Source organism: Falco biarmicus, chromosome 4 (genome assembly GCF_023638135.1).
Source record: "Falco biarmicus isolate bFalBia1 chromosome 4, bFalBia1.pri, whole genome shotgun sequence".
Lineage (NCBI taxonomy): Eukaryota > Metazoa > Chordata > Aves > Falconiformes > Falconidae > Falco > Falco biarmicus.
In genome coordinates this window covers 39,867,907-40,101,655 of record NC_079291.1, presented here as the reverse complement: position 1 = coordinate 40,101,655, position 233,749 = coordinate 39,867,907, and the positions used below count along the sequence as shown (strand labels likewise).

At 40.8% G+C, this 233,749-nt stretch overlaps 3 protein-coding genes across 12 annotated transcripts; 2 read left to right on the top strand and 1 right to left on the bottom strand.

Moving 5' to 3' along the window:
* Nucleotides 1-20,128: 20,128 nt before the first annotated feature.
* On the bottom strand, nucleotides 20,129-28,419 carry VIM (vimentin). The gene is made up of 9 exons (XM_056335964.1): nucleotides 27,795-28,419; nucleotides 27,587-27,647; nucleotides 23,538-23,633; nucleotides 23,242-23,403; nucleotides 22,588-22,713; nucleotides 21,639-21,859; nucleotides 21,501-21,544; nucleotides 20,999-21,084; nucleotides 20,129-20,496 (listed from the first exon to the last, which is right to left on the bottom strand). The coding sequence occupies exons 1-9, from the start codon at nucleotides 28,334-28,336 to the stop codon at nucleotides 20,455-20,457; spliced, it is 1,380 nt and encodes a 459-aa protein (XP_056191939.1). The 5' UTR covers nucleotides 28,337-28,419; the 3' UTR covers nucleotides 20,129-20,454.
* Nucleotides 28,420-41,487: 13,068 nt separating this feature from the next.
* TRDMT1 (tRNA aspartic acid methyltransferase 1) lies at nucleotides 41,488-70,528 on the top strand. 10 transcript variants are annotated; one of them, XR_008821510.1, is made up of 12 exons: nucleotides 41,606-41,747; nucleotides 50,808-50,917; nucleotides 52,594-52,670; nucleotides 53,658-53,729; nucleotides 57,446-57,511; nucleotides 59,007-59,076; nucleotides 59,983-60,066; nucleotides 60,565-60,935; nucleotides 64,723-64,780; nucleotides 65,796-65,925; nucleotides 70,025-70,120; nucleotides 70,390-70,424. XR_008821510.1 is itself a non-coding variant. In XM_056336725.1 (11 exons), exons 1-11 carry the CDS (start codon nucleotides 41,684-41,686, stop codon nucleotides 70,488-70,490), a joined length of 1,203 nt encoding a protein of 400 aa, XP_056192700.1. In that variant the 5' UTR covers nucleotides 41,606-41,683; the 3' UTR covers nucleotides 70,491-70,528. The 10 variants fall into 10 exon arrangements, 7 of the variants coding, with proteins under 7 accessions (XP_056192704.1, XP_056192700.1, XP_056192703.1 ...); XM_056336725.1 differs by lacking the exon at nucleotides 70,025-70,120 and having other exon boundaries at nucleotides 70,390-70,528; XM_056336730.1 differs by lacking the exons at nucleotides 52,594-52,670; nucleotides 70,025-70,120 and adding an exon at nucleotides 50,080-50,135 and having other exon boundaries at nucleotides 41,646-41,747; nucleotides 70,390-70,528.
* Nucleotides 70,529-71,317: 789 nt separating this feature from the next.
* On the top strand, nucleotides 71,318-226,438 carry CUBN (cubilin). Its single transcript, XM_056336735.1, has 71 exons — nucleotides 71,318-72,154; nucleotides 74,258-74,425; nucleotides 74,974-75,110; nucleotides 76,119-76,367; nucleotides 76,685-80,034; nucleotides 80,189-80,318; nucleotides 80,670-80,762; nucleotides 81,765-81,803; nucleotides 82,574-82,675; nucleotides 83,611-83,714; nucleotides 87,305-87,431; nucleotides 88,889-89,057; nucleotides 89,827-89,958; nucleotides 91,085-91,180; nucleotides 91,731-91,852; nucleotides 94,021-94,207; nucleotides 95,906-96,024; nucleotides 97,404-97,638; nucleotides 98,985-99,166; nucleotides 99,961-100,123; nucleotides 100,320-100,510; nucleotides 104,354-104,510; nucleotides 105,127-105,305; nucleotides 105,803-105,965; nucleotides 106,207-106,423; nucleotides 107,441-107,571; nucleotides 116,152-116,338; nucleotides 117,378-117,538; nucleotides 118,053-118,234; nucleotides 118,900-119,056; nucleotides 121,518-121,705; nucleotides 134,841-135,000; nucleotides 144,513-144,694; nucleotides 151,184-151,358; nucleotides 152,977-153,158; nucleotides 159,297-159,453; nucleotides 161,132-161,248; nucleotides 163,506-163,619; nucleotides 164,892-165,020; nucleotides 165,357-165,489; nucleotides 167,695-167,900; nucleotides 169,181-169,362; nucleotides 170,886-171,075; nucleotides 172,166-172,363; nucleotides 172,677-172,823; nucleotides 173,679-173,869; nucleotides 175,083-175,266; nucleotides 176,578-176,752; nucleotides 177,800-177,978; nucleotides 179,693-179,902; nucleotides 180,188-180,328; nucleotides 182,105-182,286; nucleotides 183,843-184,014; nucleotides 185,031-185,237; nucleotides 188,265-188,414; nucleotides 189,287-189,408; nucleotides 191,223-191,448; nucleotides 193,515-193,702; nucleotides 196,016-196,172; nucleotides 197,694-197,843; nucleotides 205,532-205,732; nucleotides 207,942-208,071; nucleotides 208,982-209,199; nucleotides 219,381-219,586; nucleotides 220,445-220,607; nucleotides 221,074-221,282; nucleotides 221,928-222,075; nucleotides 222,192-222,373; nucleotides 223,492-223,657; nucleotides 225,478-225,713; nucleotides 226,115-226,438. The coding sequence occupies exons 5-71, from the start codon at nucleotides 79,910-79,912 to the stop codon at nucleotides 226,220-226,222; spliced, it is 10,911 nt and encodes a 3,636-aa protein (XP_056192710.1). The 5' UTR covers nucleotides 71,318-72,154; nucleotides 74,258-74,425; nucleotides 74,974-75,110; nucleotides 76,119-76,367; nucleotides 76,685-79,909; the 3' UTR covers nucleotides 226,223-226,438.
* Nucleotides 226,439-233,749: the final 7,311 nt, after the last annotated feature.

The following is a 233,749-nucleotide window of genomic DNA, read 5'->3' as shown; positions in this document are numbered from 1 at the left end:
GAAGCCCATCTCTCCCTGCGGTGGTAGAAAGCACTTAAGGATTTTAGGTACCTACGCTGGTGGATTATTGCTCCCTCTTCTCTCTTCCCATTACAGTCATTTTAACAATGTTCACCACCAGCAGGTTCACAAATGGTAACTGTAAAAACAACCTTTGACTGTAAATACTATTTCTCAGTTCACTGACAGTAAATTTGCATAAACTTCTTTGTTATTCAGCACACCTATGCTTTCAGTCTCTGCTAATCCCAGCATCTCAAACAGCATCTGCAGAGAACAGAGCTGTACAAGGTCTGGTGGTTTTGAGACCAGTTAATCTTGCTTTGATTCTCTTTCCTTTGTACAGTAGTGAGATGTCTGGCATGTTGCCATGCTTGAGTCAAGATGAAGTTCTGCATCCTGTGTGATTCAGGAAAAGAAACTCTTATCTAGGTGACCTAGCACCTTCTGTGGGCTCCCCAAATCACTAGTAAAATAGTCCTGTTGTTAGGTATTATTTGATTTTATCCAGTGCAGGTATCTGGATTGGGTAATCGGTCAGGGTTGATTGATCACTTGGACCTTGAGTCTGCACAGGCTTCATGGTGGAGCTACAGCCTGACATGACAGTCTAGGTTTAAAAAATGTTTGACCTGGAGTTCTTTCTCTGTCCTGCCACTTGCTCTCATTTGACAAACCTGCAGAGTGAGATCCTGAACATCTGTGCAGTAGCTCCTCCAGGGACTCTCAGGTCCACAAAACACACATCCACTTGTGTACAGGAGTCTGTGTGAGATCAAGCCCAAGCAATATTCTGTGAAGTGCTTTATTCTGAAACAGCTTTATTTCAAACAGCTGATAGCCACCCATTGCACACTCTGAAGCAGTAGACTGCTTACACATGAGCGTGTTATTTAAATATAGCTTAGTCTGAAATATTTACAGCCAGGTAATCCTTCATCCTGTGGTACTTCAGCAACTGATCTCTTTCATCTGTAGGTCTGCTAGCCAGGAAGGGTGACAAAGGGATGTGTATTTACCACGTAAAGCCTGTCCCTCTTGATTTTGAATTCTGTCATTTTAGGCAGGAACATCGTCCTTCTCTGAGTTTCTGGACAGCCAAGTTTCAAAGGCTGCTGATTTCTCAGGGTACTGTGCAGAAATCATTTGGGCCTTTCAGCTATAGCACACAACGAGTAGGCAGATTCATATTTATTAAGCTTTTTTCCAGATTTTCATAAAGTATTTCGTAATTGGCTCTAAATTATCATGTTTGAGCAGAGCACGAAACAATCTGCAGCATGCCACTAAGCAAAGGAACTATTGCTGTTATTTTGTGGTCTTTTTTCATAAAGTCACATTACAGAATACCTTCCTATTCTGGGAATGCTGGCTCACCAGGGGAATGACCCTGGGTTACTGGGCTACTGTGCACTGGTCCAGCCATGGTAGCAGCCTGTCAGTACGCTTTCAATGTCAAGCAAATTTGTACAATACAACAAGAGCTTAACATGATGGGAGTGCATCAGCTTGGGTTTGCCGTAGACCAAGGAGTAAACTTGGTACTGCAATGTGTGATAATTGACTGACCTCACGTCCCTCTGTGAGCAGAAACTGCCCTTTGGTGGCAGGTGTTGGCAAATACTGGTTTAAGGATGAAAACTTAAGTACAAGAAGGAGTGGCATATTCATGTTGCCATCAAGTAAACAGTCAAATCTGTCTTTTTCTAAATCCTGACACTTCAGCAACACGTCAGTAGTACTGCTGTGTCTTGCCTTTTTTTCATCCCTCTCTTCTCCAGCGAGGGAGAAAACTCAGACAATTGTGTGATGGAGGTATTTAATGATCCCACCATGAATTCATGGTATCATGGCGAGAGGGCATCAAAATGGATCATGCTAATGGTTGTGACAGGATAGTCTAGTCTAAGACAATATTGCTGGTTTAAAATGCCTCATTATTCACTTCAGTCCTCGACAAGAGGAGATTCTTCACAGCAAGTCTGTAGTTCAACAACCTGTTTGGCTCCTCAGCTCCTGGCTTAGCTGTGAGGTGTGAGGTGATGCTCTAAAAACACCTCCTTCTTGGTGTATTTGTTGTTAGTGCTTGTGGTACAAGCCCGTTCTTAAATTCTTGTGGAACTGAAGTGTAACAACTGACATTTCCGCATGGTTTAGATGCACATTTTATATAGTAGCTTCATATGTATTCTCTATGTTAATATGCTTAATATTCTTTTTTTTAAGCATCTGATTAAAATGATTTTAAATATTCACTAGATTTTATGCTACCAGCATAAACTGCGGGGCAAGTTACATAATGTCACCTAAAAAAAAAAAAATAGTGCTACAACCAAAAATCATTTTAAGGGTATCTGGCTGATTTCTGGAAGGGTATTTTTGTTAGTCATTTGGACACTTCCTTCTTAGGTTTACCTTTCTAAGATGGGTCTAAGAGGCAACCTCTGCTTCTGATTTAGTTCAACATCTGCAAGGGAGAAGATAGGTGAACGGAGAGGTTCTGCACGGGGCTGCTCCTAAGGGAAGACAAATGCATGTTTTTTCTTTTGAGAGACTGTTCCATGTGTCAAAATGTAATTCCATAAAGTTTCCATGATAGCTTTTGCCCAGAGATTTCATTGTCTATTAAAATATGTATGGTTTGCATTCATTTCGGTTCCATTCTTTTCAATGCAATTGTTGAAGCAGAGCTTATCCCCTCTTGGAGCTGGTATAACTGTGCTCCTCCACATGCGCCAAGCTCTGTGTGAAGCTGCTAGTGTAGGCTCTGCTACTGCTGTTCCCAAAAAAATTGTCTCAAATTCTCTCAATGCTGAATTTATAATGTTTTCAAATGTGAACTTGATATTGTCTGAGTAGACTGTGTGCAGCGTAACATAGAAGTGTCTCTGCGCAGGATTTAGGAGGAGGCATGGAAAGCTCCTCAACCATGTGTGTGCTTTTATTACAGAAAACCAAGATAAATTTGTATTGTTGAGTCATCTGTTACGGCTGATTTAATTTGTACTTTGCTTTCATGTTTTAAGTGCCTAATGATTTTTTGTCAAGGAGGCAATGGTTTCACTGTTATAATGCATACTTAGAATTCTGCACTAGTTACCTGTTCTGTAATAGAATATTTTTGCAGTTTCTGTTTGGAAATAAAGACTGACTAGACATAATCATGTGGGTTTTTTCTTTGTTGAATTCCTGAGACTTCACAATCAAAAATAACGTCTTCTGAGGCACAGCAGGATAGAGAATGCATTAGTCTGATTCCTCTACAGCAGCGTTAGCAACTGACAGTAGAAACATGGACGATTCCTTAAAATTGTGCAAGGAAAAAAGCAAGTTGTGCTTAAAAACAGGTTTGGGGTGGTGGGGCACTGGGACATGTATGAATATATATTGTTTAAATAATACCATCATGTAATTTCAGTCTTTTCTGTTTGCATATAGCAACACAATTAACCATCTTCTTTTGTTACTTCTAATTACTCGGGATATTTTTTTTAATTAAAGAAAAATCAAACAAGGAAAGGAACCAATCAAGAAACAAAAATTGTTACCCTTTTCGTCTAAAAATAGCTATTAAATTTGAAAACTATCTCTAAAAAAATAACTGAACACTTTGAAAACAGTGATTAACTGAAAATGTTAAAACAATTGATGCAAAGGTTTTTCATACAAAATACTGACCATGAGTACATGTCTAGTACATGCGTATCTAGTAGACCTCTACACATGTTTTAGTGGCTTTTGTGGGGGTTTTTTCTTAACGGAGGTTTTGGTCACATACACAGATACATGCAGTGAATGAATTTCAAACGTGAATTTCAGAGAAAGCATTTTCCTTCAGAGCATTTCCTTTCTACTTTTGGCCAGAAGAAGGCCATATAGCTTCTGTGCTGCTTACTGTGACTTCTCCCAAATAGAAGCTGACTGTCTCATCAAGTCAGGTCAAATACGTGCGTGCAGCCGCTCCGTGGCGCGGACTGTTATCCTTTAGGGCCCTCTAGGGACGGAACTGCCATTGCCAAATTTTACTGCAGCCAGAAGAGAGGATTAGAGCCGAAAGGTTTTATTTGGCCTCATGGACAACCAAGTGGCTTCTGCCCAAAGATTGACACCTGGATCTTTCTGGCCTCCCTCCTTCTTCACACTCAGCATGTGAGTCTTTCATAGCTAATCAAAACCAAAAGGTTTATTTTGTTTGCTGTGCTGACAGCTGAAATTGCATATGAGTGATGCAGGTGCAAACGTGTCCTCATAATCTGAGCTAGTTCTAAAGCAGAACTGTGATTTCTTCTGTGGAAAGTAAGTGTCTTAGGATGAATTTAGCCATCTCAAATATCTTGCTGTTGAACAGCTAAATGTTGAAAGAGCAGCGCTGCCTGGTGATTAAGACTATTTGGTCCAAGTACAGAATAAGTGAGAGCTGCCCCAGATAAAGCTTTGCCTCTTCCTCATCCCCTGCTTAGAAGGGAAGCAGTCTGGGAAAAGCTGGCTGGGCAAGAGGAGAGCAGGTGGGAAGCAATCGCGCACTGAGATTATGCCTGTCAAATAGCTGTAGTACCTCTGAATCACATCAAGCACAAACAGTTCTCCTTGGGGCCGAGCACCTCCCATGAAGGTGACCCTCCTCCTATGGGAAACACATGGACACTGGTGTTGGGAGGACTTAAGAAGGAATTTTCCCAGGAGCAACAAGATTGTGCAAGACCAGGTTAGGTTTTCCTCCTGCCTTAAAATACTATTGGCAAAAAGTGTCATGTGAAGGTGATACAACGTAAGGGCACTTGGTTAGTCCAGGAGAAGAGAATGGCAAAGTCTAGTCCACAAGCTGAAAGCCATGGCAGTGGGCTAGAGGAGCTGGGGTCATGGCTACATCATGGCCAGCAGCTGGAAAAATACAGATACGGGCTGAGAAAGATCTATCAGCATTTTGAAAAGAGGTGGGAGATTGCCTTCTCCTTAAGGATCCCACTACGCCCATGTTCTGGTATCTGAATGTACCTACATCTTGAGATAGGTGCCTAAGTTTTAGCTTGCCTCTTCCATCCTGTACCAAGTGTCTGTGTCATTCTCAGTCTGGCCAGAGACAATTAATCGTGAACAGGAGTATTAGGATCTCACAGCCTGTGCAGACTGGTAGGTGGAACCATCTGGTTAATGGAGATACCATAATGAAAGCATTAGCTCTTAAGTATATAAATGCAGATGAAACTCTTTTATCGTGTAAGTGAAAAGAGAGAGCGCCCAGTGAGGACTGAATCTGAGCTGCTGTCTTTTTTTCTGCAGCACCAGGGAGCAAAGCTGGATTGGCCCAGGAGCTCACATTCTGCCACTTTTACTGGAAGAAGAAATGCTGGATGTGCTGGGGAAAATTATTAGAAATGGAATAACTTTCATCTTCAAAATTACTTTATTAGGTATTTTGAGAGACTTTTCGGGCAAAAATAATCTGACTTAATTCTAAGCGTAGTGCTGCTTCTGTAACTCCAAACCCGCAGGGGCACTGGTTCTTTTTGTTTAGCTTTTAATCTCCTTTGTAAGGATGAAAATTACTCTTGCATTATGTATGATGTGTGGAGTTCTAACACAGTAAAACCACTCAGCAACGCTCCCTCGGTTCAGACTGCCCCTCTGAAACAGATTCTTTTCCTCGGACAATATGAATTGTGCAAAACCTGCTGTGAGCCCAGGCAGGACCCCCAGGCAGGAGGGGGCTGCAGCCCTGTGCTTTCTCTGCCGTAGCAGAGCACAGGCACAGCTCCTGCCTGCGGGCTGGCTACCGACCCCCCCAGACCTGTCAGCAGCTGGGTGCCCAGGAGTCCTGCCAGGGACGTAGGAATGATGGGGGTGAATCACCTGTAGGAGAGGAAGGAGTTGAGCTGGGTGGCATGCTGCCGTGGTACATGTCCGAAAGCTGTATTATGATATAGAAGAGGATCAAAAAGACTCTTACCCTAGATGGATTTGAAATTAATTTTTCCTACTTTTCCAAATACAGAGTTGTTACACTGTCACAAAAGGTTTCAAAGCTGGATCCAAAAAAGACAGCACTGTTCTCTCAGGCATTGGAATGTGAGAGCAAGACACAAGACTTAAGATACTCTGGATATGCTCATGCATGATACATCATGGAGAAATGTTATGAAGGGGATGTGATCATTAAGTGGCAGGAGCAGTGGCCTAAATTGGGAGATTACTGTCCTCTGACATTGAATACAGTTCTCCATCAAATGCTGGTGTAAAATAACCTCCTTTTAAAAAGCCAGACATGTTGAAGCACTGGATGGGCCAGTGGGAGGCAGATCTAGCAGCTGTGACACAGGTCTGCCAGTGTCCTTGGGCACCTCACCTTGCTGCAAAACTGAGCGAGGTGGCAGAAGGAAATACCCTGAGATTCATCTCACCAACCACAGTCTCCGGTTCAAGGTAGGGTGACTTCTGTGCTAAGCTCCATGGTCCATAAACACAGGAGTCAGGGTGGCGATTTCATATCTAAATTTCTGTATCGTAAACACCTACACTTACTAGATCAGTCCTGTCATTCCTGTCCTACCCTTTCCCTATCTACATTGAATGTTTTTTTAACAGTGGCTTAATCATAGAGCTCTGAACTCTGTCGGCCCTATTCGCTCTGCTATAATAAAGAGAATCATTTCTAGGATGAAATCTCTTTTTCTGAATATATTTAACATTTTTCAGAAGAGTCTAAAATAGAAACTCTAAGAACATTAACTTAGAGCACTTTTCAAGTTCATCTTACTTGCAGTCCATTAAAGTGAAGTGACAACTGAGGTGTGACATGAAGTAATTATACTGATTGTGTTGTATGTGCTCCACAGGAGCTGAATAATTTGCTGAGGATATTAATTTCAAAAGTCAGACAGCAAGAGATCAGCTGAGATGGAAGATCACTGCAAAGTGACCTCAGGCCAGGGGAAAAGAGAAAGAAGAGGGGAGAATGTGGCCAGCGCAGGAGGTCAGTGCTGTATAGTCTAGCAGTGAACTGAACCAGGTGTGTTTTGACATCAAAGGTGTTCTCCATGTGACTGAAGGCAAGTGTCATCACTGTAGTTCAAAAACATAATTGTAGGTTCCCGTTATCGTCTGTGGAGAGAAGAGGAGAATAATTCGTTTGTGTTATTCTAGTTACCTACATTAGGATGTGATAAATCATGCCCTGGATTCCCTGGTTTGTAAAGAGTGTAGGGTGATTAGCTGGGCCATAACGTCTGTAGTTCGATGCTCCACCCTAAGGGACTACAGTGGTGGTGAAATGCAGGTACAACCCCAGACCGAGCTACCGGCTAGTCATACCTATGTATTATTCGTACCTGCTCGTGGACTTGTCTGTGGCCTGATCATTACACCTTGGCATTACACTTTGTGGCCAGGGAAAGAGTAGCCAAGTAGCAGACTGTAAACATCACTTAGAACATATAACGAGATCAGGTTGATAAGGATTCTCTGAAAGAATCTGTACCTTGGTGAATAACAAACATACTGAAATTGATTTCTGTGATATCTAAAACAATTTTCACAGTTACAAGAAGTTAATCCGAATGCAGAAGTTCTTTTTCTCTATCAAATGTTCACTGTTGAAATCAGTATTGGATTTCTGTACTTGAACTGTTGTGCAGCCCTGAATAGATACATTAGAGGTAGTTTAATCCGATCGTACTTTGGCTTTGGCTCAGCAGCCTAGCAGTGCAAGTAAAACTGCTTTCACTTAGGGATTGTCATTCTTGGATCAATTCAGTAGCAAGACATAAAGTAACTGTGAGTCTGAGGGACTTTGGGAGCCATGGGCTTGATCTTCCTGAGAGAACCAAAAGCCGGAGGTAAATAATAGCCAGTTCTAAGTGTAATACAGCATTAACGAAGGGATGTCATGGAGCTTGACTGGGCAGCATGTTCCTTGAATGTGGATAGCCACGCTCAGAGAAAGAGGTAAGCAGTAGCAAAAGCATGATTCTGTGCTAACAGGGACCTCCACACTCAACCCATTCCACACAGCTTCACCTGCCATTTGCCAGGAAAAGTGAGAAACTGGTTTCACAAAGTTTTGACTTGGCCAAGAAACAATGTTTTGGCACAACCAGACCAAAACACAATCTGTCTGTAGTCATCATGGTCATCGCTGCCACTGACTCATAGATTTCATGGAAGAACACAAGCAGTCCCTGAGCTGAAGGCGCTTGGCCCAAGGGCTCTGAGCACATGTTCCCGGATCCCTGGTCCTGGTGGTTTTGGCTGCTAAGGCTCAGCCTGTACTGAGGCGGGGACGGCCTGTACAGCCTGCCCCGAGCTCACCATCTGGGCTGGCAAAGCTGCCTTCTGTAGTCACGGACTAGTGGAAACGGGCCCTTTATCCCATCTACCACAGTGCTGTTACTCCTCCACTGACAACAGAGGGCCGACCTGAACAAGAGGTTTAGGTTTTTGACAGGCAAAGTAAGCAAAAAGGTCACCTTGCTCCATGATTTTTGTGTCCTTGCAAGGCACCATTAACTGCATCAGTACAGCAGCCTCTGCAGCGCAGGCACCATCCACAGGTCTTGTGTGATAGTGGGAAGGGATGCTAACCAATCTGTGGCCATCAGGAATCTTTTCTCTCTTTCCTTTTCAAGCACCTGGAAATGAGGCAAGACTTTGCAGGCCAGAGGGAAGGATGCCTTTGTAGGGATCTTTTCCTCTTTAATCTTCATGTAGTGAGAGTAGAGAGCAGTCCCTTGATTCCTCTATGGCCAAGCACTTCATCCCCTATTGTATCCTCTGCAAAACGGGGACAGCAACGCTTGGTCCTCTCCCAGTAGTGTTATGGGGGAAAATACATCCTGAGATCCATTTGTGTTCTCTGTGATGGGGACCATGCACGAACTGCAGACAGACAACTTCCCCTCTCTCTAGAAACCGCAGTTTATCTCTCACTGCTGTTTCACAGCTTGATCTATGCTTGGTTGGCCATGACATAAAGCAGAAATGGACAGTTTTGATGTATAGTACCATTATTATGAAATATTTATGAATAGATATTATGAAATTCAAATTAAAAAGATGAAAAACAAATCAAAGTAACAAGGAGAGAATTTAACATTTTTGATCAGCTTTTCTCCTGCACTTCCTTACTATTTAATTTAAACCAGAACTGTTTCTTTCCTCCTGTAGTAATCACCCATCTCCAAGAAGTGAAAATACACTTGCAAAACTAATAAATGAGAATCTATTTGCAAAGATATTTATTTATGCGCCTGGCACTTCAGGGTGTTTAGAGGGTAATCTCAAAGTGTGAGCTCTGCACTGTGCAAATTTAGAAGCGATTTTTCTAAATGTCAAGTATTTATTACATGAAAAAAACATTTGGAGTGTGGAGCAGGTCCCCAGTGATGTAGGGTGCATTTGGGGAAGGGCTTCTTGGATGAACAGAAATAATATTTGCAAGATGAAAGCAAATCGTCCATTTGAAATTGCTTTGTGTCTGTGGAAAGGAGATTGAACAAAGGTAGAAGGCCAGCCCAGTATTTTGCTTTGTCTCATGCACAAAATAGTGGTTTTCAAAATCTTTTATAACCAAGCTTATGCCAATCTGTCTTTCCTGGGTCCTGCAGTGCTTGTGCCACCTTTGCTTAGATTGCTGCTGTCCCCTTCTCACCCCCTTAGCAGCACCAGCAGGATCCATTCAGACTGCAGGCAAATAAATAAACCCTGCAGAATGTATTCATGTAGGATTTTAGACATATAATACCTTATCTTAATGTCAACATAGCTCAAAGTGCAAAGTTGTACAGTGCAACTCTCCAACTGGAGGCTGATGATGTGGAATATAAGGGACTCTGACCTGCTGTGAGAAGTCTGTGATGTCTGTTTTGTTTGGAAATACCAGTCAGCCTGGAAACCGCAGAACCATCACAAGCAAGAGAAGGACACAAAAAGTCTAGTGTGTGTTAAACCAGGAAACTTCTTCAGGCTAGTGGGTGCACAGAAGCTGAAGAACTTGCCACATTCAGACCCTGCTCTTGGTTTTGGTGGTCTGTAGCCCATGGTGCTATGCAAGACAAATCCCCAGCGCTTGGGGGACTATTTGTTCTGCTTTTGGGGACCTTCTCAGACTTAGTATCACAGTCATGTACTTTCTTCACCACTTTCCTCAGATGTCATTAGTGAGAGTCTCCCAGGTCTTCCTTTTGGTATGCTGCTTTATGCTGGCTTCTCAGATGGTACTTGTGTTACCTCCCTTTGAAGACTGACTTCATACCTCAGCTGCTAATATTACGCAAGATCAAAATATCTAACCAAAAAGTTGGTTCTTTGTGTTCAGTCTAGGATTTAAAGTTAAGATGCTTTCTACTAGCAGTAGCTCTGTGGATGGCTGAGTCATGGCTGGCATCAGGATGCCCACCTGCGTTATAGCCAGTGCTGCTCCCCTGGCGTTGGAGGTACCAGCCACTGAAGGTGTACATGAGGGTGTCAGGCTTTGCTCACATGAAACCAGGGTTCCCACATGCCCCTGATGAGCTGAGTGCCAGGCAGCCGAGGGACAGCAGGAGGGAGGCTCTGCCCCAGCCATCCTTCCCCACCAGCCTGCCCTGCGCCCTGGATGGGGGAAGTGGGATGGGCGCTGGACACCGAGGTCCTGCCCTGCCAGCCTGGCTGGCCAGCACCTCCAGTGCCTGTTCATCTGCTGACAGTCTAAATCCAGGTTTGTGGATAGGTGCCCTGTGTTTTATTAGTCCATCTAATAAAGCTGGGGGGAAATTGACAAGCTATCATCTGAAAGCTCTTCCTCATGTCTGAAATAAATGCCATGAAGTTCAAAGCAATTGCTCCAAGTTCAATTAGATACATAGGAGCTCCGCTACCTAAAGGAAAAGGCAGCTAGATAATTATGGGTTAAAGGAGAGAAATGCTAAGAACATATCTTGCAAAGGACAGATAGAGACAAGTAATTTACAGACTGTGTGGAAAGTGGAGAGGTTAGAAGCAAAGAGGAATCAAGCCAGGAAGGAAAAATGACCTGGAAGTCCGTTTCAATCAAGCTGAACTTCAAAAGGGAGCTTTCTTCTAAATGTGGGCAGCAATGTAAAAAAAAAAAAAAAAGTTAGAAGCTAAAAGATTGAAAATGCTGACAAGCCATGAAGAGACTTTTGGAGATACTATATTAAACTGATAACTGCTTACTATCTTGCTGAGAAGCCTCTGAAAAAGAAAAAGAAACAGAAAAAGAAGAAACAAAGAAAAAAAAAGAAAAATGAAAATGAAAATGGAAAATAGAAAATAGAGTATAGAACATAGAACATAAAAGAAAAAGAAAAAGAAAGAGAAAAAGAGAAAAAGAAAAAGAACCCTTACAAAAAGCTCATCTCAGTTAAAAAGGACAGTGAAGGGAACTACTAGAACTTGACAGAAGTCATGTCCAAATGGGAAAACCAGGGAAATCTGGCAAATGGACAATAGATCTCCAGTGAGATGGATCAAATACCAGTTCAAGAAGAAAGTTGCTAATAAAAAACACTTTCAAACACATCCAAACCATTATGTCTGCCAGAAATTCAGTGCAGGTTCAAGAGAGGCAGCCAAGAGTTAGAAGGGTTACTCAGCAATGATAAGACCACAGGAAAAAAGCTTCCATGGATTCAACTCATTAAGAACAAGGTGAAGGAGCCCCCTGTGACAGATGAAGAACAATCTCAAACCGAAAAGGTTTTGAAATAAATCAATACATCGACAGGTAAGAAGAAAGCAGAATAGCAACCATCAAATAGGTCTGGAGTAACTCAGTGTGAAACCACTGATTTGCTAATTGCAATGCATCCCGTGTCCGAGGAATAGTCAGTGGCCAGTAAGGGTGATGCAGACTGAAGATTTTGTCAAAAGCTTTTGCAAAATGATCACTGCAGATTCCTAAGAAATATAAAAGGCAGATTCTCCCTATTTTAAGCTAGAAAGTAGGAAATAATGGAGAGCCTTCACCACGGAAGGAAGCTGTCATTGGGATCCCACAAGTATTTGCACACTGGACTTCACTGTTCAGTATATTCCTCAGTGACCTAGCAAAGGATGGACTAGTAGGTTGACAAAAGTGTTCAGTTAGTACAAAATTATGAAGGGCAATCAATATTAATGCAAAGCTCCAAGTTGCAGAAGATCTCACAGTCCTGGATGACTGGACAATCAAACAGTGGATGAAATTTTAATGTCAATGACGGCAAAGTAGGGGGAAAAATAACTCATAGCTATTAGTCCTTAGAAAATAGATCTTTGAGTGACTGTGAATAACTCTCTGAAAACATCAGCCCAGTACTGAGCAGTGATCAAAAAAGTAGGTGGGCTATTTTTACTTACTTTGAAGGTAACTGATCACAAAACAGCAGTTCCCGTTATGTCACCCTGTGTTGCTCCAATGCACGTGTCTTGAAGACTGCTTGTTGTCCTAGTCACCTTGTTTTAAATACATTATAACAGAACTAAAATGGAAAAGAGTGATGAGAATTATTAGGGTTACAGGGTGGCTTCTGGATGAGAAGACAGTATAAATGTAAGAAACATGCTGAGGTGCTGGAGGGGAGCTACTAGAGAAGTCTGTCAAATGAGGGGCAGCACGGAGGGGTTGAACACAGACTTATTATTTACTGTGTTTTCTAACACAAGAACTACTGGAAAGTCAGCAAAATTATCAGACAGTGAGGATAAAATAATCAAAAGAAAATGTTTTTCCCTGGTACATTGTAAAATTACAAAATACAGGCTGTTAGAAGCTAAAAACATTAAAGGATTCAAATCAGGTCAGACGAGTTCATCAATGATCTGAATAAAGCCACTGGCTCAAAAAGCCCCTGAATTTCTGCTTGTCTGGAAATGAAGGCTGTTCCGGGGATTGGAGCCCTGTTTCCCCAGCAAGCACTGTAGGAGTTCGGGTGGATCACTGATCTGACCCAGTACGTTCATGTGTTGCTGTAGAGCTCTGGCCTTTACTTACCCTCCCATCTGCCAGGTCACCACTTTCTATGTACCCTTTTGTTGACCGGTCAGTATAACTTGGTATAACGAAGCTAAGCTTTCTGGGGGAGGTGATCCTTCCCCTCTGCTCAGACCTGGTGAGACCCCCCTGCAGTACTGCATCCAGTTCTGGGGTCCCCAGTACAAGAGAGAGATGGACATACTGGAAAAACCCAGCCAAGGGCCATGAGGACAACGAAGGGCTTAGGGCATCTGACCTATGACTAGAGGCTGAGAGAGCTGGGACTCTTCAGCCTGGAGAAGAGAAGGCTCAGGGGGATCACATCAATGTGTAAAAACACCTGATGGAGGGAGTACGAATGATAGAGCCAGCTTCCCCTTGGTTACCCAGTAGCAAGACTAGAGGCAATAGGCATGGACTGCAATACAAGAAATTCTGTTTAAATATAAGAAACAACTTTTTCACTTGGAGAGTAACTGAACAGCAGAACAGGATTTGGCCAGGATAGAGGCATATCCCACCAGTGTGAGGATGCACCACTCCAGACCCCTCCTGGATCACAGTCCAACCTTTTTAGCTTAAAGCAGCAGGGCAAGTGCTTTGCGCTGCGTTGGGCAGGAGCGGTGCAGGCACGCACAGCTGCACGCACTGCTGCAGCCCGGCCGCGGGGCGCTGGGGTCGGGTGGGGAGAGCTGGGGGCAGCAAACCTCTCATGCACTCCAGCACGCTCCATCAAGGCCTGTCAGAGCAGAAAGCATGTTTGCAATTACCATCCCCAGTTTGCAAAATAAGTTTTAAAAATATGATTGTAGTAGTTTACAGTAGGTGGGAGCCAGATTTTGTTTCCAGTATTTAAGCGTTAGCTAGGGATGGGGATGGAAACCCGGTCTGCATGTGGAGAGCTTCAGCCAGTAAACCCACCCTGAATTACTCACTTTGCCAGGTATAATAAAGTTGGTTGCGTAAAAGAGCAGAGCTTTTCCAACGTACACATTTCTTAGATATCCATAAAATCTATAGAGTGTCTTATGCTGGGACATGTGGGCTGAAAACCCTGCTCCTAATTTGGTGGACTTTAAACCTGGATCCTTCTCAGCTCTCGTACACAGCCGTCACCCAGCTGCAGGTACAGACCACGCACCCCTCTGACCTTCTGCTAAGTTCTTGTGCTGGGTCTGGCCGGGCTGGAGTTAACGAACTGCGTAGCGGCCCCCGTGGTGCTGTGTTTTGGATTTGTGACTGAAACAGTACCGGTGACACAAGGCTGTTCCGGCTGTTGCTGCACAGCACTCACACAGCATCAAGGCTTTCTCTTGGTCTCCCACTCTGCCCCCTCAGTGAGTCAGCTGGGGGTGGGAAAGACATCAGGAGGGGACACAGCCAGGACAGCTGACCTGAAATGGTCAAGGGGACATTCCATACCACACAATGTCATGCTCAATCGGTTCAATCATCAGCAATAAAGACTGAAGTAAAGGATGAGAAGGATGGGTCTTGGCTTCCAAGGTGACCATTGCTCAGAGACCAGCTGTGCATTCATCTCCCTGTGGGGGTGGTGCGTGCTTAGCTTTGTTGCTCTCAGGGTTCCCCTCACCTCCTTTTCTTCACTGTCTTTATCTCCACCCACAAATTTTCTCCCTTTTACCCCCTGTTTTCTCCCCTGTCCCACTGGGGGCGATGGGGATGAGCAGGCGGCTGTGTGCGTGCTTGGCAGCTGGCCGGGTTCAACCCACCACCTTTCTCCATCCTGAAGATGTTTTTATTTGCTGTCTGCTGAGCCGGAGACATCTTCCTGAACTTCAGAATCACAGCCAGTAGCAAAGAATAACTGCAGAGCAATTCCTGGAGAAAGCTGCATCTCTTCCCTTTGCAGCCATCCCATCCTGCAGGGTACACTGCAGCCAAGGACCACCAGAGAGGAGAAACGCTCCAAGCAGCTGCCTTCCCCTTGCAGTTCGTGTAACCCACCACGGGGAGACAGCTGCAATACGTCTCTGGAAAAGAAAAGGTCTGAAAATGTCAGGCTGAGGAGTTGGTACTGAAACTATTACTGCTGTGTAGAGATTTGGCTGCTGTAGACTTCCCCTTTTCTGAAGCAATGAGTTTGGTTGCTGCAGGCTGAAGCCCATAAGCAGCTTTTACCTCTGGCCAGTGAGGAATGACCTTGGACGGGGCTGTGAGGCGCCTGTTAGCAAGAGCTTTGCTGCCGTTAATTGCAGAAGGAGGGAACTGTGGAATGAAGGATGCAATATGTTGTAGAGAGAGAAGGGTCCTACAGTTAAGGTAGCTCTACATCATGTTGAAGAACCGGATTATTTTCCTGCTTGTGGTGTAGCCTCCTTGGCTGAGGCTGGGAATTTCACCTGAACCTTGTTTTGAATTAGTACCCCTGAAATGCTGAGCTTCATCTTGAGGGAACTTTATCTGAGACCTAGACTGGGAAAGTACCTGGACCTAATATCAGTAAGTGCCTTAAAAGTGCTAAATGACCTCACCGGACCGCTGAGGTTAGCTTCCACTTCTGAGTTTGATGGCTGTGCTCCATGGCCCCACCATGACACAGGGCTGGTAATACCCCACGTCTCGCAGGGGGGCTGTGAAGAACAGCAGAGGGTACCCTAGAGGAAATTAAAACTTCAAGACTCTTTAAAGCAGATAAATAAACTGAAGGAACACACATCCAGGCAGTCTGAAAATGCTCTAGCAGGTAAGTGGTGGTGATTCCTGAAGTGCTGTCGGGTATGTGCACTGAATGAGACAAGGTCCATGCACTTGCAGCTAAAACCTGTAGCAGTATGCATGAACATAAAGGGACCAAATGAAGATTGAGGATGTAATTTTATTTTTGGCACTTCCTGATGCTGCATGCATGACTTCACTCAAGCAAATGTCTCTTAAAGCAGTTTATTGTATGTAAATTACTTTAAATTTTCAGTAATATCCAGGCTTCCTTTCCACTGTGGATGGATTTGCAATTAAAATCTCACTATCTACCTGCCATTAGGGCACCAGTGAGTTTCTCTATCCAGCCACTCAGCTGTTCATCCTCTCCAAATGTGGGAATTTATTTCCTCCAAGCACCTCCCCTTCCACCAGTGGGCATAAGCAAGCCCTGGCCAGGAGCAGGAGCCTCCCAGCACCAGGTGTGTCCCAGCAGAACATGACCTCTGCACAGCAAGGGTCCTTGGTGACTGCCACCAACAGCCCCGTGACAGGGATGGCAGCCACAAGTTCCTCCAAGCTCTGTGGGTGCCTAAAGGTGATCGAAAGTCTACAGGATATGTTTTAATTGACTAATGGGAGAACAGACCAGTCCCAAAGTCCCCAGTAATCCACTTATATGTGGAATTTTGCAGCTGCAAAGAGGACTCCGAGCATGAGCCCTGCTCTAATCACAGGCAGCACTGGGCACCCTGCCTGGCATGGTGAGATTTGTCTCAGACCCCATTTGCGAGGTTCTACACCAGGCTGGGATGAGTGGTTTCCCGCAAGCACTTTTCTGAAGGTCTCGGTTCCTTGGGTGCTTTTCTGGCTTTGCATGAGGCACCCAGGTGCCTGATAGTCTGTGGGGCAGCTTGGTGCCATGGGGCAGCACCCTGCAGCCTGAGGCACAGCGATGCCACCACCCTACCACCACCGCTGATGAACAGTTTTCCACCATACTGCTGTCAGGCCTCACCCAAAGTGCCCTGAGTTCTTTAAACCTCATGTAAACCAAGCTTTCAGGATCTCAGAGCAGCCTTGCAGCTATTTCCTCTGTGCATTTAAAAAAATACAGTTGTTCCCACCAAGCACAGTATGTCAGCAGTGAAAGCACCAGAATCATTTACAGATATAACAGCCGAAAAGAGCTGCCACAGGGAGGGGAAGAGAGAAGGCAAGAGCCTTTGGTTGGGCCAGAAGTGTGAGCAGTCTTTGTGAGCCAAAAAGGTACGCTCAACACTGAAATATTAGAAAGACAGATGAAGAAAGGAAGAAGAAGAAGAAGAGGAGGAAGAGAAGAGAAAAGAAAAGAATAAAGAAAGAAAGAAAAAAGAAAGAAAAGAAAGAAAAAAGAAAAAGAAAGGAAGAAGGAAGAAGAAAGAAAAAAGAAAGAAAAAGAAAGCAAGCGAGCAAGAAAGAAAGAAAGAAAAAGAGGACGGAGGGAAGAAAGAGAGCAGAGGGCAGAGGGAGGGAAAAGTATATTTGCTGTATACTAAAGCAGACAAACTGGATGGCAGAAGAAATGCATTAGCTACATGTTCCTAGGGGCTTGGAATATGGATTCTCTGTTAACAGTTTCTGTATTTTGCAGGATTATTAAGAAAAAAAAAAAAAAGGAAAGGAAAGCAAGATTCTGGCTACATGAGGTAAATATGAGGACTCAGTTATCTGGAGGATTAGTATTATTTACTGTGAGTACAGCTCACACATTTGGAGGTAGTCACTGTGTAAGCTCACAGGAGCAGCTTCACAGTGTTCATTGCAGGGTGGGAGAAGTGCCCAGCCGCTGCTGGGGGCTGCCCCTCTCGGTACAGCTGCTGCCTGTAGTTATTGGGATGTAAAATACAGTTCTGAGGTCAGCTGCTGGCTCAGCACTAAGCAGCTTCCAGTGATTATGTACAAGCACAAGGCTGGCGCACCTGCATCAAACACTGAGAAGTTTACACAGTCACCATCCATTCTCCTTTCCACCGTGAGGGCACTCTTGCAGTTGCACAGAGCACAGGCTTTAGAGGTTTCCTGCAATCTTCCTATCCCCTTGGCAACTAGTTTATTTTTATTTGTTTCTATTTATTTTTCTATTTATTCCCAGGATTGAAAGCTCTACCACATGCTTCTCTGTGCTCTGAGTAACCCCAAACACAGAAGAGCCAGAAATAACTCTTCTGCTGCGCTGTCAGTGTTTGATACAGTCAATTCTTTCATCTACTGGGTAAAGCAACCAAAGGCGACAGAAAGCAGCAAGCAAAGCAGCTGGCAGCAGAGGGAGAAGCAACATCTGAAAGAGTGTTATAGCTCAGGTAACCTCCAGCTGTCAGCCCGCATTTCAGAAGGCACGCTGGGCTTCGGGTCTCTGCCCACAGCCACTGATGGTCCCCACCGTCCCCTGGAGGAGGCGGCTCTCCTGCTGGATGCCACCACCCGGAGCCCCCACAGTGCTTCAGCTGCAAGAAATGACATTAAGCATTGGCCTAACCTTTTCAGTGCCCAGATCCAGAAAAAGACTTCAGCAGTCTGCAAGAGGCAGGATGACATCAGCACCTTAAGCCACTCTTAATCCTGAAAGGCTGCAGCCACCCCTGCCGATTGAGTGTTGAAAATTAGCTATTGCACATGCCCAGAGCTGTCATTATCACAGAAAGCATCTCCCATGCAAGCTTGTTTGTGCTTTTTTTTATCATTCTGGATGTTGATAGGTAGTAGAAAACCTGGTGCCCATAACCTCTGCAGCATGAAGGAGGCTGGGCTCGTTCTTGTGCTTTTTAACGAGCCTATCCTACTCACCATGCCACAGACCAGGCTGAACCTGTCCTGCTTTGCAGTGAGCAGTGGCCGTGGCCTGGGTCCAGGCACTCTGCTCAGAGTCACTTCTGGCCCTTTTGCAAGGAAAAGTCACCAGAACAAGCACAGGACCAGCTACAGGACATTTCCCTCAGGTGAGTGCCTAAAGCACCAGGCTGGACAGGCACGTGCCCCAGCCTCACGGATCTGCCTGCTTTGCTGAACAGCAGCCCAAGCGCAGTGTGATGGGGGAAACTCCCCTCTGGCCTGGCGGGAGGGGGGAGCGAGAGGCTGAAGCCCTCTGTGAATGCTTAAGAGAGAAAAGCAGGGTAGGAACAGCATCAGCACACCTTGTTTAAAACATCAGGTGTTTTCCTGCTGTGAAGAACAGCTTCAGCACTTCTCCCTGGGACCTTCAAAGATGAAACTGTGATGATGCTGAGGCCCCTACCCCCAGGCTGCAGGATATCCGTGTCTGAGCTGCGGGGGCTCCAGCACAGCCCAGACATCACCCTCTGCCTGCTGCAGATCTAACTGGGTGCTGTGGGCAGCTGGAGTGAGACATGGCAGCCTACTGCCCGCTTGCCCCAGCACCTGCACCGCATCACGCTCGCCATGCACCACAGGAAAGGAATTGACTGATAAGGATGAAAAAGTAATTTTTTTTTCATCCCTGTCAGATAGGGATAATGTTATTTGTGAGAAAAAGTTTTCCTTACAGATAAGTTAGTTCCAAAGTGCTTGTGAGAACGTCTGTACAACATGGAACTACTCCCATTACCTTGAACAAGCACCGAATGGGATTCACACTCACCAAACAGCTCCACTTGCTTTTTACTCATTCCACAAAACTTCTACCTTAGTGAAGGCTTACAGGAAGCAGGCTTTACAGGAGTGATACAGAGTAGATACTCCTGCAGAGTAAAAGCTGTTCAGAGGTTTTGACTGTGTTTTGATTTGAGAAGTAGCTTCCTCTGCAGAAAAGGTTTTTCTCTTTTAAGCATTCACAGAGGACTCCAACCTTTCACTTCCATCTCCCAGAAGACCATGACAGGCCAGATGGGAGTCTTCTCTCCCCCATTCTGCATGCAGCAAGCATGGTGGCTCTCCTTTTTTCAAGGGGTTTAAATGCTGGAATCAATTCACCAGTAAGCCAAGTTATTCCTTCTATGCAGTCCCTTTAAATATCTCCTAAGCCTCAGTCCATCTGAAGCCTTCATTTAGCTTCTGTAATACAGACAAGCCTTTGGAAACTAGTCTTTCCTGGAAAATGAAGTCAATGCGTCAAGTCAGCTGTTAACTTTGCAAAGGTGCTGTCACAGATAAGGGCGTACATGAGCTATTTCACAGCTACTTAACTTACAGAGCTGAGTATTAAGGTATTTTGGGCATTCTTAGCTCTTCATAACCAGGTTAACTAGTATATGGAAGCAAGATTGATTTTTATTAGCTTGAAGTATCATATTTTATTCAAGAGATAAGAAATATCATAATACATTATGCATCTGCCAGTTATAGTCCATTTTAGTTTGTTCCAAAACCTAAGCAGTAAATGAGTAAGTTTATCTAGTTAAACTGAAAAAACAGCATTCCACACAACCAGTACTAGAGATGTCAACCGTATAGTAATTCCAGCATTACAGTGTTATGGCTTTCCAGAAAGTCATGAAGTTAACAAATTAGAACACATCAAGAGCCATTTTCCAAAGGTTTATTGAAGTAGCGACAGGTTGCTCATACTGTGCTGGAAAAAGCAGTTTTATTGGATTCGGATACTTAAAAACAGTATTGCAGCACAAGATATTGCTATTTGTAAACTAGACTCCATTGTAAACTCTAATCCTTCAGGGAGAGTCAGTTTGCAAGATCTAAGACCTATTTCCTAGCATAATAATCTTGCGCTCATGGAAAAACTGCAGAAAGGCACTTGAAAGCTGTTTCTTCCTTTAAGACATGGACTTTTTAACTCTTGCTGGTAAGAATTTCTCCTGCATTAGTAAGTATGCATCTCCACTTCAGCTTTACTCCAAGTCATCATGATGCTGGGAAGTTTCATTAATAACCTGTTGAAAAACAGAGACCCTTGCATTAAATTTTCATAGGAAGATTGTTTGGAACATCCAGTACCACAGAACTGAGAACAAAGGGGTACCAAACTCTCACTTATGTGAGGCTCTAGTTGGTAAATAGCACGCAGAAAGCATTTAAGCCTTTATTGACTTAGTCCAAAAACAGTACCTTGTCCCAAACAAGTACCTCTGCTTACTGCCACATTTTCCTCAGGTGGTGTGAGAAATCTTTTGAGAACTTGCTAACTCAGCTGAACTTAAATACTCACAGGTAACTGTCAGCCACTTCAGGATTTACTATCAGACGAATTTTGTGATCATTTCTACAGAAGCCCATTTGCTACATCTGTATGCTCAGCCACGCTGCTTGGACTGCCAGGTACTGTTCTACTCAATCCTTACTACCACATACAGGCTGCACTAACCAGCAGACAAACGTAGGAGTATTTTAAGGTAACCAGCTGTGATAGAAATAAAATCAAAAGTTACCACCAACCTGTCCATCTCTAGTTTCGACAGTCTTAATTAGAAGTGTTCTCTTTGAGTGGGTGTCAACCATTGGCTGAGACTCAATGTTGGTTTCTGCAGAAGAAAATGTATTATTACCAACAGTCTAGATGAAGTGTTTCCTCAAAGCAATGAAGTGTAACAGACTTTAGATCTACTTTCAGAATCCCAATTTAGTATATGAAGAAGTCTTCTGCTCTGAATCCTAAGTGAATCTTTTTTCTTCCTGTCCCCCTTAAAGCACCTTCAGCAGGCATCTAAACTAATCACTCACCATGTACCGATTTTAAAAACATCCACACCCAGGAACAAAGTAGCTCTCTCCCCATCCAAGGTTAAGTAATTGTAAATATTGTAGTTATATTTAAGAAAAACATTCACACACGACTGCATTTATAGTTCAACCACTAAAGTAAAAGGAACTATCTATCAAGGACCTTTTTGCTAGTGACAGAATGGCCGTCTAAACGGAAGAAGCAGAAATAGCTTACCTCTCAGGTTCAAAGAAGCAAAGGTTGGAATAGGCATGTTAATCCTGAAGGAAAAAAAGAAATGGATAAAGTCAGACATGGGTATACAGTGTCTTTGAGTGACTGCTGTTTAGAAAAGTGTCCGCATGAGATTTTTACCTGCTCTCTTCACCCTCCAGCAGTTTTCTGTAGGTGGCAATCTCAATATCAAGAGCCATCTTGACATTCAGCAGGTCCTGGTACTCGCGGAGGTGGCGAGCCATTTCTTCCTTCATGTTCTGAATCTCATCCTGCAGACGGCCAATAGTGTCTTGGTAGTTAGCAGCTTCAACAGCAAAATTCTCCTCCATTTCACGCATTTGGCGCTCCAGGGATTCATTCTGGAAGAGAATAATGAAGTCAGGCACTGCTGCAGTTCAGCCACTCTTCCCCACCCCTCAAGACCCTTAAAGATTTTTAGAAGGGGAGTTATGGCTAGCATCCTTTGAAAACACCCAGACACATCCCAAAATAGTCATCGCTATCTTCCCTTGCAAAGTCAAGGTGAGTTATTCTGCTACTTGATTGGAGGTGTGCCATGTATTTGCTACCAGGGGGCAAAGCAATCCGTTATAGTAAGCCCCAAGCCGTGCACTACCAGTCAGCATGCAGGCACTCCTCAGTGAGGGGATCTGCAGGTATGCTACACACTAAAATCCATTTCAAGCCAGCCTTTAAGGCAGTGAGATTCTAGCAACAGCAAGATTTGCTGTTTGCACCTTATTTCCACTGTTGCTCCAGCTTTTTTTTTTTTTTATAACTTCAGCTGCACCTGACAGGCAAGCCGTAAACACTTTCAGAAAATGTTATATAAAACAGTATCACAGCAAGAGAATGAACTCATTGTTTATACCTTAAGCAAGACTAGTTCAGCATGTCAATCTAAGCAGTCCACTGTAGTGCATGCAGACAAATCGTGCCTATAGCATCCTTTTCAAGGAGTACTAATACGCTGCTGTATTGTGCAGCAGATCAGCTGCGCTCACATCTGTATCAGCCATTAAACTGCAGTGCAGCGTTTAGAGCTGCACAGGGAAGAATGTCCCAACACCTGCTGTCTTCTACTTACGCTTCCCTTAAGGGCATCAACTTCGCAGGTGAGAGACTGAATCTGTCTGCGGTATTCATTAGCTTCTTGTTTGGCCTGGCGCAGGGCATCGTTGTTCCTATTAGCAGCTTCAGAGAGATCTGCGAACTGTAGAAACCCCCAGTTTGGTTAGTGCAATGATTTAACAGAAACAGTGTAACAAGTATTTTTTTTTTGACACAGCATTTGAGGGCAATTGAAGCCATTACATTAACACCTGAAACATTTAAATAGTAGCATGACTCTTCAAATGCCTTTCTAATTGTTAAAGTGGAATTCATAGTTAAATCTTTCATATTCGCCTCCCCACCCATTCCTACCCTCCACATTTCTCATCTTTTCATCGTTTTTTTGCCCATTCATTCACTCCTTTCTCCAGTATTCCATATAACATCTCCTTCCAAGATGTTAGCACAGGAAAGACTCCAACTATGAACCCACTACTTTGCTGCTGTACTTGTGGCACAAAATAATGTTTTCAGCTGTACTTTTCCCAGACTAGGAGTTTAAAGACAACCCTGTGCCATGGCTGTGGTCATGCCCCATACAGACACAAAGGGAACACAGGGTGCTACAGCAAACCCTTTATGTACAGTTAGTTCCAGTGCCTGACGCACCTGGAGAGATTTTACTTACTTTGGACTTGTACCACTCTTCAGCTTCCTGAAGATTCTTAGCAGCAACGCTTTCATACTGTTGACGAACGTCACGCAGCGCAGCAGTAAGATCAGGCTTAGAAACATCCATATCAATTTGGATGTGCTGTTCCTGGAGCTGGGCCTGCAGTTCTCGGATTTCCTGAGAAGCAGATGCTCAATGTTATTACACGACAACATACAGGACACATGCAGGTGGGGACTCAGCCAGAACCGGTGAAGAGCTTGCTTACTAGACTGTCCGTATCTAATCACGGACCCCATTGTTCATCTTACCTCATCATGAAGCTTCTTCAAGAAGACAATCTCTTCTTGCAGGGACTCGACTTTGCGCTCAAGATCGAGACGTGCCAGGGAGGCATTGTCAACATCCTGACCAGAGAGAAGAATGATGAACAATCTTCCAAAACTGAGGGAGGGAAGTCTTCTACAGCAAGTTCAGTACCCTACAGACTGATGCTATGTCTGAGCTTTTTGGCAAAACAATACAAAATCAAGAGCTGCAAAACCCCTCTCTTTGCCACCTCCTACCCTAGCCTCAGAGACCACCTTTACTGTCATTTTGGGAACTATACAGCATATGTAGATTACTTCATCTTTGCCAGCATATTGCTGAGCATGATCAAGAGCATACCAATCATGGTGGGTGTAAATCCTGCTTGAAGATGAAGCAGGTACATTGGTCAGAAGCCAGCGATAAGCTCTTCTAGCTTGACAGCACTGAAAAAGTGTTAGTCTTGGAATTTGCAAACTTCCATTTTTTCCAGTGGCGCTTAGAAATGCAACCCATGTGCCTACGTGCCTATCAGTGGGCTTCATTTCTTGTTTATTTCTTACAGTCTCCTTGGTGATCAACCACAGAGCCCTTTGGGTCCACAGACCACAGCTTGAAAGCATACCTGCACAGCTAGTGAGGTACGTATAGTAACTGCAAGCATTTACTACTCCAAATGGTTCAACAGACCTCCCTTGAGAAAAAGAAAGTATGAGCATAAACACAGAGTTAGTCGTCATTGCCTACACCCTCACAGTAGCTGGCAAAGACTCCACCTTTTGCTGGACAGAGATAGTCTTAATCAACAGCAAAAATTCATTTAAGGCATAACAGAAGATATGCCATGAATGTTACATGAAAGCAGCTTGAATTAGCTCGAAAACCTGACTTAAGACTCAACATTGATTGGTAACTTCTTATATTATAAATGTGCAAGAGTTTGAAAAGGGGGTGATTGTTCTTTTCATACTAGTTACATGCGCAGCTGCGTGCTCATGTTCACACAGTATTAATGTATCAGGTTTTCACAGCTTACTCTAAAGCTATTTTGGATTGCCCAAAGTATAAGCATTCCTAATCAGCAGTTCTCGCTATTATGGCACCTTTGAAGTAAGAAGTGTTTTCTTTAGACTCCTAGAAAGCCATTCCTTTGATCACTCCTACTCTGGGGTAAGGTTCTTGCTCCAGCAGAATTCTTTTGTTGTCTTTATCCAGCAGAACACCCCATAACTTCCCTGTCAATTCCACTTTTACACCCACACAGTTCACATGGGCTCTCTGTTTTTCAATTCAGGGGAAAAATTCCTTAATTCATTTACTTTCCTCCCCCAAAAAACAAACCTGAAGATCATTCTGGTAGGAAATTACATGGCTATGACCCAATGTGTTTACACAATTAGACATCCAGAGAGTTTCCAATGGATTTTACAAAAAAACGCACCCTGAGGACATATTTTCAGACAAATTAACAACTACAGGATTTTTAGGAGCATCTTAAATTGAAGGCACATTAGTATATACATTATGTATTTTACTACACATGTTATCATTAAATATAGGGAGTGAAGAATCAGTGTATCTGTATTTCCTAGATAGATGGAGAACTACATAAATGCATAAGCTACCTGTAACCTGAGCAAACAAAGCATTCAGCATACATACAAGCAACTGGACTACGCATTGATTTTATCCCAGGGGATGCTTCAATGCCAGTCACGTAGTTTGCAGGGTCGGGCATCCATGTTTACTTCAGACAAACCTCATGCTAGCCAGGAGCAGACCTGTTAAGTCTTGGCATGGGTTCAGGACCTACTCCTTGCTGCCAGAGTAGCTGGCAAAGCTGCAATAATAACTTTCTCACTAATTGTGGTGCTTGTTTTGTCCCACAGAAAAGAACTCACTGAACCTTCAGGTTTATTTTATGTAGTACGCCCCCCAGCATATGAGTAAAACCACATCTTTGTTCAGGAAAAGAATTAAAATTTAGTACATATGAGTTGGAAATAAGTTTAAGTTCAGTATTTTAAAAGTGAACAAATATTTGAAGTATACAACCACTCCAAGTAAAAAGTAAATTTGATACTACATCGCAACAGTGAAGTATCTGCTGAAGCATTTCAAACCCACGCATGCAACTTCCCAGTGCAAGAATGTAACAGTTTAATAAAAAGCTGTGCTTTTTTTTTTTTTTTGTTACAACGGAAAGCTCAACAGGATGTTTCAACTTCAGTGTTCTATGAACCTAATTTCACTTACAGAAGAACACCACTCACACTGAAACAGATTTAGTTTTGGAAACCTGCACATTAAGCCTACTCTTTCACCAGAGAGGAAAAATTAGATATTACTGTTGTTCAAATCAGACACGCTAGCATGTACCAGTTCTGGCATGAGTGGATTTAGTGTAGCATTTCCACTGACAATGATTTGCAATTCTTATGCATAAGCTACACCTTAGGAGGTTACATGCATCCAGTTCTGACTGTAATGCACACATAGAATCTGCTAGAGGCAGAGATCCTGAACGACCCCTTTCCACAGGGCTGGGAAGAGCTGGATAATGAACGTGGGATATGCAGAATGCCAAGTTCACTTAAAAGCCTAGAGTCTTCACAAAGTTTATTTGGTTTGAAATAGAGGTATACCTGCCTTGAAGTATACCAACTAAGTACAAAAGCCAGCCTTAGTCAAAGGATACTTCAGCTGAATTCAGCAGTGATTCAGACTAGATTAGGTTCTCTAAAACTTAAGTTAACCGCTTCTGCATGGAACTTAACACAATGTTAAATTGGCTTAGCACTCAAAAAGTAGAAGCTGAAGTTAAGGCAGCATATCTCAGACTGTTCCGTTTCAAACTTCTGTCCCCAGAATGCTAGGGGAGACTGAATTCCCAGACTCCAAATGGGAGTGAGTGTATCTGTCTCCACACATTATCTCGTGAAGACACCTGCACTCCTTCAAACTATAAATATATTGTAGTCAAAAGCCTTACCCAGGGAAACACTGACAATCAAGTGACAATTTCCTGAATGGTGACATCTACTAACATCTGTGAAGAGCCCTGGGATGAAGTCAGCCTGTGCCCCATTGTCTGGAGATACGGGAGTCACATCTAGCCAGGAGGAATGCTAGCAATGCCTTTCCACACCAGCAGTTTAGGGAAGAGACCTTGTTTTGAGAAGGCACATTCCTAAATTATCTCCTAATGCAAACAAGGCTTAATCCAAGTTGAAAGCTGATTTTGCGCAAGTGAAAACCTGAGCTTAACACTTTCTGAACACTGTCTGCCATGTAGCTTTTGGTTTATTGGAGTAACATAGTAACATCCTACAGAGACTAAACTCTACGGCAACTTGCTTCCTACCTTACCATCTTCGTTTACAGTTCATTAAGTTCAGTGTTGGTAACAGACCCCTGAGACAGGCTTGACAGATGTGACCTCGCTCCAAGGAGCAAACTGCCTTGTCAGCAGACACCACCCATATAAAAAGTTCTAAATTTCAAGGTTGTGTCCAATAATGCGCTGACCGAAGCAATTCATTAAAAAGGAGCTCTGTTTTGTATAAAAAACCTGGACCATACACACGGTAGACACTTTTTGCTGGAAGTATGCTCGCACCATTACACATTTGGTAAGAATGCAGCCCACTGCGCCCTCCCTTCCGACACAAAGGGATCTATTATTTCAATCTGCTGCCACCACACTTGCCATAATGCCTGTATCTGCATTCCACGGTGAATCCCATAGAAACCATTAATACCCTTCAGCCAAGCGAGCAGATGGCCCCCCTTTCGCTTTTATTGGATCGGGAAGCGATTCCACGTCGGGGCGCTTTTTGTAAAACAGGCGAGACTCGGATAAAGCAAGACAATAGTTTCCCTCCCCGCCCCTCGGACCGCAGCATCCCCCCCTCAAGAAAATAAGGGAGGGTCGCGGGAGAGCCGATGGAATTCCTTTGTGCGAGAAAGGCAAACTCCCGCAGTCCCGCCCCCCGTCCCGGGCACCACCACCCCCAGCCCCCCCAGCTCGCTCCCTCCAGCCCCCGCAAACCTGTCTGAAGGACTGCAGGGTGTTCTCGGCCTCCTCCCTCTGAAGCATCTCCTCCTGCAACCTGGAAGGGGCGAGACCGCGGTGAGGCGGCAGCGGGGGGTCCCCCGAGCCTCCCGCCGCCCCCAGCCCGGCCCGGGGCGCTTGGGTGGGCGTGTGTGTGTGGGGGGGTCGCCGGCAGCCCGCCCCCGCCCTCCCCTCGCACACTCACTTCTCCCGCAGCCGCATGATGTCGTCGGCGAGGTTGTCCCGCTCCACTTCCACGCGTGCCTTGTCGTTGGTGAGCTGGTCCACCTGCCGGCGCAGCTCCCGCATCTCCTCCTCGTAGAGGTCGCCCAGGCGGGACGTGCCCTTGCCCTTGAGCTGCTCCAGCTCGGCCAGCAGGATCTTGTTCTGCTGCTCCAGGAAGCGCACCTTGTCGATGTAGTTGGCGAAGCGGTCGTTGAGCTCTTGCAGCTCCACCTTCTCGTTGGTGCGGTTCGCCTTGAACTCCGTGTTGATGGCGTCGGCCAGGGAGAAGTCCACGGAGTCGTGCAGCCGCATGGGCGGCATGCTGCTCCGCAGCCGCACCGACGTCGCCTTGGTGGCATACATGCCGCCGGGCGAGGCGGACACGTAGCGGGCGGTGCTGGGCCGCAGGGCGCTGCCCAGCGAGTAGCGGGTGCTGGAGGTGATGTAGCGGGTGCCGGTGCTGGGGCGGCTGCCCCCGCCGAACATGCGGCGGTACGAGGAGTTCTTGGTGCTGATGCTCATGGCGGCGGCGCGGGCTTTGTAATCCGGGAGCGGAGCGGGGCGGCTCGGAGCAGCGGGCGAAGAAGGGCGGCGGCCCCGGCCCGGGCCCCTTCTTATGGGGCGCCGCCGCCCGCCGCCGGGCCGGGCCCGCCCCGCCGCCTGCCGCGCCCCGCCCCGCCGCGCCCCACCCGCCGCCAATCGCCGCGCCGCCCCGCCCCGCCCCGCCCGCCGCCGCGCCTCGCCCCGCGGGGAGGGGGCGCCGGGGGGGGCGCGGGGGCCGGCGGACACAAAGGCGGCGGGGAGAGGAGAGGAGAGAGGGGAGGGGAGGGGAGGGGAGGGAAGAGGGAAGAGGGAAGAGGGGAGGGGGGAGGGCGGCCCGGGGGCGGTGCGGCTGAGCCCCGCGGGCCGCAGCTCTCCCCCCGGGATGTGGCGGGCAGCCGCCGAGGCGGGGAAGGGGCAGGGCGCGGCGGGGCGGCGGCCCGCAGGAGGCGGCGCGGCGGGGGTGACGGCAGCGGCTAGCGGGGCCGAGCGCTCCGTGCCTCGGCTGCCCCGTCCGGGAACGCGGCGGCGGCGGCGGCGGCGGAGTCCGTGTTACGCCGCGGGACGAAAGAGAGCGAGGCCGGGAAGGGTGACCCTCGCTGTGCGCACGGGGCTGCCAAACGCCCGGAATAGCTGGGCAGGAGAGTAAGACATCCGTGTCTTCTCCGGCCGCCTCCCCTGAGAGCCATCTCGGCTCCTGCGTCGGTGCTGAAGACGCAGCATCGACCGGTTACATGCGTTTTCCCTGTAGCTGAGCGAGCAGTTACGCTAGTAAGGCTTAATTCTGCCATTATCATAATGATCCCAGCGGTAACTATTTTAGCGTGGATGGTATATTACTGAAAAAGCTGCGATCGGGTTCTTGCTCTTGGATGTGATCCTTCCGGTAACTGGGATAGTGGCAGGCTCGATTTTAAAATAGGTTTGTTTCTGAGCTGTTGTACCCAGCAGACTTTTGCTATCAATTTCAGTAGGCATGTGAGCAGAGTCTCAAGAAAGCATCTAAATAGCAACATGATAATTATTCATTAGACATGACCCACAAATATCCTATGTGTGTAGCACCAAAGGCCAGACAAGAATCCCAGTGTTTCAAGAGCAATTTTATTATGAAAATGAGGCTACCAGCAGTAGAGAAGAATAATGTAGATGGTACAAGGCAACAGCAGTGGTGTAAAATGTAACACAGAAAGACTCTGACCAAGTAGCAGCAGATTGTTTTCAGTATGAATGCAGAAGGTGTTAACGGGAGATGACAGAATCCCTGTTGTTTAGATAATTTTAAATTTGAGTGGCCAAAGCACAACTCATATTCTCTAACCCTCCACTGACACATCAGGTAGGGGACACCTTTTTCTTCTTTGCTATGGGAAGTGGCAGATGCAACATAGAGGTAGTATCTAATGTATTATTTCAGCACTTATGGGATGCAAAACCACCATTGGTTTTTAATTTGTAACTTGCAGTCCTGCAGAAGTAAATACCTTCAGTGGAATTCCTGATAAATGTGAACACAAACAGTGGGCAGAGGGAAAGGTACTCTTCACGCCCCAATTCCCAGTAAAATCAGCTATTGTACTTCAGGTATTGTACCTTACAAGGCAGAATTGAAGCCCATATAATTCATTAAGGATTTTTTTTTTTTTTTTTAAGGAAAATGTGCTTCAGTTCCATTCTGATTACAACCAGAACTACAGGAGTGCAGTTTGTGGATGTAAATGTATGTTCTTGAGGTTTTAATTACCTCTATTCACTGAAGCTTAGGCAACCACATGAAGCTGACAAGGTTGAGCCACTGAAGTGCTTGCAGCGTAAGTCCTGGGCTACAGCTCATTTCATTCACCTACTGAATAACAGGCAGAGGTCACATGGCATTCCTGAGGCCAAGGGTACCGCAGCCCAGCCTGGATGCTGTTGTGCTGTCCAGCCCTCTGAGAGCTCTTTATTTAAGCCATCAAGTTTGAGCTGTAAGCCTTTGTGAGCCCTGGCACAAAAGTACACACTACTTCTATGAGCAGGCAAAAAAGTAAACCAGCCCATAACCAACAGCCTCACAGATTAAAGATGCTTTAGCAGATTGCTGGTTTCTTGAAGCTGCATTGTGCCCAATCTGTTTTTCCTAACAGAGCACAGCTTACTTACAGTGCACAAAACCTTTACAGGCACACACATGCAACAGTCATCCTTTGTTCAGACACTGCTTTGCCCCTAAAATCCAAGGAAGTGTTTGTTTTAGTAAATAAATATGACCACCCCCCATGTTTCAAGTGTTATTTCCATATGTTTATGTCACCGCTGCCATATGTATTCTTGGCCACCTGCCTCATTGCCGTTTCTCACTGTGAAATTTTCCTAGAAATGTTCAGATACTGTCGGCTGTCGGGACTACAATAAACCTTTAAGTGCCTTTTGCTGGTTGACACATATGCGAATTCATAGAGGAAGCTCTTAAGTTTTTTATAAGGCTGTAATAAATTTAAAGCACATTTGCATCCCAAACCCCAAAGGTCTGACCAAACTGGTCTCTTGAAATGCAAAAAGATTTCCACAGTGCTTCTCAGGAAAGAGTCCACCTTAGTGTAGCCATAAAAGTCACGGAGAGTGTACTTCTCTGAATGGAAATGAAACCACAGTAATCAGTCTAATTTTAAGGAAAGTGCTAAGGGACTCTCAGAGACTATGGTTGGTCAGGATCTTGACCACTTCTTACAAGAAGAACAGACAGCTGATAGCATCACTAAACACCACGTTTTCATAAACTGTTAGTTGTCGCCTGTGTTGTTTGTTGTCATGCCTTCATTTGCAATTCCAGCATGCAGTCAGGTAGCTGCCCGGTCAGTTTGTAATGTCACTTGTCTCTACAGAGGTAGATCAGACGTAAGCCAATGGCACTCGTAAAGAACAAAGTAGGTATTTTTATCAATAGCCTTTCAGTCCACACTGTAAAATCTATTTTGGCATTTTTTTGGCTTTTTTCCAGATAATTGATGTATTGATTCACTGCCAAGAATGAAATACAGAATTAAGCCCTAGAAGTGTAGCAAAAACTATTGGATTGTTGTGTAACTTTCATTAAAGGGAAAATCTGTGTCCTTTGGGAGAGGGGTACAGATGCCTGAATAGCTTTATACTAGAAATTTGTTGCACTAAAAAAAGTCTTCATAATAGTAAGAATTTCTCTGATCTTTTTGCAAAAATATCTGTTGGTCTGAAAACATCACTGAGAAGACTGGCATTCCCCTTTTCCTTTTTTTTTTTTTTTTATTTGCCATTTCATTTAAGCAGTAAGAAATGAGGGAAATTTAGTCCAAATATTGAATGTGCTTTCCAGTTATTATAGACCTTGACTAAACAGATGTGAATGCTTTCTTTAATCAGATTTATGCAGTTTTAGTAAAGTTTCTGTTTCCAGGAGGTCTAAAATGACCCATAAATATTAAATACCCAGGAAAAACATCCTGCTATGCAAATGCCATCACTTTTGTTGTCTGTCACTACCATACAGCAACCTTAAGCCCTGGCACGCATGGGACCATAAAGACATTCCTTCACACTTCCCCTGCTCCATGAATATTGAACAAACTCCAGGCAAAAGGGACCCACTTTAACATGAAGATATTAAAGACTCTTAACATCCTACAGACAACTGAATAGGGACTCTCCATAATGCTCAGCCACAGCAAGAGCTGTGGTCCATCGCTTGAGTGAGTGCTGTTAGTCTGAAAGAACACTTCCTCCTTTCAGCCGTGGTCTGAAAAGGCTAAGATTACTATGGTTTTGAAAACAGGTTTGTTTCCAAAAAGCAGATTCTGGCTGTAAATCTTCAGCTGGGGCCAGTCCCTCCCTTTAGCTGGGAGCTAAGTGTAATGAGGCTAAAGTGTCCCCCAGTTTCCAAGAAAGGCCAGCGCATCCAGGGAAGAACTGATTTTCCTGAACCCAGAGAATATGTCTCCCTGCACGCTGCCTGGGAGAAGCTGATTTGGGTTTTTGAATACCACGGGGCTGCACAACATCAATGTCCATGCACTGAAGTCTCCCCTTGTGAGTAACTTCCATGACTAATTATGCTCTTAAAGAAATTGGCAAATTCTTCTATGAAATTTATTTTTAAAATGATGTTGCCTACTGTCATTGCTAGTGTTGCAATGCCTATCAAACTGCTGTGACTAGCTGCTGATTTTTTCAAGGAAATGACTAGGCTCTATACTCAAAAGTAACCAAGTCTCTCGTCAATATTAAATTTTAATGTAAAATGAACTATATAAACTGGCAGGGGTTTCATCACTAGGGAAGTGTTTTGAGCGTGACTCATGCCGCCCAGTTGCATGACTTACATTTCCAAAAATTATTACTGTCGTGCATAAAGTTCCCCTCTACTATGGTTTCTAATTTCCAGAATAGGACATTTTCTGTATCAAATTAGGATGTTTCTGTACCAAAGCAGGTACTCATTTCCAAAGCCAGTACAGCCCTCTGCCCCAAGTCCCATGGGTGTCTCAATCACGATGCACAGTTCTTGCAACACAGGAAAAAGAAAGAAGTTTTTCAGCTCTATTATAGGTATAGCAATTTATTTAATCCATCCCTTAAACAGAAACAAAAAAAAAGGATGACAAACTGTACACTTCGTCTCTCCCACTTCGCTTAATACCAATAGCACTGACTGCTGAATGTCAGCATATGTTTAGCAATGACTGGGACATAAGGACAAGGTTTTACAAACTGACATGAGGTTTGGCATGGTTTGAGGCCCAATGCTCAGTCTGAAAATCTTTAAGCAGAACTAATTTCCAGAATACACAAAGTCACTTAGTCTTGATTTGGGTGCCCAAAAATAGATATTCTGAAATTTTAGCTCTCCACTGTCCTTGTTTCATAAAATTTGTATTTTGCCAAAGACCAATGTTCAAGCATCATGATAGGCACTTTATAAAGACCGTTTAACTTAAATATCAGATAAAGGATTTTGATTTATAGTCGGCTTAAGCTTTCAGTAGGATCTATGTAAAATGTTGTGTAATGTGTGGGGCTTCTTTCTGTCCTTTGCCACATTGCTGACTTCGCTATTTCGACCTTGCTCAGTGCTCAGTTGCTATTCCTGCAGTAAGCTGTTGGCACAGGCAGAAGCCAACAGCATGGATGAACATTCATTTGTCACATTACAATGGGAAGCCATAATATTAATTTGTCTGGGATTGCTGTTTTAAATTTTGAGATTGCAAACCTTTTCAAAGATGATTCATCCATCCATCCATTCTCTCTTTTGGAAAAAGCTAAAAGAAGCGATTCTAGTACGTCATTAATGAACCCTGTGAGTTAGACATTTACTACTTCTTTTTGGCCAAGCTTTTTTCAAAGCAAACTGCTTAAAGAGCTCCTCTAGCCAAAAAACAATTAAAACTGAGGAGTGATTTCATTCTTCTCTCTTCCCCAGTTCCATTACTTACACAAAGCATAAATAGCATAATGTTTCCTTGCCATGATATACCAGGAAATGATGATGTTCGTTCTGAGGAAGAGGCAGGACACAGCAATGGAATCGTTAATTGCGTGCAGCAATTGTTCCCTTCTTCCTTTGAGATGCTCAGGCCAAGCAGAACTACCAGCTCCTTGAGGGCCAAGTTTTTTAGTGGATTCCTCAGTCCAAGTTCTTGTGCCAAATCCTGGGTTCCAATGAGACTCATAAACTGAGCGTACATTGTGTTAGCCATTCTGGGGTTAGTTGGCTCCTTGCAAAGGAAGGGGCAGCGGCGCACACACCCCAAAGGTGAGAACACTGAGTTTCTAAGATGAGCTATTTTTACATGCCAGCTCTATGCCTATTTTTCAAGCATAAATGTACTTTGTCCAGTTGGGATTAAGGAGGGAAGATGATCCAAATTTGAGCTAATAGTACGCATAAAATATTGTGGGCTACAAGGAACGGAGTGGAAAGTGTATTAAATATGTGTACAGCAGATGGTGCATATGGCTGGAGAAGGAAGAGAGCAAATACCTGGAAGAGTGGAGGCATCCATACTTTTTTTCAGGTGGAAAGGTGCCATGCTTCCCATTACAAAGACAAATTCACTGTCTACCTGAAATTTTCCCTAAGAATTTGGTCTTACATATGGCCATTGGATGTGAAAGCTTTTGCAGGATGACAGGAGGAAGGACCTAGCAGCTATTTAGGAGCTTTGTAGATGCTTTTGTTTTGCTGACTCTTAGACTTTTGCCAATGTTTGTGGCTGTTTATTTGATAGGGATTGGGCATTTCCCATAAACTCCATGACATGGAAGTTACCAAGCCTACTGTGTAAGTCTGAAACACACCAGGATGAAAAAACATGCAGGTCAGATGTTGATTCTTTCACAGACAGAAGCGTGGTTTACCCTGAATACGGCAATGCCACCGTCCTACAATTGTATTCTGAAAATAATCAGCTTCTGTGGTATCAAGTTGAGCTACATCCTGCAGATGAAGGACATAATACTATTGTACTACAATATACATGATGTCTGGACTAGTAATGAGAATTATGCACAGTATAGGTTAATTAATTACTTGAGTTCAATTATTTTAGTTTTGGAACAACTGTGCCCTATACCATAGGAGATGAGTGCTACATCTGACTTGGCACTGTAACTGGAATGAAATCATCCTCAGGGACTTAATCTGACATTGCAGGGTTCCTGACAGACAATTCCAACAATTTCCCATTGTGTTTCTCTTAAGAATTATGTAAAACATGTTTGCTGGAGTCTTAAATCAGCCCAACTCCCTACAGCTGAATATTGACACTGCCAGTCCATACTGGCATATGTCTTGTGCAAGATTTCTCTTCTTCAGAAACAACTATTTTAGGCTTTCTTGACCCATTTAGGTTTGGCTTATTGGGGCTTCTTTCTCCAGACTGTCTCAGCAAAAATAACATTTTAAATTCATAGCCATTTTTCTAAAAAAAGTTTTGTTTCAACTTTAGGAAAACCCAAAGCTTTTTGTTCTTAGTTGAGGCAATACTTAATTGAAGGAACAGACCCCAAAAGACCTAGCAGCCAAAAGAGACACTTCCCTATTTAAGATGGGATTTTTTGCAGAATAACTTTTCAATTTATTCTGCATTTCAGTTTATCCTTACAAGACCTCATGACTTCTTCAATACTGTGCTTTTCTATAGACTATTTTCCAAGAGACTTTCTGGTAGAAAAGAGCTATGTCCCAGCTGCTAAGCTTTAGTGTTTTGGTATGCTTGACAGACATTTGTAGACACATCCAAAGTGAGAAAGAAAATATCTACAGTGCAATCACTTCTGTAATTACAGTTCCTAACGTGTATCAAATAGCTTTAAATTACCTTTAAACTCATTTGCAAACTGCCAGCAATATAGCCAGAGTGGACCTCTGTGCTGCCCAGGCACCAAGTAGTCAGCTTCTTTAGCAGATTTTATGGTACTTACTGTGTGCAATTGTGGTTTACCTCACTTCAAGACAGCTCAGCAAGTCCACAGTTACAGCTCTGCTGAGGCTGCGTTAAAGATTTTCTTTCTCTGGAGGAAACACCCTACTACTGAAATCCTACCACCATGGTGACCAGCATAAGAGATCTCATTTCCTGTGCCAACTACAGTCTTAGTCAAAGATTAAACTCATCACATGGGACTGAATGAAAAAACAAGGTTTCAGCAGAGACTGTACTCTTTAAAAAGACAAGTCTGCGGTGTACAAAATCTTTAGGTGATACTAGACAACCTAGTGAGCAAAAGTCATAACCAACACCAACATTCAGCTACAAGTCTTTCTCAGTCTGCACACCATAGACTGTGTAAATCACATAGGGATGTCGGGGGTGAAAATTCCTGCCTTAAGCAAAAAGGTAAGAGACACATCCAGGCTCACCATCTGCACTCTCATTCTTTTTCTTTCCTTTTCCTCATTTCTCCCTCCCCACCCCCCCCCCCCCCCCCCCCCCTCTCTCTCTCTCTCTCTCTCTCTCTCTCTCTCTCTCTCTCTCTCCCTCCCTCCCTCCCTCCCTCCCTCCCTCTCCCTCCCCCCCCCAAGAGAGCAGCAGGCACCACACTGTTTTACCCTGCCCCTGTGAGCTGGGATCTCCCACACCATTACCTCATCCTGCTGAAGCAGCTTGAACTGATCCCCCCTTTAACAAGGCCTGGCTCCGTGCCTGCTGTCACCCGTTTCCTGTGACCCTTCAAGGGTCTGATTGAAAACACATTTGTTGCAGCAGCAATCTTTTGGCTGACTGCAGCTGGCCTTACAGAGCTCAGAGTCTGTTTTGTTCAGTCCAGTGGAGGTTTCATAAGTATTTTTTGGTTTGTTTGGTTTTTGGTGGGGTTTTTTTGGTTGCTTTGCTTTGGTGTTTTTGTTGGGGTTTTTTGTTACTAGCCTTTTTTATCCTTTATTTTTTTGGTCAAGCACTGGAATGTGTAAGTACAACAAGAAAGTCAGTAACATTATGTAAATATATGTGTCTCATCCAGCCAGCACGACTGCTGCAAGCCAAACAAAACAAACAGGCCAGATTTATTTAGATTTAAATTTATTTAAACCAGAAAAGTAAAGATTAGAGAAGCAGTGTCTTTTTATTCCTTATTCCCTGTCCCTACAGAGTCTATGCATAGCTCCAGAACCTGAAAATAAAATCCTGAAATGGAGAGATTAATAAATTTGAAAAGAGAAAGGTTAAAAATGTTTGTGTCTGATGACTGTTTCAAATAATTTCAGCTACATAAATTTCCCCTGTACAGAGTTCTTAGAAACACATTGGGAGAGGCTAACAAACCTGGTCTGATGAGGGTTTCATTTCTAGTCTTGCAGATGCGTGGCATTATAAATGAAAATTGTAGGCTTCATCAGCCACACTGGCATGGCCCAGCAGGCTTCCCAGAAATACCACATCTGTGGCTGACAGCTACCTTTATCGAGCATCACTTCAGCCAGCTACCTTTATCGAGCATCACTTCAGCAGAAATCAAGTCTGATAAATTCCCTCCTGAAACATTCCAGATCGATTTTGATAAACTGCAAAAGGTTTTCAGTTTCATTAGTAACCTACTGGGCCAGTGGTTATGGAAACAGTAATTTATGCTAGACACTCTCAGTGAATTTTTTCAGTTTGGTGATTGCATTGCAAGGGTATGAAGTGCCTCACATTCTTTCCTAGCCACAGTGATTTCTGACCCAGAACGAGAGCTTCCATTCTAGACAGCTGAGATGTCTGTATACTCTTCCTGAACCTCACTTAGGTATTTAGTAGGTTATACCAGACATTTGGGCACAAGAAGCATTGTTGTTCAGCTGTCAACATTAGCATTTGCCTGTATTGAAATTTTGGCTGATAACTGTGAATGTACTTTTAAACGTCTGGTGTATCAGAGATGTTTCTTGCTCTTTCTCCATTTTTTTTTTTAATAAAGAGGACATAATCACTTCACAGCTACAGATCTACTAGCTTCCATTACCTAGCCTTATGTTGAGGGGGTTACATTCAAAGGAAACTTCAAGCAATTTATACGGCTGTGGTATTGTGGCATCAGTAAACCCCTGTGACATGCACTGCAGACTGGCAACCTCCTGCGCACAGCCAGGTGCAGGCAGAGGCCGTGCTGGTATGTTCGTCTGCTCTGCTGCAGATGGGAGGGCAGCGAGAAGAGTTACATGTGACTGCAGAAGCCTTGAGATGCCTTTAAAATATTTTGTGTGCATTTGTTGCTGGTGTGAATTATAGAAACACAACAGTGAAAATATTTCCTTCTTACTTTGAGGACAAGAGTATATGGTCCAGTCATAGTTTGTAATTTTACCTTTCAGTTGCGAAGTACACTGCAGAATCTTAAGGCAGTGGTTTTCGCATGCTTCTGTGATGTTGTTTGGGAGAATTGATAATTGTAACATTTTTAACAATTCTAAAGCATTTTAAGAGAGAATATAGAGAGAACAAGAGAAAATACTGCAGGAGTTTTGTTTGCGTGTTCCTCTTACCACATGTAGCTGTTTCACTGGATATGTGTATCGGTTACCAAGGCAACAGTTTCAGATCTAGCATGATTACCTGTATCATACCACTCATCAGAGATGTGGGCAAACTTTAGAAACTTCTACATTGAGGAAATGCTGCTAGTTGCTAGGAGGTAGGAGTTTTCAGCAACTGTCTCAATGAAAACGCTATCACGTACTTATGTCAACAGCTTTAAAGATGTCATTAAATGATCAGTTTGCTTAAAATATGTTTTACTGTAAATAGAGTGAAGAAAATAGCTACTTCATCAATGTGTTTTCATAGTTATATAGTTGTACTTATTTAGAATAAACAATATCTTTTTAGAAAAGCCTATCAATTGTTATTTAAAGCAAGCTATGTTGTTAAGCCATAACTGAAACAGCTCATATGTCCTAAAAAATGTTAAGAGTCCAGAGGTGGACACTGGACTTCAACTCTGTTACTAGTCTCCTTTGTTAATCAAATCAACTGTTCATTGACATTTGCAGGAATCCAATCCATCCTATATGCATGGTGCAGAGAAAGAAGGAGCTGTCACAACACCCAAATTTCAGTAAGTCAGAGAGATCCAGTTGGGAAATTTTGCAGTCATGTGGCTGCTTTGGAGTCACAAGACAAAGAGTGAGCAACTGTTTAGCTTGCCCCATGGCAGTGGCAGCATGTCTTAGCAAGATTTTCTGAGTTAGGTATGGACAATCGCTTTCACAGGGCTAATCCTCTCTCAGCAATCATTCAGCTTTTCTGTAAGCATAAAGATATGAGTGGCCATGGACCTTGGCACTTCTCGGCCATTGCCCGTCTCTGAAATAAGCAGCATACCTTAAATACTACTGTGTAAGGCCTGATCCAAAAAGTATGTTTATTGTTATGCTGACTTCACATTTATAAAGGGAATAGCACTAAAAGTAACTGTTTCCAGATTCCCTGTTTTCATTTTGGTCCTTTTCACAGCTGTCAATTAATAATGAGAAGCAGGTTAGGGTAGACAGTTACACAGAATTATAAAACTGATACTCTGGCAGTTGTTTAAAAATGAGCACTAGGGAAATTTTGGTGTTTCCCATTCTTTGCAAAAAAGAAGCCAATAAAATCCTAACCTAGTTTATTGATTTCTTTGTTGCCAGAGCGGAGGCGTGTTGATCAGATTCTCTTTACTGCACTGGTGGAGGAGGTGAATGGAGGATTTCCCCTGAGCAGCCAGTGTTCTACTGCCACTAGTATAGAGACTACTCTGCTGCTTTCTCCATGGGACTCCACCTTTCCCATGTATGAATGGCAAGAATACCTTGGAGTCACGGAAAGGAGAGGGGAAATCAGGGCTCAGCTATGCCTCCCTGTCTGATACATGGAAATATTGCTCCTCTGTAGCTTTAATTGCTCCAGGTACTGGGCAGCTCCAAATAAATGAACTGCTCCTGGCTCCCTACAGCTCCCACATATCACAGTATCTAGCATTGCTGTGACGTATAGGTTGCTGAAATAGTAATACAAGGAGCTCAAACATTCATCAGCTTTACTAATTTCAGCTGCCTTTTTCTTTACCCTCACTTTGCATCTGTATTTTGAAGGGGTCCTACTGAGATGTATCTTCTTAGCTGAGAACAACCCTGCTTTTTGTAGCCACCTTCATCATCCTGAACCCTCTTCTTGAGAGGCTTCGCCATCTTTGTCCCATGACTGTTTTCTTCAGATGGTATATTCCCCTTATTGCTATGCCATGTGATTCACTCACCTTTCTGAGTTCTCTGTCAGCCATCTGTGCAAGCAACCTGCCTTACCACTGGTTGCAATGTGTGCTGCTCTCCTCTGGTACCTTGGCTGTTGCACTTCCTTTCAGAAATTCTAGAAGCAGACCTTGGACTTCTTGTTTTAGTCATCTGCTTACTCCCATGGCTGACAAATAAAGCACCAGCCCCTGATTCTGATGATGAAGATCCACAGGTGAATGACAGAACTGCTTCAAAAAAGCTGGCAAGGACCAATATTCTTACTTTGAAATTTCGTTTCTAGTTCCACTGTTTTCCACATCCCATATTCTGGAGAAGTATGTTGAAAGGCAGCAGATTTCTCTCTTTTTTGCCCTCCAGTTTCAGCTAAAAATTCTTCCTCCACTGAAAGGCAAGAGGTAGGAGCTACGATGACAGGCTATATGAGGCAGCTTCTAAGGAAAATTAAATATTCCTGAAATCCACTCTTTTTGACAGGTTTCTAAGAGGCTCTGCAAAAATATGATTAACTCAAATTGTAAGAGAAACATGTTCCAGGGTGGTTTTTTTTTGAGGGGTGGTGGTGTGGTTTGTTGTTAGTTTGTGGTTTGGGTTTTTTTAATGTTTCATCTTCACTTTACAATCTAAATCTGCAAACTGAGGCATAGGTGAGTATCTACTTCTATGTGGTGGGTAACACATAATAGTGTGCAAGGTATTTACTCTGGTTGTTACATGTATGTTTGTATGTGTACAAATGCATCTGTCTAACACTTGTTTTAAAAACAAATTACCTTTCACAGACAACAGTGTCTTTAAGTTGCCTCTTCCTTTTCAATTTAGCAATGACAATTTCATAGTGTTGGAGCAAATTAGCACAGTTTCATCAGTTATTTCCTTCCTTCCTGTTCCACCAGCAGTGCAGGCTTTGAAATGACTTCTCAAAAGCATCACTGCACGCTGAAATCACAGAACAGTTGGGCCTGTCAAACTGCCGAGGGCCATTCACATCAGCTACCCATCTGGACAGCAGGCCAGCACGCAAACCCCCTCAGCAATAAGACCCTTTTGCTGCCCTGCACCCCCTTTCTCTCCTTCTGCCCTGGCTAGGTATAAGCCACCTGAAATTATTTCGGCCTCCAGCCTGCCCTGCTGCCAACTGCCAGGCACGGCCTCCACCTCCCCGCGGGCACTGGCCGCCCGTGGTGGTGCAGGGCCTGAGGCAGGGCAATGGGGCTGGGGGTTTCATCGCTGCCCCCGTGAGAAGCCCTCAGTCACCAGAAGACGTTGACCCCAAGGGACTTCATGGCAGGGAGCGGGCCCTTCTCATCCCTCGCTCCCAAGAGAGCGCAGATTGTAGAGCTGCCGGCCAGCATCTGCCCCACGGCCACCTCAGGGGGCGGCTTCATCTTCCGGGCCCAAGCCCACTTTGGGGTTTAACAAGCAATTAGCAACGCCAGATTAAGCCGCTGCTCCGGGGCCGCGCAGCGGGTGTGGCTGGCAGGGAGCCGGCAGCCCCGAGCAGGACGGAGGAGGGCGGGCAGGTGGGAACGAAAGAGCGGCGGAACGGGCGGGCGGTGTTCGGGGAGGCTGCCGGGAGGGCCGGCCCGGGCGCCGGCTGGCGGAGAATGGCGCCGCTGCGGGTGCTGGAGCTCTACAGCGGCATCGGGGGGATGCACCAGGCCCTGAAAGGTACCGGCGGGCGGCCGCCGCTAGCGCGTCCCGCGGTGCTCGCTGCCGCCGCAGCCCCGCCGTGCGCTCCCCCGGCCGCCGCCTCACTCACCCCCGAGGGCGCCATCTTCTCGGTGGGACCCCGACCCCCGAGGGGAGGCTGTGGAGGGCGCCATCTTCTCGACGGGGCGGGCTAAAATGGCCCCAGGCCTTCCGCAGCCCCTTCCCTGGCCTGGTGCGTCGCCTCCCGCCGCCGTCTTGCACAAGCACCGTGTGGAAGGACGCTGTGGGGTGGCAGGCCTCGTCCCAAGTCCCGGAGGCACAGCCTTCCCCCTCTCCCCCTCTGCAGGGGCAGGAAAGCGACCTCATGGCGGTGGGGTTGGTGCTGTGTCGTGGGCCTGCTGGCAGGGGCTGTGTGAGGGCGAGTTGTAAGGATGGTTGGTAACTGGGTTTTGGTTAGAGATGTGTTTGCATTAGGGGTCTGTGGCTGTAAAGTGTGCCGTGCCCAAGTGTTTGTGGCCTGCTGGGTGGCACCAGGTACCCAGGAGCATGTTGGCATGGAAATTAGGGATCTGTGCATTTTTTTGGCCCATGCAGCTGCTCCTGGGAAGGCTGTGATTTTGTGTTCATAAATACATGCTCTGTTTTCTGTTGACACACTCCTGCTGCAAATGGGATTGGGATCATGCAGACAACACAGGCTGTTAATCAAATTAGCCAGGGTATTCCATAGGTATGCACATAGACTTGGTTATCATGGCACGGAGTTAGGTGAAGAGCTGATACATGATCCAATATGAGCCTGACTGTATGTGGTTGGTATAACATTTTATAAATATGAAAACTGAATATGGAATTTGATCTGGCATAGAGAGTTTGTGCTAGACCATGTGCCCAGGTGAGTGATCTGGTACAAGGAACCTGGAGTGCAGTTTACTTTATTGTTAAAGCATGACTTGGGTGGCCTAAAGCAAGTCCTATAGATTTTGTGTGACGACTTCCCCAAATAAAAAATTGAGCCAGGGCCTTTGATTTCTTTTGTAAAGTACCCTGGGCCTTGTTACTTTCAAGTCCAGGTTTCAACACAAATTTGTATAAGAGTCACCATAATAATATTAATTGTAACTACAGTCCTTCAATACTTCAGCTTTCATAAGCATTAGCCTCCATTATATCCTATAATAGGGAGTGTTGTCACAAAAACATCAGGTAAAAACTCCCCTTATCTTGTTATTTTTCCAGGAACTGTGTAATATTAAAAGTTGTGCTTACAGAGTAGAGTCTGTTTAGCATAGTTATTTAAAACATAATCATAACTGGGAGTGTGGCATTTTTTCTATTAATTTTTTGCTTGAATGTGTATATATTTTATATATTTGTAATATACAAAAATACACAACATACTGAAATAGCGAACTGCATTGTTACTGTAAATAAACCTAAGCATCTGTTATAAGGATGCATTTTCCTTATTCCCAGAGACATTCTTAAAATATTAAGAGTTAAATACTTCTTTGTATGGAACTGCAGATTCAGGATTTCTTGTGGAATGAGAAGAGGGTATTATACACTGTGTATAGTGTATATAGCTGTAATGGTAACACTGCTTTGCTAGTAGTCTTGTTTCTGAAGTGTTGGGGAACTGTCTGCATGTTATAGACAATTTCTGTATTTCTATAGAAAGTGGACTGGTTCCTGAAACAGCCTACACCATGGTCCTTCACTCAGCTATTTGTCATGTGTTGGTGTGTATATGTATGTAACACATTTTTACTGAATATGATCTAGCTGTGTTCTTAGCATGCTAATAATAGATGTCTTGTGGATGATCAGCAGCATGCTGCAAGAGTTAAACTGATACACTCACTGAGTGATGCCCCAGTGGCAAGTCACTGTTCACATGAAGGCTTGAGATCATATAGCATCTTTATATATCCTGTAGTTGGGGTGATGAAGGAATGGCTTGTATGGGTGTACTCTTCACAGGGTAAAAAGCTGGCTGGATGGCCAAGCCGAAAGAATGGCAGTAAATGGAGTTATATCCAGCTGGCACTTGGTCACAAGTGGTGTTCCCCAGGGCTCAGTATTAGGGCCAGTCCTGTTTAATATCTGTGTCAGTGATCTGGACAAGGGGATTGAGTGCCCCCTCAGCCAGTTTGCAGAGGACATGAAGCGGGGGGAGTGTTGATCTGCTGGGGGGCAGGAGGCTCTGCAGGGGGGTCTGGGCAGGCCGGGCCCATGGCCGAGGCCAGTTGTAGGAGGTTCAACAGGGAGAAGTGCCGGGTCCTGCACTGGGGGCACAACAGCCCCACGCAGCGCTACGGGCTGGGGAAGGGTGGCTGGGAAGTGCCTGGTGGGAAATGACTTGGGGGGGGGGGGCTGGTTGACAACCGGTGGAACATGAGCCAGCAGTGTGGCCAAGAAGGCCAGTAGCGTTCTGGCTTGTATGAGGAACAGTGTGGCCAGCAGGGCTGGGGAAGTGACCGTCCCCCTGTACTCAGCACTGTTGAGGCTGCACCTCAAACACTGTGTTCAGTTTTGGGCACCTCACTGCAAGAGGGACCTTGAGGTGCTGGAGCGTGTCCAGAGAAGGGCAACGAAGCTGGTGAAGGGTCTGGAGCACAGGTCTTATGAGGAGCGGCTGAGGGAACTGGGGTTGTTTAGTCTGGGGAACAAGGAGGCTCAGGAAGCATCTTACTACTTTCTACAGCTGCCTGAAAGGAGGCTGTAGGCAGGTGGGTGTTGGTCTCTTCTCCCAGATAACAAGCAACAGGACAAGACAACCTCAAGTTGTGCCAGGGGAGGTTTAGATTGGGTATTTGGAAAAACTTTTTCACTGGAAGGGTGGTCAAGCGTTGGAACAGGCTGCCCAGGGTGGTGTTGGAGGTGTTTGAAAAATGTGTAGATATGGCACTTAGGGAGATGGTTTAGTGATGGACTTGGCAGTCCTGGATTAACAGTTGAACTTAATGATCTCAAAGGTCTTTTCCAACCTAAATGATTCCATGAATTAACATAACCCCATATATTATTTCCTGAAAGGGTAAATTTATTGAAGTTTCTGAACTTGCTAAACAGAACTGCATCAGTTTCAGTGCATGTTGTAATTTCTGCTCTTTTCAGGCAAGCAGTCAATTTGAATAAAGAGGGTTCTATACCATTTGCAATGACTTAGGTATTTAATGACAGGTCATTATATAAAACTGGTTTTAATGAATTTTATTACATTCAGGAATACTGATATAGTCAGGCATTTTGATCCTTTCTGCTGATTTCTCTTTTAAAGTCTCTTAGACATCTGTGTTCAGTTTTCTTGCAGTTTATAAAGGAACAAGGTAAAGTCAGGGGGAACTTAAGTGTTTGGTTTTGTGTGGAAATCAAAGAGAAAAAAGTGAACATTTCTCTGTAATTAATTTAGTAATAGGGTTTCTTATGTGTTTTAGGCCTATATGTGTATGTGAAACTATACAACTTGAAAGTATCTCTGATACAATTTTTTTGATATCATTTAGCAAATGACAGATTGTTTGGCATCTTCTGTTTAGATCGAGTATGCAAATACTAGAAGACGGGTTTTTCCCATATAAATATGAAGCTTGAAAGCAAGCCCTCCGTAAATGAGATACATGAGAGACGAATAATTTGAATAATACTTTTTATTTTCTTGGTGTGGTTCCTAGTGATTCTATATGGCCAAGAAAAATAATAGGAACATGTAGGAAAGAGAGGGAGCATGGAGTAGTACTTCAGTGGCAGCACCCCAGGAAAGCTACTTGTTCTGCAGCTCTGGGCAGTTCTGGCTCAGTGTTGTTTCCTGGGCATGTTATGTAGCCAGTTTTGTGGCCAGTTATATCTAGCAGAGCTGGTCCAACTTTCTACTTTTCTGTGAAATGGTCAGTGTTTTCAGTTGGCAAATAGGCATTTTCCAGGACATCTGATCCTGCGTTTTCTAATTTGAAGTCCTTTTTGGCTGTGATCTTTCATAAACTTAGGATAGCATATACTTGAGCTTGTAGGATGAGGATGTTCATTGTTTTGGCAGCTGCCATTAAAGTAGAATGCATTTGGTGCCAAATAGCATGCAATTGGTTTTGAAATTGTCCTTGCCTACAGTAAGAAATAATTGAATTATAATAAGATCATGGAAGTTTATACTCTCTTACAGTATATCTCTGTTAACAGTACATAGTTACATAGTTGAATCAAATTCTTTTTTATAGTGAAAAGAAGGCTGTTCCTGAATTTCAATTTCAGTCCAAAACTGAAAAAGAAAAATCTTGGGAGTTGTCTAGCTTTGTGTCAGTACTTCAGCTGTAGATAATTCAGTATATGTAGAATTTATAGTTTTAAATTCTGAATGCTTTGTAATAGTATTTTAAGTTTAACAGCAAAGACATGCAAAAGGATATAATTTAGAAAGTTGAGCTTGATTAAGGTTAGAAGTCAGTGAGTCTTCATATATTCTTGAAAGACTGAGGCACCTAAGAGATGGGAGTGCATTTCTTCCTTCTTCCCACCCTGTACTCCAAACTGCGAGATTTATAAAGGTCAATGTTTAGATCATATGTGTCTAAACCTATGATACTTTATATATATGTGTGTGTGAACGTATTCTTTATATATGTGCAGAGTTTCTGCAGTGAAAAAGTGTCCTATTTTTAGAAAATCTGTGGCTACAAATTCATTTCCTCAGCAACTTCTGATCAACAAACAGCCTGCGCTTCATTCCCAACCAAAACAAACTTAACTGGTTTATTAATTTAGGCAGTTTTCCCATGAAAAATGGGTTCCAGGTCTCTGCCACAAGTGCTTGTAATTGCCAGGTCACTGAAGAAAGTCCTTGTGCATGGAACATGAAAGGACATCTTTTAAAATACCATAATTTTGTAATGATAAAATTGGTGATATTTTTCCTCTGCAATTGTTATATTTCAGTTTTACAGAGTAAGAATTTGAGTCTCTAATACTCTGTTATCTCTATTTATTTTATTTTATTATCTCTCTGAATTAATAAACTGCTGTGCATAATGACACTGAGCATAGCTATCTTATGAGGAGAGACAAAGGAGACAAAACTGGCAAGCAGCTTTAAGATTCAGCACAATGCAAAACAAAAATACTGCTGGTTAGAGCAAGTTTTTACACCTTAACTCATTTAGATGTAATGATTTTCTAAAATATAGCCCTGTGTAGCACAGGATAGTGCCAGTTGTGCTGTAATGTGAATTTACATATGGCTGAACAATTTATATGGCTGAACATGAACAAATTCTGTTTGGTGAAAAAAGTTGCCAAGTATCCATGGCAGGAAGCAAGTATCAACTTTACTGATAGTCATGTTGACTGTAGCCATGGGCAGTTCAGCATAATCATTTCAGCCAAGAGCTGACAATGTAGAAATGAAATCTTTGCTCTCTGTTTTAAAAGGAAACAGGACTGACAAAACATGTGACTAATCTTCCCTTTTCCGTCTGTTTCCATATACCTGTTAGAATAGACAACTATTCTGGCTCTGGTTTTCCAATATGCTCAGTTCTGCCAGGCTCTGCCCTTGGTGTAACACCATGTATTTCATGTGCTTTGCTGACATTGATGATTCTATTACCAAAGTACAGTGGTGAATATAAACAGATCTATGTTAATTTTAAGGTCTGCTAGAAACACATGACAAAGGAATCGATTCTGAAGAGGAAAAGGACGGATATTGTAATGTCAGAAATATTATTTGTGTGTTAGAAGATGACACCCTTTGGGTTTGTTTTTTTCAAAAGAGAAGCTAATGCAGGCATCCTGTCTTCCTTTGTTTCAAGTGCCACACCTTCCAGTCATTACAGCAGTGTCCCTTTCACTCAGGTGACTACTACATAGCTGAAATGGCTCATAAGTATTGTCTGTACAACAAAATAGAGAATTGGGACCCAAAGTTTGATTGCTCCTTAGGCAATTTAAATAAGTCAGTTTCTGTTATTTGGATCTAGAGGTTTTGAGCCTGAAGTGCAAAATCAGTACTTTCCTCATAGGGTGTTACAAATTTGAGTTCTGCCAAGAGAATTACCATCTAGTCTGCCTAAAAATAAGCCATAGCACCTCCCTCATAACTTCCCCATCGTGTCTGTGGCTTCCTTTTGAGCTACAACATCTTGTTCAGAAATGCAAAGTCTCTGTTCAAAAACCATGGTGTTGAGGAATATTGCAAATCAAGTATTCTAGCAGCTACTTATTTTCACTTTAAAAATGTGTATTTTTTTTTCTTTAGTCTGCATGAAATTAAGTTTTCTGCATAGTTGTTCTCTCAAATGGCTGTGTTTTGAAGATTGGATGTGCTTGTTTGGGGAAGAAAAAGTTTCCAGAGCTGTGTCTGTTTCTGTATTGAAGTTCAGCTATATATTTTGGGGAGTTGATTCAACATCTCACTAAGTCAGCAATTCAGGGGCATTTTCATATTCCTGAGTTGCTTTTGTGCCTTTTGTCAGTGGGGATAGTTAAACACGGTCTTGATTCTGTTTTTTTAGATTCTGCTTTCAGTCTTTTTTATGTTACATTCCTACAGTCATATTCAAGTCATAAATTTATATTTATGTAGCAAAATGGAATATCACTGTTTGACATCAAAGTTATTTTAATTTCAGGAGAATTTATTTTTAAATGTTTCATTTTCTCATTGTTTGAAATTTACACAAGCTTTTCTTTGTTAGGTTGGATGTGTGAGATCTGCTTGTCTGCTCAAGCTCCTTCATGCGTTTCCAGGGTATTTCCACACAAATATGCTTAATCAGCTTTTAGAGGGAGTCTGTTCTGTAACAGGAACTCCCAAGTGAGCCACAGCTTTTGAGTGAAAAGGAGGAGAAGCTTTGAAAAAATTATCGGGCCTTTGAAATGAGAAGAGAGGATGTCAGGTGGAATAGTTCAGGAAAAGTTCCTGCCCCTTTTCCATGCAGGTTAACATCTCTGGTTTAGACAGAGCATTGTATTGCAAGGAGATTCAATAAATTACTATTAGCTGTGTACTCTCTTTCACTATTTCCAGGCATTTGGGCCTGTGAAGTCCCTTGATACAAATCCTCAGTATTTCTTTTTTCTTGTGTGTGTGCAGGGAGAGATTGGATTGATGGTAGCAAAAAGGATGAACATCTGAATCATGAGTTGTGAGAGAAAGCATGTTCCCTGTCAGTTGTCATTTTTAAACTATATGTTCAGTTAGATAATGATTTGAGGTTCCTGATTTTTTTTTTAAGGCCCCCCCCCCCCCCCCCCCCCCCCCCCCCCCCTTTTCTGGAGTGCCTGGAACATGCAGTAAGGATCAGCTTGTCAGGTCAACATGGTTTAAAAACTGAAAGAGTAAGTGAGAAAAGCAGTCTCTTAAACAGTACTTGAAATTTGTTCCCATTACTTAGGTGTTGCCGCTTTGTTTTAAGAAGATGAAAGTGTTGGTTCTTGAATATACTTGCAAATTGAGACAGTCAACCTGCTACCACAATGTTCTTTTCACGCTAGATGTCAGTGTTAACATACCTGTTTTGTAATCCCAGGTGTAGTCGTTCTGTTGTCCCCGTGGGTGCACCTGTATTTAATACTTAGTTACAATTTATGGTCAAAATGTCAAGACAGTAACTGCAAATAATTTGTATGTTGACCCTTAATGGGCAACTGTCTGTGTTTTTCTTGTGAAACTCCTTATTGTTCTCTATTGCACCAAGTAAATGCAGGAGAACCAGGTTGATCTTTGTTAAAATGACTGCTACAATCTGTCTAATACCCAGATTTCTCATTCATCTTAGTTTTGAATAAGGTGGCCTTGAAAACCTGAAAAAGAGTAGATGGATGATAACTGTATCACTCAAAATAAAATCCACTGGGGACTTCATAGTTGAGTTTTCATTCTCTCAAACTGTAAATAATTAGGCCACTAGAAGTAGTTCATAAGGTGTCTTGTAAGGTCATTTGTTAGTGTTACTTGAGCATGTTGTCAGACTAGTCAAAGGCATGTAGCTATTTGCCTTATTTATTTTGGTTTGCAAAAATAAAATGAAACGTGGGCAATTAATTTTTTATCTGAGTCTTTGTAATGGTGACTATGATGTAAATTTCCTGGTGGTTGAAACTGGTTTTGTGTATCAGGAAGTATGGTCACTGTTTTCTGCCTGCAACTATAACGGTGACCACAGCTTATCTTCCTGGATAAAAAGCCTGAGGGAAGGTGTTGTGGTTAGTAATAATAAATAGTGTGACATGACGAGCAGTGGATTAAACACTGGATTTTTTATGGTTTTAGCTTCTGTAGAGCTTACTATTCTGTTACTCTATAAATTAACAATTGGTTATTTACATTCTTTTTCGTGTATTTTTCTTTCAGGATTTTAGCTGTCAGTAGATTTGTTAAACTGTGCTCTCTCCTTTTCAATGACATATGTAAGTGTCCAGAAGTACTTCCTTTGATATTGAGAGAAGAGGAGCTGCCAAATTTTGTCCTTCAAACCCTTTGATATTTTGGGGACCTTGAACTCAAAGGGGGCAGCAGCTGGATTCAAGGCCCAAGGTTTTACTGGAATATAAGCACCAGTGTTTTGCAGGCAACTTCTTAAAGTTTTCTTGTGAGAGTAGATATACCTCAAACATATTGGTGCTGTTTTTTCACGATGAGAAGTAGTATATTCCAAAATAACATGTTCAGTTCCTGTAAGTTGTCAGTGGCTGGAGAGGTGCAGGCAGTGGCAGGGGGGCTTGGCAGATTGATTCAGGCTGCGTTCCTGTGGTAGAGACCAACTCGGAGAGACCAGATGAGTGCAGGTGGGAACGTTGTAAAGATGCACCCTCTTTGGAGTTTGTGTGACTGTACCTACAAATTAAGAAGTGCATGGTTAGCTTTTGGTTTTGGATTTATATGAGGAAGGGAAGTACTTGCCATATGATTAGAAAAACGGTGTATTTTTCTTATAAAGTTTTAAAGGTAGCACAGCAGAGTTCAGTCATGTAATTTCCCTTTTATTTTTGAGCATAGCTGTAACGCAGCTGAGCAAACGTATTTTTTCCAAGAGCAGTAAAAGAGAAGCTACAGTTTTCAAATTCTTTTTTTAACTTTAGAAAGCTGCACATCTGCAGAAGTTGTTGCTGCTGTTGATGTGAACACTCTTGCCAATGAAGTTTATAAGCACAACTTTCCGGGCACGCCATTATGGGCAAAGACAATTGAGGTGAGTAATGAATGTCTTTTTTTACACTAGTCTGGCTTTTCTAGAAATATGTTGTCTTCACTATCCTTGTCAGTAACAAGAGAAACAAAAAAATCTAATTATGTTGTTACGAATATAGCAATTTTATGATAACTTTGATTTCTTGTGTTGTGGTTGCTTGTTGAAGTTAGAGAGATACACTGCAGTCTTTTCCTGAAAGTCTTGACTGCTACATGAAGAAAAGTTATGTGATGTCAACAGGAATGCTTACCAACAGTAAAGGAATGACAAATTTAGATTAAAAAAATATTTTTATGTATTTTGAAAGAATTTAATCAAATTACTTGGAGGCATGTCTTTGTAGTTATGGTTGAGGTCAGAAAAACACAGGAAGACATATTACTTGGGACAGTCTTGTGGGTTTTTTGTGGGTTCAATAGATCAAATATTTTAGAAATTCGGTCCCTTTTCTGAATTATTTGAAGAACTAGCTAAAATCAGATTCTGTTTTAGTAATGGAGGGGCAGACTAGGCATGGTTTTTTGCCTGGATTTAGTTAGAAAATACTGTATACCTCTTAATCTTCTTTTACAGCTTTACAACAGGACAGTAAAAAATAATGAATTAGTTTTGAGACACCAGCTTAAATAAGACTTAAATAGGTGGCTAAAGGTTAAATGGCTATTCACCACTCAATAATAACAGACTGAATGATAATCTACAGTTTTATATGGGAAAAGGAGAATGCTTGCATATGTCTCCTTATAGTAGATAAGAGCAGATTACAGTCAGTAAGACCTTCTTTAAATTTATTGGGAAAAAATAGCAGCTTTTGTCTAGTTTCTGTGGGCAGTAATGTTACATTTGCTATATATCCCTCAAAATATGTAAGGCAATGATTTCTTTGGCTTACAGTTACTTGATCATTGTCCTTCTCTCCTCTTGGCCCCTCAATATGCTGTCCTTTCGGTTAAAATTTAGTCTAGGGGATTTTCCACCTGTGTAATTAATTAGTGCAGCAGATCTAATTTTTTCTTCTCTGAACAGAATATATTTTTGCAGAGTAGAGCTTTCAGCCATATAATATCTGTGAGGGATTTTTACTAGGCAAAAACTAGAATGAAATAAACAGTACAGGATGTGTTGGTAGTGAGCTCCGAAGAATTATACCCCACAGTCTGGACCTATAGAAATTACCATGTTAACACCTGAGCTACTTTTCTGTTTAGATATTTTGTTTTTTGAGAAGATGTAATATTTTTTTCACCTGTTTTGAACATGTTGATTTTGATGATGATGATGAACATGTTGTTTTTGATGTACAGAGGCTCTCTAGTTGAATAACATATTTGAGGAGGGATGGGGAGAAATAAGTAGTTAAGCGTTTTGATGTGACCTATTGAAGGAACCACTATACACCTATTCTGAAAGAATGAGTACATAAACCCCTCAAGATTATGTATAGATGCTAACATCGTTACCGGTTTTGGTTTATATTCAAAGCAATTAATGCATATTTGCATTGTACAGTTAGCCAAGGTAGAAAAAATTGAATTTATTACGTCAAATGGGAGATTAGGTAGTGTTTTGCTAGATGAAGCATGTAGCGGAAGTAAGAGAGGTAGTTTGATCTGAAAGATGACTTGAGAGTTTCATACAGTTTATGACACTCAACATTCTTCTCTTTCCTTATTCAGGGCATAACACTGAAAGAATTTGACAGATTATCTTTTGATATGATTTTGATGAGTCCTCCCTGTCAGCCATTTACCAGGTAGATACAGCATGCTTTGGAGAAAAGTGCAGTTACTACAGTATGTACTGTTAAAGGAGAAATGTTTTTCAAGAGTAACCCTATGTGTGGTTCATCTGTCTATCTTTCTAAGCAAAAATGTAGTTTTGTTCATCCTGATGTTTACTGAAGTGGAAGGAATGCAGCGGTCTGAATCTTAAATATTGACTAGCTTCATGAAAAAGTCTGTTGATGGTGATGAAACTGCTTGTGTAAGACAGTATATCTCATTGAATGCTCTAAGATTAAAAAGATCCTTCTAAAGTGGTGTTGACCTATAAAGATGTATTTGTGCAAACCTATGATGTATATAGGAATTATTATTTCAATTTTTTTAAAATTTTTGTAAAACGATGAAAAGAAAAATCTGTGTATGACTAATTTAGAGACATGCTGAAGCTCTTCTACCAAGGCTTCATTCTTTTTTTAAGAGCTAATACAAATACAGATTAGAGGAACACGGGTCTGGAATAGTTATATTATCTTTATTACCTACATGAGCTGTCCGGTTTAATGTTACAAAGTTATTCACATGGGGCTCAATCCTGCAAAATGGTGCGCACTTAGGCTTTAATTCATATAAATGTATTATATTCAATGTAAAATAGTGGGGTATTCCCAGGAACCCAGTGGGGATTTTTTGTCCTTTCAGAGCCAAGTACATTCAAGGGGTTTGGTGGACAAGACCAGAATGCCAAACACTTTGCAGACTGGGGAGTGGATTTTATTACTAAATGCTTCGATTTTAACCTCACTATTAGCTGATGGATTCCAGGGTAGGCTTTCATTCCTTAAAGCATTTCTTAGGACACTCATTCTGTGAGCAGGTCCTCGTATCTGTACACATTGCTTTTGTAGAATCCCTTTTTGAAACTCAACGCAAAAACTGTCAGCATTCTGTAGAAAAATGTAAGTCAAATGTCAGTCTGCTCCAAGTAATACACAGGTGTTTCTTTATTCTTTTTTTAGAATTGGCCTGCAAGGTGATGTATCTGATCCACGGGCAAAAAGCTTTCTCTATATCCTTGATACTCTCCCAAGGTATAAATGAACTTCTGCCTCAGTTCTTAAGCCTCTGTGTAGGTCCTTTATATTTCGGCAAGAGAAGTCATCTCTAGTATTTTACAGGGAGACTTACAAGTATTGTGTTATATTACTTGTTTTCACGTGATCCTGTGTAACTTATGAACACTTGTATTTTACTAATGCCATTATCATCTCATAGTTACTGTATATGCTTTCATTGTTTGGGGGTTTCTTATTATTGGGTGTCTATTTAAACTGTGGCTATATTAGAAATGGAACATTGAGTTAGTTAGTTTCAGTTCAGCATCAAACTTGCACTGACTTTATAGAGAAACAGGAGTAGATAATAGTTTTCTAATGGGCATCATGGAAACATGAAAATTGTTTGAAATACCAGATTAAAAAAACCTTTGATTCAACATTTTGTCAACTTTTGAATAGGCAACGTTGGAAAGTTTAAATATGTTATTGAATGGGCAATATGATACTTCTTCCATCCCCCCTTCTGTTCTTTCTTGAAGTGTCTATTCTGTCTTTTTCATGCTGCTTCTAGATATCTCAGGGCAAATTGTGTGATTTTGGTTAGTAATACTTAAGAATTCAAATAGCACTACATTGTCTGAACAGTGCCCTTGTCTTAATATTGATCTGTCATTTTTGCCTGGTCAAACTTCAGTCCCTAATAAAATAGCCATAATTATTTGTATTGTTTATGCCTTAAATTTTGAAACAGTGGATTTTGCTGACCTAAATTGTTCTTATTGAGATCGTTAAAAATCAGCTCCAAGTAAAGCTTGTAGTCTTTTTTTCGGGAAGAGGTGTGTAGCACTGTAGGAACCCTTCTGGAGGAAGTGGGGCAAGTTGCCCAGGAAGATTATCCAGCAGAAGTTTCTGGTTCTGGATTGAGATGTCCATTGGGCACAGTTGGCATGAGCCTGAGAATTTGCATCAGTTACAATGTACCAGACACTTAACCATTCCTGGCAGTCCTGCTTCTGCTGGAGACTGGGACAGCCGTTCTTTATATATTTCTTGATTTGTTAATCTTGTTCTCAGAATTTCAGGAGGATGGGGGGGGGGGGGGGGGCGAGGGGGGTTGGGGTTGGTGGTTGCTTGCTTGCTTTCTTGTGCTCTCTCTCACAAATGCTTTTCTACACAGAAGGAAACATACCAACAACAACCTTTCTTTTGAACTGCTGTTGATGCTGGGAGAAAAGGGTCTTCATCCTTCTTCCAGAAAGAACTTTTCAGCAGCCAGCAATATTAAATAGGACTAGCTTTTTGCCCTTGTCATCAGCAGTTAGAGAACACAGACACAGAAGGGCTGAGTGGCTTCACTGGGATCACCCAAGAAATCTGTGGCAGAGAGCACAGAACGCAATACAGATTCTGTAGCCTAGTTAAGTTAGACAATGAAAAGAGAGATTATTATTACTTTCCCGTTTCTAGCAGAGACACAAAAATAGATAACATGGATTTCTGGAAATTGCAAAGGATGTCTTTTCCAGAATGAGGAATGTAACTCAGTCCTCCGGACTGACCTTTCAAAATGATAAATTAAAACCAGCAGATGGTGTGTAAGTCAGTAATTTGTCAGAATAATAGTACCTTCCTTATCCTTAAAGGAATCCTGACTTAAGTATTCCTTTCTGTTAAACTGAGACACAGTTAAGAGGCTGGCTGGTTTTGTGACACTTTTGTGCATTAATATGGAAATGTTGCTTCCTGGTTGCTATGGATTTAGCTGGATAAAGGGCAGAAGCTTTTCCTTCTCAAAACCAAAGCTTTAGACATTACAGGGCATATGTTTTTCGTCATGACTATGCAAAGGAGCTGGGTTTGGCTGTGGTACTTTTATCTCAACACCCCATGAGACCCTCGTGATGTCCCTTATCTCCCTTGGGCAGGTGGTTTCTTGAGGCAGTAATTGCTGTAAGTAGTCTGTAAAATGTTCAAGATGGTGGCTTCTGTAGAGTTTCTCGGTTCCAATAGATTTATGTTTTACCGAGATAGTGCTTGTGTATTTTTTGGATATGACATATTTGCCAGACATTGAGTGTGGAGTATTTCAGCCCAAAAAAGGGAAATTCTTAATATAGGAATTTGCATTCTAATTTGGTACAGCATGCATTCAGTTTATGAGAACGATAAATTTCTCATCCCTTGGCTATTTCTACCTTATGTTCAGCCTTTTATAATGAAATGTTGCTGAAATGAGGCTCGAAGATATTCTGAGAAGAAAGGTATTAGATGGAAAGGACAATTCCAAGATCTGGAAAGACCAGGGAAAACATTGGAGAACACAGCCAGCAAACAAAGTTTGACCCAAGTGGTCTGTTTATCATGTCTAAGCAATAACCCAGGGAAATCTAATGCTAAGAGGTCAGAGTGCTACTTTTACAGGCACATTTGTAATGTTAATACCTGCCAAGTATTTAACATACTCTTTGTGTGGTGATTACTTATCTTGTGATCTGTTGATCCTGCCTGTGCTCTTGCATTTCAGGCTATGCTTTGGATTCATAACTTTAAAAATCTTTTTAAAAAAAGTTTCATAGTAGATGATGATGTTGAGTGTGGGTAGGCACACCAACAGATACATTCTCCATTCCTCTGCAGGGAATTTGGCTGCTGCTGCTTTTTTTGTTAGTGTAGTACTATTTTTTCACTATTAGCTTTAGTATCTTTAAATTTGATGTAGTACCTTGTACATTTTCCAGTTTGTTGTGAAAGCCTTTAGTTCTTTAATACTTCACATGAATGTCTTTAGTTGATGATAGTTAAGAACAGGCTAAAACAAATGCTACTGTGATTTGTACCAGTGGAAGTCCAAAGTCACTTACTGACTTAAATAAGTGCAGAACTGTTGTCTGGTGGCATTAATACCCTGTTTCTGTATTCTGTTCCAAGATCTCAATGTATAACAGACATACTATGTCTACATTAACTTTACTAGAGAATTAATCAGTGCCAGGGGTGTTCGCAGAGACTTGAATCTGAATCTATTCTTCTAAATTTTTAGACTGGTCCCTGGTACAGTTTGGACATGTTCCTTTCTCCAGAGATTTAACATGCTAGTTTTGGAATGAGCCTATTTCCAGACCTCTGCACTGATCTTGCTAAACCTCAGCTCCCTCCCCCCCCCCCCATCAAAATGAAAAAGTTAAGTAAAAGTTGAGAATATCTGCAATTTGAGCTCTAAACATGTCATATTTCTTAAAGTAATTAGATGAATGCTGGTTCTATGCTGGTTCTGATGTGTTACCACTAAAGTTGAAGTAACATTTTGACATTGAATTTTGTTTTAGGCACTTTAAAACAAAAGTTTTCTATTCCATGGCTAAATAGTGATGTTTTTTCCCTTGACAATTATCTTTGCTATTACAAACTCAATCTGTTGAATAATAATGTTATGCTTTAGGAAATGAATGTGATAAGCATTTTCAGAAGTATGTGCATGGGGTACGGGAGGGTGCAGCAGTCCATCTGAACTTAAGTGGGTTTTGTTGGTTTTTATGATTACCAGCAAGCTACATTTTTAATTCAGCTGGGAATGATTTGATCTAGGCTACCTTGAAAGTTGAGGTACATTGTTTTTAAGGATGCTAAACTTTAACAGCTGGCATGATTTGGAAATACTTTGATCTTTCTTGTAGCTAAACAAATCTGTGGATGAATATAATGTAGTTTACATCTTGTTACTCTGTTTTGTTTAATTTTTTTCCTTGTAGACTGCAGAAGCTTCCAAAATATCTACTTTTAGAAAATGTTAAAGGATTTGAATCCTCTTCTGCGAGGTAAAGTCTAATTTATGCAAGTTTATTTTTTTAATAAAGGACATTTTCTTTGGAAGGGGAAGGCAAGAGTTTTATTTCCTAGAATTCAAGTTAACAAAATAGGATCAGATAAGATAGCTAGCAGCTGTGCGTTAAAAATACTGTTTTAATTTAGGATTGAAAGTCTTAGGTTGTGAAAGGAACTTGCTAAATAACTATTTATTTCTCTAAGCAGATAACAGGTTGACTCCATTTATTTTATTTGATGATCTTGTGTCCTTTACAAAACATCAATATTAATTTTCAAGGGAAAATAACAGTAGGTATAGCACTTGGAGGTTTTGGGGTTTTATCCATGACAGGAGCTCATGTTATCTTGTGTTAAGTTCATGATACAGTATAGGGGCTTTCTTCAGTACCTTTGTTGAAAACAGATTATCAGTGATTCAGAGTTGCCATCAGATGGTCCAGAGATACAGTATGAAGACTGTATAAAATCTTTGAAATGTAGAAGAGGAAAGTTGTCAGTAAGGTTACCTAATGATAGCAGGAGCATTCTCCTCTCTTGTGGGCAAAGCAGGAGATGAGGTTGCAGTCTTCCTTCTCATTTCTTGCTGGCATAGGGTAGGATCTTTCCATAGCATTCCTTAAAGTACTGAGAGAGTAGCCATGCTGTACATCGTGCTTCTTAATGAATATGGGAGGCAGCTGGCAGTTAGCTCTCACTAGTTAAGCATGCAGCAGTCACTTGAACACTTTGTTGTTGGTGCAGGCTGCAGCTGTAGACCCTGCGATTCCCTAGGCTATGCCTTGCTGGCCAGTGTTCGAAACAAGCTGTAGTTCAGGAACACCCCAGTCAGAACGCTTGATTTCTCTTACGACACTTGGGATGCAGTGTCACATACCAGGTACAGGTCACAGCTCCTGCTTTTTGCATAGTTCGAGCATGGAATAGGAAAGAAAAGACAAGTCTTTTTAAGATTGCCATTTCAATGATTTTTCAGTTCTTTATGAAGTACAGTCCTACCGCACTGTTATATCAAAGCCACCAATTTTTGTCATCTGTTGTTAGCCCTTTTGTTAGACTTAGCTGATGCCATGTATGTGAACAGAGTAAAGTAGTGAGCTATTTGTAGTGGGTTTAATCTCCTGTTTTATAATTCACAATTAAGAGAATGTCTTGCCCTCTGATTATTTTCCTTGTTGACACACTATAAATACTCTCCTAAGAGATGGGATATTCTTTGAAGGGGTGTTTTGAAGTAGGTATGAGATACCTGTGAATGTGTAATAGTAGTTTTTGGTTATAGTAACACTGAACTTTGTTTATTGTCTCCTCAAGTTCAGAAATCGATGACTTCATATTTGTAATTCCCTGTCCAATTCTTTCTCATAGAATGTGCTGAGTGTCTTGATACCTGAGGTATTGCAGTTAATGTGTTTTTATTTAGGATAAAAAAAGGGCCTAAAGGTTGTATGAAGGGAGTAATTGCATTTTGATTCTTTTCACTGCCAGAAATGAACTTCTGCGAACACTAGCAACATGTGGTTTTAAATGTCAAGAATTTCTCTTGTCTCCGACTTGTGTGAGTACTGAAATTGCTCTAATATTATTTAACTGTTCAAACTGCACTGAGCCCAAGAACATTTGAAAATGATCAATTTTATTAAAGAGAGTCACCCCCAGGACTGAAGATACTCTTGAATGAGAAAGCCATGTGGCATGACTTCTGATTTTTCATCAGTATACTGACGTAATCATACTGCTGTTTAGACCCTAGTCCCCTGTTGCTTTGCTACTACTTGATATTTTTTAAGGCAGCATGAATTTACACCGTGAGGAGGAAGGTGGTTTTCCCTGCAGGAGCCTCAGAAGTGCTGATGCCTGTGAATTTCCCAGCACAGAAAATGTCTGTGTTATTTGTGGGAGGAGGGGCTTTGTTTGCATGTTTCCCTGGCAACTGAAAAAAAAAAAAAGGGTTGTGAGAGATTTCAGGTTGTGCAAGACTAAATAGAATCAATGAAATACTTGATGTACTTCCGAGAGAAGCTGATAGAGAGAACCTTAAAAACCAGTTGTGGTGCATTTGTTTTGGTTAGATGTCTTGTAATGCCTTGTTCAAAAAGTCAAGGAGACACCGTTTTGCATTTCTGTAGAAAACAGGTGGTACCTGTCCCAAGAAATTGTGATGCATGTAACTTTTCTTCTTACCTCATACAAGAGTTCTTTTACATTCCTGTTTGTTTACAGAGAAAGTCAAATCCATGAGGTGCAAAGAATAATTGCCACTTGTTTCCTTGAAAGTATGGAAGTTAGAAGTATTTAGGTATTACCAATTAATACTGCTATCTCCAAAGTCACAAAATATATTAGTGTCTTAGTTCTGTTATTTTATGTAATGGCAGATTACTGTATGATGCTAATAGACTACATTTTCTCTCTTTATGATGTGGGCACCTAAAGGCTAAAGGCTTGTGTGTTTTGCTTACAGCTTGGCATTCCCAATTCTAGGCTGCGATATTTTCTAATTGCAAGGCTTCACCAAGAACCATTTTCCTTTCAAGCTCCTGGTCAGGTGAGTCTGTTAGTATTACTTGAATTTGCTTTGTTTCATGAAGGTTTAGGTTTAAATTTTCAGTTTAGTGGTGTGTATTGATGGATGGAGAGAGGGATAAGTGATACCAACAGAAAGGTTAAGTTCTGTCTCTTTTTTCAGCCTGGATGCTGAGTTTTCTAAGGGTTGAGATGCATGTCAGTAGTTTAGATGGCTTTATACAGTTGGGGAACAGTAGCTGATAGTGGGCTAGAAAACAACTCATTCTGCTCCTTTTTCATGCCCTTGGGAAGGCATTTTTGCAAAGGCAATTATTTGTGGTTGTTCCTGACGTCGCTGCTGGTAGGTCAGCAAATCTTAATGCCAATATTTTTTGAAACCTTCATGAAAATAACATCAGATGGTTACTTGCTTTATTCTGAGCATCTCTTGAAGGAATTTTACTCACTGCAGTGTCAGCTGTCAGGTTGCTTATCCAGTGCAGTTCTTTATTTTTTTTTCCTTACAATTTCTTCTTAGATATTGACAAGATTCCCACATCACGATCTAGAAGACTTATGCAAGGACAAAGTCACTGACAAAGTAGATGAAGTTAGTCCTTCCTTGTCTTCTGAAGAGAAGAATCTGGATCCAAATATTGGTCCTGATTGCAGCAGCAAGAAGAGTTTACCAAAAGGGACCTTTCTTTTTAAACTTGAAACAGCAGAAGAAATGGAAAGGAAACGTGATCAAGACAATGATTCTTCTATTCAAATGCTAAAAGATTTCTTGGAGGAGGGAAATGAAGAAATGAGCCAATATTTCTTACCACCGAAGTCCTTATTGCGCTATGCCTTCTTGTTAGACATTGTTAAACCCACCTCCCGGAGATCCACGTGCTTCACAAAAGGGTAAGATGCAAAGACAATGTCTTGCTGAATCACGTCTGGAAATTTTAAGTGTATTTTTGCTTATGTCCTATAAAAACGAAGAGGGAAGATTCATAAAAACAACCCAGGCCTCTGAAAAAAACCTCCTTATATAGTGTGCTTCGTGGTCCAGTGGCATGCCAGCATGAGAAACTGTTCTGCCAGACATCATGTGCCCACTCCAAAAAGGCATTCACAAAAGACAGTGCCATTTGTTGTTGACCTTCACAGAAGCTTAATTACCCCTGCGGAAATACGGTTCCAGTAGACCTCTGTAGTACTGATTCATTAATGAATTTCTTTATATTGCTCAATGAAGTTACAAAGTGTCATGCATGACAGATCCATTCCTCATTAAAACTGTCTTCATTGTACATTTTATTGATTTCTTGGATTTTTCAGCTGTGTAGGTCAGAATAGCTGTGGATCAGCCATATGCCATAAAACCAGTTAGGTTGCTGCATTGCAAGTCATGTATGTGATGGAGTAGAACATCAGTCCTTTTCTGTCTAGTAGTTTTCTGATGTGTGCCTTGCAATTTTACATTTGACTGCCGGAGGTTGGCGAGTGTTCTGAAATGCCACAGACAATTGGTCAGGAGCTTTTCCACTGAATGCATTTGTATTGGAAAATGCCAGTTGGAGCCTGAAAGTTTGTGGGAAATGTTAATATTGGTGAATTTTTCAAATTAGATTATTTTTTTTTTTAGAATTCTCAGAATGTTTCAGTAAAATGGCTTTATTGATGAGTTAAAGCTAATCATAACTTTTTTAATTAGTAGAAATTAGACTGCCAGATAGAGTTCCTTCAGAATTTGTGATTTTTTAACTATTTGACAATAAAAAAGCTGAGAAGAGAAAGAATTTCAGAAGTTCAAAATTTGTGCAAAAGGAAAGCTCTTTCCCCAGTTTCTTGCTGACATAAGCCTTTTCTGCCCTCACTTTTTTGAATTGTGGGAGTCAGCATCTTGTGGGATCTGTTTCTTAATGAGAACAGTCAAATAAAAGCCTTGGGCCAGAATGATCTCTTATGTAGCTCATGTATGGCTTAAGTGTCATCAAAAATAAATTGGCCACTTGTGGTTTCACTAGAATACGTCATGGTAGTTTGTGGTTATTTTTATCAAAATCACACTGAAGGAGGCTCCTGAGTAGCTGATATGAAGTCTTTATATTTAGTGGTGGGAAATCTGACACGGAGTGTGACTGTTGCTGTTCTGCTGATGTGGAAGAAGCCAGGCCAGATGGTTATGGTAGTTCTTCTTGGCTCAAAATGTAGGAATCTGATTTGCTGTCTTTGTTCCCTTTTTAAAGAGCCTTTGGGCAGGAAGGCTTCTAACATTGTTCTCAATGTGGTCATATAAGTTATAGCTCTCCATTAAGACAAGGGTTATAATTATATCGCAGGCTTCATCCAAGTCACTTTCAGAGGTAAAGAATAAGTTACTGCTGTTCTGGGAGTTATGTTTTTAGGTTTCTCTGAAGCGTGAGATCTAGTAAAGAGGACCCTGGATAGAGCAGAACAGCACTCTGATACAGACAGTCCCTCTTCTGAGGTTCCTGTCTGGTGTCTTTCTTTTAAGTCATACTGACTATCAGCTTTGAGACTGGGAGAAAAATTTTTCCTCAGGTCTGATTGGTTTTCAGGTATTTCCAGCAAGGTTTGTGTGATGAGGATAATCTGCGTATGCCTTCTCCAGTCCTTGCTAATTTAGGGACCTCAAACACTTGATATTTCATCAGTGTTTTTTGCCTTTCTGCCTTTGTCATATCAGTATGTCTTCTGAAAGGCTTTGGTGGAGTATAGGGCAAAATGTAATGGCCTGTGATGTGTGAGATATCAAGCAGATGATCCTGTGTTCCCTTCTGACCTTGGACTCCTTGGCAATTGGAAAATGATTGTGGAATTCCTTGGGACTACAAACACTGTGGTTTCTCTTAGGAATATGTTTGTGGTGATTGAAGTTGCCCATTTTAAAGGACAGAGAAAATGAAAACTACTTCTTCAGATGTAATAATTTTGGACTGACTTGTAAATTGTTGATATGCGATTGACAAGAGAAGCAATACCTTCTAAAATACTTTAATATTAGTTATATTAGTTACAGGAACACTCTGTAGCATTGCGGAAATTAACTGTTTGTTAGTCGTGATATAGGACACAATATACCCAGAAATAATGTTATGTGTGTGAAATATAAAAGTTTTTTTGAAAGCCGACAGAAATAAGGATGGGGGGGAAGTCTTGAGTCAGATGAAAATTGAACACTGTAATTTAGTAAGCCAACTTATTTCATTAAAACTGGTAATGAAATGTCAGAAAATCAATGCATCATTTTTTACTGTGGCAAAAATTCCTGGTTTTAATTATGTTCTGAGTCTAAGGTATGAATTTTAATTTTTCTGTAGTCAGCAGCTGCAATAAGAATTAATAACAATTCAGTTAATGTTGGCCATCTACCCACATTTGTGTTAAAAACCCAACACCACCCCCACTGGCTCCCAAACCACTTTTACACTAACTAGATTTTTTTTTTGGGGGGGGGGGGGGGGGGGGGGGCGGGGCGGGGAGTTCTGTACTTTAGTGCCAAGATTCTTTACTTTAAAATACCACTTTGAAATTTGTCTTTATTTTGGCTCGGATATATTAATCTGAAATATGATCAGATGCTATATAAGATCAGGATTCCTCAATGCTATGTGTGTTACATTGTTAAACTTGTTAGGAATTTTCTGAATGCAACTAACCAATTAAGGGTGGTATATTTACAACACAGTTCAATTCCATGTGTTTTTAATCTGCATCAGTGTTTAGGGCCTTTTGTTCTGATCCTAAGGAAGATTTGCAAGCACTTTATTTTAGAACAAGTGTTGCTGTCACTGACATTGGCAGAACTACTCATAAGCTTTTCCAAATGAAGAAGAAATGCTCGAGATTGAAACATGCTGGGTCATTGTGTCTGTCCTGAAGGGGGGGTATTCTGTTATTTATTGTGGAATTAGAAAGGCTTGAAACAAAAATTGTTCCAGTGCCTTGCTCTAAAATGGGCCGAAGTAGAGCAAAAGACTTCTGTAATTGTCTTTACAGATGTGCAGATAAAACTAGAGAATAGCACCTGTTAATGATTGCAGACCATATCTGTCTAATGTGGGGGATCTTCTGAAGTTCTTCCACAGTGCAAAAGCCTTCTGTTTGCTTGACTCAGTCTCTTTGTGTTCAGGATGTTCAAACACTAGCACAGTTAGACCATCGGAGCATGTTTCTGAAAGCCTGTAATTACATTTAAATGGTAACCTGGAAGAGACTACAGAGTAAATATGTTGCTAAGCAGCCAACCACAAAGCATCCAGGAAAGCTATCATATGGTTTTAGAATGTAAGTTTGCTTACTGTTTAGTTGGATTTAATTTTTTTCTTTCTGTTGGACTGCTCTGCATAGATGCCTGGTCATCCCCCATCCGTTCCCTCTGGAAAATCCACAAGCAACCGAAAGTTAAATCTGACTGAACAACTTTGTTCCTAATGGAGAGACAATTTGAACTCTTAGGACCATTTGGCCTTTGACACATTTTGCCTTAATTGGTTTGTGCAGTGTAGGTGGCCCTTTCTGATGATGCTATGCTTGAATTCCTCGGGCTTGTGTAGTAGCCTAGTTGCCTTATATAAGGCTGTTGGTGTGGATAGTAACCTCCCTGCATCTTTGCAGTTGTCAGTACTATGAGGTTTGATGAAAAAATTAATTTAAGATTGTTACTGTTGTTGTTGTTAAGGTATGGACACTATGTGGAAGGGACAGGCTCAGTTCTGCAGACAGCAGTAGATGTACAGGTAAGAATGTGTAGACTAACATATGAGAATGACTTGTTTTAAAACTGATATGAGACTTGTTTTAAAACTTGTTTTTTCCTGTCTTCTGCTTTTTTGCTCTGAATATTGTAACAAGCTTTTAAAGCTACATTTTATGGCAACCAAGTTTCCAATTGATTTACTTTGTGTTCCTAAACAACAGTTTATTTAGATCAAAATTGTATGTATGGCTCTGTGTGTAGAATATGAGTTGCTATTATTGTTATCTGTCATGTGATACAGAGGTTTCACAGGGTTATGTGAAAACATTAAAAATTATTAATTCTATGGATAGACTATATAGAATACAGTGTCATGAATCTAGGGCCATTTTTTATACACAGATGGTCCACTAAATACTGTCATATGTATAGCATGTTTTAATTTCAATAGTATTATTTATCTGGGAAGACACAGTATTTTGTGAAGTTCTACTGTTGATACTGAGTTCACCACAAAGTGGTATTTAGGCATTGGCAAAGGTAATAATGTGTCAGTGAATCAGATATTTTTTCACGAGGCCTGTTTTGTACGCAGGCATTTCCTCCAGCACTTCGGTGCTGTTCACTAAAATTATATAGCATTTCTGAGCATAAGAAGAATGCAGCCTTGGAATTCAGGATAATCTCAAAGTAACTATTAAAACAGCTGTATCCATACAGTTTAATTTGTGTGGAGGGTCTGCTATTGACTTATATTGTCACTATCCTGTCATAAACAGATGTTTATAGTCCTTCGATTGCCTCATTACCTAGTGGTATAGCTTGTAACTGGAGGAAGAAGTGATGAATGCCCTCATGGCAACGCTGACTTCTTTCTTGCAAGTCCATGTATTGAGTTGTTGGCTGCAAAAAACCACCACTGATTATACTTTCAAGGAAAACGTGCTATTGTCTTTGTCACTGTGATAATTGAAAGAAATAGTCTGTTAAGATGTGACTTAAATTTTACATATTTGGCCTGCATTGGTGATACCTGTTCTGGATATTCTTCATAGCTCGAATCAGTGTTTAAGCATATTGAGGAGTTACCAGAAGAAGAGAAGCTTATGAAATTGTCAACACTAAAACTGAGGTACTTTACCCCAAGAGAAATAGCAAATCTTCACGGATTCCCTCTGGAATTTGGTATGTGCTGGAAAGTACCCATTTTTACATAATTCTTCAGAAATGCCTGTGTATTTGGGGTTGTTTTTTTTTTGTTTTGTTTTGTTTTTTTACTGGGGACTAATCCATGCTTTTTATGTTGCAGTGTGTGGTTTTGTTTTGTTTTTTTCCTGGACCAAAACTGAACCAATTCTTACCGATTCTGGTTATTTGGCTAACTCTGAACTTCTCTGAATTTCGGCTAGTTTTTTATATTTTGTAAGAGCCATCTTCTGTGGTTAGGTTTGTCTTCATAAACTAAAAAAAAAAAAAAAGTTTTGGCATGAGAATGTTCTATTACTGAATGGCAATGAAGGAGTACATTTGTTTAAACTATTCACGCAGCAGCCAACATTACTCACAACTGTGGTAAGTCAATATATCCTGCCAGTTCAGGAGGTCTGTTAGTGGTTCTCAGTGTTTGAGCTGCTTGCTTTCTCCCTTCCACACATTTGCAGCTGCTGACAGAAAGGGAATTTCAGAAGTTACAGATACTTCTTTGTTCAGGATTAATCAAACTCTTCAGTTAATGACCTTTAATCATCTCTGTTTTCTAGAAGAGGCAGTCCTAGCTCTTGGTCAGTTACTTAATTTTCTAACTTTTTGTGAAGAAAAAGGAGTCAAGGAGCAAGACTCGGTGCATTGGACACAAGTCAACCAGAATTAAGCCTAAAATAAATTCACTAGACTTCCCTTGTAAAGAAAGGCAGCCAAGAAAGTGTAACTGTTAGTACCTGCTAAGGAGCTTGGCCTGCTGCTGTCACAACAGATCATTTTATTGTCTCGGCAGCACAGGTATCCACAGATTAAGACACCATGGACTTTGAGTAATTTGTTATATTTTTGTTTGACTTCCTCAGTGACTTAGAGTGCTGAGTACTAATAGTTGAGATATATATATATATAATAGTATCTGTATTTTTAATAGTTCGTATATATTTATTTGTTTTGAAGTTTTAGTTTTTCTCATTTATTACTTAATGTTATATTCAAAATTACTACATTTAAAGAACATTATAAAGTTTACAAAGTCAAGCATTGGTGTTGCCAGCACTAAGCTTACTTGATCAAGAGTATTTGCAGGAATGTGCTGTGTTAAGCCACGTGCCAACATGCAGGATTTTTTCATAGCTTTTAATGAATTTGTTCTTTTTGCAGACAGCCTTTTTCTTAGCACAATTCTGTTCCGTATTGATGTAGGCTAATGTAAAGAAACTTGAGCTGAACAGGGGTAGATTTGGCTTGTATAGGTTTATCATGCTGTTTAAGATTTCTTTTGAGCACAGAATTGCCCATTCTCTCCCCGCCACGCCCCCGCCCCCCCCCCCCCCCCCCCCCAGTGTGAAATCAGTCATGACAACATCACTGAGAGGTGTCGTAGGGCTAATATTGCTTATATTTTACAGAGGGAGAATCAAGAAAATGGAGAAAGTTGTTTGGAAGTCTCTATTAGGGGTGATCAGTTTGTGAAACCTGACCTTTACTATTTCAGAGTGCTTGGAATGATGCCATGTTTTCTCTGTTAGGAGCTCATCTTCAGGGACAGCTATAAGGTTCAACAGTGCTGCAAGCCTGAACTGAACTCTCAAGACAAGTCAGGCTTCTGAATTTGAGGAGCATCCAGATCATCACCATCTACAAAATGCTCATTTAGTGAACTTGTCTTTTGTCACCAGGGAACTGTGAGGGAAGGACAGGGACAGATTCCACCTCTGAGGGTAGTACTCTTCTGCCTTTATCATGGGACCTTCTTTACAGTTCTTGCAGTTCCCTGCCTTGCTATACTACTTTTCCAACTTTCACAACACAAAACAAGTCTCTCATCCAGTGACTTCCGTTCACATACTCCTGATTCACAGGCAGAACAAGCTTTTCCCAGTGCACTGAGTCATGTCTAACTTTTTTTTTTTTCTCCTTGTACTAAGGCATTTCCCCCTTTGTACTTAAAAAAGCGTTACTCAGCTCTAGGCTGATTGAAATCTTTGGTGAGTTTAGTTACTGTAATCTCTGTTTCTTCTGAGGATTTTGATCTATGGGGTTTTTTTGAAGGTTGCTATATTTATGGCTACAGCAAAGGGTGTCTCCCTGATAGCATTCTCCACAGTAACGACTTGAAATTTAACATGGAAGTGTGATATTTTCAGAGAGAAATATGCTGTAATTTCTGTAGCAACAGCAACATTTGGGCTGAAATTTTCAACAACAGAAAGATTGGAGATGTACCCCCAGCAAATATTTTGTTTGCCCAAGAAGCTAAATAATGAGAAAACTGTAAGCTGAAAACGAAGTGAAAAGAATGTCAGGAAGCTTTGTAACGGATGCTGTTACTAGCTGCAGCTACAGTATTATCAGAGGAAACATGATTGTGTCTAAAAGGGTCTGTATTTTAACAGATTGGCGGTCTTTCCAGTGCCTGAGATCCAGAGTGAAAATCATTGTTCTTAACAGATTTATTTGTGCTTTTAATATCTAAATGTATGAATAGTAATTGCACTACAGGTCAATGAAATACTGCAGTCATTTGTCTTAGTTACTACTGTGGGTCCCACAGCAATATCATTAAAAGTGATCAGAGGGCTCTTGCACCTGCGACCTGCTTTCATGAGGGTGATGTCAGGATGACTTCTCCATTTTGCCTGTTAGTGATGTATGTAAGCTATTAGGAAACAAATGGCAGCCTAGTGGAACGCCAGCACAATGTGGTAGTGTGTGTTGCCAAGACCACAACATCATCAGGTAGCATGTGTGACCTAAACGGTAACAGTGAGAGCTGTGCAGCAAGTGCCAGTGTACTATGAGTTTTTAAAGCTGTCCTTCTGATGTAGGCTACTCTTGAGCCAAGAAGTTAGAAGATGCAAGATACCAGGCAGATGGATGGCACTTGGGATAAAGGAAACAGTAAGCCCTGAAAATTAATTCAGGCCTTCAGTTGCCAAGAGGCAGAAGGAAAAACTGAATTCCTCAGGGTTCAGATAAGCTTCTTGGATTCTTAGTGCATGTGTGTATGTGCATAAATACATATTTATTTTTATATACTCTTTTAAAATTTATAGATTGTGTACCTTATTCGGTGATGTAATATGAAAACTCCATCTGAAGAAGTGTTTGTGGAGTGCAAGTGATTGTTCCAACGAGAGAAGAATAGTTGCCCAAATCTGAGTGCCAGAAAGCTGGGCAGAGTGGATGAAGCTGGGAGAAGATGTGTTTACCAAAGCAGTCCACATTTGAGGCATTAGTAATTGGCAGAGAAGGATGGAACAACTCCTCCCAGACACCACCTCCTCAGCTTTCCACCCTTGGCTCAGCAACTGTCCAGCCGTGTTCTCTCCTGAGCTCTCCCTGGAAGAGGGTTTTTTCTGAAGTGCTGTGAAAATTTCAGAGCATATATATCACTACTTGCACACACAGTGTTTATGTATCAAAGCTAATCTGGGTGGTGATGACCTCAGAGTCAAAGTTAGGCGTTTCTTCTTAGGGAATGATCAAATAATCAAATGTGATCAAGTTTCAACAGCTTAGCAAGTGACCCTAACAGTTGAATCACCACCACTGTTCATCTTGCATTTGCTTCAACCCCAGTGCACTTTAGCTTACAGCTGCAGTAAGTGAAGAGTGCAAGCAAGGACAGTTATAGAGCAGACCAGCTGGCTGCTGACCACTTCTTCATTCTCAGAAGCTTGGTCACCTTTGACTGTGTGCTCGGTCACCTTTGTGAGCTCAATACACAAGACAGCCCTTTCACAGGCCCAGTTTAATTTTTTCTGGGCCTCCTTTCTTTCTGCCAGTCCATGCACTTGCCATGTGAAGGACGTTTCTGGTGCTCTCTGTATTTCTGAGTGCATTTGACAGGGTCAGCATTGAATTACATGGAAAATCGTTCAGCTGCTTGCTCACTCACTGAGTAAGCCTTGCTCATAGCTTAATCTGTACTGGTGGTATATTGCACTGTGAGACCGATGTGATTTTCTTCAACTGGTTAGAGGGGCTCAGTTTGGAGGTACAATATAAAGCTTATTGAGAAACACAGTCCATCTGCAGAATCATCATATTTTCTTTCTGCTGTGGCTGTGTTCTTTTGTAGATGTTCTCTAGAGTAGCAGTTGTGCCATGCTACATGTTTCAGGTGCTGCTGCCCCTCCCTGAGACTGGTGGATGTTTTGAGCTATCTGAAGAGGAAGTAAGTTAGCATTAGTTACACAACAGAGCCATGTTTTGAGACTTCTTGTTAAACCTTAGAGAAGGCAATACTGCTAATGGAAGAACAGATCCAAATCCAATGAACTGGTTGGGAACTGGTTTTGTAACTTCGTGAATTTTAGTGGGGTGGTGAACCCTGCTGCAATCTGTGATAACTGCATTAAGAACTATTCACTGAAAAAAGGAGTAAACCCGAAAGCTAGGAACAAACCCAGAATAATGACATTGTACTATATGTTTTTGTTGTAGGCTTTCCTGACAAAGTAACAATAAAGCAATGCTACCGTCTTCTGGGAAACAGCCTCAATGTACATGTAGTGGCAAAATTGATCACCGTTCTACTTGGATAATTCAGAACCTGAATCTGATGAGTACAGACTGGTGACAGAAAATACTTCCAAGAGAAAGCTGATGGCAACTGAACAAAAGGTGTAGCTTACAGAAATACCTTTCCAGACATAGTACGGAACAGTTCTGATATATTTTAATACCTTGCTTTTGTGGTGGATTTGCACTGTATAGAGGTGTGTTATTTAAATGGAAGCTTCCAGCACTTAATTGCTTTACTTAAATATCCTTTTTGCAAAATGGGAAAGAGCAGCATTTACATACACCTCAATGAAAATGGGTAAGACTATTTTATTTTATCTTAAAACCATTTCCTTGGTACAGTATAAAAAAAGCTATAAATATCAAAACTTTTTAAATTAAGTGCAGAGACCAAGTTCTGCATGTAAATGTATTAATTTGTAAATATCAGTGATCCGTTCTTAGTGATGGATTTTTTTATATATTTTTCTTTATTGTGTATATGATCTGAAATTCTGTTGTTTTTTTTATAGCTAATGAAACTACAGAATTCAGTATTTTGTATACAGTTTTTCAGAAGACAGTGTCATCCTTATATTTTATGGTTGTCATCTCTCTAAATACTTGTAGGATTCTGGAAACCAACTGTAACTGTCTGGAATGATTTGTTTAGGTGCAGCTGAATAAAAATGCTTCAAGATTATCACAACCCTGACACTAACTTGCGTGTTTCTGTTCTCACTTGATATTATTTAGGATAAGATTATTGTTCTTTACCGAAGACCTACACATAAAAGACAAAAAAATGGAAAGGCTCCATGTTTAGGTTCCTGTGGCATAAGAACTGGAGGAAAAACTAAATGGGCCTCTTCTGAAAATTTCTTCACAAAACTTGGTAGTAGTACTGGAAGCGTATGTTGGGATGAAACCACTGCGTATGGCCATCTAGAGCACCACAGCTGTACACAGTCTCATAGAGCTGGACCAAATGTCTTTTTTTTTTTTTTTAATTATAAAGTCAGAGTTTAATATCTGAAACAATAGAGAAGTTCATGGCAAAACAGAAAGCCTTCTAAAGAAGCACATGTTCCGTTTGTTATTTTTCCTTACAGAAACTATTATATAGGTATCTAGAGAAAAAACAGTCTGAGGGGGGACAAAGCAAGATGATACTTGGTAAGCATCCATTATGGAGCTGGTGTGTCATGAAACTGAAGGATTTTGTAGATTGATCATAGTTCCTGTGCACCAAAGCCACCAATTCTGAAAGAGACTGGGGGTTTGGGGTCCTTTTTTTGGTTTTGTTTTTTTTTTTCCCCTATAAGATGACATAGGAGCAGTCATGTCGTATTGCATCTAGGCTTGGTAAGACAAGAGAAACTAAAGACCGTAGGGAACGGAGCTGCTGTAGAGAGATACTGCAGCTATTCTCATCTGCCATAGTCGTCCTGAAAAAGAAAAAGAACTTGGTATTGTTATTTTGTGCCATACTTTATCTTACACTGACTCCTTGTGTATTTCTTCTTCAGTCTTGATTGGCATGCTGCTTCTGGACTGTTAAACCAGGAAAAGCTTGGGTTGACCTACTTCAGCCTGTCTTGCTTTCCAAGAACATTTGGATTGTTTGGGCTGTTCCAGCCATAAAAGAGAAACGGAAATGGATTCTCCTAAAAGAGGTCTGAACTAGGTTCTAGAGAAGGATGAGGTTGGCCTCTATCTTTATCTGGTCTCTTGTAGTATTATAATGGCAAAAAGTACTAGACTAATGTTAGGCTGTGCCTGCTACTGCAGTGCAAAGAGCAGATACGGTTTTGACAGTGTTAGGAAACATAGTTATGTATTTACACGGTGGTTATTGTGTAGATTTATCAGCCAGGTCAAGAACTAGTAGCTATACAGTCTTGTTCTTGGGAGAAATGTGGTAATAGGAAGATGTGTTGCTATCTAACATGATTGAAACTTGAAACAAAGGAGATCAATTGTATGTATAAATTGGAATTTCTTTCTGCTAACTATGTGAATAGTCTGTTTGTTTTGCCTCACATAATAATTGGCAAAATATTAAGAATTGGTTTTCAATTCCGTAATGTGTAAAACTAACTCTGAAAGTTACCTAGCTGTATCTAAAACTGATACAGCAATACAGCCTGCTGCATGTTAACAGTGAACTTTAATTCAATGTGATTGTGAAGACTGAAATTTGTTTGCTAATCAGAGCTGTTTCTGAAGGAGATACTTTGAAAGAACAGATTTCAGAGTTGTAAATACATATTTGTGTATTTTGCCCCTGCTAACCCTGTAATACCAGTGCAGCTAAATTGAGTGACTGCTGCTTATCCCGTCAGTTTGTCATTAATAGATGGATTTACTGAGCTCTGTTGGGTTGTACCTGCTTGACCTCACTTGATGATCAATCACATTGCTTCCTTTTCCAAGCAGTCTCCTAATCATAAGTGCTTTGCAGCCTACATCAGTACTGCACTTTGCAACTTCAGTTTTCATGGCAATGAAATAGATTACAAAAGGAGCTGAAAGGTAAATGAGTGCAATATGGAAGACAGCTCTGGAAATGGAAGGAAATTTCCAGAATCTATTTTTTGGTTTTGTTGCTCACTTGTTCTACACACCTGAAATACATTTCATTATCTGAGTGAGATGATGTGGTTGCGCTCCCTCAATTTTAAGAAGCTCCACTGAGGAAAAGGATGTCATATTTGGTGGTGTCATTTATGCAGTCAGTTTGGAAGCTTGCCTGTTGCCTTACAGAATGTCTTACCGACGCAAACTTGTTTTCACCTGAGTTGATCTAGGGATTCCCTATACTGTTTCTTCTAGAACATGTGAAGTTACTAAAATACCATTTAATGCAGTGGGTTTGAATGTGTTTTGATACATGAATTCAAAATTTTTCAGTGGAGGTGCCTTCTTCCATGCAGTGAATATAAGGCTCCTACCCACAGCCTTTATCATCTCATCTTTTGCTGACCCTTGTAGGAGTAAGAATCGTCAGGAATCTGAGAGTTACAGGCTGGAAAAACATTGATCTGTGGTAACACTATCGTATGTCATAAACTTAATCATAGATAAGCCCATTTTATTTTCTAAAGAGACATCTCAACAGAAATCTGAACAGATCCAGTGCTTCAGTGACTGTACAGTTCTGCTTTAGCAGTTGTTACACATTTCTAAAATAAATAGAAAATGTAGCAAATACTTGTTACATACCAAGAATGAACTTACTCGTTCTTAGCTCACCATTTGATTTCTCTGTTCTATTTGCTTGCTGTTCATACTGAGGTTTAACACTGCTGGCTTTTTGTATAGATAGTGAATTATATTTCTTGTCCTTAGCAATTTAGTATATTTTGCCTCTTTAGATACTTGGAAAGACTTGGGTGCTGTCTGTACATTTTTTCTGCACGGTGTTTAAAGAATATGAGTAAAGATTTGGAGGCGACAAAATAATAATTTGTTAAGACTGCCCAGAAATGCTTAGTATTCTTAAGTAGTGTATAAAGTAGAAGTGGTCAAAGAAATATCTGAGAAAAAATAATGTGAAAGTGTAATAAACTAGGCATAGAGCCCCAAATGAATTCCAGTAACCATTTTCCTTTTGCCTGTGGAAACATGAATATTCTAGTGTTATAGCCTCATTAGGGGAAGTTTATGCTTGTTTAGTAACAACTTGTTTAAATAGATCACTGATATTTAAGACACCAGGGAAAATGAAATACTAAGTAATGATAGTATGTCAATTTAAATGTTATTATGAAGAGCATGAAGAGATATGTGTTATTTTTATCTTGAGCTGATTACAAGGTTTGGGGAATTTATATAGCTGTTGAAGAAAAGAAGTATGTGGCCTGAGATGACTAGGCAGCCACTTGTGAAGGCAAGACAACTGGGTGGTTTTCTTTTACTTTCTTCCACCTGGTCCTTTTGACAGTTGGAGGAAGCGTGGACAAGGGATGTCTTGGTAAGAGCTCTGATGAAGCAAGTAGCAAGAGTTGGAAGGGCTAAAATTGAGTGGAATACACCACTTTTAGTGAGAGAGGGTCGTTGGAGGGAGTTTCAGGTGGCCACTCTAGTTAGGTACCCTTCACTGGGATTCAGAAAACTGCAGCAAAAAAGTCCCTAAAATCTTCTCCAGTGGGAGGCATCTCTGATTTTAAATACAGGAGTACCTCCTGAAATCCCAGCTTCATTGAGAGCATGCTGGTCTTGTCCTTTTGTCCATGCACTGAGCATTGTAACTCAAACATTTTTAAATTACAGCCCAGCATTTGGAAGCAAGCACATTGCTGCTGCTGTATTGTCTCACACCTAGACAGTAACAAGTAGTTCTGATTAGCTCAAATATTTGCCCAATATATATTTAAAAAAAAAAAAATCCCATTCTGTTTATAAATTTTACACTTAAAAATGGGATTCTACTGAGAATTAATATTTCTGAGTGGCATTTTGACTGTGTATTGATCTTGCTTACAATGTGGCATTACTTATTCATTGTGCATGTGTTGTAAGGTGAAGCATGGAGAGAGGGAGAAGACAGGACAAGTTCATGGAAGAAAAATCCTTTGAGACTACTGAGTAATAGCCTTCTGGCAGAAGAAGTTCCCAAGCTACGAATAAAATGGAGGCCGAGAAAGTACCTAGGAGAGGTACTGCATGTGTTTGCCCCTTCATGTATCCTTCGTTTCCTAACTACCTGCTCTTGGTCACTGTTGGAGACAGGGTAGTCAATCTTTTTCTAACCCAGTTTGACCACTCGTACTTCCTTATATTTGTATGGTGACAGAATGCCGATATTTGTGATCACAGCATCAATACACAGCAGATGATTTGTGGACTTGGCTCAGATCTAAGCCTCTATATGAAGCCAACAGTACAGAATAGAATGAATTTGAGGGAGGTTGTGCAGCCAAGTCCATTCATGGCTTTAGGGTTAGTAGTGGAGAACGGTGGCTATGCAAATGGAGTCCCTAAAAATAACTCCAGTGTACATTGCTTTAACAACAATCATTAATTTAGCAATTAGAATGTGCTAAAAGGACTGGAATAATAGAAAAGAACAAAGCCAATGTAACTGACTGAAAATTTTAGAAAAAATGAAACAGAAAATAGGAAGCATCAAAGTGGTTGGTAGTTAGTAGAAATAATGCGTAGGAAGAAAAATCAGAAAAAGAGGAACTGAAATACGAGTCTCATAATGCAATTAAAAAACTTTATCACAATGAAGGCAGTTACATATTAAGTAACCTAGGTAGACTTGAGACAGTAGATCAGTTCCAGTTGAAGTAGCTAAATACATCAAAGCTCATATCTTTGCTCTTTGCTATTAAAAATGGAAAACCTGGATTTCCTGGACAGTTAGTTTAACTTCATCAGCAGGTAACTTATTAACTTCAACTCTGTTGAGGGAGCAAAATCTTAAGCAGGTGTCAGAGGGCAGTATGCTGAAAGTAAAAGAAATCCCTAAGAAGTGGTGTGGGAAATGGAGGCTTGCAGCTGCCCTGGGGAAGGTGCTGCAGCCATAAAACTCTCCAGCCATGTGAAGAAAAGGAGGGAAGTGATGATGGATGGTTATAGGTAAGGGACAGAAGGAGGAATGTTATTTTTCAGTCACCCCTGCTTCTTGTAAACTTTGTGGTTGTTGATTCTCTGTGTAGGGCCTGATACCAGCTTAGTGCTTGATTGTCTCAGAGCTGCAGGGACACACAGAAAGAGCTGAATTTGATACAGAACATTGTTTACACCAGCAATTTGCACATACGTACCGTGGAGGTGACAGTACTGCTTCATATGTTATGTGTCACTTTTGAACACTGGAATATTAGAAAGAGGAGAGATGAAAGAGGATCCAGGAAAGTGAAGATGGAAGTACTGAGAGACATGACCGCAGCTGAGGGAAAACGCAGGTAAATGTGCACTACTCAGGATTAAACCAGTGATGGGGCTGGATTTATGATTATTTCAAATATTTAATTCATAACATTGAATAGCGGGGATCTCTTTTGCATCTGTAGAACAAAAGAATTATCTATTAGTCTTCCATTAAATTATTAGCCAGGTTGGGATTCACACCAATAGTTGCCCTTTCCCCCATACATTGTCACAGATCTGTGTCATGTCTCTGCATCTGAGTTGACTTTCTAGGCGCAATTAATGCGTATTGAATTTTTGGCGATAATCTGAGTCGACTCCTGTCTTCTACAGCAGCATCTTTCCATTGCAGGCACATACTGCTAGAGAAGTAGAGGGATATCACCATTTCATTTCACACAGCTACACAAGATGGTGGTAAATTGTAGTCCCTGCTAGTAAGGATGAACTTCAATCAGAATTAGAGACAAATGCTCCATTACTTCCTGCCAAATCTGTGCACAACCTATACTCTAGAGGTATTTCCTCAGCCATTATGTCGGTAAGGTAATGAATGATCTCTCCCAGGAGGAGTAGTTCATGCCAGTTCTTGTCAGAAAGAACAGCCCCTATTCTTATGCCAGATATTTGCAGGTTTTCCGCTCTGTTCTTCCAAAAATGATGTCTCAGTCCAGTATGTTTCAGTAAAATTAAAAGGTGTGAACCTGTTTTTTTTCTCCTTAAGATGGTTTATAGATTTCCCAGCTTGGCCAGCCTAAGGTTTACACTCATTAGGAATAGAGTGTAATTAACTAAAATCTGGAAGGTCTAATTAAGTGGAAAATAGTGTCATGCAAAGTTTAGATGTCCAGAGCTCTCTTTCCATCCTATAATCAGTGCATAGTCAAAGTTACCTGGTTTTCAGGTCAACTTTTTTTCTAAGCTATAAAGCTTGCAGGCAGACAAGGTGCATTTCTTTTTCCTCCTTGCATTAACAGCTTTCTCCCCATCCTCTATGGTTTATTCTCATTGGTCATTTGGTATATCAGAGTTAATTAGTTGGAAAGGAAAGCTTGAAATAAGGATTAACAGGCACCAGAGAGGGGCAATACATACTGAGTATGCGAAAGAAGTGAATAGAGAAAAGGAAGGATTTTGTGGGTCACAGCTGAAGTCCAGGCTGAAAACTGTCAGCATACAATGGACTTTGTGAGAGAAAGTCTTTGAAGTAGCAGGCTGGCTGAATGCATGCATAAGTAGTACAGGTTTGGTTGACCCGTAGTTTCTTCACCTTGACGCTGAACTGACAAGTTGTAAAAACTCAGTACAAAACCCAAACCAAAACAGCAAAAAAACCCCAAACAGACATCAGAACTGACATGAAGAATGTTAGAGAGCACTAGTTTAATGGACAGTACTAGGATACCTAGAGGCAGAAGGTGTCTGGTTGACTAGACAGAAACATCAGTAATTTGTCTATGCTCTGCTATTCCTGAATAGTTCAGAGCAAAGAGCATAATGGTGAATTAAAAAAACCAACATGGAGACAGATTCTCAGCTCGTGTGACATCCATAGCTCATTTGGATTGACTGGAGCAGTGACAGTTTTCAACGACTGAGGATACAATTCTGTATTTTCATGTAAACATTATCCCCTATGATGGTAAAGGACAAAACATGGAAACTCCTCTTCATGTTCCTCTGTTCCGGCAGCAACAGCTGGAGGCCACAGGCTGCTGTGGAGCAGGTGAACATCCACAGAGCTGAGCTGCTGCTACCGCACTAGTAGCCATGTGGGATGGGCTGTCTGGTGTGAGTTCAGGAGGTTCACCTCTGCCCTTCCAGATCTGTAGGCAGCAGCAGTAACTGCTGGGTTACCTGGATCACAGTCTGAGCCCAGGAAAGATGGCCAGCAGGCTCATGCTGTTCTGAATTCTCAGAGAAGTTTCTAAAACCACAGATAATGTAATAAAAATCTAGGTGGAGGTGGTGGGATGCAGCTGATACAGTCTCAAACATTATAGGTATTCACAGTAAAGATCAAGTTAGCAGCAGCAGCACCAACCTTAGGTGTCCTGGCTTCATATTAATTTTTACAGTCCACATCTGTCTCTCTTTGAGGTGACACGAGTCTTTTTTGTCACCACATCCAGTCTCTTTACAGGGTGCTTTGACCTCAAAACATTTCTGTCTGTAAAAGCTGTAGGGTTCATTCAACCCCCCAGCCCCAGGGCATGTCCTGCATTGTCTGTGGGACATGTGTGGGTGACAAGTGCAAGCTGGAGCAGAAAAGAAGGCTGGACAGGGTTAGGAAGTGCAGGAGCTCTCTGGCCTCCAGGATGGTCTGGGGCTTAAAGGATCAGTGAGGTGGTGACTACTGTTATCTTCAAGCAAGAGCAGTTACAACTGTTGCTACTCTCTTTCTCAGTAGAGTTTTGGAATGCGAGTAATCTGGATGAGTTGTCTACCAAGCAAAATGGAAAATCAAAAAGAACGGTGGTGGGCCTGCAGGTTCAGGTAGCTCCTAGCATGAGGAAGGAAAACATACACAAAGCTCCCCTGAGCAGGGAGAGTAAAGCACAGCAAAGCCTTGTGCAAGGGCAATAGGGAGACTGACAAAAGCAAAGGGGAGGTGGGATGTGGACTCTCATGGTTTCCAGCAGCAACAGCTTGGGCCTCAGAGACAAGTACTGACAAGCATCTGGGTGGGACACTTCTGTTGAGAAGGCTATGAGGTACTGCTGAAGGGTAGAGGAAAATGGGGTCAAGATTAAAATTTTGGCTCTCAAAACATATTAATTTTTTGCAATTACTTTTGAGCCTCCTTTGAATTCTTCCTTGGTCTTTTGCATTGTCTATGGCTGGCCCTGAATTTGGGAGCCCTAGTGTGTGCAGTGAAGACAGCCCACACATGCCAAACAAAATACAGTCCCCTTTGTGTGTGATCATCTCCCCAGCATCTGGGGACTGAGTCATCCTCGAGTCAGAGCAACCATATTTGGTTAAAATTGAATTTTGCTGCTGTTGTAATCCATGGGATGCTCTTTGGTACTGCTAACTTGTTTGTCATCTGCCCAACAAATTACTGCCTGGAAGCTTCTCTTTCAATAAAAATATTCCTTGCCAGCCACTTTGGGTTTTATTTGTGGAGTTGGGGTTGGGTTTTTTTGGTAACAATTTAGGTCCTTTAGTGCTGCCAGATAGTTTTTCCTTTGCCCATGTTGTGCATCGTGTGGGGAGAGCAAGCTGTTCCTGCAGTAGCCAGCTGCAGATTACTAGGTGCTCTGAGACACAGGGGTGCTCAGCTGTACAAAGGTCAAACATAATGATAAAATAGAGGCAGATTTCAATTAATGATATTTCAAAGCTACTGACACCAAAAGGCAAAAAGAGAAAAATGCATTTAATGTCTATAGAGGATTTGCATGCTGTCAATCTTTAATTAAGATACCTGACAGAAAGTTCACCGTTGCAAGACAAGACAGCAGAATGGGCACCTTGTGAATCAAGAGCTGAGAGCAAAGGGCACCTGGGCTTGCAAAAGTACAATTCAGCACTGGAGGTTTCACTTCAAACACAGGAGAGCTGGAAGAGAGCAATGCTTTGGGCTGCTGCTGCTCCTGCTCCTGGGCTTTTACTTGTGTTATTATTACTTACCGGATTAAGCTGTGAACCAAACCACCATGAAAAAAAGAGACAGAAAAGAACCATTTATGACAAGCAGTAAGTACCATTGCTTGCAAGTGCATTTGTTCATATGGCGGCTTCTAAGTGCCAGTAACGGGAACAGAATGGCTTTACTGCAGCTCTATTTTCCATACCCTTTGGCAGATATCTGTAACTAAATGATCTCTTTGTTTTTTCTCTAACACAACAGGCCTCGTTTGTCCTCAGAGCAGGGTAATTTAGTGTTCTATGCTGGCTCCAGCAAAAATATTGAATTTAGAACTGGACTACTGGGGAAAATAAAAATCAATGAAGAAGACCTCGCAGAACTTTTTAGCCAGGTGATATAGTTACTTTTCTTTAATATGTTTTCATTTTCAGTTTTGCACATTAATTGTTTGTCTCCAGGATTTGTCTTAGGAAATTTTTGATGTGTTTTGTATGGTGGCTATTTTATATTCTCTGTGCAAGTACTCTAATATGAAAGTAAGCTGTTGCAGAGTTGTAATCATGCCATTTCAGCAAATAATTAAAACTGTATATGTAACAGAGCTCTATTTAAGTGGACTTTATAACACTAAAGTTAAGCAAGTCTGAAACTTTCCTAAGCTTCTGAAAAAGCAAAGCTTGTTTACATTTGTAAGCTCTTGAAAAAGTCAAGCTTGTTTCACTTCATCTCTGTTTAAATTTAGGTGAGAGAAAATAATGCGGAGATTCGAGAACTTAAAAGAGCTAATGGTGCCTCTCAGAACGTGTCCCAGCAGGTTGCTCTGCTGACCTCCCAGGTAAGCCATACCCTCATGTTACCCTCCTCCAGCATTCACAGTTTTCCATTCCTCAGATTAACATTGTTACCTGATTCATTTCAATATTTTGGGACTCCAGAGACCTGGGGCAGAGTCCATATTTGATATCAGCTCGGTCTGTGTTTAACGTTGAGATACTTATTCAGTAACTCTGGAGACAATAAAAATAATTCCTGTAAATCCTATAATTTCCAGTTACCAGGATGCTGCTTTTGTTCACTGTCAACATCTGTATGGTCTATATACTCTAATATTTATGGAAGTGAAATCCCACTAAATTCAGGAAATGGGCCATATATGTTCTTAAAGTTGTTACACAGACATTCCATTCCATAGGTGAAATGGGCTGTAGGGGTTGGCAGTGGAAAGAAAAGACCTATGCAGTAGTTTTGTCTCTTCCCCGCTAGTGAAGATTTTTGTCCAACAAAAGGTTTTGAAATCTTTGTCTGACTTAGTTTAAGTGTCTTTTGTTATAGTGTTGCTCCAGGTTCCTTACAGGAAAATATTTTATAGCCTAAGAGACCTCCCTTTAGGGAAAGTGTGCTACTACGTATCCTCATATTCCCTGGTTCAGTTTCAGCTTGCTGTTAGTGGTTGTAACCCACTGAGACATGGTGAGCCTATTCTTGGCTTTTGGCGTGCTGCCTCAGACCTCCATCCTTTGCATGCTTGCAAGCACCCAAACAGTCCTGCTGGAATATTTACATTCTGAATGTTGAGCACCTGAATGCATCTTCACAAGACTGAGTCTTGTTCTTTGGAACCAAACTGGGACATATTTAAGCTGTCATTTTCTGAACAGCCTAAACCACCAAAATCCCAGTGAATGGGCCTGATTTGAACCTGATTGTCACCTGGTTTCACATACCAGATATAATTTTTTTCTCTTAAGAAAGTATTTTGTTCATCTACCAGCATCCAGTACATGCTTCTGTGATCACTGCCATACCAAGCACAATGCAATTTGCATTTCTCTTGCAGATCGTGAGTCTTGATAACAGACTTCAAAGATTAGAGCAGGTGAGTAAATGGGAAGCAAACTAGACATCAAAAAAGAAAAACACTGCCCCAAGTAAATAAAGTGAGGTTACAGTGATTAAATAGCTGAATTATTTCTTTCCTCTCCTGTATTATTCAGGAAAACTTTATTTTGGTAACAGGAGGTAAAAAAACTCCCAAGATTTGTGGAGGAGGTGAAATGCGCCTTACAAAATATAAACAGTGCAGGAGCTTGCATCCTTAAAGGAAAAACAGTTGTACACTTAAGAACAACAACTAGATACCAAGGAGAAGTAAACTCTTCCTTCACTAATCTGTCAAGGTGAAGACTGGAGGATTCAAACTGGATTTTATATTGCACTGGAAGTAGCTGATTTTCAACAGTCACCTGCTTCTACACTGAGCTTGTCACAAGCCACAGCTACAGCTGCCAGTAAAAGCAGTTGTCAGATGAGTCACCCGTGGAATCGAGAAGACAGATAATCCTCCATCTAGACTCATAGCCTGTGGCTTATGTCTCTGTTAATATTTACTTCTTGCATGGCTTTTGCCATTCTAGTTCTTGTAGCTGGCCATTCTGTGTAAGACCAATTGTATTAGTCATTATTTTGTACAGGGATAAGCAGAATAGCTCAAAACCTATACAAATCAACCTTGCTGGGGAAAAAAAAGGGGGTGGGGGCAGGAAGGGAATCCAAGAAAGAATGGCGGGGGGAGGGGAAAAAGTTTTACTTGAGAATAAACACCAAATAAGCAGGAACCTCATCTTCTGCTCTTTTCCTGGGTTGCAGGCTCTCCAGGGGAAAGCCTGCAGTAGTAACCCCTGTGAAAACTCAGGGACCTGTGTAAACTCACTGGATGGTTTCTTTTGCCTCTGCCCCAGCAACTGGCAGGTGAGTCTTTAGCCTCCTTGAACGTGGACCATGTATTTTAACTGTGAGGATACACCTGACGCTGTAATTGTGATGAAACATAGCATTTTAAGGTTGCTCAGGGCAGAATGGGATATACTGAACAGCAAAACAGCAGTATCACAGTTACTGTTTGGTTGAAGGACAACACATTTGCTTCTCAACAATATCAATATATACCAAAAAAATGAACCCCAAACCATTGGGCCACACCCTGCACTGTTACACAGGGGTGATGGCCCACAAAGCCAGCAATGCTTGGCAGTTCCCACAGCGGAGAATTAGTCGTTGGTTTTTGCTGAGCAGTGAACTGAACTGCATGCCTTCCTGTTGATCTTATGCAAGGATAGACAGAGAATGGGGAAAGGGAAGGATATTTATTCACACTCAAACAAATAAGACACAGGGGGATGTAAGTAATCAGTCCTGTTCTGAGTTTTTTAAAACCAAAGACTTTACTGGCAAAGGCTTCAGTGGTGCTGTTACATGCACTAGAGATAGAGAAGTTGTATCTTCTTCTCAAAGGCTCTCAACTTTAAAGTTATCCGAGCAAGATTTGGATCACAATTGCTCTACTTTCAGTCTTAATAAAACAGCATCTCCTGACAGAAACTGTTTGAAAGTAAGTCTTCTGAGCCTTTTGCCAGCAAGTTGGAAAGTAGGGGGGAGGACAGTACTATGCTGTCCATATGCTTTGTACAAACATCTGAAATATTTTATCCCCCATCTGACTGATAACCAGGGTCACAAAAACACAGCTGAAAAATAGAGTTTTGTTATAATGTTTCATAAGGGAAGCTGTGTTGATAGCAGCCCATGGTTTATATATCTTTGGAAACTATATTAAACATTGGCTGCATGGTTTGCTTAATTTCTCAGTTATTTGGAAAATAAACTGGTTTTCCATTTCATCTTAGGGCCTCCTGTGTTCAGTGGATGTTAATGAATGCCAGATTTATGCTGGAACAGCGTTAGGCTGCCAGAATGGAGCCACTTGTGTGAACACACCAGGCAGCTACAGGTAACTTTTCAAAACTAGACACAAAAACCTTATGTAAAATACTCAGCAATTTTTGTACCCCATATCACACCTGCAGCACAAGTGCTAGGAGTAAGTCTGTTTAGTATCGATGCACTATCATCCCTTTCAGTCTGAGAGAATATAAAATCCTTAATACACCATACACCGAGCCCACCACAGACACAGAAGGCCCTCCGAAGCCATTGCCTGCTTTGGCATAAGAAGAGCAGCAAGAACCAGGTTTGTCATATGACCATTCTGGGGAAAAGGGCTGCCAACTGGAGACTGGTTCCAGTGACCCTACAACCCTCTGTTGTAGGTGCAGATGCTTTAATGGAAATTTGCTGCACCGTAGGATGTAGATGGCGTGTTGACATGCAGCATGCTGGTCTGTAACCAGCACTCACCAATGTGCCCATCTAGCACAGCCATGTTATCTTCCTTCCGTTATCACCCACTCCTTGAGACCAAAGGGAACAAGGAGATGAAGGAGTGAACAGCTTTGGCCCAGCAAAGGTTTTGAGTTGCTGGAAACCTCTTGAATATATGGGCACCCTTGATCATTGGCATTCCCAGCACACTGCATAACTGAGAAATGCCTTCAGCTCCTCCAGAAATAGAGGCACTGCTGATACTGTAGCAGAGCAAGCAATGCACAGTGCTGCCAGGCACGAAGGGAGGAGAAATGCTGTCTGCAGCGGGTGGCCAGGAGGCTCTCTGTGTTGTGGGCTTCCATAGACATGAGGTCCCTGGAGCATATTCTTCTCTGGCTGTGCCCAGCTCCTTAGGAAACATGCTCTTGTTTACAGGGCAAGCCATCCTGAATGTTCTGTGTCTGATTTTCCAAAATGTCAAACAATCTGGTATATAAATAACTTTCAGATATAATACAAAGCTACCCCTGTGCAATGGGAACGAGCAGGCTGGAGAGTGTGCCACAGCTTTCTGCAAAGCATTTTGTCTCCTGCTTCAGTGTGAAAACCTTGGCCCCCACAAATATTTGCTTGGTGTAACACTGGTTTATAGTGCTTTGTCAGTTCTTGGAAGAATGTCACACAAGGGAAGTTCTGCAGTGCTCCTCACGCTTCAGCATTAACACTGAGCCTGCTGAGGTGTCACTGGTACATGATGCTTCCTGCCAGCTTTCCTTTGATTTTTAAAGGATGTTTCTAGCTTGCCTGCAGCTACCCCAATACAGACTTTTGTTGAGGAAACAACACGCAAAGCAGCCTGCCTTTACTTGTTGTTTCTTAACGAGCTCAGAGATGTGATGTATAGGTGTGTGACTAAATTAAGGTTTGAGAGGACAAACCCTCTGCCATTCTCACAAGTGTTGTTATTGTGTTAGTACAGTCATGATTCCTGTAAGTTTCTTCCCCAATGTAATTCTTGCCCTGCTTGGTACTTGCTGAATCAATGCTTCCTGAAAGGAACTAAGACCTCTCTATAAGTCACCCAAATCTTAATATTACTGCTTTTGCATTACACCCTCGGTATTATTGTTTAATCCTTTCCCCTACTCCATTGTATTGTCTTCACAGTCTCCCTTCACATACCGGCTTACTTATTTCTGAGTGCTCCCCTGATGTTAAATCCATCCCCAGGTAGTGTGACCTGGCTCTTTTCAACAACTCTTAAGAACATTGCTGCTAAATTTTCTGGGACCCAGCAACCCAGGTCACCCCACTCCTGCTCTGGTGTAGTTATATACAGCAGCATGGACTGCAGATAAAGAAAAGGGTGATGTTTAACTTTCCATAGCCCTAAGAGATAACACCAGGTGAAGGGCAGTACTGGATTAGGTACTGTGAAGTGGAGCATAACGCAGTCTTCGCTCCCGATTCAGATTCTTTACCTGCATGCATCAAGCCGCAATTTGGGAAAGCACTGAAGTGTGAGGGAAAAGATGGGTATTCAGGAAATACCTTCCTGAATCAGGACTGTAAGGGGACATTGCGTCATTTGGATGAAAGGCTGTCAGAGTCCCCAAGTCTATCAGACTTTTGTGTGAGAACCAGAATAATGGGGGCCTCATCACAACGTGCCATCAGCAATGGGAGAGAAGCAGGACAGTGCCGAGCAGCAGTGCGTTGCAATTTGGCTGAAGCTCCTTGTGGTGTGACCTACTTCTTGAAACTGTTCTCTGAGCAACTTCAGATGGGAGCAGATTAATCTTTGCCAGACTAGGCAGGAGACAGTGCCATTGTCCTGCTTCGGAGCCAGTCAGATTGCCTTGCTGTGTCCTTTGGAGTTGAACATGAGGCTCTGAATGTACTTTGAACATACAAAGGCGATCTGGTTCCCTGACCTGTTGCCTCTGTGCTTGCCCAGGTTGAGCTAATGCACTGGCAGGATGGTGTTGGTCTGTGTGCTGTCTCTTACAATAATGAACTTGCTGTCTTACAGTACTGCAGACTGCAGTTAAGCATTAAGCTACTGTGATTCTTTAAGCCTGAGTTCATGTGGGTTGCTTGTCCTGGGTGCAGCATTTAGTTGCCTGCAATTGGCTTATCACACTGCTATTTCAATTGAGCATGTGATACTGACAGGGACAGTAGCGGCTTATTAATAAATTGCTCCAAGGTCCAGATCAGCTGCACTGGAATACCCTGATTCAAATTCTGCAGATAAATGCTTTTACAGAGATTTCCATTAGCCAGCTTAAAAGCAATGCAAGAAGGGTGTGTACCTGCCATATGTCTCCGTGAGGAGCAGACATGGCAGCATGTAACTTGCATCCGAAGAAGTATCTGACTGTCATTTTAATAAAAAGCTAGTGAACTTACAGGAGGCTTTCTGCAAGGTTTAGGTCCCTTTTAGTTGTATTTCACATCCTCAGATTTGGTCTATGTGGAAATAAAGGTCAGAGAAAAGGGAAATGTTACCTGATGGTTTAGAAGTTCCCTATTTCAGTTCCACCACATATGTACAGTGCTGTGACTAAGGTGTGCCCTGTAAATAGCAACATGATGCAGCTGGCAGCCTGCAATCCAGATCCCCCCAGCAGAATGCCTCACTTCAGCCCACTGCTTTGTTCTTCCCACCCCATCAGCACCAAATGCCTCCTCCTGACCACCACACTTACCTGAAAGCTGGGCTGCCGCTGAGACAGTTGCTGAGGTGTTAAGGTGTGGGGGTGAAGGTACCCCTCTCCCTGAGACAGGCCAGACATGGCATTTCTGCATATTGCTCGAGTTAGGGTTTTAGACACTTGGCATCATATGAGGGTCGTAAACTGAAACACAAAATTTAGGTGCTCTTCGACTGAAATGGAGATTTCTAGGCTCATATTCTGCTGAAGTCTCATAGTAGACATTTCTTTTTTTCTGGATTTGCGCTTATGAATCTAACAAAAGGCTGTGGATTCTCCCATAGGCTCAGTCATGGATATGCGCAAGTCCCACGTGACCGTCGAGTCTCTGCTGAACAAGAGCCTTGCCTCTGTGCATGATTATTAATAGGATTGTCAGTATAGCTGAATAGGAACACCACATAAATAAGAGTGGGGAATAACCTCTTACTATGGCAATATGGGATCTGTGACAGTTATATAAAGACATTTTGATTTTTCTGTCTGCTTTCACCATTAGCTGCTCCTGTACTCCAGAAACCTATGGGTCTCACTGTGCCTTGAAGTTTGATGACTGCCAGGGAGGATCTCAGATGCTCTGTGGGCATGGCATCTGCATAGATGCAGACAGGGATCAGCCCAACAAGGTAAGGAACAACATACAAGTCTCATTATACAGCATAGCATAAAAAAGCGACAACTAATACTGAGTACCACAGAACTGTGTAGTGCACACTGCTGCTGAAAAACAGCAATAAATGCCATTGTGTAACATAATCTAACCTCTCTGTTGTCCCAAGGACAGCAGAAAGAATTGAAAATGCCTTGTGTCTTGTTAGAATTACTTGTCACAGTATCACTACTACTACTACATCCACGGGGAGCTTAGGAATTTTCTTTGAATAAGTCAAAGTCTTACTTGAAGCATAATATTCTTACTGTTCATTATTTGTGAAGTTCTGAGTTGCTGGAATATTTCATTACCTAAATGGTTAAGGACAGACAAACATGGTGAATCTTGTTTTCCCTGGGAAAAGGCATACATGTGGAACATTACTGTCAGTGGCCTGGGAGCTGCCAGGGCTGCATAGCAGCTGGGTGGCTGCTGCTCATCTTTGGTGCCCCTCATTGTCACTTGAACTTGGTCTCTGATTCCAGGCCCAAGCTCTCCAAGTGTCTGCACTGGCTGGATGCTGGCATACACTTGAACAGTCTTCTGGAGCAAGCCAGCTCATTCTTTTTGGGAGAGAATCTGGGTACAGGTTGTTCACTCCAAAGGGACATATGGAAAATGCCAGCTGTGGCTCTTTCCACCTAGAACAGCCCTCCAAAACTACCCTGCCAAGCCTGCGCTGCTTATAACACTCCTATACACCTATGCAACGATCCAGACACACAACATATTCTTTGTGCTATACTATAAAATAATTTCTTTGCTCAATTTGTACAAGTTTTCACAACTCATCACTTGTTTTCTGCCCATTTTTTGTGGAGAAAGCTTTTCAAAAGGGTTCAGTCTTGTATTAACAGTGTGTGCTCCTGTGACAGTCAACAATAAAGCTCCCACTAGCTTTAATTGGACCAAAGCTAAATAAATGCTGAAATCTGGCCATTAGTAAAGTTTACTAGAGAGAAAATAGTTTTCCTCAAAGAAAATGTATATTTGCAATTTAATGTCACTGCTGCATGTTCCACAGATTACTGAACAGTTTGCTTAGAAGTGTACAGCCAGGCTGATTTCAGGTTGCTTACATTGATCTGTTTACCCTGGTTACGAAGCAAGTTGATGACTTTTAATTATGTTTATGTACAGATCATAATTGCTGCTCATTTTCTCTGGGAGCTTTGGGCTAAAGTACAGGTTTCTTTTATGAACATAATGAATGAGCCTATTGTTGCTGCCATGATCTAAATAGGTAAATTCAGAGGAAGAAATAGACTGAGAAAACTACTGAAGCAACTTAAAAACAGTGTGCAAACCATGTAATGCTCTGAGAGCTTTCTTGCTGTAGTTTAAAAGACGTTTTATAAAATGAACTCCTCCTGCCCTTTTCTTGACTGTTCTAACTGCCTTAAATATGTAATGCGATGTTTGCTGTGGCAGCCCAAGTACCGCTGTATCTGTGACACTGGCTGGATGTCCCCTCCTGGCAGCTCTGCCTGCAGTGCTGATATAGACGAATGCAGCCTCCCTAATCGTCCATGTTCACAGAACCCGCTTGTGCAATGCTACAACACACCAGGCTCCTACTCATGTGGTCCCTGCCCCACAGGTATCACATCCTTCCGTGCCCTCAGATGGGAGGGGGTGGCAGTAGGTAGTACTGCCTGCCTGTATGTCATGAGTGCAGGCATAGAATCTAGATGAGAGCGACTCCATGAAATGCTTTGGTCTGTGTTCTAGAGAACAAATGCCTGCAGGTTATGTATTATCTAGGTAACACAGGCAGTAATCTAATGCATGATTTACCACATCCTAAACTGAGCATCTAATTAGGTCTGATGTACCCTCATGTCCTTCGGTACATTTATGTCCATCATGTCTATAACCTTCATGTAATAGGTGTGCAATAATTTCCTATCCTTATGCTCACTGTCCTAAGGCAATATAAAAATCTAATTGTCCCCTCAAGCCATATAACCTGTGATTCCTCTTCCTGAGTTGGGTGGGTGATGTGTATAGGGGGAGTACTTGAAGTATTTAACCAGACTTACAATAAAGCTTTGCTGCAAATTGTACATGTATGCACTAGACAAGAACTGCCTCCTCTTTAGGTTAAAGTGTGTTTGGTTCTGGAATATCCAGAATACAGTTAAAATAAAACATCCTTGCACACGCATCTCCACCCTGTTGTGTTTGTAACCTATTTAGCAGACCAGTATTAATTCTCATCAGTTATGAGAGGGACAGGTCTTCTCTTGTGTTAATGAAGTGAAATTCAGAAGTCATATTTTTCTGCTTTGTGAAAAGATCTGGTCTAAGAAGAAAATGAAAAGGCCAGGGATTTTCTATTTTAAAGTCTTCCCTCTGCTTCTTTTTAGGCTGGCAAGGAAATGGCTACAGTTGCCAAGACATTGATGAATGTGAAAGTAATAATGGAGGCTGCTCAACAGCACCAATGGTTCAATGTATTAACACAATGGGATCCTTCCACTGTGGGCTCTGTCCACCAGGTAGAATGGATTTTTTTTTGTTGCTAAAACTATGGAAAGGCTTAAAAAAACAAGATTCAACACATCTGGTCCTGTTCTGTGGTAGACTTAAGAAGCTGAAGATCGGGTTTGTGTAAAGTATTACATACACAAAACAAGACTAATACAGAACGCAGAGTCCAAGTTTATTCAAACTGCTTCAGCTATTAATGAACGTTTTGCAGAGTATGTGTCTAATGATGATTCTCTGAAATGAGTTTCTCCTGTACTAGGTAGCCCTTTTCAGTGTTAGAGCCTTGATTTGATGAGGTACTTCCTTTATACCATCATTAATGGAAACAAGGATTGAGTAATTACTGTCTGTATTAATTGAAAGGATATCCTGTGTGCCATAAATCAGCTGTATTGTCTGTCTTAAAAAAGGCCTTGATAATTGCCATGCTCTGAATGCTGTCTAAGAAGGCAGTGTTTCTACTGCAGTACAGGTCAAGCAGCAGAAGTTGTGACTTACATCTTTATAATTTGTGGTTTATGATTTAAAATACTTTATGAAATGCATGCTATCAATACTAGAAGTACTAGCAGGGCAAAGTGTTTCAAATTGACCTTTAGATTTCTGCTTAAATGGCAATAGAATGCAGGTAGTGAACGGTCTCAGTTACTGAGCGCTGAAAGGCCATCACCCTGCAGGATGAGGCTACCACCTGTGGCCTCAGGCAAGTTCTGATGCAGTGCAGTGGACCTCAGCTCTGGCTGTGCAGTCATGCTGTAGTGCTTTGGTCCTGCTGAGCCTCCTGAGGGCAGCTGGATGTTGTGTTTGAGACCCAAGGGCAGCTCTGGCATGCAGCAGGAAGCCTGGAGGCGGTTGGGGCTGGCTGGGTGCAGATATATAGGGAGGGTGGGACATGGTGGCTGAGAGAACCGACCTCATATGTATTTGGCTAGCACTAATATACCTTTTTCCTGAAATCGTGGGAGGATTTAGTTGCAATCAGAATCCATCCCTGTGCCTATCTCAACTTTTTAACTGCAGAAGACTATGATTTTACACCATAAATGATTATTTTGCTCACCAGATGATTGTTTTGCTGTCGATTCTCAGAGAACATCGTTTGTTACAGGCTAACTGAGATTTACCTCTGAACAGGTTATGAGGGAGATGGACAAACGTGTACCCAGGTTGATATCTGCTCAATAAATAATGGAGGGTGCCATCCTTTGGCTACTTGTACCTCAGCTTCAGGTACGATGTGTCCTTTCTTAAGGACTGTGAGTAATACCAGTGTGAATCTCAAGGAGGGTTTGGTTAGGCTAAACCTACTTTATAGCAACATATTTAGATTGCAGCTCCTTCTCCACAGTTTTGCCTCACCCAAAGGAGTTTAGAGGCAGGTTAGCTGAAGCCAGCAGGCCTTTCCACAAATACCGACAGAAATAGATTTAGGCTCCACTAAAGAGCACATTTCATCATAAAAATGTGGAGATCTTCACCATTTCTCTTTGATGTGGTTTTCCAATTTCAGCTGCTTGTACTATTCTCCTTTCCATAAATTCACTTTGACTACTCCCACCACTTCCCTGGAGGGTGACCTTGGACTCTCAGGTACCCATAGCAAAGCAACACTAGGGATCTTTCCATTGCCAAAGTGGACACTGAGCAGTGGAGGTATCAATAGATGAAGTTAGAATTCTATAAAGGCTGTGCTTCAGAATGTCAGGGACCTTTACTGTCATTGTTATTGCCATTGTAACAAGGACCATATTACTTTCTGTATCTTGTCTCATCTCGCAAGGGCCAATACCGTTTTGTTCCTGCACATCTGGGTACACTGGAAGTGGATATGGGCCGCACGGGTGTTCTGCTCTCAGTGATACCTGTCAGCTGCAAAACCCTTGTGCCAATGGGCAGTGCCTGGTAAGTGCTGGGCTCCTTGCAGTTAATGACACTGTTAGATAGTTATAACCAGTAACAACAGGGAGACTGGTGAGACGAAGAGCTGAGTGCAGACATACTAAAGGTATTGAGGCAAGGCCAGCGGGGAGTGGGAGATGACTGGATATACCTGGGGAAAACAAAGTGAGTTTCAGGGCATGTAAGCCATTTCTTTGTGTTGAAAGTAGAGGCAGCAATCTTGGCACTGAGAACCTGAAAGGTTGTAGCTGGTACCCCAGGCTAGTGATGGGATGCTGGTGCTGGTGGTGAAGAACTGGTGAACGGCTGTCCCTGGTGGGACACAGAAGTAATTTGCCACCTTGGATCATGGAGGAATTACCCAAGATAACAAAAGCAGTACCTCTGCTGGCCTTCATACTGTAAATATCCAGTACAGTTAGTGTTCTTAGGCTGATCTTGTGAGAGCCCCCCTGGTGTCTCAGGCTGTTTATATGAGTATGGAAAGGGTGCTTCATGGGAATTGGTTGTACTCCTGCTGGGCTGAGAGCTTTGGACCTTTACTGATTGGTGGTGTGAATTTATTCTTATGCACAGTGACCATTTAGTTTTTCTACGTGGACCCTGTGAAGGCCTTTTGGCTTCCTCAGTGAGGTGTGCTGTGCTTAAGAAAGTCCACACTGCAGAACTGTGGTTTTTGATAAATCTGTTGTGGAGGATATTTACACTGATGATTTTTGAGAGATTTTCACAAATGGTACGTTTGTTGTTCCAGTAGAGTCTGATCCCATTTGTCCACATTGGTCTGGGTATATCCTTCTTTTGATGATCTTGGGCAGCATGGGGGAAATGGGACATACGATATGGACTTGGTAGTGTTAGGTTAATAGTTCTTAATCGTCTTTTCCAACCTGAATGTTTCTATGATTCTATACATTACCTTTCCCTTTTCCCATTTTCTGTGTGAAAGGACATGATCCCCTCTCCTGCACTCCACCCTATCCTTTTTCAGCATTCCTCACTCTCTCTTCTGTGGATACCTATTGTCTTTTCACTCAGATATTTAAAGGGCCCTTTGTGCCCAGGTGTAATCTATTTTTTCTGACTATTTAGAAACTATTTATCTTAGTCAGCCTATTAAAAGATATGACATCTTCCCCTAAATATATAACATAAACCCATAGGCAATCATGGCTACGAACTACTGCATAAAGATAATAACACAGTCAGATACTTCCATATTGGAACTACAGAAGCATCTAATAAAACAGAAGAACAGCAAAGCTATATTTGGCTGGCATAGTGACATGGAATGCAATGTTAGTTAAATGAATGCAGATGAGAAAACAGCTTTTCACTTCTAAAGCAGCATTCAGAGCCCTAAATACACATCGAAATTGTCTTCCCTCATACTGAAAATCTCTGTTCAGGACACCCAGGACACGAACAGAGAATGCAAAAAGAAATAGAGAATGTAGCACATGAATTGTATGTCACCAAAGATGGGATTGTTAGCATGTACCTTGGAATACCATGTTCTGCTTAACCTGTAAAAACCGTGACTATAAAATGAGTATAAAGGAAGAGGATGTGAAATTAAAACAGTTAGAGATATGGAAAGACTTGATTATGAGGAGAAGTATTAAAGGTTGAGACAAAAGAAATGGAAAAGAAATACAGAATAAGGAATAATGCAGTGAAGGCAATGAAATTGTTCCCATTTAACATCCTTCAGGGTGAAAATGGAAGTTAACAGCCCACATAACTGCAGTGCATGCAGACTTCCTAGATAACAGGCTTGAGAGAAATGATTTATAAACCACTGTTATCTTGACTTGCTATTTATAAGGTTTAGATAATATGGTTGACTTGTTTCTAGGGTGATAATTTCAAAGCCAAGCAAACAGTTTTCTGAATGACTAAATGAATACTGATTTGACTTTTAGAAAGTAATTTGAACAAGCCCTGCAAAGAAATAACTTAATAGAAAAAACAAAGAGCTAGATAATCTGATTAGCTTTATTTTGGTGTTCACCAGTGACCATCAAGGCCATTATATTTCAAAGGTTTTATTTCTTTGCTCTGATATCTCCACATAAAATAAGTGTAAATACCAGTCTTTCTGCGGACTACATTGATGCCTTTATGTGATTCATGCTTATTAAGTTTATTGCATTTGCTTATACCTGTAGGCAACGATCTCTGGATATTTTTGCCTGTGTAATGTGGGCTGGACAGGCCCTAATTGTACGGAGAACATTGATGAATGCATTAGCAACCCATGCCAGAATGGGGGCAGCTGCACAGATGGGGTCAATGGCTACTCCTGTGAGTGCACCAGCGCCTGGACAGGACCACAGTGCCAGACTGCCCAGCAAGGTACGGCCAGGACCTTCTGCCCAGGAGAAATGAGCCACCAGGCCTCAGCGAGTAGATGCTTGGTGTATATGATTAGTATGTAAATAAGAACCAAGTCATGGTGGAGAAAACCCAGCCCTCTTCTCAGTGGATTACAGGTCCCAATCCAAAGTCCCTTAAAGTCAGTTATCCATGAGTTTTGTTTATAGCTGCTTTGTTTATCAGTGGGAGTGTAACAATGAAGTTGATCTGCAAGCCCACTGGCCAGACATCCTAAAATCAGATCTCTGTTCCTGAGAAAGTGGTCTGGTAAGCTGATTGGGAAAGAAGATCCAAAATAAGGAGAACAAATTTACAAGATAATATATTGATGTTTCTCTTTTCTGCATACTATTTCATTTGTTGCAAGCTGAGACATCCTGACATTTTTAGTCAAGAGGAAAAGCGAGAAAAGGTTCTCAAACAGAAACTTTTAATGAAGGTAGCATCATCCATTAAAATGGGAGACTCTGACTTTTATGGAGTGACTGTGAGGTCCTACCTTTAACATTTCTTCTTATTATCACTTTTTCTGGTTTTTGGGGATTTTTTGCTATTAATTTTCATTAAACAAGTTCAGGATAGCATTCCAGTGAGTGTCCCTGTGGCAACTATCTGTCAGATGGCTCATATTTATTGCAGGTTGCTGTGAAGAAAGCAGATTAATTTTCCACAGAATACAGAATGTAAAACTTTCATTGACCTCCTGTGAAATCTGCTCTATTTTCAGACTCTTTCCTATTTTCATTAAATATCTAACCAGTAATGTTTTATTATTAAGCATGTGGGGGGAAAAGTTATTTTTAACCATTCATAGTAGAAGGGATAGAAAATCAGTTTTTATCCAGTGAGATATTATAATGTATCAGCTTTTGTTTTAGTTCCTAATGAGGGGAAAAGTAATACATTTTATGACATGATAATTGTGAATCTGGTTGAAAAATGGTGAGATGTTTTAGATGGACACTTCAAAATCATGTTCTTTTTACCACTCCTTGAAACTAAATATTTCATTTCAGTTTGCTGGGAACTGAATATTTCTTTAGCATCCATTCAATGTTAAACTACAGCTGCTTGTTGTACACTGTAGCTATATGTGCATTATATTTTGGGTGCTTTATGTACATATTTTTCTGTAGCTGTTTGGGATTCCCCATTCACAGCTACCAGTCATTGAATGGCTCAGTGAGAGAAGAGACCACAGTATATCATGAGAGGTATTATCAGGCCCAGAAATCCGACCAAAAAGAATAAATAGGACAATAAAATATCTGACAGATAGCTTCTGTGATGCAGTACTGCTGACAATTCTGTATCATGTTAGCTTTAAAATTTTATTTCATTGTAGGTGAAAAATTTAAAGACTCAATCTAGAGGTAGCCTTCTGGACGTGTTTATGGACATTTTACTGAGATAGAATAAACATCTTTTGGTAATATCCACATATTCCAGCTGAAAAATCTTTGTTCTTTTCCCAGGAACTACTTTCCCTGCAGAGAGTAATTTTGCTCATTTTTTGTGATGTCATAGAGGAAATCCCGAAGAGTCTTATAGAAGTATCTTCCACCCTTGTTTTAGATGTTTAGGGAAAAAAAAGCTATGCAAGGAGGTTAGATGTTGGTTAAGTCTATATAGTCATAGTGCAAATCAATCTGTTTAATTTTTTATCTCTTTCTGCAGCGTGTGGAGGATATCTCTCAGGCTCCAAGGGGACTTTCAGTTACCCTAACAACCCAAACAGCCAACAGTACAACAGTGGGGTCAGCTGTGCTTGGGTTATTCAAGCTAATCCCAGCAAGGTAAAATAGAGTTCAGGTTAAAGAAACCTTTACTGGGCAGGATTCCCTCATCTCATCAGAGTCAACATGACCATTTTCATGCCACATATTTCAATATTGTGATCCCATCCTCTCATATAGTTTTCCAAAAATATTAAGTTTCAAATCTTTACAGGCCTTCAGACTCTTTAGCCTAAGAATTTGCATGGATTACATTTTCAAGGTTTTTCCTGTGCAGCTGGGAATTAAAATTTATTCAGGTACCACCAACTGGAGAAGGTGGCTGTTTTACTGTGCTTTACAATGTGATCTCTGAATAGCTGCATGAGAAAAGCTCTGCTCTGATGGGCTCCATAGTTGGTTTGTGAGCTAAGTGACCCCATAACAATTTCATTTCAGATTTCTGAGTGCCAGGAATATGGAATGCTTAATTCATATTGTCAATGGCTGTGCGTAATAACAGCATTTGAATTTTTTTAAGGATTTTTAGATATTGCACTCAAATGTATATTCTGATTCTGTCTGATTTTGATCTGCTACTAACAATTCCATTTGTGTTACAAATAACAACTAGAACATGTACTTCACACTTTAGCATGGGACTTCTTACTTGGGATCTAAATATTTGATCTATTTTTGACATTTCATGGAATGAATTCAGTAGTTTTATAAACCAGTGCTTTCCACAGCATTGTATATGTGTATGTAACACATCCTCAGCTTTAAGCCTGAGAGCCACTGCTGTCTTCAGCAGAGCTACACTAAAGCATGAGTGAGGAACCTGAACATACGTAAAGATGTGCATGTCACTAAATGTCCAGACTGGGCTTATGAGACACATTTTATGTATCTCATAATATATGAGACATATATTATCGTAATGTAAATAATATATGTAATATATGTAAATAATATCATAATATAAAGAATATATATCGTAATAGAAGATCATGTAATTTTTTAACTTCCATGACAATACTTTCAACCATAGCAAGGGTGAGCATTGTTAATTATCTGATGAGAAAACTGCCATGGGAAACCTAAAGTATTTTATGCTGTGAAATATGCATGGCTTGAAATGTATACATAGATATTTTACATGTATAACAGACACAGTCAAATGGTCTCAGTTATTAATTTATAGAAATAATGCTCTTTCCAGAAAACTTCCCTGGCCAAATTCTTTCCTATCTATTTTCTCTTTTTCCTTTTGACCCTTAAGGTTTCTGTAGTATCTTCTTCTGTCCTGGAACTTTTCAGAAAATGGCATAATGGTTCTAAAGTTCGTAGATTGTTATACTTGCATGAACACATATATCTGCTTTATGCAGAGTTATTGCATAAACTGTATCTTAGCAGATGGAATAAAAGAGATTTCTTGTTTTGTTACTTTCTGTTAGATTCTGCATATTATTTTCCCATTCTTCCAACTGGAGGCAAGTAATGAGTGTAACTCTAACTTCCTTCAAATCCACGATGGGCCTTCAGCATCAATGCACATGCTGGGAAAATATTGTGGCTCCTCACCTCCTGCAGAGCTTTTCAGTTCCCACAGTTCCCTGTACTTTTGGTTCTACTCGAACCACACTGTTACGGCTGGAGGTTTTACTGTTCAGTGGGAATCTCAGGATCCTGGTAAGTTTGATGAAATGTCAAGTAATTTAGCATCTTTGTGGCTTTGGAGCAAAATATATGGCTTATTTCGTTTGATTAGGAAACATTAGGAGCAGTAGGAAAATATTTTACTAGGGAGTGAGGCTGAAATGTAGACATATATGTCACATTAACATATTTAAACTCCAGATCTAGGCCTCTGCATGAATAAATTTTTGCTGCTGTTTTGTACCTCCTGTGAGGAATCCCCCAAAGAGCACATGTTCCTGGAGATGCTGTTCTGATCAGTTCTCTTATCTCACAGAAGGATCTAGTACTTTGAACAAGCAAGTTACCTTTTTTTGCCGCTGACAATTTACAACAGGCTAAAGAGCTCAAACCGTGCTTTCCAAACATGATAGATTGTTGGGAATTTGATTTTAAATTATCTGTGAGATTTTTGGCATGGTTTGCTGTACATTTCTGCCTGAATTCTTAGTAATGCCACTTGCATGATTCCTCCAGGAGGCCTAGCAGTGCATTTCTAGATATAAACCCCAAATCATCTTGTGCAATATTAAGCTCACTTCAATGTTCCGTGTATTGTCTGTAAACAAAATTGTGCATTGGGTTGTGTCTTGAAAGAACCACAGAGTTAAAAAAGTGTAGAAAAGTCATGATGGAAACAGTTTCTGTATTTCCAGAAATGTTTATTGGAATGCTTTTAATGTGATTTTTGGTAGTTTTTTTCTTTCAGTTGGTATTATTGGATCGATAATTACTAATTGAAAAATATGGATACTGAAAAGTGAAGAGATCTTTTTGGGAAAAAAAACAAAAGCAAAAACAAAAAAGCAAGGAGGGGGAGAGGTATAGATGTCACTGAACTAGCTATTTCTTAGGTATAACAGGCAAATTACCTGTACCATTCCCAACCATTAATGCTGACAGGTATTTTTTTTAATTATAGATATATAAAATAGCCTTCCCTGTAATTAACATTTTAAATTAAAACAGTCTTCTGCTAGGCTAAAATATGGAGAGTATTTACAAAGTACAGAAATTCAGATTAATTTTGTAAATCCAATCCAATTCAGTGCTTTTGATCATTCTCCTGAAGATACTTTATCATCATAACTGGGAAAGAATCTTTCTTTTACTGTGGAAATCAGGAAATATTTGGAGTTCTGCTTTTATAATTGAGTTGCAGAGTTAATTGTACAATTTACAGAAAGAAGTAACTTGGTGGTTTGTTTGGCTTCATCTTTGGTTTTGAATTCATTGTGGTTTCCAAAGTGTTACCTGGTTTTGATGCTACAGGAGAATTCATCTTCTGACCTGACCTGTGGTGTTGAAGACTGTGTTCTTCCATGTTTCTTTTCTGTTAGAATGTGGTGGTGAGCTGACGGGTACTTATGGCTCGATAAGCTCTCCAGGATACCCTGGTAACTATCCTGTAAACAGAGACTGTTTCTGGACCATCTCAACCAGTCCTGGCCTCCTCATCACATTTGCTTTTGGCACACTAAGCCTAGAACATCATGAAAACTGCAGTTATGACCATTTAGAGGTAAAGCGTAATTGTGGATTATGAAAGCATTTTATGGCTATGTTATTGCAAAACAAGATATTTCAAAATTTTTTGTATGTACAGAAGAGGACCGTTGAAAATTAAATCCTGGGTTGAAATGTTCATTTGTACTTACTTATTCCAGTCATCAATGGACAGTCAGGTACAGGCAGTATAACAGAAAGGGGATGAGATCCCGCTCCACTGAAGTCGGTGGGAGTCGAGCAACTAAAGAGGATGGGATTCAGGCAAAATACCTGGTGGGAAGCTTTCACTTTCTTACAAAGAAACCCCTTGTCAAATGTCAACCTCCAGAGAATTAACCAGCCTAAGGTAAACTATTACAGAAAGAGATGTAAAATTAATAGATTGTTATTATAGTACAGTCCATGACTTGACGTGTGAGCTTAGGGCTTTTTGTGAAGTGCAAGGGAATGGTTATAGGATTCACCAATATCCAGTTATAGAAATGAGAGGCTGCTTTGGCATAGCATGTTCTGCAAAATTGTGCAATACAGAGCGTGATTTCAGGAAAATAGTTCAACCAACAGTAGATCTTCTGAAACTTTCCCTTTCACAAAACCCTTGATGACTTTCCCAGGAGCACCATCACAGTGATGCTGGTGGGTATGTTTCTTGGTTCCTCTGTGTTTGGAGGAAACTTCCTATGAGCTTTCCCTCCATCCACCATATACAGTATCTCCTGGGGCCCCCAAGATAACTAAGAGTGTTGGTACTGTTCACAGTTGGCACGTATCTAATAATCCTAAACACTGATCTGACTTTCTGTTTAGATTCGAGATGGTCTTCTTCCACAAGACCCTGTCCTTGGAAGATACTGTAGCACCCGATCTCCACCCCCACTCCAAACTACTGGTCCGTATGCATGGATTCACTTTCACTCTGATGACTTAGTTACTGATAAAGGCTTCCACATTGTTTATACAACGTCTCCTGGTAAGTAGACTTCAGCATTGGTGAATTGGAAGGTCTGCAATGTTCCCAAGGTATAGCCAACAACACAAGAATGGATGTAACTGACATGTGTTAATAATACAGAAATCCTCTTTGATTTGCAGCCATTGTGCAGAGGTGGTCTAAGCGGAAACAGTTAACTTGCAAATTTATTTTTTTTATTTATTTATTTATATAGCAGATCTAAGTTGTGGAGGAAATTACATGGATAGTGAAGGGGTTATCACATCCCCTTTCTGGCCTAACCCTTATATCAGCAACCGACAATGTATCTACATTATCCGACAGCCAGAAGATGAAAGAATATACCTCAACTTCACCCATATGGAGCTGGAGAGTCACACTGGTTGTTCATCAAATTATATTGAGGTGACTTCTCTTAATCAGTTGATATGAGAGGTTGATTACATGTGTGTACAAAACCATGCTGCATAACTTCTGTCCCAAGGCCCACTGCAGAAATAGGTGTTAATCAAAGGACTAGGTGTGCCTTATTAGAGTCCAAAAGGCACAGGGGCTAAAAGAGCAGGACCATATTTGGATCGAAGCAAAGATAAGAGAACAAGAAAATCCATCTAGCTTAACACTAATTCTTAATTCACTGTACACGATTAAGGTGGATTTTGGGCCATCGGTAAGTGCATGCCAAAAGCAAGAAAAACAGAAATAATGCCATAGCCACTATGCAGCGTTTCCTGGAGTCATGGTGTTATACGGAGAATCTTGTTCTGGCACAAAAAGGAAGTACACCATATATATATAGTTATATATACATACATATGTACATATATACGTAAGTAAAGCCAGGAGTTTATTGTTAGCATAACTGAAATCTCACAAGTCGAATTCAATAATTGTTATTCAATAATAATTCTTACAGAAAAAATAATAGTACAGTTAGAATGTTTCTATATGGAAAATGTAATAATAATGCAATAGTAAGGTTGATACTAGCTTGAGGTGATTTTTGTGTTTGCTTTTACACCTAGCTCTGTCTTCATTGGTCTGCAGCTTCGTGTTACACTGCTACAGGGTGCCTTTTAAGTACACTAGATGCCATTTGTTCATTTTCTTTGTTATTCCTAAACTCGGTTTTGTCCGGGTCCAGGTCTGCATTTCTTTACCTGACCACGGGTGAGTTTTGGCATGGTGCTGCCTGGGCCGGGGGCTCCCGGGGGCCTGGGGGCTCCCTGGAGGGCAGCGCAGAGGGGGCATCTCCCTGGGGCTGGGGATGGAAGGCAGGCCTGGACGTGGGCGTGTGGGTGAGCCTGGCTCAGCAGAGCCCATGGCCGGGCCGGGCTGTGGAGAGCTGGAGGCTGGCCCTGCTGCTGTGTCTCTGGGGCAGGGACTCGCAGCCCTGGGAGGCTGACATGGGGGTCTGGGCCTGGGCAGGCTGGGGGGGGCTGGGGGAGGCAAGGCTGGGCCAGTGAGTCCTGGTGGCACCCTCAGGGCCTGGTAAGGTCTTTGTGGCTTGTGCTCCTGCTTCTGTCACCCCATCCCTGTTCTCTGTCCCGTGCCCTGACTTGCCACATCTCAAGGCGTCTGCTGTTGTACCTGGCCTGCATTTCTCCATACAGTCATAAATACCTCATCCTATGTGGCATGACTGCTGGGTACTGCTGTCTGTATAAAGCTGTGGCTGTACTGCACAGAGGTAAACAGAAGCAAAACAAACTGGGCACAGACACTCAGTTGATGAGCAAAGGTGCTGCCACAGCTGAAGCAGGTAGGAGCAAACCCTGCAGCCCCAGCGCAGAGCCCTGCCGGCCACACAGTTAAGTGGCAGCGTGGGCTTGGTTTTATGTTTAATCTCTTCTTGACCAAGTGAGGAATAGGCCCCTGTAAGCTCCGCGCAGTTAATCTGTTTTTAAAAGATGTTATTGTGCTGACATCATTCCCTTCCCTCCTCTAATTCAGAGACTTTGGTTGGAATGAAGTGTAATTAATTTCTGAAATGAGAGGGGAAGTGTGTTTAATGAAAACAGACAGCTTTTGTTTGTTTGGCCTGGTACTCCTCTTGCCTAATTGCTGGCAGAACAGCAGCTAAATTCACAGCAGCCAGAAAAACAAAACCATTTCTGTTGAACGCAGTTGGGTTTGCATTAGTTCAGCAAGGCATTTACCTCGTTGTTTGCTGAGCAGTCACAAGCCATTCAGTTTCCCTCTGCTTCTGTCCTCCTCCTCTTCCTGCCCTCTCACTCGGTGGCTCAGGCCAGAGCAGAGAAACGAGACTGACATTTTCTAACTGCGACAGTTGGTATGACTAAAGCATTGCTCTTTTATCAAGGCCTGATTTTGCACATATGCTTTCCTAAAATACTGTCGTGCTCAGTTTTGTAATGAACTTCAGCTAGGGAGATAGTTTTCGGGTGGTTAAGTTACTTTAAAAGTCACTCCGCAACAATGATTTTGTCACTTAGAAAAGGTGCAGTTTATTCCCATCCCTGGTGATACCAGGAAACCTGCAGAATTTCCACAGGGACCAGACACAGCTCACAGGCACTTGCTCAGAGAGGGTTGTTTAGTCCCTTACTAAGGAAGGAATGACCTGAGAACAGGGATCTGCAATAAAAAACTAGAGACAATAAAACTTGTTTAAGAAAGACTGTGACATGGTGCTGCACAGATAAGGTGTTAGCCAAGACAGATCCTTTTCCATGCCATCTTTCTAACCGGCAATAGGAAACATCACTCACATCGTTCAGAGAACCCATTGTTTTTATCACTACTCTTTGGGCTTTATAAACCAAAAACGTAACGAGAATCAGATCAAGAAAAATATGTAAACTTCTGGGAACTATAGTTCTGGAAACTTTCACTGCTGTCCAAAGTTTTTCTAAATATTCCGGTACAACTTCAGGTCTCAGTTGCTCCACTATAAACTCTGTCACCTTCAACTCAGGTTCCAGGGAAATTAAAAATATCTGTTACTCAGAAAGCCATCTCACCAGCTTGAGATTATGAAAGCTGCGCAAGCAGGCCAAGCTGCTGCCTAGGGCACCGATCAGGGTTCCCTGCCTTCTCTCCCAGCTGATGGAGGAGTACAGCTGAGGAGGAAAGAAGAGGTGATGAGAGGGGACCTGAAAGCTGGATGTCCCTGGCTTTGCCAATGATTTCACTGGCATGAATTTTTGGGGTCAACAGCATATAGATGCATTTTAAAAAGCAGCTCCAGCTACATGAGCTACCACCACTTTTACAGCAGAAAAGAGCTGGTTTCTTAAGGAGGATCTTTGGGAGAATAATTGCATCTTTTGCCCACGCAAACAGCGGAGGACTTGTTTTTTGGACCTCAGCTTGTTGGCTGCTCTCTTGGAATGAGATGAGCACCTCAGAGGGTATTCAGAGCTCCTTGGTTATATCAGTGCTCTGCCTCATCCCCAGACGCACCTGTTCTTACTATTTCTTACTCAGGTTGAGGGCCTGAAGTTTGGGGGTGCAAATAGGTTTCTCCCTTCTAGTCTCCTTGACAATCAGGATTCATAATCTGGGAAAACAAAAAAGATACATTTCTCCTTTGATTAGCAGATTGATTGAGGTCAGTAGAGTAGCATTGGGAAGGTAAAAGTTGGAGATGATTCCTTGATACAGCTTCGTTGTCATTATCATGCATTGGACCTTTCAGATAAAGTAATGGAGAAATACCAGTATAACTCTTTACTGCTTTGAGGACTCAGAGTTGCATCTCCTTTAGTAAGCTGTCTCTCTGCATTGATGTATGGTTATGATGGGACATGTGCTTGTTCTGAAGAAGTGCCATTAAAATATCACTAGAAGCTTCATGGCCAGAGCAAGAAAATCACAAATACCCCCTTTTTTCCCAAGCAGATTTTAGTGCTGGAAAAAAATTCATAGCTATTGCTGGTGAGCACCTTACCTGTCTCTTTCATACTAAAGGTGTCACTTTTGGAAGCATAGGCCCAAATTGTACTAAAGCTGTGGTTCATAGGGGAGATCTGTTTCATCCTAATGTCCGATGACAGTAATGTGTGTGTGTGTGTCCTCTGTGCTGATCATCTTATTTTCCTTAGAGCTCTTGTAAATCGTGTGCTCATGCCAATTACTGTGATGGCTCTTTGCCCCTTTTATAAAGAAGTAAAATAGTCCTTTTGTTGTTTAGCAGCTTTTCTGAGATTATAATTTTATCTGGATATGAGATCCCAAAACTTTTATGATCTGACATTTTTTTGTTTTTTTCTTTTTGGTGACTAGGTTCGAGATGGTGACAGTGAGATGTCTTCTCTTATTAGAAAATTCTGTCATAGTACACTCGTGCCTCCAATCACTTCTACCAGCAACAGTCTATGGATCAAGTTCAAGTCTGATGCTTCAGTGCAGAGGGCTAGCTTCAGGGCCATTTATCAAGTTGGTAAGTGGAACTGGTGACTGGCACAGTGAACTGTTTGTAATTCGAACACTTTCAGTCATTGCTGTGCTATATTATCCGTATAATGGGTTTAAGACAAACTTCAAAAGAAAGAAGACCATGACACTCTATTTATTATTACTTTTATAAACACTAAGATGATGTCTGCAGTAAGTTTGTAGTCGGCTCTCCTAGCGTGCTTGGAAATGCACCCTTCGTTGCTTCTATTAATGATAAATCACTTACTGCTAACATACTAAAGATGATATAGCTGTAATCTGCCTAAATCTGCCTAAAAAAAGGACATTTTTTCTGTCTTTTAATTCTTAGTCATCAACAAATCTATGTGTCTCTGTGAAACAAGTGAGTCAAATCCATTAGTTTTCATGGCACAGTTAGATTGGTCTTCTATACATGCACGTTTATGCTATACTTATTGCAATATGTTCTTTTAAATATGTTCGTAATACTACTTGGATGATCTGTGGTAGATGCTGTAAGAAGACAGGGTTTTAGGGGTGGTTTTCTTCTAATTTCATAACGATATTTGATAGGCATCACATTATACATTCCTTGAAACCATTCATCACAAAATCTGATTCTTGGTGTGTCTTGGCAGCCTGTGGAGGCTTCTTGTCTGGAACAGGCACTATCCGTTCACCTTACTACCCCAGGACATCCCCTCACCCAAAGACCTGTGAGTGGATCATCTCCCAGCCAGCTAGCAAAGTGGTGATTCTTAACTTTACAGAATTCGGCATTCGAAATGCAACCACTTGTGACTCAGACTACATTGAGGTAAAAAATGATACACATATGCTACGAATAGCAGACAGATTCTTACCTGTATGTTCCTTCTCATACTTATCTCCACCAAAGCAGAACTGCTTGACAGGCAAGAACTTGCTACAGCAGTTATAAAAGCTTTTCCAGGTTCATAATTAGATCCTAAACTTTTTCTTGGTTCTCCAAAGATGAAAATGTCATTTTGATAATCAGATGAGTATCAGGTGTCTTTAAATAGACAGATCTGGTTGTGGAGGTTTATGTGCCACTTATTGTTGAGGGTGTAAAATCCCAGCTCGTCTCTACCTGACATGCTTTTGGTGGAAGAGAGCTTCTCTGGAAGTCATAAGGTTGCATTGTATGTGCCTGTAGTAGAAACCATGCTGAAGAAAGGGTAAGGTTTGACTTACTAAGGATTTCTTTTATACGGTTCTTACGAATTCATTTATGCTTAAAACTTTAATGTAATAGAAATTTGTATGGAATATTTTGAATGCACTGTTCTTCAGGTCAGAGACGGCAACAACACAGACTCTCCTCTTTTGGAGAAATACTGTGGTACAGCTGTACCATCTACCGTGCAATCTACATGGAACAATCTCTATATCAAATTCAGAGCTTCCTCTCTTACCAACCTTGGCTTCAGAGCTGAGTACCGGCCATCAGATACAGGTAAGGATTTTTTGGTTCTGTGTAGAATGTTGGGACTTTCCAAATTTTGCTATACACTGAAAACAGCTGGCCATCAAGTTTTATGATGGTGTAATGGGAGATAAATTCCGAATCAGTTATTGTATGGTATACATTGAGGAAAAGACGACTGTGAAATTTCAGAAAGAGAAGTAACCAATTTTGTAAGTGCCTAACTTTCTTATAAATATATGACTTTACCTGATGTTTTAAATCTCTACAGTATGTGGAAAGACTCTCACTGGACTGGAAGGAAACATTACAAGTCCTGGTCGTCTGCATGTCTACCCACATGGTATTAACTGTACCTGGATTATCAACATTCAGCCCGGCTACCTTATCCGCCTGATGTTCACTTCATTTAACTTGGCATTTGATTATAATTGCAGAAGAGATTATCTTGAAATATATGACAACAGCACTGTGCAAAAATTGGGAAGGTGAATATGTCCATTAGCTTACAGCGGTTAATTACTGTAGAGTGAGCACTGTTCTGTAGATCTTGACATCTAGTTTGCTTCATTAAATTTTGTGTATAGGTTAGTTTCTCTGCATTACAGAAACAACAGCAGCAATTTCTTTGCCTAGGACAGTAAAGGCAATTTGCTTTCTTTGACTAAGGAATGAGAAACACATTTAATGAATAGTATACTGGGATAAACTAACTTGTGTCAGAAGGACAGCTTTTTTAAGGACAGGTTTCAATATTGAGCATTGTCCAGCTGCATTAATATTTTGATTTATGGGAAATAAGTTCAAAAGTATTAATATATCTGTGCCCAGGAAAAGACATGATTTGAAATACTTGCAGAAGTGAAAGAAAGGTTACTTAAAAGATTGTGTGTTTGGATCTCAGCAAAAACTGACATAAAATCTGCATTTTATAGGATTTTGTTTTCACTTTTCCCTGATACGTGATTTTATCTTAGGGAAGAAGATTTTTTTTGGTTTTCCCCTTCTCCAGTTGGGGGTATACACAGGATTTTCTTGCCACCCTAGAATTCAGGAACATCTGAACTACTTGGGAACAGTACCCAGCTGCAGCCACAGACTGTAAAGTACTTGGCTGACATGGCAGTATTTTGGAAAATAAGAAGCAAATTATTCTCCTAATGGAGAGTGTTTTGCAACCTTAGTATTTGGCCAGCCACTCTGACTCCTACAAAAGAACAGAATATGTTGTAGGTACAGCATGGAATAACTTCAGTAAGGATTTGAAAACTTAATGAACAGTTTTTTCTCTGACTTTGCCACATAAGTTAGATTTGCACCCTTGTACATGTATGTGCTGTTTAGTCCCACGATACAGGTTATATGGCTGGGATCTGTATTATCCAAAGGAGAGATTTGTGTATGCATACCTGTTAAAACGTCTCAGGAAAGCTGAATCCTCTTCCAGTAATACAGATGCTTCATAAGGTACTGCCATTCAGTTTAGGGCGTCTCTTTTGCTGCAGGTACTGTGGAAGATCAGTTCCACCGTCTCTCACTAGTGGTGGCCATGTGATGATGGTGTACTTTGTGACCAGTCAGAGCACGGCATCAGAGGGCTTCTCAGCTAAATATATTTCCCTGGATGCATCAAAAGGTAGTATGTCAGTCTGTTCATTACGCAGATTAAAAGTTTTAAGCTGTCACTGTAAATAACCACTATAAGAAGCAGGAACATTAGTTTCTGTGTTAACAGAAGACTGCCTGGTGCCTCTCCTATCCCTTCTTATGTATCGTGCTTTTTTCACAAACTTCTTCCTCCCTAGGAAGCAGAAAGCAATTTTCTGTGAGCAACACTGCTGTTTTCTTTAAAAACCCGGTTAAGAGCTGACATGGCAGAACTGCATGAATTATTTAGGAAAAGTATTTTCTGAATTTGCTTTCTCTGCTCTGAGCTGAGTATGTGATCTAGGAAGCTTAGCAATCATGGACAACTCACTTGAATGGGAGACTGTCAGGGGCCATAAAAATTAATTTAGCCCATATTAAGGTTCAATATTAATGATGGGCAGAGAAATGTGATATAGGATGAAATCTGATAAAGCAGCAAAATAACCTGAAAGCACAAGCTGTTTTTTTCATTACAACAGAGTGCAAGGTTTCTGTTTCCACAAGAGTTCAAGGCTCCTTTTATGCTTTAAGTCTGTTCTTTAACTATCTCCTTTTAAGGGTCCAAGACATATATCAGTGGGGAAAGACTACTGAAGAGAAGACTCATTCCCTTAGTTCTCTAAAACAGAGAAAACCTGAGAAATTACTCCAAATTCTAATTGATTTGAAGGTTTTCCAGCATGGGAGCACATCTGTGTTTTCAAACTATGCTGAACCCACCATACCTGTTCCAGCATTTGTGCATCTCTCCTGCACTGAGAATGTTTTAGCGGTGACTGAGCTGCGCTTGAAAAAGCAGCCTCTTGATGAAAGACTTTAACTACCAGTTTCATAGATGCAATATACATGGGTTGGCTATTGCTCCCCTCACTGCTAAACACAGATCTGTAGCAGAAGAGGATTTATATGAGTAGAGGGATAGGTTGTGCCTAGCTGAATTAAACCAGAAAAGAGGCAGAGTTAGACAATGAAAAAAAGTAAAAGTGATAATACACTTGTAGCTGGGTTATTTGTGTATCTGTTAGCCAGTTTCTAGGTGGTTTGTGTGTGTGAGTGCAGATTACAAGGAATTTATTAGATGACTATAAGAAATCCATGGTACTCATCTATGCAGCCATAAACTACCAATGGCTGTTCGTTGTTTGCTCTTAGTTTCTTTAATAATTTTATTTTTCCCACTTTCTGAGTTTCTCCAACCTGTTTGCAACCAGCAAAATTTCCAATTTCTACCTTGCGAAAAAAACTTTCTTTCTTGGAAAATGTGGCTATTATTTCATCTCTCAAACATATGTGTAGGTGAGATTGGTACAGATTTTGCCACTGTGTCTTTATTCACTACCAGACAATTTAAAAATTCACATAATCCATTTTCTCAGCTGCCCTCATTCGTACTTGATTTATCTGGCATGGAAACCAAAAAGCCAATAAAAACAATTAAGATTTAATGAGAACTATTCCAAGGAGGAAATTTCTATCTGTTAGAAAATCATAGGCCAAAACCCAGGTTCTACTTTAAAAAATTTTTCTGGTAAAGACTCTGTAGTTAGAAAACTGAGCTCTTACTAGTGAGAAATTGTAAAATTATAACCTGTATAAAGTCAGTCTTTTATGAGCCTGCTTTTGCAGCTGCAGACTGCGATTTCTGTAAATATGATTGTTGCTTGTTAATGTGATATTTTTTCTTTTGCTTTACATCAGATTAGTATTTCATGGGTGGATTTGATTCTTTCCTAACTGTTCTTGTAGCAGCTTTTCTCACATTTCATCAAGATCAAAATATTCTTTACTCAACATGAATCTATATTTCTCTGTGTAACGCTATCTGTTTCTCTGGTGGTGTTACCTTTGTGCTGTCCAGCTTCACTGCTCTGCCTCCTCTCTTCCATATTCCCCTCCTTTACCACTGCCATGGTGGTTGGATTTTCTCATCTTTCATCCAAAGCACTGCTATATGCATCATGTAGGTTTCAAACTCCATCATCATTGTCCAGGGAATGGGTTCAAACTATGCCTTAAAAATGCAATTCTTTTTTCTCTTCAATGCTATTAACAACTAGAAACTGTATAAAATGTTTATATGAAATTAGAAGTCTATAATATCTTCGTTCAAACTCTAAACAGTAGATATGATTTTCTTTTCTCATAATTAACACATATATCTTTACTACTCTTCAGCCTAACTGGGCTGACTCTCCATTTATTCTCACTCAGACCTGGAACTATGATCTCTAGAATAAATGCTTTTTTGTTTCAACCACTATAGTTTGTATAAGTATGACAAAGAAGCAAGTAACTGCTGAAACAGAGAGTAATAAACTTACAGAGCGGTTGACACTATGATCTGTTTTCTTTACAGAGATCTATTTCTTTTGGTCCCAGAACAAACATAGCAGTACTATACAGTTGTCATAAATACTGGACTGCTAACATTCCTTTTTCATTAAGAATAAAGTGTTTTGAAGCTTCTCTGGCCTGAGAGAAGGCAAACACATGTGTGTATGTAGACTTTCCTGTGAGAAGCAACTCCCCACTTCCCTGAAATTATATAAAGTTTAGTTTTCTGACTGTGAGGTGTTTAGGCCTGATATTCATCTTAATTTATATCCAGTTACACTAAGGTAACAAATCGCTGAACATAATCATATCGGAGAGATTTACCATGTAAATGGACTTTTTTTTCTTTACATCTGTTGCCTATTTTCATTTTTCTGCTAAGGAAAATATGTTTCCAATAACGTTTCTTGTGCAGTGAGAATACTTCATATTTTTGAGCTATGTTTACTTAGCCAACTAGAGTGTAACCAATATCAGAACTGGTCAAAGCTGTTCTGGTTCATATTAGACATTTCAATAGACTTTTGCCTGGAGTTATTTTACAGAGAATGAGCTATTGAAAAGATGGACAAGATTATCCCCCCCCAAAAAAGAATAAATAGGAGTTTAAAAAAAAAGGGTAATAGAAAAAAAAATTATGTAGAACAACACTAATTTTCTTCATCATGCATCTTAGCAAAGAATGTTTTTGTTAGCATGGTTTATCTGTGTTACATTAATTAGTTGAAAAGTAGCCTGAAAATAATGGCAAAGCTATATTGCCTGTCAAAAAAATTGATTGCTATGATACACAACCATGGCCATGGTCCATAAAGTGCAAACAATTGTTGTAACAGTCTGCCAGCTTGTGAATAGCTTGTAATGCAGCAATACAAATGGAAATCCTTCAGTCAAACGTGCTCACATGATAACCAGTTGTTTAAAATGTATATTGACCACTTAAACTATCTGTTACCTGGGTTACTTAGTTCTTGACCAACTTTCTGTCTTTTAAAAGGGAAAGTCACATGGAAAGCAAAGTAGTATTTGGATTTATTTCCTAGAGTCCAGGACTCAAATACTGTAGAGGAATGAAGGTAGTGGGTTGGAATATAGAAAGGTTGGTTTAACTAACAGTAATAATTTCTGTTAACCCATTACCTTTGGACCAGCCTAAAAACAAAATGGGGGAACTGTAGAGGAATGAAGGCAGTGGGTTGATCAGCATTGATAACATGCAGCTGTGGCCTTGCCTCGAAGGCAGTGGGTTGGTTGACACGGACAATGTGCAGCTGTAGCTCGTTCCTGCTAAGTGGTTAAATAGCCCTGAGGAGTGTGGGAGAGGGGGTTGGGTTGAGGAGGGGCAGTGTGGCCCTGCCCAGGCCTCTGGAGGAAGACAATACAGCACAGACAGTAGAATCTGACCAAGGTAAATCCTTGTTGCAGTCTACTAGTTTGATTGTGCTGCAACAAAGTACCAGATAGATGAATGTCACAATAGCCATGGAAGTATTATGATAGATTTTAGAGGTTTATTTTGCCCATTGTGGCTGACCACACCACAGTGAACCAATGTAAGATTGTTGAAAAAATCTTTGAAAGGGCTCAGGCATTCCTGAGAGTGTTGTTCAGGGTCTTGAAAGATCCAGGCCACAGTTTTCCAATAGGACTAGCACTAGAGTTACTGTATGTATTTTATTGTCCTTGACTTCTTCACAAGTAAGCAGGAATTTATTTGTTTTCCTTTGAATTGAGGGGGGGAGGATTTTTTTTCCTTCTTCTTTTTTAAAATTTTTTTTCTCATTTGTTTGTTTCATTAAAGAGGCTTAATTTCATCCTTTCTGCTGAGAAAAGTCAGCCTTCAAAGTTTTTAGCGGATTGCATTTGTGATAGAATTTTTATTCCTGGGCATTCTCTAGCTTTGGTGAAAGATAAGATTTTTCCTCTTTATCATCCTGAATTGTGAATGATACTGTTTATCAAGAGGTGTAACTCAGTTTTAAATAGTTTCATTGTGTGGTATATGTTAGCTGGCAATGACTTGACTGGAGAAGTCAGGTTTTGAGAAGGATGAGGAAAGAAAGAAAAACATTTCTGAACCCATGGACTTAAAAGTGCCCCTGAAAGTGATGTATGGATTTGTGTTTCTTCTTTACTGATAGCTGAGTAGAAGTTGACATCTCACTTCTTATCTTACTGACTAAACCCAGTAGTTATGGGGAGGACGTTGCCTGTCTTTTATTTTCAGCTGAACAAGCAAAGACAAGAATGGAAAGTAATGTCTAACAAATATGTGTGTGCAGAGATACAGGGCACAGTTGAACAAGGCTGAACTAAGACAGAAAGAAAAAAGCTGAAGTCTTGCATGATCTTGGTCAGCTGCTCAGCTTGTCCTGAGCCTCAGGAAAAATGCTCAATCAGCTGGCAACTAGCAACCTGTTAGGCCACTATAACTTGGTTACGTTTGATCAGGTATTAGTCTGCTTAGACTATATATGCGTATATGACTCTAGTGTATGTGTGTTTATGTGTGAATCAGCAGAAGAGAGTTGGAGATTCTTTTTGAACAGCTGTACCCAGTGTTTCTAAGGAGTTAGGGTCTGAAATGCTACAAAGGACCTTTGTGTGCCTTGGTAAAAATGAAGCCGGTTAGCATCTGCCAGCAGCAGTAACAGAAGGCCCTGAAATGCAGATGTGCTTTTCCATTGCCTGTGGAGAGGCATATGCTTCATGTGGTAGTTCCTTCCTTTTTTTCCAAACATGAGTAGTGTTACATAAAGATCTAATTGTTAGGGATCCCAGTTTTGCTTTGGCAGAGTGAGACCAAAAGAAAACTCCCCATACAACACTATAGTTTTATTTTTGATTAATTAGAATTGTGGCAACTGATGAGTATCTCTTTATGGGGAAAAACATGGATATAATTTTCTGCAGTATGCATGATTGCATGAGTGAGCGATACAAAAGCTGGCATTTTTCTTCACTGTTGTCTGTTACAGTGGGTTACTGCCATTTATGGCATTTTTTTCAGAAGAGCAAACACATTCAGTACCGAAATCAGAAAGCAGATTGAATAGCTTTCAGAACCTCACACACTAGCAAAGCAAGATGTGCGATTAACCTTGACAATTGCCGCCTCCTCCAGTTTTTCATGAGCTGCGATAAATGTCTTCAAACTAAACTGAATTCCTGTTTTTTCCAGGCATATAATAATCACCTTATGGCATTAGTCTGCATTCTGAACTTTGGCAAAGGAGTCAAAGCACTTTTTCACTGCTAACTTTGCCAGAGTTTTCACTGAAGGAACTTTTACTGCCCAAGCACACCCCAAATGCAGTGTTAGTGAGGTGAGTGCAAAGGGAGTGCCAGCTCTCCTGCTGAAAGTAGAAGACAACAAATGAATCCAGTTACCAGAAGAGAGTTGGCGGTGAAAAAACATGGTTTCGTTTATGCTCTTCCTAATCCTCACAGCAGCTTATGCTCAGTCTACACTTGGATTTATTTCCCTGCAGCTAGTAGTCTGACATTTCTAAGGCAGTCACTGGTCCACCTTCTGTACTTATCCCCCTTAGCTCGTTAAGAAGACTGTGAAGTGTAGAGCAGTATACAGCATTCAGTTTAAAACAGTGCACTTGGGGTATGAGTTTCTGTATGGATTACTCTCAAGAAAGCAAACTTTGGTGAGGGAAGGAACCTGGGCAATTCTGTGGAAATTGTTCTTTAAAGGGCTGATAATAATATTTTGGCTTCCATGTTGCTAATTTTACCCTAAGGGCCCTCTCTAGTGCATCAATTTTAATATTCTCCAGGCTGAAAGCCAGTATTCATGGTCTCAGCTTCTGAGTGAATAAGGAATGGCAGTATTGCAACAGCTCTAACCATTAAGTGTGCATGAGTCAGGCACATATGCTTCCAAAATCAGGAGGAAATAATTAGTTTAAAATAAGTAACCTAATAAATATACACACATTTGCATTTTACTTTTTTATTGCTTTTTGTGTAATGAGCTGTTAAGAAAAACTTGGGTCACATTTCTGTCAGGTTTTTAATCCTGCAGGCAAGGTTCTCAAGAAATTGTATAACTTAAGGATCTGTGGATTGATGATAAGGCCTACATATCATGAAACCCCACAGGACCTGGTAGCACAGCAAGGATATTACAAGGGTTTATAAAGCAGCACAGGGTTTTTTAAGGTGACTAGGACTAACCTGATTGTTATATGCGTACATTAGAGCATATATTGTGATGGAACACAAATGACTAAAATTCTAGAGAAAGGCTTCTGTAGATCATGATTTTAGGTAAACCAGTGCATGAAAGCTTTTTGACTTGTCAATACCAAAATACAGCCCAATGGCAGAAAATTATTGGCCAGTTTGTGTGTCATGTTTCTTTGTTCTCCTTGTGATGAATTAGGAACATGAGCCTGGTAGCTAGCTTTGGGTGTATTTATCCTACAGAAAACATTTTCAACAGAAGACTTCCAGGTGACCTAGAATGAAAAAAAAAAAAAAAATGCTATTAAAAAAGACACCATTAAAAGCAAAGGCATTTTAGTAGTTACAATGGATAGAGAACAGACACAGAAATGACCAGCCTTAGACATGGAGGGCCTGAACTGTAACGTCATCCTAAATTACTATACGTATTGAAGTGTTAAGCACAAGTATTACTACACTGCAGCTGTGAAAACCAGTGTAAATGAATATAAAGTTAATTGTAATATTTTGCTTGCTGTTTGAGTTGTACTTTATAATTACTCTAACACTGCCTATTTGATATAAGTAGATTTCTTAAATGCTTTCTCCTTACAGCATGTAGGACCTGAAACAGGGAAAGGGAGGACTGAATGAGTCTTCAGAGTCATCAAATACAGGCCAAAATTTCATGCCCCCCTCCCCTTTTTTTTTCTTTCCTTTTTTTTTTTTTTTTTCTTCAAGAACTACATAGTGTGATCTCCTTCTCAATTAAGTTAATCAAACTGTATCTTAAAAACCAGTGGACTTTTTCCCTCTTTCTGCATTAGTTATGTTGGTTGGATGATTGCCCTGGAAACTCAGCAGTTCCTGGCAGAAACTTTCTCGTGATTTCTGTGTATCTATTCACGGACAGTTTTTAACTTAAAAGCTTGTACTGACATTGAGAGGATATTCTAATTTTCTTTTCTTCAAGCTTCTTGATTTTTATCTTTTTTTTTTGTTCTCCTGCACTTGCTAAACTAAACAAGTTAAGTTCTTCTAGTGTCTCTTGCCTGCTGCCTCCACAACCTCTGTCTTATTCTCATTTGATTTCCAAAACATCAGTGACCATGGTTATCCACATCTTTCCAGGTGACATGTCACTATTACCTTGTGCAGCGGCATCAATATTCCCTGTTTCAACTGAAAACACCTGACATGGATCGCATTTGTTCTTGCCCCTTTTGCAGCCAGATCACAAACCTTACTCAGACTCTGACCAACTAGTACACAATTGTTCTCTCTAAAATGTCTCATGTACCACTGTAGAGCAGATATTTTTATTCCTAGTCCTTGTGTCTGTGCTTTCAAAAGAGCTGCTTTTTAATTACTGCTCAGGTTCTGCCTCGGTGTTAGTCCACACTATTTTCCTCTTTCCAGCTCATAATACCAAGATGTTTCTACAGTGTTTACAGTAGAATTAATGTAGCTGATTTTAGTATAAGACCTTAAGTAGAACTGTTTTGTCCTCACAATTTAAGGATTATACTGTTTTCCAACTGATTGTCACTTATGCCCCAGAAAATGGGAAAAGAGATCGAGATGTAAAAGCCCCATCTCCCCGGATTGATTGTGGGGAGTGCCTGAGAACAATATAATATCTCCTCATAGCTAGAGACTGCATTCAGTTTCCACCACCGCTGCTTTTGAGAAATTCAGGAATCATACCTTTTGTGTTGATAAAGCCATCCCTTTCAGTTTCCTCTCTCTTCTTACCCAGATTTTGGGTCAAAGCCAACTTAGGCAGCTGAAACTACTCTTACGTTGCCTATTTATTACAGACACAGTGTTCTGGTAAAAGCTGAACAAATCAACTCAAATGTAAGAAATCCCATGGAAAAGCTGGATTCTGGTTTTAGTTTATAGTGATGACATTCAGCAGTAAGATGTGACCAGAAAGAATTATAATGCACAGGAGCACAGGGGGTTTGTTCCTCTGTCTGTTGGGAATAGAAATTTCCTGTTAATTTAGCATACATATTAAATTAATTCATACTTGTTTCTTTTCTTTAAGTGTGCTCATACAACTACAGTACTGAAACTGGTGTGCTAACATCTCCGAACTATCCTAATAACTACCCTGTCCAAATAGAGTGCATATACACCATCACAGTGGGAATAAACAGACAAATTGTGCTGCGCTTCACCAACTTCAGCTTGGAACGGAGTAACATCTGTAGAAACGATCATGTAGAAATCAGGCAAGCCTAATTATTTCTCTTGTCCTTATTACTGATCACCATGGAAGTTGTCCAAATCCACTTAGGCATGTTCAGAACCTGTAGTTTTAACTATACACCTGTTCTGTCAATGTGGGAAAAGGACTTACCAGAGAACTTCAAAGACTACCTTTTCCTCCTCCCATCCTACTCCATTGTCAGCTTTCCCACTTGGTAAATTCCAGTTCTCAGAGCAAGTGGAGTATGTGGACTGTGTTCCCATGCACTGCATTCTGATTGTTTTCCTTAGTGCAGAAACAAAGGGTTTTGTTGCCTGTTTTGTGACATATTCTCCATGACATTTGAAAATTCATGGCAGTCAAGCGAAGTCCCTGGTGACTAGAAAAAGGGAAATATTGCACCCATTTTTAAAAAGGGTAGAAGGGAAGACCCTGGGAATTACCAACCTGTCTGCCTTACCTTTGTGACAAGGAAGATCATGGAACAGATCTTCCTAGAAGCTATACTAAGGCATACAGAGAACAGGGAGGTTATTTGAGAGCTATCTGAAGGCTAAGAAAATATTTCAAAACTTGCATCATATCAGTTCTGAAAAATGGGTTCCCATTTGTGTGGTGGCAAATAAACGTGAGGGTTTTTATAGGTCAGCTCATCTGGTTTTGTGCCAGGCTAAACAATGAGAAGTGAGCAAACTGTTATTTCTTCAAATTAGGTTACCTTTGGTTACACCAATGATTACCACCTTGTAGAATACAGAGAAAGTCCTGCCTCTGCAGCATCAATTCTACTTGAGATAATTCTTGAGTATGTTGTTGTATTGGCAGACTCTGGACAGGCTGATTGAGATGAGAGAGTGGACATACTCATCAAGCAGGTGCTTGTGGTAGGACTTACTGCAAGTATCAGGACTCCTCCAGTCTTTGGTAGCTGTATTGCTGTGGAAGATGAAGAGCCAGGACTGGTCTTTTCCAGGCCTGAAAGAATCTAAAGATTTGTAATTTTTTTAACAGTTCTCATGGTTTCTCTCTTTGCCCAAGGTTTTTCTTCTCTATCATTCCAGAGATGGAGGCTATGAAACTTCTCCTCCTCTTGGAAAATACTGTGGTACAGACCTGCCTCCTGTTATAATCTCTCATGGTAACAAGCTGTGGATAAAGTTTGTAAGTGACGTATTTTTCACAGGAAGGGGATTTTCAGCAGACTGGGATGGTACATCAGCAGGTAAAATGACCATATCAAGTATAAAACCATTTTACACATCTCATTTTTGATCTTTCATTTGTGTTTGATTTCTCACTCTTTCCCCCACATCTTCTAAAATATGTCTGCTAATTATATAGCAACATATATTTGTGGTGTTAAGATCAAGTATACAACTTTCTTGATTCTTGGGCTTTCTTTTTCTCCACAAGGAGGATATATTATTCCCTAGATATAATGTAGCATCAACTTTCTCATATGCTTAGGAAAGCAGTAACCAAGAATTTAATGGGAGGTTTCTATTTTAAGATTAATGATCTGTCAGGAGCAGTCTTCAAATTAGATAGTTAATATTTCTAGCTGCCATGGGCTCTCTTTTGCTTACAACACTGTTGGCTAAATGCAGATTTTTAGGGCATCAATGAAGATGTTCAGGGCTTGTGAATGAGGTCAGTAGTGGGAATCTCACACATCATGTCTAATTTTCTATTCTTCTAGGTGTTAAATGTTGGTTTGGTTTCTTTGCTGTTTTCAGGTTGTGGTGGGACTTTGGTGACAGCTTCTGGTATTTTCATGTCTCCTAACTACCCTATGCCGTATTACCACAATTCAGAGTGCTATTGGTTGCTCAGAGGAAGCCGAGGAACCCCATTTGAAATCCAGTTTGAACAGTTCCATCTAGAGTATCACTCAGAGTGCAACTTTGATTACCTTGCAGTAAGTACCCTGTGACACTTTGCTCCACAAGAGGCAGCTGGGTATGATGAGTATACAGGCAAGGGAAAGCATATGGCTGCCCTGGTCTGCAAATATGTGTAAGTGAACAGACCCAGAACAGGACAGTTCCATACTCATATGCTACCTTGGATCACATAGCAGTGAGAGGTAAGGCAGCAGTGTTTGTGTAGCTGCTGGTAAGAAAAGCATTTATGTCTAGATAGAAAGGCCACTGAAACAAGAATCTGTCTATATCTTTTAAATTTGCTGTGTTTTGGACCAAGGCTTTAATATGCTCTTTTCGTAAATTACAAGGAAAAAAGCACAGCAGTGTTAATAACCCTATTGTTAATCCCAATTTTTTTAATTTGTATTGTTGTTTAAATTATTTGCATATTTCTAACATTTTAAATGAAGTGCAGTTTTCCCCTCCTGGTGAGTAAGCCCCTTGAAACCCACCAGTATTCGGTTACTGACTTCCTGTTTTTCCACTGATTTGCTTGTTTCTGAAATGCCTGTCAGGCTTCCTCTGAGCAGAAATAGAATTTAACCTCTTGTATGCCCAGTAACAATTCCCTAAGCAGACGTTTGTTCTGGGGAAATTACTTGGATTTGTAATGCCATCAGCTTTTTTTTTTTTTGCTTTTTTTTTTTTTTCTTTTAAGGTATATGATGGCAACAGCAGTAACGCTAAACAGCTAGGTAAATTTTGTGGGAATCAGATACCACAACTCATCCGTTCCAGTGGAGACAGCATGTATGTGAAACTAAGGACAGATAGAAATCAGCAAGGTGGAGGTTTTTTAGCCAAATACAAACAGGGTAAGTAAGTAAAGAACATGTTTCTACAGTTTGGCCTGTTCCTGAAACTACTTCTTGCAGCCCATGATATTACTTATTCATGAACAGAGAACAATGTATAGAGCATATTATTGACCCAGATTCTCTAGTGTGCTACAGTCACAAAACAGAGCGCTAAAAATTATCTGCCCATCTACCTGTGATGGAGATTATCTACTCCCTAGAAGAAAGCTGGTGAGGTGGCTCTACTTCTGTTAACTACATCAGTGGCATTTGCCACTCCAGATTTACTCAGAATAACAAGTGCTGAACATCTGTAACAGGGTAGATTGAGCTGCTCTTTCTCTTCCACTCGCTCAGTCTCCTGACTTTTCAAGAAGGCAGGTAGAACAAGGTTCTCTGCTCTTCTAGCTGCTTCTGAGGCAGCCATCCTGGATCATTGTGGGTGCTTAGGATCATTTAGCCTACCTGGAACACTTCAAAAAGTTTATTTTTTTTGTATCTTTTAGTAAGACTCACATTTTTCTTGCAAACCTTTTTTTTTTTTTTGATAAAATAATTCTACCCCAGAAATATCAGAATATTAACATTTGGAGAAAATGAAGATACATGACAAATTATTTTGTTCCCGGTCATAACCTTGAATATAATCCTGGTGTTTTACTTTTCTCCTTATACACTGTAGCATGTATGGTTAAATGCACATTGGAAAATATGGACTTTCACCACATACAAAATGGTTTGCAAGCATCTTTGCGTACACTAAATATGCCATGCTGAAGTGATAGGGATTGTTGTAGGTTTATAGAAAGTAAGTTGTCCTGGGTTTGGAGAATAGTAAATGGATTACAAGAAAACCAAAGCTGTTCATCCACACATGGCCCATACAACAATTAGAACAGTGAGGGAGCTTTGGCTCCTTCATTCCTTAAAGATGTCACAGATTCATCTACCATGTCTTTTTTGGGCAGCAAACTAGAAAAGGGTTCCTGCTCTTTCATTAATTAAACAGAAAGAGCACTTTCAAAGCACTCAGATGCAGAACCTGAGCTATCAGGTAATCTACATTTCACATTCATTTTTAATTCCTGAAGGTGTATCAGAGAAAGCTTTCAATGGCTTGCCCAGAAGCTAAAATTATGTAGGAAGTAGTGTTCTAAAATGGGACACCTAGATGCCAGATGCATTTACATGTACATGGAAGAAATGTGGTGATGAATTGGAAAATGTTGGAATGGAAAACATGGTATCAAGTGAACATTCAAAGGCACCTTTGTGTCTGATTTGTTTCTAATAAAATCCTGATGGCAGGGGGTAGCAGCTTTTATCCATCTTGCATTTTTCAAGATCCATTTTGTGCTCTTCATCCTGTCCTTTCAGATAGTTGTATGCTTCAGTGTAGCTTTGCAGACAAGCTCCATGCCACATGACCCTAACCTTCAGGGGTATCCTGAGCATTTTGAAGTCCTAAAAACACAGCCTTTGCTGCTCTGTAAATAATACGGAAAGAATAAAAAAAGATTTACAGGAGGTAGGTGTATCATCCCTAGTGATGGTGACAGACAATAAAAGAGTTTTGCAAGTGAATCTCAGCTATATCTGCTGTTCAAAACCTGTGGATTTGCTGTACAAAGCAAACAGCCTATCCTGTTCCCTGCTCCCCCCGCCCCCTTATTCTCTGTGCATTACATTGGTCGGCTCCCAATACACGTTGTATGCTGTGCCAGACGAGGGATTGCTCACATTGATATTTTCTGACTTTAGTGAATTTGGATACAGGAAAATGAGACTTGCTGAGCTAATACCATGATTGTAATTTCACCTAGTTTGGTTTATTTTTCATTTCCTCTGCCCTTGAAGGAAAGCTCTCATTATTCCAGGTGAGTGTCCTGTTCTTATGCTAGGAAGCTATTGGATGACTCATGAGAAAAATCATGGCTTCTTTTTAAAGAATGTCATGATCAATTCCAGTTCCTGCAGCCAAAAAACCCAAATACAAGTAGTGTACATTCCATTTGTTGTTTTAGCCAGGTTTTCCCGCTTGCTGAAATAAACTGCTTTAATCCATTAGTCTTTGTTGAGCATCCTCCCCAAATTGTTTCAAGTGATAGGGCAAATTACTATTATTAGTTAATTAAAAAGAAAAGAGAAGACATGTTTCAGGAACAGCCATGTATTTAGAATTAAAGAAAACTGCCAAAAAATATACATACTACATATACTGATGAGTCTGTAAGTATTAGAAGAGAAGGACAAAATAGAGCTGAAGGGTTCAAGTTTGGAAAGCCTGGATTTTGTTTTCAATAGATGCAATATGTTTTTCAATAGGTCACAATCTTCTTTCTGCATGAGTTATTTTCTCTAATCTGTGTATAAAAATATTTCTCACCTTGTAATGCTATCAGTAACTTCAGTTAGTAATTCTTTTTAGATACTGGGTTAGTAAGCACTGCACAAATATAATTTATCACTTCTTTTTCAGTTTGCCAGGAAGTACTGACTGTTAATCGCAGCCACGGCATATTGGAAAGCTTAAATTATCCAAATAATTACCCATTAAATGAGCACTGCAAATGGACTATCCAAACTACAAAAGGAAACACACTCAACTATAGCTTCACAGCCTTCCATTTAGAAGATGGATCTGATTGTGACCGGGACTTCTTGAAGGTATGTACCCAAATTCTAGGAACAAGAAAAATCAGGTCAACACCAATCAAGAAATACAGTAAGGATGTGGAAGACAAAGCGGAAATTTATCTTATCTAAATTTAGCCATTAAAACTCAGGTGTTAAGTCCGAATGATTTTTCCCTATTTCCTCTGCGATTAGTAAAGTGAAACATTGCCGGAGAGCACGTGTCTGCAGTAGGGAGGATGAATCACTTTGCAGGTGCCTAGATTTGCTACAGAGTCTAGCTATCACCTTAGATTAGATGTACTCACTGGCTTTTATGGGTGAAGTGAGAGGTCATGATTCCAGATTTATGTAAAGAAGAAGAAATCTTGAGATTAGTAAATTGATCGCAAAAAGACCATAAGCCCAGTTATTTTCCTCTGGTTTTTATCCAAGAAGGAGTGGGGAATATTAAAAAACTTTAAAATGTGTTATTTCTACATTTTTAAAGGGAGGGTTGCTGTGTCTCCTGTTTATACTTTCCTTTTCATAATTAATCTGCTTCTTTAAAAGGACTGAAGGAAATTGAATTTACCCACAAACAAAATGAAATTTTTTTTAGCCCAATAAATCTGTCCAGTTAATGTAAAGTCAAATACCCTTTATTTTCGTTTCCTCAAAAATTCTGTTTCTAGGACAACTGAAAAGATACTTTCTCTGTGTTGTACATCATACTGTGGGGAGTAGAGTGTAGTCATATCACTGCAATACTAAGGATTATAATCCTACAATTTCATCCTTCAGATCTCACCCTTGTACAGCGTGCCAGTATATAGTCCCTGTGCTCTACTTGGATTTTGAAAAAGAGGAATTAAAATTTAGAGAAGTGTTAGAGAAGACTACTTGCAGCCAAGGAGAGGGCTAAGGAATAATGCCCACATTTCTGGGGATACTTACTTATGCTGGGGTCTTGCAGAAGATCCAGCAACAGGCCTGGTGATGGGCTACTCTGTTCCCTTTAGATGTCCTCCCTTGCTCCCTCTACCTCCTTACTATGGCAGCTTTCACAGCTCAAAGTTGATAATAAACTGGCAAAAGTGGTGTTCCACCAGCTTTCTTCTCTTTGTGGCCAGACATGGAAAGAAAGAATATATATGTGAAGAAAATAAACAAAGGAGCACCGTATTGAGAACTAAATGTTAAACCCTGGTTCATTTTTGTGAGGAGGCTGGAAAGGAGAAATTGGAGCCAAGTGGAGAGGCTAGTGCTAGTCTCAAGATGCCTAAGTCCTTGATCCATGAAAAACAGGAGCTCTGCACACAGGAGCCAGGCAGTGAGGAGCAAGAGACGTGCCAGAAGACTCTATTCTAGACATAAGTCAAGGCTGGAGGAATAGTGCCAGAGGCAAGGACCTGATCCAAAGCACTTAAAAAACCAGAAATAAAATGTATCAAAGGGAGTGAGGAGAAAGGGTGCAGAAAAATACTTGCACTCTTTGTTTTAACAATTTTTACAATTTTTCAGTGCTTCCAATCAAATAAAATGCAGACTGAAAAAGGTATAACGAGGAAAATGCAAAGGAAAAAGTGTGTCATGGAAGTGTGGAAAGGAGGCTTTAATTTGCAATTCATGAGACATTACTTACAAATCTTCCTCCAGATGCCATTAAGAAATACCACTTGGAAAAGATGTTCTCATTTGGTTGTTGCATGATGCACAAATATGTGCCATAGTGTAAAAAAGAGAATAAAGTTGAACCAGCCAGGGAACTGAATAGTGCTTGCTCCCAGCCTACAACTTGCGAAAGGGGAGCATGTTGGCAAAGCTGTGAGTGCTCTGTGGTGTAGGGGAAAGGGGGAATCGTCTGTAACAAGTGTGCAGTTCACTTTCTAAGCAGACTGGAGATATTTGCGATTTTTCTGTCTGAAATCCATGTGGAGTTTGACACCACTGCAAATTGGAAAAACAGGTTAATAAAAAAAAATCCTGACTCACAGTTGTTCAGCTAAGATAAATTACTTTTCTGCCACATGTAGTTTTGAGATTCTTTTATTGCAAAGAGGCCTAAAAGGGGAAAGTTGTGGTGCCCAGTGGAATATAACACTGCAAAAATAGAGATATAATCCTGTTCACTGTAGTCCAAGTGGGTGGTGGACCATTTTTTTGCCCTTCACCATTTTTTTTGGAGGAAATGGGAAGCTGCTGCACAGACGGTTTCCATGTAGTTGCACTCCCAAACTGTAGTGGCCACTGGTGCTGATCAGGTGCTCTTTTACCCCAGGAGCTTCTAGGTGCCCTTCTTCCCCATCTCCTTTTGGGTTTGGAGGCAGCTCTCCCACCTCAACCCCTTGTAGCAGTCAGCAACAGTCTATTTGTTGTCTTAGCTCTGTGTCAGCCCCGACAGTAGCAACCTCCTGCTCTGTGGCAGCTAGCAGATGGCAGGCTTGGTGACAATATTTACTGCTACTTGCTGGGAGGCTGGGGATGGGAAGAAAAAGAGTTGGTGGTTAGGTTGGACTAGGTGATGATCACAGTTGTGGTGGTACAGGGAATATGGGAAAGTGATAAGCCATGGAGAAGGACAAGATTAAATGTTGCAGAGGTGTTATGGTGGAGACCTGACCTGCCTGAGCAGAGTACGATCCAGAAATGGCAGCTACAGAAAAGAAAAAAATAAAAGAATAAAAAAAGCAAAGCTACTTTTAAAAGTCAGTGGGAGAAAGAGATTTAATGCATGTGGACATATTTGTATGACATTGCAAATGTCTCAAACTAGAGATGTGATTTTTTTTTTAAAAATCTTTCTGAATTCTGAAGGACAAAATCATGGTGCTTGGTAGGGTGAGAACAGCTAGACTGGGCAAGCTGCTTTCCTGAGTACTTCTGGACCTGGCCTGCTGGACGCTGTGGTTTTGGTCCCAGTCTCCATACTGGAAAAGGGCCTGTTCTTCAGATTCGTGCTTAAATATGATTTACACTTCTGACCCAAACCCACATGTGGTATGTAAGAGCATTTTGCCTCATGACTAATTCAGTCTGATAGAATATATTAATTTATGTGCTCCCTGGCTTAGTCCACATATGAGTCAGAAATGAAGTATGTAGAGTAATGACAAAACCAAAAGTTTCTACACACAGGTATTCCTAGTGGTTGTCAGTTACCAAAGATAATATCATCACTAAGAGCAAGTAACTGTTTCAAGTACAGGACAAGGAAAAAGAGAGATGTCCAAAGAGTACAAGTAAGTGTAAGTGCAGCTCATGCCTGTCCCTGACTGAAACGCAGTCACAGCTGTACAATGAGAAGTCAGCCATGTATTATATTACCTATTTCCTTTTCTCCTTTGATCGCGGAAGCTTTTTGTGAGCCAGACTACCGTTTGCGGCAGCTGGCTGGTGTTACTCATGGTAAGCAGCATTCACTCTCCACAGGGAGCTTTGAGTGACTCTGACTCAGTCTGGCCTAGGCAGGACCTGCATTTCCACCGCTTCAGCATGTGTGACTATTTATGCCTCTGTCAAGTAGGAGGGAAAAAGCCCCATTCCTCTGACTTAGTGGCAGTTTTCTGCCCCTGTGCATAGGAGCCAGAAACTGAGAAGAGGCAGTGTGGGAGGGAGGCAAAACTGCAGTTTTTTATAATGTCAGTCTCTGTCATGAATCTCGTATGAGCACTTTCTCAACAAATGAGCAGTGTGTGGTGTTTCGTGGCCTGTCAGAGGATGTTGGCTCATTGCTAGTAATGCTCCCAGGATGTGTGACATTTTGGAAGGAGTTTATAGCGAAGATTTAAGAATATGAGATGAATGGCTTCTGATAAAGACGTACAGAAGTAGCAACAATATGATACAAAGCACACCACATAGTGGACTGTCTCCTAGTGATGCTTCACTAACTAATTAGATTGGATGGTCTTTAAATTATATTGCATGCTGTGGCTTGGCTTAATAACCTAACATTAGTCTTTCTAGAGGAGTTATCAGGCTGTAGCCAATGAGATATTGCAGACAATGACATAGAAATGTCATTCCTTCCTCTACGTTCACCAGGTTATTAGCTGAACAAGCATTTATTTGACTCCCCGTTTTTAATGATGAATTACCTTCTTATTTAGTATGACAGAACATATTCTCCACAGAGGCAAAGCAATTTTATAAGTAAGGAAAATGTCATGTTATTGCCCTAAAGATGAGAGTCTTGCAGTAGGACTGAAATGTACTCCTTTCTTATCCAAGAAAAATACCATTTGAAAAACACTAATCTTTCTGTTCTTCAGTAATGATCTCCCTCTATATTCTTCTGGTCAGAACTTACAACCACCCCTTGAAGTCCAGTCTGTTTAGCATCTGCTTTTAGTAAGTACAGGGAGGACCTCGCCAAGCCTTTTGCAAGATACCACCAGCCTGATAAGCAGATAGTAAAATTGTGTCATGCAGCAAGAGAAGTTTCAGAGCTCTCTGTCTGGGTCTCACCCCTTTGGTCTGTGCAGACTGTTGATCTAGTGGCAAGACTGGGATTACTGGGTTAATGCAAAAGAACATCTTATGGGGGCAAACAACTGCCTGATAACAGCAGAAGCCTTCCTTCTGCTGCAAGGCGGGATAGAGTTCTTTGGAATAGAGCACTTCCTTGCTTGCTTACTGCTGGTGAACTTAGGAAGTCCAGACTCTTACAGCAATTAGGCTCAGAGTCGTCAAAATACCATTTTTCCCTTATATGTGGAATATTATCAAATAATTACAGTAATTAATATGGCATCTGCTCCTGAGAACTGTTTCATTTTCTTCTGGTGGTAACAGGATATGTCTTTGTCTTTTTTTTATCTTTTTTTTAAACCACAGTAGCATTCCAGAGATGTGCCATAATATCCTTTTTCTCCATCTGGAAATACTGCATTAGATAATTGTCACTTGCGCTCAGCTGGTCATTGTCTCCTTTTTATTAGCTTATCATAGAAGAAGGCAAACCACTTACCCTGTTTCTAGTTTTACTCCCTTTTGTACTTGTGAGTAATAAATATGCTTAAGCCATATTAAGAGATTAACATTATTACAGTTTATTTATGAGTATGTCTTTTTTAAGTGCTGCAGGAATTCTTTAACCGCAGAGAATGGCTTTGCTTATGGCCATGCATTGATTTACAAAATGTCACCCATCGTACATCACCCTGGGGAAGCAGATGATATATTGAATATTCCCATCCAGGTTCTGCACACAGACATCAAATGACAGCCTACTGGCCAGACTGCAGTGGTATCCATTAACATACTACCATGCAAACTGGCAGCATGCCAGCCCATCCCTGAATTCCTTCAGGGGTTTATGGGCCTCCACAAGAACTCCAGTGTAAGACTGTAAGGATAAAAGCAACAATTCTCCTTGGTTTTTTGTGGCAGGCCTCACCATTGGTACACAGGGAAATCTTAGCCCTTGCACTGATTTTCAGTGAGAGATCTTGATACTCAGGAGAGCATCAGGCCCAAAGAGCTGCCCACCCTAGACAAGACTGGCTCAGGGCTCGGATTTTTGTTTTCCCAGTTGCCTGCACTGCCAGAATCAAAGTACACTTTGGCTTTGCTGTTTGAAAGGTTACTTAGAAGCAGACTTAGAAATGCATGCAAAACCCCATACCCCTCAAGACAGCTAAATTTGTCAGTGATGAAAGGGTTGCATGGTGCCCACAGAAACCTCAGATGACAAGAAGCACGAGTGAAGCCAGCACAGACTCTTCTGCTCTTGGACTCACAAAATGAGTCAGACCTTCATGGACACAGCATTTTCCACACCCTGACAGCTCAGAGCAATGTGACTTTGTCTGTACCTTCAGGAAAAAGCACTGTACAATGAAGTGACTGTGAAACACTACCATATGATGGTAGTGTGCATGCCTCTTGTTGGGGAAAGGGCATTTGGGACTCGTCTAGTTGCAGCTGGATTCGTCTCTCCTCTGTTCTTCTGTATTCTAAATTTTGCTGGATAGCCTGGCCAGTGACTGTCTGTGCAGTGAAGTGGCTTATCCCCCTCAGCACAGGCGTCACAGTGCGAAATTACATGGTGGCTGGGGAAATCCCATCTGAATTGCTCAAAGCTTCCCCTCATCAAAGGGAAGCCCCAAGACAGTTCAGGGAAAACCACACAGGACTCTGAGGAAGCTCTTATCCCTCCTCTTCCCGTTGTTCACATGAGCAGGCAGGTTTGCTTTCCTGAAAGCCCAAGGGGCAAGAGTATTTCCTTTTCTCCCCTCTTCATTTGCTGCGATCAAGCTGCAGCTCTCCTCAGTTGCCATAGGTTGCATGATCTAAATTTTCTCAAATGGGGAGGATTCCCAGAGAGGATCCTTCTGTCTCTGGCCTCTGATGGTGTTGGTGTGATGTTGCTTGCACCGGCAGTTCGGTTCATCTGGGCTGGCAAAGCACATGAGGAACAGCACTCAGCTCTGGACAGGAGTCAGCACTGCTGCAAACTGCTCAGAACCCCCTGAGGTTTTCAGAGCAGGTGCAGCTTCTTCATCCCCCCAGTTGCTGTAGTCCCTAGGCACAGCCCCATCTCTTTGTAAAGGGCTTTTTCCCACAGTGAGCAGCTTTCTACTGAAGAATAACTTTGGAAATATTATTGTTCCAAGCTCAAAAGCAGTCCTTCTCCCTCCACTTTGAGTGGATTCTCACTGCAGAGGAACCGCCTCAATTTTTGAGGTGCTGGGGAAAGCAGGCAGTCTACCAAAATAGCCGCAGCCTAGTGACCAGGCACGTGTGACCCCACTGCCAGGAGGACGTGGCTCCCCAAGCAGCCCCTTGGTCAGCAAAGGCAGGAGAGACGCTTCAGGCACCCATCTGGATGCTGGCCATGACAGCAAACCTCTGCTTTTACCTCAGGGGGAGGCACAGGGTCAGGAGCAGGACACTGGGGCAGCCTGGGTTTGCCTCAGGCAGTGGAGCCATGATTTGAGGTCAAAGCACCCACAGCGCTTAGCAGAGGTGCAGGGCTTTCCGGCTGCATTGCTGCGCTGGGCTGCCTTGCTTTCAGCTCAGCCTGCTCTGGCCAGCGTGCATGGGTGAGACTCCAGGACTGCCCCGCCGCAGGTGGCTGAGAGCTTCCCCATTCAGACAGCTGTGCCGATTAGGTGGAAGTGCTCTTCTAATATAGGCTTGGGAATTTAAAATATGCTGAAGAAATAAGGTTTTGAGTGCAGGCGTTGGGGCTGACCAACTAGGTGGGTGTCTCCTAGGCATTCCTTTCTTAAACAGCAGTTGTTTCCTATTTCTATATCTAAAACAAATTTAAAATTTCATCCAAAGATACACCCAGCATTTCTTACGTTCTTACAATAAAAAGAGACTTGCTAAAGACAATTACTTGTTTTATATCATTTGCAGAAAGAAACCTTTCCTAGAAAGGCAGGAATGAGCAGATTTGCCCGTAGTTAGAAATTCTTGTTTTCTTTGAGAAGATAGTAAGTGGCAATGTAAGAGATGAAAAATCCTTTTAAAAAATACCACTGCAGTCCAACGTGGAATTGAACTTTGCTTGAAACTTTCAAAGGGCTCTGAGTATTTCAGGCTCAGGTTACATGACAAAACACAGACTCGGGTACAACTCCTACTATTAAAAAACTAGACATCTCTACATTTCCATGTGTTAGATAAATCCCAGCAAGACTACAGTGTGTATGTCTTGTGATGCACAATGTCAAACTCCATTGTACTATGGAATAAAATGTTTAATTAGTGAAAGTGCGTCATTGTGTGGAGACAAGATATTTGCCTTCAGTAGTCAGAGCAAGGAGTTTCATTAAAGGTCATCTAGGGCATAAACATATTTAAATAATGGTATTTAAACGTTATTTAGAATAAGTTCTTAAGGAGGGCTTTTTTCTAGTAGCAATCGCAAACACTTCTCATCATGCAAGCACAAACGTGGCCTTCTTTTGCTCTCCTGTTTGTGTAGAAGTAAGAAGGCTCCACAGTAAGATGCTCGAAGTCTTAAGTTGCCTGTGTTTCCATGAAAACTATGTTGGTGTGATGCTGAGCTAGCACAGTGTGCCACATCTTGGAGCTGTAGTTTGTTTGGTTTTTTTTCTCTGGCTGACAGACCTGCAGATTCTTAAGCTTGCACTCTGGTTCTTCTAGAAAGAAAAATACTGCTTGGAAATTGATTCTTTTTATTTTGGTGATTCTTGCTTTAACAAGTAATGGTGATTGCACTTTAAAGTGCCTCCTGTTACTTGAGTGGTGGTTATATTGTCTGTGTTTTGCTTCATTTTGTTTTCTGGTAACATATTTGTTGCTATGCCATCAAAATTTCTTTTCCAAAACCTGACCCATTCAGGAAGAGTTACTCAGATACCTGTAATCACTGCCTCTAGTGTTTAGATCAGTCAAAACAATCCCATTTTGTTTTGGATACTTGTGTGTGTGAAAGGGATACTTGTGTGTGTCAGAATAGCAATTTGAGTATGTCCTAGAGGCTCCAGCAATAGGTGGGAGACTTGCAGCTATTCTGGTCTAATTCAAGGCACAACATCCTTTTCTCAGTTCTGCAAATACAGCCCAGGGCTGTTGCTGCTGGTCCCTGTGAAAAGGCTTTCAGACTGCAAACAATTTGGTTCAAGACTCAAATTGAGAGAATTATTGAATGATTATGTAAAGAATTATCGACACCTGATAATAGAATTATTTATAGTACAATAAAATGAGAACTGTCAGTATTCATAGGATGGATTTCCCCCTCATACGAAACAGAAAGTTTGTCTTTGAAGACTCTCCCATCACATCTGGATCAACACAATGTGTTATGCCTGACTAATGTATGTAAGCAGCTTTTTTCCAGAGCACATTAGGCTGGGGATTTTCCTTTATAATCATTTTCCTGATGGAAAAAAAATATGCCTTTTCACAGAAATAAAAGTTCTCCAAGAGAAAACCGAAATTTTACCCTAAAAAATAAAATACCAGTTTTCTGCCAGGGAAACTGAACAGATAGAGTCCCACTACCTGTCTGGAAGGCTCCTGCCAGTCTCACGGTGCAAGAAGGAATAATATTGACAAGGCGGTCACCTAGAAAAATGTCCCTGCTTTGAGTATGCCCAAATGGAACACGTTCAGTGTTTCCTTCCTCCCATTTGTTTGAGATCTTTATTTCCTTCTGCACAGCAGAAACTCCATTTTCCAGTCAGCTCAGTCCTTGAGCCCTTGCTCCAGTTCTAGCAATGAGCTTCTCTGTGACACAGGTCATGCTGCTTTGCTTTGCTCCTCCAAAGACAGTTGAACAGCTGTGGCCTCCAGATCATTGTTACTGGCGTCAGTGAGATACTGCTAGGCTGAAGAGTCAGAAAAGCCAAAATGTAATACTGGTGACCAGGGTGTCTCCTCTGGGAGAGCTACCCAAGCCAAACCCTTCCTGCAGCCTTGGCTGGCCCTGCTGTCCCAGCCCGACTCCAATGTACAGCAGATGATTCAGCTCCCACTTTGCTGCAGGGCAGTCCCACAGCTTGCTTCATCCCTTAGAGAGCTAGTACCTCCCCTTTTTACTTTTGTGTCAGCCTATACGCTTGCTCCTAGGCAGCCTGATAAGTAGTTTTTTTAAACTCATGCCTAATAATTTGTCTGAACATACCGTATCCCCCGCCTGGGCCCAGTGCCAGAGTGCAGGCTGATGAAATGGAGCGCCCTGGGTGCTGCTAGGTGATTGCTTTGGTTAAAGCAGGGGAGGCTAAGGATCTGGACATGTGCTGCAGCTGTTTGCATATTTTGCCTGTTGGATCGTCTGCCAAAATCATTATGAAGCCCTTGGATTTTCTGATGGAGGCTAAAAGGTCTGAACAAATAAATATTTTACAAAACAAATATCTACACAGAAAAGGGAGCAATCGCTTTCTTCCCAATAAGGAGCTGGGAGGGAGACCAATCCCCAGTTCCTAAACACAGTATGGTACTGTAGTGGCTACTAAACTGCCCCAAAATTCAATTGTCTTGCACAGTTCAAGGGAATATCGTGCCCCATATAGCCTGGGGAAGAACCTTCTCTCGATTTGCAGCAGTTTAGGATAGCACAGCTGACAAAGCAGACCCTTAGACAAGAAACACTATCTCGGAGATCAGAAGAGAAATTGTGGTTCATGAGATCTGTGTGCAGCTTCAGTTTCACTTGCCCGTATTTTTGTGAGAGCAAAATGTGGTTTGAGAAGTTCAAAATGCCCTGTGAAAACTCCCAGCTGTTCCCTTCATTTAGAAATGAAAGCTCAAAAAAACCCCACTGTAATTCTAGCAGTCGCGGTTCTGCCTCTCTCAATGAATTACAGCTGGCCAGGCACTCGAATTTCCTGCGAAACTGCTCTGAACCCAGACCCACGGGGCAGCACGGCATGAAGGGGTTGCCATGGGAACTGCTCTTTGTGATTCGAAATACTGAAGGACTGTTTTCAGGGAAACTCCATAGAAATGTGACATTTGCTGTCTTAGATAAAAATAACACTCCCTTGATGAATCAAAGTTGCAGGAGACTCATGAAGGTTGGGGTTTTTTGTTTGGGATTTGAAAGTTTCTGGGTATGATGTGTCCAGTTCTTTAGAATGTTTTTTTCATTTGTAATCACTAAAGGTAACAGCTGATTGTTGAATGTATTTAATATAGTTGTTGCTTCTATTCAGAGCACAGATTCATGATCTCCACATTGATTCATTCTTTGCCATTCATACTTTTCTGGTGTAAGATTTCCATGGCTTGAAGCCACAGAAATATGAGTAGTATATACCACAAAGCTTTCAAAGGAAGTAGTACTGTTAAAAAATCTAATTGGATCTGACTTCATTTCATTTTGCTGAATTTAAGCCGTAAAAGAATGCGTAAAGCTTTTAGCCTGGCTTGGAGGAAGGTCATAACTGTAATGCTGGGCATGGGACAGCTCAGCTGTCTGTTAGGCGGTCCTTCAAGCTTTATGTTTGGAAAGAGTACAGATAGACGTTCAACTTCTTAACATTCGATCCTTATGACAGTTTCATATCTTATTATCAAACACATTTGATTAAGGCTTTGCAAGAACTACCAGCAGTGGGTCTGCAATCAGAAACTTTCTTGATTTCTCCTAGAGAAATCATACTAAATGAAGTGATAGTTCTCAAGTTCCAATACACTTCCCATGCTCTGAGCTTTCATTGTATTAGAGGATTGAAAACCAAAAAGATTCATGGTCAACACCTGCAAAATAGGCCATGGAATATTACCACAGAATTATTCATGCAATTTGCCCTTAACTTCTGGCTGAACTACATCCAATTTATTTTTTATTTAAAAATGGCACTCAAACTAGACTGTCTTCTTGAGGATTTGAAACCATTTGAGTAGATTTCTTGGCCCCAACTCCATCTTAAATCAACAACAAGATTTCCAAAGGTCCTGCAAGACCAGCGTCTTGAACAGAAAACCTGAGGGTTTAATTACTCATTCCCATATGTGAGTCTGCTAGAAAACGTGTGCAGAAATTAGTAGCTAGCATGGTTAATAAATATTTACTATAATATCATACTTCCATACTATGGGTGTTGAGTGTAGGAGAATTCCTAGTGGAATCAGAGGTATTTGGAAAAGAGATTTGAATGGAGAGGAAAGATAAATAAACCTTGGCTGTTTTTCTAGAGATCACAGATTTGATTCTTCGCACAGAAAGAACTTTACGGTGATGGCTTTAGAACAGAGAAAAGGTTTTGCTGAAATTCTAAAAGAAAGCATGCCAGAAATTCACAATGAGAATGGTCAGACATGGTTTCTGTGCCAGTAGTTTGCTGGGTTGTTAGGATGATGTGCTCCGTGTGAAGATGAGATGAACTGTGCCAAAGTGATAAAAAAGCACAAGGGTCGCTGTTTTTCTAAACTTTAAGAACCATAGTTACAAAAGTAGAAATAATAAAGCAACTCCTAACTTGATGACACTGTCAGTCTGATATTATAAGTCAAAGGTAGTTTAGCTGAAATGTCTCATTTTTACCAGCTTTGCAAAAATTGTATTCCTTACCCCTGAAAAAATGAGATTGTTGGGATATTTGGTGAGGAACATAGATGCATATTCAGTGTGTTTACTGGATATGAAAAAAGTCACAAAACTAGAATTTGGAAGAACAATTAAACCTGTTTGGAGAAAACTAATGTAGAGAGGCTTACAAACTCTAAGTATCCATTATTACTCCATCAAAACATTAAGTGTTAAGTGTTTTCATTTAAATGTGCGTATATGACAAACTGCAGCTGTCAGGATTTAAATACAGGAGTATTTCCTTAGCATTTATTTGTTCATTTTGGGTTGGGCTTTTTTAGAGTGGTGATGTTTTAAGAGTGAGATAGAGGATTTCTCACCTGTGTTGGGGAACAGAAAGATTTTTCAGGTTGGCTACGTCTCCCAACACATTGACTGTCAAGATACAATCATGTAGAGTATGACTAGGAGGTCAAACATAAAGTGTTTCTAAGTACAAAAGTTCAGAAAGGATAGCTCAGTCCACTTCTCCAAAGCAGAATGCTAGCATAAGATTATGAAACAATAAATAAACACATATGAAGTTTGCCTTGTGGTTTTTGAGGAATTAATTTGCTTTTGGTTTTCAGTTTTTCCGTACTGTTCTGGGAGGCCCTGGTGATGCTGACTCCTTGGTTTTCTCTGTCACAAGCTAGTCAGTCCTGAAATCACCAGAGTGTAGTCTTAAAGAAATGAAGATGTAAACAGAGTTGTCACTGAGGGGTTTAGAGGCACTGAGCATGTTAGATGAACAGCCACATCAGACCCATGACATCCCTTTTTTCTTTCTGCTTTAGTTCATTGCCATTTGCCCTTTGTCTTCTTCCCCAGCAACCCTCAATACACACCAAAACAGAAACAGCAAAACCTTCCTACTGTACACAGTGTGCAGCCAGGTTTAAGGAGATATTCTAGTCTAGTGGAAGGTGTCCCTGCCCATGGTGGAGCTGTTGGAACTAGCTTTAAGGTCCCTTTCAACCCAAACTGTTCTATGATTTTGTGATGATATTGCAGTTATATTTGAACATAATTTCATCCAAATCTTTCCATGCTCCCCAGAGCTCATATTGCTGTGCAAAGGTGGCCGGTGTGAGAAATCTCACTGTTTTTCCTTCGACATCCCATACGAAACATTAAGAATTGGGACACTGCCTTTTACTCACTGGGATATTTTTTGTTTCATTTCAGCTCTATGATGGGCCTGATGTGCAATCCAACCTGATAGGCACTTTCTGCGGACAGTCTCTTCCACTGGCAGGGAGTACTACAGGGACCAGCCTGCATGTGGAGTTTTATTCTGATGGATTGAACACTAGAAGCGGGTTCCAGATGCTGTGGCATGTTAATGGTAAGTTAGCCAGGTATCCTCTGGGTAGGTAGGTTTTGTTCTTCCCTGTATGTGTAATGGAGTCCCAGCTTATGCTGTCTGATGTCAGCTAAGTAGAAATAACCCATTACAGCTCTAAAAAGCATTGCATTTCCTCATAATTCCTCAAACACTTTCCCAGTGGATGTTTCTGCACGTGCATACCTTAGAAGATCATCTGATCAGAAACTGAGAGCTGTTAGTGAAATGTGCTTTAATTTGCAGGAGCAGGTACAGGGATGAGCGGCATCGGCAGAATAGCTGTACTGAGCAGGAGATACATTACAGGAAAATCATGGGTGACTTGGGGTTTCTAATGGGAAACACTCAGCCCTCAGGTTTGCCTCATTCCTATAGATTTGTGTTTTCAGTGCGGGCTTCTCTCCAGTTTTATTTAGTGGTGCTTGTTTTCTTGGGTAGCACGTTCACTTCCAGCTGCCTCCCACCCCCCTCCTCTGCATGAAATAACATTGGCCAGGATGTGCTTTGGGTGTTTTTTCTCTTGTTCTTGCGTGTCACGAAGAAAATAGGCAAGCATGCACACCAGTTATAAACCAATCCGTTAATGACTATACAGCTGTGAACTATGTTTGCAGTTTCTTCATAAGTGAGGCTAAAAATGCAACTTTTTCACTCCGCTTATTTAACAGCAATATTGGACTATAACAAGATTAAGTCGTGTGCCATTGTACATCCCATCAAAGAGGATCCAACCTTGAAAATAATTAAATCGCCACAGTTGCCCTGTCTGTCTAATCAGTTCACACCATTCAGCCTTCACAGCATTGTAAAGCAGCTGAAATCGGCTGCAGAGGCCTCACTGTGGGTTGCTGAGGTGTATGGCATGCTATACATTGTTTGAATAGGAGCTCCTCTGCGCTGCTGGCGTTTGCAGCCTCCCAAAGGGCTCTCGTCGACTAGACAGTGGTGTTTTGCATTCAGCAGAGGTCAAGGAGCATTTCTGGGCAAAGGAGGGACATATGCGGGAGGAGTGAGATGTGTGGCAGGAGCCAGCAGGGAAAGTGCGGCAGCACAAAGGTAGGTTCTTGTGCTTTGAGGTGATGTCATTCTGGAACTGCACAAAAGAAGAAAAAGTGGAGGCTTTTATGCACAGCCAGATGACATCAGCTCCATACAGTAGCCATGGTGCTGGGTTAACTTGCTTTTCTAAAGCTCTCAAAGCTTTCCAGAATTTGCCTGCGTGGTAAGCCCTCTTGTGCTTTCCCTCCACGTCCCCCTCCAAATGTTTTTGTGGACTCTCCAGCCCTTTTCCAACCCCCTGCACTCCTTTTCTACACTGACACATTTACTTCTCTGTCAGACAGCACTGCTCCTCTTTCATTCCTGGACACTAAACTGCAGCCTAACATTGCACAGGGCCTAGGCTGCTAATGTGGGCTGTATCTAAGCAGCAGAGTAAGATCTGTGGGTTCAGATAGGGCTGGCTCCTAGGGAATGTCTTTGCTGGCTCTGACATCCCAAATACGACTCCTGACAGCCTGTAATATGAGTGCAAGTTCCTCCAGAGCTGGCCACACTTGTCATCTTTTTGTTCATTGCAGGCACTTCCTTTTTTTCTTGACTGGTACCATGCACAGATATGGGTATTCCTCTTACCCTTGGTGGCTACATGGTCTGGGCATATACCGCTGCCCTCAACTGGATAAAATTAGACAAGTTCCTGTAGTCAGGGTGCTATATTTGCTTCTCCCTTTTGAAAATCTTTCAAATGCAGAAAAAAAGCTCACTGGAGAAAGGCTCCTTATCTAGGAGAACTGATCAGAAGATGCAGCCTTTGAACTGGATATTTTGGAGTGAAGCATTCAGGTCCCCTCTTTCCTGCAGGCAAATCCCTAAGAGAGTCTAAACCTGGAGCTGGTAACATCTCACCTGACAAGAAAATAACAAGGCTACGTGTGCTGGTGAGAGAAGAGTTTTGCTTGTACTCAAGTGACAAATGAGTACAATTTCTTTTATGTACGTACATTATGAGTACACAAAAAAAGTGCTCTAGAGTTGAGGCTGCTGTGAACTATTTCTCAGGCTGTCCACGTGCTCCTTAGCTGGCAGTTGTGAAGCATCTATGTGATATGTATCAAGGGCATTCACGTGCTTTGATGATAAAAGAGATCAGTATTTACATCTGCCACCATATGCCTGATACAGTTCACTCTTTCTGGCAACTTTGCTCGGTTATGAGACGATCATGAAAAGCCAAAAGTTTACCTCATTGATATCTGATGTGAGGAACCCCTCCTGCCACATGACACAAATTTTGAGTATTTTGATTTGAAACATTTGCATCTGATCTTGCCAGTCGCTGAGCCACTACTTTGCAGTTGCTGAGTTCCTGAAGGAAACCCAGTCTTTAGGCTTTCCCAAAGACACAATTAGTAACTGATCTTAGGAGAATGCTGTTATTTATGCTTAAAAGTGTCCTATATAATTTTAACTTGGATGCAACACTGTAGTGCAAAGAGTTCAAATTAAAAGTGGTCGTGGTTCTGAAATAACACTGTTCATGTAAGGGGCTTTCATTGATGAACCTGGATTTAGAATTGATTGGGCTAAATCACTAATGTTTTCTTCTGCAGCCAAGGCCTCAAGAGGGTTTATTCACCAGAGGAAAGCTTGAATCTGCAAGATGCTCATTCTGCTTCTACTGTTTATTAGGAATCTTAATATAGGAAAATATATTTGGGGGCATATATTGGCCTTTTGAGAAAGAACAAATTCTTGGTAGCAGTCTGGATATTGCAAAGATGGCATGCCAATTGAATTGCTTTCCTTAAAAAAAAAAAGCAGGAGGCCAAAAGGGCAAAGGTCTCTCAGTGCAAAATTACACCAGTGACAACTGTCACTATCTGAGAAGACACATATTTCCTAGACCTGTCACTTACCTTATTAGGCTACATGCATGTGGGAGCTGACTGCTTTATATATACATCTGCATTTCATTAGAAGCTTACTCATTTGGCTGCTTGATTGTCAGGAAATTTAATTGGCTTTTCTCATAATAGGCAAAATTTATGCCCACTATTCTGTTTTCTATGACATATTAATTTCCCCTTTAAAGAGGAAGCACAGCACATTATTGAGAAAATAATTATGTAGTTCCAAAGTATTGTATCGCTCTTTTCCTTCACCACCATCTTCTTTCTGTTGGATTTCCCTAAGAAATGTTTGGTGGACAGGTGTGAAGAAGGCTGCTTGGCTCATAAGAAAAGTTTTCATTAGCCTGGGTCTGTATTTTCAGAAGATGAATATTATGAAAAGGCATACAATAACTAAAGACTGGTGTTTTCAGTATGTGTCACGTAAAATGCAAATATTTTGTTAGTTCTTCAGGGAAGCATAACAGAAACAGAGATTAGATTAGATTAGATGATTAAATTAGGATGCCGAAGCCATTCGCTGCAGACATTTGCCAGGCATCTGTTAGGATTGCTGGAAAGAATGCCGCATTGCAGGTCAATGAGGGAGCGGAGGCCCAGATTTCCTAAGCCTGAATCATAGCTCTGTTGTTGATTTCTTGTGCGGCCTTTGACAAATTGCCGTTTGTTTAGTTTTCAAAAATGACTATTCCTTTTCAGTGTCTTTCTGTCACATTAAGTCTAAGGACGCATGGGATCTGACCTTTTGAAGTCCTGAGCAGTTTTTTTGAGTTGTGGGTGATACCATGTTCAGAGCTGGCTTTTTGTATTGCAGTTCTCTGTGAGAGCTCAGGATGAATTAATTTCTGTTTCTTCAGCAAACTGGACCTCCTCCCACCCCCAGACTAATACATTAGAATAAGGGCCAAAATTTTCTTTAAAAGCTTATTGCTGAATGGTTTGATCAATGTCTGAGAGCTAGAAAATGTTGCTTTTTTTTTTTAACATTGAACACATATCAGCTGATATGGGAGCTGTGGCTGTTAAATATTTCAGAGGATTCAACTCCTGTTTAAACGGCTAAATTTGCCTTTATGTCTCTGCGTCCCAGAGTAGTCTCTTTGTTTATTATCCATCTTACTGATTTCACATTGGAACATGTTGAAGAAAATACCAGAATTCAGGGGACTGATGAAACAATAATAATCAAAACTATAGAGGTGATGAAGAAACCAGAGAGAAGAAAAAAAAGAACCCAAAAGCACAGCACAGTTTATCACCTGAAATTTTACTCTCTTGTATAAACCCTCATCACCAAAATTCTCTCTCTTGCTCCATTGGATACTATTCTATAAACTAAACCTACTCAAGAGAGCAAAAGATTTCAGAATCAAATCCAAGTTTTACTTCATGCAAGTATTATTGTAGTACAGGCAAATGTTCGTACTACCCGCTACTTGCAGCTATACTCAGTTAATGCTTACTGAAAAATTCCACGATGAGCACAACAAATGGAACAACGCTGAATCCTTTTATGTCACTAACTTTGATTTTACAGTGTCATTTCACTTTAAACTTTATGGAAGGGATTTTTCTAGCATGTGGCTAAAACATACCCATGAATAAATCTGAAAACCTTGCAAATAATAGAGGTTTCCACAGATTAATACTTCTCTATTCAGCTATAATTATTTATGAGAATAGGGATTCTTCTTTGGTTAATGAACACCATCTGCTAACCAAACAGGCAGTAATATGGAAAGATCTATAAATCATCCCTTGCACAATCTTCAGCAACTACTTAGATTTTAGCCAGAGGAAAGCAAAGACACTAAATGTATGTTTCCCGAACTTTCTATTTGTTGTCTGATTTCCTAGCAACTAACAGCAGCTTAGGTAGTTGTTTTAAGCATTTTTCAAGGGACTTCCAGAACCTTTATACTACTAGAAGAGTATCTCCCATCCCTTTTTTTTCTCAGTTTAACTGCAGGGCTGAATTTTCCAAAATAACTGCAAGAAGGTCTGCACAAACTGAGCATACGCTGTATACAGTTCAGCTACAAGAACTTTTCCACAGTGCAGCTGTCTGTAAATCTGTCCACAAACAGCAAGACCATGTATTTTTGTGCTGAGAAAAACTTTAAAAGATGTTTCAATATGAACTGAATGGGTCTCACATTATTCACCACTATTGCAGCGAGAGCTGAAGTCATGCAGCAATTTATAGGTTCTGCTTCCACAATATTATTTACCCCTAAAGACCAAATCTTTTTTCCTTTGTTGCCATAAACAGCATAAATTCCATTATTTTAATAGAAGCAAACTCTAATCTGATGTTTGCAGACAAATGTAAACAGTAGAAGGTTTGTATTCATTTAGTGGTGATGCCAGAGATGGAAGAAGTTTAATTAGCTGGGATGATTACATCATCATTTAAACTTTTCCTATTTCAATATCTTAATAAAGTAGGCAGGCTACTTTGGTATGGAAATTACATTCCAGGTTAAATCAAAATGTATTTCTTAGCTTGCTCAAAAAACAGGAAACAGATACAGTACATACAAGTGAATGTTTCAAAAGAACAGGACTGGCATTTCTCATGAAGTTTTCGTTTTAAATGCAAAATCAATACATATATCCACATACTCATATAGGTATAAAAATAAATATGCATCTACATCTGCATCTTCAGTGTGAACACCATACACATGAATGTAATTTGTTTGATATCTTCTCAGGTTATTTTAAGTCTGCCAAGGCTGATTGCAGTGCCTAGTATAAGCATCTTAAGGCAGGGGATCTGTTTTCATAGGTAACACACACGTAATAGGTGAAATACTTGCAGTTTACTTTTCCTTGATGGCTTGTACCTGTGATCCGATCAAAGAAAGGGATAATTCTGTAATAATTTTGTGACTAATGAAAATGGGGAAGACACTGAGTAAGAAGTCAGGGATCAAATTCTAAATTAATCTTCTTAGAACATTCAAGACAAAAGTTTTGTGAATCATAAGGACCCATAATATTCCAGGAACCAAAATATAAGCTGCAAAGTCACTGAAGTTTGCTTCTTGTTTTGAAACACTATTCCTGATCATTTTTATTATCATTTTTTTTTATTAATTCTAAGGCTTGGCAAATCTTTCACATACAAAATGTATAAGCATTTCAAAAAGTTTTTCTATCATAATTTGAGGTTTTCTCATTTTAGTGTTAGATAGATGTAGCAAGTGAGTTTAAAGGCAGGAATATCTGTTTTAATCTCTTAAGTATTTCTGTAAATATTTTGTTAAAACCATCTAGCATCTATATATTTTTTCAAAAAAGCACAACAGAACTGATTCTTACCTCATCCATGTAAGAGCAGAAACATAATATATAGACTTTCTGCCAGCTGGTCAGAGAGTTCAGAGATTATGATTCTGCTCTGATACAGAGGCTTCTGCTTTGCATATGCAGGTCAGTCAAAATAGTTCAGGTGTGAAGTTCACATATTTGCAAAGATCAGGGAGTCTTTTTTCAGGTATTAGTGAATACTTAGGCATAAACTTAAGCAATTTCTGATCTGTTTGAAACAATAAATGATTTCAACATGAGTTCAGCACATTCATTATAAGAAATGAATCAGACATCTAAACTTTACCTCCATTTTACTGGAGCATGTAAGAAGAATTATTTCTCTTTAACAAAGAGCCTTTTCTGGGAACATTTGTAGTTGGAAGAAAAGAAATGGCACATGAAAACCAGTTTGACATTCTTATTCATGTGCTTCACACACGTCATCCAGAGAGTATCGATTCAGCTCAGAGAAAATATAAACCACTCTGGAGAGGGAGCATGAATAATCCGAATGCTACCTGCAAGGGTTGCATAGAAAGAAAGGTCAGGGCCTCAAAGCCCATCACACAAGCTTTCCACTCATCTGAGCCACTTCGGGTTTAAATAAAAAAACATGTCTTTGTGGCTATCAGGAAACTCTTAGTAGGAGAAGCTGAGTCATAACTGCCTGTTTAGTTTAAAATGTTCCCAGCTTTCCTCAGGCTGAGATAAATGGCAATTGGCTTTGTTCTCGCCTGCTGAAACTCCCCTGCCTCCCCGTTCCCACCCCTCAGGAGCCGAGCCATCAAGTCTGTCTGTTGAGAAATCGTTCTGTTTCCCAAGCTGGCGAGGCGGCTTTCCCCTCCTGAAGTCTGGCCTCAGCGGCTGTGTCATTCCTGCTGCTGAGGGAGAAGAGAGAGAGTAACTCACCCTGCAGATTCAGCTGTAGGGCTCCCCCCCTGCCGACAACTTTTTTTTTCTCCAGCTATAAAAACCCAACGATCTGGTTTCTTTTGAGGAAAATTAGGCCATCTTCTGATGGCACTGGGGAAAAAACCGGGGTGGTGGGTTCCACTGAAGCTTTCTTCCTCTCTGTCTCTCTGCTGAAATATTAATGGATCTGTTTCTCCGGAGGGACTGAAGGCAGGATTGGTTTCAAATACACTTAAAAGCTGCATTTATTCCTTGGCTGAGACATGGGGTAGCGTGACAATGTAGCTTTGTGGCTGCAGGGCAAACCACCTCAGGGTTATGGAGCATCCTGTGCAGCAAGTTGGGGAAAAAGGGAGAACTAAGCCTGTGACAATTCACCCGTGAGGTCAACCTCAGCTATGTAAAGTCTTTCCTGGGTTATAGCTAACTATTGCTCAGTTGTGGGAATGCTTGTGTTTGAACGGTGGTTTTCTGGCGAGTCCTGTGCGATGGACTGATGGAGATCCATGTTACATTGTTGGCATGGTTGGGGTCTTCCTCACATCTGTATTTAGATGGCTCTTCTTTAGTTTAAAATAGCTTCTTCTTGCTTTGCTTCATTTCAGACCTGCTGCTCTTTCCTCTCATAGATTTTGCAGTCCTTGAAGTCCTACAGCCGACTGTGGCAAAGCCAAACTCAAGTTTTCAGTGAGGAGCTGAAAGACCCCATGGGTAGAGATGATGGCAAATGCTTTTGGGGTTTAGCAGCCACCCTTCAATAACCACAAGTTTGTCGTAGAAGGTGTTGAGGGAAGTATTTGAATTTAATCTTGATCTATAGCTTCCTGAAGAAAAAACAAGTGTTAAGCAGTGCAATGGCCAAAGATACCTTCTTCAAGTTGCAAATTATGCATAGATTTAATAGAGGTTAGGGGAGTTTTACACATCTGTGTAGATTAGTTGGGCAGGTCAGAGGGGTAGTTTATTTGGTTTATGTTGTAAAATATCACCTATAACTAAAAGTTCTGATAACAGATGCTATTTATCACTTCTGACATACACAGTGTTTGCCCCTGGGAATATAGAGCTCATGGTTCATTAAATGGTTTTATGAAGTGTTTTGGGGGCTTTTTTGCTATGTGACAGAGCCTTTCCTCTGGAAATAAAGCCAAAGAGATTGATGGAGCATGGGCTTTACTTACAATGCTCGAGTGACCCCGTAAAAGCTGTGTAAGCAAAAGATTAGCTAGTGCCTAAATGAAGAAACTGGGGGCTTGTAGTGTAGAGAGGGAAAAAAAAGCTGCTGCAAGGCAGAGCAACACATGTAAAATCAGACCAAACACGCAACTCCATTGGGTTCTGTATGTGACAGATACACACCCACCCTACTGGCTTCTCTAAAGGTGAGGTTTCATCGTGAATGTAGCTGATCTAAATCTGTCCTGACACTGGGAAGGGCTCTTGTGCCTTCCCACCCCACTGACACCTGCACTGGGGGACTGGGTCAGGGAAAGCATCTTCCTGGGAACAACAAAAGTAGGTGAGCGTAGCAGTTGCCACAACTCTGTAAAGCAATGATAGAACTGCAGTCCTGGTTGTTCAGCTGCTTTGTGCTGTCAAATTAGGGCCTGCATTTGATCCATTGTTTTGCTTTTTTTTTTTTTTTTTTCTTCCAATCTAGCTCATAATATGCAAGAACTTAAATCACCCAAGGAGCTGGGGAGTGAGGTTAGGACAACAATTTCTTATCAGAAAGGAAAATACATAACTTTTCAAACATGGCATATCTTACAATTACAGTTACAACTGAATAAAAAAGAACATTAAACCCACCAAATGTCAGAAACCCAGTTTATCCACTGTGACTTGGCAGCTTGTAATCATGCTCACTGGGCTGAGGGAAATTGCATTGTCTTTAGTTTTATGATTTCTAAAGCAGTGGGAAACAGCATTTTTACAACAATAGGAAGCCCTCCCCATGATAACTTGGGTTGTGTATTAGTTGAGGTCAGTTAACAACTGAGGATGGCTCTGATTCAGCTTTCTAGAACTGATCACAGTTAGAGGCCAATACAAAAGATGTCACTTCTTTTGCTGTATGTCTGTTTCTTCAGACATTCTGTTTCTGTCAAAGCAGATGTTGAGGCACAGTGAGAAACTTTCCAAACCAGGAGGTGAAGTGCTTACTGCATGGGCAGGGCCGGCAGGTCCAGCCTGCCGTTCTTGAGTTTCTCTTCCCTGCTGGACCTCAGTTCCCTGTGATAGAGCAGACCCTTAAGGCCAGTATTCACATTTGTTCATTAAATGGGTGCTAATGCCTGTCCTCATTGCAGAGCTGTCAGTGAGCTTTTCCAGAGCCCCTCACTGATGGCTTCTTTGCTGTGTTATCAGGTTGTGGAGGAGAACTCTCTGGCCCTTCTGGTTCATTTCACAGCCCTGGCTACCCCAGCAGATACCCAAGCAATAAGGAATGCATCTGGTATATTCACACAGCACCTGGTAGCAGCATTCAACTCACCATTCAGGAACTTGACATTGAATATCACTCAAACTGCAACAACGATGTTTTGGAGGTAAGAGCATTAGATTTACTACTCAAAAATACACAAGTTATGTGATTTTCTGTCTGGAGCAGATAATCCCAACATCTGCAGGAACAGAACAAACAATTTTACTGCAATTTTCCCATTTTTGGGAAAGTCTATACCTTAATAATGATGCTAGGCACTGTACACTTTCTAACAAGAGACAAAACTACTTTGAGAAACTCAGTCTTAAAAAGTCCACCTTTTACAGAGAACTAAGCATAGGGTGCTGCACTGTGAAGATAAAATTTCCTGATGTATAGGAAGATAATGGATCTCTTGGGGGATAACGAAGGTGAGACTTTGTGTAGGACCTTACAAGGAAGTGGGAAGTTTTATAACCCTGAGCACTGAAAACTATGAAGAGCCTTTGTACTCAGAAAAAAAGAATAAAAGAAGAGGAAGTGTCCTAGTCAGGTTAGGGCAGTGGAACAAGGAGAAAAGGTACTTCTCTAAGGGTTTACTGATCTTTAAGGGACTTGTAAGACTGGATGGTCCTGTTATATACTACATCTTTGTGCTTGTCTTGGGAAGCAGCCAGGTGAACAATCCCAGCTAACAGATTTGAATAGATTTCCAGTGCAGGAAGAAGGTATAGGAAATAATTTCAGAAAGAAACTCTTTAGAAGTGTAGACTTGCTGGATTGCTCTCATTAAAGATGTTTGAATCACTAATGGATTACTAATCACCCCTACAGTTGTTGGGTCTTTCTATTTAATACATAGGTGACATTTGAACGTTTTTGTAATGAACCTGATGATTAAGAGATCTTGTAGCACTCTGCTAGGGCCTTTCTTCTCCTCTTCTCCTGGGTGATGTGATGTGTGACTGATGTACAGCTAGACAGCTTTCTGTCCAATACCTACCCATACTCACTGCTGCCTATTCTCAACTTTGTAGCTTTGATTTCTCCAGCCTGTGGTCCTTAGTGCACACTCATCCACAGTATTCCTGGAAGACTTAACTCACATCCCAAAGCAGGTCCTGAATATACAGTTGCCAGATAGATGATTGCTAGGCATTTGTATGAGTTAGAAGAGATGTATAACTTAACTCCAACTTTCTGGCAATGAAACAGGCTTCCCTATCTTAGCAGTGAAGCAGAAGTCTTGACCAAATGGACACTGTATTTGAGTATTCTATTGACTTTGGGACTTCTGTAGGATCTGGGTGTAAGGAAGTTGTTCCATGAATTTTCCATCAGTAGCATTGGCAAGTATGACTGTTATGTTGCATTGCTGACACCAGTGCCTGTGAATAGGTGACCTGTGTTGGCTAGTTTGGGTATTCGTGAAGTCTGTGGTATTGCGGATTCATTGTTGTTTGTGCCTAAAGTGACTAGATTGAAGCTAATCTGCCTGAACACATCAGTTATGCCTTTGTTGCCCAGAGGAATCCATTAAACAGCTACAAAAATCTACATCTTCCATGGCTGACCATTTCTTGAATAGTGCAAGGACAATGCAGGTGGTCACACAGGAGCCATCATGATCCAGTACAGATGGCTGGCAACCATTTGCTTGACAGTTTTTTTTACTAGTAGGGGAGCTGCCCTACAACCATTGTTTATGAGTGTGTTGCTGCACACAAATAGCTGAAAGAAGTTGTTTAAGAGGATCCTACAGTTTGCTGCTCTGTCTCTCTGAGCAAGGCAATTACCTTAGGTTTTGGACTTGCTTTCTTTACCATTTCAAACTTAGTTGCTATGCTTTACTTCTTTCCAGCCTTACTCATTCATCAGCATAGAAGTCCACCTTGCTGTTTGAACTTCCCTGCCTTCCTGCCCTCAGAACTGGCATGCCTCTGAGTTACTTGTCTCCTGACCTTGGCTCATGCAGTTCCCAACAGCTGTCTCTGATCTTCTGACAGATAACCTAACGTAAATCAACTTATTGAGAAAAATGGGTTCGTGTCTTAGTGCAAGATCAAAGGTTCTGCATGGCAGTAAACAGCTTCCCCTACCAAACTGCAGGCATTTGGTGGAGCTTTATGTACCTTGTCACGTATATATTTTCTTGCTTTTGTTATAAAATTACACATTCGGAGCATGATTGATACAGTCTACACAGAACAAATGATGAGTCAGATTTAGTGCGGAAAAAAAGGAACATGGTTGACCATTTTCAGGAGCTACTCTATCTTGCCATCTTCTTTCCTGTAGTTGTGTGTGTATGTCCAGACTGAAAACTATAAACTCAAAAGTTTGGAAAGTGTTAGGAAAAAAAGAGGTTCCTGATATGCCTTTGACACAGTGTGTTTCAGCAATCACTAAGGTTCCGAACTTCTTTGACTCTAATATAATCTTTCCAAGAGTATTCCGTCTACAAATTCTTTGGGTTTGAAGTCTGCTTTTTCTCATAGTTATTCTCCTGATTTCACTTTTTCCTTATCTTTGAATAGTGAGTTTCTACCACTTCCTGTTTTCCTTCAAGCCAAATAACTTTCCAGTTCTAATAGGAAGTCAAAATCAGTACTAAAGTAGCTCTGCATGCTGCTGTCCCTCCCTGTCTTATTAACTCTCTCTGCTCTCTGAAATAAGTTGTTGTCTTGTAGTAAAAATTCCCCCGTAAACACAAAAGATGCTTACCTGGATGCATTTAGCTTTTGCTTAGAAACACTCTCACCCATTTGACCTGGCAGAGAAATGTAGGAAAATTCTAAGAGATCTTTCCCGTCGCAGCACCTTTGCTGCTAACTTTAGTTTTATACCATAATTTCTTGAATATTTCTCTTGCACATTTTTCTGAAGCATGTTTGTTCTTGTAAAATACAGCAACTATTTCCCTTCCCTTCCCTTTGACAGTGTCTCCTAAACAAGCTGTACCTTCCATGTCAGTATCCCAGTACTGCCATATGTTTCACCAAGACTGTGCAGTAATAGTTACATAAAAATACTGTGTGTGAAATCCTCAAGTTCTCCTCGTGGCTTCTGCATGCTCAAGTGTTTGACACATTCTCCTTGAATCTGTCTCATTGTTTCTTCTATGACACTGTTGCGCTTTGTCTTTCTCTCTTCCCCATCAGATTCCATTCCTTTTACAAACATCCAGAAGCAAATTTTAGCGTGTTCTTATAGATGTTTTCTAGAAATGTTTCATGGAAATAGAAGATATTATTTTGGACACAATGAAAGAGTTAAAGATATTTTTAAAACGGTTTCTATTGAAAATACATACATAGAGAAAAATGACCATGTCTGCTGTGTTAAATTATGGCTTCTTCTCTTGAACATGGACCAGATTTTTGTAACTATAAATATGTTCTGCCACAGCAAGATGTAGCTCTGAGCTGAAAAGGAAGGAAACCTGTCAATCTATTGCACTTTCAATTCTGTATTAGATGCTCAGGTCTTCTCATTTAAATATAAAGAAACATCAAGTGTTACCATAATTCTTAATTCTTGGTCAAAGTCAGTCTCTCTCTTTGCTGGCAATTATATCTGAACAGGGATCAGTTTTATTCCCAGAAAATCTGTGTCATGAGGGTGACCAAACACATAAAACCAGCTTTCTGTTGCTCATAACTCTGGAATGCTGACTGTTAACAATAAATGGAGCTAACGGGGCAGAAGCAAATGATAAGAACAGATTAAAACCATGGGCTTTATGGCTGTGTCCTGCATCCCCGCTATGCAGTCCAACATAATTTTATCTCTGGATCAGGTACTCTGGTCAGACTAAATATTTTTATTTTTATCTGTTTGCAACTCAGACATCCTGTGACTCTTTGTGAACCACACCCTGGAATTCATTCTTTCCATCCATTCTCTTTTCCCTCTTCTTTTTTCATGTGGTAACTATTGGTTTTCCTCTTTGTAGCCAAAAGTAACATTTTATTGTTTTTTGTCATGGAAACACTCTGACTTGTTTTCGTTCCAGTCCTCATGAAAGCATCTGATTAATTGAACTGGCATAAAAGAGAAAAGAAAATACACTCCTAACTGTAAAGAGCTTGGCTTTGACTGTGCTTTTTATTTTGAAACTGTGCAGAAGGCCATTGCTGAACAGTTAACAGTGTAAAGGAGGCTCACAAACCTCAGATTTCCATCAATATTTCTTCCCCATCCGTAATTCTCTTTCAACAGGTCAACTCTAAGTGTTCATCTTGGGCCAAGTTAATTTCTGAGGTAATACTACAGAAATCAGCAGGGCTTGTGTCAGAGCTGGGTTTGGTCCCTTTGCCCGTGGTGTGCAGATGGCCCCAGGGAGCACCAGGGATGATGTGGGAGAGGCTGATCCATGACGCTTATTAGATGCATATTAGAAACTCCTGCTGTTTCCTCTGCCACATAGCTTCTCTGGGCTGGTTTAGGTGATTAAGAGCATGTGTTTCTGCTAGATCTCATGCTGTGGCTGTGACTCAGGGAGTATACCACAAACATATTTTACAATTCACATTTTGAACAGACTTCTGATAAGTGCAGCTGTCATTGGGCCCCACAAGCAGTAAGATTTTTCTGGAGACATTGAGCTTCCAGTGAACAAACATGCTTCTTCCCCAGACTGTGCCTGCTTCATTACAGATTGTTATCTGAGCTGTGAATTCATCCATACTGACTTCTCTTGAATGCCTTGAGATGATCGATTGGACTGAGGAACCATTACCCATTCAAGTCATGCAGCCTCCCTGCAGAATACAAGAAAGTGCTGTCTCAGTGCAAATAAAAATCTTTAAGCTATTAAGCCTGTGTAATCAGCCACTATAACAAAATATATTCTGAACATCTAACAGACTATGACATTTATAAAAAAACTAATTCCTTGTTTCTTCTAGGGATGCAAGCTTCAGCTTCTGAGGTCTCACATTACCCTGGAATCACTGAATATTTTTTCCTGTTAAAAAAAAAAATAAAATTCTTTCCCTTATACCTCCAATGGCAGAGCAGTGTCAGGCACATGAGCAGTTAGTGAGCACACGATCAATAAAACTATGTAGCAATGTGCTACATTTAGCCCTAGAGGTGGTGCGATTAGCTCAGCTATTTGCAAGACTTGCTGAGATATTTAGCTTGGACAGAACCCCAACTTATTCTGGGCTTAAAAAGTATCAGGCAGAGCTTATGAAAATATTGAGTTGCCCCTTATCTAGAAGTCATCAGAGGCAAAAGGGCCAGATAGCAGGCTGGTTCTTACAGTACTACCACTGTCTGAAATCATGGATTGCTTTTTTTGACCTTTGTGGTGTTTACAAGACTAATAAAATATCGGAGCAGACTTGAGATGCTACTGGTGGGAAAATCCTGATGGGATTTGTTGCCTTATCTTCCTATTCCCTGGTTTTGTTAGAACTTGCCATTCTCTAGTTTAGCTTTAGGATTTATACATAATACATGCTGATACAATGAGAATGCATCTGTTGCTAGTTCAGACGCTGAAAGACAATAGCACAGTCTTTATTTGGTGTACCTCTTCAACAGTTTTCACATTTGAGGTTACTGTCAAGCTGGCTTTTGTAGCAACTGTCCTACCAGGGACATGCCAACGGAAGGTGGGAGACTCTTTAATATCAGGTGGCATTTCATTAGCATGCAAGAAGCCAAGAACATCCAATCACTGAAGGCACTAGGCACCAAAATCACATGTCTGGGTTTGAAAATTGCACTGAGCATGTGTGTTCAGCTTTAAGAGTGAAGACTAAGGAAAGGGAGCCAGTTCCACCAGTTATAAATGGGGCTCAAACTGAAATCCTACATCCCTTCTGGAAAACAAGAACAGGATTAACAGGGCTTCAGCACTGCCATCTAATTCAGTTCAATTGGTTTAAAAATGCATTCTAAAGTACACAATACTGCTGATAACGTTTAAGAGAATGGTGGGTTTCTGGTTTATAACTGCCTGAGGCACACTCTTCTGAGTAGGAAATAATCCCTCTTAAAAGTCAAACCCCGTCTTCTTGTGCAAGTATGTATGATATACTTCCTTGTTTCTGAAGAGTATTATTAAAACGTAGTTTACTTGACCAAAATCCCATAGTTTGGATGTTGATTCTGCCATTGAAGTAGATAAAATTGCAATGGTTTTATCAGAGAGAGTAATGAAGTCTAGCCACAATTTAAAAATCAGTCTTAGCTGTGCCTTTAAACATAAAGGGTGCAAAATATCAGCACAGATTCCTGCAAAGAAATACGGTTTGTTTGCACAAGCACACAAAAAAATCTGGTTTTATATCCCAACAGAAACAAGTTTCTAACCCTGGAGGGATGGGAAAAGAAGAATGTGGTGAAGTTCCCAAAGCAGAAAATTCTTATTTAATGCAGAGGTGTTTTGAAATCAGCTAGAATTTCATACTTGCACCAGGTAGTTCAGATGCCAAGTAAACCTGCAGAGAAAATAACTGTATTAGCTACTTTACATTTCAAAATGTGATATGACTTTCAATACTTGCAGAGTTTTTTTTCTCTTAGATAAAAAGTTCTCATGTATTCTGTGTGGCAGACAATTTCTTTGAAAAACTTTGACAGTTTCTTCCATTTCTAGGTCTATGGTGGCCCTGACTTCCTCTCTCCTAGACTAGTCCAGCTGTGTGTTTCAAGATCAGCACAGAACCCACTGCGAGTCTCTACTACTGGCAATTCAGCCATCGTTCGTTTCAAGACAGATAGAGCAGTGACAGGGAAAGGGTTTAATGCCTCCTGGCAAGAAAATCCAGGTGGTGAGTATACTGATTAATACCGTGAGAAATTCAGCAAGTCTGAGAATCGAGGATCAGCCATGCAAACATTTAAAGTAGTCAAACAGCATAGGACTGAAAGCTGAAGGAGAATGTGGGTGTTACTGGATTCGGTAACACTAAGAGATGCTGAAAGACACACAGAGAATAAATGGGCTAACTAGCTGAAATCTGGGCCTATGTATGTATTTTGTAACAGTCTATCTTGCTGGGGTTTCTTCTTTATATAATTAATCAAGACATTCCTGTAATCAGAAAACTACTTTTGCATGCTAACAGTTCTTCCCACCCACTCACCCACATAGAGTTCTTAGCTGAATTGTGCTTTTGGTTTTAAACTGTAAATTGAAAAATATCTGAGAACATGGCTTAACTTGGAGAACTCGGCTGACTCCAAAAATATTTGGAGTGATTAGTAAATACTTGAACTCTGTAAGGTTCATCCATCCCCCGTGTGATTATTTGTTCAAAGCCTTACTGGTAATCAGTAAAAGAAGACATGCTTTAAAGACCCAGCCACATGTCTCTACATGGGAGTTCTTATGAAAAGGCCAATTATCGGAAAATAATTGCAATGAAAAGTGAGCAGAGGCAGGTTTTAATTCTTGCAGTTTTGCTTGATTAAGCACACTAATTCCTTAGTTTGTCAAGGTTTATACTTCTCCATTTTCATAAGTTTTATGAGAAAGGCGCAAGATTATTTTTTTAAAAAAAGAAGTCTACAATAGCCCTTTGAATTAATCCCCTTCTGAGATCTTATTTTTACTACTTAGGCCCCCTGAAGCTTTCTCATCCCTCTACAGCATCTTGCCTGTTGTGCTCCAAACCCCCTCTAGCCTCTAAAATACCCACTCACCAGAAAACAATAACAGTATAGTTTTTATCCTTCCAGCGGGCTGCCTCCATCTACAGCAGTCCCAATGTCTTTCTCTCACCCTCCTCCATCCCTTTCCAACATATAAAAGTTCATTTGTTTGTGTTAGTCCTGTAGAAAGTCCTAGCACTTCCCACACAAGATCCATCATTCCAAGCTGTTTAGATATTCATGAGTACTGGAGCTGTTCTGGTTGGAAATACCTGAAGGTGCCCTCAACTGCATGGGCAGAGAAGTAGAAACTTGGGGCTTGCAATTGTTGTACTGCTCATGGGAAAAGGGGAGCTCCTAGCTGTCTTGGTATTTTCAGAAATGGTTTACTCACATATGATCAGCTAGGCATAGTCATTGCTTTCTCAGTATGCTACCTCTGAGGCATTCATGCGAACAGTATTTTTGATGGCTTTTACAATATCTAGGATAGAGGATTAGCAGCACTAATACTTCGGCCATTACAACATCTACTACCAGCCTGTGACTAGAAAGAAACATTACTCACAGGCATTGTTGTTGCATATTCACCAGTAATGATCATGTTATACTTTCCTGATAGTAATTTCCATTGATTTTTGTTATGGACAGGACACTTCAACGATTGGAGCACTCATCTTACCAAAGTTTAATGTAGAAAATATAAAGATGGAGATGTTCTTAGTTTAAAAATATAGGTGGAATCTCGCTAAGCATAGAAGAGCTTGTGATTAAAACTGATTATGTCTCTTTCAGGCTGCGGTGGTGTCTTCCAAGTTGCCAGTGGGGAAATCCATTCTCCAAACTATCCTCAACCTTATAGTAACAACGTAGATTGTTCTTGGGTTATCCAAGTTGACTACAACCACAGAGTCCTATTGAATTTCACGGATTTGGACATTGAAAATCACTATTCATGTGACTATGGCAATGTTGCGGTAAGTAACAATAGAAATTTCAAAAGTTCCCTTAATGAGTCTGGTGCAATGCTTGCAAAAGAGGAAGCCTACTATGCAACCTAAGCTGCAGTTGGTTTCAGACTCCTGGTTGCATAGTCATATTTATTCACTGATGAGCTAAAGCTTAAATTTACACCTAAATAGTTATGATCTAGTTCTCTTTGCTTCACCAATGAAATAGGCTTCACAAATGTATTTCTGCATTCTTCTTGGTTCCCACTTAATATCTGGAAGGATCTTTTCTTGAAAGCAGTGCATGCTGCATCCTGGCACCACGTTTTTCCTGCTGGTGGTGTGAACTGTGGTTAGTACCGCAGGAATAACCTCATACATAAATAGATGGCTGTTGTTATGACACCCTTTCCCAAATATAGTGCAGTTTACCACAGTTTGCTCCAAGCCATAGGATGGGCTGCCCACATATCTAATAGACTGCTACACTCTGTTACAAACTCAGGAGACAGGGAGGTCTGCATCCGGCGGGAATTGTGGCTGGCTGGTTTTCTTTATGGATGCGCTGTGTATTCAGGTGCTCCTCAGCTGTCTCTTTAATTGCTTCATTAGAGCTGCTGCTCTCTTAAAAGCTTCACATTGCTGTGGGTTTGTGAGCTTTTGTTGATGTCACAGAAATTAAAGTTGCTGCTCAATCAGGACATGACAATGAAGAGCTCTCCACGTCTCCACTTGGCCTTTTGGGAGCAGGGACATGAAATCCTGACCTTCGATGTCAGATTGCACTTTACTCAGTACAAAGGCATGTGTGATCAGTACCAGTCAGATAAAGCACAGTGGCTGTAGCCCAAAATCCAGCTTTCCTCTCCTTGATAAACTGTCATTCACAGAGAACTCAATTTGGCAGGAACTGAGACTCTTTTGAAAACAGCGTCAGTTTTAATAGCATTGCCTCGTAAAGCTTTTTTGTACTGAACCAGAAAAAAGCAAGTATGTCCCCATTTGCTGAGCTGAACTGAAGATTTCATTTGGCCACAAAGCATCTGTACAATGACTGTTCATTTTTTTCTGGTTCTGAAATAGGAAAATATAGTTTTGTCTTTTCATTCAAATGGTTTAAATTCACCAGCAGGATCATTGAAAGGAAAAATCTATAGGAAAACCTTCTAAGCCTTCTGTGATATCACACAGGAGTAGAAAATCAAATTGCTTGACAGAAACTCAGGCCATCTGGAATGGCAGTACTGGTATAAATTAAAAAAAAATATCTGCAAATTAAGGGCTAAATTCTGAAAAGACCTGATGTACAAGTTTCTCTTTTAAACGATGCCAATGTATGTATGTATCTATCTAAACCAGGGGTCCTCAAACTACAGCCTGCGGGCTGGATATGGCCCCCCAGGGTCCTCAATCCGGCCCCCGGTATTTACAGACCCCCCTGCCGGGGGTTGGGGGGGGAAACCAAGCAGCCGCAGATGGCTGCCTGCCACTGCATCCGCGCGCCGGCCCCCTGGTTAAAAAGTTTGAGGATGCCTGATCTAAACCCTTTGCAGAGTACACAACTCCATGAGCTCTGTGCAGCTACGGGCACAACTCCCGTTACCTTTATAGGCTGGATATGGGCACTGATTTTTTAGTCATTGAAAGGCACCAGTCCTTCAGCTAGCAGAGATGACTGTGGCAGAGCTCTTTGTATAAGTGGAGTTTGCAGTGACACCCCTTGTCCTCTATTGCCGTACGAGTATCTGTTGCTTGCTTCTGCTTTTTTGTTTTTTGGGGCTGTTGATGGAGGAAGTTCCCTGTGAGCCCCAGCTGTGCAAGCACAACTGAAGCAGCAATGTGAGCAAGGAGGGAGATTTAAATTTAATGCAGGCATCAATTGTTGCCCACCAAATGGAGGGTAGTTTGAAAATTGATGAGGGAGAATGCTCATCTGAAGCCAGGAGTTAACGAAGGGCTCTGAGAGTCTGTTGTATGAGGTAGAGAAGAGCTCTTCAGTGGTACTGTAGAGGGATCAGCAGGGCAAGAAAGAAGTGGATGGGGTTTCTTTCTCTACCTGGTACACCAGTAAGCAGAAACCCGCTTGTTACCAACATCTGGGTGGGATCTGCGTTCATCTCATTCCAAGGCTTGCTATATGCCTCACACAGGAGAACAGAGGGAGGGGACAGAGTGCCTCAAAATATGTAAGTAGATGTCTGACTGGGAATGGTTTAGGAATTACATTCCAAAAGCTGTGTAGATGGAAAATGTGGGTAGCTAAGGAAGCAGATGGGTTGTTTTTCTCTCTCTAATATAGGAACAACTACTATGTATGAGTAACACAGTGGTTCCACCCTTTTTTATTTCTTAAATTTTTACTTATCTTTATAGAATTTATTTGCTCTGTGAGTTCTCCTGGGGCTTCCCTCCACCCTTAAGTGTACCAATGGCCTTTTCCTTCATCTTTCCCCTTCTAGATCCACTCATTTTTCCCTGTGTTCTGGCTGAGATTTTTTTAAAAGAAATATTTCTACCGTAAAACCCTTTCTATGGGGAATACACAAAAATATACTTTTTTTCCTGTAGTGTTTTCCATTGCACATTCTTTACGTGAGCAAAATGGAGAGAGGGAAGATACTCGTGTCGGCTGCTTCTTGGTTATGCTGCAGCTCCAAAAAGCCCAGTGCATTTTTCAGTTCTGCTCAATGATTTCACACGTGAATCTGAGCACAGATTTAGGTTCAGCCGAACGAGCAGGCACGGTAGCAGTAACCCCCGGTGAAACTGCTCTGAGCTCCCTCTAGAGGCAGTAGGTGGAGTGCGCAGAGAGCAGTCCAGGGCACCAAAAAGCACATTCTTCATTTACTTAACTGCCTAAACTTAGCTGATTCTTCGGTTTCTATGCCTTCATTTCTGTACCTTATCTGTTCTCAGAACAGATTAGCATCTCTTCATCTGCTAAATGAGGATGTATAGCCTTTACTCTCTCTGATCTCAAACATAACTCAGTTACATTCTGTAGAAAGCATAAGATCTTTGAGACTTTTCGCTATCACTGTCACCATACATAAGGAATAGATTTTTGATTTTTCTTTGTGTACCAGCTCATTTCTATCTAGAGAATGTGCGTTACAACAAGCAAATTTGTTTCTCTGAAGGAACAGAGAAGGAAAGAAATAGTGAATGCACTGATTTTTAACCAGCATTGTATCTGATGCTGCACCAGCAGTGCCAGTCAGCAGGAGTTTCAACTATTCGGAGACTCAAGGATGCAGCTCAGAAGGCAGTGCTTGTAGTGCAAGGCACTGAGAAGTGGAGGGAGAAATTGTTTGTTCTTTTCAGTGGCTTTCATTAAGTAAATGTTATTTTTCTTTCTTGTTGCAGTATAACAAGTAGTACATAGGAATGTGGAAATGTAAGCCTCTGGGAGCTAGAGAGGAGGTGTGACTTTATTTATTCCAGGTGCTGGTGGAGAGGATCTTCCAAGAGAGGACAGCTGGGAATATGTTAAGTTTTTATGGCTCAGAAGACAAAAAATATCTTCTTTTTGTCATATACCTTTGCAAAATGCAGGACACATTTGAACAAGAAGGCAGTGAGTCAGTTATGTTAACTGTGGAAAGGGAAGAGCAAATTGCTGCTCTGCACAGTGCAAATGAAAACTTGGCTTTTAAGTAAGTGGATGCATCATTTTCCTTTACTCATGCTGCCACAGAAATGCATATCTCAGATGCTTTCAAAATAACTTCAAGAAGCTGCAGAGAGACGCAACTCTTTCCTGAACTGGTGTGAACAGTGTGGTTTCTGATCTAGATTCAAGGCTGAAATCCTCCCTATAAAATAGTTTAAGCTAATGAATAGCAGGTGAGCGAGAATGATGCAGCCATAAAATATCAATGTGTTACTGTTCCTCATTAACTTGTAGTTGCCATAACTCCTAAGAGTTGCTACTGTATCTCATTAATGCTTACGGTGAACTGTTGCTTGAATCAGATTTTTAGCAAGTGAAAAAGGCTAGGAATCATTTCTGGGTTTCTGAAAGAGGAGACAGTACTATCCTTCAAGCAAGCTGCCCAGAAACACAAATACACTTGATTTAGAAAACATTCCTCTGACCTCATGTTCTTCTCACAGTATTACCACAGAAAGACTTCTTTATTCCAGGAAGCTTTTGGAATGAAATGCCTACTCTTATATTACTCATCCTTAATATCTTACTGAGTGAGAAAGCTGAACTACTAGAGTCTCACAACAGCCCATGTGTCAATGGTCATACACTCAGCTGTGCAATGGCACAGATACATCAAAACCAGCAGTTTATGTGAACTGTAGTCAGGCCCTCTCTCTACACTCTGTCAAGGGAATGCTTATTCTCAGTTCTAGCGTTCAGGTAAAATCCTCTCACTACTGTCTAGGGAAAGACAGTACCTTAATTCCTGAGGGGTTTTTTGTTATTACTTTTTTGCACATTCCATGGTTTGTGGGTTTTAGCTCGAGGCATTCTGTCTTATATACAGAATGTATGTGCAGAGGAAGAATAAACACTGCACACTACGTATTAAAGAGCTGACTGTGGCAGGATGCCAAGAGCGAAAAGAAGGTTGAATGGATGGATATTTTGGGTCTCTTTACCAGGTACTCATTTTTACAGACATCGCAGTACACTTAATGCTCTGTCACGAGGTCCCACACAGCTAGCTAGTGTTACAGGCCCAAGGGCAAATGTTTAATTCATGAATACAGCATTGGCTATGTAGGGTATGCCTGTGGATTAAGCAGTTTTGTCCTTTCTTTCTCAGCTCCAAAGTTTATTTGAGGCAGCTCACCTTTCTCTCAGCTACTGTTTTTTATATATTTTTTTTCACTAATGTGCTCAAAGGCTTTTGAATACTGGAGGCAGAAACATTGCATTGTGTTACACAGCCTAGTTAGAAGGTTTTAATTTGTCTGTGTTGCATTGCACAGATAGGCTGGAATGTGAGGCATTTTGAAGCAAAAGAAGACAATCTCAAGAAGTACATTTCTTCTAACCGAATGGCATTATTTTGCTCAAAGTGGACTTTTATACAGCCTTTAACATCCTAGCACCTGAGTACCTTCCAGCCCTTCTATTCACATTTTCCTCCATTTTGCTATAGGAAGCTGAGTCACAGGTTATAATTGATGAGGTGTCTATGGTAATGCAGGACGTTAACACTGAAACAGGAACTGAATTCAACTGCTGTTGCTGGCCACTAGCCCAAAGGCTTTTCCTCTGTGGGTCATGCAACTGTGCTGATGGCTCCAGTGCTTATCACTTCTGAAACCAGGCACAAGGGCTCTGAGACTGACCCATGGCTTCAAAAACAGTAGCAACAAATCATGTCAGCTGGAGTGCTAGGAAAGATTAGCGGGAGGCTCTGAGACTGTGGCCATTTTCCCCTCGAGCTAGAAGCTAATTAGTTTTAACTTCACTATCCTTCTCCTCCTGATTGTGAAACAGAGAGGAAGGAAACAAAATTGTCAGCTGTAGGGAGAAAAAAAAGAGAAGGAAGGCATTTGTGGTAGAATTAAAAGTGAAGTTTTGTGACCCCAACTTTACTTGCTTTCTCCTTTTTTTTTTTTCTACTTTTCTTCATCTTCTGCTTAAATTACACTTCAGGTATATATGTGCAATTCCACACCTTAAAGCTATTATAAAGCATAGATATATGGACTCTGATCCTTGATGTTGGGTTCATATATCTAAAAATCGTAATCCTGTATCTTTTTATACAGTCATAGTTCCCACTGCTGCACTATTTGCATGTTAGGGCCAATTTAGAAGTCTTTACTGAGGCAAGATGTAGGGCTTAACTGAATAAAAGCTAGGCAGGAGCTCATGTTAGCTATTAACAGAAAGCAGTAAATGTATGGGGGTATCTGGATTGTTAAAAGGAGAGTTGCTTCTATACCAGGTACATACAGAGGAAGATGGTTACTTGATGCATTTTTGTTATAAAGGCTACAGGATCTTCATCCTGAATACATGCATTTTTTGGAAATGGTCACAATCGTAAGATAGGCAGTGCACAGTTTATTTACACTGCTCATACCAGGGCTGTAACACAATCAAACTGTATGAAACGTAAGAGAGAGAATGAAATAGAAGTCTTCTCGTTACTCCTATTGAAGCCAAATACTTTAACTGATCTTTCATAACAGGTATTTGATGGTCCCAGCAATGAAGCACACCTTCTTAGAAAACTCTGTGGAACACAGCATCCTCCTCCTATCACATCCTCCAGGAATCTGATGTACATTCGACTGCAATCTAATGCAACCAACCAGCACAGGGGCTTCAGTGCTCGCTTTACTGAAGGTAATTTTGTCATTCACATTAATGTACATTTTTCTAATCACCAGTTTGTTTGTATTAGACACAATCTTTTAGCACAGCTGATAACAAAAGGTGTTGTTTCTATTCATGTAGCATACTGACGCGTATCTTTAACAGGACTGATTGTTTCCAAATTATAAAGAATTTTAAATCTAAGGGTTATCTTAGATTCTTTGATTGGGGGAAGAGAATGGTTTTTGTAGTAAGGCATCTAGCATACATCAGCAGCCTCCTATTCCTCCTCCCTAGAGGGGTAGCTACCCATAACTGTCCTGAGAGAAATGTGCAACTTGCAGTTTCCATAAACCTAGTGACAAAATAACACTTTATGTGTCTATCCATGTGCATGAATCTGAAAAGCCATAAAAGGCTTCTGTGTGGTGCTGGTGATGAAGCCTATGGATTCAAGCCTGCAATCCCTGCCAAACATCAACCATCCCATTTGTGTAGGACTAATTGGTATTTTACATCGTTTCCTTTTTAATGAAAAATGACATCAACTGGGCAGAATTTTTCGTGAAATTAGGTACTATTTGATGACTGGTGATTTTCTTTTTTTTTTCCGCAATAACTTTGGAAACATTTTTTCCTCCCAAGGTACAGCCGTGTAGTTTTTGTAGAGAAAATCCTTTTCTCTCATTTTCTTCCTAGGATTCTTTTCACTGTAAATTAGTACTTTCTTCAGAAACGTTTTGTCTCTGAAAATATTGTGAAAAATTATAAAGGAGGAATTTGCATCACCAAAAATGTCAGGAACCCCAGTTGTTGAGGTACGAGTTAGATACATAGCTAGGCATTTCTGACTAACAGGTATGAAAGCCTAATCAGTTAAACATTCTCAGAGCATGTTTACTGGATTAGGTCCTGTACAAAACATGCCTGGTGAGCAGGTGCTCCCTGCCTAGGATGTAGGCAATCTAGCTTCCCTCTTCCTGAGAAAAACCTGTAAGTCCCATCTCCTGCTGGATGTTTTAGGTAGCATGGCATGATAAATTAATCTCTGCCTTTGGTACCTAACTCCTCACCCTGCTGTTTAAGGCACCTATGTGTTAAACTCAGATTTGGGGGGCTTCTGATGAGTCAGCATGCTTAGAAATGGGCCATGACAGCACTCAGCACTGTTAGCCAAAGCTGCACAGTCAGCCAAGCTCTTGCACATGTGCAACATTTCACACAGCTGCAGTTTTGTTGATGCAGCTCACAAGAGGATCCTGCCAATGCAATGTGATGCCACACATGGGCATTAGAAGTTTCTGGATATTTTATGGGGTTTTTCCCCTCCTAGTTGCCAGCACAGCCAAATGATCAGAGAAATGGGTGTATGATTGCACTACCCTGAAACCAAGTTATTTTCACTCCAAGATTGCTCTTATGAGGTGTGAGGTGCCTGTTAAAGATGAGATCTGTTCCCAAGTCACTCTGGCTTCCCACAGATGGTCAGCCAGGTGCAGCATGGCCTGTGGATCCAGGTCAAGAAAGCACACCTGGTTCTGGGAGCTAGCCCTTAAATCTCTTCTGATAAATTACTGTTGTGAATTTTATTCTCATTGCATGTTGATGTAGCGTAGTACATTTTATGCATTCATTTTCACTACAGAATCTAAGACATGTGTTTTGTATATATAAATATGTGTGTGTGTATGTGTGTTTCATTCTAAAGCATGCGGAAGTTTCATAGAGTCAGATTCGGTTGGGGCAGCAATTTCCTCCCCTCTGTATCCTGCCAAATACCCAGACAATCAGAACTGCAGCTGGATTATTCAGGCTCAGGAACCATGTAAGTAAAAACATCTTTTATTAGCTATGGTGACTAACATCCTCATCTTCTTTTCTGTAATAACAATGCAAAATTCCTCCTTTATTTCTCTAGGAAGTTCTGCATCCTGGTAGTTGGAGAGTGTGGCTCTTCTAATCTGTCCTGAATCAGATTTCACTGTAAAGGATTTAGTGCATAGTGAGGAAGACAGTTTACAATTTGTCATCTTAGCTGAATTACTGTGACCCAAGTTTGCAATTATAAATGAGGTGTTGAATACTATGTGAAGTTGGATTCATCCCTGAGAAAAATCTAAGGGTTTATATACAATTAAAGCACATGTATTTAGCTGACCTTATTTTGGTCTGCATTTTTCAAGCTAGAGTTGCGTTAAATCAAATCTATGCTGTTAACATTAAAAAAAAAAATAAATAATGAGGAAAAGTACAGAAGAATTTAAATTTAAAATACAAATAACAAAATACAAATAAATGGGCCTTATGTGAATAGATACACTCTCAAATGTCCCTGTCTAATTGTACACAGGTTTATGATTGATCATAAAACACCAAATATTTTCCATCAGATAGTGGTATTACCTTTAATACTCAGCATTACCTTTACATTGTATAGGATTCCTAAAAAATATTTAATAATTGTGTAATAGTATCGTGGTAACATCATTTAAATAAATGTTTGTTTTTAATAGCAACCACTGAACTTCAGTTATGCATCTGATATTTAGTCATTGTTGTTAAAATCATAGAATGTTCCAATCACATTTTTAAGTTCATTTTGCTAAGTTATAAATGAAAATCAATTTTCCAAAGAAAACACCAAAACAAAAATCAAGAGATAAGCAATACTTTTTTTGGCATAGATTCTTTTACAAGAAATCAATTCTCAAAGCTATTCCTTACCTACACAACACTTATTTTTAGAGACAGTCTTTTCCTGGATCCAGGTTGAAAATTCATACATAACTGTTGTCTCCTGAATTACGTCAGTATGAGAGACCAGAAAAATGTTGTATTAGAAGTAGCCTGTGTGTGTAGTGACTTCCTCCACTTACCACCGGGACCACCACATACCTCATGTTATAGGTACATGCGGCTTCATTATGCCAGTCACACAGCATTCCATACATACATAGTACACATACATTACATAACCATATACAGTAGATTTAGCCAATGGCAAATCACAGCAGAGTTCCTGCTCTGCTTTTACTGAGAAGGCCAACAAGTCTCCTGTTCTTGCCTCCCACTGTGTTTTTCCTTTTTGCTTTATATCCTGAGGACCCACATTGATAGCTGGAATTGATTGACCAGACAGGACACAAGCGTGCTGAACACGTAGGCTGTGCAGCTGGATGCCATTCAGCGGCACCCTGCTGAATGCAGCGCCTGGGTCCATGTCTGTCATTTCGGCTTGTTCTAGACAACTAATTGTAGCCCAGTGAGAAGCAAAATATTTGTGTCAAATTCAGGCTTGGTCAACTTAGTTATCATTAAAATCGTGAGACTCTTTCTGATCTGATCAAGCTATAGGAGCTCTAAGGCCATGAGTAACTACTGTCACAGGCAGGTGTTGAGAACAGCCTCTGTTCTTCCAGTTGTGGACTGTGACTTCACCTTTGTCCATATCAGACAAGCAAGAGCAATATGAGAGTCAAAAATACCCTGAGTCAGAAATCTTCTTTTTCAGGACATAGCCTGCAGTCCAAGGGTGTGGAAAATCCAATTCTGTACAAATATAGCTGAGGGTAGTTAATGATTGTTTAACCAGTCCAATTGATGTATATGCAGTGTTACAAAACGATGAAAGAACCAGCTCTTTCTAAGCCTGGAGCAGGGCAGCATCAATTCACATTTTGTCCAGATCTATGGTATAGATCACAAAGGGACAGAAGGTCACGGATGTGTAGAAATAAGTTTGGTTCTGAATGCGTGTAGATGTTCCCTGTTGTGTTGGTTGACACTTTCAGTATATAATGAAGCTGTTCAGATACTAGGAAACAGATTTTTATGTGTATGTGTTAAATCTTATGCTTCTAATGTTGATTGTACTAGAAAGTACTGAAATATGAAGGGTTCTACCAGAACCTTTGCAATAAGGATTAATTCACTGCCATCAAACTCAATCCACATATCAGGGAACAAACTAGTGCAGATGATGTACTTCGACTTCGGGGAGAAAAGAAAAGATGGTACGTTTGTTTACATGTTATTATTTCTCTGTGAAATGCCAATAAGTTTTTACTCTTTGCTATTACCAGTCAACCACGTCATACTTTCATTTACTGACTTTGATATTGAAAACAGCAGTCAAAACTGTACAACGAATTTTGTGGAGATTTTGGATGGAAATAACTACGAAGCTCCTCTTCAAGGTATTGTACCTTTCCCTTGTTTATTTCATATATAGAACTACACCCAAGGTAAGCAGGAGAAGGTTTTCTGTGAGTGTCCTCCTGCTTCATGGGTTTTCTCTGATAAAGGAAGGTCCTTGGCCACTCTGGCCAGAGGAGACTGGGAATGGAGGATAAATCTTCGGTGTGAATGGCACAGTCCTCCTACGCTCTGACTGTATTCCTATTAACCTGCAGTTTGGGGTTGACTCCAGCTGCCTTTTCCTTCCTCCTCAGCTGAACAATATTGGGAACCAAGCAATTCAGTTTGAACTGAATTCCCAGTTAACTGTACAAAAATATAACATAACCCACACTCATAAGCACAGTCCACACTGAACACAGGTGAAGAAAGCTGCAGATTCCTGGATTTTCCTCAAGGGCTGGAAAGCCTAATTTTCTGCTTGCTCCTGATTTTTCTACAACATTCTCCTGACATGTCTGTTCAAAGCCATCATTTCCAAGTGGCAGGAGCCGCTTGGAGCAGCAAAATTCAATGCTTATATTGCCAGGAAGCCAGGAGTGCACCCCTGGCCACAGGGTGGTCCTGACTCATATCCTCAGGGTTGCCTCAAATTCCTTTCTGGGAAATTCGGAGTATCTGTGCCTGATTATGCTCTCCCTTACTCTACTTTTGTGTATGTTCCTTTGTCAGGAGTGGGGCTGCACTCAACTTAAATAGTTTGTAACTAAGAGCAGGTTTCATTTTTTGGTCTCCTACCCTTGGCTTTCACTTGGCAAGAGGACCAGGATACTAGCTGCTATCTTTCTTTCTGCTGTTAGCTGCCCTTCTGCTAGATCATGATTCATATTTCTCATCCCCATGTTACAGTCTGTTACAGGGTAACTGCTTTGTTATTTGTCACTTGTTTGTTTGTTTGTTTGTTTTTTTAATCAGAAACAAGTGAAATTGAAACTACTGTCAGATATATTTGATGGGATTTTTTTTTTTTAATTAGGCTGTAATTTCTAGTTAGAGTGAACATGAAGGAGCTCAGTGAAGACTAGCCAGTGACTAGGGTATCTGGAGTGCAGGAGGGCCTTCCTCTGTTAAAAAAAAATGTGACCAGAGTTGGGTTCTGTACAAATGAAACGGAGTATTTAATTTTTATGTAGATTGAATTGACAACTGCAATTGTAAGCAACAAAAGTAACTCCTGGTTGCTGTCAGGCATTAACTCCAAATGTTAAATTAGCAATAATAATTCCATGCTGAACACACTTTTTTTTCCTCTCTGTCTTGTTCTCTTTCAGGCCGGTACTGTGGCACTACTATACCACATCCTATCACTTCTTTTAGTAATGCCTTGGTGGTGAACTTCATCTCAAACAACAACTTTGCTTCTAGGGGCTTCCATGCCACCTATACTGCATCATCATCATGTAAGTCCATATGCCAGGTGTTGCTACCTTATGCCTCTGACTTTTAAGAAAAAGAACAGATCCTGTACCTCTTTGTGTCCCTGATGTTCCCATTTTTTAAAATCTCCTATTACACTTCCTCTTTTTGGCCAAGGTCTCAGCAAGTATATCAACAATCTAAAGAACATCGAGACAAGGAGAAATGCTTTCTCGATTAGCAAATGCTCTGGCTCTGTCAAAGTGGGTTTGGTCTTTTTTTGGTTTGGTGGTTTTGTTCTTTTTTTTGTTGTTAGTTTTGGGGTTTTTTTTTAATGTCATCCTCCTTCTCAAGTCTCTGCTGTCTCCTTCTTGTTGCAGCCTGCGGTGGTACTTTCCACATGGACAGAGGAGCTTTCAACAGCCCTGGCTATCCTGAGCCATATCTGCTCAACACCGAGTGTGTCTGGACAATTCTCAGCTCCCCTGGCAACCGGCTCCAGCTGTCCTTTATGTAAATACGTTGCCAGGGGTTATTATTCAGCCTTTTAACAGACCTGAAGGAAAGATGTTCTGTGTTTATTAGGAAATGTAATTACCAGATGATAAAGCTGAAATGTGTTTTTAGAGTAATTTGGAAAGAGAACAGAGCAGTGGTTGGTGGCAGCTTGCAATCAGTGTTCTCCCGTCTTAGTCATTGCTTATATTAAGGCATATACAACTTTATATAAATAGGTGGTTTGTTGTTTGAACAGCATGGGAAGCTGGAGAAGCCAATTCTCACTCACTTATAAACAAGAAGAGGAAACTTAGCATTGGTCTGCCTTTTCTTTACAAGGGAAATTCCTACTATTTCCTTACTACCAGATTCATTGTAATTTTTATATAGCTGAATAATATAAAGGGCACAGATACTTCACAGATTGTCAGGCTAAAATTTATATTAAACTCTTCAGAATTTCTCCGACAATTACAGCAGTGGAGGTACAACAGGGGCTAGGAGAGTAGCTGAAGGAATCCTGTTTTCCTTTCAGCAAAGTAACTTTCTTTTGAAGACTTCTAACAGGAAAGTCATACCCGATCCACAGAACAATGTAGAGTCCTTTAACAGGGTTGTTAGGTTGTTCTTTACCCATGATGTAGATTACTGAGCCTCTGTGTTTCTGGGCATCAAACAGTGGCTACTGCCAAGGAAGAGAGCACTGACCCTTTGCAAAGCTATCAAGAATGAGCAGGAAAGGAAAAGTTATTATGAAACTTGCATTTACGGTTAATCAAGACAAAAGGAAAACTTGCCCAGTAACATGCTGACTGTATAAGGTGCAATTTGCTAGGCGTGTTCTGATTCACTAATGCAATAAAAAGGACATTCTATTCCTCCTTTACTCACTGAAGCAGAGAAGTGCTACAGCCTAAAAATATGTTCCAAAATATTTGCTACAAAATAGTGAATGACAGCTTTTCAGAACCAAAACAGAAATCCAGTGTGAAGCAGAAACTATCAGCAGAACATACATTCAGTTATATAAAGTGACACTGAGTAGATGCAAGCTCTTTTTCTTCAGTTATACATAGCTGAAAGGCAAGCTGAAAATACTGGAAAGCATGGAGTAATTGTGTTAGAAAGCAGTATTTATTTAATTTAATTTAATATTAGAGGTTTATGAAGTTTTTTTGGCATGAGGCATTCATTTTCTTCAGCTCAGTCTGAACAGAAATGCCTGTCTTGCAATTGGAGGGTTAGCTTTAAATTAGTCTGAAGTATATCCAGATGAGTGGTTGGAACCATTTCACAGCTTGTGTATGCTGAACACATGGCTATATTCAGGACTGAAGGGGAGGAGTTGTTACCAGAAAACCAGAAAGCATGAATATTTGGGGCATTGGTTGTAAGAGGAACTCTCTGGAATCTTTACTATATATTCATAGCCTGCTTCTGAAAAGTATATTGGATTGAATCAAAGCACTTTACCTAGAATAACAGCTAATGATTTTTAGAATATAATTAGGATTCAGCTTGGTACAATAATTAAGAATTTATAATCTGATTACTAAATCCCATTCCTTTTCTAAGATAAAAATTGGTTTAGGAGAGTTCATAGCAATCATTACTATTTTTCACACCCAGCTATGTGAAACTCAGAGACCCTGGAGAAACAGTAATATTTCATCATCCTGGAGAAACTGCAAAGGGATTTCTGAGCTCTGAGGTGTTAACTACAAATGAATCTAGGCCTCTGCCAATTGTTTTCTCACCAGAGGGTGTACTGGAATAATACACGTATGAAGGGGCTGCAAACTGATTTTTAAGGCTAAAAGTATCCTCTGCACACAATAGATGTGCACCTAGTAAGTACTCTGACCTGGGCTTATATTAAAAATATTAAAATATTAAAAATTGTTTTATATATCAGGGGCTTTCTGTGTTTCATGATTGTTTTTGGAGAACGAAACAAAGGTTTGAGAGCTCTTTAAAAATTGTAACTTTGCAAACTGAAGCTCTGTCATAAAATAAGGATCTAGAAAAGAGAGCACCCTGTTTCAGCAGCACTGCCAGGTGATGAGCACAGACTTCTGGGTTCTGGAGGGTTTTGTTGCTGCCCTTTTAACTGTTATAGTAAGATACCAGCTATAGGGGGATTAGTGGCCTGGCAGAGCAAACTCCAAAGTATGTGTCAGTCATATGCCTGCTAATGCTCTTCTACTGTTATCGAAACAGAGCGTTTCAGGTCGAAGATAGTAGCGGCTGCACCAAAGATTTCCTGGAGATTCGTGAAGGGAGTGCTACAGGCACGCTGGCAGGACGATTCTGTGGGAACTCTTTGCCTTCAAATTATACATCTACTGTTGGACATGTCCTGTGGGTCAGATTTGTCTCAGACAGCTCAGGCACTGGTGCTGGCTTCAGGGCCACATTCTCTCACTGTGAGTAGATGTTATTTAATTGAAAACTATTTTTCTTTGATAACACTTCGAAAACAATTTAAAAAAGTGATTGCTTGGCCTTGTATATTAGAAAATTTTTGTTGATGTAAGCAAGCCTTTAAATTCACTTTAAAATTATTTGTAATTTTTTTTTTATCCCAAATGTAAAGGGATACTCTAAAATGTATCAGAACAGGACTTGCGTGTGTAAGTATATTAAGTATAATGTAATCAGAAGAATTAGACATGACATTCTCTCTTTTAAAATTATGGTAACAGACAATATTTTTTTCAGATTGATCATATTATCCTTCTACAAGCAAAAATTTCCATGGATTACAGAGAATAAAATGTCCTGTATTTTACTGACTGTTTTCTAACAGTTTATCACATGGTTTTCAGATTCATCAGAAGTACTGGGCTGTGAAGATACGAATAAGAGCTATATACTAAAAACTTCTATGACAACCCAAGTTTACCAATAGCCTGTTAAAGTTAAAAATACCCAACCATATGTCTTTGCTACCTGAGAGTGAGCAATGGTATTTAATGTTTATGTTGCCATTTATTAGGCAATTGACAAACTAAGAAAAAATAATTTCTTTCCCAGCTTTCCATTTTGCTTTTTTGAGTATGGCTGTTCATCTTCTAGTCTGGATCTAGATGCCATTAACCAGGAAGTGGAATTAGAAGAAAAGGAAATGATGCCAGTTTATAGATCCAAAATTTCAAGGGATCATTGTAAACATCAGTCTGACTTGCTGCATGAGCAGATTGCTGAACCTGAAGATCCAGAGCCATTCTGATTATGCAAGCTAAACTTCCAACAATTTTCCTTATTTTGAGACTTTTACTACTAATTGTCAAAAGGAATTTTCAATAGGTTATGAGTCAATCAAATCAGAACCATTTTTCACCAGAACACACAAAGGCATTAAAAAAATTAATATTTAATGTTTCTTGGGAAGAAATTAACATGAAGTAGGCAGTCAGGGGAATTTTGATGTGCCATCTTCCCACCTCTCCTACATGTAGGGCCACATGGCCTGAATGGGTGTTTCCCTTCAGATAAGGGCACACTGCATCCCTCAAGAAGAAAACAATTAGATGTGCATCCTAGGATTGTCTGAGACACAAGTCTGTGCCTCACAGCACTGTCTAGTCCTAAGTAAATTAAATCAGATGGGCTGAAATGAAAGCTATATTGCAGGCTGGGCCCCAATACTCCTTCTAATCTATGTGAATAAGAGGCATTAGCTGTCTCCCTTCTTGTTTTTCAGTGTATGGAAATGACATTGTGGGAAACAGAGGACGAATAGCTTCACCGCAGTGGCCTAGAAGTTACCCTCACGATTCCAATTACCAGTGGCGAATAAACGTTAATGCTTCACAAGTTATCCATGGCCGTATCCTGGAGATGGACATTGAAGATCATCACAGATGCCGTTATGACAAGCTAAAGGTGATTTCATTGTGAAAAGTTACTTTATATCAATTAACTGTGATAAAAATTATTAATAGAGAAACCTACAAGAAGAACAGGAAGAATTTCCAAGGATCTGGTGTGGCTTACTGTTTTTGCTGTCACATCTTCAATAATTACTAGCTATAGGAAAGGTATACATACTCTTTGGCTCCCTAACAGATATTTCCAATAAGTAAATTTGAAACTTATTTAAAATAAGTCCACAATGGTACAGTGCTGAATTTTCAAATCCAAGAATTTCAGTTCAGATGCCAGATTGAACTTTGCTCTGTGCTGGTTCAGTTGAGGACAACGGTAATAATAACATCTCAGTGTCTCTAAAAATAAGGTGGGGTTTTTTTTTAAATCCTACAAGGAACAATCCTTTACTTGCACCTTCTTTGCTCTCTGCATCAGTAATTTGCTGTCAGCAGTAGGAAGGTACCAGTTCCTTTCTGTTTGATTGTTTCTCCGCACCCTGCTGTAATACAGTCTAGCCTTTTTGCCAGGCTAAAAAATATAGCATGCATGGTGCTAAGAAAAATGGAGCAATAGAGCCAGCAACTTCTTTCTGAACTTAGCTGAATGTAAGTACTTAGTTAAATAAGGTAAATCTCTTATTGTCTTTTTTTTAACTAGCTGGTTCACAAATTATCCTTTTCTTTCATCTTTGGGAAAGTTAATACTAGTTCCATATATTCAGTATATTCAATCCATTATTAATTCAGTGATATCCAAATTTAATATTAGTTCAAAAAGGAAATGCAGCTTATTCCTTATCACATGTCAGATTTTAACAGCATCTTCTTTCTTGTAACTCAGCCTGCCTTTCTTTGTCTGTCTGTTTGAAAGCAAAATGAGTTTCTTAAATTGACTACACATTCAGTGGGTGTGAATCAGCCTGATCTTTAACCTGACACAAGGATCAGACCTTCAGTGTAATGTTAATGTTTATTTCATATTTTCTAGCTTTCTCTACTGGACATTTTTTACTGGAGGGAAAAGGACAAGAACACAAATAGGTTTGAATGGTGGCAAAACAGAAGCATCTTTTAACAAGCAAAAGTTTTGGCTTATAAATATATAAAATGAAAAAAATGCATATTTATTTGATAGAATTTTAAATATGATTGTTCCTTAGGGGAGGGAAGAAAAAAATGGGGTTTTTTTCCTGCAGATCATGTTGATTTTTTCCTTCGCAAGGAACAAGATTGCACCAGTGGAATTTTTTAACGTGGGAGACCAGTCCATGTCCCCAAAGAGCAGCCCTGTGAGGGGAATGAGCTGAATTTGATGGCTTCCATTCATATCCTTCTTCTGTGAAAGCTTCACAATTAACAGTATATAATGGAAAGGGAGATTTTGTTCCATTTTTGTAAGAGAAGTTTCTCTCTAACAGGGATTTGCTGAAAGATCCCTTACTCATTTAAAGAGGGTAATTTTCTGCTTGGAAACTTGTTGAGAATGGGCTGGATGAAAATCTGTCTCTATGAGGAATGGCACTGTTCTTCTCTCTGCAGGTTTATGATGGGCCCACCATTCATTCTCGTACTGTTGCAACATACTGTGGCACAGACCCTGCTTCTTTTGAATCCTCTGGCAGTTCAATGACAATCCAGTTCCAGTCAGATCCATCTGTGACTGGAAAAGGCTTTCTTTTGGAGTGGTATGCAGTGGATGCTTCTGCTGTTACACGCACCATTGCTAGAGGTGGGTTTTCAGTGGGCTGCACAGTTAAAAGTGATACAGCCAGTGATATACTGAGTTTTACTTTAAAAAAAAAACTTCCCCACAAGAGAAAGACCTAGATATTAACAGAGGGAAAGCTTTCATTGACATTTTAATTAAGCATTTTAACAGCCTTGTAAAACAATTTTCTAGGGACTTTCAGATACACTGTTTTACAGTGTTTGAAAAATAAGCATGTTGCTAGAGGGCGTTTTTCTTTACACAGGTATTTCATGAAAGCTAAACATTTTGTATGCCTCTTGAATCAAGTACATTTCAAGTGTCCCTCTTGAAACCACATTCTTAAATCACTGGAAATTGTGATATGAAACCTTTCACTATAATGCATCTCATACCCATAAATAAAGAGAATATGCTCGGTATGATTGTATACCTCTGACAAAGAGTTTCTGGAAGGAGAGGGAATATGCTTCTTGTACCATTGTTTTTCTCTGAGGAAGATCAACAAGAGGAAGTTAAGACTAACTAGGACATAGTGCAATGCCTTCTTTCTAAATCTTAAGGCAGATTTCTGGGGACAGAGGGACTAGGGATCTCTGGAGTTCTGCAGGGTAGTAGCAGCTATGTAATATATATGTAACGGGTTTAAGTACTGGGAGAGCACTGAGCCACCAGATATCCCAACAAGGATTCCATCTTGATATGAACACAAAGCTGAGACATTAGAAGCGGAGAACAAAAAGTACTTTGATTTCAAGAGGGTCTAAATCGTATGTGTATTATTGGTTATGTATGCACCATTCCTTTCTGATATGCAACCAGTGTTAAACTGTGGTAGATGCTCTTAGGTCTTTTGCTAGATACTCTTCATGGTAAAATAAGTCACGTCATTGCTGCACCAGGTAGTACAGGAACATCCTTATAGGTCAGGATTTTATGATTTTGTACTCCTGGTCCAAACTGAAGTAGAAGAAACGCATTCCTGTGACTACAGGCATCATGAATGTGCTCCCATTGTGCTTAATTATAGATCTGTCATCTTACATTATATGGGGGGAGTGTTGAGTTTGAAAAGAGGGTGCTTTCATTTTTGACTTCTTGTATGTGACAGGTGCATGTGGAGGGACTGTAACAACTGAAGAAACACCTTCATTCCTCTTCTCACCGGGCTGGCCCATGAATTACAGAAATTCTGCTGACTGTTCATGGCTTATCAGAGCTCCTGGATCTACTGTGGAGTTCAATATCCTGGCCCTAGACATAGAATCTCACAGCTCATGCAACTATGACAAACTTATTATCCAAGATGGTGAGAAGCCAATCTTGCTTTACCCTGACAGCTTGCAATAGATACCCAAGGTCCCACAGAATTTTTATGTCCGTTGACCTTAAGCAATCTTGATAGTGATGGGAACATGCTCTAAATCAGTATTCTTACTCTATGTTGAGACATTCTGCTAGTTAAAATAAAATTACCAAAGTCTAGCAAAATATTTGGTGGTCTATAAAATATTCTTTAATCTGTTAGGGGTTAAAGATCTTGAAAAGCACCTGCCTGAAAGCATGAGCCACAGCAACCAATAGGCAAATGTGTTGGTTTTAACGCCGCGTTCTGATTTCAGGAGACACTAGTCTTTCCCCAGTGCTGGCTACTCTGTGTGGACGAGAACCTCCTGGGCCAATAAGATCAACTGGAGAGGCAATGTTCATCCACTTCATGTCAGATGCAAGTGTCACTGGAGCTGGGTTTAATGCCTCTTATCACAAAAGTAAGATGTCTTTCTCTTCTCCCACAGATAAATGCCTGCCTTGCAGCTAACAATGGGCTAAGGAAAGAAAAGACTGGGGCATTTTTAACAGCTGTCTGCAGTCTATCTAATTAATCACACAGATCAATTATTCACATCTCATGAATATGCATTAATAAATGTCTGACTCTGCAAAGGAAAAATTTGCTGTTTCCCCAGCAATATAATACAACAAAGCACGATTCAACCAGACCAGTCACTTTTCAGAAGTAAGAAAAGTGTATGCCTAAGTTTGTAACAGCTCAGCTGAAAGGTGAAAGAATGCCCAGCTAAGAGAGAGAAATAAATGACTCAGAGCAGAGACACAAAACAGAGAGAGACAGATTCAGAAAGCTGTGTAAGTTCCAGCAGGAATGTCACAGTTTCCAGTGGCACTCCTCCCACAAGCACCCAGGGATGATAACAGATTCCTGAATGGGCTGAGGCACCAAGGAAAGTGTTAGGATAACAATGGGCAGCAGGGGAAGTTTTTCTGACTGGCAGCTTGAGTAGGTGACAGCGATTTGGTCCTTGGCTACAAGCAATGTACTGATGCCATGGGAGGTCCTTGGCGTAGCTGCCTGCTTACTCATCTGTTAAGCCTGAGAACTGAGTGTCAGGATGCTTGGTGTGTGTCTTCTTGCAATCTACTAGTTTGTAGGAGGGAGATAATTCATTGTGTGCATTACTCTACGCCCCTCAGCTCTTCATACACTTGCTTCAACATTTGCTTTTACCTGTCACATCTTTCTTTTGAGAGACAGGGTTTTTCTCTAAATTAATATGTGAATATTTGATGCTAATATTTTTTTCTTTGGTTCTTCTTGTTTTTGTCAGGTTGTGGAGGCTATTTTTACACAGGCAGGGGTGTGATAGCATCCCCCAACTACCCTCAAGACTATGCTCCTAATCTGAATTGTTCCTGGCGTGTAGTAGTAACCTCTGGATTTATCATTGCTGTCCATTTTGAACAGCCTTTCCAAGTTAATAGTGAGGATACCTCCTGCAGCCTTGGAGATTATGTAGAGGTGAGATTATTGGCTAGGTCAGCAAATCCTCAAAGCTATTAAAACTACAGAATGTTACAGATTTCAGTGTCAGTAAGGCAGCCCAGGTTGTCAGGGGGTGGAAATACCAAAGAAAAATACCACAGATATTATTTCTCTCTTTTATTTATTGCTGTGCGTTAACTAATCACTAGGTTATTGTTTTCCCCCATGGCATGAAGCATTAAGATGATCTGTGTTCAAAGTTTACATTGCTGTTTAACATCTTTGTCAAAGACGTAGACAATGGGATTGAGTGCAAGTTTTCTGATGACACCAAGCCATGTGGTGTGGTCAGCACACTGGAGGGAAGGGATGCCACCCAGAGGGACCTTGCCAGGCTTGAGAGTTGGGCCATTGTAATCTTACAAAGTTCAACGAGGCCAAGTGCAAGGTCCTGCACCTGGGTCAGGGCAACCCCAAGTACAAATACAGGCTGGGCAGAGAATGGAGTGAGAGGAGCCCTGAGGAGAAAGGCTTTGGGGTGTTGGTTGATGAGAAGCCCACGTGACCTGTCAATGTGTGTTTGCAGCCCAGAAAGCTGATTTTATCCTGGGCTGCATCAAAAGAAGTGTGACCAGCAGGCCAAGGGAGGTGATTCTCCACCTCTGCTCCACTCTTCTGAGAGTGGAGTACTGCGTTCACCTCAGGGGCCTCCAGCATAAGAAGTGCATGGACCTGTTGGAGTGAGTCCTGAAGATGATCAGAGGGCTGGAGCACCTCTGCTATGAAAACAGGCTGGGAGAGTTGGGGTTGTTCAGCCTGAAGAGAAGGATCCAGGGAGATCTTACTGCAGCCTTCCAGTACCTAAAGAGGGCCTACAAGACAGCTGGAGAGGGACTTTTTACAACAGCATGTAGTGTTAGGACAAGAGGGAATGGCTTTAAACTGAAAGAAGGTAAATTTAGATTAGATATAAGGAAGAAACTCTTCAATGTGAGGGTGGTGAGGCACTGGCACAGGCTGCCCAAAGAAGCTGTGGATGCCCCATCCCTGGCAGTGTTCAAGGCCAGGCTGGATGGGGCTTTGAGCAACCTGGTCTAGTGGAAGGTGTCCCTGCCCATAGCGGGGGATTGGAACTAGGTGATCTTTAAGGTCCCTTCCAACCCAAACCATGCTATGATTCTGTGATTCTATAATTATAGAATTCCAAGGCTGTTTGCTTGAATGATGTTAGCAATTTCTCTTCTTCCAGCTGAAGAATGGATTAGATAATGCTGCCCCACCTTTGGAGTCCCAGAGAGGGAATGGACGGTTTTGTGGAAGCAGCCCGATCTCTACCCTGTACACCACAGATAATCAGCTGTTTGTCCACTTCATTTCTGACAGCAGGAATGAGGGTCAAGGATTCAAACTGAAATATGAAGCTAAGAGTCTAGGTAAGTCTAGGAAATAAACTTGAATTCTGTACCTCAATAGATATAACTTGGAGTTTGTCCTCTTAAAGGAGGTTCTTGTTTTAAGTCCCAACCCTGGTAAAATCAAGTGTCTGCAAAAATGCCCTGTTTCCTTCTTTAGTGCATCACTTCTGATCTGACACTCAAATGTCTCCTTTTTAATGAGAGCCAGCTCCAGGTCACAGAATCTAGAGATACGAAAGTTTAAAAAAAAACTTATGGGAAACCCTTTGGCGTGGAAGTAGCATCTATAGTTAGGAAGAGGTGTTCAAAATTCATACAGGATTGGAAAAAACCCATGGAAATAAGAACATTATTTTAAACGTATGATACCCAGTGCAAGTGCTAAACAAGGAATTATTTAGGCTAGCACATCTAGAAAGCTGGTAAGATTTCTCACAACTTTTACTCTCTCTCTGCTGAGAAAATAGCATTCCCTGCCAGAGCTAACATTTTTTGGAAGAATGAAAAAAATGGAGACACAGAGCTCAGGAGTAAATCAGGGACTTGGTATTTGCAGTTATTCCACTGTATCATGACATATGCCACTTGGAACAGCAGGAGACCTCCTGTTAAACAGTATAACTAAACACAACTAAAGCAACCTGTCACTCTACTCAAAAATTTAGGTACCTGCTTGTTTTCTGCCTGCTTTTCCCTGCTGCCACAAAGAATCATTCTTAGCATTACTGTAGGAGATTCATGAAGGGAATAGGTGAAGCTGTACAATAGTATTTCTAGCATTTCGATTTATGAAACTTGACTAAAACCCTCTGTTAAACCAGTATTGCTAGAACATAGTGTGTGTTTTTGACAGAAAGGTTCTGGTCAAAATAAAGATATTTTTGTAGGATAAAGGACCTGACCAAATCCTCATGTTTGCTCTGACTGGCATTCCTCACAGATTCGTTATTGTCTCAAACAGACATTTCAACTTTTGGAAAGCAGAAGTGGCGAATGATTCACAGAAGTATTGATAGGTCTGACGGTAGGAACAAGGCAAGAAATACGTTTTTTCTTTGGTTTAGAAGGAATCCGAGGTAGAACTAAGAGCAGTTTAATTCAGGGCCCTGAACATTTGGGAGTGAGGAGGACTACGTAAGCAGGAGCACAGGAACATAGGATTCTACTGCATGAAAATGTTTTCCCACAGTATGCAGTAAAATGCATTTGTTTTTGATGCCACTATATGACACCAAAAGGAAACTGTTGGAATATACTGATAGCTCATATTTTTGATGCCTCGCCCATTTCCTTAATGTTGTTTTTTACTGGTGATCTTTTCTTTCCCAGCTTGTGGAGGGAATATTTATATCAATGATTTCAACCCCAGTGGATATATATCTTCCCCTAACTATCCAAGCAATTATCCGCCACATGCTGACTGTGTCTGGACCATAACTGCACCTAATGGACATGCAGTAGAACTGCAATTTGAAGACCAGTTTTACATTGAACCTTCACCGAAGTATACCTCCACATTATTTTCCCTGTGTTTCTTCAGAGATTGCATTCTGATTCTTCTTTCCCTGTTACTTTCTCTGATTCCTCACAGCACACTTGCATGCAGTTTTATAATCAAAACTGCTTAGGAATTTTTTTAGAGAGATCACTGAAGTTATCAGGCTACTGATACACATTCCTAGGACTTTGCAGTGTATGACAGAAATTAATAGACAGAGAGGAAGCATCTGTGGTAGGAAGGTGCTTTCCGGAAAATCTGTGCCCTCTAGTCCTTTCATATTCAGATTTGCAGTAATTTTGACTCTCAGGTGCTTTTAAATCCAATGGATTGCCACCACAATCATTTGTCTCCCTCCTCCATTGCCTGTCTGCTGATTTGCAATGGGTCTGCATGTTTTGCACTCCCTGTCTAAAGCACAAAACAAGGCCTAGTTTCGAGCTGATGTATCTTCATTGATACAGAGCTGGCTCACTATATGGCAAAGGTGAGCACCACCTGTGAGATTGTGTCCAGAAAAAATGGTGCAGGACACAGAATCCCAAAGGTGTCCTTTCTGGCTTCCCAGGACACTGCACCATTCTGAAAGCAAAGCTGTTACTTAAGGTATTTTGGCTCTTTCTATGCCCACCTAAGTAAGCCCCCAGGTTTGAATTTTTATTCCCTTCATCTTATATCTGTTCCTTAATTCAGCAGTCACCAATGAGACTTAATAGGGGATATCTGCTGAATCTGAATGCTGCCCAAAAAAATACCTATTAAAGATGGTCACAACTGCTTTATCAGGGCTTTTTCATACCCCTGCTCAGGACTTGCCTCTGTCCGATCTGCTCTGATCATAGACTGGCCTTGGGATAAATCTTTCTCAATGTTTCTAGCACCTCTTTTGATTCAAATGTTACGTAACTATCACGGATTATGGACTTGTTAATTCTGTTCTGATCACATTGCATGGAAACTGATCTAATTCACTACAGCTTCATGGCTTTGTGCACATACTGAAAAGATTTCAAACTGTTACTGCTATACATTAAACAGAAAATTCTCTTTTAGCTGTACTTCCAGTTACCTAGAGCTACGCAACGGCGCTGACTCCACTGCCCCCATCATTGCCAAGCTGTGTGGAGGCTTCATGCCAGGCTCACAGAGATCCTCAGGAGCTGTCATGTACCTGAGGTTCAGGTCTGACAGCAGTGCCACACATGTGGGATTCAATGCTAAATACACCATTGGTAATGCTTCCATTTGTCAGTTTCTCTGATTTTAGAGAATATTTGGTCTCAAGTGTCAGGCTTTTGTAATGGGGCTTAAGTCATGCCTATCAGGTGGACTGACAGAGATGCCTCTCAATTAGTGTTAGAGCTAAGGCATCAGAATCATCATATATAACATAAGCATATTCTGCACCTAGCAAGAAGTGAAAATTATGGAAGTAAGAATAGGAAAATGCTCATAGATCTGCAGTAGTAGAAAAAAATGACTGAATTGTGTTGACAGGAGGTTATCATCAAAGGGGCAGTAGAAAAAAGGTTGACATGGATAAAACCATGTAACATGATTTGATTTTCAGCATGCAAACTTAGTGTCACTTTCATGAACAGGATCCTGAAGGGGAATGCAAAGATCTGATAAGAGCTGGCCGGAGGAGAACAAATTAGGAGCTTCTTTATGTAAATGTAAATCAATGTATAGTAACAATGCTGCTAGACAGGGGCTACACAACAGTGGACTGAAAAAGGAATGAACAATGGGAATCATTATTAGTCAGCTGGGAAAAGAAATACTTTAAAATTATTTGCTCTTAAGCTACAAAAACAGGATTAGAAAGCACTAGCGAAGTTTTAAATACAAAATAGTCTTACATCAGATTCAGAAATATGCTACTTTTTTAGTTTTGATAATGTTAATAATCTTCACAAAGTACCAGCTATTACGTTAGTATCACCCATATAGGAAAGTCTAGGACTGATAATTTCTCAGAGGTGAAGCACTGGACTATATTGCTTTACACAGAATTTTGCTGATTGTGTTAGATCTCAAACACTTAAGCCAATATAGCGTGCTATTGTATTTCTGAATGTGAAAACTGAAGCAACTTGCAAGAACACATTGTTAGTATATGAAGCCATAATTTATATTTATGCATAACAGATTTACAGTATCTCAGCTGTATGCCAGTCATCCTGGAACAAAGCGCTAATCACTTAGAAGAGTGAATGGTATGAACACAACTGTTATTGCCATGAAAAGATTGTAACTGGCAAACACACAATACACTGTAAAATCCAATAAATTCCACCAAGGAATATTATTTGCTGTAAGCCTTAGTATGACAAACTTAAGTTTGCAGGTACCACAGAGAAATGAGTTTTCAGAGAAAGAAAACTCAAAATAACTGGTTGTTTCCCAAACTGTGCAGTGATTACGTACCAAGGCATCACAAGGAAGGGAGTGTGAACAGGAAGGGGCAGGAAAGAGGAGTCTGAACCATAGCTGTAGGCCCAAATCAGCAGTCAACTTTAGTCAGTCATAAAAAAATAAGATTCACATTCACCAAACTAAAGTTCTTTATAATAATCTGGTACATCTTTCCAAGATTTTCTGGTAAATATAGACGTGGGTAGATATTTGAACCTGTGAGTTAAGGTATTTGATAGCTTGGAACCTGTGAGTTTATTTAAATTAACAAGAGATATGACAGAGAGGAAGGGATGCTTATGATGGTGAGGGAGTGTGCAGAGAAAAAAAAACCACAACAAAACCCCAAACCAAACTAGGACTGATTGAGTTAGAAGGAGAATGTGGAAGATTTTTAACTGGAATGCAATTCCTGTTTTCATATCACAGTTAGAGAACAAGTCAGATGTGCCATAACTTTAAGTCTTGTTTAGGAGAAGGGTCATCTCTCTGACATCCTTGAGTCAACCAATGTTCTTTCTTTTGCAGCTCCCTGTGGCGGGACAGTGGTAGGACTAACTGGTGTCATTGAAAGCATGGGGTATCCTGAGCTTCATTATCGAGACAACCTGCTATGTGAATGGTTTCTGCAGGGCCCCAGGGGCCACTATCTTACCATCAGACTAGAAGGCCTGGATATTCAAAACTCCTCCATGTGCACAAATGACTTTGTGGAGATCCGAGAATACAACGCTTCTGGTCTGAGAATTATTTCAGTATTTGTCTTCCCTTCCCTAATATTACTACAAAACCTCACCAGAGATTTCCTTTTGGGTACAAAGCGAGCCTTTTCAAAGTACAGTGTTTGCTTCTGTCTGCCTTTCTTGCTGAAGCAAAGACAAAACCCCCCTTCTGTTTTGCAGCAGTAACTTCATTTTACTAGTATACCCCTGCCTGTCCAGTTAAATTGCAAAGTGATCCTTCAATATAAATATAAATAATGTATTGATAGAAAATTGTCTTTCTGTATGTGATTTTTTGCAGGAAATTTGTTGGGCAGGTACTGTGGTAATACTCTCCCTGATGCTGTGGACACCTCTGACAGTTTTGCTTATGTCAAGTTTGTCACTGATGGATCAGTCAATGCCCAAGGATTCAGACTGTGCTTTGATTCCAGTACCGAAGGTTGGATTTTTAAGGTTGCAAATTACTTGCAGGAATCAACATATACCACAGACCATAACTGCACTGCTACAGCATATATTGTAGATCACTTATTCTTGGAGTGGTGTGTATTTGCTCTTAAATTTAAACTCCAGAGGAAGTGTGACTAGAGCTTTCTGATCACTACTTAACCGAGCTGAAAGTTTTGGGAGGCAAGCAGTCTCCTGCTATAATGGATGTTGCCATCGGTGACAGATCTCATATGATGAAGCACATTCTTCCACACCTTTTTTTCTCCAGCAGTCAGTCCAGGGATGTCCTAACATTCCCTTCCCACAACCCTCTTGATGAGGGGAAAGGTAAAGAAATGCTGTGATTTTCCTTTATGTTATTCTGTCCTTCTGAGGTGAGTGGTATTCTTAAATCTCCCTAAACCAAATTGGTTTTAACCAGTGGTTTTAAAGCAGGATCACAGAACTGCAGAGCCATTGAGGTTGGAAAGGGCCTCTGGAGATGAGGTAGTCCAACCCCCCTGCTCCAGCAGGGTCAGGTAGGGGAAGTTGCTCAGGACTGTGGCCAGTTGGGTTTTGAGTATCTCCGGGGCTAGATACTCCCCAAACCCCTCTGCAAGCTATTCCAGTGTTCAGCAACCCTCACAGTGAAAAGTGTTTTCATATGTTCAGGTGGAATTTCCTGTGATTCAGTTTGTGACCATTGCCTCTTGTCCTGAGCACAATGATTTTGAAGAGCCGTTCTGATCAGGGCTAAGGACATAGACCTATTCCTGCTTCACACTTCTCTTTCACGTTCTTTAGTGCCCATGCAATGCCAAGCAATGTTTGTCCTACCAAAAACACGGCTACTTTTCAAGAAAGTCGTTACAGTAGTGGTCTAGAAAAATCTCCTGCCAACCCTTCTTAACTCCTTGTAGCTCATTTAAAAGCTCAGCTGAAAGCTTCCTTATTGTTTGCTTCTGCAATAATTAACAGACGGGGAAACAAACTACAAAAGAATGCTATTCCACTCCCAGGACCCTGTTAAGCAACCATGAAAGAGAAAATGTATTTAGGTAAAATTTAATGCAGATGGATACACATATTAGACTATTTTGCAGGAGTCCATAAGGGTGAGGAAAGGGACTAAATCTCTCACTGCAGCCCATTAAACTATATCTCTGTGTTTTAAAAGGAAACTTAAGTGTAGACTCATAAAATTATTCCATTAGTCTCAGAAGAAAAATGCACTCTATACCCAAGACCTTTAGTATTTTTCCTCAGAGCACAGTTTGATATTCCTAAGATAGGAAAACCAGAAAATAATGGTACTGAGAAGATGTTGATAAAAATCCCTGAAAGCTTTTTCTCTACCTCTGTTAACCAGCAAAGGAAAAATGCATCCTTCATTATAATCTGCTCCAAGACCCTGCTCATTCTTTGTAGCTCTGCTCAGGCACGTGAAAGACAAAAATGCCTCAGTCCTGCCACAGTGAAAGGCTTGTGTCACTTGACATTAAAGTCTGTGGGTCACTTAGGTTTCTGAAGCCTGACATGAGCCCTTCAGAGAAGGGATTATTAATAATTAGACTAAAAGGAGCTGCTATGGTCAATTAATATTTAACTACATTTATGGATGAGTGATAAAGACTGGCTGGGACTTTGCTGTTCAGACAAACATATGTACAGGATAGGCATATCAAATCAACCTTTCATCATTTCTTTTTCTTGCATTATTAATGATTTTTTGCTCTAACTCTGTAAGCAATACTTTAAGAAGTGTCCCAATATTTGGATATTTCAGAATGTGGTGGGGATTTTACTGCCCCTGTTGGAACATTTACTTCACCCAACTATCCCAACCTATACCCACATAACCGAGTGTGTGAATGGAGGATCACAGTGGAAGAAGGTCGGCGTGTGACTCTCACCTTTAATGATATGAAAACGGAAGAACACTGGAGGTGCTCATTAGATTATGTGGCTGTGAGTATTGGGTGTGAGGGCAGAAAATGCTCTTCCTAATCCCTTTATGGAGCATTAATGGGTGTAATAGATCTGAAATGTCAGTTATAGGTCTACATCTGATTTTAAGACAAATTATAATTTAATCTGAAGTAAACAGATAAATAAAAGTTCGCTCTGTATGTTGTCTAAACTCATCTGCTTGTTTTAGAGTATGGAAATTTTGTGGTCCAGACAGAGGGGAGGACTTCAAGAAATCATTGGAATTGGCTCTTTATTGATTATGGAAAAAAGCTCTGGGGTTTTTGAAAGCTTTCAATGTCTCTTTTCTGTGAACACAAAGTCCATCTGTTGGTTTCAGGTCTCTTGACTTTGGAGGTTGTTACTGCTGTTGTTACTGTTGCCAATTAAATAAAAAAATAAAAAAAGAGAGAGAGGGAGAGAAAGCCAGAGATTGCAACAAATAGCTACTACTGGGTTGGCATTTGCATATTCTGAAAGAGAAATCCGGAAAACCCAAGAAATTCTACCTGTTTATCACCCTCCATCTCCAAAAAGATAGATATTGGTCATCATGGTTATTTTAGATTTTTGCTTATTTAGAGGGAAAAAACCCCAAACCAACCAACCAACCAAACCTGGCACACAGAACTGGACATGTTCAGATGTACAAATGCCTCAGAAACATGATACCTCTATGAAATTGCAGCAATGGGAGATCGAGTTTAGTTTCCCGTTTGCTCAGATTAGCAGTGCAAACATGGGAATTGGCTTTAGTATCAGATGCTGGCCCATGCACAAGTGTAAGGGGGTGAAGTAGCTTTCCCTCGAGATTTGTAGATGATGTTTCCCTTGTTTTCCTTTGCAGATGCTTTAGACACCATGGGGAGCTAGCTTTTATTGATTAATGAAGTAATGATCTCTTAAAGGAAGATCTGTCTTGCCAGCTTTTGTGCCTTCGACACCCTAATATATTCCAAATCTCAGTGGGATATTTCTGCCTTGCTTGCACTGCTGAGGTAGAATTAGAAAGAAGGAATTTAAGTCCTAGGCTAAAGGCTGCATGAAGGAAATTGAGCAAAATACCTCTGGATCATCAAGTGAAATATTTGAATTAATAAAAAATGCCCACCAGCCCTCAGTATGTTGGAGAAGATTTTGATAAAGATGATGTTGGCTTTAACAAGAATACAAAGACAGTCATTTGAAATGGAATGAATATGATCAGTAGCTGGCATTATTAAGTGATTGAAGATATAAATATTGAGCTAAGTACAGTATTTTTTCCAATAAAACCATTTCAATTCCTGTTTTTAAAAAGAAAAAAAAAGAGGCAGAGGGGCAATATGTTTGTGTTTCACCAAAATAGGCAAGGTATTTTTGCTGTTTCACTTCAGAGCCTCATCCACTCTAGGCAGTGGAAGTTTGTTCCAAGGTTTTGAGTAGATTTGGGAGCTAACCTCCTATGCGTGACACCACTGACCCTTGTATTAAAGATGCGAAGCACTGTTAAATGATACAGGAGATGCTCTTAAGACTGTATTTTGATCTCAGAAGAGTTTATTTTGACCCAACAGGTTTACAATGGCCTCAGACAAAACTCTCCCCAGCTGGCCAAACTGTGTGGAGAGGTAAATCCAGGCACTGAGGTAAAATCCTCTGGAAACACAATGAAAGTCATCTTGGTGACAGATATGTCCCATGCAACCAGAGGCTTCAGTGTCTCATATTCATCTAGTGAAGATGCAGGTAGTGTATGTTTCTGAATTAAGTGATTGATCTTTGGTGAGTCATTTCATAGCTAAAGTACTGGCACATGTCAAAAAAATGACCTAAACAGATAACAAATCTGTGATACCGTTTTCCTCTCTTGCGTCTCTGGATGGGAGTAGATGTGTATCTTCAATTATTTGAAAGGACTTGAAAAAATGGGGAGTCTCTGGGGGTTACAGACTTCATCTGCCTGTTATGTCAAACTTCAAATCGAAAGAATAACCTCTGTTATGGATCATAGTCCTTTACTATTACTACTGATTTATTGTTATGTACTTAGTCTGGAGTAAAAGATGGGCTGAAATGGCCTTATTCCATGAAAAGATCCAAAAGGCACAGTGCTGTAGACAAACTGAATAATTCAGGTGCTTCTTTATTACTCGGGGTGTGCGTGCGTGTGTGTATGTGTAATTATTTTATTGTAGCTTGTGAGAAAGTGCAGCTTAACCTACTTTTGCAAGCTCAGCCTCCAGAGCGGAGGCAGCTGGAGGAGCCTTACTACTACAGACTACAGCCTTGAGTCTTTCAAACTTGATTTTCCAACTCCCCCCCCAAGCATCCTACTATAGCAAAAGTGTACTGCTTTTGAGGGTGTGTTCCCGAAAAATCTTCTCCTGAGCCTAAAATTGGGTAATGGGTAGGGCTGAGCAATACTGAACTGGAGCTGCAGGGGAATTTTATCAAAATGTTAAATAATGCCTGTTTTGATGTATTGATGGCACTGCTGAAGTATTTTATTTGATACTGTGCATAATTCTTGTTCTTTGCTTTACTCATGTGTTTTTAAAGACTTGCCAATAAATTCCAGGACACTGGGCAAGAATTGCCTTGTATGCAGCAGTAAATTATAAAAAAAGGAGAAGACGGAAAATTTTTTGATCTAATCAGCACATATGCATGCTGACATGAGCATATCTGAAAAACAGGGGCAAGATTTCTCTTCATACAAGAATTATTACTATTTTAAGATAAATTATATTTTGTTTCTGCAGTTTGTGGGGGAACCCTGATGGGATATACAGGTGGGAATTTCTCTTCTCCTGGTTATGATGGCATCAAAAATTACACGAGTAACCTGAATTGTGAATGGACCATTGAAAGCCCCTCCCACTATAATTCATCCATATATGTGTCTTTCGAAGATTTCCACATGGAACATCACCAGGACTGCCAGTACGACTACCTAGAGCTACGAATAGGTTTGTATGTTCAGCAGGAAAAGGGATAAGGCCTGTCAAGATCCTGGTCGTGCAATTGTGTGCCAAATCTTGTTCATATATTTGAAGACAATGACTCTTGCAGGACCTGTATATTTGAGAGTGTTCACATGCATGCCTTCCATGCTGCCTCCTAGACCAGGAGTGGGATTTCACTACCACAGCAATTGATGCATGAATTTGGTCAGCCTTTCTTTCAGAGGAGAAAATGGAAAACTGGATAGGTATCTCAGGGGGATAAATTGTTTTGGTGGGTGCAGTACACACCTGACACTCTCTTTACAAGGGACAATGTGAATTTCACTTCACCTCCCTTTAAAGATGGAAGTAAGGAGAAGCTGGAGTCATCAACACAATATATTGGGTCCACAGCCCATTCTCTCCCTGTTCCTGAAATATCTCCAGGGACAGCAGGAGTGGAGTAAAGAATGTTTTAATTATTATTAGCCTCTGTGCTGCATACCCTCTTCATACCTCTCTTTTGCACTCCTTAAGACAGTTCTTCAAAAGCAAATCCCTATTTCCCATGAGACTGCATCACAAACTACTGACTAAAGCATTTAAAAGGAAAACAATCACAGGATTAATGCATCAGTAACATCTCTGCAAATTTGAGCATCTTTAGCTATCCACAAGAACAAGCAACTGGAAATGTCATATGAAAGTCACTCAGGTAATGCCAAGTGTAGTAGAAAAGCTCCAGCTGTCTTCTTCGCTGAGAGGCTGTAACTGTGAGTCCCAGAGAGACAGGTTCTAATTTACCAGGAAATCGTTTCTGAAAGGTGGGGGGTGAGAGCAGGAATCTGTTATATCCTTATTTGCATTCATTTGAAGAAGAGCCCTTGGTTGCATAGCATCGGTTTGTCCTGTGTAGAGCCAAAGCACACATAGCTGTGAGGCCTAACAATTCCCTCCCATGTATGCACTGGAGCTGGGAAATAATAGAAAGAGAACTCAGAGAAAGAAATAACAAAATATATCCAGTCCATTACTCATCAGTTCCCACTACTCTCACTGCTGTGAACCTCAGGCCTCTGGGAATTACAAAAGAAAGAGGAAAAAATGCAGTCTTGTTTTACTTTACACAATTTTGTCATCTGAATAGTAATGTTCATTTTGGCCATGCTGATGGATCTTCAGTTTCACAACCAGTCTCCTGTCAAAGGCAGAATGCCCTAATTCATCTGTGTATGCTGACAAGTAACATTAGTGAGCACTGAGATGCAAATAGTGCAGAAACCCTCAGGCAGGTGCTGTTTAAGACTCTCAACACAGCAGATATGAACTTGAGGAAAGGTCCAATTCAACAGTAAGTTACCCAAGAGCCCCAAATGAAGCTCAGATGCGTAAAATTCTTTTGAGTTACCCATACAACACACTTCATGGTACTGAATGGAGGAAAAAAAAAGAAAAAAAAAAAAAGCAGAATCGACTTCTTGTGTTCAATAAGAAATATTTGATCTAAATAGATAAATATTTCAAATTTCTTAGGGTAAGGTTTTATATGAAGTTATTAAATTATCCGGCATGTGTATGTATTCTGCACATGGTAATACAGCTGAACATATTGTACAGTGAAATATACTCCTAACTTTTGGCTTTTGTGGAAGACTTGATTTTGTCTTTCAGATCATTCCCTTCAGTTTGAACCAAATTTTACAGCACAGTCTTTGTGTTTACATTTTCTGTTTATCAACAGTCTATGTCTCTGGCCAGCTGGCCATTCATGAAAGCAGTGACTGGTGTGAGTTTTCACACTGCAGAGACCAAGTAACCTGGGTTGCATCGGTCACACAGTTAATCACCTTGTAGGAAGTGCAAAAAAGAAAAACTACACTTCACATATTAATGCTTAAAGTAGTTACTACTATTTTTCTCCAAACCATAATTTAGCACGGTCTTCTGCTTCTATAGCTCAGTATCATTTTTAGTGCATGTTAACAAGACAGGTTTTAGAATTTCTCTGTGTAATTTACATTCATAGATTTCTATTATATGTCCCCTTTTATCCCTACGCTTTAAGGCAGTTCAAATGGTGGCTGTGTCACTATATATGGCAGAAAGATGAAGTTAACTGAGCCACATTACTTGGAATAACTGTGAAAGTGCTTTGAAGAGTGTGTAAAGTTTCTCACTTTTGCTCTACTGCCTTCTTTGCAAGAACAGCCTGCCACTCTGCATGGAGTTAGGAGGTGCTTTTGAATGGAGACTTTTAAAGACCAGCAGTCTGGTGTTATTAAAGAAGCAAACTGGAATGGCATTGCCTGGATGTTGTGAGGAACACTATTACACTTGTTTTCCTTCTGCTGAGAATATATCAGTAATAAACAGAAACTGGCACTTCTACCAGTGTGATGCATAAGAACTTACACCAACGTGAGCAAACTCATTGTCACAGAAGTGCAGTGGCCTGTGTTGTGCTTTCCTTTTAGGTTTCAATGATTTGAGCAAATGCTGACGTTTTTTTGCCATACAGAGAACAGTTTGTTGAGCTCGCTAGGAAAGAGATGTCTGCTATTAATACAATAGTGACAGCTTGTTCATGGATGGAGTACATCCCTATATGGTAGAAAACTCAAAATCCCGTTAAATTGACGTTAATGAGGATGTCAAACAGGCTCAATAGTCTTCCATGTGATCAGGTCCTCAGGCCATCTCTTCCTGCTGTTCTGCCCCAAAATACTTGCAGTTTTGGGACAGTTTCTGTGGTTCTGGGTCTGAGGGGTCATTCAAAATGGAAGTATGCAGGATGGCAGGGACAGGAGAGAAGGAGACCAAGATATTAAAAGGATTATTAATACAGCTTTGGAAAGAACTTCCTTGTTAAGTTTTAGATCCCAGCAATGAACTGCAGCACTCTACCCCTAACAAATCATCAGTTATTGTGTGATATGTTCTTTTCTCTGTTTTCTAGTCAAAACAATTTGAAATGCATATTTGCCTAGCTATTCTTTATTGTAGCTCTTTTAGGATTCAAAAAATGTATTTTTTTTTTCTTTCTTTATTCAGGGGATGCTGATGGCGAGCTAATAGCCAGACTTTGCGGTCAGGCAGCACCATCTGTGCCACTAGTCATAGCTGCCCCCCAGATCTGGGTACACTTTGTAAGTGATGAAAACACAGAAGATAAAGGATTCTTGGCCCATTACACGTTTGAAGGTAAATGACTTGACAGACTGTTGCCCTTGCTGACTGAGGCACTTCTCAGGGTTGTTGCCATTCATTTGGTGATGCTGAGAATACACGCTATGGGATCAGCTCTCAAAGAGGTCCTCAGAAGTTACACAGTGCCTGCCACTGTTCATATCCATCTAAAGCAAACATATGCTAGCAATTGAACTTTCAGATTTATTTTCTGCCTTACTGTTCCCATTCCCTGAACCGCATTTGAGTTTTTGCAATGCAGTGCAACACTCAGAACAGCTGCTTGCTCTTGGGAATAGGGATGTAACAGGTAACACCAGCCAAGTTTGACTTACTTTGAATAGGCCTTCAGAGTGCTAGCATGGCTGAAATGCATTCTGCTGCTTGAACCTTTGCACTCATTTTGAAATCCACTTAAAGCTGTATCAGTGCAAATTACACAACTTTGCCATTTACATGCCAGCACAACTATTCTTCCTGTCACAGCTGAATTTAGCCTTGGTGCTTATCTAGACACACCAGCAAGTTTTTGATTCGATTGTGTTGGTCTAAGAATGGCACTGGTTTGCTTAGGAATCTGAGATAAATAAATGTAAGATAAGGTAGAAGAGGCAGCTGTAAGTGTCAGCTGGTGAAGGTTTCACAGACTTATTATATGAAGTAGCAGAATAAATGCAAAGTTTCAAGGTCATTGAATATGTTTACTCAGTATTCAATGACAAAGATTTTCAAACTTGGATTTTCCCAGATAAATTGTTCATCCTTACCTATATCAGTCCAACTTAAATATATTTTAGTGCTATTATTACAAGCTTAATAATCTTTCACTCATGTGATTATAGTGTTCAGTTCTGAAAATGTATTGCAATATTACTTTTTTTCTTCAGCCTGTGGGGGTGTACAGTCAGGTGGAAGGGGAGTTATCTCAAGTCCTAACTACCCAGAGCCTTACAGCGCTCTGAGTCGCTGCTCCTGGTTGCTGGAAGCCCCTGAAGGCGAAACCATCACTGTGAGTAACACAACTTTATGATTGTGTGCACAGCTGGCAGTGTGAGAAGCACCCTCTGAGTCTTGAGGAACAGGTTTGAGACAACTTGGGAAATCAGAAATGTGGGGGAATGGAATATCTCCCCATCAGCCTTACTTAAGTGGAGGAAACAAACATAACACAACCAAACCAGATTGTGCTTTTTGAAAGGTCTAACTTGACCTCAAAGCATCGCACTGACTTGTGCTTTAAATAGTGACTTTCTATGTTTAGGAAACTGAAATAACTCATGTTATTAGATGAGCGTGGATATCCTCACTGTCATGAGAATAGAATTTTTTTTATCGGCAGAAAAGTTAAAAGCCACTAGAAAGTTACTTTCATGTCTTAATGGTTAGTCTGGCAGATAATGTGATTGCTGGTACAAATTACATCAGTGAGGTGCTACTCTTTATTTCCCAATAACTGTTAATGGGCTGCCTGAGGTGCTACTTTCTTGAGCCAAACTGCTGAGACACCAATTTAAGCACCTTTATGACCAAGCAGTGCTAAACTTCACTTACTGAATTATTTGACTGATCCTTTGGAGACAGGTTCAATCAATGATATTTGTGGTCCAGATAAGAAAAATAATCTGAAAAGCAATTTCATAAAAAAAACATTGGAGATTTTCATATGTAATGTCTTTCACTAATTTCCCTATCATGTTTTCCTTATTTACAACTACAAAGGTGTTTTTTAGAAATACAGACCCATAGGTCGAATTATTCTACTGCATGATATTCTGACCACTGCCTAGATACTTCAGGGAATACAGGATTATTTTAGTGGAACACAAAATTTCTGTTTATTTCACAAATTTGTTTAAAGCAGAACTAATCTTAATCAGATGGAACTTTTAAAAGAACTGAGTAGCAGCCCCCTCTGTGAAGGCAGACAAACTTTTTCCAGTGTAAGCTGCAAGTTTTTTTTTACTGGTAGAGTTCTGAACTGAAACCATTTGAGCTAAATTTGTATTTGGTCTTTGCCTCAGGCAGAGTTCTTTTGGAAATGAATACACACACAAGTTACAGGAAGAAGTACTATGTATTTGCTAAACTTTTCCACAACGATGCCAATCCTAGAACTGGTAAAAAAAATCTTACGGAAAGAGGGCCAGGCAGTCATTAGTGTACATTAATATTTCAACATCAACAAATCCAGGAATCTACTGGATCATCAATCTAAGTCTTTTAAACTGGAAATCCCACCCATGTGCATATCACTCCAAGGACAAGCAGCATCAGTGTGGGAGGGAGACAGGGTCAGAAGCTGCCTGCCCAGCCCAGGCTATTTATGTGATGTATCTGGGGCCACAGGAACCAACCATGCAACTGTTTCTCTCAGATTTAATGGAAACTAGCATTATTTTTAGCAATTGTTAAGTATTCTGACTCAAAATAATAGGAAGAAAACAATCCAAGGCTTTCTGCTTACATAGCTACTTATATTTGACAGTGCAACTTCAGATTTCATGACCAGAAACCTGCGCATATTCAAGACCCTTTTGAAGCACATACTTAGCTTCAAACATATGGTTAAGTCCCAATAATGCCAGTTTTGAACCTGTGTGTTCCTCTTCCATTTCTGTCTCCATGCTAAGTAGTTGCTGTTACTTACAGTGGCAAGGCTCCAAACAATACTTGCAGGAAAGGATCGAGGTGAAGTGAGGGTCAGATTTCTGAGCATACCGAGAAATCATGCTAGAATGGCTATGGGATCTGGCTGGAACTGCTCTAACCTCTCCTCTGCTGTGGCTGGTGTTAGCTCCTGAATGCCACTTTTGTGTGTTGCAGCTTGCTTTTACAGCCTTCCACGTCGAAAATCATTCGCTTTGTAAGTGGGACTCTGTTACAATCCTGAATGGTGGCTCTCCTGGGTCTCCTGTCATAGGAAAGTATTGTGGAAACACATCCCCTGGGACTATTCAGTCTGGTTCCAACAAGCTAGTTGTCATCTTCAACTCTGATCACTCAATTCAAGGAGGTGGCTTTTATGCAACATGGACAGCAGAATCTCTAGGTAAGAGAAAAAAATACTGATTTTATCAGGTCTAACATAGCAGTACATCATGCCTACACAGCACTTTCAATCACAAAATGAAATAGGATTCCTCTTCTTTAATTAAGTTTGCATTAAAGAACGAAAGAAATACATGCCAACATCTTCAGCATTCTTGAGAGAAACCAGCACTAAAAAAGTCAAGTATTAAACCAGTGTTGTCTGATCTCACACAATTAAATCAAATTTGGACTGATTTTGTACTTCTTAAGCCTCCCACTGGCAGTTTCTTGATGTCTGCAAACTGATACTATGCCCATTATCTTCCCAGCAGTGGTATCTATTGTCGGTGACTATAAGACATTTCATTTCTTGAATAAGAATTGTTTCACAGTTTGACTTGGTTTAAACACTTTAAAACTGGAAAAGGGTCAGTTCTCAACAGAGTTCTCAACAGAGAGGCTTTGAGAACAAAGAGCACATGTGACAACAGCCTAAAACTCTTGCACTTTAGTGGAGATGTTGGTATGTCTTTGAAGTTGGTACACATCCAGGATTGAATTGGTACATTTAAAAAAGTTCATCTTCCCTGTGTTGAAATTATCATCTCTCTGGATTTAAAAAAAAAAAAAAAAAAAAAAAGGTAGCTCACCATTTCCACGCTGTCCTTCAGGAGGTGACTAAAGGCAAGTGTAGATGTGCTGGTTGGTGGCAGGGCAGAATTCATTGTGCCTTCCTACCTCAGTACAGAGCTGGCAGTATTTTCTCTAGTGTCACCTCCATCTGCAAACCTTCTGGCTGATGCTGATCAGCTTTCCATCAGTTAATAATCTAGCAGTAGTCACACAGTCAGTTGATGGGGTGTCGTCTTAAAAATATCACTAGTCTGTGCTTGTGTGAATATACACTGTCACCTAAGCAGGTTTTTTGACGCTTCCCTGTTGTCACTGAGATTTCATGTGCAAGGAGGGCCATCTTCAATGATGTAGTGTAGATTAGCATACATGTGCAATGTGTAGCCAGTATTTTCTCTGTGAAAAGAGATTTCTTTTTTGTGTACCTGGTTTCCTTTCAGCTTTCTTCTCATTTGTCCACTGAGAATCTCTGGGTTCACGTTTGTGCGACCAAAACTTGGCCCCGTATCCTTCTAAACACAATTACTTTTTCTAACACAGAAGAATGAAAAACAAAGTCTTCCTTTTAAAGCTAATACATATTTTTTAATTGAGAGGAAAAAAAAGTATAATGTTACAAACCTTTCTTTGCTCTTTATTCATCCTTTCACTAGATCGTCTCTGAAATAATAATGGGTTGCTAGTACTGTACACATAGCCCTAGTAAATTATTCTTGGCATGGTATTTGCGAGTATGTTTCAAATTAACTAGACTTATTATGTATGAGAACATGAGCTGCCACTGAGCCATGACCACCTATTCCCCCCTATAAATGAATCTGTTAACAATTTTTAAAGGCATGTTTTTCAGCCCTCTCCATAATCCCACTGAGATCCACAGGGCTCCCTGAGCTGGAGGAGAAGTCACCATTTAGCCCTGGGTGAACAGATGTGCCTTGGGTAGATTCACATGTGGAACTGCAATATTCGCATGTTGCAGAATGAGAAAAAAAGAGGATTCAGCAGTAGATTGAGCTTTTTTCCCTCGGGGGGGGTTCTGAATGGCTGTCAGTCATGATGTGCATCCTGTGGGATGTGGGAAGGAGCCTGCACAGTCTCAGAAGCAGCTTCTTGTTGATGTATCTCTGACCCTTACTCTCTCTTTGAGCAACACACACTTGTATTTGTCAGCAGTATATAGACGGACTACAGCAAAAGGGTATGAACTGGGAAGAAGGAGCTTGTGAAGAAGAAAAAGTGAAATACAAAGAAAGGCCTTCTCTAGAGTGTACCTACCTCCTTGCTGCAGGGGTGGGAGAAAGAAAATTAATTAAAAGAGGGGTAAATGAAGTTTGGATGGGTGTCAGGGTTTTCCTGTCTTGCTCTTGAAGCCACAGAAGCAAGCAGCCATTCAAAGCTGACACCAACGGGAAATATTTGAACATTTCTCCTGCCTATTACTATTTTTTCCAGGGTGTGGTGGAATCATTCATTCAGATAATGGTATGATCAAGTCTCCTCATTGGCCTCAAAACTTTCCCGTGAACACCAGATGCACATGGACCATCATTACACATGAAAGCAAACACTTGGAGATGAACTTCCACAGTAACTTCCAGATTCCAGATACCAATGGAAGTTGCCAGAGCAGTTATGTGAAGGTAAAATAATTGTTGGTGTTAGATGAGCAGAGCACTGCTTTAAGAAGACACAATTCCAGAATACTTTATTTTCAACCATCACGGTTAGGATTGTCAAGGCACAAAATTCAGGAAATACAAACAAGTCCTTGTACCAATACAGTCAATTTTCTGTGTGCCTTGAGAGCTGGCTTGTATATATCTTTAATTTTTATCAGTTCTTGAGGTTCCACTTCCAGCAGGGTCCTATCACCCTATATGCTCCCCCAAATATGAAAAATATAAAAAAAGTACATATGACTTCAAAACCAGGATATAATGAGAAAATACAGTGTAATGAAAAGTCCTTTTCAATTACTCCAGTGAGTAAAAAAACAGGAATGTAACACTATAATTTCACAAAAATTCTTTATATAACTATATAAACTGTCCAAGTTGCATTAATCCTTCCTTTTTTAATCTCAGAAAACAAAGATAGCATTATTATCTTTCATAGGTTGAAAAGAGCCGCTTGTTTTCAAAGCAATCGAATGGAGTGGACATGCTTTGAATTTTTCAGGGTCCTTTTTTTTTCTCAGGCATTTGGCATATGTTCAGTGGTTTTGTGCTCATTTTCTCCACAGCAGTACAACTCCCACTTGAAAAAAAAGGGCAAATGTAATTAGACAACATGTAGGAAGACCTGAGCAGCTGTACACCTGATCTATACCTACTAATTCTGATCTATACCTACTAATGTACAAACCACAGTTACACTCATTTTTTAAGGCTGTGGAAAAAAAACACCTAATAGATTTATCTTTTCATAGCCTGCTCCACCGATTAATTGATGTAGTATGTAATGATAAATTTCACTAACATGGAAGTCTTAATGCCACTCAGTAAAGGTCCTTTAATTTCAGATTTCTAAACCGTTCTGAATGACATAGTCAAAACTATGTCAACTGGAGATTTTCTCCATAGAGAAAAATCTGAAATTTTTGGTGATGTCCATCCCCAGTTCTGAATGTCCAATTTGAGATGTATGAAGGTGTCTGGATATGAAAAAGTGTGGAACAGGTGCAAGTTTCTTCCATTTATTATGAGCAGCCAAAAAAAGGGAATCCAAAATCAACAGTGACTTCACAAAATCTTGGCCATGCCAGTTTATATTAATCCTTTGAGCATCCATTGCCTCAGATACCTGGCCAGATGAATGAGGTGATTAATATGTCCACATTTACACACTAACCCTTGGATAACCCTTTCTAGAATGGTTGCTTAGAGCAACCACAATTTCATGTGGTTGTTCTAGTACCACTAGACTTCTTTTGAACCCATTATTTTAAACATTATATATAATATATTTTTGGTATAAAGTACCAGTAAAAAACCTGTTCCAACACACTGATGAAAAATAAATTTATTATTAGAGTAAATATATTTTTCTTAAAGCAGACATTTTAATCCTTGGCAGTAAACATTCTGATTCAGGAAATTATTTAAGCACTCAGAAACATCAAACATTTATGCCTGTGTTTTATTTACATGTGTGTTGAAATTCAGTGCTTAAACTGTGAGCTTCAAGTACATGTTTAAGTGATTACCTGAAGAGGGTTTCACTTAAATACCTACCTAAACCTGCACGTGCTTCTTGCATGCATGGTTTGATTAAACTTAAATTGGCTATTGGTACAGCTGAAGTAGTATTTTTTAAGAATTGTCTGTTTCTTTATTATATTTTCTGTGAATTATATTATTTTGTTAACTCTGAGTGATTTGATACTTGTCATTGAACAAGTGAATACAACATAACGAAAATGGGAGTAATTTTTTATTAGCAAAACTAGATATTAGGGATCCAGATCTTCCAGTTTGATGCCTCTATATTACCCTAGCATGACAGCTTTGGGTTTTGTTGACTTATGAATAATGTAAGGATTGCATTTAATAATTCATTGCTACACAGACATTCATAGTCATAGGGTGTATGGAGATAAGTTCGCAGAGACAAAATGGAGGTAGTAATGATGTGCATAAAATGTTTTTCTCTGGTTTCCTGGACCTGATTTACATGTGCTTTATTATCAGCAGTGGTTTGAGCAAATGACATCCAGATGCCCTTCAGAGGGCTCTGGCAACCTAAGTTATTCACTGTGATTCACTCCTTGGAGAAGTTGTCTCCGCTGATTGTAGAGTGAATAGAGAGTGATTAGCTCCAGTTTAGATCTCTAAGATTCAGTGAGATGAATCCTACCCTAAGTCTATGGAAAGAACAATTGCATATGCAATTCCTGGTGGGTTCCCACAAACGGCTTTGAAAGCACTAAACCATTTCTGATCTGGGCTTGTCAGGTGTGGAGAGGAAATGAAGAAGCAGCAACAGCTTTGTTAACCATGGGATGTGGAAGTTCAGCTCCTGGTCCTGTTGTTGCTCCAAACAATGTGGTAACTACAGTATTTCAATCTCAGGATGCTCCCGGGCAAGGTTTCTCTGCATCTTTCATAAGCAGTAAGTAATATTAAAGCCAGATGGCTGCTCTGTTGGTCCATTTTGGAGTAGTTTGATAAGTGTGTAGCAATTCAGAACTCAGTCCAACAAGGCATTGAAGCCTCTGCCCAGGTTTTGAAACCAAGAGTTTCCTTACTGAATGCAATGGAGCTACTGTGTGCTCCAGTATTGGACTTGCCAAAGATCCTCAATGCATCTATAACTTCGTAGTTATTCTTAACCACTTTTGCCTTTCCGGTCTGCCAAAAAAAAAAAAAAAAAGAATAGCCTATAAAATTTAAGAATTTGTTTCTCCATAGTTAAAATACTTGGAAGCTAAAGCTATAATCTTTTTAAAAATTAAAAAGGATCAGTTCCTCCTTTAGAATTTTTATCCCTATTCTTTCCAAGGCACATGCTGAAACTGTGGTAATTTCTCTTGTGTATGGTATAGCCCATGCCCTTCACATAAACTGCTCTCAGGAGAAGAAATGACTACCTGCTCAGGCCTTTGCTTTGCTTTGTTGTATTTGCATTTCATATAGCTCAAGTGGCATTTCTTGGTTGGGCCTCTTCATTTCTTTAATCGTGGCATCTGCTTGGGAAAGTCAAACCCACCAGAAGTGTAGGAGGTGATGCTCAATTGTTGTCTGTTGTTCAGGATGTTTTTGTAGAATGCTGCCAAAGGAAACCACTTTCCCTTCACTGGATTCAGATTAAAACAGTGAGAAATTAAGTGCTTAGAGGAAGACACCACTGGAATTTACGGAATTCTGAATGGAAACTGCTTTTGTTTTTATAATGTCTGAACTAGTGTTGTCAGTACCAACTAACAACCTCTTAGTGGAGACAATCACAGGCTTCATATGCCTGCTGCTAATCTTATACCAGCGTTTCACTATGCACTGCACTCCTTTAAGCCTGTAGCTTAAAATAAAGAGAAACCCCAAGGCCATGCAAGTCATTAGGATCAGAAGGAGCTCCATTAAATGAGCAGTTCTGTGTGCTTGAGAAGCTCAGGATGGCAAACCTTTCCTGCCTCTGCTTATAGCAAAGCAACCCAGAAATGCCCTACAGCAGCCTGTATCCTCCTGGCTGTCAGGCATGAAGCAAGAATGGTACCACTTGGGCTAAAATGGGTGTTTTCAAATGAGGCTAAACTGCTGATGTGTACCATTAACACCCCATCCAACTCAGCTAAATTTATATGTACAAAGGGATTTTGAAACGTGCAGGCTCCAAACCCATAAGAATGCAGTGCTGTGTCCTCATCAGTGGGCTGAGGAGCTATGGCCTGGTTTGTCCAAGACACTCCAAGATACTGTGTGAGGTTGTAGGTGGGAAGGGTCTGTGTTTCCCAAAACCACTGCTGTGTTTGTGTGCAAGACCTACTTTTGCCATCATGATATATACTACTCTCCCTGATTTTTTGTCCAGCCTCTTAAGGTGAGGTAAGGTCCTTGTGCATATTACTGGTTTTGTCACTGCAAAACTGGAATGATGTTATCACCTGGATTATGTCTTCTTTATTTATGTTTGCAGGATGTGGAGTAAATTTCACCAGCCCAGCAGGTCGTATCGTCTCTCCTAACTACCCTAGTCAGTATGATAACAACCTGAACTGCAGTTATATCATAGACCAGGGACCACAGTCACTGGTGATCCTCGAGTTTGAGACTTTCCACTTGGAAGGTAACTAGTTCTTCACAATTTCACTACATACTGTGAAGTATAGCTTCTTTCTTGAAAACATACAAATCATCTATCATGGAAAAAGGTTGATGGTTTAATTTGCTGGTCTATTCTGAAAAACATTTACAGAAAACATTTTACAGGTATAGTTTCCAGGGTTCAGTTTTGCATCACTGAAGAGTGAAGCTAGATCTCACCTGCTGAATATCTTGCAGCAATGAAGTCGGGAATTTGCCAGGTGGTTGGAGTATAAGAGTGACTGTGGCCAATTTGGGTCTTTGCTTCTGTGGGGTTTTTTGCCATTGAGCCTTACAATCTTTTTGACCTTAGGCCAGCTGTTTTTCTTTTCAGTGCTTCTGTTTCCTTAACTGATAAAATAGATACACCTTTACTCAGGTGTTTTACAAGGATGTACAAACATATACATGTGAAACTACATGGAAGACTACAGTAACTGAAAACGTAGAAAAGTTGTTACATTGTATACAAAAGTCCCTCTTGAGATTGTCCAGTTCAGCAAAAATTAGCCAAGAAATAATATGTTTAATATCATGGTCTCATTGGTGTGAATGGTAAAACTTGCCCAACTTTGATAGGGTCAAATTTGTATGGGTGTAGATGTAATGTTAACACAAAGGAATCAGTATCTCCAGACTACTTGGGTGGTGGCATCCTGTATTTTGAGGCCACCTTAATTTGGTTCCTGTGAAGTCACCTAGACTAAGAGATTTTTAAGTAATTTGTTATTAAACTGGGGTGCATAATTTGAATTTTTCTTAAGACCAAAGAATAATGTCAAATAGGATTCTTTTATTGTCTTTTTAAGTTTTCAAACTGTTTAGAATTCAAAAGTATTCTGGTCCAAACTTAATTTAGGTCTGAGACAAAGATTTGATTTGATTATGATTTTATCTGAAGCATTTTTTTCTTCCCCTAAGACAAACTGCTACTATACGTTTTTGTTTTTTTTAAAAAAAAAAGAAATGTAAACCAGAGAAATTACGTTAAGTTCTTCATCTAGAGGACATTATTATTCAGGAGACACACAAAACATTAGGCTGAATCAGATGATGCCAATTTTGACACCTCTACGAGTACATTACTGATCTGTATTCTGTTTGTGCATTCAGTTAAATGGATTCAAGCTTTTATAATCAAGAAGGTCAAAGCAAAGAGGTAAGTGATACAGACATAATAATAAACACAGAGCTAAATAAATACTAAAGATATTCTCCTTCTTGTAGGGCAGTTTGCTGCTTTACTGTTATAGGCTTCTTTAGGCTACACAAACTAAAAGTCCTCAATCACATGAAAGAGCTGTGGATATAAGCTAAAGGACATTTGATTCTAAAAGAGGAAGTATGACACTCCTTCAGTAGTTGATTATTAGTGTTTTTTCAAAAAATCTTAAAATACAACCCTGTAGCAATGAGAAGTTGTCTGGGCTTAAATTGGAAAGAAGATTGAAAAGTTCAGAAATTACATGAAAACTTAAATGTGAGGTATGCAAATAAATACAAGAAAGACATAGAGGTGCTGGAGCATGTCCAGAGAAGGGCAACAAAGCTGGTGAAGGGTCTAGAGAACAGGTCTTAGGAGAAGTGGCTGAGGGAACTGGGGTTGCTTAGCCTGGAGAGGAGGAGGTTCAGGGGAGACCTTATTGCTCTCTGCAACTACCTGAGAGGAGGTTGTAGGCAGTGGGGATTGGTCTCTTCTCCCAGATACAAGTGGTAAGACAAGGAGGAATGACCTCAGTTTGCTCCGGGGGAAGTTTAGATGGATATTAGGAAAAATTTATTTGCTGAAAGGGTGGTCAAGGATTGGAACAAGCTGCCCAGGGAGGTGGCTGAGTCATCATCCCTGGAGGTGTTTAAAAGACGTGTAGATGTGGCACTTAGGGACACGATTTAGTGGTGGACTTGGCAGTGCTAGGTTAATGGTTGAACTCGATGATCTTAAGAGTCTTTTCTAACCTAAACTATTGTATGATTCTATGATCTTATAAACTATCGTGCAAAAGTGAAAACTTACTCTTCAGTCTCACTGAGTATGTTTAGCACATGTGCCTAAGGGTTTCAAGCGTGAACTCCCTTAGTTCTTTTGAAAAGGCACAACAACTTGTGGCAGCATCTGTTAAAAACATTTACAGCTATTCCATATGCAAGGAAGCATTGCACCTGATTAAGATTGTTGCCGAGTGTGGCCTTTAAAATTTTAACCATTTAGTACAGATATTCTGGACTGGCTTTTTAAAGTTTAGTTACATGTCCAATTAACATAACTTACTACCTATTTGACCTTTCAAAAGAAATCCAATTGTTGTTTTTTTCATGGTTGTTTAGTAATGAAATGAAGTATTTAAAATAATGCCTGTAAGGCATACATATCTCATTGACATTAACTGGTTGATATATCTTTTCCAGAAAATTAGAAGGCAGAAAGTAATTGCCTGTAGTGCAGAGACACAGTGGTACAAAATTGAATGACTTCATGGGTTTGTCACGGATCTCTGCTATAGAGTAGTTATGTTTTCAATTATGATGAGACGCCTGCTCTGATTATAAAGAACAACTCCAAATGAGGCCATTAACCCACAGCAGTGATATAATGTCAGTATCTGAAATGAAATGAATATGACATGCATGTACTTAATATTAAATCTCTATTAAGCCCTAAATATAGCAAGTAACAGAGCAAGAAAGAACTGCATTTGTTGATTTTGTGATCATAATTCAATCTAAATTGGCTGCTTCATGATAGGTAGAAAAATTGGTTTTATCAGACTTTGAGCCTCTGAAAATAGACACCTAATTTAGGTTATCATCTAGATTTATCTCCTCCTATAGTGAAGAGAAAAAGTACTTTAAACTCAAAACCAGATGTGTTGTACAGGTGGAATGAAATGCCTTCTGAAGTCCCCCATCACCCTCTTTACCATTGACTATTACAAGAAGAAGTAGACAATAACTTACACAAGATACTTAAGATTTGGGCAGCAAAACATAGGCAAGATTAACCCTATGAATAGAATTTAGCTTAGTCTCTGATTTACTTGCAGCCTGAAGAATGTTGCATCCTGTGCAAAACTGAATATAGTTATAGAACCTCTCTTATGATTTGCCTGTTTCACTTGCTTCTTGCAGTACCACCTGCATTGTTGTGTTTGGTTATTTTATAATAATGAAATTATTATAACAAATGAGTGGTGGACTTGGTAGTGCTAAATTAATGGTTGGACTCGATGGTCTTAAAGGTCTTTTCCAACCTAAACAATTCTATGATTCTATGATTCTAAATCTGTCCTCCCTCCTTGGATTAGCAGTCTACACAAATCTAACATACTAAAGTAATAAACAAAGCTTATTTATCTATCTTAGTAAACTTACTAGCTAAGAAATAATTAATCACATCCATCTTTTGGTCATAAGCTTTATTCAGATGAATGTCCCTACAAATACACCTCTAGGACAGCTATGACAGTGCATTATTAAATGGCTGTAATACTCTTCAAGTATGAATGTAACATCCAATAAAATCTGAGTTCCAAATCATGGAAAATTAGGGGAAATGGCTGTGGGGGAGGAAGCAGTCAGAAACTCATGTTGTTTATGCGGGGGAATGCTATGTCTGGGGCTCCAATCATAAGGGGGACTAGTCAGTTTCCAAATCCTCCGCCTCCTGCAATACCTGCTTTTAGAATTCTGTAGTATTTATACTCTGTCCATACAAAATAACCGTATTTGTGTTGATACCATGTCAGCCTGAAAAATGTTCTAATAATTTGTTTATTTCTCCTTTTTTTTTCTAAACATGCAACTGTAATTTTGCAATCTAGGATAGGGTCACTGCTTCATTTTGGAATTGTTTTTATCTGATTTCTCAGTTGTTTCTAGGCAATTCAGAAAGTAGCCAAGTTTTGCAATAGGTTATTTTGAAAGAGGAGATATATAGAGATATGTATATATGAAAGACTTGGAATTCCTTGCTTTCAAAATAGTATCTTGTGCTATGGAGCTGGTTAATGTATTGCATAGGATTATATATATGCATATTACTTTACATTAGTAAGTACTAATTGCATTACCATTTATAGCAGAAACTACAGTTGTGAACCAAAAGCTCATTATTTTAAGTTTTACAAACTTTAAATGAAAAGACAGGTTCTGCCTCAATACAAAATGAAATAGAATCTATGGCTATAGACAGAAAGATGGAAAGAGGACATTGTTATTAGTGATCAGATAGTTAGAGACCCAAGTTTGGTCAAAGTTTTTATGCAGGCATCATATCAAATAAATGATTTGATGGAGAGTAATGAGACTGAACAGAAATTTCTGCTAATTGGAAGGAAGACAGCACAAAGCATATTTCAAACTGTAACGTAAGGGCAACTGAAGCTCTTACTATGTGAACTTTGGAGACATGAGTCAATGTGTCAAAAGCTGACCGGTACCAAGAGATGATTATTTAAATAGAGTGCAGATAGATAACAAAAGGCCCTGAAAGCAAATACACACAGCAATTCAAAGAAAAAGGATTCATAACATCAGGCCAAATAATTGATCTCCTGAGCAGAATTTGGAAGAAATACCGTTAAGGCTAGAGGAACGAATGGTACAGTATCTATCTTGGAAAAATTACTGTTTCTTGGGTGAGAGTCATAGCTATGTGAAGGATGGGGAAGAGTTTATATTAAAGATAATAAATGGAAAAAATTGACAATATTTAGATCTAGCCTGGATGTGAAAACCTAGAGAGAACAAAATCATGGACATGGACCTAGTGAGAGCAGGCAAAATGGTGAGGCATAAATAAAGAGGATGGAATGGAAGACTTGGCGGGGGGGCAGCGGGGCTCTCCTGTTGAATGGTTTTGTTGAGAGACAGAAATAAGATTTTAGGCTGAACAGAAAGAGGCCTGGAGGTAGGAAGTACACTTACGGGGTCATCAGCACAGAGATAGTAGTTGCATCTGTCCTTGCAAATGAGATTATACAGAGCTAATATGGAGATAGAGAAAGACAGGAGAGAAGATGTTTCATTGAATCCTCATGGATGAATCGGAAGAGAGAATACAGTAATACCAGAAGGATGAGCAAAAGCTCTTAGTAGATTTTATGAAGAAAAACAGCGACAGCTATGTGGAAAGTGCCTGTCAGCTCAAAGAGGATGTGGGTCTGACATCTGGCTAAGAAAAGATCTCTGGAGACTCATGAAAAGCTGCTTCATTGTAGTGCAAGGGACAGAACTTGGTCTAGAAAAGATCTAAGATGATAGAATTAGAGGAAATAAACTACAGAGGAGAATCGCTGATGATGTGCTGAGTATGTGTAGAGGCTGGAAGTATGGCATGAGGAGACAGAACAGAAGAGGCTGAGGCTGGGCATTATTTACATAATAATGCATTTAGTATGATGAGGCATTAAGGAAAGTGTAAACAAGAGAATAAGTTATAGGATAGAGATCATTTAATCATCAGTCCTGCCAGAATTCATGGGTCATAAATGATATTTGCCTGAAAAATGAGGATCCAAAGACTTTTGCTCACAATTCTACATCAGCCATTTTATTCTTCCCAGTGCAGCAGTTCAAAACAACTTGTGGTGGGTATTGTGGACCTTTGCTTTGCTGAGAAATCTGTTTCACTTCATGCCTTTCTCCAAAGTCTTTTCAGGAAAGGACCTGAATTGCTTTCTCAATTTTTTTCCATTCTGAAATAGCACTTGTGTCTGTTTCTTCCCCCCTGTTTTTCTGTATTTAAAAGTGTATTATGCTCTTTAATTGAATCACACTGTCAAGTATTCTCATAATAGGGTAAGACATGAAGAATATTTTTATTAATTATTTTATTAACAGTATAATCAGGTATCTGATGTGGCTGATTGTTTTTGGCTTAGTTACTCTTGTTAGAGTCAGACAAACACCATATTTCCCTATTGCCATAATTGTAAAACACGTTAGAATACTTTGTCTTCATTGAGAGAGAAGGACTTTTAAAATGAAAACTCCAGAGAGGATCTAAAATATACCTGACTGCTGGGATCACCCTGCTGTTCTTGTGAAACAGAGTTATCACTCCATTCCTATTTGTCATCCTGTTCAATATGAGTCATCCTGTTTCCTGCAACACTAGGAAGCAGCTTGTTTTGACTGGACAGTCTGCAGGAGTCACTCTGCTGCAACAGTAGGCTCAGCATCTCTCCTGTTAAATTTAGTTAATTCTTTATTAATCCTTTGCAGTTTCCTTAACTGCCCCATTGTTGCTAACAGATTGCTGAACATGATAACTTAACCTCAACAAACATGTGACACCCCAGCTTCCATTTTGCTTGTAAATGATGAAGACGAAGACAAAGAAGACATCAGGTTGTTCTACAAGCATAACAACTAACGAAGCTCATTTTTCAGTAGATGTGTACTATGTTTTTCACTGACAGCATTCATCCAGCTTTCTTGTATAACCCATGTGGCTCCCTTCTCACTTCCACACGATACCAACCTCTCTGGCTTCCACCATACATGCCTTGGTGGTACCACTCTGGGTACCACCAACTTCTCCCCATGCTTGTGGCTCCCAGCTGGATAGGGAGGCGGTGACATGGCTCTGAGCTCCCAGGGTGCCGATGGCTGGTGCTTGGCAGGTCTCTGCCTAAACTCACAGCCTTACACTGAAAGCACAGCTTGTCCTTCTTTGGTGACATTTCCCTGGCATGCTAACTCAGCTGCTGACCTTCATTAAACTTACATGAGCTTAATGTATTATGAGACTTCTTGTCTCAGTCAAATATGTTTGCGAATGGTGAGGTGGCTAGGAAGTCAGGAAGGGCAGGGAATCGAGAGATGATGTCTCCTCCAGAAACCTAATTGCAAATGAGAAACTGGAAACCAATAGGAGAAAATAGTAGAACAGTACATTCCCCATTTCTATGGTTTTTGGTTCTTCTGAATGGGCCGCTTTTCACTCAACCTACTATCTGCACTGATTTGCCCCATAAAGCAGATTGCTCTTGAAAATCATTGGGTGTTTTCCTATGGCTCAGTCATCTCCAGATGTTCACTGACTGCCGCAGTTACAGCATTTCAGTGGCAAACTGCAAGATTGATTTTTTTTTTTAGTCTTCTGAGTCAACCTGAAGAATCTGGTTTTAGGTACTCCAGAGTTTGAGGGAATTGAGAAAGAAGTCAGCTCTGAAACATGTTAGTGTATGAACTGTTTATTTGTTTTCCAAAATTCTCACTTTTAGTGATTTAAAATTCCCTGCACTGACTGCTGACTTCTGCATTAGGGGAAAGAAATACCAGGGAGTTGGTTGCCTGTAACAAAGGGTATGTTGCTTTGACCTGCAGAGGCAAGCCATGCTTTTGTTAGGTCCTCTCATCTCCTCATAGATGGTGTTTCCTCATCCCATGAACTCAAGGGGCCTGGAGCCTTTTCCAGATGATAGGATGTGTTGAATGAGACCAGTCTGATGTTTTATATACAAGGTGTCTGCCGTTTTCTGCCTCAGTTTTTCTGCATGTTATAAAATCGACAGTTGCTTCCTCAGCAAGCAAATGAGATCCTGATATCCTGGAATGGAAAGTAATATAAAATTTAATTCTTATCCTGCGTGAGGTCTATATACTTGCAGCTCAGTAGATCACAAGGAAAATACACTGCTAACACTTCTGCATTATATGTCCACACAGCCCCAGCACTCTTGAGCAGAATTTGTCTTTATGATGGATTAAGCATCTTCCGTGGGACGAGGGTTACCCCACATCCTCTCATCACGCTCTGTGGTAATCAGCTCCCTGCCCCGGTCAGTGTCTTTGGACCTACGCTGCTCAACTTCTACACTGACTCCCACATTGCAGGCTTTGGATTCCAGGCGAGATACACAACAGTTGGTGAGTAGCCACTGTCCTGTTCTTTAGGTTTTAGATGGTAGGAATGCTCCGGCTGGATAATGGTTTGGTGTAGGAAATGTACCTCATTTGGGGAATAACTTAGATGGGTGTAGATGGTTCATATTCCCTCTGCACTTGCCAAAGAGAGCTCTCAGAAACAGGACATGGGGCTGCTTGGTGTGTGTTGTCACTGGCCGATGTGTTATCTCACAACTTTCATTTCAAGACTCTACATTGGACCAAGTCAGGAACTGAAACACTTCTTTGCTGTATAAAACAAATGCAGCTCATTTGGGCGGCGTAGGGGTTTGGTTGGTTGGTTGGATGGTTTTTTTTACAATGTTTAAGGAGAAACCTGTTTATTTAACTGAGTTAATTTAAAAGATTTTATCATATACAGGAGAATGGTCTGATTCTCAGTTACACTAAAACTACGTTATTAAAAATGGGAACCAAAACAGGATCTTTAAATGGATCCAGCTATATGCCTCCATTTGATGACCCTCTTGCAGTGCCAGGTATTAGTAAAAATAAAAGTCGGGATCTAGATACATTTTTATTCTTTAATAAATATTTTCACCTAAACTTTTTGTCATTCACATGAAATCTGTTTTGTTTTAAAGAGGAAATACATATTAGAAAAAGAAGTTTCCAACTGAGTTTAGAATTTACATGAAATATAAATACCCTAAAGGATTAATCTTCTTTTCAGAACCTGTTTTAGTATTTTCTAGGTTTAACTTGTAGAGACAGTACTTTGATTTTTTAAGTCATCATTTTCTAACTGCAGAGAAAAATGTGAGTTCTTAACTTTGGTATTTCCCTTAGTGCATTCCTCATGTTTGAAGCCACAGCAAAAAGCATAAGGCTAAATTCTTTATATAAAATGAATGGCCTGATACAGATAAGACAGAGGGAATGGCACTGAGAAATGACAATGTGCAGTTACTCATGGAAAAGACCTTCATAACTCACTGAAGTCAGTTGCTGCTATCTGACTTGTGACTTCTGACATTTGAGAAAGATGACTGAAGCCTTATTAGCTTGTTGTTGTATACAAAGCAGATTCTAGCAATTAACATTCCTCTTCCCTCTAGTTGTACTGTTTGCTGAAAAAAAAATGAAAAATGCTTCCCCCTCCTAGTGCAGAATAATACTGTTTCTTTATCCTCCCAGCCCCTGTCCTTTATCTGCCAGTGCTCCCGGGGCCGCCAGCCTGAGCCGCTGGGCAGCCAGGGGCTCTGCATCCAGCAGCACCCTGTATGGGACTGCCTTTGTTAAGGTCGTGGCCTGGGCAATGGCATGTCCTTTAAAACATGAAAAGCTGTGTGTGGCTTTGAGCTGTTAATCAACAGGACGCAGGGAAATGTTTTTTGCTAAGTTAGGATTATAAAATAAAGGCTGAAGCTAACAATGGAGATTAAAGTTGGTTTTATAATAGTTCTTGTTCCCTCAAGCACTGAAGCTGGGAACAAACATTAGCCACATCCTGCCCTCATCAGCATCCGTGGTGTGAGAAGCCAAGCAGTTCACAGCTTGCTCAGCCAGAGAGCAAGTATGCAGTCCTCCAACTCAGCCACCCCCCACTGCTGGCAAGTCCCAGCACAGGGTGAAGTGCGGAACACTCCCCAGGGTCAGTGATACCTTGGGACTGCTCTCTGCCTTCCTGCACAGAACAAATGCTACAGCGATGCCCTAGCCCTGCCAGGAGGTGGAAGAATTATGAGGCTCTGTGAACAGTTATTTCAGAAAAGGCAGGGTCAGGGCTCAGTACAACTGTGGCTGCTTTTGTGTCACTGCCAAACTTTCAGAGGCTTCCATGGGGCCAGAGTTTGGGTGAAGGAATGTCTTTGCCCACACATCAGCCAGGTTTCTCTTGGCAAGCTAGAATGGGTGCAGAACTACTCCAGACACACCTTCATCACACTGCTGCATGGGGCACCTGCCCCATCCCACTGCTCCCTGGTCCTACTGCAGCAAAATTGAAATCAGGCTCAATTTTTTACTGCACAAAGATGGAGCCATTGACATTTGGTATGGATGAGTAACAACCTGTTACTTCCACCTTTAAAAGTTTTAGGCATACAGCAAAGACTGCTTCTAATTTATCAAGGACTTTCCTTATGGCTAAACTCCTGCAAGAATATGAGAATTAGGACCAAGCTAGTATTCAGACACTAATCACTCTTTTTTTCTGTTTCCCCTACAGCTTGTGGTGGCATTTTCAATGGCTCTGTTGGTGTTATCAGCAGTCCGGCCCATTCAGTTCTTGATTACCACAACAACATGAACTGTTCGTACTACATCACAGTTGGAAATGGCAAAGTAGTGGCCCTCAAGTATGTAATCCAAGTTCAGCTTGTTATTAAGGGGGAAGGGAGGTCTCTGACTCCAATTAAAGGCAGAAATTATTGACAATTTTCTATCTTTCCTTTTCCAAGGGGAAGCTGAACTAAAATGAGAAATGGCTACTGAAGGCACATTTATCAACCTCAGGCTCCCTTACATCTTTCTCTGTAACTTGTTCTGTGCAGAACATCACCAGAATTTTAACTTCCCAGTTTGGTTACCAAGAGGACTAAGAGATTTTAAAAATGCAGCTCATGCTTTAGTCAAATTCTTTCAGCCTTTGAGGAGTTACGAGACATCTATGAGTTTATATAAGAAAAAAATATTCTTTTAGAAGGCTGGTACTCACTTTGCAGATCAAGTATTATTATACCCACCCAGAAAGAGTATACTTCCGAGTGTGCTGTCTTGCCTGAAAGAGGGATATTGCTACCACAAAAAAAAAAAAGGATACATTCTTCTGTAATATATATGCTGATCATGAATTAAGAATTGAGAGGACATTTCCCAACTAAGGTGAAGACCCAGATGGTCTGCACTCTGATCCTGAATTTTATATGCCACTTGTGCCCGAAGAAATTGCAGCCTGAACAATCTGCAGAAGTGAGACAGGGTGTGTTTGCAAAGCGGAGGTGTGCTGCTTCACAGAAAGCTGAAGTGTGCTGTCAGCTTGCCTTGCAAGAGACCCAGTGGGTGAAAGTCACAATTTCTTTGAGGGTGGTTGGCTGGAGTGTTTTGTCATGCAGCTAATAGTTCTGCTTGCTTGTTCTTGTAGAGAAATGTTTGTGTATGGCTTTGGCTACTGCTATTACTTGGGCCTTTCCTCAGGCACTAAAAACACATGTAACACAGGAACAGAAATGAAAATGTGATACCTAAAGCTCCAAGTGTATTTTACAGATTCAACAGCTTCCAGCTCGAAATATCTCCCTCCTGCTACAAAGATTATGTGGCTGTATATGACGGCTCAGACACCCATGCTCCTCTCCTTGGGAAATTTTGTGGCTCAGAACTGCCTCCGAATATTAAGAGCTCCAGTAATAACTTGTTCCTGGTGTTTAACACTGACTTCTTTGGAGCAGACAGGGGATGGAAAGCATCTTTCAGAGAGACCTTAGGTAAGAGTGTTATCAGACTCATAACCCCAAGAATCTGCTGGTAAGTAATTTCCTTTGGTGAGAAGCAGTTATAGTCTCCCTCACTAGGGATGCTGGAAGCAGAAGAATGTTTCAGATTTGGCAGATACTGAGTGAGCTTATGGATCCCTGCATTCCAGCCCTGGTTCTGAACTGATTCCTTTTATTCTTTGCTAACCTCTTTCTGCCTCTCTGAAGCTACAGATATTTCTTGGGTGACTGAAGGCTTAGCAGCACCCAAAGGCCTCTCTTTTGGGGAAATCTGGCAATACCTGAAAATTCTCATTCTTCTGCAGTCAAAGTTTGGTGGTGCGCTAAAGATGCCTCCTTTCCATCTATCCTCAATTTCCATTTCCTTGCAGTTCACCTCGCACGTTTTTAAAACCTGAAGTGTTAAGGTCAGTTAAGACTGGGGTCCCCCCCAAGGCACCACTGTGCTGACCTTTACTGGTTTGGAGGATCAGTCTGGTTAGCTGGCGATAACATAAATGGAATCACAGGAAGAAGGCACTGGATGTTAAATGTTTTGATAGACACAGGAATCAGGGGCATTGGCATAAAAAAAGGTTTAAACCCAGTAGTATATTTTTAAGATCAAGGTGTAAAAGGAGCTTTTAGACTTCTTATGTCTGATTTTTTGAGGGATGATAAGCAACAAATGATTATTACATGTAAATTGATTTCATGTCATCACAACTAGTTTCCTGTGTAATTAACTCAATGTTTTTGAGATCTAGAAAGAAGTAATTGTCCCGTTTACAAAGCTGGCACTCAGACAGTTCAGAATGAAAGGCCTTTGTGGCAGAACAAACGTAGTCTTCTGCTGAGTCATTGAATCCCCTCCCAATCCCCAGCCAGCAACTTTCTCATTTGATACAGTCCAAGAAAGTATTTACAGATAAGGAAAATAACTGGTTCTACAGGCTTTGCCAAGAAAAATATTCCCACAGAACCTCATGGTCATTACTATTATTAACTCTTCCTTTGCTTCAGTCTAAGTAATTGCTACAAGAATTTTTAAGACCACTCTTGTGGACTGTTATTTCAAGTAATAATGTTGCTTCACATGTTGCTGTCTTTAAACCCTTAGGTATCAGTTGTCAGAGATATCCCACAGCCTGGCTTTGTGTTTCCAGGGTGAGATCATCAGGAACTCCCCAAGCTCTTGCTCTTCCTGTTGGCATACAGTCAATTTCTTTAGCCACTGCCTTTAAATTTATTTGTGCAACTTGCCAGAGATTCTTCTTAAGCACCAATGTAAGAGGAGCCAAGCTCTTCAAGTCAGTACCATGCCTGATAATTTCCTAGAGTGAGGAGAAGCCTGTTATGAATAAACTTTGGTAACAATTAGGCTAAGTGTCAGAGGGACATTTCTGCAGGCTCCCAAGGAAAGGGAGGTTGTGATGTTATAGGAGTTACTCAGGAGAAATGGAGTTACAAGTTGGAAAAGAAGGCCATGCAGAGTTGTGGGTTGTGTGACAAAGAGGCCATGGTGGTGAGATGCTTAATGGTAGGTCTTCTTTCTTGATTGTGCGAAGCAAGCCACAGGGACTAAACCACACAGCCAATAGGAGGGATCCTGACAGTCCCATGCTAGTACATAATGGCAAAAAAAGTAGAAAAGTATGTCATAAAAGGAAAACATGAGTCACAGTCCTATGTTTCGTTTGACTTGTCCAGTGAGACATCTTTGTACTATGCGGTCTGAGATCCTGCTTCAAATGAAAGAGAATAAAACCATGAAGATCTAAAAGCCTGTTATTCTAAACGGTGCTTTAGAGAAGCTCCCTCATGTCTGTCAAAAGATAAAACCCATGTGGTTTTGTAAGAGTACGAGTGCAATCGGATGACAATTAATAATGATAAATCTCTTGGATAAGGAAGATGGTATCTATAGAGAAACAAGAAGCTGCATTCTCTGTTGGATGACAATGAGAACATTATTCTGTAGATACCCTAGGGAAGTACAACTGGATAACATAATTATTGCAGTCTGTTTAATGTTGTGAGTGACCCTGTTTGTGTATTGGAAAGGAGCAAGCAGAAACAGTACACTTGTTTGTAGCAAACTAAACTATTTCCTTTCCTCACAAGCTCTTCCAGTTTCTTTCCTGATCAGGCTTCTCTCAGAGGTACTGCCAAAATCCAGGGTTATCCATTCTTTCTCTCTTGTGAAATCTGTTAGCAAGGAGGTCATCAGATAACCATTGTGGTGTCAGGGAAGACAGAAGATGAAGTAGGAAACTCACAGAAGCCTAGCAAGACTGACAGTAACCAGACATTCAAAGAGTTAAACCCTGAAATCTGTGTAGAAAAATATGCTCTGTTTTCATTAGAACAATTTCTTTCCATCACTGAATCCTGCACCCACTAGAATATTCAGAATCCCCCCAGTAGTCAGAAAAGGAGACTAACGAAGTATGAAATAGTATTAATTTAACGGTATGGCAACATCTCACCTGTTTTGGTCAAATATCTTTCCTTTCACCATGCTACTCTGTACGCTGTGCAGTATCGTGTTAAGTGCACATTCCACTAGCAATGTTCTCGTTCATAACTGACTCTGTGATGTGGTGCATTTGAGGCAGGAGAACATAATGGCCCTTAGTGCAGTTCAGAGCCTTTATAATTTCATTGTCTCTGCTGCTAAGTTTGGACACTTGCCGGCCTCATTTTTGGAGTCACTTGGACAACCACTGAGACACAGCTCTCAGGCTGAGCTAGTGAATGGGGCTGAGTGGGGGTTACCAGCCTGCTCCAGGTGCTAGATTTGTAGGAAAAAAACTCACCTCAGTTACCACTGACCTTTTTTCTGCCTTTGTTTTCAGTCTGTAAAATGAGAATTATACCTCCTTTCCACAGCAAGCGTGTGCTTCTCTAGATGATCAATGAACGGATGAGGTAAATCAATATCAGCTTAAGGCATTTGATTACATGAAATATCTCTGTGAAAGAAGGAAAACTAAGATCTCTCCCCAAAGAATGAGGTCTGCGTGTACTAAGCTTGTGACTCAGCCAAAGACCTCCTAATTATCTCTCCAGCTCTAAGGGGAGACCTGAGCTTTTCAGCTGACACTGGCTGGCAGGGGCGGAACCTGCACATACTTCTGCCATCCCTGCTGTGATAGCAGGGGCTTCGTACTTCAGTGATAAATGGAGCTTCTGAGTACTCCCATTCGGCAGTGGGGTGACCCTCTCACCCCAATTTGTGATCCCTTTGAGGCTTATGATAGAAAGGCTGAGAAGACGTGTAAGGGTTTGGGATTTTTTTCTCGTTTTTAAAGAGTCAGCAACGGCTGTGGGGAAATGTAGCTGTGACCTTATTAACAGCACATCATTCCTCCTTGGCAGCTCTCTGTGCTCGTGTACATAGCTCCGTTGCCTCAGTAATGAAAAATATATCACATCCTAAACCATCACAGAAGGATCTAGGGGTTTTCTGAAGTGCAGCTCGTTGAAGCTGTCTGAGGAAGCTGCGTGAATTTACGAGAAGCGAAGTGTTACACATGGTTAGATAAGTGGGTTGAGTCAGAAAGCTCTTCCTGAGCTTTCCTGTGTTTTCTTCACAAAATGCAGGCAAAACTGAAGCAGCTGGGACAGCGGGGAAGGTGGGATGGAGGAGGGCAGGAATACTGCCTGCTTTTTCTCTATAGCCCTAAATTCTGCTGGACTTCAAGCTGTACCAGCCCCTTCCCCTCCCCTTTTTTACACTATCTGTTGTGAACATGGAGGATAATGTCACATTTATGCTTAGTAAAAGAGCAGTACGGTGTACCTGTATTAATACCAATGTTGTCCCTTGTTTGCATTACCTCTGGGCTTATCAAGCTCATGGGCTGCGATTCCACTGAGCCAGGCACTGCACAGGTAGAATAAAGCAACAAGCTGCTGTCACAAAGAGATTATGATTTAAACACAAGATGAAGAAAACCAGACGGTTGTAGACAGGCAAGAAGAATAGGGTGACGACAATGAGAAAACTAATGGTGTAGGCTCTAAGGCAGACAAAATGCCTCCAAAACCTTTGGCAACCATTAAGCTTTTGGAATTTGAAATTCCTTAAACACCCTGTCCTCTGCATTGTCCTCAGTTTGCCCAGTTTTTTCCTCAAAAGATCCCTCTATCCTTTTTATTCAAATGAGCATTTCTGTTGAATGAATATTAATTGTTTTACATAAGAAAAAAAAAACAATAAGCAAATGGAGTTCAGGAGAAAAATAGTTGGAAAAAGAAACCTGCTCTGATATACCAGAAAAATGCATTAATAGGTAATTTACATAAATAGTATGCATATTACAGAAATAGATGATAATCTATATGCTTTTCCTCCTGACAAAGTGATCTGTAACTTACCTGATAAATCACTCGCAGATATCTGCTTTCCCTTATTCTATTAGCTGTGTATTGAATTACTTATTTCCTGTTTGGAATTCAATACACTGGCTATCACTGATGGGTTTACTATTATGCTCTCCCCTAATGAAGTTAAAGTGTACTTTTAAAAAAAGGATCCAGTAAAATTTTCACAGCATTTTTATTCTATTTTATTTTATCAACAAAAAATTTGCCCAATATATATTTTATATATATATATACAATATAGTTCTAAGTCCAATTCTGCCCTGCAGACTGAAAGCTTGGCTCACTCTGTCGTCAGTTTCTAGGTGGGGGTTTTCAGCAGTGCTCAGCATGCACAACTGCTGTGGGGTTTTTTTGGATTGTTCAGAATTGCTGAACACCCTCCCCAGTTCTGAGTGGACAATATAAGGTGTAAAATACTGTTTTGGTTATTCTATTACATAGGTCAGGGTTAGGAGTTCTTGTCTGAGTCGTTTCTAAATTCTTAAACCAGCAGCAGTAATTCATTGCATTGATTTATGTAAATAATGTTAGCACCTGCTGTAGGTGGCACCAGGCACCTCTACTGACAACAGCAGTTATGGCTTGTTAGGGGGGAAAGGACTCAGCACAGCTGAATCTCAGTTTTCCTGCAAACTTTTCTCCCTTCAACAAAAAAATCTTAGAGAAACATGTCCTTGACTTGGCATGTGAATGCTGTTGCATCTTCTCATTCCTTGGGAAAAGCAGTAGTGCCTGGCAGAGATTTCACAGCCCATTAGGACCAGTTTCCAGGAGTGCATCTCAAGATATCCAACCTGGACTTAGAACCTGATGCTGCAGGAGGTCTAGCTGAGAAGCAAATTGCCTGAAACTCACAAGTCTTCTCACAAAAATTTCTTTGGCCTTTTGGTTCACACAGTTTTTACCAAATATATTGCACATTTCAGATTCATTACATTGTCATGGCTTACCTATGATTAGCTAATCTATTAAAATAATGAATGAATTATGGCTAATAATATATTTTCTTGATCTTCTTATAGTCTATGAAAATAAGAACATCTGTAACAAGCTCAGAAGATGTGTTCATAAGTCATAATTTCTGGACTGTTTCTAAATGTATTTTGGGGCTTAGCTATAAAAATATGCATCAGCTTGAAATCTGACTAAATTTAGAAAGCACTTGCGGTGTTGAAATACATCTCTTCAATATCTCTGAAAAAAAATACAACCGTTGAGCTAAGGGATAGTCTACAAATGCCTCTCAGAAATGCCGGTTGTTTAATGTCTGTGACATTTCTTCTCCCAGAGCAAAATAAATAGAAGTGGTTTGCACACTGGACATACAAGAAGAGAGGCAGACATTTAAATAAGATATTTCTGACTGATCTGAAAAAACGAGGTGAAAGATTATTTTCAGACACAGTGACTACATACAGTTTTGTAGTGACTAAATGGTTAAAAACTGATGGGGTATTCAGATTAAAAGCACTTCACACACCTGTGGGTGAACTCCTGCTGGCATGAACTGTCTTAGCTTAACTGAAGTCAGTGACTTCTTCAGCTGAAAATCTGTACTCTGGTGCATATAAACGGAGGGTGAGGAGACATTTCTGACTCACATTGCAGGAGAGATCTGCAGAGGCCCGGGTGGCTGTGATGCCAAGTATGTTAATGGAGTATTAGAAAGTATTAGAATGAGGCCAGACTGCATGTCTGCCTCTGTTCTCCCAGAGAGGCGTTGAGGAGATGGATAGGATGGTATGTACCTTACAGTTTTGCAGAACTGGGGCAGGCTTGGCAGAGAGCATGTCTGGACTGTTATATTTGGGATCAGCCAATGGTGTAAGAACTTAAGAATATGAACTTTGTCTGACTGCATTTGTGAAATTCTGCTAAAGCAGGAGACTGGGGCTTTGCAGTCCTAAATGTCACTGCTGGTACCATTGCCAGGCCATCAAACCAATCAGTGAACTTTTCTGCCTAATGGCTAGGCCAAGGACTAAAAAAATGAGTCCTGTGCTTTCAGAAGTCTTCTCCTGAAATGTTGCAGGCACCGTGGTCGTCAGGGCTGGCACTGGTGCCACGTGAAGTTGTGATGTCTGTACAGTGACTGCTAAACACAGGAACAGCTCAGCTCAGCGCAGCTTGCGAAGGTTACCCAACCTTCAGTATCAGCCATGAGATGAAGTACAACAGCACAGTTCCTCCCTCCAGCCCTATGTCCTTCTGAGCCCTGACGTTTGATGCCATGATCCAAACAATCTATGAGCTAATAATTACAGCCACAATTAGTCCAGCCACTCCTCTGCACTGGAAATAAGACCTATCAGGAAAGAAGCATTGGACTTGGCAGAGTAAATCTTTGCTGCTTCTGATTTTTAGTTCAGATGGAGAGAAGCCTAGAGTTCCCAGGGATGCTGGTAGGTGAGAATAAATGTGATTCAGAAGTCTGAGAGAGGAGTTTCATTACTAGAACAGTTCTTTCAGCTTTGCTGTCTTCTAATAGATGTTTGTGGGGCTCATTTAGTAAGAAGGGAAGGACATCAAAATTTGTTTGTTGTGTTTTGAAATACCACGGGTTTAGTTGTTTCTGGTAGATTTAAAACTACTCAGTAGGCTCCCTTTCATTGCATCCATACCTGTATAAATGAACCTTACCCTGGCTGTGCTTCAAAGGCAGACAGCTCCAAAGTTTCATCTTCATCTTCATTCCATGTCTAGAGGATGTAACTCTTAACAGAGAAACACGTGCTTGGTCTCTGCTGTAATTATTTTTATTTGCCACAGGGATCCTTCAATTCCTTCTTTTCTGAATGGTCTTTCAGTCTTTTAGTTTTGTTAATGCTTCCTACCAAAAGCAATTAGTGATGACAGTGTATGCCCTAGTTCTTCTGATAATTTGTGTTCTCTGGCAAGCTGTTTATGAGGAGGACAAGATTGCAATCTGATTTATGATGGCCTTACGATTTTTATTTTAAATAAGAAACCAGAAACCGAAAAAACACAGCCAGCCATGCGTCCCTCTGCCCACACACAAATTGTTCTATAAGGTACATTTATCAGTATTTTTATCAAGTTCAGCTTTTAATACCTAAGAGTCTGTTCTATAAATTAACAGACTTCTCAGCCCCAGGTTTTGCCTAAATTTTAGGTGCGATTTTTTTCTGGCTGTGTCAGCCAGTGATCAATATTATTCCATTAATGATCACCAGCAGGCTGGATGTCTACTATTTGGCCTTCTGTTCAGATGCGGTGCTGATTTTTAAAATTATAAACTGTGTCCTGGCTAAAATGCAGTGCAGTAGTGTTTCTCTTAGCATGAGTTCCCTCCTGTTAAGCAGTTGTTTTTTCATGTAGTTGTGGGTATTCCCTTTGATCTATACAGCTTCACTGTTCTGTAACTTTTAGTGACTGCAATGAGATGTAATGTTGATCAGTACTAAAAAGCAGCAAGATGGATAGATTTTTCAACAACGGCTGCTCTTTGCTTAGCTTGATGCAACACTACTTGATATCTGGTTGACTTCCAGTCTAGCTGTTATTTATAATGTACTGTCCTGTAAGCAGCTGACTCATCCCCAGCTGAGCAGGCTAGGCATTGTGAAAGCTAATGATGAAACCACATCTTTATTAACTCTAAGTCATACTTTTAGTTATTTTATCTCCCCTTAGATGCTATTACTGGCTAACTAGCTAAAATTAATTTTCTGATAATGAGGATTTGGCCTGTTTCTGTCTCTGGGAGGTCCATTTTATGTGCTGTATGCACAGTTTACCTACATTTGTGTTTTTGTCTTCTGAGCTCTCTTTACAGCAGCACCGCTAACAGGCCAAGACATTTGATATCCAAAAAAGGGACAATCCAACAGCACTGAGCGCCTTCCTGTTGCATGGCTCTGTGGCAATTCCCTGACTCCTGTTGCAATGGTCTGACTGGCACCCCTGCAACTCTAACCCTGAAAAGGGTGAAGAGGAGCTTTTGTAAGGTGTCTGACCCATATATCACTTCTGACTCAGCGTTGCAGGGGTGGATGGTCACACTGTAATTTATGCCTAATGATTATGTGCTTAATGTTATGTTTAGTAGAAGGCGTCCAAAATGCTGAGCAGGAAACGGCTCCAACAAAATTGTTTCAGGAGAACTAAATAAATCATGCAGAAGGGTGAACCCAGAGAAAAATACAGTGAAACTGCAGTCTTAGGGTCCAGGCAACCTCCTGTCTGACATCTGCCTCCTTCCTAGACTATTTGTAAGAACGTGATTTATTGTTCACATTTCTCCCACTGTTGTTCTCAGCTTCTGCAGTGGCATTAAAAGGAACACTAACACTTTCCCAAGTTTCTGAATTCATTACCAGCCCACAAAACTGGACTAGAATCTATTAATTCCTGACTTTTTCACTTTGTAATAAGTTTCTTCTATTCATTTTTAGCTATAGCAAAAGCTTAAATCTCATGTTGTTAAGATTTTGGTTTAAGCAAGCTTCTTTGTAGGGTGGAGTTTTTCCGGCTTTGGTTAGAGCAGGACAACAATTAGCCTTAGTCATTCTGGTTTAACCATTACAGTCTTGCAAGACAGGGTTCTCCAACCCTGGGTTACTGATGCAATCCTGAATGCTTGGATGCTGATTTTTCACCAGAGGGATCTTTTGTAATACTGTAACTTAAGTAGGGCGCAGTCTTGTATGACTGAAAGTATATCAGTGTGTTAGGGTTAAGTCACTGTACGTCAGCCAGACGGGCATATTTTACACACACAGATGAAATTCTGAAACTCCGCTCATGTTGCTGGGCCGCAGCTGTAGCTTCATTTATTACCAATTTCTCCTAAAGGGATTCGGTGTGGGAGATAACGGGCTGCTTGCAGTTACTGCTTTGCTCTGTGCTGTTTACAAGAACTCTTTCTCAGACTCAAATGCAAGAGTATGAACCATACTTTATTTGAATTCCTGAGTTAAAAGAGTGGCCAGGAGACCCCATGGAAACTGGGGAAGTAAGTAAATAAATTGATCAGATTTAATAGCCCAGTCCAACTTCTGGAAATCAAAGTACAAAAAAACAAAGAAAGTAAAAAAGAAAAATCTCTTCAGAGAGACAGTATTTTTCGCTTGTTTGTAATTAGATGCGATAAAAGGGTTCTGATCTTCTAATAACGGCTTTTCTCCAAAAGTAATTTCTTTCAATGCGACTGAAAACGTGATAGGGTTCAGATTTTCACAGCGAGTAATTCCAGGACTTAGCTCAGTCTGTGGGATCCAAATAAAAAGCAGCTTGCTTTTCAGAGGGGTTGTAAGTTCCCACCAAGCAAAACACTTCCAGAAGTAAGTCCCTTTTAGCTAGATTCCTGAGTATGAGTCAGGGTCCCAGTGTCAGGCTGCCAAATTCAGTCCTCCCAGAACGGGTCGTATTGCCAGAATAAGCAACTCTACATTTTTAACCACATTTTCAAAGTCAACAACCCAGTGCCCCCTACTGTCCAAATATTCTTATTAGCAGGTAAGAACCACCGTTCTATTTAATTTCTGTCCTCTGTCTTCCTGCAGTCTCTTTTAAAAAAACCCCGTTGCTACATTTTCAAAGTGGATACTGATTTTATATGCAAAGAGAAGACACGATCTTAATTCACTCTACCAAATCTTAATTGTGATTCTTATCTATCTAACACTGTTTGTGTTGAAAGCCTTTTAATCATTCAGATGGTCTGAGACAGGACAGTAAAATTCTGAAGCACAGAAAAACGATGCTGGCTTGACATGAAAGAGTTGAATATTAAATAAATGCCAGGAATTACTTTTTGAAAGCTTCTGCTTCTTCAACAGGACCTCGGAATGGCTGTGGTGGTTACTTGACAAATTCAGATTATCGCTTTGGCTCTCCAGTCTCCAATGTGACCAGAAGATATGAGAAAAATCTGGACTGTGTATGGACCATAACTGCACCTGTAAACAAACTGATCAACCTCACCTTCACTTCATTTGTGCTTGAAGCACAGTCTGCTAAGACTTGCCGATATGATTATGTCAAAGTAAGATAGCTGCGTATTTTAACAAGAAAATATTAGTGAGATACAATCCATTATCCTCTCCTTGTAAAACTTCATTAATAGAAAACGGTCTTAAGAAGAAATTAAATTGCTTAATATAATTACATTTTTTTGTTGGGTTAGATTACTACTCTAGATGACATCTTGCCTTTCTGGAAACTAATAATAGTTTTGTCATTGTTATGGTCTTATGTCAAGCTTCTGGTCTTAGGCTGCCTATATAAATGAGTATTATTTCACAGAATAGAAACAAAACAAAACTCAAGCGCTTTGAAAGTAAACTTGCAGCTTCATTATCATACACAATTGCTTGAAAAGTCTTTAATCTGTAAAATTTTGAATAAATAAGTCTTGATGCTCAATGCTCACCTGTGAAAGCTGTTTTCTTGGGGATGAGTGTAAAATACATAGGACAGCAGAACACTGCTAAATGAGATCCACCAAGGAAAATTATAGATCCTGTTGAGCATTAGAAAAGCTCAATGAAACTAGGAATTAATTCTACATTTTCTTGAATAATATCAACCTTTCTATTGAAGAGCACTTTGGGATTACATATAAAAAAGAAAACAGAATGCCAATTTAAAAGAGAATAAATTTTCAATAGATTTTCTGAGGCAGGACCAGCATGTTCCATAATGGGATTTACACTGTCCAACAGAATTAGTTAGTATGGCAGTGAATAATTATAGTAATCAAGAACGTCCTATTAAAGCACAAGACCACCTACGGTGCTTTCAAGTGAAAGAAATGATAATGTCAGGAGGGGTCAGAGAACTTTATTTCTGTTTGTTTGTTGTGCCTAAACTGTTAGTGGCTTACATACTTTTCTTCTTTCAGCTTTATGATGGAGATAATGAAAATGCCAATTTAGCTGGCACATTCTGTGGATCTACAGTGCCAGCTCCTTTTATTTCTACCCGTAATTCCTTGACTGTGAAATTTGTCACGGACAATTCTGTGGAAAGGGAGGGTTTCAATGCCACCTACACCACAGTGGATCGTAAGTATACATATACATGTATGCATATATATTGTTGTGACTCTTTTGTGGAAATATGTATTCAAGTAATAAGTCATCAAAATTTGTTTTAGATATCGGTCTCAGGAAGGAGCAAAGACAGTCCTTAGCACAGCATCTAAAAGCAAGCTAAAATCACCACGGCTAGACCCCAAGACTCTTCGGTCTTGGCTGGTTGCAAGGGTGGCTGTCAGTCTGGAGTGCAAAACAGAACACTCACAGATTATTAACAAATACCCTGATATTGTAGGGAAAAAACATTTATTTGAGTTTTATGACGTGCATTGACACAGCATTAGCATGTGTTTTACTTATTTTTTTTTTGTTATTCTAGAGCCTCACAGGTAAATACAAAACTGCATTGTCGAGTGTAATTTTGTCCCATATATATTCTTCCCCAGTTGGAAAGGTTTTCACTCTACGATGCGTATATTACTGTTTTACACAGGACCATGTGGAGGAATATATAATGCAACTTCTACATCCCTGACCGCAACGTCTCCTAACTTCCCGAATGAATACCCACCATTTACTCTCTGTACTTGGGTCATCGATGCCCCTCCGCAACAGCAAGTCAGGGTAGTGGTAGAGGCCTTCCACCTCCATTCTGGCCAGGACTGTACTCAGAACTACCTGGAGCTCCAGGATTCACCAACAGTAAGAAATTTACTGGTGATACCATTCCCCATTCACATTCAACTCCCTTCACTCTTTGTAAAGAGATGTGACACCCACCATTTGGTAGTAGATTAATTGGTGATTCTGTGCGAGGGCCACACCGTGCCCCACTTAAGGTGTATTAACCGGTACAAAGACTTCATGGAAGCACACTATATAGACATTGAGTTAGACCTGGTAAGTGTTACACAGTTTTTTACAGTTGCACCAAGTAACAGAGCTGCCAAACTTAACACCCAGGAAATACTGCTCAACAGCAAGTTTTCATAAACTAATTGCACTTCCTTCCATCCAAGAACCATAATAAAAATGAATATTCATGCAAAGAAGAGTGTTTGTAAAAAGCAGCAGAAAAACCCTACTGTTATGTCCTTTGTGTTATATTAGCTGAAACCTTCTTTCCTTGATTCTTATTTTGGAATGAAAATACCTGTTACATTTGATTTGTTTCTCATAATAATTGAACCTAAATGTTGAGACAGTATTAATTGATTTCCATGAGAACTTTAAAATGTGATTGCATAACTGATATAGAGAGTGTTGAGAGATATATTCACCCAAAGTTCAGTAAGTAGAAAACCAAATTATATTACTAAGTAACTTGTGACATGTATTGAATTCCAGCACAGCCAAGGATCAGTCCATAGATTCTGTGGCACTGAAACTTTTCCAGTCCCTGAATTTTATTCTTATGATCGCACTGCCATCGTGACTTTCAAATCAGATGAATACATGATTAATAATGGAGTCAGATTTACCTATCAAGCTACAGGTAAGCTTGAAGAAATGTCTAAAAAGTCTACCTACCATTCTCTTTGTTTATTTCATACAGTGAAAAGCAATACAGAGATCTGAAATCTTTACATGTTTCTGGTTTTCTGTCTCAAGGATGCAGCAGAGTGTATAACCAGCCGTTTGGTTACCTGAAGAGCCCTGGTTGGCCTGGTCGTCACCCCAGTAATATGGACTGTTCTATCATTCTACAAGCTCCCCTGAATCACACGATTTCTCTCTTTTTCCATGCTTTCAGCTTGGAAGACAGCGTACAGTGTTCACGTGATTTCCTAGAGGTATCAAACAAGTATACGTATTTTCTGGGCATGCGTCAAAATTTGCTGAATTCAAGGGAAATTAATAAGCTTGGATCAAATCTGAGCTGAATTGACATTAGGGACTAATTTATTGCTACAGATTTGTGGTGGAAGGGACTGAGATGTTACAGTAAGAGCTGAAACAATAGACACTATAGTAAGTGCAAAACCAATGAATAAACAGTTTCATCATCAGCTAACTCATCCTTACCTAGCTCTTGTTGATGTTACCCAGTTAACAGGGCAAGCTGGGGTAGTTTTCATCCAATATTAACATCTGTGCATAAACAGAAAGCCATAAATCTGAGTGCTTTCATTCCAGCAGTAGAATCCATCTGCTTGTTATTTTTCTTGAAAATAATTTTTTTTCCTAAAAAAGCATTTTTTCTTAAAAAAAAAAAAAAGAGCTCTAGTAACAAGTGTAGGATACTTGCAAAGGTATTTTGTGTCAATAAAAAGCATACGCTCCTACACAATCCTCACGCTGTCCTTTCAACCTTGTTGAAGCTTTCCCTGTTCACTGGTCAGATGACAAGAATCCGATGTCTGTGGCAGAATCATTATTTAGTTCTCCTTTCATAACCTCTTTACTTTCTCAAGAAATGGATCTGACCACCAGCATTATCGGAGCTCAGAAGAAAATCAGATTTAGTCTGAGCTATGTAATATGATCTGTGTTTAATGTGGCCAGGGAAAAGAGTGGTCTGTAGGGCAAATAATTAATCTTTTCATCTGGAATATTAAAATTTCTTATGAAAAGTAAAACATGGACTTGAATTGCAAAAGCACATCTTCGCTACTAGTCAAGTAATTTTTTTCGGTCAGGAGATGAACCACACCATAAAATTTAGCTACCTGTTTTTGATGAAACTTGTTCTGTGCAATTACTTACAAAACTCAGGCAGACTGGTTAATGGTCTCTTTTCCCTTCTATGCAAGAACATATAGTAGGAAAAATAACAGTATTAAAATTATAATTATGGTATGCATGCAAGTCGCTACATAGTTTGTGCTGTGCTTGTGTCCCTGCATAATTGTACTGGTATATAACAGGCATCGGGATTTAATGCTGACAGTGGGGTTTTTGTCCCTTGAAGGTCAGAAATGGGAGTGATGTGCAATCACCACTACTTGGCAGGTTCTGTGGAAACAGTGTGCCCAGTCCCATCTTCCCCCAAAATCACGTTGTCTACCTTCGTTTCAAGAGTGATATTTCAGGGGCTCGTGATGGATATGAAATTACTTGGACTTCATCATCAAATGGTAAGGCTGTAATTCCAAAGTAATATCACTTAGCAATTGTACACAGAAGGAAAATACAGAAATGCGGAATTTGGCCTGCTCGGTTTTCATCAACACTTAAGACCTTCCCAAGCACCCATCGCCCACCCCATTCAGTCACTGCAGAGAGGTAGATGTTCCTCAAGATGAGTGGGATGAGATCCATTTTATGTGACAGAAGCAATTCCCTTTCTCTAACGTTGACAACCTCAGATGATAAAGTCCACTTAGGATGAAGATCTGCCTCTTTCACTGAGAGGTCAGAAAGTATCAGTAACATCTGTCTGGGGATCCACAGAGTGGTCGTGGTGGTCAGCCTGCTCCATTAATAGTCCAGTTATGCCCTAGGATCTAGACACTGCTAAGCCTGAGGAGGACTGAAATTTGCCCCAGGAAAATAACCTACCTATAATGCTGTGTAGTGACGGTATCATAGGCACATTCATAAATGGCTTATGAAATGGCAATGAATAGCTGGGTAATAGTTTGTTCATGGCACTAAGTTGCTGGAAGTAGGGAAGCTCATGGTCAGTTGAAAAGTCCTACACAATAACCTTAACAGTATCGAGTGGCTTGGTGATGAAAAGAAAGATAAAGCTCAGTGTTGGAAAGTGTTGAAGAACGTGGGCAAAAAAAGACAATCCTAACTTTACTTACAAAAATGTGGGCTCTGAGTTGACTTCTAGTACTCAGCAGCAAGATCTTGAGGGTAAAATAGTTTCATGAAAACAAGAGCTCGCTGCTCACTAATAGTCAAGTAGGCTAACACAATACTAGGAATTGCTGGGAAGAGAGAACACATAGACAGTCACTGTATAAATCCATAGTTCAGACGCAAACTGAATGATGTGCCCGGTTCTGGTCTCCTCTTATAAAGACACCAGTGTAACTAATGGCTCAACATGAAAAAATGCTTCTGTATGACATATGCTGAGCCTTTTCAATCTGGATAAGAAACTACTGAGGTCTATAAAATTGAGCAGTATTGGATGATAAATAATGATCAACGTTCATTGACGTTTCCCATAGAAGAACTAAAGGCCATCAGGTAAAGTCAGGAGGTGGTAGATCCAAACCAAACCAAACCAACCAGTTCTTCACACAGTATGCAGTTAAGCTGTGGAGCTCCTTCCCATAGGATGCTACAATTCTACATGAATTTGAGGGGTACCTGAAGAAGTTAACGGAAGACATCTGTTAAACACTATTAAGTTCAAAGATGCCATCTCTGGGAGCTGGAAGCTGAAAATTCTTGGAGACTGAGAGTAATCTGGGGCATGATCTGCACATGCTCACTCTTACTCTATTAACTTGCATTTCTCCCAGGGTATCTGCTTCTGCCCACTGTTGGAGATTTAATTTTGGTATAAATGAACTTTAGTTTACTTAATAAGACTATTTTCTCTGAATTTGTCATCTGTATTTTTCTATCAGGTGAAGATGCACTACTTTTCATTGAAAGAACAGCCAAAAAGAATTTGTCTCTAGTTGAGTAGTTGGGAACTGAACTGACCAAGGAATAGACTTAAGGCTTTGATTCCTGTTTCAAAGACTTTTGGGGGTTTTGATTTTTAATATCCAGTGATCATCTAATGCCCACTGCGTACTCTTCTAAGGCTGCTGAAGCTAGAGCCTCAGTTTGTTTCTTATTGGAATAATGCTGTTATCCACACCCGTTGTTCCAGCTCCCGGTATCTCTCTCTGTTTTTCAGTGTTACTACTAATACTGTACTAATTCTACTACATCATGTAGTATCTTGTGAAACTAAGCCTTTTGGCTAATTAACAGTGTCTGTTTCCAGGATGCGGCGGAACATTATACGGCAGCACTGGCTCATTTGCTAGTCCCAACTACCCAGCAACGTACCAGAACAACACTGATTGTGAGTGGGCCATTACTGTGCCCAAGGGACAAATTGTCACAGTGAACTTTGATTTCATCAGCATCGATGACCCAGGGGATTGTGGTAGCAACTACCTGATCCTTTACGATGGGCCAGATGCCAGCTGTCCCCCAGTCGGGCCGTACTGTGGAATGGTATGTATCGCCTACTGTCTCTGACCCAGTAAATGGTTAAAACGAATATTTACCGTGCACATTGTCATGTGCAAGACTGTTTCGCCAATACTGGCATGAATTCCACATAGATGTGTGGAAGTGAAGGCTTAAGGGGTGTGCGGCACCTCAGAAGCTTTCCAGTGCACCTTACGGTGACATCTAGTGGGAGGCATCAAGATATTTTGCTCTGTATTTAGTATTTGTGATTTAAATATTTGTAATACCCTGAGGGAGAAATGCAACAGCAATCTCTAGCACTGACTTGAGGTCACTTCCCATCTATGATCCAATTTGTGCCTCATTTTTATCTCTCTGACTGGCTTTTCCATAGGATCTTGATGTTCTAAAAAGCTTTTAATTTTTCTTGTCTTTAATTTTAGGATACAAACATCGCTCCATTTACTGCTACATCTCATCAAGTGTATATAAAATTTCATGCTGAATATGTGACTTTGCCATCAGGATTCCATTTAAGCTGGATGAGCTAAAACACTCTTTATGAGAAATATATTACCATTCCTTGCTATATGGAAGAGACTTTAGATCATAAAATAAGTTTGAAATCTGGTTATGACAATTGCAGCTGAAGTAAGACCTTTTAAAAATTACTGTATGTGTAGTTGTTATGAATTTAACAATGTCAAAAAAATATGTACTCCCGTTGTACTTAAAATAAACTGTTATCTACCCAACTGGGAAAATGAGCTTTTGCTAGTTTTTGGAACATGGTTTTTTACATTCTGCTACATAATTCCAAAGTTTTGCATTTAGTGCTATAAAAAATGAATGAGCCAGGATAAAACTGAAACACAAAATATTCAAAATGAAGTTGTCCTTAATCAGTTCTATAGACCTACGTGGTTTTGTCCAAGGCATCTTTGAAAACGTTGAAAACATTTGAATGAAATCAGAAATTGCTAAAAAGTGGCCCCTGTCCTGCAGTCACTTACACAGAGAACTTTGCTGAAGGTCTTTCAGTAAGGCTGTGCATCAGGTAAAAGAACCTGGCTGGATAAGTACTCGAGCATTCACTGAAGTTTAACACAGTAAGGACACGCGATGGCATTAAATCTTAACCACATTAAGTAGTAATGTCAGCATCAGAGCCTTATGTTCAATATACATAAATACCTGTGATTACATTTATTGAGTTATATCTTCAAGCTTCAAAATCTGTTTTGCAACTGAATATAAAAAACTTGTGAGACTTTAGTAACTATGTCATCTTCCTATCTAAAAGTAACTAGTTCACCTTGTAGGCAACTTCCTAGACACTTAAAAAATAGATATAACTTCAGAATAGGGCAGACATAAATATATCAATTGACCTTTGACAAGAATTAGTTTTTCCCTTACCCAGGCTAACGTACATCATACATTAAAAATGTTGTTGGCAGGGTATACAGAGGATGCAGATTCCCACCATGGAACACTTTCTCTGACAACCCAGAACGAATTATAAGTTCATTTCTTCAATGTCACCCATGGTGGACAGGCAAGAGGAATTCACACTGCAGCAATCAGAATTCACACTGGCCTCATCAGAACTCTCACTTCGTAACTATTACAAAGAGTCACTTACAGGGAAGTAATTCCTTAACGTGATTGCTGCAATAATTAGTTATGACATGATATTGAAGTGTCAATGATATTAAAGTGTCAATGAGGTTCTAAAAAAATCTTGGAACTCTTTGAAGATTTCTCAGTGAATACTGAAAAAGCCATAATTCCACAAACATACAAAACTTTATAGTGGCTGAGAAGCCATCTTGGTTAAAATAAAATATAGAAAACACAAAACAGAGAAAAAGGACAAAAAAGTAGATGGCAAGCTGTAAAATACAACTCAAAATCACCTGGTAATAGGTTAGAGAGAAACCTGTGAACTCTTGCTGGCCAAAAGAATTAGACGTAAACCAGCATTTTTTAATTGTCCAAGGACCAAGAAAAAACCAGCTGATGTACAGGTGATGCTTCTGCTAACACGCTGAAGTGTAACATGGGAAAAAGAGAAATATCTGTATTTGGATCAAACTAGGAGACATCTATATCCTACTGAGCGGGTGGCAAAACAGAAAGTTTCTCAAATAAGGGAAGACCATATAGTGAATATAAACATTTTTGGTTTAGTGGCCCAGAAAACTGTTGCTGGGAGTCCACACCAAACTGATTTCATATTTGGAATCAAGGGACGATACAATCCTTGTCCATGAAGTTTACTTAAAACCCCATAAAAGGGATAGCAAGCAGTAAAGAAAACAAACATCTGAACCGCCTGCAGGTAAAGCTACATAAGCTTTAAAGATAGCAGTGGGCAAGCCACTGCAAATCCCGTCAAGCATGGCTTCAGCTGTTTGTCTGCAGGGATCAGGAGGATTTGATTTCTTCCTTGTGGGTGGCTGCAGCATGGGGCTTTGTGAACGTCCGCTGCGGTTTTGACCTTCCTATGAATCCCTGTGGATTTGGCGCAGTTGGTGGAGGGTAGAGAATCCCCTCGAGATCTGGCTGCTGTCTCTTGATGCTAGGTGGCTGGCGATGGAAGCATCAGATTTTAGTCAACAACCAGTTAGGCACAAACATTGTCATTTTCTGTCTTTCACTGCCCTGGAGCAGAGCTCAGCTGGAAGCACAGGTGCAAGGGAAGGGCATGGCTCCCCAGACAGCTCGCGGCCACGGCGGGTACCACGCTGCCCTGCGTTCGCTTCTCTTGTTAAAAGTGGATGACGGCCTGAGAGATGGTGAGTTCTCAGGGTAAACCTTGGCCTTGCCGGGAGTATGACAGAGCACGAACTGACAAACAATAGAGACCTGTGCAAGGTTCTAATGAACAAAGTTCATTAGTGGCTTTTTGAGACTAGTGTCAGGCACATGGTATACAATTTAAGGACAGAAAGTTGAGTTCCCTGAGGACACCCCTGTTCCTGTGCTCCCCCGCTAAGGCTGGCTTACTGTCAACTTACTGAATAGTGTGTAGGTGTGATCTGGTGATGTGTGATGTGCTTGAGGCCATGCTGGTAACACAACCTTTGGCCTTAAGCTGTAGAGGGGAACTGGAGTTAAACTGATGAGTTTGCTGAAACCTGTACTTCAAAAAGATTGATTTCATTAAGAGCAAAACCATGCTCCACTTTAAAGCAGATTAAATGTTTCTGGACATTTATTGATACAATAAATACTTGCTCTTGGCATGACTTTCACAATGTCAAACAAATTTTAGGGAATCATTGAACTTCTGCAGAAGAAAAGACTAAAGAGCGCTATGGATGGAAGAGAAATTTGTAAGATTTTTTTAAAATGTAACAATAACTAATGCTTGGTGCATCTTGATATGTTCCAAATACTCCATACTGTCCATAATTTTATTTAAAAATTAGTAAAATGCATGAGGTTCTTTAGAAAAAAATGAATTCCAGCAGAGAAATTGAGCTCATGAAGACTGTTGAATGAAGCTGCTGGTACAAGTTTCAATTGATCTAGCCCAACTGACTTTCAACAGAAATAGTCAAAGTCTAAAATTAGAATAAATTATCAAACCCATTACTTAAAAAAAACAGGAACAAAGTAACCCACTGCTGTCCTCTAACATTTCATATGAGGAACCACAACAGAAATACCACTGCAGAAGTATTAAAGTGGAGGTCCTTAGAGGAGGGAGCTGATGCTAAACCATGTTTCTGTCTTGGAAGGTAAGGAGTCATTTAAACCACTTGCTTTGAAATGAATGCACAGCAAAATCAACCAGGAACAACTAAACAGATAATTTAAAAAGAATTATTCTATGAAACATCTATGTGGGTTTTGCAGTGTACAATTCAAAAGACAGAATCTGTGTTTAATAAGATTTACGGCTTCATCTCACAATACTGCCATGAATATCTTTGCTTTTATGTCTGTGCACATTGCTGTCTATTTTTATAGATAACATTGTAGTTGTGAATGCTGCACGTCTGTATTACGATACCTGCATGGCTACAACCAACCTCCCTCCTGTCAGTGACAAAGCACGGATAATGAATGTGCATGTTTTCACTTCCTAAAGCCTGCACGTTTTTAACTGATCTGTACATCTTCTTCTGCGTGTTATTATACATATTTATTCTTATACAAAGGTATATCTTATGAGACAGTTATATATGAATGGTAAGCACTTGGAAGACTAAGATTCAAAGAGTAAGCATTAAAAGGTCTGTAACAGTATTTTTTAATTGCCCTTCTCATGTGGTGGTGCTACTCTTTATAAACAATAAATGAGAAGTAATACCGCAGTGAGGTTTTTGGGGCTATGGTTACTTGAAGTAGAGAGAAGATATAAAGCTAAAATGCTGGAAATAGTGGTGATGGTCAGTTTAAAACACTAGCTAATTCTAGTCGAATTTATAAAGCAATTTTGACTGAAAAGCAGTTTTCACTCAGCTCATAAAGCAAAGGAGGAGCAGTCTCAGTTTCCCACAGTAACTCAAGATAGGTGTCCTAGGCACCAGAATTAACATAGCGTAACTTTTTTTTGTCAGCTGCCAAAGTAAAACCACAGAATTATTCTGCAGTCCTGATTAAAATGAAATTTAACAAAAAATCATAACACTGACTGTTCATAATAACAGCAGCAACAACACAAGATTACTAACAAATGTATGTTTAAAATGTTTATCAGCTGATAATAAAATAAAGGCCATATTCTAGAAGTTTGCTTTTATAAGGCAAAGATCAGCAAAATAAATAATTACGTGCCAGTTATCGCACATAATCACTGCAACATTGACGGGTACATTTTTAGTGGCAGTGCCTAGCAGTACACAACTGTTTTTTGCAGGTGCGTGTTGCTGTTACATCCTTTTGATGATACGCTAACCCTGCATCAGTGTTGGCCGTTGTGATAGCTTCTCTTGGGGGGGGGGGGGGGGGGGGGGGGCGGGAAAGGATAAAAATAGAATAATAGTAATAATGTAAAACCTCATTTCCTTGGTTTGAACTACCTAGGACAGCCAAAGCCAGGGCAGTGTCAGAGCTGCCCATCGCCTTGCTGGCCCCCAGCACAGCGGGAGGAACCAGCGGGAGGCAGGCACGTCCAGCGCTCGCTGCCTGGACGGAGCAGGCTGGGGGGAATCAGTGCAGGGAGCGACTTCTCCCTCCTCTTACCACCACGCAGCAGCTGCACCTCTGCTATAAAATCCTGGCCACACATCTACCTCACAGTCACCTACTTCAGCCTGCTGTCCTCAGGACAGAAGGAATATGCCAGCCTCTGCAAAGAATTTGGGCATTTGCTCTACAAACATTTAAGCCAAGTGACAAATTTAGAACAAAGCTGACAGATACCAAAATATTTTATAGTTGTTTCATAAGCAAAAATTCAGTAGCTTGGTAGTACAGTGAGACCCAAACTGGAAAAAACTGTACTGTGAGCTCAACCACCATACACGTGGGGAGGGCTCCCCTGGGCAGTCCCCAGACACAGGGTGACCAGCCTCTAGCTGGGGACATAGAGGGAGCTAAGGATATTTGGGAATCAAAGGGATTTCAGAAGAACTGGCTGCACTGGGAAGACATGGTAGGGGATGGGAGAGGTGTGATGGGGTTATCAAAGTGGCATAGGCTCTCTGCAGGAAATTACTTTTCATGAGTATGACTGCTGATGGAACAACCTGAAAATTAATTTTTCAAGACCGGGGAATGGCCTGGCCCTCGGACAGCGTGGCATGTGTGTACTTACTTTCCCACTCCTTCTCAGCCAATTGATATTTAGCTCTTCACGAGGAGCTGAAAAGCATTAAAGGAAGGCTTGACAGCAACTCCTGTCTGCCAAATCCAATGCACACCTGATTAGGGCACGGATTAGTATGTTTACTCAGATGAAAGGTTTGCTAAAGCAGGAACCAAAGTAGATGGCATAGAAGGTGCAAGTGATAGATGAAATATTTACACACCAAAAGGATAATGAAATTAGGTGGGTGGTAAAAAAAACCCAACCCTGACCCAAGGGGGTAATGGCAATATGGTTATTGGGAGGGGAATAATTAAATACTTCTATGGTAGGGATAGATGTGGACATCCAGGCCATGTGCAATGTAATATGCTATCGGTTTGATTCCTGCGTACATGGGGCAGCAAGAAGCCAGGTAAGCTTCTACATGAAGACACCGTTTTGAGTATCTTGTCACAGTCACGTGTGCTTTATCTGTTTGTTGGAATAAGCAAGTTAGGACCATATTTTATAGACAATAAATTTGCCCAAGCCTTTGCTACTAAACGAAGCCTCCACAAAACAAGAACAGTGGACATGCTAGCACATTGGTCTTTGGGACAAGTGACTGGTGGCAACCATGGCATTTTCTTAGGCACGAAAGGGATCTGGATTCACACCCCTGCAGAAAAAAAGGCACAATACATTGTTGTCTTGTACATCTGAGTGACCATGTGTTCTGCTGAGCAATCCAGATAAAAGGAAGTTCTTCCAGTTGTGTTTTTGTAAGGAAGACCTGAAAGCAGCCTGTAACTTCAGGGAAGGACTCAAGGTGGTAACTGTATTTAGGGATAAACATGCTACAATTCTACAACACAGTGTCATGGTTTAACTCAGTTGGCAACTAAGTACCACCCAGCTGCTCTCTCACTCACCCCGCCACCCCCGTGGGACGGGGTGGAGCAACAGAAAGAAGGTAAAACTCATGGGCTGAGATAAGAACAATTTAATAACAGAAAAAAATTAAAATATAATAGTAACAATAACAATCGTAATGAAAAGGGTGGCAGGAGGAAGAGAGGAATAAAATACAAGAAAAACGAGTGATGCACCATACAGTTCCTCACCACCTGCTGACCAATGCTCAGCCAGTCCCCAGCCTCTGGCCAGCTCCCTCCAGTTTGTATACTGGGTATAACGTTCTACGGTATGGAACATCCCTTAGGCTAGTTCGGGTCGGCTGCCCTGGCCCTGATCCCCCCCCAGCTTCTTGCGCACCTGCTCACTGGCAGAGCATGGGAAACTGAAGAGTTCTTGCCTTAGGGTAAGCACTACTGAGCAGCAACTAAAATGTCAGCGTGTCATCAACATTACACTAAATCCAAAACACAGCAGTGTACCAGCTACTAGGAAGAAAATCTAACCTACCCCAGCCTAAAGCAGGACACTCATAATTAAATCCTAACATTCCTAAAAAAGGAAAAGCTGCATTGCAGCTCCAGTGGTGCTCCTGGTCTGCTGGTTTAGGCACCTTCCCATTCATCGTCTTGGTTTCCGTGGATATTATTTTTCAGTTTCTAAGTAACACCATGCAGTACATAGGGAGCGCATATGCAAAATTGAAGGCTGTAGTTCTCAGTGGGTGGCCTGGCCTTAGGTCATTTTATAGATTTGTCATTAATTGCTCTGAGCTTGCGTGCCTGTCGAATGACAGTAAGCTTCTTAACTCCTGTCAAAGCTCTTATATGCATAAACATTCCAGGCAGCCAGGCTGTAGCTCCAGCATCACGGTGGCAAGGCCAGTCAGAAGCGCTCTGAACCGGGCCCAGCCTTGTGACCAGTTTTGCAGCTGGAGCTGACTGGAAAATCCACAAAGATGCCTGAAGAGATGGAAACCTCTGCTTCAATAAACCCAGATCTTTCGGGGACGATGCGTTTTACCTCAGGCAGCCTTTGCCAAACCTCAGTGCCCGGCAGCCCTGCTCGGTCAGCTCCCGGGGCAGCGCTCCCGGCCCCGCTGCCGCCCGGCCCCGGCACAGCGCTGCGGGCGGCCCGGCCGGCCCCACGGGCTGCCGCTCGCAGCTGCGGCCCGGGCACCGCAGCGCCAACGGGGACGCGCGTTAACCCGCGCTTCGGAGAGACGGCGGCGTAACCGTGCGGGACTCGCCCTGCCGGGGCGCGGGCCGCCACCCGGTGCCCCCTCCTGCGGCGCCAGCTCCCGCAGCCAGCCCGCCCCCGCTGCCGGGCCGCAGCCCCCCGCGCAGGGCTGCGCACCTCGGCGGCCCCGCCCCGCCCCCCGCGCAGCCGGGACGGCCACGCCCGGCGGCCCCCGCCC

Coding starts and splice junctions, on each gene's coding strand:
- VIM (XM_056335964.1), bottom strand. CDS start 28,336: ATGAGCATCAGCACCAAGAACTCCTCGTACCGCCGCATGTTCGGCGGG. Junction 27,648..27,794: donor ATCATGCGGCTGCGGGAGAA/GTGAGTGTGCGA, acceptor CGCCCCTTCCAG/GTTGCAGGAGGAGATGCTTC. Junction 23,404..23,537: donor TGAAGAAGCTTCATGATGAG/GTAAGATGAACA, acceptor TCTGCTTCTCAG/GAAATCCGAGAACTGCAGGC.
- TRDMT1 (XM_056336725.1), top strand. CDS start 41,684: ATGGCGCCGCTGCGGGTGCTGGAGCTCTACAGCGGCATCGGGGGGATG. Junction 41,748..50,807: donor GATGCACCAGGCCCTGAAAG/GTACCGGCGGGC, acceptor TTTTAACTTTAG/AAAGCTGCACATCTGCAGAA. Junction 64,781..65,795: donor AGACAGCAGTAGATGTACAG/GTAAGAATGTGT, acceptor TATTCTTCATAG/CTCGAATCAGTGTTTAAGCA.
- CUBN (XM_056336735.1), top strand. CDS start 79,910: ATGCTTTGGGCTGCTGCTGCTCCTGCTCCTGGGCTTTTACTTGTGTTA. Junction 96,025..97,403: donor TTCAAGCTAATCCCAGCAAG/GTAAAATAGAGT, acceptor ACTTTCTGTTAG/ATTCTGCATATTATTTTCCC. Junction 106,424..107,440: donor ACTGTGCAAAAATTGGGAAG/GTGAATATGTCC, acceptor CTTTTGCTGCAG/GTACTGTGGAAGATCAGTTC.